This window comes from Vulpes lagopus, chromosome 18 (assembly GCF_018345385.1).
Source record: "Vulpes lagopus strain Blue_001 chromosome 18, ASM1834538v1, whole genome shotgun sequence".
NCBI lineage: Eukaryota > Metazoa > Chordata > Mammalia > Carnivora > Canidae > Vulpes > Vulpes lagopus.
In genome coordinates this window covers 24,166,746-24,375,943 of record NC_054841.1, presented here as the reverse complement: position 1 = coordinate 24,375,943, position 209,198 = coordinate 24,166,746, and the positions used below count along the sequence as shown (strand labels likewise).

General features: G+C 39.5%; 2 protein-coding genes and 4 pseudogenes across 9 annotated transcripts; 2 read left to right on the top strand and 4 right to left on the bottom strand.

Annotated features, from left to right (window-relative positions):
* Positions 1-7,738: 7,738 nt before the first annotated feature.
* LOC121478488 lies at positions 7,739-7,857 on the bottom strand (annotated as a pseudogene).
* An 18,317-nt stretch (positions 7,858-26,174) lies between these two features.
* ITCH (itchy E3 ubiquitin protein ligase) lies at positions 26,175-182,926 on the top strand. Of its 6 annotated transcripts, none has more exons than XM_041732261.1 (26): positions 26,234-26,284; positions 29,684-29,778; positions 30,120-30,183; positions 79,476-79,566; positions 92,679-92,820; positions 97,752-97,876; positions 98,899-99,036; positions 110,928-110,973; positions 124,349-124,506; positions 125,719-125,908; positions 127,686-127,781; positions 129,271-129,445; positions 135,108-135,177; positions 141,153-141,237; positions 146,405-146,533; positions 154,107-154,179; positions 155,074-155,145; positions 157,390-157,478; positions 159,483-159,642; positions 159,880-160,013; positions 160,332-160,472; positions 166,659-166,779; positions 167,233-167,337; positions 169,911-170,007; positions 176,174-176,246; positions 179,001-182,926. In XM_041732261.1, exons 4-26 carry the CDS (start codon positions 79,497-79,499, stop codon positions 179,098-179,100), a joined length of 2,589 nt encoding a protein of 862 aa, XP_041588195.1. In that variant the 5' UTR covers positions 26,234-26,284; positions 29,684-29,778; positions 30,120-30,183; positions 79,476-79,496; the 3' UTR covers positions 179,101-182,926. The 6 variants fall into 6 exon arrangements, with proteins under 6 accessions (XP_041588196.1, XP_041588193.1, XP_041588198.1 ...); XM_041732260.1 differs by having other exon boundaries at positions 26,235-26,284; positions 30,120-30,196; XM_041732262.1 differs by lacking the exon at positions 29,684-29,778 and having other exon boundaries at positions 26,175-26,284.
* LOC121477744 lies at positions 53,170-54,644 on the bottom strand (annotated as a pseudogene).
* Positions 154,624-154,739, bottom strand: LOC121478499 (annotated as a pseudogene).
* LOC121478458 lies at positions 158,878-159,002 on the bottom strand (annotated as a pseudogene).
* A 2,511-nt stretch (positions 182,927-185,437) lies between the features above and the next one.
* On the top strand, positions 185,438-205,782 carry DYNLRB1 (dynein light chain roadblock-type 1). 3 transcript variants are annotated; one of them, XM_041733213.1, is made up of 4 exons: positions 185,438-185,538; positions 193,828-193,903; positions 200,497-200,664; positions 205,143-205,365. In XM_041733213.1, exons 1-4 carry the CDS (start codon positions 185,536-185,538, stop codon positions 205,280-205,282), a joined length of 387 nt encoding a protein of 128 aa, XP_041589147.1. In that variant the 5' UTR covers positions 185,438-185,535; the 3' UTR covers positions 205,283-205,365. The 3 variants fall into 3 exon arrangements, with proteins under 3 accessions (XP_041589147.1, XP_041589148.1, XP_041589149.1); XM_041733214.1 differs by lacking the exon at positions 205,143-205,365 and adding an exon at positions 205,414-205,782 and having other exon boundaries at positions 185,453-185,538; XM_041733215.1 differs by lacking the exon at positions 185,438-185,538 and adding an exon at positions 186,263-186,345 and having other exon boundaries at positions 205,143-205,382.
* The last annotated feature ends 3,416 nt before the right edge of the window (positions 205,783-209,198 follow it).

Below are 209,198 nucleotides of genomic sequence, written 5' to 3'. Positions count from 1 at the left end.
CACTTGGGGTTATTTCCATAGCATACACAGTATAGACACTGGGTAGTAGTTAAAAAGAACTGAGGGGGTAGGGAGGCACACCTGGGTGGCTCAATCAACTAGGCCCTTGATCTCAGCTCAGGTCTTGATCTCAGAGTCATGAGTTCAAGCCTCATTGGCTGGAGCCTACTTAAAAATCAAAAACAAAAGCAAAAAAACGGGGTTAGGAAGTATGCCCCCCCAAAAAAAGGAGGTATGCCCTACTGGTTCAGTTGAAGAGCATTTGACTCTTGATCTCGGGGGTGAGTTTAAGCCCCATGATGGGTGAAGAGATTACTTAAATAAATATTTTTTTTATAATTTAAAAAAGTAAAAAGAACTAGGATATCTCTATGTACTTGTATAGAAAATACATGTCTCAGAACAATATGATCAAAAGCAAAATAATATTTTTCTATATGTTTAAGCCACAAATCCATAAAAAAACAAGATCTGGCAGGATGTGTACACCTGATGACAGTGTTACCTCCGGGGCAGAGGAGGAATTTTGCTGTTTTACCTCTGGGCTCTGCCACTTACTAGCTATGTGATGTTGGGCAAGTTATAGTGACTCTCTGTGCCTCGTTTCTCACATCTTTAAAATGGGGATACACTAGCAGCCACCTGATAAATGCTTGTAGGGATTAAATGAATTAACATCCATGAATCACCTAGAATAGTGCCTGCAGCACAGTGTTGGATAACTGTTAGCTATTACTCATGAAATTAAATTTCTTTTCATTCTTTTGTGCTCTTCAACTGTGCTGAAACCTACTCTGTCTTCAGCAGAAGTGGGGGACAGCTACCCCCCGCCTCACAATTCCTTCAGGTTTGTTTTTTTTTAAGATTTTGTTTATTTATTCATAGAGACACAGACAAAGGCACAGGGAGAAGCACGCCCCCTACAGGGAGCCTGACGTGGGACTCAATCCCGGGTCTCCAGGATCACACCCCAGGCTGCAAGCGGCGCTAAACCGCCACGCCACCGGGGCTGCCCCCTTCAGGGTTTTAATGCAGAGGAAAAGCTTGAGAAAGTTTGAAGGATTGTCCTGGAGACACAGAGTAAAGACAGGCCCCGGGGTAGTGGAAGAGAGAGGGGCTGAGAGTGGGACAGTGGAGGAGAGGATGGACACAGCTGGACCCAGGCTCCAAGGACAGGGCCTCAGGACCATATTTCATCCAATTTAAGATCCACCATTGTAATATGCATTATCATTTTGTGTAACACTATGTACTTTTTACATGTTCCTCAGCTGTAACATGCGTCCCAATTAAAAGGCAAACAGATGTGCATTGTAGACTCATTTAAATATAGGTCCTTAAAGCCCTGAATGATTATAATGCCCTCACCCTCACCCCCCCCCTTTTTTTTAATATCCTACTAGACTGTAAAATAAGTATAGCAGGATTTTCCCTGTGATGATTACTTTGAAGTTTTTTCCAGGGGTGGGAGGTCGGGGCGGGGTGGGTGGGGGGATAGTAAATGTCAAATTCTTTCCTTAAACCACGTCTCATGTTCTTTGTTCCCATCCATGGGCTGAGTCAGCCTGTTGGGTGACCCAGGCCTGCCCTGGGGGAGGGGGGAAGCCACACAACTGAGTTCTTTGAGCCTCTCCCCTGCCCTGAGGGCAGCAGCAGCTGGAACCGGGCCCAGCTTTATGGGGGAACAATGGTGCCAGCCAGCTGCGGGGGAAGCAGGGCTGAGCAGCCTGGCCCAGCCTGGCCTGGTTCCAAAAAAGTGACCCTTGTACCTAAGGGGTCCACACCACTCAGGCAAAGGTCTGAGAGATCCCGGGAAAGTGGAGAGGAAACCGCCTCAACATTCCTGGTAAACAACTTTGTGCATGAAATCCAGGAATCTCTTAGCCAGAGGCCTGCGGGGCCCTTAGGATTGAACTGTCCCATTGTACAGAAAGAAAATCAAAGACCTCAGAGGGGCTAAAACTCACTCCAGGTTACACAGTAAGTCAGAGGCAGAGCTGGAGCCAGAATCCAGGTTCCCTCTGACTCACCAAGTCCACTGTCAAATGGATGATTTGTGCAATCTATTATACACATGCCCAGGTCATGCTGTTTTGGCAAAGTGTCTGTCTGACACATCGGATAAAGTATTTGACCCACGTAATCACTGGAATGAGATCCACAATTTGAAATGTGAATATCTCCAGGACAGAGGAGATCTCTGGGTACCTGCCTACCCCCATTCTCTCAAGTCAGTCTTTACTGTGACATGGTAACTGCCTGGGTTCAAAGCCTACCTTTGATATTTCCCATGTGCGTGAATTTGGGTAAATTCCTTTGTCACTGTGTTAGCTGGCCTCCATGAAGGACACCCATGTTTGAAGACCCTTCCTACAATGATTAGAGCTGACCTGTGATTTTACCACTAGGGTGTTACAGAAATGACAGTGTGACTTCTGAGGCTAAGCCAGGAACTACATTTCAGCTTCCTCTTTGGTCTCTTAGATCAGTTGCTCTGGGAGAAGTCAGCTGCCATGTTGTAAGCACACGCAAGCAGCCCAATGGCGAGATCCACATGACAAGTAACTGATACAGCTGCCAACTGATTTGCCAGCTGTGGAGGCTGAGAAAAATCAAGGCCATTCCACCTCAAGTTTAGCATTAGCACAAGTACAGCCATCTTAGGCCCCTGTGAATAAGAGCTGAACTTTACAGGAACTGCAGGGAATCCCATATCAGAAAGACAACAGAGCCCACATCCCTGGTAGAAAGTCCCATATTAGAATGAGAACAGAGCTCAATGCCCTTAAACCCCATATTAGAATATAAACAGAACTTGAGAAATTCCTCCACCCCTTCTGAAAATCCCTTAGACCAGCCTATAAAAAACCCAGCTGTAACCCACTTCGGGGTCCAAGTCCCTGCTCTGCTGTGTCGGGTACACTTGGACCCAAGCTCGAGCTTGTAAATAACCCCTCGTGTGTTTGCATCGGTGTCGGGTCCTTGGTGGTTTCTCGGATTCACAATTTTGGGCACAACACCAGCCCTGCTCATGAGCCATTGGAACTGGATCTTACAGCCACAGTGAAGCTTTAAGATGACTGCAGTGCTGGTTGACAGCTTGGCAGGAATGTCTTGGGGTGCCCCAGGCTATAATCACCCAGTTAATCTGCTCTTCAATTCCCTACTTGCAGAAAATGTGTGAGATAATAAATGAATATTGTGGTTTTCAGATCTTAAGCTTTGTTATGTAGCAATAGAAAATGAGTAAAGTCATCCCCTGCTCCCATTTCCTTATGTTTGAAATGGAGATGACAGTAGCATCTGCTTCAGAAAGTCACAGTGAGAATCCAATAGAATGATGCTTGGGAAATAAAAAATAAAAAAAGAATGATGCTTGGGAAGGGTCTGGCTCCTGGCAAACACTCATGGAGCCAACATTGTTATTTTACAGTCTATTCTTTGAGAGCAAAGGTGAATACTGTGTGAGGAAGGTCCAGAAGGGAGGATGAGTAGCAACACTCAGGTTCTTCTTCTTTATCTTCCTGGCATCTCGGTTCTGACTCTCTACTTGCATACCCTCTCTGGGGACAGAAGTCCTAAGGGAACCTCAGTCTCCTTTAGGAGGCAGGGTGGGAGCTAGCCACTGCTCCTCCAAGTATTCATCTGACAATCTCAGTCTCTGGCATCCCCACCTCTGCAGTTTATCTAGTAATTTCTTGCTCATCTGCTAGGAGGCCCTATCAGGAGAATTCAGGAGAATTCACTTCTATTTAGCACTTCCCAGGGATATTCCCTGATCATTGACAGCCACATGGCTAAGGATTGCTTTGCTCCTTAATCCATCTCTAAGAAGCAAGTTTAAATTTTAACTCTGCTACTGATTTGTCTTTTGTCAAGTCGCTCAACCTCTTCAGCCCCATTTCCTCATCCGCCAAACAGAGGTCAGGAATTTTGCCTCAGGGTTGTTGGAGGAAGAAAATGAAGCAAGACAGTGAGATATGAATGCTTTGTTAAGTGGAAATAATAAATTGTAAATGCCCCAAGCCTGTCAGTGGCTGCCCAGCTCCCTGCTCTGCCCTGTCCTCCCCACAGTCACACTGAATTCTCACATGCCTTCTTGCCTGGGGCTTGAGACCAATCTTGTTTTTTAATCAGGGAACTTTAAAGAGACTTGATTTCTTTAATTAGGGGTTTAGCTATAAATTGAAAATGTCCTCTAGTGCCGTGTTTCCCATGCCAAAGACCAGTTCAAAATAAACAGTTTTTAATAAAAAGTAAAAAAATCACAATATACAACACTGATCTTAAATCTGAATGTAGGCGGCCCTGGTGGCTCAGCGGATTAGCACCGCCTTCAGCCAGGGCGTGATCCTGGGATTGAGTCCCACATCGTGCTCCCTGCATGGAGCCTGCTTCTCCCTCTGCCTGTGTCTCTGCCTCTATCTCTCTGTGTCTCTCATGAATAAATAAATAAAATCTTAAAAAATAAAATAAAATAACATTTTGTTTAAAAAAAAAAGGGGGGGAAGGCATCCCGGGTGGCGCAGCGGTTTGGCGCCGCTTGCAGCCTGGGGCGTGATCCTGGAGACCCTGGATGGAGTCCCACGTCAGGCTCCCTGCATGGAGCCTGCTTCTCCCTCTACCTGTGTCTCTGCCTCTCATTCTCTCTCTGTCTCTACAAATAAATAAACAAAATCTTTAAAAAAAAAAAAAAAAAAAAAAAGGAGGGCAGCCCGGGTGGCTCAGCAGTTTAGCGCTGCCTTCAGCCCGGGGCCTAATTCTGGGGACCCGGGCTGGAGTTCCCCTTCGGGCTCCCTGCGTGGACCCTGCTTCTCCCTCTGCCTGTGTCTCTGCCTCTCTCTCTCTTTCTCTGTATCTCTCATGAATAAATAAATAAAATCTTAAAATAAATAAATAAATAAATAAATAAATAAATAAATAAATAAATAAATAAAATTTTCAAAAAATGTTTTAAAAAAGGAAGGATGTTTCAGGCTATATAGTATAAGGAGAGGGGACCCAGATGGAGCCCAGCAGCCTCTCTGAGTTGGGGAAACAGAGCTGAGAGTCTGGAAAGACCAAGAGTACCAAGGAGGAGAGAGAGAAAGAGAATTCTAAAGATCTACTCAAATATTCAGCTGAGTACTTACTAGCACATGCATGTGAAGAAGCTGTCCAAGGACAAGGAAAGAACCAGACAAAAGGATTAGAGGAAACAGTGTTCAGTGCTCATGAGGGCCAAGAATAGTTAGTGCCTGTTTCCACCAGAAAGGCTGGCAAGCTTCATGATTCATAGGGCATTGGGAAGAATACACAGATGGGTATTGCCTCAACAGCGGAGAAATCCTGGGCCTACACTAAGCACTGCTTTGGTCCCACCTAATCTTAAAAGCAAGACTCTCAAAGGATCAAACTGTTTCCAAGTAAATGCATCCTAGAACAAAGTTCAAGAATACTCATAGAATTACAAAAATATTCAGCTGCCAACAAGTAACATTCATGATATCCAACATCCAATAGAAAATTTTACCAGTCATGCAAAACAAGAAATAAGAAAAAGAAATTGAAACTGACCCAGAACTGACATAGATGTTAGAATAAGCAGAGAAGATACTAAGAGAGCTATTATGACTGTATTGTACGTGTCCAAAAAGCTACGCAAACACACAGAAGATATAAAAAATAAATATCTAAAGATGAGTGAGATTTTGTTTGTTTGTTTCTGGGCCACCTATTTTTTATTTGTTTCTTTTGAGACCACCTCCTTGCAATTTCCAAAAAGAAAATATAAAACAAGAAACAGACTTTGTTTCAGATACATAAACAGTGTGCTGGAGTTTAAAGCATTACTGATAACATTGTTACAGAAGAATGTCAGTTTGCTCCAGGGCACTTAAGTGTTCCTGAGGAATAAACATGATTTCTATTTTCCTCCTACTGGGATGTTCTCAGGTATAAGTCACTGCTCCTGCATATTGACATATTTTCCATGTAGAAAATATGGAGCCCAGAAATCATGCTGACAGTTGTAGGCCATTCCCAATCCCATGCCAGAACTAAAGGCTAATGGCGAACATTCTTCTTTTAAAGAAGGTGAGAAAACAAGTCCTAATCAGAAACTAATCCCATTCTTAGACCACATCCATCTGCACCGGTCCCACTTCCTACCAGAATTCTGAATTCCAGGTGTTCTCTACCTGTGGCTCCTGATTTCCTTAAGATCATTCCTGAGAAGGGTAAGATTTTAAAATACACTGAGTGAGGGGTGCCTGGCTGGCTGGGTCAGTGGAGCATGCAACTCTTGATCTTGGGGTTGTAAGTTCAAACCCCACACTAGGTGTAGAGATTATTTAAAAATAAAAAATGTTTTTAAAAATAAAATACACTGGATGGGATTAACAGCATATTAGACATTATAGTATGGAAGAAAAGATTTGTAAACTTGAAGATACAGCAACAGAAAAAATCTAAAATGAAACAGAAGAAAAAAATTTAGAAATAATGAACAGAGCATCAGTGAGCTGAGATAATGTTAAGCAGACTAATACACACATAATTGGAGTCTCTGAAGGGGAGGAGGGAGGGGGAGACAGAAAATTTATTTGAAGCAATAATGGCTGGGACACTGGACGGCTCAGTTGGTTGAGCCTCAGACTGTTGGTTTTGGCTCCGGTTGTGATCCAGGGTCATGGCACCCCACATGCAGCTCTACACTCAGGAGGGAGTCGGCTTGGGATTCTCTCCCTCTCCCTTTTCCTCTATCCCTCTCCATACACACTTTCTCTGTCTCTGTCTCTCTCTCTCAAATAAATAAATAAATCTTTTTAAAAAATGGAACAATAATGGTGAAAACATTCCAAATATGACGTTTATTTTAAAAAATTTTTTAAAGATTTTATTTGTTTATTCATGAGAGACACACAGAGAGAGGCAGAGACACAAGCAGATGGAGAAGCAAGCTCCATACAGGGAGCCCGATGTGGGACTCCATCCTGGAAATCCGGGACCACTCTGAGGCCGAAGGCACTCAACCGTTGAGCCACCCAGGCATCCCATATATTTTTATTTTTAAAATATAAATAAATATAAAATAGGGATACCTGGGTGGCTCAGTGGTTGAGTGGTTGAGCATCTGCTTTCAGCCCAGGTCCTGATTCCAGAGTCCTGGGATAGAGTCCTGCATCAGGCTCCCTACAGGGAGCCTGCTTCTCCCTCTACCTATGTCTCTGCCTCTTTCATGAATAATTAAATAAATAATCTTTAAAAAATAATAAATATAAAATAAATATATTTTAAAGTATTTTTAATATTTATTTTATTAAAGAAAATCTATTTATTTTAAAAGATTTTATTTATCTGACAGAGAGAGAGAGAACACAAGCAGAGGGAGTGGCAGGCAGAGGGAGAGGGAGAAGCTGGCTCTGGCCCAGCAAGGAGTCCAGCAGATGCTAACCATAATTAATTATTAGGGAAATACAATAAAACTGCAATTAGAAATTACCCTACTATGGGGTGCCTGGCTGAGTCAGTTGGAGGAGCTTGCACCTCTTGATCTGAGGGTTGTGACTTCGAGCCCCATGTTGTATGTAGAGATTGATTACTTAAATAAATAAAAATTAGAAAAAAATGTAAAAAAAAAAAAGAAATCTCCACACACCTATTAAAATGGCTAAAATTAATGAAGCTGACCATAGCAAGTATTGGTGGAGCTGGAACTCTTATACACTGCTGGTTGGGAATATAAAATTGTACAATCATTTTGGAAAATAATCCAGCAGTTTCTTAAAATGTTAAAAGTACACTTATGTTTTCAATTAGCAATAATTGCACCTCAGATAAACCTCATTGGCTACAATATTGCCACTGAGCAAAGCTACACTTACCTTATGATATAGAAATTTCACTCCTAGGCGTGTACTCAAGAGAAATGAAAGCATATATCCATACAAAGATTCATATATGGGGCAGTCCAGGTGGCCGTGGTTTAGCGCCTGCCTTCAGCCCAGGGTGTGATTCTGGAGACTCGGGATCAAGTCCCACGTCGGGCTCACTGCATGGAGCTTGTTTCTCTCTCTGCCTCTCTCTCTCTCTCTCTCTCTCTCTTTGTGTCTCATGAATAAATAAATAAAATCTTTAAAAAAAAGATTCGAATATGAATGTTCACAGCAGTTTTATTCTAATAAGTACATATTCCAAAAACTAGAAACAATCCAATGGTCATGCATAAACAAATGGTGGTATATTTGTACAATGATATACTGCTTGTCAACAAAAAGAAATGAACTATTAATACATGCTACAGTTTTTGTTGTTGTCTGGGTTTTGGTTTTGGTTTTGGTTTCTTTAAAAAAAAAAACACAAAAAACCCACACAGGCTGGGCAGCCCAGGTGGCTCAGTGGTTTAGTACCACCTTCAGCTCAGGGCATGATCCTGGAGATTTGGGATCAAGTCCCATGTCAGGCTCCCTGCATGGAGCCTGCTTCTCTCTCTGTGTCTTCATGAATAAATAAATAAGATCTTAAAAAAAAAAAAAAAAAGATTCACGAGAGACACACAGAGAGAAAGGCAGAAAGAGAAGCAGGCTCCATGCAAGGAGCCAGATGTGGGACTCAAACCCAGGAATCCAGGATCACACCCTAAGCCAAAGGCAGGCACTCAACCACTGAGCCACTCAGGTGTCCTGAATAAAGTCTTTAAAAACATCACTGTCACTACCACCACCACCACCTATCTTTCCCAGTGTTTCATGGAAGCTGGCGCTTATTTTCTTTCTTTCTTTCTTTCAAAATTTTATTTATTTATTCATGAGAGACACAGAGAGAGAGAGAGGGAGAGGGATAGGGAGAGAGAGAGAGAAAGAGAGAGAGAGAGAGAGAGAGAGAGAGACTCCATACAGGGAGCCCAATGCGGGACTCCATCCTGGGACTCCAGGATCACGCCCTGGGCCCAAGGCAGGCTCTAAACTGCTGAGCCACCCAGGGATCCCCACATGCTACAGTTTGGATGAATCTCAGAATACTTGTGCTGAGTTAAGAAACGAAACACATTGAGTACATACTGTATGATTTCATTTGTATAAAATTCTAAAACAATTTAAACTGATCAGTGGTTTGCCTTGGGACAGGTTAAAAGCAAGGAATTCTAAAAGGACATAAGGGAACTTTGAGAAGTGATGGATATTTTGGTTTCATGGGTTTTTACATATGTCAAAGTTTATCAGATTGCACACTTTAAATATGAGCAGTTCATTGTATTTCAATTACATTTTAATAAAGCTGTTTGTAAAAGTTTTCCGAGTGATTCTAAGACCCAGTATAGGTTTGGAATATTGTTATAGAGCATCTGAAGCTTAAAAGAAACCCCACAATTCCATACAATCCCAACAAATTTACTATTGGCATTCTGGTGGATCATCTAATCTTTTTTCTTTTTAAGATTTTATTTATTTATTCATGAGACACACACACACACACAGAGAGAGAGAGAGAGAGAGAGGCAGAGACACAGGCAGAGGGAGAAGGAGGCTCCATGCAGGGAGCCCAATGTGGGACACGATCCCGGGTTTCCAGGATCATGCCTTGGGCAGAAGGTTTCCAGGATCATGCCCTGGGCAGAAGGCGGCACTAAGCTGCTGAGCCACTTGGGCCGCCCTGGATCATTTAATCTTGTCTTCAAATTTGTATACATTTACTTATGACAAATTTTTTTTTTTTTTTTTTTTTTTAACCAGAAGAGTAATATATGCCCAATGAAATCTGGAAACATATAGAAAAGTAGAAAGAAGAGAAAAGATCACCCATAATCATGCTACTCAAATAAAACCACTGTTGACATTTTTAGTGTATTTCTTTCCAGGCTCAAAGGAAAGGTCTTAACTACAGAAAGAAAATTTGGAGGGGAGCCTAGCTGGCTTAGTTGGTGGAGCAAGCAACTCTTAATCTTGAGGCTGTAAGTTTGAGTCCCACACTGGGTGTAGAGGTTACTTAAAAATAAAATCTTTAAAAATAAAAAAAATTTACAGTCATTGGCACAGGGATGATCATTTTTATTTTTTTAAATAAATTTTAGGGGCGCCTGGGTAGCTCAGTCAGTTAAGCTTCTGACTTTTGGTTTCAGGTCAGGTCATGATCTTGGGCCCAAGTTGGGCTCTGCTCTCAGTGGGGGAATTTGCTTAAGATTCTGTCTCTCTCTCTCTGTGCCCCTTACCCTGGCTCCCACTCTCTCTAAAAAATAAAAAAAAAAAAAAAATAGGTACCTACATACATACATAAATTGTATTTGGAAAACATTCAAATATATGTAAGAATTGAAAGAATAATATAGGGCAGTCCCTGGTGGTGCAGTGGTTTAGTCCTGCCTGCAGCCTGGGGTGTGATCCTGGAAACCTGGGATCGAGTCCCACATCGGGCTCCCTGCATGGAGCCTACTTCTCCCTCTGCCTGTGTCTCTACCTCTTTCTCTGCATCTCTCATGAATAAATAAATAAAATCTTTGAAAGAAAGAAAGAATAATATAATGATCAACCAAATACTCAGATTTAATAACTAACATTTACCATATTTGCTTTACCTACTAATAGGCATGTGATTGTGTACTTTTTTTTGCTAAACCTTTTTTTTTTTTTAAAGATTTTATTTATTTATTCATGAGAGACACAGAGAGAGGCAGAGACATAGGCAGAGGGAGAAGCAGGCTCCATGAAGAGATGCCCGACGTGGAACTTGATCCTAGGACTCCAGAATCACACCCTGGGCCAAAGGCAGGCACTAGACAGCTGAGCCACCCAAGGATCCCCTTGCTAAACCTTTTGAAAATAAGTGTTAGACATCATGACAGTTCAGCTCTACATACCTCAGCATGTGTGCCCTAAAAAGGATGTTTCCTTTATAACCAAATCATTATCACACACAGGAAAATGAATAGTTCCCTAATATCAAATTTCTACTCTATAACCAGATATTATTTTTTTACAAGATTTTATGTATTTATGTATTTATTTGATAGAGAGAGGGAGAGATATGGTGAGGGGAGGAGCAGAAAGAGAGAATCTCAAGCAGACTCCAGGCTGAGCTCATAGCCATACGGGGGCGGGGGGGAGGGGGCCTCCATCTCATGACCCGGAGATCATAACCTGAGCTGAAACCAAGAGTTGGTTGCTTAACCAACTGAGCCACCCAGGCACCCTCATAATCATAATCAGATGCTCTTAATTACCCATTTTATAGCTTTTTTTAAACCAGAATCCAGGGGGCTGGGATGTGAGGTCACATCCTGGAACTGCCTAACCCTGGAACCTGGGTCAAACCTCTACTCTGCTGAATCAGTGAGTTCAGCCTCCGAGGCTCAGGCCTGGAGTGCTTTTGCCTCCTCTCCGCAGGACTAGCCTCTTCCAGGCCACATCATGCCAACTGTCAACATGGGTAACCTAGCCACCTGCCCCCATCATCTCCGAATCCTGTATTCTGTTCACTATCCTGGAGTTTTTCTGCTTCTCTCTCTCTCTCTCTCTCTCTCTCTCTTTTTTTTTTTTCCTGCTTCTCTTAAGCTGACTCTGTCTCCAGAACCTGTTCTACCCTTGAGACTGTCAATAGCTCCAGATTTTGCTGTTCATGACACATCCTGTCCCATGGCCAGGCCTTCTCTTGACATAGACTGTGAAGGAAATGATAGTCATAAAGCAAATAACAGCACCTGCTTCTATGAGCCCTACCACTCTGCACCAAACTTAGTATGTATCCCCTTTCATTTGATCCTCAAGACATCTAATTATTGTACCCATTTCATAGATGAGAACACCAAGGCTCAGAGAGATAAAGTCACTTGCCTTTGCCCACACAGCCAGGAAGTTTCAGAGCTGGACTCAATTCTGAAAATGTTGAGCTCTCACAGTCCTTGTCCTTTACAAATTCTGAAAAAATTAAATAAAATAATGGACTTAATAGTGTTTGTACCAGTATAACACATTTTTATTAAAATAACTTTTAGGGGTGCCTGGATGGCTTAGTTGGTTAAGCATCTGCCTTCAGCTCAGGTCATGATCCTGGGGTCCTGGTCTCAGTGGGGAGCCACTTCTCCCTCCTCCTCTTCCTCTCCTGCTCTCCCTGCTTGTGCTTTCCCTCTGTCACTCTTTCTCTCTCTGTGTCAAAGGAAGGAAGAAGGTAAAAGGAAGGAAGGAAAGAAGGAAGGAAGGAAAAGAAATCTTAAAACAAAAACAAAAACAAAAACAAACTTCTTTTAAAAGTTTTTTTAAAATTGCATGTTTCCTGACCTCCATCTGCCAGAGCAGGCTGCCATTCCCTATCAAGTCTCCTTCAAAAATTCCTTAGAATCGGGGATCCCTGGGTGGCGCAGCGGTTTAGCGCCTGCCTTTGGCCCAGGGCGTGATCCTGGAGATCCGGGATCGAATCCCACGTCGGGCTCCCGGGGCATGGAGCCTGCTTCTCCCTCTGCCTGTGTCTCTGCGTCTCTCTCTCTCTGTGTGTGACTATCATAAATAAATAAAAATTAAAAAAAAAAATTCCTTAGAATCTCTGAAGGTGTCTTTCCTGTGTTCCAAAACAGGTCCTGTTGGCTGCCATGTGACCTTACCATTGCTAACCCTAATTGAGTACTTACTGACAGTGTGCCTGGCATCTGGCCTAGCATTCTATGCACATGATTTCATATACATGTCCACACACCCCTAATGTATGTACATAAAATACAAACATATATATGTATATATATGTAAAATATTATTTCTATTTCACAAATGAGGCATAGAGAAGTAAGGGTGGTAGCTATTGGTAGCATCAAGACCTCAGGGTTAGCAAAGCAAGCTGTAGTATCCATCCCTGCAGTAGTGATCCTAGCATCTCTCCCAGCTTGAATTCTCAGGGTGATGTGGGGAGTTGTTCCTAATTATATACAGTTCCCAAGCCTGGTGCTCTGGCTCTCATGGACATTCTATGAGCCACCCAACATCCTTTATTGAATTTCTTTCCTACTCAAACTGAAGAGACTTGGTTTGTTTTATTTGTAACTAAGCTTTCTTTAAAAAAAAAAAAAAGATTTTTTTATTTGAGAGCGAGACAGAGGGAGCACAAGGAGGGGGAGGGACAGACAGAGAGAGAGAAGCAGACTCCCTGTTGAGCAGGGAGCCGAACATGGGGCTCCATCCCTCAACCCTGGGATCATAACCTGAGCTGAAGGGCGACCCTTAACTGACTGAGCCACACATGTGCGCCACAACTAAGCTTTCGGATTGATATGTTCCATAGCAACTCTATGCCTGTTATTTGTATTTAAAGTATTTTTGAGTTATTTAATTAATGTTTTAATTTATTTATTTAATTAATCAAATTCATTAATGTGCTTCTGAATCCATCATCCCAAAATAAAATGCAGAACCTCACACTGACCTGTATCTAATCATTTGCCCTCTTCCCCACTCAACCCTTTCCTTGACCACAGTGACCATCCTCTTGAACACTGTGTTCATCATTTCCTCTCCTTTTTATTTATTTTTTAAAAGATTTTATTTATTTATTTATTCATGAGAGACACAGAGAGAGAGAGAGAGAGAGAGGCAGAGACACAGGCAGAGGGAGAAGCAGGCTCCATGCAGGGAGCCCGACATGGGACTCGATCCCCGGTCTCCAGGATCATGCCCTGGGCCGAAGGCAGGAGTTAAACCACTGAGCCCCCCGGGCTGCCCTCCTTTTTACTAAAAAAAAAAAATTTCTGTCCAAAAGACCCAGTCAGGTGGCCTGACTATCCCTGATGGCAGCAGGATTGTGATGCAGCTTGGTATTATATTTGTGACATGAGCTCCTTCTTACTCTCTTAGGCAGCAGCCATGAGTTCCTGACAGCTCCTTCCACATCCATTGTGTCAGGCAATGTTTGGAAGGCTCAAGGTTCAGAGGCCCAGCCTCTGTCTGTCTCCAACCCTAGGCCAGGCAGAGTGGAGTGTGGAGTCACCAAGTGGGCTGGCCACCCTGATGGATGGCCTTGTGTTGGTTCCCAGCTGAACTCATCATCACCCTACCTTAGTGGTTTGTTCTTTGCATATACTCTGTGATGTGACTTACTCATATTTTCTTTAAATCAACTCCCCTTTTGAAAAAAAATTTTAGGGGCACCTGGGTGTCTCAGTTGGCTGGGGTCATGACCTCGGTGTCCTGGGGTGGAACCCACCTCAGGCTCAGTGGTCAGCAGGGAGTCTGCTTCAGGTTCTATCCCTCTCCCCTCTCCTATAATCTTTCTTTTTCTTAAATAAATGGATAAATCTTAAAAAAAAAAAAAAAGATAAGCTATTCTTAAAAAACACCAATTTCAGTTTTTTTTTTCAAAGAGCTAATATAAGCATCTAAGACATTATTCAAAGGGTGTGAAAAGATGTAGAAGGAAAATGTTTTTGTCCTACTATTATCTCTCAGCCACCCAATTCCTCTGAGATACATCCACTTTATAAATTTCCTTTGTGTCTTCCAGAAACATTCTATGCATATATAAATAAATGGATAGTCTATTTATTTTTATTTTTTACCAACTACTTAGATTTTTTTTTTAAAGATTTTATTTATTTATCTATGAGAGACACAGAGAGAGAGAGAGAGAGAGAGGCAGGGACACAGGCAGAGGGAGAAGCAGGCTCCATGCAGGGAGCTCGACATTGGACTCGATTCCAGGACTCTGGGATCAGGCCCTGGGATGCAGGGGGCACTAAACTGCTGCACCATTGGGGCTGCCCTACTTAGACTTTTATATGGATCTTTTTTGCTATTTTTTAAGGTTGCATAGTTTTCCAGTTCCATGCTTTATCTCATCCCCTGCTGATGAACATTGACCTTATTTCCAGTTTTTTCCTATTACAACCTATTACAACAATGTTATGATAAATAACCAGATTCATCTGCTATTTTGTTCTTTTTTTTTTTTTTTTTTTTTTTAGAAAGATAACAAACCACTCAACTAACTGATCTTCCCTCCCGAGCCATCTTCTTATTTATAATCGGTGATGCACCTGTTACTCTCCTGCTTCAACAGTCTCCTACCCTTCCCACAGCCTTTTTTTTTTTTTTTTTTTTTTTTTGATGATTTTATTCATGAGAGACACAGAGAGAGGCGGAGACACAGGGAGAGGCAGGCTCCATGCAGGGAGCCCGACGTGGGACTCGAACCCGGGTCTCCAGGATCACCGCTGTGAGCTGAAGGCAGCGCTAAACCGCTGAGCCACCCGGGCTGCCCCTGCTATTTTGTTCTTTGCATAGTTATCTGTTAAATTCCTAGAGATGGAACTGCTGGAACAACTGGCATATGTGGTTTTGTTTTGTTTTGTTTTGTTTTGTTTTGTTTTGTTTTGTTTTGTTTTGTTTTGTTTTGTCTTAGGGAGAGATTGAGAGAGCTAGTGCACGTGTGTGCACATTAAAAAGATAGGAGGGGCAGAGAGAGAATCTTAAGCAGGCTCCACACCCAGGGTGGAGCCCTATGTGATCAGAGCTTTGAGATCTCACCCTGAGATCATGATCTGAGCCGAAATCAAGAGTTGGAAACTTAATGGACTGAGGCATATGTGTGGTGTTTTTTGTTTGTTTGTTTTGTTTTGTTTTGTGTGTTTTTTAGAGAGTGTGAGTGGCAGGGGAAGAGGTAGAGGAAGAAAGAGAATCCCAAGAAGGCCCTACACCTGCTCAGAGCCTGATGCAGAGCTCGATCTTACAACTGGAGATTATGACCCAAGCCAAATCAAGAGTTGGTTGGTTGCCTGACCAATTGAGCCAGCCAGGCACCCTCACATATGTGTTTTTTAGAACTTTATAGAAGTATAATTAACATAGTATATAATTCAACCATTTTATTTTTATTATTTTTTAAGATTTTTATTTATTTATTCATGGGAGATACAGAGAAAGACAGAGAGGCAGAGACACAGGCAGAGGGACAAGTAGGTTCCATGCAGGAATCCTGATGCGGGACTTGATCCCAGGACCCTGGGATCACGACCTGAGTCAAAGGCAGACGCTCAACCGCTGAGCCACCCAGGCATTCCAATTCACCCATTTTAAAGGTACAATTCAATTATTTGTAGCAAATTTTTTGAGCTGTGCAACCATCAGTAAGATACCTCCTGGTCATTTACAATTACTTTCCATTCCCATTCCCCACTGCAACCCCTCATCTCTACTTTCTGTCTCTACAGATTTGTCTTTTTTGGACATTTCATATACTGAACATGGAATTATACGATATGTGATCTCTTGTGTCTGGCTTTTTTTTTTTAATTTTTTAAAAAATTTTTTATTTATTCATGATAGTCACAGAGAGAGAGAGAGAGAGAGAGACAGAGAGAGGCAGAGAGAGAAGCAGGCTCCATGCACTGGGAGCCCGACCCGGGTCTCCAGGATCGCGCCCTGGGCCAAAGGCAGGCGCCAAACCACTGTGCCACCCAGGGATCCCCGTGTCTGGCTTTTTAAATTTAGCTTACTGTTTCATGACATAATGTGTATCAAGAACTTATTCTTTTTTATTACTGAATAGTGTTCCATATGAATATAATACTTTTTAAATTCATTCACCAATTAATGGATATGAGTTCTTTTTATTTTCACTTTTTAGCTATTATGAATAATGTTGGTGTGAACATTTACATGCAAGTCATTGGTAGACATATATTTTTCATTTTTCTTGGGTAGATAACTGGAAGTGGAATCGTGTGATAAATTTACATTCAACTTTTTAAGAAACCAAGAAACGATTTTCCAAGATGTCTGTATCATTTTATATTCCTACCAGCAATGTATGATACTTCCTGTTTCTCCACATTCTTGCCAAAGTTTGTTATTGTCTATTTTTTTTATTATTCTTATAACCATTCTAGTGGGTGTAAAATGGCATGTCATTGTGGTTTTAATTTGCATTTCACTAATGACTAATGATGTTGGGAATCTGTTTATGTGCTTCCTCATCATTCCTGTATGGTGAAATGGTAAAACGGTAAAAATACCACTTTGGTGAAGTGGTAAAAATACTAATTTTAAAAACAGGGTTGGGCAGCCCAGGTGGCTCAGCGGTTTAGCACCTGCCTTCGGCCCAGGGTGTGATCCTGGAGACCTGGGATGGAGTCCCACATCGGGCTTTCTGCATGGAGCCTGCTTCTCCCTTTGCCTGTGTCTCTGCCTCTCTCTCTGTGTCTCTCGTGAGTAAATAAATAAAATCTTAAAAAAAAAAATAAATAAGAACAGGGTTGTCTTCATATTATTGAGTTTTGAAAGTTCTTTGTATATTCTGGATACAAATTCTTTATCACATATATGTTCTGTGCAAATATTTTCTCCCAGCCTGTGGCTTATCTTTTATTTTATTTCTTTTCTTTCTTTTTTTTTTTATTTTTATTTATGATAGTCACAGAGAGAGAGGGAGAGAGAGAGAGAGGCAGAGGAGAAGCAGGCTCCATGCCCCCGGAGCCCAATGTGGGATTCGATCCCAAGTCTCCAGGATCACGCCCTGGGCCAAAGGCAGGTGCTAAACCGCTGCGCCACCCAGGGATCCCCCTTTTCTTTCTTTTTTTAAGACAGTATTCACCCATTTTCATTTTATTTTTATTTTTTTAAGTAGGCTCCACACCCAACATGGGGCTTGAACTCATGACCATGAAAACAAGAGTCACATACTCTACCAACTGAGACAACCAGGCACCGCTATCATTCATTTTCTTAATGGTGTCTTAAAAAAAAAGTGGAAGCAAAAGTTACAAAACATGAAATCAACCATTTAATATTGAACAATTCTGGTGCTTGGCTGGTTCAGTCAGAAGAACATGCAACTCTTGATCTTGGGGTCATGAGTCCAAGCCCAATGTTGGGTATAGAGAATACATACATATGTACATAAATATTAAAAAATAAAATTGGACAGTTATTAATATTGCCTTTGAAACAAAAGTTTTTAATTTTGATGGTCTGATTTATCAAAAAAATTCTTAAAAGATTTTATTTATTCATGAGAGACATAGAAAGAGAGGCAGAGACACAGGCAGAGGGAGAAGCAGGCTCCATGCAGGGAGCCCAATGTGGGACAAGATCCCAGGTCTCCAGGATCATGCCCTGGGGCAAAGGCAAGCACTAAACCACTGAGCCACCCCGGGATCCCTAATTTATCAAATTTTTTTTATAGATAATGCTTGTTGTGTTATATTTAAGAAGGTAACCTTTTCTTAACTCAAGGCCTCGAAGATTTTTCTTCAGCATCTTCAAAAAGTTTTATAGTTTGACTCTTCTCTTAGGTTTCTGATCCATTTTGAGTTATTTTTTGTGTATGGTATAAAATAGGGTATAAGTCCATCTTTTTACATATGAATATCCTGACATAAGTGTTTTTAATTTTAGTAGATATGGTCCAGTTGTTTTCCCACCACACAACTGGCATCACACCAATCAGCAGGGAGCATGGCTGTTTTCTCACACCCTTCCTAACACAACTGAGATATCAAACTTTTCGTTCTTGGCCAATCTAATAATGAAAATGTAGCATCTCAGAGCTTTACTTTGCTGAATTACTACTTTATTTATTTTTTTTAAATTCCTACTTTAGCCATAACCTAACTACTACCATGAAATATATTAGCTCTGTGTATTAGCTTCCTATTGTTTCAGCATACATTACCAAGAAACTCAGGTGATGGGACATTTAACCTTGCAGGACCTGCCCCTCCTTCCCTCCAACATAGAAGGTCCTCAAGGACTGAAAATGCAGTCACACTCCCTGCATATCTAATTGCACCCTTTGCCACCCCAGAAGTTTAGACAAATGGAGGCTGAGTTCTGAGATTCCCAGGATTGTTTCTGGTCTGACATCTTCCCAGCTTGCATAAGGTGACCTGGATGCTTGTTGTCTGACTCTATCTTTGCAGGCATGACTTTAATTTTTTTTTAAGAGATAGAAACTCTTATCTAGGACAGACATTTCCAGTACTATAGGCAAGAAATGATTCTGATCTGCAATCTATAGAGATAGGGCAATGGGGCTTTACAAGGAAAAGGACAACTAGGTTTCAGAGAAAAAAAAAAAAAAAAAGAGGGAACTGGAAACAATGAGCAGGAGTAGAAGCTCTGACTTTTATCCAAGGGAGTTCTTCAGTCCTAGGATTGCTCACTCAAATTTCAGTCCTCCCAAAATCTGCAGGAGGAGGCTCTCAGAACTCCTTATGGCTATTTATTTTTTATGACTTTTTTTTTCTACTTCTATATTCAGTACAGAAAATCTGAAGGGTACAGAGAAGCACAAAGTCTCTTCTTTTGCATTGAATTAAGAAGAGATAGTTGTGAAGTAGGTGGTAGAGACAGTCCTAGGCTTAAATATCAGGTCTGTTTCTTGTATTCTCTGTGAATTTTGACAAGTCACCCAACCTTCTTCCTTGAGAAAGTTGGTAATCACAATGTCTCCTCCCTCATTGGGGATACATATAGGCACATCTAGTTCAGGGCATAGAGTGGGCATTCAAGTGTCTCTGTCTCCTCCTTTCACAATTTACAAGAAAATTTCATTCGAGCATTTTCTGAGCATCGTATAAGGTGTTATTACATGCCAGAGGAAATATAAGGACAGGTAAGACTATGTCTTTGCTCCTGAAGAACTTATGATTTGGGGAAGGGGAGAGTAAATAGTCTAGTCTGCTGCCTTTTGATAAAATAGACATGTAACTCCAATTTTCAGATGTCAGCAGAGGCCCACAAAGGCCAAGAAATACAGCAAGTAAGTAGTGTGGGGGGGCGGGGATTGGAACACAATTAAGAATATTGGGACAGAAGCAATGAGAGAGGAATTTTAGAAATAAAATCATGCAAGTTTGTAATTTAAAAGAGAGGAACAGGGTGCCTGCCTGGCTGGCTCAGTCAGTAGAGCATGTGACTCTTATCTTAGGGTTGTGAGTTCAAGCCCCACATTGGGTGTAGAGCCTATTTAAAAAGAGAGAGAGAGAGAGAAACAAGTGGGAGATGGAGATGTCTGTGAATGAATCTAGGGTTACAAATCTAGCCCTGAAGGTGGACTACATTTGTTTGTGCAAGATTTCTCCCTCTCCTCCCAACATTTTATTGTGAACAATTTTTAAACATACAGAAGAGTTGAAAGAGTTGTACAGTGAACATCCATCTATCCACCACCTCGATTCTACAGTTGCTACCCATTTGCTGTATTTGCTTTGTCGTGTAATTTATTCATTTATCTAGCTCTCCATCTGTCCATCTTATTCTTTGATGCAATTCAAAGAAGCTGCAGAGTTCACTCTTCCTCTAGTCCCCTCAGCACTCTTATCATTAGAGCTCAAAATTTTTTTTTTGTTTTGTTTTTAGGTTAAATTTACATACAGTGATATGCGTAGATCTCAAGTATACCATCTGCTCAGTTTTGACAAATGCATGCAACTGTGTAATCAACACCCCTCACGAGGTACTGAGAGAACATTTTCAATAGCAGAAAATTCCTTCCTGCCAGAGGCAACCACTATTGTGATTTTTCCCCCATTGATTAGGTTTTACCTGTTCCAGAACATTATACAAATAGAATTATAGAGTGTATACTCTTTTGTATAAGGCTTCTTTCTTTTAGCATGATTTTTGTGTGTGTGTGTTAGTAATTTTGTTTTTGCCTAGTAGCATTCCACTGTATGAGTGAGTTAATCCATTCTCCTGTGGATGGAACACAGAAGTTTTAAACACTTTGAATTGGTTGCCAGTGTTGCAGGCCTGACTGCAAATCTTGGCTCTGCTACTTGCTAGATACATGACCATGTGTTGGTTACTTTGTTTCTTTGAGAGTCAGTTTTCCTGCTCCCTCCCCCATATGCATAATAGGAAAAATTATAGTTATTGCCTATTGAATGCTTGCCGTGTGCCTGCTTGGCACTGTTCCAAGTGTTTTACATACTCATTTAATCCTCATTACGACTCACAAGATTAGGGTATATTACAATTTCTACTTTATAGATTTGGAAACTGAGCACCTCAACTAGGTGACTGAAAGAATTCAATGAGATAGTGCATGTAAAACACTTGGGACTCTATTTTGTAACTATAATGTATAAAGTAAATATTAACTGGTATTTTTCGTTTTACCTTAGAGGAATTTACTGTTAATGGAGAAAGTGTATAAAACCCAGGAATAGGATTGCCAGGTAAGGTGCAGATGTCCAGTTAAATTTGAATTTTAGATACACAATGAAAATAATTTTAGCATAACTATGTTACATTAATATTTGTCACATATTAATGCTAAAAATGTTATTCATTGTGTATCTGAAATTCAAATTTAATCGAGCATCCTATATTTTTCTTTTCCTTTTTAATTATTTTAATAAATAATTTATTTATTTATTCATGAGATACACAGAGAGAGAGGCAGAGGCATAGGCAGAGGGAGAAGCAGGCTCCCTGCGGGGAGCCCAATTTGGGACTCAATCCCAGGACCCTGGGATCATGCCCTGAGCCAAAGGCAGATGGTCAGGTGCCCCAGGAAACAATCTTTAAAGAGGGAAAATGAGAGAGCCATGAGGTCTTAAGTGGGTCCAGATCTTTGGATACAGATCTCAGGCTCCTAGAAGCTCCATCCGGGGTCTGCTCTTCATCAACGCATAGCTCTGCCACTTTTCAAGTCTTCCTCTGTCTCTGGCAGCTGAATGCAGAGTGGCTTCGGGGAAGAGAAGGACATCAGGATGACTAAGTGTTCTATAGGGAAAGCCAGTAAGCGACAGGCGGCATGTGGGCTGCTGGGGTTTCTCTTCCCACTCCTTTCAGCTCTGCATCCCTGCTTCCTTCCCTCCTTCTCTCCTCAGAGGCCTGGAAAGCTCCTTCCCTTGCTGGTAGAGGCCTCCTCCAGCCCTGCGCTAGCAGGGCTGGGTCCTGTCCCAGGCTGACCTGAGTGTCCAAGGCAGAAGGAGGGTATATGTGTTTCAAGACTTTATTAATCACAGGGTCTGCATTCTGACCAGGTCTAGACTGACTTCTGGATTAGGAAACTGGGAGCCAGATTTAGCTTCTCCTTGGAGAACCACCAACTATACCTACCATAGATTTCCCAGAATCTTCACAACATCCTATGAGATAAAGTCTATTATTTCCATTTTGAGATTTGGACACTGAGGTTAAGGGACTTGCCCAAGACCCCTAAAGTAAATTGTTGATAGAACTAGATCCTTGATCCATATGCCTCTGAAGAAACCTAAATTATTAACTCCTGCTAGGCACTGTCTTCCAGATCAGAGCTAAACTGTCCTACTGGCATCAGCAAGTTAGGAGAGCATAGTCCAGTGGTTCTCATAATGTGATCCCTGGGCATGTACATCACCTGGGAACTTGTTAGAAATGCAAATTCTTGGGCCTGATAACATAACTTTCTGACTCAGAAATTCTGGGGCTAATACCTGGCAATCTGGTGTTAATAAGCCATCCAGGGCAGCCCTGGTGGCCCAGTGGTTTAGTGCCGCCTTCAGCCTGGGGTGTGATCATGGAGACTGGGACCGAGTCCCACATCGGGCTCCCTGCATGGAGCCTGCTTCTCCCTCTGCCTGTGTCCCTGCCTCTCTCTCTCTCTCTCTCTCTCTCTGTCTGTCATAAATCAATAAATAAAATCTTAAAAAAAAAAAAAAAGCCATCCAGGTGATTCTGATGTACTCTGAAGTTTGAGAATTCTTGGCATATAGTAGAAAGAAGTGCATTTTAGGGAAAAATGAGTATATATTTAAAGCATAAAAATAAAAAAATAAAATAGATAAAGCATATTTGTTTTTCTAAAAAAATTTTTATTTATTTATTCATGAGAGACACAGAGAGAGAGGCAGAAACAAGCTCCCCTCGGGGAGCCTGATGTGGAACTTGATCCCTGAACTCCAGGATCATGTCCTGTCTTGAAAGCAGGGCTTAACCGCTGAGCCATCCAGGCATCCTCCATATTTGTTTTTTGTTTGTATTTTTTATTTTTTTAAATATTTATTTATTTAAGATTTACTTATTCATTCATTCAGAGAGAGCGAAGAGAGAGGCAGAGACACAGGCGGAGGGAGGAGCAGGCTCGATGCAGGGATGCAGGGAGCCCGATGTGGGACTCGATCCTGGGTCTCCAGGATCACACCCCTGGCTGAAGGCGGTGCTAAACCGCTGCGCCACCGGGGCTGCCCTTGTTTGTATTTTTTAAAGGTTCTTTTTATTTTTTTATTTTTTTAGTTATTTATTCATGAGGGACACAGAGAAAGAAAGGCAGAGACACAAGCAGGCTCCATGCAGGGAGCCCGACATGGGACTCATCCGGGGTCTCCAGGATCACGCCCTGGGCTGAAAGCGGCGCTAAACTGCTGAGCCATCCGGGCTGCCCCCCCTTTTTAAAAATTTTATTAATTTATGATAGTCACAAGGAGAGACGGAGAGAGAGGGGCAGAGACACAGGCAGAGGGAGAAGCAGGCTCCATGCACCGGAAGCCCGACGTGGGATTCGATCCCGGGTCTCCAGGATCGCGCCCTGGGCCAAAGGCAAGCGCTAAACCGCTGCGCCACCCAGGGATCCCAAGCATATTTATTTTAAGTAAACTTTTATTGACATATAAATGTGAAAAATATACAAATCATAAGTATACAGCTCAATGAATTTTCACAAAGTGAGGATACTTGTGTAGCAGTACCCAGATCAAGACACAGAGCACTATTACCAGTCTGGTGAAGCAAGCCCCTTTGTGCTCCTTCCTGGTACCACTGCTCCTCAAAGGATAATCACTATCTTAACTTCAAACACCATAGACTAGTTTTTTTTTTTTTTTTTTTTTTTTTTTAACCATAGACTAGTTTTGCCTAACATTATATAGTTTTAAAAAATTATGGATGAAAACATGGAGCACTGGGTGGCTCAGTCAGTTAAGTGACCAACTCTTGTTTTAGCTCAGGTCATCATCCCAGTGAGTGATCTTGAACCAGGCATCTAATTTCCTTGAGACTCATTTCCTCTTTTTTTTTTTTTTTTTTTAAGATTTTATTTATTTATTCATGAGAGACACACACACAGAGGCAGAGACACAGGCAGAGGGAGAAGTAGGCTCCATGCAGGGAGCTCGACATGGGACTCGATCCCAGGTCTCCAAGATCACGCCTTTAGCCAAAGGCAGGTGCTAAACCGTTGAGCCACCGAGGTGTCCGGAGACTCATTTCCTTCTCCATATAATGATCATAGAAATACCTCATGCATTAAAGGGACACTACAGTTCTCAAACCTGTCTGGTGTCAAGAATCACCTGGGGCACTAGTTAAAAATCCCCATTCCCCAGAGCATACATTCTTAATAGGACAAAAATTGGTTGTGGATAGGAAAATTTTTTTCTGGGATGCCTAGGTGGTTCAGTAGTTGAGCGTCTGCCTTTGGCCCAGGGCATGGTCCTGGAGACCTGGGATCAAGTCTTGCTTGCATCAGGCTTCCTGCATGGAGCCTGCTTCTCCCTCTGCCTGTGTCTCTGCCTCTCCCTGTGTGTCTCTCATTAATAAATAAATAAAATCTTAAAAAAAAAAAAGAAACAAATTTTTCCTTGGTTATGTAAAAGTGCTCATGCGCAAACCCATATATATGATACATTAATAGATGTACAGTATATTTGTGATATTATTTCATGGGGGAATAACTAGGGAAAATGTCTAAAAATGTTCCTTAGATGATAATTTTAAAAAAGGTTGAAAAACACTGCCCTACAGCAGTGATTCTCCAAGTGTGGTCTGTGGTTAATGCAAATTCTCAGGCCCCACCCCAGACCTACTGAATCAGAAATTCTAGGGGTGGGGCCCAGCAATCTATGGTTTAATGAATCCTTTTTTTTTTTTTTTTTTTAAGATTTTATTTATTTATTCATGAGAGACAGAGAGACAGAGGCAGAGACACAGGCAGAGGGAGAAGCGGCCCCACGCGGGGAGCCCAACATGGGACTGGATCCCAGGTCTCCAGGATCAGGCCCTGGGTTGAAGGCGGCGCTAAACTGCTGAGCCGCTGAGCCACCCAGACTGTCCAGTTTAATGAATCCTTCAGGAGATTTTTTTCTCTCTCTCTGTTTTAAAGATTATATTTATTTATTCATGAGAGACACACAGAGAGATGCAGAGACATAGCAGAGAGAGAAACAGGATCCCTGTGGGGAGCCTAATGTGGAATTCCATCCCAAGACCCGGGGGTCACAGCCTGAGCGAAATGCAGATGCTCAACCACTAAGCCACTCAGGTGCTCTTCTTTAGGAGATTCTGATGGGCACTAAAGTTTGAGAACCACTGCCTTGGAGATTCTGAATGGGTTAGGATCCAGAAGTCTGCGTCCTTAATAAGCTCTCTTAAGTCATGTTGCAGGAATGCAATATGAGAATTGAGAATTGAGATTTGAACATACTTTGAAAAATGCAAGTGACTTTCCAGATGGTAAAATATGTTCATAAGGAGGAAACAGGCTAAACGATAATAGCGAAGGTCATTAATTAGGAAGCACTTATCTGGGCCTCTGAATTTACTTGCACACCCTATTAATTCTCACAAACAACCCATAAAGAAGAGGATGGACTCTGAAGTCAAACTGCCTGGGTTCCTATCCAGCTTGTGACTTGGTTTACCCATCTGTAAAGTGAGGATAATGGAGGTAGTTTCCTTATAGATTTGTTGTGAGGATTAAAGAAGTTTATTGATCAGCTCTTCCAATACCTGCCAGGTTGGCACCACTTACATGTAGGCTATTCTCATCATCCTTAAGCGTATTTTGTTAAAAGGTGGATTTGAGCCCCATCAATTTAACTCCCCAGTGTTACTTTCTTAAGGACTAAACTATAATCTAGTGTTTCTGAAAGTGTGATTCCCCCACCAGAAGCACAGCCGAGTTAGAAATGCAAATTATTAGATCTCATCCCAGATCTGCTGAAACGGAAACTCTGGGGGTGGGGCTCTCCTAAATTTCAACAAGCCCTTCAGGTGTTTCTGATGCACAATAGCTTTTGGGAACCACAGCTACAGTCTTTAGAGGTTCTGGGGGAAGGGGGCATGCTTTAAAAAAAAAAGAAAAAAAAAGCCTAGAGTGGCTGCGAGCAATCCCAGAGTCCCTCCTACCTAAGGGCGAGTAAACTCCGGTGTAGCTGCGCTGCCCAGCTCCGGCCAATTCTCCCGGTCAGCGCGCAAGGCTTTCTGGGGCTTGTAGTCCACATCCCTGCCGAGCAGGAGGCGCCTGCGCGTTGGCCGCCAACTCGCTCTAGTCGCTGTGGTCTGGGCTCGGGACCGGCTGCCATCTTAGTCGAGGGACTGAAGAGTCGCCGCCGCCCCGAGTCCCGGTAAACATTCGTGGGCGGACTGGGGGCACTTCTGGGTAGGAGGGGGAGCCCGCAAGAGAGTGTCGGAGGAGAACCAGGGGTGAAGGAGTGCGGCGCGCGGGCAGAGGACCCTGGAGCCGCGACTGCTCCCTCCTCCCTCACAGCCGGTGCCCGTGGGGGGCGCGGGGAGCTCGGGCTAGTGGCCGAGGGGTGGGCTGGCCGGAGACGCCGAGGAGCCACTTTTTGACCGAGGCGTGGGGAGCCCCTCGCCTCGCGGGCGCCAAGTTGTGAGAGGGCTGGGCCGCGTTGGGCGCCAGCTGGGGCCGACCCTGCGCCCCTCAGCCCCGCCCGGGGGCCACTCTCCCGCGGCCCGGCCTACGCGCGGGGCCCGGCGGCAGCGGCCGGAGCGGCCGACGTGGCCCTGTGAGGGGCGGCGGCCGGGCCCACCTGCCACTCGGCTGGCCTTCCCGAGACTTTTTGGAGACCCCAGTCGCGAGGCAGGCCCAGCGTAGCGGCTGCCTTCTCTTTCTTCCACTCCCCTCCTCCCTCCATTGTCCCCCATCGTGGTGGTCCCGGCCCAGGCGCTCTTTTCCGCGCCTGCTGCCGCGGCCCCGCGGGCACCTCCCGGCGCCGAGTTTTGCAGACGTGGAGCTGTCACTGCCCTCCCTCTTCAGTGCCCTTTTCTTTGGCAGAGAAAAAAAAAAAAGTAGTCGTGAACGTATTCTAAGGGTGAGAACGTGATGAGGACATGACTTAGTGGGGGAACTCAAGTTTTCAGACACAGTCTCGGGCCACGGCTTACAGAGAAACATAGGGTCTGTGCGCTCAAGGTGGACGTTGGGCCTAAAGTTAAAGATGTAACAAGGTGAACGTGCAAACTACCCGAAATTCACGATTCCCCAATAACAACTCAGCTTTTCTCGGTTATATGCGCATGTTATTCTTGTTACATTTTCTGCCATAATTCTACAGCTTCAGTATACTTTTTTGGAAGTGAGGGTTGGGGAAGGAAAAGTGGGATTTTTCTGCCCTTTGGAAATTATTGAGGCACTGGAGCCAGTCACTTATCATTGCACTTAGTTGGGGGTCTCCCGCATCTTTTCTTAATCGATTTTAGGGAAGTATGTAAAGGCAGCGGATACTAACCCTCAAAATCAGCTAAGGATTTCTCAGTTGAAATAAAGTTCTCATGGCAGCTATGCTGGAAGCCTGCACTATGTATTTATTCATAGATTTACTCGGGGTACATTTATCAACAGAATGTAAGGTTTTTGGGTGTGAGTCCAGAAGGAATTCCTTCATGTTCAGTATATGAATCAAGTCAAAAAGGACATGAAATAAAGAATGAGTGCAGAATACGTTTTCACAGTATTCCAGAGGGAATCATTTCTAAATTCTAAAAAAATAAAAAAAATAAAAATAAAATAAAATAAAATTACATCTGTTCGCCTATTGCAAGAGATAGACAAACCAGTAGTTCCTCAAATTGCACATTAGAATAGTTAGGGGAGCTTTTTAAAAGTAGAAATTCCAGGGTCTCCTTTTCTGAGATGGATTTAGTAGGTCTGCTTTTGCGGTGAAGAATTTATTTTTAAAACATGCCTCAGGCAGCTCTCTTGGTTTTGGGAACCCCTGAGGCAAACAATACTATGAACCTACTGAGAAGCTTGAGACAGAATTGGCCAGTTCTGTCTGGGGTTTGGCTGTATAAGGTGGCAGGACCTGCCCCTGTCCTAAGTTCGGCCTTAGATGATGAGTGGGAATGTGATAAGGATGGCGTAAGGGAAGGACAGTGCTGTATGTAAATGCAGAAGATAGTGGGAGAAAAAAGGGTTCAGGGAACAGGGGGTGGGATGGGGAAGGAGAGCATTGTAAGGATGTGAGGTCAGAAAGGTAAAAGGAGGTAACTGAAAAGTTATAATGCTAAAAAACTGGAGTTTTATGTTAGCAGTAGATTAAGAATTTAGACAGGGAAGTGATATGAGTGACGTGTGTTGTAGAAAAATGGCTCTGGTGATGAGAGTGAAAGGGTGGAAGAGTGGCTATTGCAGAGGTCTAGGTGAGAGGTGAAAGGACTTAATGTTGGAGAGAGGCTGTGGGGATGCTCAAGGGATTAGATTTAGTTCTTTACTAGTGCAATATTGTTGCCATATTTTTGGATGAGACTTTTTGGGGCCAGACTGGGTAAAAAGGCTCTTGTTCTGTTAAAAGAACCCATTAGCAAATCTGAACAATATTACCAGGTTATATATGTTAATGGTATCAAAATATATTGTTCATTAGTACTTTTGGAAAATTAGAACTAAATTGGTTGCATTTGGAGGAGAACTTGGAGATTACACTGAAATTTATGACTTTCAACACTACTGATCTAAGTCTGTTGGAAGTGTTTTTCTCTTGTACTCAGGAACTTGGTATTAGAATTTTGGAAGAGATAATCTAGTCCACAGTGGCAAATATATTTTGATTAATCAATTCTGCTTTGAAGTAGCTGCCAAAAGCACTGTATTGAGAAGGATTTTGGTCATATGTGCTCTCTGGGAAAGTAAGTTATGATTGATAAGTGCCTGATACTTCCTGTGGACACAGTCATCTTGTAGGTGATATATATGCCAGGTATATGCCATAATTAGATTAGTCCAACGTATTAGTTTTCTGTTTGCTTATAAAAAAAAAAGTCCTAAGCAGTAAATAATTTACCTAGAACAGGTTAAGATTTAGAGCTAGAATTAGAACCAAGTTTTGTGACTCTTAGTTTATTTTATTCCAGTGTGTCAAGATGAATGTGTGCTGCTAAAAAACTTTTGGTATTAGATGAAAAGAAAAAAGGTATTTCTATCTAGCCAGTGCCTCTTGACTGCTTAAGCAAGAGTTTAACAAGGAACTTTGGCCTAGCAGTGAATTTTGTTGTATTTATTCTGGCTTAAGAAATTTGTTGTTAGTACTGATAGGAAATAGTCACCTGCTTGTGGTTTTTGTTTTTTCTCACTTCCTTGTTCCTCACCTCTCTCTCAATTTTGGGTTTTGGGGATTGGTTTCCTTTATATGAATTAAGACAAAAATGTATAAATTTTTTTTTTTCTCTATTTACAGCACCTCACCAAATTCTAGGCTCACAATAAGCTCTTAGTAAAGGCATGTTGATTTTTGTAGCTGTACATGATACTGGTTTTGAGTTAACAAATTAGCAAGGGGAGTTGCAGAATTGAATTGCAGCATTATCTGGTTGGTAGGTTGGCCCTCAGCTAAAAATATTGTGTTGGAAAGTAGCCTCACATTAGTAATTAACCAGAAGCTGTTCCTCCTTCAGTCTAGCAGTGCTCTGTCCTTGGAAAGCTGCTGCCACCTCAGTTTTTTTTCTTCTTTTCAGAACTGACTGTACTCTGATCCTTGAAGCACTTTTTCTTTTCCTATCCTTAGGAGCCTCCCAAGTTGCAGGGACCATCCTTACAGTGACCCCAGTAGAGTGTGTTTATATTGCCATCCTAATTTTGCCACGTAGCCGTCATACCCAGGTGGGCATCACCCCATACTATATATGAGTCATTTTCCCCCAACTCACCTTCTTAACCTCCTTGCCCCACCAAAAGTGATCTGTCCCTGCCCTCCCTCAATTATCCCATGAAACGTTTATTTTTATTTTATTATTTTTTTAGACTAGTCTATATGTCCAATGTGGGGCTAGAACTCATGACCCCAAGATCAAGAGTTCTATGCCCTATTGACTGAGCCAGCCAGGCACCCTTTTCCCAAAAATATAAAAAGATGCTGTGCTGTCAGATTCCCAAGGTCATTGCTAATCTGATGTGTTTAACCATAGGGATAATGTGTTAATGGACCCTCCTTCCCCTCTCAGGTAACATGCATTTAACAGTGGCCTTCTGGAGACAACGCCTTAATCCAAAGAAGTGACTCGAACGGTGAGACCTTCAGGTATGGTGGCAGGCCTGTGAAAGAGATTAGGGGGTGGAAATGGTTCAGAGTGTGAGCTCTGGTCATATAACTGCTGTGGGGAGGTATGGGAAAAGAGGATGTTGATGCTGCGTTGATTGAAAAAGAGTTTCCACATGGATTTGAAACTGGGTCTTCTCCATAAGGATTAGCTTGTGAGCCACATTTTGCTCTTACTTTGGATCTTCTGACTTTTCTCTTGTTTTTTGTTTTTTTTTTTTCCCTTGGACATATACACATTTTTTTCCACTTGTGCTGTTTTAAATTTTTTTTTTTAAATTTTTATTTATTTATGATAGTCACAGAGAGAGAGAGAGAGGCAGAGACACGGGCAGAGGGAGAAACAGGCTCCATGCACCGGGAGCCCCATGTGGGATTCGATCCTGGGTCTCCAGGATCGCGCCCTGGGCCAAAGGCAGGCGCCAGACCGCTGCGCCACCCAGGGATCCCCACGTGTGCTGTTTTATAAACATTTATCTTTGTATACTTGTCCAGATACATGTATTATAGTTAAAAAGTGTAAGAAGTAAAAAGAAGGCAACATGCAGTGGAGAAAGAATGTAGAAAGAAAACTTGACTTGATTTTTTTAAGGTTTTATTTGAGAGAGAGAAAGAAAGAGAAAGAAAAAGAAGGAAAGAGAAAGAAAAAGAAGGAAAACAGACTCCTTCCTTAGCAGGAGGCCCAATGCAAGGCTTGATCCCAGGACCCGGAGATCATGACCTGAGCTGAAGGCAGTTGCTTAGCCGATTGGGCCACCCAGGTGTCCCTGGTCTGATTTGATTTTGCTGCTGACAAACTGACTTTTGGCAAGTTATTTAATCTTGCCTGGTCTCAGTTTATATATCTGTAAAATAGATGTATTGATTCCTACCTGCCTTCCTGACGTTGTTGTAAGGATCAAATAAAATAATACATACTAAAGCTTTAGAAAAAAATGAGGGCAGCCTGGGTCACTCAGTGGTTTAGCGCCGCCTTCAGCCCAGGGCCTGATCCTGGGGACCTGGGATCGAGTCCCATGTCAGACTCCTTGCATGAAGCCTGCTTCTTCCTCTGCCTGTGTCTCTGCCGTGCTCTCTCTCTCTGTGTCTCTCATTTCTCTCATTAATAAATAAATAACATCTTAAAAAATGAATTCACAACCTAAGACATTATTTAGGTTTATAAGGTGGGAGAAGTTGGCAGTAATAATGGGAAGGAAGACATGAGGACAGGACAGATTGACTTTAAAGGATCAGGAGAGATAAAGAAGACTACTAGTTAAGAAAAAGTTAAAAAAAAAAAAAAAGAAAAGAAAAAGAAAAAGTAGAGCATGAAAAAAGTCAAGCAGTGGGATACCTGGGTGGCTCAGCGGCTGAGCGTCTGCTTTTGTCCCAAGACAGTATCCTGGAGTCCTGGGATCGATCCCACATTGGGCTTCCTACATGGAGCCCGCTTCTCTCTGCCTATGTCTCTTCCTCTCTCTCTGTATCTCTCATGAGTAAATAAAATCTTTAAAAAGAAAAGTCAAGCAGTAAGAGAATAAGGAATGAATGAAGTAGAACTAATGAATTGGTAGGTGAGATAGCTGAATAGGATAGTGGTCCCTTTCACTAATTCTAACCTTGCAACTCTGTTGTCATTATCATTACCACCTTCTTCACATAAATCTCCTATCCATACTTAGAGTCTTGTCTTCACTGTAAACATCTTTGTGTTTGTGTGCCTCTTTGTGTTTGGTTTATATTTCTGTTAACTACCCTATAAATGCTTAGAGATTGAATATGATTTGCTTATTATGGTGTCCCAGGTCATTGCTATAACCAAATGTGTACGTACTCCGTTCTTTTTTATAATTATGGAGAGAAGGAGAAGACGGGGAGAGCTTTGTGAGAGATAGTAGGAAAGGAAGTGACTAAGGGAAAGTAGATAAATAAGACATGGTAAGGGGGCAGCCCGAGTGGCTCAGCGGTTTAGCACTGCCTTCAGCCCAGGGCCTGATCCTGGGGACCTGGGATCAAGTCCCACGTCAGGTTTCTTGCGTGGAGCCTGCTTCTCCTTCTGCCTGTGTCTCTGCCTCTCTCTCTGAGTCTCTCATCATAAATAAATAAATAAATAAATAAATAAATAAATAAATAAAATCTTTAAAAAAAAAAGGACATGGTAAGAAGAAGAATTGTCAAAAAATAATGAAAGGAAATGCATGAAAATGAAAAATACATAGAGCAAAAAAAGAAGGGGAAAGGAGATGATGTTACCTGCACCAAAGGAAAAAGGTAGCTTTCGTTTCTTTAACGGTAATGTAATACTTCACAAAAAGCTGTATGCTGGGAAAAATCGTTCCTCATACCAACTAGCTGTAAAATGTTTCTAAAAGTGTCCACTACATCCTGAACTCACAGAGTAGTTCTTTGTGGAAAGAAAACTAGGACAACATTTAGAAGACCTGGGTTCTAGCCTTGGTATTGACTCTTCTCTGTGTTTCTCATGAATAAATAAATGAAAAAAATCTTAAAAAAAAAGGTTTCAAATGTGATGATCTCTCCGTTTTCTTTCATCTCATTTTTTGATTATATTTTGTACTTCATGTGCTGGCTCACTAATTTTTCAGGGTCTTGTTGATACCACGATATAAGATTGGTCTTAAAAATATCTTAAAATTAAAAAAAAATATCTTAAAATTAAAAAAAAATTATTCATGAGGAATGCAGAAAGAGAGGCAGATCTTTCTCGATCTCAGGAACCCCAGAACCACGACCTGAGCCAAAGGCAGGCGCTTAATCACTGAGCCACCCAGTTTCCTTGGTCTTAGAAATATCTTATAGTAGAACTTCATAATATCAATTGCCTTATAAAAATTTTTTTTTAAAATTTTATTTATTTTTGATAGTCACACACACACTCAGAGAGAGAGGCAGAGACACAGGCAGAGGGAGAAGCAGGCTCCATGCACCGGGAGCCCGACGTGGGATTCGATCTCAGGTCTCCAGGATCACTCCCTGGGCCAAAGGCAGGCACCAAACTGCTGCGCCACCCACGGATCCCCTATCAATTGCCTTATAAATGAGAAGCCATTATATTTTAAGTTCTACTTCAAACATTGGCAGAAAGAGAGACTTATAGAAAACATAGTATAGAAATGTTGTTTGTATTTTTCAACAATCATTTATTGAGCTTCTGTTGTGCTAGGTCCCAATGGGTACTTAATATAAAACCCCTGCCTCAAGGATTTTGTGTTTTTGTCATGAAAACAAAGTTACTGACCAGTAATTGTTGTAAAAAGCAGGGTGATAGATGCTACAATAAGGATTGCATTGCATTGCAATTTAAGGTACCAACTTTAGATTTCTTGGTTCCTTTAACATACCTGAATATGTGCTAAATGCTGGGATCCCTGGGTGGCGCAGCGGTTTGGCGCCTGCCTTTGGCCCGGGGCGCGATCCTGGAGACCCGGGATCGAATCCCATGTCGGGCTCCCGGTGCATGGAGCCTGCTTCTCCCTCTGGATCTGTCTCTGCCTGTGTCTCTGGCTCTGTCTCTCCTTCTATCTCTCAAGAATAAATAAATAAAATCTTTAAAAAAAAAAGAATATGTGCTAAATGCTGCTGTTGTAGGTAATACAGGGACTCATGATGAAAAAAAACCCAATTCCTGCCCTCAAGCAACTTGCAGGTTTTTTTTTTTTTTTTTTTTTCCCAGGTCTGGAAACTGCTTACCCTAATAGATTTACTCTTCTGTCACAGGAAATTAGTTTTGTACTATCACTTCATAGTTTTATTTTTTAAATTTTTATTTATTTTTTAAAGATTTTATTTATTTATTCATGAGAGACACACGCAGAGGGAGAAGCAGGCTCCATGCCCAGGTCCCCAGGATCACGCCCTGGGCTGAAGGTGGCGCTAAACCTTTGAGCCACCTGGGCTGCCCAACTTCAAAGTTTTAAACAAAGAATTCATCTGTATATTGAGCTTGCCTTACTCCAGAAATGTTTTTTTTTTTTTACTCCAGAAATGTTTAATAGCATACTTGCTGTCTGATAAAATACATTATTTTATTGGATCTCTAATGTTTTCTCTGTCAATGACAGAAATTCTTATTTTAGGGTAAAGAAAAATCCAAATGCCATCTGAATAGCATGTTTAGGTGAACTTTGGTTTGTTTCTTAGTCATCTTTCGGAGAAGGAGTGGAATCTAAAATTTAGCCTTGATTCTTTGTTCCAAGGAATCTATTTAGTTGGTCACAGAAGAGAGGATGCTAGTCTAAAGGAATCATATTGTAGAAGTTAACAATGTGTACTAGAGTTAGATTGTCTGGTTTCGGATTTTGACTCTACCATGTACTAGGAGTATGATGTTGGCCAGGTTCCTCATCTATAAATTGGGAATAGTAATGACATATATCTATACGGTTGTTGTGTGGGTTAAATAAGATAATGTGTTTTTGCTTGAACAGAAGTTGGCTCGCAATAAGTGTGTTGTGTTTATTGTTGTTGTTGTTGTTATTTTATTATTATCATTACCACCAACCTTGTCTTAAAATTGTTTCAGTACTTTAATTCATTATCTAAGGTGACCATTGTAAATTTAAGTGGAATATTTTAAATAGTAATGATCTGATTGAGACTTAAGTGGACTAGGAAATTCATGTTCCTCTAATGGTGTAGCTGTTAAGCAGCTTTGGCTTACTTTTTAAAAAAATTGAAAGGTAAAATTGACTGGTTTAACCATTAAAAATACATAATTCAGTGTGTTGGCTCACTATTGATCTCATGGGGAGTATAGGATCAAGTATAGCTTGAACACCTTAACTTTTTTTCTTTTTTTTTTTTTAATTTTTATTTATTTATGATAGTCACAGAGAGATAGAGAGAGAAGCAGAGACACAGGCAGAGGGAGAAGCAGGCTCCATGCACCGGGAGCCCGACGTGGGATTCGATCCCGGGTCTCCAGGATCGCGCCCTGAGCCAAAGGCAGGCGCCAAACCGCTGCGCCACCCAGGGATCCCCCTTAACTTTTTTTCTAAACAGAAACTGGGAATCCAGATTTTGTAAGAAATCTTTATTTTTAAATGTTGGCAACTTTTGAAATCGTAATATAAACACTGTGGGCCAAGCAACTCACCACTGTGGGCAGGATTTGTCTTGTGGATTGCCACTTTGCAACCTCTGTTCTGGAGCTTGACTTTTTGCATCATAGCCCATGCTCCCTGCCTTCTGGGCAGAAAGTCCTTACCCACATAAAGATTTAAAATAGTTCAGGCTATATCTTAGAGCAGTCTAAGGCTGAATAAGAAATATGCATAATAATACTTAAGGCAGAGAGGAGGAGGGAAGTTATTTAAGACTGAGATTTGGAATGGGCAAAGTGGAATGGACTAGAGATGGTGATAGTATAACAAGTAGATTAATTGGAGTTTAGATTAATCTGAAGAGGGTTTTTTTAAATATTTTATTTATTTATTCATGAGAGATTTTATCTATTTATTCACAGAGAACGAGAGAGAGAGAGAGAGAGAGAGAGAGAGAGAGGCAGAGATACAGAGATACAGGCAGAGGGAGAAGCAGGCTCCATGCAGGGAGCCCAGCGTGGGACTCGTGGGACTCGATCCCGGCTCTCCAGGATTACGCCCAGAGCTGAAGGCGGTGCTAAACCACTGAGCCACCCGGGCTGCCCTGAAGAGGGTTTTTATAAGCCTAGTAATAGGAGAAAGTTTTGAAAAGTTAAGAGGAAACTTCTTGTTTTGGGAGAACCTTGAGTCCTATTGGCTGGCAGGATAAAATGGTATTTTGTGGCAATTTATCAGGTAATATCGAGATCTGCAGTTTTTTTTTTTTTTTTAAGATCTGCAGTATTTATACTAGAGTTGGCGGTCTGGAGGCAGGGAGACTAGGCTAGGGAGGTCAGTGGTCCTGGAAGTGGAAAGGAAGAGACAAAAGCTTGTATAAGAGACAAAAGCATATGTATGGATCACGCTGTGACATTGAGACCCTGCAGTAGATGAAGAGAGCCAATTTTGAAGGCTTTCCCCCTATTCATTCCTTTGTAAAAACTGGGGTATGTGAGGATAATACTATTATCCCTCCTTTTTCATGTTGTGGATCTTGCTGTATCACTCTCAGCCCTAGCACCTCTTTAATGATGGATCACAATACATAGTCTTATGATTTCTCAGCTTGTACAAATAGAATAGAAAAAAAGAAGAAACCAAATAGTTCAGCTGCTTATCACATTTCTAGTGTGGGATTTTTGGTGATCTCAGCCTCTGATAAGTTTCACTAGACTTTATACATGGAATTTTTATATTTACTGACAGTTTGCTCATGGAAAAGATGTAGAATTTTGCTGCAGAAACTTGACAATAATTAATTTATGATTTAGAATGTTTAAAAAAACTGATAAACATTGTAGAAAGGTGGAATGTGTTTATTCTGTATAACTTGAGAAAGTGATTTTTAGGATTTTATTTTCACCAGGCCTTTTGTCCTGTTTGTACTGTCTCATGAAAATTTTCTCAACATACACAGGGAAATTATTTCTTATTCTTGGGTAAAATGCCAAATATAGTTACTGTAAGTGTTCTCTTTGGTAAGTAAGCTGAATAGTATGTTAGATGTAGCCTGAGTATTAAGAATAGTTGAGATGCGGGGCGCCTGGCTGGCTCAGTGGTTGGGTGACTGCCTTGGGCTCAGGGTGTGATCCCAGGATCCAGGATCGAGTCCCACATCTGGTACCCTACAGGGAGACTGTTTCTCCCTCTGCCTGTGTCTGCCTCTCTCTCTGTGTCTCTCATGAATAAGTAAATAAATATTAAAAAAAAAAAAAGAATAGTTGAGATGCAGTATTTCCCTCATTGATAATAAAAGTACTGAACTGAGCCTCTGAAAAGTACAAAAAGTTGATGCTGTCAGAGAGATGCAGCAGTAGGGTCAAGTAGATTTGAGCTAAATCTAAATCTTGTTTAATGGAGAAGAGATTTTTTTTTTAAAGCATGGTCTAACCTAGTTTTTGGAATTCATTTGCTCTGAATATTGAAAGGGATTTTCAGGTGGTTCATTTAATTATAGATCTGAAAAAAAAATAATTATAGATCTGCTTTGGAAGTGGGAAGGCAAGGAACATGAGAGAGGCATTAGCTGCATTTGTTTCTGTGGAAAGTCAGTAGTCAAAAGGAAATCCCAGATTATCCTTTTCTTTGCTGCAGTTTTTGGAGGAAAGATATTTACAACATGTCTTAATTTATTATTTATTTATTTAGTCTTATTTTTTTAAAGGATTTTATTTATTTATTCATGAGAGATACAGAGAGAGAGAGAGGCAGAGACCCAGGCAGAGGGAGAAGCAGGCTCCATGCAGGGAGCCCAACGTGGGACTCGATCCCAGGTCTCCAGGATCACACCCTGGGCTGTAGGCTGTGCTAAACCGTGGAGCCACCAGGGCTGCCCAACATGTCTTAATTTAAAGCTGTATTTTATATATACTGAAATGTGCAGAACCTAGTTAATACTGCTTTTCATTGTCTAGAATGTTGCTGACATTTACCTGCTATCATCTCCTTGCCTGTTGTCTTTATCTTTGAGGGTTTTGACTTCATTTATTTCATTTTTTTTCCATTTATTTCATTTTGCTGGTGTTTCGGGAGGGAGTGGAGATGGAGTGCTTATGTTCAGTCAGCCCTGTTAGTTGATTTTACTATATCAATGGGTATTTTCATCTCTAAAGGACAAAGAAAATGATGAACTTATCTGTCCTGTTTGTTTGTTTCTTTTTGTGGTAAGATACACATGACATAAAACTGACTATTGTAACCATTGTTAAGTGTTCAGTTTAGTGGTATTAAGTATATTCACTATTGTGCAGCCATTACCGTTGTGTGTCTTTAGAATTTTTTATCATCCCAAACTGAAACTTAGTACCAATTAAAAAATAACTCACCATTCCCCTTCCTTTAGCCCCTGGTAACCACTCTATTGCTACTTTTTTCTCTGTATAGAATTTGAGTATTTTAGGTGTACCTCATATAATTGGAATCATACAATAGTTGTCATTTATGTCTGGTTTATTTCACTTTGCATATCTTCAAGGTTCATGTAGCATGCATCAGGATTTCATTCCTTGTTAAGGCCGATTAATACTCCACTTTATGTGTCTACCACATTGTGTTTATCCATTCCTCTGTTTTTGGACATTTAGCTTACTTCACCTTTTGACTTTTGTGAATAATGATGCTATGAATGTGGGCGCACAAATAATTGTGAGTCCCTTCTTTCATTATTTTGAGGTATATTCCCAGAAATAGAATCTTTGGATCCAGTGGTAATTCTGTGTTTGATTTTTTGAGGAACCACCATACTGTTCAAATAACAGCTATACCATCTTACATTCCCATCAGCAGTGCACAAGAATTCTAGTTTTCACACTCATACCATTTGTTATTTGCTGTTGACTTTTTTTTTTTAAATATCCTAATGAGTGAATCTGTATCATTATAGTTTTGATTTGCATTTCTCTAATGATTAGTGATACTGAGTGTCTTTTCATGTACTTATTGGCTGGTAGTATATTTTTTTGAGAAGTGTCTGCAGAGGTCCTTTTTTAATTAGGTGGTTTGGTATTTGATGTCCTAATTATTTTGTAGACTTCTGCCTGTATCTTTTCTGCTTCTGAGTCTACTGTGATTCTCCTCCTTTCCTATTGTTGACAAAGCAGCTAGACCCATTCTCTCCAACAGATAGCCCCTTAATAAATGTTTGGTGATAAAAGGTTAAAAGTAGGGCTTTTTGGAAAGGTAAAGGTTGGTTGGGGCAAGACTTTCATTACATTTTTCTCTTGTTTTTGGAGTTCCCTATTCTCTTTTAATCACTTATTTGGTGGGATTAAACTTTTTTTAAAAAAGATTTTATTTATTTATTCATGAGAGAGACAGAGAGAGGGGTAGAGACACAGGCAGAGGGAGAAGTAGGCTCTCTGAGGGAGCCTGTTGTGTGGGACTCAATCCCATGACCCTGGGATCACGACCTGAGCCTAAGGCAGACAGTCAACCATTGAGCCACCCAGGCATCTCTAAACATTTTTTTATTTTTTTTTAAGATTTATTGGTTTATTTGAGACAGTGTGCAAGCAAGCAGCAGGGAAGGGCAGAGAGAGAGCGAGGGGAGAGAGAATCTCCAAGAAGGCTTCCTGCTGAACAGGGAGCCCAACTCTGGGTTCTATCTCGGGACCCCAAGATCATGACCTGAGCCAAAAATCAAGAGCTGGGCATTTAACCAGCTGAGCCATTCAGTGCTCCTAATGGGGTAGACATTTATAAAAGATCATGCTTTTAGGAAAAGAAGTCCATGTGTCATTTAAATTTCATTTTAGAGAAGGAAAATATAGGATCTTATTAAAAGAAACTTGATTCTTCTCTGAGAAGCTTGCTGTTATTACTGTTTAAGAAAATACAACTCAACCTGAGATATCCAAAGAAGGATTTTACTTTTTGTGATTCCAAACGAAGAAAATCTGTTTTAATCATTTCAGTGATTCACTTAAAAAAACAAAAAACAAAAAACAAAAAACAGAGCGTTCTCTGTACCCAGTGTAGGGCTCAAACTCACAACTCTGAGATCTAGTCGCATGTTCTACTGACTGAGCCAGCTAGGTACCTCTCAGTGATTCACTTCTTATTTAACTTTTTATTGTGTAATGATTTGGGATTTCTTATTTTGAGACTGCTGTTTCCTAGAGTTTTTTGTTTTAGACAAGAGGGGATTGGGAGTGATCCTATACTCAATACATATGTTAATAATTTTTTAAAGATTTTTTTAAAATTTATTTATTCATGAGAGACACACAGAGAGAGAGGCAGAGACACAGGCAGAGGGAGAAGCGGGCTCCACGCAGGGAGCATGATGTGGGACTTGATCCTGGGACTCCAGGATCACGCCCTGGGCCAAAAGCAGGCGCTAAACCGCTGAGCCACCCAGGGATCCCTTTTTGGCTCCTTTTAATAAAAATGTAAATTTGCTTATAAAGTGTACATACATGTTACTCAATAGCTCATTAGTATTGACATCTAGTTTACTTGATAGTTCTTAAATTATGTTCAGAAATGGCTTGATAAAGGTTTGTTGGATGGGGCTGGTGACTATCAGGATTCTGTATTTTGAAGACCATCTGTGGGCATTAAGAGATGGTCAGTAATGAGTTTCTTGGGAGCCAAGAAATTCAAGTATATGTAATTAGGTTGTATAATTTCACACAAGCATTGTTTGCAAAAGAGAGCAATATTAATTATAGCGCAGTGGTAGTTATATTTATTGTGGTATATCAAATCATTTAACTCTAGCAGTAAATAGTCAAAAACCAGGAAACAATTAATATTAAAATGTTAGCTGTTTGGGAGAACAGGGAGAAAATTGCCTTCTGAACTAGTGCGTACAGAGTTCAAACCATTTTGAATCATTCAAACCATTCATTTAGCAAATGAATGCTAAAATGTGATTCTAGGGCCAGTTTCCTCAAATTCTAATGTCATATTCTTGAACCTTGAAAGTTACACCTTTCTGTTTTTCTTATTTTTTTTTTTTAAGATTTTTTGTTTATTTATTCATGAAAGACACAGAGGCAGAGACACAGGCAGAGGGAGAAGCAGGCTCCATGCAGGGAGCCTGATGTGGGACTTGATCCTGGGACTCCAGGATCACGCCCTGGGCCAAAGGCAGGCGCTAAACCGCTGAGCCACCCAGGGATTTCCCTGTTTTTCTTTTTGAATAAGGTAATTGTCTTTTTATGCATATGCTTTAGATCCACACGCATACATTTGGTCGGAAAACGGGAAAGGAGCTTTTCAATGATCTGAGATCCATTTATGCGTTATTCAGAGCCAGGGTTTCACTTTTGAGAGGGAGAGAATGAATGGTTTATGCCCTACCTCTCTGTTAAGGTAACTTTTTCCAGGAAATAAGAAAGCAGCTCTTCCCATCATCAATGGATTTGAATTCATTTCCTCTTGTTTCATTGAGAATGGGGGATCCCTGGGTGGCGCAGCGGTTTGGCGCCTGCCTTTGGCTCAGGGCGCGATCCTGGAGACCCGGGATCGAATCCCACGTCGGGCTCCCGGTGCATGGAGCCTGCTTCTCCCTCTGCCTGTGTCTCTGCCTCTCTCTCTCTCTCTCTCTGACTATCATAAATAAATAAAAATTAAAAAAAAAAAAAGAGAATGGAATGAATATTTTACCTTCTACCCCAATCCAAAGAACTCTTATTCCCTCTGATAATATTTTCAGCAACTCATTCATCAAGTTCAGTTCCCTTGCTATCATTAGTAGAGAATGTGATGTAAACATTGTTCCTTCTTTTTTTTTTTTTAATATTTTATTTATTTATTCATGAGAGAGAGAAAGAGGCAGAGACACAGGCAGAGGGAGAAGCAGGCTCCATGCAGGGAGCCCATTGTGGGACTCGATTCCCTGGGCCAAAGGCGGCGCTAAACCCCTGAGCCACCTGGGCTGCCCAACATTGTTCCTTCTTGTTAGTCTCCGCTACTGTGGCTGGAGAGAGCAGGATCTAGTTTTCTTTCTTTCTTTTTTAAAGATTTTATTTATCCATTCATGAGAGACACAGAAACAGAAAAGGAGAGAGGGAGAGACAGAGACACAGGCACAGGGAGAAGCAGGCTCTATGCAGGGAGCCCGATGTGGGACTCAATCCCAGGACTCCAGGACCACGCCCCGGGCCGAAGGTAGGCGCTAAACTGCTGAGCCACCCAGTTATCCCTCTAGTTTTCAACCCAGCTGGGTAGTGTGGCTGCTGGTTGCGTACACAAGAACCATTATCACTTACATAGTTCTACTTCTATCTGGATTGAGGCTCCATTCTTCACAGTAGTGGCTGGCGAATGAATACAGACCTTTAAAAACTGATCCTTTTAGACATAGCTCTTTCGCTTGAGTGGTGGTTTGAGAACATGGCTAAGTGGCCCTCCAAAGGAAAGTACTTAGTATTGCCAGTTACTATGTATGCTTCTGTATTATATTTATTTTTTTAAAGATGGATTTATTTATTTTAGGGGGGGAGGGGCAAGGAGAGAGGAAGAGAATCTCAAGCAGACTCTCCACTCAGTGTGGAACCCACTTTGTCTTTTTAAAAATTTATTTATTTATTCATTCATTCATTCATTTATTTAAAATTTATTTATTCAGAGAGAGAGAGAGAGACTGAGAGGCAGAGACACAGGCAGAGGGAGAAGTGGGCTCCATGCAGGGAGCCTGACGCTGGACTTGATCCTGGGTGCGGGACTCGATCCTGGGTCTCCAAGATCAGACCCTGGGCTGCAGGCGGTGCTAAACCGCTGTGCCACGGCGGGTGCCCTATTTATTTATTTATGATAGTCACAGAGAGAGAGAGAGGCAGAGACAAAGGCAGAGGGAGAAGCAGGCTCCATGCACCGGGAGCCCGATGTGGGATTCGATCCCGGGTCTCCAGGATTGCGCCCTGGGCCAAAGGCAGGCGCTAAACCGCTGTGCCACCCAGGGATTCCCCCCCTCCTTTTTTTTTCCCACTTTGTCTTTATCTCATAACCCTCAGATCATGACCTGAGCTGAAATCAGGAGTCAGGCACTCCACGACTGAGCCACCCAGGTGCCCCATAATATGGTTGTTTGAGAGTTTGACTTCATTAGGTGTTAGTTCTCTGAATATCACTGTGTTCTTTAGCTCTTTGAGCTATGTAGTTATGCTTTGACAAGCAGTTTTTCTCCTTACCAGTTTGTGTGTGTGTGTGTGTGGTTTTTGGTTTGGTTGTTTTTGTTTTTATTGAGAGAGAAGTGGGGGAGGAGGGCAGAAGGAGAGGGAGAGAGAGAATCTTATTTATTTGTTTGTTTTTTGTTTATTTTTGAGAGAGAATCTTAAACAGGCTCCATGCCCATTACAGAGCCCGACTGAGAGGCTCAATGCAGGGCTCAGTCTCATAACCCTGAGCCAAAATCAGTAGTCAGTCACTGAACTGACTGAGCCACCTTGGCGCCCCTAGTGTGTGTTTTTGTTTTTTGTTTTTAAGGCTTATAATTTATTTATTAATGAGAGACACAGAGAGAGAGGCAGAGACACAGGCAGAGGAAGAAGCAGGCTCCCCATGGGGATCCTGGGATCATGACCTGAGCCAAAGGCAGATGCTCAGCCACTGAGCCACACAGGTGCCCACCTTAGTGTGTTTTCTGAAATGTCTTTTTGGGGATCCCTGGGTGGCGCAGCGGTTTGGCGCCTGCCTTTGGCCCAGGGCGCGATCCTGGAGACCCGGGATCGAATCCCACGTCAGGCTCCCGGTGCATGGAGCCTGCTTCTCCCTCTGCCTGTGTCTCTGCCTCTCTCTCTCTCTCTCTCTCTCTCTCTCTCTGTGACTATCATAAATAATAAATAAAAATTAAAAAAAAAATGAAATGTCTTTTTGGTGGCTTTTTTTTTTTGCTTTTTTTTTTTTTTTTTTAAGAATTATAGGCTCATTAAATTATTGAAAGGTTTCTAGGTCAAAATAGATGTGGCCTATACAAATAACGGATTATGTTGGATATGTTATTTCTGAAAATAAACCGAACTTCATAATATTCTGACTAATAATTTTTCTATAAATAAGACACATGATTTAAATAAGGGTAGAAATATAGTTTGCTGTTTGTTGCTTATGGGACAAAATATTATTGAAATAATCTTGTGAGAGGTATGGGGGGGAGGGAGCCTGCTTCTCCCTCTGCCTGTCTTTTCCTTTCCCTGTGTCTCTTGTGAATAAATAAATAAAATCTTTAAAAGAACCCTTGTGAAATATGTCTCTTTCTACATTTTTATTTCTGTTGCCTTTCAGGAAGACGTTAAGATTAATTTTTACCTCTGGCAGTGTTTTAGTACCTCCTTTCTGCATTAGATATTCTGCCACATTTTTCTAGTGTGACAGTAAACATTTCTCAAACGATGTAAAAGTATTAAGAATTGACGCTGTTTTAAGTTTCTTTGTAACTGACAGACTAATAGGTAATAGCTTATTTTATTTTATTTTATTTTATTTTTTTAGTAATAGCTTATTTTAATATTGTATATCTTAGACTCAAACCAATATCTTCAGTGGTTCAAATCACAGTGGTTTACTAGGTGAAGATAGAGACTCCACTGTACTTGATGGTGAAAGCTTTTTTTAAAAAAATCTTGTAAAAAAAAAGTCCATTATTTTTGATAGGAAATTCAAACAAAGGCTTTTACCTAATCTCTATATCTCTTTAAAATTTTTAAATTTATTTTTAGAGAGAGTGAGAGCATGTGAGTGGGAGTAGGGGCAGAGGGAGAGGGAAAGAAAATCCTCAAGCAGATTCCCTCCTGAGCACAGAGCCAGGGCTTGATCCCAGGGCCCTGAGATCATGACCTGAACCAAACTCAAGAGTTGGATGCTTAACCAGCTGAGCCACCCAGGCACCCCTCGTCTCTATATCATGACTTTTTTTTTTAAATTTTTTATTTTTTATTTTTTTTTATTTTTTTTTTTATTTATGATAGGAACACAGTGAGAGAGAGAGGCAGAGACACTGGCAGAGGAAGAAGCAGGCTCCATGCACCGGGAGCCTGACGTGGGATTCGATACCGGATCTCCAGAATCGCGCCCTGGGCCAAAGGCAGGCGCCAAACCGCTGCGCCACCCAGGGATCCCACTTTTTTTTTTTAAATGTTTTATTTATCTATTCATGAGAGACACACAGAGAAAGGCAGAGGGAGAATCAGACCCCCCACAGGGAGCCTGAGGTGGGACTGATCCCAGGACCCTGGGATCACTACCTGAGCCCGGGCAGACTCTCAGTCACTGAGCCACCTTTGTCCTTATGAATTTTAAAGCTGTAAATGGAAGCAAAGTTGAAATTGCTCTAAGATTGAGTCTTAGGAAGAGGAAGAGGAGGCAAAAGGATAGATTATAAAATGAAAGGGACATTAGAAAAGATAGGTTAACTTAGTAGTGAGATATGGAGGTAGAAGGAAGGTACTAGAAAGGATCAGTGAGTCCTGCAAAGAGCTCCCAAGACACACAGGAGAGCTAGAGTCAAATATTTCCCCCTTTTTATTGTAGAAACTAGATTAACAGCTTTTTTTTTTTTGTCATTCACATAGGGAATATTAATTTTTGAGGGAGTTAAGTTTATTGAGATGTAACTTGCACATAGTAAAATTCCTCCTTTTGTAATGTATAGGTATTTGAATTTTGACAAACACTTGCAGTCTTGTGTTCCTTTGTAGTCATTCATTTTTCCCCAGCCCTGTCCTGTAGGAAGCACTGATGTGTTTTCTATCCCAAAAGTTTTGTCTTTTCCAGAATGTCATATAAATAGAAGCAGAGGATGTATCAGTTTCCTAGAACTGCTGTAACAAGTTACCACACATTGGTTAGTTTAAAATAGCTGAACCTTATTCTGTCACAGTACTAGAGTCTAAAAGATCAAAGTGTCAGGAGGTTTGGAATTTCTCAGAAGGAGAACCTATGCCATGCCTCTCTTGTAGCTTCTGATGGTTGCTGGTGATCCTTACGTTCCTTGGCTTTGTATATGCTTCTTTCCAGTCTTTGCTTCCGTCTTTGCGTGGCATTCTCCCTATGTTAGGTCATGTCATCTTTACTCTGTACACATGTCTATATGTCCAAATTTTCTTCTTTTTTTTTTTTTTCCAAATTTTCTTCTTATAAGGACATAAATCATTGAATTAGGGCCCACCTTAATCCCATATGACCTCGGGGATCCCTGGGTGGCGCAGTGGTTCGGCGCTTGCCTTTGGCCCAGGGCGCGATCCTGGAGACCCAGGATCGAATCCCACATCGGGCTCCCGGTGCATGGAGCCTGCTTCTCCCTCTGCCTGTGTCTCTGCCTCTCTCTCTCTCTGTGACTATCATAAATAAATTAAAAAAAAAAAATTAAAAAAAAATCCCATATGACCTCATCTTAACTTGATTACATTTACAGAGTTCTTAAAAGACCAAATAAGGTCACATTCTGAGATTTCAGATGGACATACATTTTGGGGGAGACACTATTCAGCATAGCGCATAGGGTATGTAGCCTTTCTAAAAGAATGTGTTTTTTGGAGGGTGCTTGGGTGGCTTAGTAGGTTAAATGTCTGTTTCGATTTTGGCTCAGGCCATGATCTCAGATTAGAGGGATTGATCAAGCTCCTGCTTGGTCTCCGTGTTCAGCTGGGTGTCTGCTGGAGATTCTTGTTCTCTCTGCCCCTTCCCTGGCGTGCATGGATGCACATGCTCTCTGTCTCTCTCTCAGATAGATCGATCGATCAATCAATCAATCTTTTAGAAAATGTTTTTTTTTCCAATGTTTTAAATGTTAACTTTAAAAAATCATACAGTAAAATTGACTTTTTTTTTGGTGTATAGTTGTAGGAATTTTAACGCATGTACAGATATTTGTAACATCACAATCAGGATACAGAATAGTTTCCTTGTGCCAGAACTTTGTACTGCACTTTGTATTTCTGCCCACTTTCTACTCTTACCAGTCACAGATTTATTACCTATTTCTATTGTTTTGTCTGTTGGAGATTGTCACATAAGTGGAATAATACATACCTAACTTTTTTTTTTTTTTTTTTTTTTTTTTTTTTTTTTATACATTTTGAAACTGGGTTTCAGTCAGCATGATACCTTCCAGATTCATCCAGGTTGTTTCATGTATTAGTAGTTTCTTTTTTTTTTTTTTTGCTGAGTAGTATTCTGATGTATGAATACACCACAGTTTATCAGTTTATCTGTTGAGGGATATTGGGTTGTTTGACATTTTTGGCAGTTATGAACAGAATTACTATAAACATTCCTGTACAGATTTTAAGTGAATGTTGCTTTTATTTTTTTAGGCAGGGTTTCTTAATCTTGGTACTGTGACATTTTGGGCTGGATACTTCTTTGTTGTGGAGGGCTAGATTACAAGATGTTTAGCAGCATTCCTTGCTTCTGTCCACTTAACAGTAGCCACCTGCACCCCCAAGCTGGTTGTTAAAGAAAAAAAAAATCCCATAGTACAAAATAACCTCTGATTAAGAACTCTAAATACCTAGGAAAGAGATTGTTGGGTTGTATGGTAAATGTGTTGAAATTTATAAGATGCAGGCAAAATATTTTCCATATAGACTACCATTTTGCATTCCAATAAGGATGTTAAACATTGTCAGCACTTGTTATTGTCAGTATTTTCTTGTTTTAGCCATTCTGATAGGAGTGTCATGGTATCTCATTGTGATGGGGTACTCTTTATATTCTTTTTTAAAAAAACAGTTATTTTGAATAAACTAAGCTACAGAAAAGTCATAGTGATAATAAAAACAAAAAACAGAATAGTCTAGTGAATACTTTTTTTCTCTAGTGAATACTTGTAAGTACTTTGCCTAGATTGACCAGTTAATAATATCTTGTCACATTTACTTTCTCTACGTAGATACTTTTGATTTTGTTGGACCATAAGAAAATTAGTTACAGCCATCATATTTCACACCTAAACACTTTTGCATTCTCCCAAGAAAAAGGATATTTTCCTATCTAACCACAGTAATGTGTTATCACTTCTAAGAAACTTATCCTTAATTCCATAATATCAACTAATATTCATATTCATATTTCCCCAATTGCCCCTAAAAATCTTTTATGGTTTTGTCCTCAGATCTAGGATTTAATCAAGATTCACATTTTGTTATCTCTCTCTCTCTCTCTCTCTCTCTTTAAAGATTTTATTTATTTGAGAGCGATAGAGATAGCAACAGAGATAGTGAGACCATGAGTGGGGAGCAGACAGAGAAGGGACCCTGATTCAGGGCTTGATCATGGGATCATGCAGCAAGGGGCCTGATGCCAGGATCGATCTAGTATCCCAGAATCATGAATTGAGCCAAAGGCAGACTCTTAACTGACTGGAGCCACCCAAGCACCCCTGTAGTGTCTTGATCTAGGATAGTCTGCTTGCCTTTTTTTTTTCTTTTAAAGGTTTTATTTATTTATTCATGAGAGACAGAGAGAGGTAGAGACATAGGCAGAGGAAGAAACAGGCTTCTCGTGGGGACCCCCATGTGGGACTCAATCAATCCTGAAACTCCAGGATCATGACCTGAGCCAAAGGCAGACGTGCAACCACTGAGCCACCCAGGTGTCCGATCTGCTTGCCTTTTAGTTTTTTAGTATGTTAAGTTTTATAATGAGTGCAGGCCAGTTGACCTGTAGAGTGTAACACATTTTGGGTATAATGATTTACTCATTATTAGATTTGGACAAGAATACTAGTTTAGGGGACATTATATACCTTTTTTTTTTTTCATTGTATTGGGAGACACAATAATGGCATATTGTCACATCAGTGGTGTCAGCAAATTTATTTACTTGATTAATATGATACTATCAGATCTCTCCATTATAATAGTGTACTTTTCCCTTTTTATTTTTTTATTTTTTAATTTTTTAAAAAGATTTTATTTATTTATTCATGAGAGACACAGATTGAGAGAGAGGCAGAGACACAGGCAGAGGAAGAAGCAGGCTCCACGCAGGGAGCCCGACATGGGACTCGATCCCGGGTCTCCAGGATCAGGCCCTGGACTGAAGGCAGCGCTAAACCGCTGAGCCAACAGGGCTGCCCCACTTTTCCCTTTTTTTTTTTTTTAATAATTTTTTAAAATTTTTATTTATTTATGATAGTCACACACAGAGAGAGAGAGAGGCAGAGACACAGGCAGAGGGAGAAGCAGGCTCCATGCACCAGGAGCCTGACGTGGGATTTGATCCTGGGTCTCCAGGATCGCGCCCTGGGCCAAAGGCAGGCGCCAAACCGCTGCGCCACCCAGGGATCCCCACTTTTCCCTTTTTAATTAGTAAGTAAAATGTAGCCATATAAACATCCTATTTTCTGATAACCTTTTATCCATGGATTTTAATATAGTATTAGTTATCTATTAGTGCATAACATCCTTTGAGGCCATATAAACATCCTATTTTCTGATAACCTTTCATCCATGGATTTTAATATAGTATTAGTTATCTATTAGTGCATAACAAATTATCCCAAAATTTAGCTGCTTAAAACAAATATTTTTTATCTTATATAGCTTCTGTGCGTCAGAAATTTGGAAGTGGCTTAGCTGGCTGGTTCTACCCCAAGTGACATTAAGTTGCAGTCAAGATGTTGTCTGAGATTGCAGTCATCTGAAGGCTTGATTAGGGTTGGAGGATCAGCGTCCAAGTTGTCTCACTGGTGTGGCTGGTGGACTGGTGCTAGCTGTTGTCAGGAAGCCTCAGCTCTTTGCCACATACACATTTTTATAGTGCTGCTAGAGGCTCCTCACAAATTGGCAGCTGGCTTTCCTGAGAGCAAGTAACCTAAGAGAGCTAGTGACAATCACCCCCTGCCCCCCTTTTCTAAAAAGATTTTATTTATTTATTTATTTATTTATTTATTTATTTATTTATTTATTTATTTATTTATAAAAGATTTTATTTATTCATTCATGAAAGACACACACACACAGAGGCAGAGACACAGGCAGAGAGAGAAGCAGGCTCCATGCAAGGAGCCTCATGTGGGACTCCATCCCGGAACTCCAGGATCATGCCCTGGGCTGAAGGCAGCACTAAACTGCTAAGCCACCTGGGCTGCCCACCTTCTGCCCTTTTGAAATTGTGGTACAATGCATATAACCATTGTAAAATTTACCATCGTAACTATTTCTTAAAAGATTTATTTATTATTTTAGAGATTACGCAAGTGGAGGGAAGGGCAAAAGGAGATGGAGAGGGGAAGCCAACTCCCTGCTGAGCATGGAGCCTGATGCAGCAGGGCTTGATTTCAGGACCCCAAGATCAAGACCTGAGCTGAAACCAAGAGTCAGACTCGTAACCAACTGAGCCACCTGGGTGCTCCCATCATAACCATTTTTAAGTGTACAGTTCAGTGGTACTCATTCATATCATTATGCAGTCATCACCACCATCCATCTCTAGAACTCTTTTTGTCTTAAAAAATTGAAACTCTATACCCCAGTAAACAATACCTCTCCATAACCCTCCTCCTCTGAGCCCTTAGTAACTGTACTTTCGGTCTCCTTTTGACTACTCTAAGTACCTCATGTAAATGGAATCATCTTTTTGTGGTTGGCTTATTTCACTTAGCATAATGTCCTAAAGGTCCATCCATGTTATAGCATGTGTCAGAATTCCCCCCCCCCCTTTTTTTAAGATTTTATTTATTTATTAGAGCACATGTGAGAGAGACAGACAGACAGAGGGCAAGGGCAGAAGGAGAAGTGGACTCTGCTGAGCAGGAGCCCAGGACCCTGAGATCATGACCTGAGTAGAAGGCAGATACGTAACTGACTGAGCCATCTGTGTGCTCCAGTTTCCTTCCTAATATTATTCCATTGTATGTATATACTGTATTTTGCTTATCCATTCATCCATTGATGGACAGTTGGATTACTTCCACATTTTAGCTATTGTGAACAATGCTGCTATGAACTCGTGTGTACAAATAATCTTTTCTAGACCCTACTTTCAATTCTTCTGGGTATATAGCAAGAAGTGGAATTATATGGTAATTCTATTTTTACATTTTTTAGGAACCACCATACAGTTTCCCATAGCAGCTATATCCTTTCATGTTCCAACCATCAGTGCACAAGGATTATAATTTCTCTACATCTTTGACAATATTATCTTAGTTTTTTTGATAGTAGTCATCCTAATGGGTGTGAGTTGGTATTTCATTGTGGTTTTGATTTGCATTTCCCTAATTAGTGGTGTTGAGTGTCTTTTCATGTACTTACTGGCCATTCTCTGGAGAAATGTCAGTTCAGGCACTTTGTCCATTTTTGAATTAAGGTTTTGTTGTTGAGTTTTAGGAGTGCTCTGTATATTCTGAATATTAATCCTTTAGATGAATGATTTGCAGCTATTTTCTCCTGTTTTGTAGGTTGTCTTTTCATTCTGTTGATAGCATCTTTTGCACAAAAGTTTTCAATTTTTGTGAAGTCCAATTTATCTTTTTTTTTCTTTTGTTGCCTATACCTTTGGTGTCATATGCAAGGAATCATTGCCAAATCCACTGTTGTAAAGCATTTGTCCTATTTTCTTCTAACAGTTATATTTTTAGGTCTTAGCATTTAGGTCTTTGATCCATTTTTAATTTTTGTAAATGGTGTTAGGTAAGGGTCCAACTTTATTCTTTTGCAAGTGGACATCTGGTTTTCCCAGCACCATTTGTTGAAAAGACTGTCCTTTCCCCTTTGGTTTTGGCACCCTTGTCAAAAATCATTTTACTTTATATGTAAGAGTTTATTTTTGGGCTGTCTATTCTAGTCCAGTGGAATAAGTTTGTATGTCTGTTTCTATACCAGTACCACAATGTTTTGATTATTGCAACTTTGTACTAAATTTTGAAATCAGGAAATATAAGTCCTTTAACTTTGTTCTTTTTCAAGATTGTTTTGGCTATTCAAGATCCCTGGAGATTCTATATAAATTTCAGGATGGATTTTCTGTTTCTGCAAGAAACGTCATTGGGATTTTGATAGAGGTTGCATTGAATCTGTAGACTTCTTTGGGTAGTTTTAACATCTTAACAATATTAAGACTTTTAATCCATAAACAGAATATCTTTGCATTTATTTGTGTCTTCATTAATTTTTTTCAGCAGTGTTTTATAGTTTTCAGTGTTATGTCTTTTACCTCACTGGTTAATTCCTAAGTGTCTTACTGTTATGCTTTTTAAATTTTATTTATTTGACAGTAAGAGAAAGCAGGGGAGGGGCAGGGAGAGGGAGAAGCAAGCTTGCTGCTGACTAGGGAGGCCTATGTGGGGCTGAATCCCAGGACCCCAGGATCATGCCTGGAGCTGAAGGCAGATGTTTAACTGACCGAGTTTGTAAATGTAATTGTTTTTTTTAATTTCCTGTTCAGATTCTTGATTGTTAGTGAATGTAAATGCAGCAGGTTTTTGTGTGTTGATTTCTGTATCTTACTAGTTTGCTGAATTTATTCTAACAGTTTCTTTCTTTCTTTTTTTTTGTGTGGAATATTTAGGATTTTCTGTATTTAAGATCGTATCTTCGGGATCCCTGGGTGGCGCAGCGGTTTGGCACCTGCCTTTGGCCCAGGGCGCGATCCTGGAGACCCGGGATCAAATCCCACGTGGGGCTCCCGGTGCATGGAGCCTGCTTCTCCCTCTGCCTGTGTCTCTGCCTCTCTCTCTCTCTCTCTCTCTCTGTGACTATCATAAATAAATAAAAAATTAAAAAAAAAAAATCGTATCTTCAAACAGGATTTTACTTCTTCCTTTCCAACTTGAACGCTTTTTATTCCTTTTTCTTTTTTTTTAATTTTAAATATTTTATTTATTCATGAGAGAGAGAGATAGGCAGAGGGAGAAGCAGGCTCCCCGTGGAGACCCCAATGTGGGATCCCCAGACACCAGATCACACCCTAAGCTGAAGGCAGATGCTCAACCTCCGAGTCACTCAGGTTTCCCTTTATTCCTTTTTCTTGCCTAATTGCTTTGTTGAATGGAAGTGGTGAGAGTGCGCATCCTTGCCTTATTCCTGGTCTTCAAGAAGCTTTCATTCTTTCACCATTGAGTATTATGCCAGTTGTGGGATTTTCATTTGTGGCCTTTATTAACATACTGAAGTGGTTCCCTTCTCTTCCTACTTTGTTGAATGTTTTTTATCATGGAAGGGTCTTAAATTTTGTCAGATGCTTTTCCTCTATCAATTGAGATGATCATGTTTTTTCCTTTCATTCTTTTTCTTTTTTTAAAGATATTATTTATTAATTCATGAGAGACACACAGAGAGAGGCAGAGAGAGAAGCAGGCTTCATGCAGGGAGCCCGATGTGGGACTCAATCCCGGGATTCTAGAATCATGTCCTGGGGAGACAGAAGGCGCTCAATCGCTGAGCCACCCAGGCGTCCCTGTTCTTTTTTTTTTTTTTTTAAATTATTTAAGACCTTTATTAATGGGTGCTTGCCGTTTGTTGACTTTTTTGAAAAAATCAAGTTGTAAACTTTTATTACAAATTAAAAATGAGATTCTTAAAAATCTCAACTTGACCAGATATGAAACAATTTAAAAACCTTTAAAGGTGTATTGAGAAAAACCACGCTTTTTTTTTTTTTTTTAAAAAACACGTTTATCATTACCAAAAAGAGACGTCTTTAGGTAAAAATAATAAAAACCCCATGCTGCATAGATAATGCAGATAGTTCTATTTATCTGGTCAATGGGCAAAAAGCAAGCACTTAAGGTCTTCAGCTCCAATCTTTTGTTCATTTCTTATTGCTGGAATTTCATCTTCATTTCTTCATGTTGGATGACTAAACCGGATGATGGTAGAGATGGTAAGCCGGCATTTACTCAGCCCCGCCCTGCTCAGCCTCGGGAGCTGACGAATTCTCAGCTGGTGGATCGGCTGCTTTTGTCTCTTTGCCATCTTGTGGTTTAGGGTTGCGGCGGTACCGACGTTGAGGTGGCTGCTGACCTTGGGTCTCATCTCCTTGATTTTCCTTATCTTCCTCATTTCCATCCTTTCTAGGCTGTCTTTGGGGAGGAGGACCCCTACGGAATCGTGGTCTATAACCTCGATACATATTCTCTCTCACTGGTCTACCTTGTTCTCCTGCACCCTGGTTGTCAGCACCTTCCATCACTGCTCCCTGCACAGGAGGGTTGGAATATTGTGGTCGACGCCCGTAGGGTCTCCGCATGTAGTAAGGTGGGAACCGTCGCCTGCGGTAGGGCCGGCGCTGTTGGGCCTGGCCTTCGGGAGCACTTTCCGATCCCTCGTTCTTTTCCCCACTCTCACTATTCTGGTAATTCTGCTGGTAATTGCGTGGAGGACCCCTGCGACGTGGATAGCGTCTATAATGGTTACGGTCTGCTGCATATTTACTGCCTTGCACTGGAACTCCACCAGGGCCTGTAACATTTGCTGCCTCCTCACCCTTTTCTCCTTCAACAACATCAAACTCCACAGTCTCTCCATCTCCTACACTGCGAAGGTACTTCCTGGGGTTATTCTTTATGGCAGTCTGGTGTACAAATACATCTTCCTTGGTGTCATTCCTGTTGATGAAACCATATCCGTTTCTTACATTGAACCATTTTACTGTTCCCAAAACCTTCGTTGCGATGACCTTCTTTCCCCGCCAGCAGGCGCCGCCGATGTGAGGCCGCCCGGGCCGCCGCTCCCTGTGCCGCTGCCCGTCGTGCCGGGCTTGGTGTTGGCGGCGCTGAGGGCGGGGGCGGCGGTGGGGGGGCGGCGGGCGGCTGCTGGGTCTCGGCCTCGCTGCTCATGGTTGCGGTGATGGTGACTGGGGCCGGCTGCGGCAGCTGCGGCTCCTCCCGGGGTGTGATGGTAACTAGGCCAGCGGCGGCGGTGGGGCTGCTCAGGGCTCTCTGGGGTCCGCTCTCCGCTCCCGCTACCGATCGAACTCCCCTGTTCTTTTAATATGATTATTATGTTGATTAATTTTTATTCTTATTTTTGAATTTTAATTTATTTTATTTTTGTATTTTTGTATTTTTTTAAAGATTTTATTTACTTATTCATGAGAGATAGAGAGAGAGAGCGAGAGAGAGCGAGCTAGAGACACCAGGCAGAGAGAAGCAGGCTCCATGCAGGGAGCCCGATGTGAGACTCAATCCTGGGTCTCCAGGATCATGCCCTGGGCTGAAGGCGGCACTAAACCGCTGAGCCACCCAGGCTGCCCTGATTAATTTTTATATTGAACCATTCTTGAATGGCAGGAATAAACCCACTTGGTATATAATCCTTTCAATATGCTCAGAAATATCTACTACCTTCAAACATGTCAGTTTTTGCTTCATGTATTTTGATGATCTGTTATTAGCTGTGTACATGTTTATAATCATTGTGTCTTCCTGCTGTTTTGGGCCTTTTATTAATATTGTAACATCTTTGTCTCATAACCTTTTCTTTCTTTTTTTTTTTTTTTTAAGATTTTATTTATTTATTCATGAGAGAGAGAGAGAAGCAGAGTGACACAGGCAGAGGGAGAAGCAGGCTCCCTGCAGGGAGCTCGGTGCTGGCTCCATCCCGGGACTCCAGGATCATGCCCTGGGCCAAAGGGAAGTGCTAAACCGCTGAGCCACCCAGACGTCCCTCATAACCTTTTTTGATTTAAAGTATTTTGTGTAACAGGGCATCCTGGGTGGCTCAGCGGTTAGGCGCTGCCTTCGGTCCAGGACGTGATCCTGGAGACCCAGGATCGAGTCCCACATCAGGCTCCTGGCATGGAGCCTGCTTCTCCCTCTGCCTGTGTCTCTGCCTCTCTCTCTCTCTCTCTCTCTCTCTCTCTCAATAATCTTAAAAAAAAAAAAAGTAAAAGCTCTAAGGAGAATTCTTCCTTCCGTTTTCCAACTCTTGGTGCCTCTAGGTGTCCCTTGGCTTGTGGCTGCATAATTTTAATCTCTACCTGTCTTTACATGGACTTTTTCTCTTCTACTTTCTGTGGGTCTTTTTTTTTTTCCTTAAAGATTTTATTATTCATGAGAGACACAGAGAGGCAGAGACAGGCAGAGGGAGAAGCAGGCTCCCCAAGGGGAGCCTGATGCAGGACTTGATCCCAGGACCCTGGGATTATGACCTGAGCCAAAGGCAGATGCTCAACCACTGAGCTACCCAGGTGCCCCTTCTGTGGGTCTCTTAACAGGACAATTGTCACTGGATTTAAGTTTCACCTAGATAATTTGGGTGATATTATCTTGAAATTCCTAATTGTATCTGTAAAGACTCTTTCCAAGTGAAGTCACATTTGTAGGTTTCAGGGAATAGGATGTGGACACAATCATTTTGGGAGCCACTATTCAACTTGTTAAGAGTTACTACATGTAAAATTCTTTTTTTTTTTTTTTTTAAGATTTTATTTATTTATTCATGAGAGACATACAGAGAGAGAGGTAGAGACACAGCCAGAGGAAAAGCAGTCTCCCTGCAAGGAGCATGATGTGGGACTTGATCCCAGGCCCTAGGATCACACCCTGAGGCGAAGACAGATGCTTAAGCACTGAGCCACCCGGGCATCCCAAGATTTTAGCTTTAAGTAGTCTCTATACCCAACGTGGATCTCAAACTCAAAATCCTGAGATCAAGAGTCACATGCTCCACTGAGCCAGCCAGGTGCCCCCAAAGTAGTTTTTTTTTTCTTAGGGTGGGAGGGGCAGAGGGAAAAGGGGAAAGAGAATATTTTTTTAAAAATTAAAAAAAATATATTTTATTTATTTATTCATGAGAGACAGAGAGAGAGAGAGAGAGAGAGAGAGAGAGGCAGAGACACAGGCAGACGGAGAAGCAGGCTCCATGCAGGGAGCCTGACCCGGGACTCTATCCCAGGACTCCAGGATCACGCCCTGGGCCAAAGGCAGGCGCTAAACCGCTGAGCCACCCTGGGATCCCCTGAAAATTTTTTAAAAATATTTTATTTATTTATTCATGAAAGACACGGCGGGGGTTGGGGGGAGAGAATCTTAGGCAGGCTCCATGCCCAGCACAGAACTGATACAGGGATCACAACTCTGAGAGCATGACCTGAACCAAAATCAAGTCGGATGCTTAACTGATTGAGCCACTTAGCTGTCCAGACTAGTAACTTTTTATTATGATGATGGTTGTGGTTTTTGCAGCCTCCTGAATTTAATACTTTTTTTTAATACCACCTTATTTTAGTAGTTTACATTTCCATGCATATCATCCATAATTAGGGTGGCTTTATGTCATGGCTTGTCTAGTATAGGTCTGGTTTATTCCTGTTGACATAACATTTCATCTAGTCCCTGTTCACAATCAAAACCACCCTAATTTGGTTGAAAAATGATCACTCTCCCATAATTTATCTTACCGTTTGTTTTATCTTTTACGAAATCAATCATTACCAAATGTAAAATAAGTATACATCCTCTATTTGTAAGAACTTCAGTATAGGTTCTAAGCATGTTAGGTTGGTACTTCAGTGTAAGTTTTCTTATTCATGTAATTTAGAGCAGAGATCTTACTTTACCCTAGTACTTAGCCAGAATTATACCTTAGCTTCTCTGTTAGTGTTTTATTGCTATACAGTACATTATCCCAAAATTCAGTGGCTTAAAATAATAACTTACTATCTTCTGCGTTTTCTTCGGGTGAGAAATTTGGGAGCAGCTTGGCTGAGCAGTTGTGGCTTAAGGTCTCTCTTGATGTTGTAATTAGATAACAGGCTGCAATCATTTTAGCCTTAACTGGGACTGGAATATCTGCTTCCAAGGTGGCTCCCTCATCTTTAGCAAATTGATGCTGGTTTTTGGTGGGAGGCTTCATTTCCTTTTTACCTGGCCATCTCCGTAGGACCACTTGGATGTCTACATAGTATGGTAGCTGACTTCTCCCAGAACAAGCAATCCCAGGGATCAAGGCAAACATTTGTAATGCCTTTTATGACCTAGCTTTGGATATAGTACACTGTTATTTCCACCATATGCTGTTGGTTATATAGGCCTACCTTGTGTTACTGTCAGGGGAATTATATAAGAGTTTTGAATAGCAGGAGGTTAGGATTTGGGGTGGGGGGAAAACACATTTTTGAGACTAGCTACTGTAGCTTCTAGACTTATAATTAGCCAAGCATTAAAATCTTTTATATATTCTTTCTTTTTTAATTCCATCTGAATTCTAGGGATGCCACCCTAAGTGGTGGTGTGTTTTTCTCTTTGTGTTGCTGTGTTATGAATGTGTTTTATGTTCTCAAATTTGTATAGTCACCCAAAAGTAGTTGGCTTTTGAGATAAATTTTTTTTTTTTACTATTTTCACTTAAAGGTTTTTTGCTTTTCACTTTGTCCATGATACTGGTCAGTTTTCTAGGTTATTCTTAGTTGTCTTATGTGGAGGCTTTGGGTTTTCTAGGAAGACATTCACATTGCTTGTGAATTACAAGTTTTGTTTCTTTCTAATATTTATAACAACAGAGCTGGGCCTTGGTGCCCAGTGTATTGATTTTTGAAGTCCATTATTTTTGTATTGTCTCATTTCCCCCTTTGTGCCTTGTTTGTTGACTAAATTTAGGCAGATCTCCTGTTCTCTTCCTATTATTATCCTTTTCACCCACAAGTGTTTCTCTTCTGTGGCATCTTGTTTGAATTCTTCCTCCCTACAAAGTCAGAAGTAATTACTACAGCCTGTATTTCCTTACTCATGTTACTTGCACATATTGAGAACACAGTGTCAGTTTCCTATAATTCTAATTATTTATATTTGGCTTTTCCTCATATTTTGAATTCTAGAAGAGCAGGCCTTCTTATCTTTGTAAATCTATGGGTTTTTTTGTTTTTCATTTTTAAATTTAATTTAATCTTTTTTTTATATGCTTGAGAGGGAGCATACCACCAGGGGCACTGAGAGAGGGAATAGAGGGGGAGAGAAGCAGGCTTCCCGCAGAACAGGGAGCTCAATGTGGGGCTCAATCCCAGGATCTAGAAATCATGACCCGAGTCAAAGGCAGATACCCAACCAACTGAGCCACCCAGGTGCCAGTCACTTTGTTTTTTTAAGTAAGCTCCATGGGTGACTTGAACTCACAACCCTGAGATCAAAACCTGAGCTGAAATCAAGGAATCAGATGCTTTACTTAACTGAGCCACTGAGGCGCCCCTGTAAATCTATGAAATCTGTGGTTTTTACTGTTATGATGGGAAACTTTCTGTAGCATGTATTCATTGATTGCCTTTCTATTGTTTTTTTTTTTTTTTAATTTTTATTTATTTATGATAGAGAGAGAGACAGAGACACAGGCAGAGGGAGAAGCAGGCTCCATGCACCGGGAGCCTGACGTGGGACTCGATCCCAGGTCTCCAGGATCGCGCCCTGGGCCAAAGGCAGGCGCTAAACCGCTGCGCCACCCAGGGATCCCCCCTTTCTATTGTTATATATAAGGATATACATATATAGAAGTATATATATGTATATATACATAAACAAAAACAAATACCCTTTGTAACCATTTATTTATAAGTAGAGGCTCTTTTTTACAGGTTACTAGTACTCCCATTTATTTGGAGAAGTGTTGGACAGTACTGAGTCCTTTGAATTGTAATAGATGTTTTTACACTTTTTAGTGTTTAGTAAGAAAGATATCCTAAATTTAAGTTCTTCTGAGATGTTAGAGAAAAGTTCACCTTGAGTATCATAAATATTACATATTGATTGATTGATTCAACAGATTTTTGAAGGCCTTACTCTTAAGGTGCTTCAGGCATTGTGTCCAGCTGTAGCATTGTAAAGATGAATGGCCCCTGATCTCAAGAAAACAGTTTGAAAGAGGAGATAGATTTGCAAACAGATAAGGGACAGAGCTATTGAACACTTGTTAAGTTTAAAACTGTCTATAGCACTTTACAGGTATTATCTCAATCTTTTTTTATTTTTTAGGATTTTATTTATTTATTCATGATAGAAAGAGAGAGAGGCAGAGACAGAGGGAGAAGCAGGCTCCATGTAGGGAGCCCGATACGGGACTCGATCCCGGGTCTCCAGGATCAGGCCCCAGGCTGAAGGCAGGCACTAAAACACTGAGCCACTGGGGCTGCCCCTATTATCTCAGTCTTTAAGACAAAACTACTATAAAATGATCCCTATTTTATGGATGAAGAAGGCATGGCTCAGAGATTATTATTATTATTATTATTATTATTATTTTAAGATTTTATTTATTTATTCATGAGACAGAGAGAGAGAGAGACAGAGAGAGAGAGTGGCAGAGACACAGGCAGAGGGAGAAGCAGGCTCCATGCAGGGAGCCCGACATGGGACTCGATCCCGGGTCTCCAGGATCAGACCCTGGGCTGAAGGCGGCACTAAACCGCTGAGCCACCGGGGCTGCCCATATTATTATTTTTTAAAGATTTGTTTGTTTGTTTGTTTGTTTGTTTATTTATTTATTTATTTATTTATTTATTTATTTATTTATTTATTTATTTATCATAGACAGAGAGAGAGAGGCAGAGACACAGGAGGAGGGAAAAGCAGGCTCCATGCCGGGAGCCCGATGTGGGACTTGATCCCGGGACTCCAGGATCATGCCCTGGGCCAAAGGCAGGCGCTAAACCGCTGAGCCACCCAGGGATCCCCATGGCTCAGAGATTAATAATTTGTTCATGTTTGCACGGTAAATACCAGTGATGATTTGTGGATGTAGATCAGCCTGACTCCAAAGCCTGCACATTTAATTGCCATGTTATAATCTCCTGGAATACATGCAGTACAGTTAAAGAGAAGAAATTCATTGTATCTGCTTCAGAATTGAGGGAAGGCTACCAGATGAAATGCTTGGGAAGAATGTTGACGGATAAGAAGAGTTAAGGAAGGAGCAGAGTACATTTTGTTTTTTTTTTTATTTTTTTTTTTATTTTTTATTTTTTTATTTATGATAGTCACAGAGAGAGAGAGAGAGAGGCAGAGACACAGGCTGAGGAAGAAGCAGGCTCCATGCACCGGGAGCCTGATGTGGGATTCGATCCCGGGTCTCCAGGATCGCGCCCTGGGCCAAAGGCAGGCGCCAAACCGTTGCGCCACCCAGGGATCCCTACATTTTGAACAGAAGAAACAGGAGAAGTAAATCACAGAAGTATTAAACAGATTGTTGGAATAGGATAAATAATTCTGTATGGCTGAAACATGGGGTAAATATGAGAGTGGAAGGTGAGTTAAAAGAATAGGCAAGTTTAAAAAAAAGAATAGGCAATGTGAGGATCTTTAGAGGTGTAGAGAATTCATCTTAAAAATCCTTTTGACAACACTGTATGGACAGAGTGGGGTTAGACAAGGAGAAATGTTGAAATTAGTAGGATACTATAAGGAGAACAAAATGAAGGGAGTAGTGATGTGGATAAAGAGAAGAATGTAAAATGATTATGAGATTATCCACTCATATCCAACTGTTTTATTATAATGTCTCAAGGAATATTGCCCCTTCCATATTTCCCAGTTTTCAGGTGTAACGTGATGTGTGTAGAGTGTTTTTTTTTAAGACTTTTTAGAGAGCACTCATACATGCAAATGAGGAGAGGAAGGAGCAGAGGGCAAGAATCTCAAGCAGACTCCCTGCTAAGCTCTGAGTCAGACACAGAGCTCAGTCTCATGATCCATGAGATCATGACCTGAACCAAAACCTCAACTAACTGAGCTACCCAAGTGCCCCTTATAGGGTGTTTCTTAAATGGTATCTAGTTTTTTCACTTTGATGCTTGAGGGCAGGGGGTTAACAAATTGGCCCATGCTTGAAGGAATCTGGACTTCAGGAAGTTTATGTGAATAGTTTTTCTGGAATAAAGTCTCATTCATTCATTTTATGTGTTGTCTAATAGCAATTGTCACACTACAAGTACTTGTGTAGTTGTAACAGATCACATGGATCACAAAATTTAAAATGGTTACTCCCTGGCCCTTTACAGAAAAATTCCTATTTCAGAGCATCAGATTGAAGACATTTTGTTATCTAATAACCAAAATGAATGTGATACTGCTTACTTAAATATTGTATGATTATTAATTAGGTGACATTGATCACATTTGTCATTCAGAATCTATATTTCTTCTTTAATGTATTTGGAAATTATATTAGTTAATCTTTCTCAAATTGCAAGGTTTCTTAGGTAACAGGATTTTAAGTGTAAAGATATTTAAGAAAATGAGGAGTAGAAAACTATGTAGTCAGGTCTCCTAGGAAAACTAGGACATGTTAGCTAGTCCAACAGGGACTAAAAAATAGTTTAAAGTTGCAAGATTATCTAAAATTATAAGCTCTGGCAACCAAATTATTTTGTTAGTCTGGCAGCAGCAGGTATCAGTTGATTCCTATTCTAGTGTTTTGACAGTCTATGTGCAGAGCTTGCAATTTCAGACTACCAAGCTGACCAAATTGATGTATCCCGTCTCCATAAGTAGGCTGTTCCTCTTGGGGACAGCTTTCATGCTAATTCCTCCCTCCTTCTCTGAAATTTCTTTTTTTTTTTTTTTTATGGCATCCTATTTTTGTTTCATGAATGTAGTATCTTTTCATCTCTCTGAGGATGTTAATATATTTTTTAAAGTTTTCTTTGTTTTTCCTTGGCATCACTTCATGATAGAAGCTTTTCACATTGCTTGGTGTGTAGTATTTGTTGTTTAAGGATGGGAGACTAAAAATCAGGCTGGGAGTTCTGAGTGTGCATGTAGGAAGGAGAAGCTTGTTAATAGAGAACCTCACTATAGGGTTATCTGGTAGATAACCTTTTATGAAGTTGGCGAACTTCATAAAAAGACTCCTCCTATCTGCTGCCTGGTTGATTAAACTTTTTTTTTTCTCTTATTCATGAGAGATACAGAGAACAGACATAGGCAGGCTCCATGCTGGGAGCCTGATGTGGGACTCGATCCTGGACTCCAGGATCACACCCTGGGCCGAAGGCAGATGCTTAACGGCTCAGCCACCCAGGCATCCCTGGTTAAGTCTTAATAACTACAGTGGGCTATAGCCAAGTGGGAAAGGAGAATGAGAGTTTTGTCATTGTTTGCATATGTTCTTTTAATTCTGTTTTTTTAAAGATTTTATTTATTTGAGGGAGAGTGTGAGTGAGAATGAGAGGGAGCACAAGCAGGGGGAGGATCAGAGGGAGAAGGAGAAGCAGGCTCCCCACTGAGCAGGGATCCTGAACCCTGAGCCCCTGGACTCCGGGATAATGACCCCAGCCTAAGGCAGATGCTTAACTGATTGAGCCACCCCTAATTCTCCTGTTTTTGATATGGTTGTCCATCTTTCCACTGTGCCTGGCATCTCCCATTCCAGAGATGCTCTACTTTACCCTCTCCAGAGGGAAAAAAAACACCAGATCCTTCTGGTGTGAAATAGGGAATTTAGGAATCAATATTCTCGGTAGGTAGCTTTTAAACAATCCTGCTTAACATTATGCTCTACTTCCAGAATTACCTGGTGCCTATGTTGAAGATGCTACAATTTAAACCATCTTTGTTCTCTGCTTTTCCCTATTACCAACATAGGAGTCAACTTTCTTCGGTGTGTGGTCAATTAGCATTGGTCTGTCAGATTTGTAGCTTACTAAAGTTATTTGCTTGTTGTCTCTACTTCTGATTTTCCTTATTTACTCTAGTTGCTTCTTGGGTTTAAAACTTTTTTTTGCTGGGCAGCCCGGTGGCTCAGCAGTTTAGCGCCACCTTCAGCCCAGGGCCTGATCCTGGAGACCCAGGATCGAGTTCCATGTCGGGCTCCCTGCATGGAACCTGCTTCTCCCTTTGTGTCTTTGCCTCTCTCTCTCTCTCTCTCTCTCTCTCTCTGTGTGTGTGTGTGTGTGTGTGTGACTCTCATGAATGAATAAAATCTTAAATTTTTTTTTATTTTTGCTAGAGTTTAGAGGGAATTTGAAAAGGAATTCAGATGTGCATGTGTAATCTATCATTTTGTAAAAGACCTTTCTCTACATATTTCATTTTTTTCTCTTTTTATTTACTTCCTGCATTCTCTTAGATTCATATATTTTTTTCTCTCAGATCTTTTTTCTCTATACTGGTTTGGAAATCCATGTGCTCTGTTTTTATTTTTATTTTTTTTGTGCTGTTTTTAAATTTTTGTTGCATCTCTTTGAAATTAACTTGCATATTAACTTCACAAAAGTTAATTGGTATCTTTGCCTTGCTGAACAATCGAAAGATCTTAAAACTAAACTCCAGTTGTCTCCATTCCAGATTTTAATGCTATTATTTAGTATTTTAGTTTTATATTTTTATTTTATTTTATTTTATTTATTTATTTATTTTTTTAAAAAAATTTTATTTATTTATGATAGAGAGAGAGAGGCAGAGACATGGAGAGGGAGAAGCAGGCTCCATGCACCGGGAGCCCGATGTGGGATTCGATCCTGGGTCTCCAGGCTCGCGCCCTGGGCCAAAGGCAGGCGCTAAACCGCTGCACCACCCAGGGATCCCCAGTTTTATATTTTTAATTTTATTTTTTTAGTTTTATATTTTTAAATTCCCAAATTAAACATTCTTTTACGTATTTTATGTTTACCTAATGTTTACCACTTTCTTAGTCATTTTTATATCTTAAATTGCAGAACTTCCTTTAAGAATCCTTGTCTTGGGATCCCTGGGTGGTGCAGCGGTTTAGCGCCTGCCTTTGGCCCAGGGCGCGATCCTGGAGACCCAGGATCGAATCCCACGTCGGGCTCCTGGTGCATGGAGCCTGCTTCTCCCTCTGCCTATGTCTCTGCCTCTCTCTCACTCTCTCTTTCTCTCTCTCTGTGTGTGACTATCATAAATAAATAAGTAATTAAAAAAAAAATCCTTGTCTTGAAAAAAAAAAGAATCCTTGTCTTTGGGCAGCCTGGGTGGTTCAGTGGTTTAGTGCCACCTTCAGCCCAGGGCCTGATCCTGGAGACCCTGGATTGAGTCCCACGTCAGGCTCCCTGCATGGAGCCTGCTTCTCCCCTCTGCCTGTGTCTCCGCCTCTCTCTGTGTCTCCCATGAATAAATAAATAAAATCTTTAAAAATAAAAAAGATTGTATTCATTTATTTGAGAGAAAGTGAGAGCATGAGTGGGGTAAGGGGAAGAGGGAGAAGCAGAGAGAGAGGGTGAGGGGCAGAGAAAGAAGCCGATTCTCTGCTGAGCAGGGAGCCCAATGTGGGATTCCATCAGAGGACCCTGAGATCGTGACCTGACCCGAAGGCAAATGCTTTAACTGAACCACCCAGGTGCTCCTCAACAATCAATTTTGAAACCTAATAATTACCCCAAAAAGGAATCTCTGTGTCTCTTAGCTCTCATCCCAAATCCCACATCTGCTCAGCCCTAGGCAATCAATAATCTACTTACTATGTCTGTGGCTTAGTTTACTCGACATTTCATGTAAATAGAATCATATAATATCTAGTCCTTTGAGACTGGCTTCTTACACTTAGCATAGTATTTTCAGGGTTTGTCTATGGTACAGATTTTATCAGTGCTTTATTTCTTTTTATTGCTGAATAATATTCCATTGTATGAATATACCACATTGAAAAAATCTGTTCATTGTTTGATGGACATGGACATTTGGGTTGTTTGTGTTTTCTGACTCTTATGAATAATATTGCTGCGAACATTCATGTTCAGGTTTTTGTGTGTTTTCATTTCTCTTCTCTTGGTATATACCTAGAGAAGAATTGCTGTAATGGGGTAATTCAGTGTTTTACTTTTTTGAGGAACCACAAAACTGTTCCATCGCAGCTGCAGCATTTTACATTCCCATTAGCATTGTACGAAGATTCTAATTTTGTATATCCTCATCAATACTGTTTTTTTTTGTTTGTTTGTTTTTAAAGATTTTATTTATTCATGAGAGACACAGAGAGAGACAGAGTAAAGGCGGAGGGAGAAGCAGGCTTCCTGTGAGGAGCCTGATGCGGGACTCTATCCCAGGACTCTGGGATCACGACTTGAGCCTAAGGCTAACGCTCAACCACTGAACCACCCAGGTACCCCTTATCAGTACTAGTTATTGGTCATATTAATTATAGCCATCCTAGTAAGTATGAAGTGTTATTTTGATTTTGGTTTGTATGTCTGTGATGATTAATGATGTTGAGTATGTTTTCATGTGTTTTTTGGCCATTTGTGTATCTTTGGAGAAATGTGTACTTAGGTATTTTGCCAGTTTTTCAGTCGTTGAACTGAACGTCTTTTTTGAGAGTTCTTCATATGTTTATTATTTAAAAAAAATTTTTTTTTTTATTATTTATTTACGATAGTCATACAGAGAGAGAGAGAGGCAGAGACACAGGCAGAGGGAGAAGCAGGCTCCATACACCGGGAGCCTGACGTGGGACTCGATCCCGGGTCTCCAGGATCGCGCCCTGGGCCAAAGGCAGGCGCCAAACCGCTGCGCCACCCAGGGATCCCTTTTTTTTTTTTTTAATTTTTTTTTCCTTCATATGTTTAAAAACTTTTGTCAGATATGTATGATTTACAAAAATTATCCTGCATTTTGTGGGTTGGCTTCTTGCTTTTTTTTTTTTTTTTTTTTTTTTAAGATTTGTTTGTTTATTTGTGAGAGAGGTGTGCAAGCAACTGGAGGGAGAGGCAGAGGGAGAGGGAGAGAGCGAATCCCAAGCAGATTCTTTGTCGAGCTGGGATTCTCTACCCGGTCCCAATGAGAAGGGCTTGATCTCACCACCTATGAGATCATGACCTGAGCTGAAATCACCAGAGTCTTAACTGACTGAGCCTGGCTTCTCACTTCGTTTTTTTTTTTTTTTTTTTAAAGATTTTATTTATTTATTCATGAGAGACAAACAGAGAGAGAGGCAGAGACACAGGCAGGGAGAAATAGGCTCCATGCAGGGAGCCTGATGTGGGATTTGATCCCGGTACTCTAGGATCACACTCAGGGCAGAAGGCAGGCCCGAAATCTCTGAGCCACAGGATCCCCTTGGCTTCTCGCTTCTTAATGATGGTTTTGAAGTACAAAATTGTTGCTTTTAATTTATATCCAGTTTCGTTTTGTTTTTGGTGTTATATCTAGTTCTATTTGAACTTTAGGGTTGTTTTTTCTTTAAAAAAATGCCATTGAGGGACGCCTGGGTGGCTCAGCAGTCTAGCGCCTGCCTTTGGTCCAGGGCATGATCCTGGAGTCTCAAGATTGAGTCCTACATCGGGGTCCCTTCATGGAGCCTGCTTCTCCCTCTGCCTGTGTCTCTGCCTCTCTCTCTCTTTCTCTGTGTGTCTCATGAATAAATAAACAAAATCTTATTTAAAAAAAGCCATTGGGAATTTTAAATTTAATTTAATTTATTTTTTGGATTTTTTTAAAGAGTTTATTTATTTATTCATGAGACACACACACAGAGGCGCAGAGATAGAGGCAGAGGGAGAAGCAGGCTCCATGCAGGGAGCCCGATGTGGGACTCTATCCCGGGACTCCAGGATCATGCCCTGAGCCAAAGGCAGATGCTCAACCAATGAGCCAACCAGGCATCCTGCCATTGGGATTTTGAATGGGATTGCACTGAATCTGTAAATCTTACAAACCATGAATATGGATCGCTTTCCATGTATTTGTGTGTGTGTGTGTGTGTGTGTGTGTGTGTGTTTAAGATTTCATTTATTTATTTATGAGAGACACAGAGAGAGAGTCCGAGACATAGGCAGAGGGAGAAACAGGCTCCCCGCGGGGAGGCTGATGCAAGACTTGATCGTAGGACTCTGGGATCACTAACTGAGCCAAAGGCAGATGCTCAACCACTGTGCCACTCATGTGCCCCTGTGGCTTCTTTAATTAATTAATTTAAACAAAAGATTTCATTTGTTTATTTGAATGAAAGAACTTGTGCAAGAGAGCAGGGAGCTTGATTCGAGACTCCATACCAGAATCCTGGGAGTCCCCCATCATGACCTGAGCCAAAGGCAGATGCTTAACCAACTAAGTGACCCCGGTACCTTGCTTCTTTATTTTCTTTCAGCAGAGTTTTGTAGTTTTCATCTCTTTTGTTAAGTTGATTCCTAAGTATTTTATTCCTTTTGGTGCTATTGTAAATGGGATTGTCGTATTTATTTTTTTTCCTGGCCGGTTGCCTTGGCTAGGACTTAAAGTACTATGTTAAATAAAAGTGGTGGGAGTTGGTATTTTGTCTTCTTCCTAGTATTGGAGGACAAGTTTTCAGTTTTTCATCGAGTATGATATTAGTTGTGGGCTTTTCATATGTACTCTTCATTTTGTTAATTTTCTTTATTCCTAGTTTGACAGTTTTTATCATGAAAGACTCATTGAATTTTTTCAAATGCTTTTGTTTTACATCAATTGTGATGATCATGTGATTTTTAGCCTTAGTTCTTTTAATGTATAACACACCAATTTTTGTATGTTGATCCATCCTTGCAACCCAGTAATGAATTTCACTTGGTCATTGTGTATTAAGTGCTATTGAATTTGGTTTGCTAGTATGAAAAACCGAACATTTTGAATTCATAGTGCAGCAACTCTGGATATCAAATTCTTTTCCCATTTCATGGTTTCTTTCTTTTTTTAAGATTTATTTATTTATTTGAGAGAGCTAGAGCACACACACATAGGGAGGGGCAGAGGGAGAGTAGAGAGAATCTCAAGCGGACTCTGCTGAGCAGGCAGCCAGGATGCAGGGCTGAATCTCAGGAGTAAGTTTGATGCTTAACCGGGGACGCCCAGGTGGCCCAGCCGTTGAGCGGTTGAGTGTCTGCCTTTGGTCCAGGGCGTGATCCCGGGGGTCCTGGGGTCCTCCCTGCAGGGAGCCTGCTTCTCCATCTGTCTGTGTCTCTGCCCTTCTCTGTGTGTGTCTTTCACAAATAAATAAAATCTTAAAAAAAAAAAAAAAGTTTGATGCTTTTGACTGAGCCACCCAGGCCCCTCACCCCCCCCTTCATGGTTTCTTATTGCTGCTTATTGTGGTTCTTTGCTTATTTGATGAATTCCAAACTAATTTTGTGTAGTCTGTATTCTTTATCATGTATGGCCACTGAAGTCTGTATTCTGTTAGTTTAGTGGTCAGGTAGTGATTTGACTGATATCCTTAAAAACTTGAAACCAGGGGATCCCTGGGTGGCTCAGCGGTTTGGCTCCTGCCTTTGGCCCACTGCGCGGTCCTCGAGTGCTGGGATTGAGTCCCACATCGGGCTCCCAGCAAGGGGCCTGATTCTCTCTCTGCCTGTGTCTCTGCCTCTCTCTCTCTCTCTCTTTCTCTCTTGAATAAATAAATAAAATATTAAAACAACAACAACAACAAAACTTGAAACCAGCCTTCCCCTCCTTTCCCCCCTACACTACCATGTTTTCAGATTGGCTGTGTTGGGCAGTTTAAAACGGTATTAGCCTTTACTTCCTGATTGGATGGAGCCTGAAGGTCAGTCAGAGTTAAGAGCCAGGATCTTCTCCTGTACTTGGACTTCTAGATTTAACAGAATACCCAGAGTTTTTCAAAGCCCTCATTCCTTCAAATGTCTTGTTCTCTAGTCTCTTCCTTTCCAGTCTTTTCAATATATCTATTGTGTACTCCACCTATTATCCTTTGCCGCAGGTGGCGGGGTTTAATACATTTACTTTTAAATTTTTTGACAAACTGCCTGGGTAGCGAACTCAGCCCCAAGGAAGCTCCCAGGTAAGGAAGTCAAAAGCAAGAGAAGTTCTTGAGCCAGTCCTTCATGTAACTTCCAGACAGTTCAAAACATACAATCACAGTTCTTTGTAGGGGTCCAACTTAATTTTTTTACATATGGTTGTGCAGTTGTCCTAGCACCATTTGTTGAAGAGATGGCAACGAGTTTTTGGATATAACACCAAAGATACAATCCATGAAAGACAAAATTTAGAAATTAGACTTTATTAAAATAAAATGTCCTTCCTTACAAAAGGCACAATGTGATATTGTGATTTTATAATAAAAATATGTATGTTTTTAAAAGATTTTATTTATTTATTCATATGAGAGAGAGAGAAAGAGAGAAACAGGCTCTCTGCAAGAGCCCGATGTGGGACAGACCCCAGGATCACGCCCTGGGTCAAACCTCCACCGCTGAGCCACCCAGGTGTCCCTGGTTTTCTTTTCTTTTCTTTTTTTTTTTTTTTTTTTTAAAGATTTTATTTATTCATAGAGACAGAGAGAGGCAGAGGGAGAAGCAGGCTCCATGCAGGGAGCCTGATGTGGGACTCGATCCCGGATCTCCAGGATCACACCCCAGGCTGCAGGCAGCGCCAAACCGCTGCACCACCGGGGCTGCCTGTCCGTGGTTTTCAACCCTGTTCCTGACACAGAGCTCCTAAAACTTTGAATTTCCTGTTGAGAGTGATTAAGATGTCCTTTGTTATGTTAATGATACGACTTCATTGATGTCTTAAGGATGGAAGCTAGGTGCCTGAGGAGCCAACCACTTAGAAATGGGACCTTTCAGTCCTACCTTCCAATGAAGAGAGGGGCGGGGGATCTGAGTTCAGTTGCTAGTAGCTTAATTGGCCACACCTGTGTAACAGCCTCCATAAAAGTCTAAAAGGATGGGGTTCCGAGAGCTTGCCGGTTGCTGAATTACAAGAAGATTTGGGGAGAGTGGTATGCTCCCTGAGGACTTGGAAGCTTCACACCTTTTCCCCATACCTTGCCCTATGCATTTCTTTCATCTGGCTGTTACTGAGTGATATCCTTTTATAATAAACTGGTAATCTATGAAGTAGTAATATGTATGAGTTTTGTGAGCCACTACAGCAAATTAATCAAACCTAAGGCGGTGGACATTAGTTCCTCCAATCTATAGCTGGTTAGTCAGAACAAGACAACTTGGACTTGGGACTAGCATCTGTAGTGGGGTGGAGGAGCTTGTAGGACTCCTCACTTAACCTGTGGGATCTGACACTATCTCTGGGTGGGTACTGTCAAATTTAAGTTGTAGGACACCCAGCTGATATCAGAACTGCTTGGTGTGAGGAAACCACCCCCATTCTCCATATACACCCACATTTTAGAACATTTACACTGTTAAGAGAATGAAAAGAGAAGCCATAGGCTGTGAGAAAATATTTGCAAAACACACATATAGTAAAGGACTTGTTTTTAAAATATATAAAGAACTCTTAAAATGTGATAATGTGAAAACAAGTAAAAAGTGAGCAAAAGATCTGGATAGCCTACCAAACGATATGCATAGATGCCAAATGAAGCATATGAAAAATTATGTTAAAAAATACATTCAAGATCATGTCATGGGAATTGCAAATTAAACCATCAGTGAAATATCACCGCACGTCTATTAGATTCATAAAACTTTGAAAAGCTGGTAATACCAAATGCTGGTGAAGATATGGAACAATAGGAATGCTCTTTTTTGTTGTTGTTTAAAGATTTTATTTATTTGAGAGAGAGTGAGTATGGGGGAATGGGGGAGTAGGAGGGATAGGCAGAGGGGGAGGCAGAAGGAGATTCCCTACTGAGCAAGGAGCCCAACTCAGGGCTCGATTCCAGGACCCCAAGATCATGATCTGAGCCAAAGGCACACATTTAGCTGACTGTGCTACCCAGGTGCCCCATGAATTCTCCAATCCTAGTAGGAATGCAAAATGATACAACTACTTTGGAAGACCATTTGGCAGTTTCTTACAACCCTGAAATATAGGGCTTACCATTATCCAACAGTTTAACATATTTACTCAATTGAATTGAAAACTTAAGTCCACAAATAACCTGTACATGAATATTTATAGCCGCGTTTTTTATAATTACCCCAAAATGGAAGCAAACAAAATGTTCTTTAATAGGAGAATGGATAAACTGTGGTTACAAACACACAATGGAATATTATTCAGCAATTAAAAAAAAAAAAAAGAATTGTCAAGCCATGAAAAGGTACGGAGGAATATTTAGTAAATGCTGAGTGGAAGAAGCCAATCTGAAAAGTTCCCAAGTTGTATGATTCCACCTACCTGACATTCTGGAAGAGGCAAAACTTTTTAAAATGTTAAAGTAATCTCTGCACCCAGTGTGGGGCTCGAATTTACAACCTTGAGATCAAGAGTCTCTACCAACTGCCCAAGCAGGTCTACAGACTGAGCCATCCACCCCTGGACTGACTGACTTACTAACTCTATTTATTGATATATTTTAAAATTCGATTAATTTTTAAAAAGGCTTTATTTTAAGTAATCTCTATACCCAGTGTGGAGCTTGAAGTCACACCCCCAAGATCAAGAGTCATCATGCTCCACTGACTGAGCAGCCAGGTGCCTTTGGACTTTTTTTTTTTTTTTTTTTTTTTTAATGATAGTCACAGAGAGAGAGAGAGAGGCAGAGACACAGGCAGAGGGAGAAGCAGGCTCCATGCACCGGGAGCCCGATGTGGGATTCGATCCTGGGTCTCCAGGATCGCGCCGTGGGCCAAAGGCAGGCGCCAAACCGCTGGCCACCCAGGGATCCCTGTTTCTGCTTTTTTTGTTCGTTTGTTTTGTGTTTTAGATTCTACATATAAGTGAAATCAGATGATATTTGTCTTTCTCTGACTTATTTTTCTTAGTATAATATCCTCTAGGATCATCCGTGCTGTTAAAAACGGCAAAATCTATCTATCTATCTATCTATCTATCTATTTATAATGGCTCATAGTCCATTATGTGTGTGGATACCACATCTTTATCCATATTTTATCTGTTTCCATATTTTATTTGTTGTAAATAATGCTGCAGTAAACATAAGGGTGCATATATATTTTCGAATTAATGTTTTCAGTTTTCTTGGGTAAATACCCAGTGGTGGAATTACTGGATTATATGGTATTTTTAATTTTTTGAGAACCTTCATCCTGTTTTCCATAGTGGTTGTACTAATTTACATTCTTACTGTCAGAGCACAAAGGTTTCCTCTTTTTACACATTCTTGCCAGTACTTGTTATTTCTTGTCTTTTTGATACTAGGTATTGTGACAGGTGAAATTGTGGATTTAAAAAACTTCCAGGGATGCCTGGGTGGCTCAGCGGTTTAGTGACTGCTTTTACCCAGGGCGTGATCCTGGCTGGAGTCCTGGGATTGAGACCCACATTGGACTTGCTGCATGGAGCCTGCTTCTCCCTCTGCCTGTGTCTCTGCCTCCCCCCCCTTCTCTCATGAATAAATAAATCTTAAAAAAAAAAAAAAAAAACTTCCAGAATATTCCAGGTACTAATTAACAGAGGAGACAAGTTGCCTACTTTTGTGGACTTTAGAGTCAACAAACCAGAACATTTTCAGTAGTGTCATAGAAAGTGATAGGATGACTACTTTATTTATTTATACTTTTAAAAGATTCTATCCATTTATTCATGAGAGACACAGAGAGAGTAGAGACATAGGCAGAGGGAGAAGCAGGCTTCCTGCTGAGCAGGGAGCCTCATATGGGACTTGATCCCAGGACGTTGGGATTAGGACCTGAGCCAAAGGCAGCCGCTCAACCACTGAGCCACCCAGGCATCCTAGGGTGGCTACTTTAGATTGGATAAGTCCAGACTCTTCTCTTTGAGGTGATATTTACCTTGAGGCCTGAATAAAAGAAGATGTTAGCTATTTTTAAAATAGATTTATTTTTTTATTTGAGAGAGATTGAGAGTGTGTATGTGTGCATAAGCTGGAGGAGGGACAGATGGACAGAGAGAGAAAGAATCCTCAAGCGACTCCCCCACTAGCCATGTGGGGCTTGATCCCAGGATATGACCTGAGTGGAAATCAAGAGCCGGATGCTTAACTGACTGAGCCACTAAGGCTATTTTAAGATAGAAGGAAAAGCATTCCCAGCAGAGGAAACAGTTAGATACAAAGACTATAAAGGCTGGAATGACCAAATTTGTTTCAGAAATAAAAAGAAAGCTAGATTTGTAATGGGTGTAGGGGAGAATGATGTGAGGTAAAATCAGAATCAGTCTTGTGTGGAATGGATTTGGGCATCTGTAAGCCAGGTGAAGGAGTTTGGATCCTATTTTAAGTGGAGTAGAACATGACCTAGCCTTTTTTTTTTTTTTTTTTTTTTTAAGATTTTATTTATTTATTCACAAGAGAGACACACAGAGAGGCAGAGACATAGGCAGAGGGAGAAGCAGGCTCCATGCCGGGAGCCTGATGCGGGACTTGATCCTGGGACTCCAGGATCGTGTCTTGGACTGAAGGCAGGAGCTCAACTGTGGAGCCACCCAGTTGTCCTGACCTAATTTATTTTTAAAAGAGTACTCTAGTTGCTGTATGGAGAATGATGGGACAGGGAGGGAGCAGGAACTAGGAGCAAGTGCAGAAGCAGGGAGACCGGTTTAATGACTTCTATTAATTTGTTTACAAGGAAGGGATGGATGTTTGTGGGTTGGACTAGGATGCTTAAGAAGAGAAGGAGTAAAGTAACTATATAGTTGTGTGTGTTTTGTAGGTGGAATCTTTAGAACTTATTTTTTTTTTTCTTTAGAACTTATTGAGGGAAAGGTAATGTCCATATGTTTGGCATGAGTAACTGGATGGATGGTGGTGCGGTTGAGGCCAGGATGAGTGTAAAATCTAGTCCTTTTACTTTGTTTTAAAAGATTTTATTTATTTGAGAGAAAGCAAGAGAGAGAGAAAGCACGAGTGGAGTGAGGGGCGGCAGAGGGAGAAGTAGACTCCCCACTGAGCAGGGAGCCTGATTCAGGGCATTATCCTGGGACTCTGAGATCATGACCTGAGCCCAAGGCAGACGCTGAACTGACTGAAACACCCAGGTGCCCCAAAACTTAGTCATTTTAGCTATGTAGGTAGCAGTTATAAGTAATAGTGAAACCTCAGTCTGGAACTCAGAGGAAAAGGTGGAACTTGAAGTGTAGATTCTCATTATATCTACTCTCTCTTGCCTGTTTTTAAAATTGTACAAATCATCTGTGATACATATTTTCTTTTAAAAACTTCAAACAAGGGATCCCTGGGTGGCGCAGCGGTTTGGCGCCTGCCTTTGGCCCAGGGCGCGATCCTGGAGACCCGGGATCGAATCCCACATCAGGCTCCCGGTGCATGGAGCCTGCTTCTCCCTCCGCCTGTGTCTCTGCCTCTCTCTCTCTCTGTGACTATCATAAATAAATAAAAAATTAAAAAAAAATAAATAAAAACTTCAAACAATACATATAAAACCAAAGTTCCCCATGACTACCTTCTTTATATACTCCTCCGCAAAGGTAACCACTGTGACCAGTTTCGAATGTACACCTTTTCTGCATTTATTTATATGTACTTATAGGAATATATAGTGTGTTTCTGTTTGCAAAAATAACACCATATTGTATATTGGAATACTTTATTTCAGTCTTTTTTTTTTTTTTTAAGATTTTATTTATTCATTCATGAGAGAGAGAGAGAGAGAGAGAGAGAGAAGCAGAGACATAGGCAGAGGGAGAAGTAGGGTCCATGCAGGGAATCTGATGTGGGACTCCATCCTGGATTTTGGGATCACGCCCTGAGCCAAAGGCAGATGCTCAACCGCTGAGCCGCCCAGGCAACCCAGTATTTCAGTCATTAATAAGTTATTTGTTTTAATGGTTGCATAGTATTTTGTTCTATGGTATGAATATGTGGTTTAACTGGTTGCCAATTTATATTTAGGTGGTTTCTTTAGGTTTTCTTTTTTACTATTATATGTATGGTAATTTTTATTTTTCTTAATTTAAAATAATATAAAAGTAATATGTATAAGTTCCTAAATTATTAAAATTATCAGCATGTTTTTGCAGAGTGTCTCATTCTACCAAAGTGGGGATTCCCTATAATTATGTGGAATCACTGTTCCTCAAAATGTTGGCAGTTTGTACTTTCTTAAATCTTTTCTATATGAAGTTAATTTGAGTCTTAAAAATACATTTTATTTATTTATTAAAGATTTTTTTTTTTAAATTTTTTATTTATTTATGATAGTCACAGAGAGAGAAAGGGAGAGAGGCAGAGACATAGGCAGAGGGAGAAGCAGGCTCCATGCACCGGGAGCCTGATGTGGGATTCGATCCCGGGTCTCCAGGATCGCGCCCTGGGCCAAAGGCAGGCGCCAAACCGCTGCGCCACCCAGGGATCCCCTATTAAAGATTTTATTTGTTTATTCATGACACACACACACACACACACACACAGAGCGGCAGAGACATAGGCAGAGGGAGAAGCAAGTTCCCTGAGGGGAAGAGCCTGATGTGGGACTGGATCCCAGGACCCCAGGATCATGACCTGAGCCAAAGGCAGACAGACAGACGCTCAACCGCTGAGCCACCCAAGCACCCCTAAAATATGCTTTATTTCTGTAGAGATCTTAAATTTATTTTCTTTGCAACTTTGTAATTAATGTTAATTTAGAATAATCTACACCATATTGTTTTTTTTTTTAAATATTTTTTATTTATTTATTTATTCTTGAGAGATAGAAGGAGAGACAGATCCAGAGACACAGGCAGAGACAGAGCCAGAGACACAGGCAGAGGGAGAAGCAGGCTCCATGCACCGGGAGCCCGACGTGGGAATTCGATCCCGGGTCTCCAGGATCGCGCCCTGGGCCAAAGGCAGGCGCCAAACCGCTGCGCCACCCAGGGATCCCATCTACACCATATTGTTAAAAAGGATATTTTTCCAGTAATAAATTGTTGATCCAGATCAGCAACTAGAATAGTAGTTTATCATGCATAATAAAGTCAGTGCCCAGATATTGCACTTTACTTACAGTCTTTTGATTTACTTGTGTTGATGTCAAAGTACTGTTGCATACAGTCTTTTGAGTAGTGAGAAGGAAATAACTATACAGAATGTGGTAATGATGTCTTTGCGGGCCCTTTGTATTACAAGCACTTTGTTTTTTTTTTTTTTTTTTTTGATAGTCATACAGAGAGAGAGAGAGAGAGAGAGAGGCAGAGACACAGGCAGAGGGAGAAGCAGGCTCCATGCACCGGGAGCCTGATGTGGAATTCGATCCCGGGTCTCCAGGATCGCGCCCTGAGCCAAAGGCAGGCGCCAAACCGCTGCGCCACCCAGGGATCCCTTACAAGCACTTTGAATCAGAAGAATATCCTGTACAAAACTGTGTTAAGGCTTTTGTGTTATAGTTCATTTCTTTTATGTTTTGAGTGACAACTAATACCATTATTTATGGTGCATGCCTTCCCTATTTAAAATAAAAGGTCCCATTTAGTAAATTGTAGGTTATAAAACACCTGAAATGGTGCAATGTAAATAAAACACACACATACAAACACACACACACACACACACACACACACACACACACACCTTGGCCAAAGAGAATGACCTAGTTGCTGTAGTGAAGGTCAAAATTTTAGCATTGAGCATTTCATAAATTAAGCAATAAAACATTGGATTTTATAGAGTTGGTCTCAGTAGGCCCTATTGTTCCATTTCATTTTGGCAGATTGGAGAAGGTACCAGAATTGTTTTTTGTTTTTAAAAGATTTTATTTATTCATGAGAGAGAGAGAGAGAGAGAGAGAGAGACAGGCAGAGGGAGAAGCAGACTCCATGCAGGGAGCCTGACGTGGGACTCGATCCTGGGTCTCCAGGATCATGCCCTGGGCTGACAGCAGTGCTAAACTGCTGAGCCACCCGGGCTGCTCCTATAGAGCATTTTTAAATATACATAATCATTCATCTTTGTAACAACACTGTGAGGTAGCAGTGGTGTTATCCTCATTTTTCTGATAGAAAACTGGGACCTAGAAAGGTTACATAGCTCAAACATTATTGTATAGTAAATGTTGTAGACAGGAATTAAGCCCAGATGATCTGACTTTGTTATAAAATCTTGTTATATTAATGATGCTATTTCCACTTGGGGATTACTTTTTCTGTAATTGATGACTGAAGAAGATACTTTAGAAAATTGTTCATTTAGTGTAATTCAAAAGCCACTTTAAAAATTTATTTCATCAAACAGATATTTAAGTGTTTGCTATGTGTCAGGCATTGTTTTGGGCTTCTGTGGATAAAACAAAGATCTTAACTTAGATGGAGTTTATATTTTAGCCCAGAGAGTTGAAATCAATAAATATAACTATCAAGTAAATTACTCAGTATGTCAGAAGGTGATATATTCTGTAGAAGGAAAAAAATGACAAGGGAAGTGGAACAGATTGAATTATTGTCAAGAGAACAAGGAAAACAAAAGTTCTAAGACTAGGACGTACTAGCTTATTTGAAGAATAACAAGGAGGTAGGTGTCTGAGTAGGTTAGGAGAGTAGAATAGACTGAAGTAAGATCAGGAAGTTGGGATCAGGGATAGTATGCATCTTCTGTTGTCTTTTAAGGTCGTTGGATGGAACTATGTTTTTACTCTGAGTAAAATGGGAAGCCTTTGCAGGGTTTTGAGCACTTTGTTTTTTTTTATTTTTAAAAGATTTTATTTCTATATTAGAATGAGAGCAGGAGCAAGTGGAGGACAGGAGGGTGGGGGAGAAGCAGACTCCCTCCTCTGAGCAGGGAGCCCAGTGTGGAGCTTGATCCCAGGACCCCAGAGGCAGATGCTTAACTGACTGAGCCACCAGGCACCCCAGGTTTTGAACACTTTAAAAGTCATCCTGATTGTGTTCAGAATAGGCACTGAAGCTAGACACCAGGTAGAAACAGGGAGACCTGTTGATAACTGCAGTAATTTAAGAGGGAGGCATAATCCAGGGGGAAAAAAGTGGCAGAGGCCACTCTGAACAGATTGATGATTAGAGTTCGTGAGAAATGTTTGGCTTCTAAATATATTTTGCAAATAGAGACTACAGAATTGCTGGTAGATAGGAAGGGAAATAAAAAAGGCAGGATGACTTCAAGGTTTTTAGCCTGAGCATCTGAAAGGATGGAGTTATCAGGAGTTCAGTTTGATGTGTTAAGTTTGGGGGGTCTTTTAGATATCCAAGTGAACTTGTTTGGAGTTTAGGAATGAAGTCTGGAGGTGCCTGGGTGGCTCAGTTGGTTAAGCATCTGCCATTGGCTCAAGTCATGATCCCAAGGTCCTGGGATGGAGTCCTCCATTGAGCTCTGCTCAGCAGGGAGCCTGCTTCTCCCTCTCCCTCTGTCTGCTGCTCTCCCTGCTTATGCTCCTCTCTCTGTCAAATAAATAAAATCTTTAAAAAGAAAATGAAATCCGGGATAGAAATACAAAGTTGGGACTCACTGGTATATAGATGACATTTAAAACCAGGTGAGAGGAACTGAGAGCTAAGTAAGCCCTAAGGCACTACAGCAGTAAGATAGGGGAGAAAATGGAAGAGATTGTCAAAGAAACCTAAGAACAATCAGTGAGGTAATGTGTAAACTTAGAGAATGTGTCTTGGGAGCTCAAGGGAAGAAAGTAAACCATGGAGAAAGGAATGATAAGCTATGTCATTTTACTGATAGGTTAAACAGGATGAGTACTAGAATTGAAAATATTATTTAGCAATGTTAAGGCCACTGTTATTGTGTAGTTTCAGTGAGACTTGGAAATTGCCTGGTTAGCACTATACATATATTAATTTTAATGTTTAATTTTTAAAAGACTTTAGTTATTTATTCATTAGAGACACACAGAGAGGCAGAGACATAGGCAGAGGGAAAAGCAGGCTCTATGCAGGGAGCCCAATGTGGGAGTCAATTCTGGGACTCCAAGATCATGCCCTGAGCCAAAGGCAGATGCTTGATCGCTGAGCCACCAGGCATCCCTATACATATTTTTAAAATGGGATCTTTTGATGTTTACACTGTCTCCTTTTCCATGTTCAGGTTTGCCGTCCTGTTGGTGGTATGTCTGGTAGTGGATTGCAGCTTGGTTCAATGGGTAGCCTGACCATGAAATCACAACTTCAGATCACTGGTAAGTCTTAAAAAGATCTACCGCTACACTTTTCCCCCAAGATAAAAACAAGAAGATCTTCAGTGGCTGTTTTATATTAGGTGTTGAGTTAATATTTGCTTAATAAGTGAATGAATAGAATGTTTAAAGTATAAAAATTACATTTTTCTTTCAGGATGCTCTTGAGTATTTTGTAAGTTTTTTTTTTCCTCCTCCATTAAACATCGGTGTCTGAGCAGTTGCTGTTGTTTTTTGTTTTGTATTAACAGCCTTGAGAGATAATTCACATACCACATGGTTTATTCATTTAGAAGGTCACTGATCATTAGTATGTTCATAGTGTTGTACAGCTGCCACCACAGTCAATTTCAGAAACCTCTCCCCTCTCCCCACATCTAGACTACTTCGCATGTCCCCCAGCCACCCTCAGCTCTAGGCAACCACTAATCTATTTCCTGTCTGTATATTTGCCTATTCTAGATCTCTTATATAAATGGAATCATAAAATGTATGGCATTTTGTTTCTGACTTTTTACACTTAGCGTATTTTCAAGGTTCATTTATATTGTAACATGCATTAGTATTTTCTTTTTGTTGCAAAATAATATTGAAGGTATGAACATACTACATTTATTTATCCATTTATGATAAATGTTTGGGTTGTTTCTTTTTAGCTATTATGAATAATGCTATGAGTATAAGTTTTTGTGAAAGTTTGTGTTCTCAGGTCTCTTGAGTATATACCTAGGAGTAGAGTCACTGGGTCATGTAATAAATACGTTTTACTTTGTGAGAAATAATTCCAAATAGTTTTTCAAAGCATTTACACCGTTTATGTTTCCATTAGCCATGTATGAGGGTTCCAGTTTCTCCACATCCTTGCCAATACTTATTATCTGTCTTTTTGATTATAGACATCCTAGTGGGTATATGAAGTGATATGTCATTGTAGGTTTGATTTCATTTTTTTTTTTTTTTTTAAATTTTTTTTTTTTATTTTTTATTTATGATAGTCATACAGAGAGAAAGAGAGAGGCAGAGACACAGGCAGAGGGAGAAGCAGGCTCCATGCGCCGGGAGCCTGATGTGGGATTCGATCCCGGGTCTCCAGGATCGCGCCCTGGGCCAAAGACAGGCGCCAAACCGCTGCGCCACCCAGGGATCCCTGATTTCATTTCTCTGGTGGTAATGATGTTGAACATTTTTTCATGTGTTACCGGCCATTTGTATATCTTTTTTGGAGGAATATCTATTTAAATCCTTTGGTTGCAAAAAAAAATCCTTTGGTTGCTATTATTACTTAACTAATTTCTTGGTCTTTGTTTCTTTCTCTAACCATATTAATCAGGTATATCACTTTCACATTAGTATTCCTAATGTTCTAATATGCCATTTGTTAAGTTACATTCTTTTTTATTTTTTATTTATTTATTCATGAGACAGACAGAGAGAGAGAGAGAGAGAGAGAGAGAAAGAGAAAGAAAGAGACACAGGCAGAGGGAGAAGCAGGCTCTATGCAGGGAGCCTGAAGTGGGACTTGATCCCGGGACTTCCAGGACTCCGCCCTGGGCCGAAGGCGGCCCTAAACTGCTGAGCCACCGGGGCTGCCCATTATGTTACATTCTTGCTCAAAAACCTTTAGTGCTTCTGTTTGGCTCTAGTTTAGAGTCTCTGTAGCCTGGGCTAAGATTTTCAACAGTCTGGCTCCATATGGTATCTTTGTAGGTATTTTTTAATTAATTAATTAATTAATTAATTAATTAATTTTTTGGTAGGTTTTTTTTTTTAATGAACTGTTTGGTGAATCATGGGAGTTTCTTCAGACATTGCATGTCTATCACACAGTAAAACCCCAGTCTCTATCCTTTTAATGGCATTTCTTTCTTTTTTTTTTAAAATTTTTTTTTTAATCTTTATTTATGATAGTCACAGAGAGAGAGAGAGAGAGAGAGAGAGAGAGAGAGGCAGAGACATAGGCAGAGGGAGAAGCAGGCTCCATGCACCGGGAGCCCGACGTGGGATTCGATCCCGGGTCTTCAGGATCGCGCCCTGGGCCAAAGGCAGGTGCCAAACCGCTGCGCCACCCAGGGATCCCAAATGGCATTTATTTCTTATAGAACCATTCTCTATATAGTATTTTAACTTTAAAGATTTTTAAATTTATTTTAGAGAGAGAGTACATGATCGGGTGGTTAGGGGCAAAGGGGAAAGAATCTCAGATGGACTCTGTGCAAGCCCTGAGCCCAATGCATGGCTTTATCCCAGGATGCTGAGATCAAGACCCAAGCCTAAACCAAGAACCACCCAGCTGCCCCAGTATTTTAGCTTTTATTACACCTATCTTTTTTTTTTTGAATTTTTTAAAAGACTTTATTTATTTATTCATAGAGACAGAGAGACAGAGAGAGAGAGAGTGAGAGAGAGAGAGAGAGGCACAGACACAGGCAGAGAGAAAAGCAGGCAATATGCAGAGAGCCTAACATGGGGCTTGATCCAGGGTCTCCAGGATCATGCCCTGGGCTGCAGGCGGCGCTAAACCGCTGTGCTTCCCAGGGATCCCTGTGTAGCTGATTTAAATTGAGCCAGCGTCTTATGACTTTTCTTTGGGTCAAGTTAATGTTAAAACCTTTGATTGGAGCGATCTTTAAAAAAACAAAACAAAACTTTACCTTTTCAGGTTACGTGAGTAAATGAACGTGTTTTTTATTTTTAAAAACTCAGTAAAATAATAAAGTAAGGGGTCCTATTTATCATTTTAGTCCTCAGAGATATTGTTACTCCTTTAGGTTTTGGTTTATATTCCTTTAGACTTTTTTCTTTGCATGCTGTTACCGTATTTGCTACCATTATTATCATAGTAAGAAAGTCATTTAATAAATGCCTGAACGCACCTTAAGAAGACGTAATTCTTGCCATTTATAAGTTTTTAATCTTGGTTCTAAATTTTCTGAGAATGCACAAATATAAGGCAAAAACAATTTAATAAAAACAAACATGAAGAATGGATAAAAATGATATATTTGCAAATATATCATTAGATATGAAACAAATGGAGAACATAAGATTATAAAGAGTGATGTGCCAATTTAAATAGAATCAACTGCCCTTCATAATTCATTGTTTACTTCTTTGATTTTGGTGCTAAAAAGCTCAGAATTAAATGTTTTGCAAAAATCCCTTTAATGACATTGTATTTTTTATTCTATGTTAATGGATCAGTTATAGTATTGTTTTTTAAGTTTTTTGTTTTGTTTTGTTATTTTGGTAAGCTGCCTCAACATCTTTCTCGAATCAGAGGGCATAAATATTCCAGTGTAAAAAAATAAATGCCATGGTATATGATAATGGCAACAAGAGAGAATAACTTTGGTCAGGAAAGAGAGATCGGTATTTGACCAGAATTGCTGTGAAAGGGGATAGTGCTTGAAGCATTGCTACTATTTAAATGTAGGAAGTTATTTTAAAAAACATGTAGGGGAGTAGAAAGGATCTTTTTAGGAGAGAATATAAGCAGGAGGCACGAAGCAGGGAAACGCGCAAGTGTTTGCCAGTGCCCCTAAAAGATACTGCTGCAGAGTGGGGAGCCATGAGAATTTAATGGGAGTGGGTGATCTCCTTCAGGTGTGTCAAGGCTACAAAACAAAAAAAAAATCATGGCTGGCAGAGATGGAAAGTAATCAGGGCTTTTAACAAAGAGAATCAATTGTATTGTATTTTAGGAAGTTGGTGTGAAAGATTGATAGAATTGAGTGTCAAAGTTAAAGATCCTACTCTGTGGTTTTGCTCTAATTTCATGTCTTTTTTTTTTTTTTAAGATTTTATTCATTCACCAATAAAAATTAATTTAAAAAAAAAAGATTTTATTCATTCATGAGAGACACAGAGAGAGAGAGAGAGAGAGAGGCAGAGAGGCAGTGACACAGGCAGAGGGAGAAGCAGGCTCCATGCAGAGAGCTCGATGTGGGACTTGATCCCGGGACTCCAGGATTACGTCCTGGGCCAAAGGCAGGCGCTAAACCACTGAGCCTGGTTTTGTTTTTTAAGTAGGCTCCACTCCGACTGTGGAGCCCAGTGCAGAGCATGAACTCATGACCCTGAGATCAAGACCTGAGTTGAGATCAAAAGTCTGATGCTTAACCAACTGAGCCACCTAGGCACCATGTCTTTTTCTTATCTTTTTTAAAAATCCAGTTATTTCAGCACCATTTATTGAATAGACTGCTTTTTTTCTCACTGAGTATTCTTGGTTCTCTTGTCAAATATTAGTTGACTTCATATGTTTGTGTTTATTTCTGGGCTCTCAGTTCTGTTCCATTGGTCTATTTGTCAGTTTTTATGTCAGTACTATACTGTTTTGATTACTATAGTTTTATTTATTTATTTTTTAAAGATTTATTATTTACTGGAAAGAGAGAGTGTGCATGTGGGGGCAGGGAGGGACAGAAGGAGAGAGAAACTTAAGCAGACTCCGTGCTAAGTGCAGAGCCCAGTGTAGGACTCGATCTCCTGACCCTGAGATCATGACTGGAGCCAAAACCAAGAATAGGTTGCTTAACTGATTATGCCATCCAGGTGCCCCAATTACTGTAGTTTCATAGGATAACTTGAAATCAGGAAGTATAATGCCTCCTGCTTTGTTTTTTCTCAGGATTTCTTTGGATATTCAGGTTTTATTTTGTAGTTCCATATAAATTTTAGGTGTTTTGTCTACTTCAGTCGAAAATACCATTGGAGGGGCACCTGGGTGGTTCAGTGGTTGAATGTCTGCCTTCTCAGGCCATAATCCTGGGGTCCTGGGATTGAGTCCTGCATTAAGCTTCCCTGCAGGGAGTCTGCTTCTGCTCCGCCTATGTTTCTGCCTCTCTCTCTGTCTCTCATGAATAAATAAATAAAATCTTTAAAAAGAAAAAACACTATGGGAATCTTGATAGTAGTGCACTGAATCAGCAGATGGCTTCTTACCCTCTTATCTATTTTCTTACTCCTTTCAGATTTCTTTCTTTTTTCAAATTATTTTTTAGGTAGGCTCCATGCCCAGTGTGGGGCTTGAACTCATGACCCTGACATCAAGAGTCACATGCTTTACCAACTGAGCCAACCAGGCGCTCTCATTTTCTTACTTCTTTTCTGACATACATGCGAACATACATACATTTGTTTATTATATATATATTGGCTAATTGGTCATCCTCACCTGCTTAAGTGAGGGCAAATAAGAAATTTATTTCAGAGAAACCGCACTTTTTTGTAAGCTATGATAAAACGGATTTCAAAAATTCATAGTGCTGTTTGTTGATAAATGGATAAATTAATTTAGAACTTGGACATAGTTTTTTTTTTAAATATTTTTATTTATTTATTCATAGAGAGACAGAAAGAGAGAGAGAGAGAGAGAGAGAGAGAGGCAGAGACACAGGCAGAGGGAGAAGCAGGCTCCATGCAGGGAACCCGACATGGGACTCGATCCCAGGTCTCCAGGATCACATCCCAGGCTGCAGGCAGCGCTAAACCGGGGCTGCCCTTGGACATATGTTTTAATTTCACTGAATTCTTTATATGAGTATCAAAGGAAAGCCTGCACCACCTTTCCTTTTTAAAATGAAAAAATTTTTTTTTATTTATTTGACAGAGAGAACAAACAAGGGGAGCAGCAGCAAGGGAGAAGCAGGCTCCCTGCTGAGCAGGGGGTGGGGCTTGGAGTTTGGTGCCAGGACTCCCCTGGGGTCATGACATGAGCCACCCATGTGCCCCTGGTGTCACTTTTCCTTTTCAGCATTTACATGAATAAAGTGTAGTACTGGTGCATTAGTAACACATTTTTTGTTTTAAAGATTTATATATATGAGAGAGTGACAGGGAGCCTGGCAAAGGGAGATGGAGAGAGAGAATCTCAAGCAGATGCTCTGCCGAGCTTAGAGCCTGATCCCAGGACCCTGAGATCATGACCTGAGCCAAAATCAAGAGTTGGAAGTTTAGCTGACTGAGACACCCAGGCACCTTGCATTAGTAACTCCTCCTATAACTTTAATCTAATTTATGGAAATAACCCGAGTAACCATCTGACTGAATCTTTTTTTAAAGATGTTGTTTGTTTATTCATGAGAGGCAGAGAGAGAGAGGCATAGACATATAGGCAGAGGGAGAAGCAGGCTCCTCACAGGGAGCCCGATGCAGGACTCAATCCCTGATCCCTGGGATCACACCCTGAACCAAAGACAGATGCTCAATTGTTGAGCCACCCAGGCATCCCTAGCTGTTTGAATTTGAGTTGACTAAGAAAGATTGTCTTTTGTGCTACTCTCACATGGATTTAGGTAATTCATTGAGGTAGTTGCTTTGGGAACTTCTGTTATCTTAAATGATCAGTTCACATTTTAATTGAACATTATTATTGAATGTCTCTGTATTGGGCAATAGCTTTCCTGTGTAGTTTATAAAATAGATGTAAAAACTATAGCAGAAAATAATAAATACTCAAATGCTTTGACTAGTGTGCCATTAAAGCTTCTACAGTTAAACTTTTAGGGAGGACATCTAATCCCCGAGCCCCAGTTTTAGTCAAGAAATCTATATGACTCCCATCTTCAGGAGAGTTAATGACCCTGGATTTTAGTCTTGGTTCTGATAATTTAATAGTTCTATAACTTTGTGCTTGTCACTAATATCTTTGAGCCTGTTTCCTTAGCTGTCAACTAAGGATGTTAACATCTTTGTTATGTGGTTTTTGGGAGACAGTGTATATGAGTTGGAAAACTCCAAAATACTGTAGAAATATAGATTATTTGCTTTCCCCTAATTCCTTATTTCTTTCTCCTTCTAGGATTATTCATGTCTAATTTAATATCTTAACAGCAGTCTAAGCTTTAAGCCTTTCATAAAGTTGTTTGGTTATTTTACATTATTTTTATTCATTCTAATATTTAAAAATTATTTTTTATTCATTTGAGAGAGAGTGCAGGCGAGAGCATGAGCTGGTGGAAGGATCAGAGGGGAAGGGAAAAGCAGACTCCCTACTGATCAAGGAGTCTGACTCAGGGCTCCACCCAAGACTCTGGGATCATGACCTTAACTGAGACATCCTGGTACCCCTCATACTAACTTTCTTAATATTAAAAAAAATGGTCAGAATTAATTTTCTGAATAATTAGGTAAAGAATAATTTTCTTTACCTCTTTGTCCTTCATCCTTCACATCCCTGTCCATCACAGATTCTACTGATTTTTACAGTTGGATTTTTTTTGGTTATCTACTCTTTTCTCTAATCCTATGACTTGGTCCCTTACCTTAGACACAAATGTCTGTCTTTAGCCATTTCCTGTTTAGTTATGCTTTACACATAACCTCAGCTATTATTCTGAATTCATCTGTGTTTTTTATTTGATGCTTGTATTATACTATGTGGGCAAAATAAGTAACTTTGGTATTTCCTAGAACTTTCTTAGCCTCAAACTTTACTTAGAACTGATCATTTGAATTGGAAAAACCATCTTGATTTTATTATTAATTGGAATCAAATAATACTACACTTTCCAAAATTTACTAGAAGTTTGTAATCTCTGATTGCTTGGGTACTAGGAAGGCCCTTTTTACTTAAAATTTAAAGTTCAGAGTTTATATAAAATTCTGTCTAGCTAACACATAGTTTTGCCATAGAGGCCTCTTGTGGCCTGTTATGACTGACCACAAAGTTAGCCCTTGCCTAACTGGTTTTATTTCCTATTAGCTCATACTGCACCCTACTTGTTTTTCCTTGTTCACTGTTGCCTCTCAGTTCCCAGAATAGGTTGGGATAAACTAAGGACTCATTTTAATTTCTTTAGATTTAAATTGTTGGGGCTCTTGGGTGGCACAGTTGGTTAAGGTCCAGCTCTTGGTTTCAGCTCAGGTCATGATCTCGAGCCCTGTGTCAGACTCCATGCTCAGTGGAGAGTCTGCTGGGGATTCTCTCTCCCTCTCCCTCTGCCTCCCACCCCAAATAAATAAGTAAATCTTTTTTTTTAATTAATTAATTAATTTATTTATTTATGATAGAGAGAGAGAGGCAGAGACACAGGCAGAGGGAGAAGCAGGCTTCATGCACCAGGAACCCGATGTGGGACTCGATCCCGGATCTCCAGGATCGCGCCCTGGGCCAAAGGGAGGCGCTAAACCGCTGCGCCACCCAGGGATCCCTAAATAAGTAAATCTTAAAAAAAATAATAAATTGTCCAAGTTTTTTGTACTGGAGAGTTAGGATGAAGAACCAAAGTCAGGTCAAAGCATTGATCTTCAGAAAGGATCAGAAGAAGATTAATAAATTTTAAATTTTTTAAAGAAGTTTTTTATTTATTTATCTCTATACCTCATGTGCAGCTCAAACTCACAACCCCAACATCAAGAGTTGCATATTCTTCTGACTGAAGCCCCAGGAGAACATTAATATATACCACAAAACTATATGCAATAGATACTGTATGTGTATGTAACGATAAAGCAGAGAAACTTCTTTTGTACCATGACAAATCATTTGGTTCTACAGATAGGTTAAATATCTCTCACGTTTAAATTACTAAGTGCTATAGGAATTATAAAGACTGTCTCTATCCTTGTCATACAGGGATTATAGGGTAAGTTAAAGTAAAAAACAGTAAATTTACTGAAAACTAAGGATGAAAAAACTGTAGAAACCATACGTAAATATGAAAATGCAGTTGAAACATAGAGGCAGGAGGGCAGCCCCGGTGGTGCAGCGGTTTAGCGCCGCCTGCAGCCCAGGGTGTGATCCTAGAGACCTGGGATCGAGTCCCACGTCAGGCTCCCTGCATGAAGCCTGCTTCTCCCTCTGCCTGTGTCTCTGCCTCTCTCTCTCTCTCTCTCTCTCTCTCTCTCTGTCTCTCATGAATAAATAAATAAAATCTTAAAAAAAAAAAAACCAAACAAAACATAGAGGCAGGAGCAATTTAACTTCTTCGGTTTAAGAAGCATTGGATCAAAGAAAAGGGATCATTTATTTCTCAAGAAGTAGGATTTTATTGGGTAAAAAGGAAGAAGGATCATTGTGAGTAGATCATCCAGAGTAGCACATGAAGGTGCACAGCCCTTGTGAGGGATAGCAAATAGCTAAGGGTGGTTAGAATACCAGGGGACTGGATGGGATTTGGTATAGGAGGGGGCTGAAAAGGTATGTAACAATGTAAAATGCCCCAGAGTTTAAATTTCATTTTGCAGGCATTAGAAAAGTGCTTGAAAAATGTTGACATCACATCTGTTTTAGGAAGATAATTCTAGAAGTTGTGAGGGGTTGCAGATGTGAGGTTAAAAACAAAGAATTATCAGAGACCTTTGCAATAGCCCAGATAACAGATAATACTGACATTTTTTGATTCCCTGTCTTACAGTTTACTGTTTATATTCTTCTAATTTACTACAGGAATTTAAATTTCAGGAAGTAGTAAACAATCTATTTTCTAATATTAGGGCTATAACCAAAATTTTATGCAATCTAAACTGAGATTTGGTAGGGCACCTGGGTGGCTCAATGGTTGAGCATCTGCCTTTGGCTCTGGATGTTATCCCCGGGTCTTGGGATCGAGTCCTGCATTGGGCTCCCTGCGAGGAGCCTGCTTCTCCCTCCATGTCTCTGCCTTTCTCTGTCTCTCATGAATAAATAAATAAATAAAAATCTTAAATAAACAGATTTGAGCACTTAATTTCTCTTGTTCAGTCTTTACAAGTGACCCTTCGGCAGACTTTTAAGTTCTGTTGAGTTTGTCTTTTTATGTGTAAAAATTAAGATGATAATACCTATTTCACAGAATTGTCTTGAGTATTGAGATGACAATGTGTAAATGCCAGATACAGAGCAAACACAAACAGTTGGTGTTAGTTTCTTTTATCCCTTTTATTTTCCCATTTGAAGTTTCCTAAATTGGTTTCTAACAGGGTTGGGTAGGATTATTTGGCAAAATAACTTTCAAAATTTTGAATCCTAAAATACCACCGAGGGCAGATCATTTTCTTCCTGTGAGGGCTACACTGCTTTGTTCTAGATTTAGTGAGTATTCAGAGGGTCATTAGAGCCCCTGAAATACACTGGTGGGCTTTGCTTAATTGTTCAGGTTGTTTCACCTTTTCTCATACCAGAAATGTATTAAAAATAAGGGTTTTATATTTTTTCTATGGCAATCCTGTGATTGAATTTTGCTCTGTATTAAGATATTAGAACTTTATGGTATGTATTAATCAGATATGTCTGGTCCCCATTTGAATATTTTCTGTTCTGAAAAAGACTTATTAGTGTTTATGCTTAGATGTCTCAAATTTTATGCATTCAGTATAATACTCTTGATTTCTTCTTGCCCATGCCATCCCCTCAAATTTGTTTCCCATATCTTTTTCATCTTTTTAAATGACACCATCTTCTATCCAGTTATTCATGCTGGGAACTTGAGAATTATCCTTGCTGCTTCTTTTCTCCAACTTCTTCATGTAATCTAATCCTATTGGTTCTCCTTAGAAAATAATCCTCTCCATATCCATGTTCACTACCCTGTCCAAACCACTGTCATCTCTTGAGTAGATGACTATAGTAGTCTTTTTAACTCCTACTTTTGTTTCCCTTTCAATTTATTTTTCCCAAAGCAGTTTCAGAATGATCTTTGAGTATTAATCTGATCATTACTGTATTCTCAGTGCCCTAAATAATACCTGATATATGTATGTAGTAGGCACTCAGTAAATTTGTTGAAGAACACTCTTTTACTTAAAATTCCTTGGTGGCTCCTTACTGCCTATTTCAATAATATCTCTTGCAGCTCTTCTTTTTCTTTCTTTGACAGATACTCTTTTTTTTTTTTTAATTTTTATTTATTTATAATAGTCACAGAGAGAGAGAGAGAGGCAGAGATACAGGCAGAGGGAGAAGCAGGCTCCATGCACCGGGAGCCTGACGTGGGATTCGATCCCGGGTCTCCAGGATCGCGCCCTGGGCCAAAGGCAGGCGCCAAACCGCTGCGCCACCCAGGGATCCCCTGACAGATACTCTTTGACACTGCATATTGATTTCAAATCTGACTGAACTTTATTATACCAAGTGCTTCAAAATAATGATGAAGTTCCAATTTGTAGAATATGCATGTATTGATGGAGTAGTAACCCTGTAATTGGCTTCATACTACAAAAAAAAAAAAAAATGCATATAAGTACCAAAGGACAGAAATATGTGATATTTTGAAGTCAAGAGATTCATGGCTGCTACCTGGGACTGGACCTGCTAGGATGCCTAGACTGTCTGTGCTTTGGACTATATTTGAGCTCCTTGGGTAGCTGTTATACAGACTTCTCTAGCAATTCCAAGGGCCCCTTAACCTTGATGGGCACTGGCATTCTCTGTGGTTTGCTACTGGAATAGATAGATACCCAGGTGGTAGAATATTTCCATGACTGTGGTCACCTCATTTATAGGGGAGCAATGAGTTCTCACTTGTGGGAAGTATGAGGTGCTCTGCTAAATTCTAATCTACTTGTTACACCTTTCAAAGGGCTTGGATAAGGTTATTTTTTGGCAAAGGTAACTTACAGGTGAAGATGTCAGTTATCTTAAGATGCACTTTGTAAAAAGTTCTTGTTAATATGAGATATATGAGGTGCTAAAAATAATCCTACTTCATAACTCTCTTCCTCTGATGGCTTTCCAGCATGCTTAGAATAAAATCAAAATTGCTTATTTGGGCTTACAAAGCTAAATGAGATCTCACCTCATTTACAGTACTTCCCTGTTGCAGCTATATTTTCCTCAGATATGCCAAGCTTTTTTGCTTCTCTCTGCATTGCTGTCTTCTCACTTCAGTCTTCTCCTGGCTAGCTCTTTGTTATTTAGATGTTTGCTTAAAAGTGCTTCCTCAGGGATCCCTGGGTGGCGCAGCGGTTTGGCGCCTGCCTTTGGCCCAGGGCGCGCGATCCTGGAGACCGGGATCGAATCCCACATCAGGCTCCCGGTGCATGGAGCCTGCTTCTCCCTCTGCCTGTGTCTCTGCCTCTCTCTCCGTATCTCTCATGAATGAATAAATCAAATCTTGAATAAAAGGTTTTAAAAGTACTTCCTCAGAGGCCTTTTTTACTACCAAATCATATTCTGCCTTATTAGCCTGTTTTTCAGCACAAGGACTTTATCTAACTAGGATATTATCTCCCTGAGAACCAGTCTTTTCTATACTGTAAACTATTTTATTTACAGTTTATTTTTTAATTTTTATTCTTTTAAAAAGATTTTATTTATGAGAGAGAGAGAGAGAGAGAGAGAGAGAGGCAGACACACAGGCAGAGGGAGAAGCAGGCTCCATGCAGGGAGCCCGATGTGGGACTTGATCCCGAACTCCAGGATCATGCCCTGGGCCAAAGGCAGGTGCTTAACTGCTGAGCCACCAGGGATTCCCAACAGTTTATTTTTTTAAAGGTTTTATTTATTCATGAGAGACAGAGAGAGAGGCAGAGACACAGGCAGAGGGAGAACATGCAGGAAGCCCATTGCGGGGCTTGATACCGGGACTCCAGGATCACGCCCTGAACCGAAGGCAAAAGCTTAACCGCTGAGCCACCCAGGCATCCCTCTGTTTACAGTTTATTTTTTTATTTTTATTTATTTTTTAAAGATTTTATTTATTTATTCATGAGAGACAGAGAGAGAGGCAGAGACACAGGCAGAGGGAGAAGCAGGCTCCATGCACGGAGCCCGACGTGGGACTCGATCCCGGGTCTCCAGGATCAGGCCCTGGGCTGAAGGCAGGCGCTAAACCGCTGAGCCATCCGGGCTGCCCTGTTTACAGTTTAGAGCAATATCTGATACATCGTAGGCATTCAGATACTTGTTGATGTGCTTTATGATTGACATTAGAGTTCTGAGACTATTTGATACTGATGTTGGGGGTCTATTAATAGTAATTTGGGTGGATGATACGGAGGAATTACTGTGTTTATTTACTAGGATGGGAGGAAATAGAAAGGTCATGAGTGAATAAAATTAGTAAATATTTTTAAAGGAAAACTGCCCCTCTAAGTGAAAGTAATACTGTTCTGTGTAACCTTTATGAAATTAAGTTGATTTGAAGGATGAACATCTTGAATATTTAATTATTTTTACCTTTTCTTTTGCCTAGTCATTTCAGCAAAACTTAAAGAAAATAAAAAGAATTGGTTTGGACCAAGCCCTTATGTGGAAGTCACAGTAGATGGACAGTCAAAGAAGACAGAAAAATGCAACAATACGAACAGTCCCAAATGGAAGCAACCCCTTACAGTGTAGGTTTGAAAATATTTTCTATAGTATATTTAGTTTAGTAGGTGAATAGAAATGAAGCTTTGAAAATTTCTCACTTGTTTTCTTTGCTCCTCCTCCTCTTTCATGTGTTTTTTTTTCTACCCCTATTCTAGGACTCCTTTCTTCAGTCCCCTTTTTGTTTCTCTTTAGATACTTGTTTTTCTTTTTCTTTTTGAAGATTTATTTATTTATTTATGATAGAGACACACACGCAGAGAGAGAGAGAGAGAGAGAGAGAGAGGCAGAGACACAGGCAGAGGGAGAAGCAGGCTCCATGCCGGGAGCCCGATGTGGGACTCGATCCCGGGACTCCAGGATTGCGCCCTGGGCCAAAGCAGGCGCCAAACCGCTGAGCCACCCAGGGATCCTGATACTTGTTTTTCCAGTCTCTCCTTTATCTTCTCTAGTTTAGTTGATGATGGTATCATTATTGCTACTGAACAGTATCTGGAGAGCCCATGGTCATGGGCCTAGAAAGATTCTTAGCTATTTCCTTAAATTAGCATTTAAGTACAGAGCTATGAGTAGCTCACTTTATTTTTTAAAAAGATTTTATTCATTCATTCATTCATGAGAGACACAGAGAGAGAGAGGCAGAGACACAGGCAGAGGGAGAAGCAGGCTCCATCCAGGGAGCCCGACGCAGGAATTGATCCCAGTCTCCAGGATCACGCCCCAGGCTGAAGGCGGCGCCAAACCGCTGAGCACCCCCTGTGCTGCCCTCACTTAATTTTTTTAGTGTAATTTTAAAAATAGTTTTGTTTTTGTGTTTTTAATTACAATGCCCACATAGAACCTACACAAAGGCTTTTATTCCTTTTAAAAAACAGACACTTTATTCTATAACTCTGTTTTTATACTTTACATAGCATGGTTATCTCTGCATATATATAGATCTAACATACCTCATGTAGTTGCATAATATTCCTTAATAAGAATGAATTATCATTTATTTTACTAGTTCCCTGATCACTTGGTTTCTAACGTTGTGTTATTATACATCATTGCAGTATACATCCACATGCCTGTGTCAATCTGTTGGTGTTTTTATCTGTAGAATGAATTCATAGAAGTAGCAGATAGCTCAGTTTTTAACACTTACTGACAAAGCCCCACATATTCATACTGAACACTCACTGAAGAGAATTATAGATTAATTTTAATGTTTTTACTAAAATGGAAGAAAACATGATTTATCAACAAGTGGATTTCATTTTCTTTTTAAGATTTTTTTTTTTTTATTGGGATCCCTGGGTGGCGCAGCGGTTTGGCGCCTGCCTTTGGCCCAGGGCGCGATCCTGGAGACCCGGGATCGAATCCCACGTCGGGCTCCCGGTGCATGGAGCCTGCTTCTCCCTCCGCCTGTGTCTCTGCCTCTCTCTCTCTCTCTCTGTGACTATCATAAATAAATAAATAAATAAAAATTAAAAAAAAAAAGATTTTTTTTTTATTTATTCATGAGAGACACGGAGAGATGGAGAAGCAGAGACAAAGAGGGAGAAGCAGGCTTCATGCAGAGAGCCCCGTGTGGGACTCGATCCTAGGATCCCAGGATCACGCCCTGAGCTGAAGGCAGACGCTCAACCGCTGAGCCACCCAGGCGTCCCAACAAGTGGATTTCAAAACAATATAGCATATTTAATGAGGGGACCAACTATATTAAAATATAGTTCAAAATATAACTGGTTGTTACCATATCAAATACACAGGGATTATTTTTATTACCTAACATTTGGAATTCTTGCATTTTTTATTCCTTAGAGAATAAATAAGAAAAAGTGACTAAAGAAAAGTTTTATTTATAAATGGTGAGGTGAGATATTTGAAACTATATTCTTTTCACACAGTACATGCATATGTGTATAGTTATTTATTCCTAATGAATGACGAAATAATCTGGATATACCTAAATTGTTCTTTAACATGAATTTTGGATTTCTAGGGTATATTGATATACTTGATGATGATTTTGAGCAAATGAGTAAAAATAAGTCTCATTCTAATGTTTTTCATCTGCATTTTATTTCAACAAAGTTTCTTACAGTATTTTGTGTGATCTGTTAGAGATTGTATCTAAATTTCAAATTATATGAGTAAAATTTTTTTTGAAAAGCAAATGAAATCTATAAAAGTTCATGACCTCCATAATGACTAGAGATGTTCAGCAGAATTGACTGAGTATTAATACTGAGTATTGACTGAATACTCATCTAGTTTCTCCCAGCTGCTAGCTGTGCTCACTAGATGTATACTTTGAGGTTCTTAAGCTGATAATGATATGAACTCCTTAGCTATTTATAAAGAAACAAAGAGAAAGAAAGAAAGATAGATTGAAAGATTTTTATTCATCCATTCATGAGAGATACAGAGAGAGATGCAGAGACATAGGCACAGGGAGAAGCAGGCTCCCTCTGGGGAGCCCAACGTGGTACTCCGATCCGGGACTCTGGGGTCACACCCTGAGTCAAAGGCAGATGCTCAACCCTGAGCCAGCCCGGTGTCCCTAACTCCTTAGTGGTTTAAAAGTCAAGAAAAAAGAAACTCTCTTTGTCGTCTCTTATGATAGTGCTATTGTTGAGCCCAGATGTTTGGGGGAATACATAGCTCAAGTTTTGAATTTTTTAAAAAGATTTTATTTATTTATTCACGAGAGACCTGAGAGAGAGAGACAGACAGATTGACAGATGGAGAAGCAGGCTCCTCATGGGAGCCTGATGCAGGACTCGATCCCTGGATCTGGGATCACGCCCTGAACTGAAGGCAGATGCTCAACTGCTGAGCCACCCAGCCGTCCCAAGTCCTGAATTTTTAAGTTGCAACAGATAGGTCTGCAATTTTAACATGACTTGCATTGCAGACATTTTCTCTAGAATTGAAATAATTCAGAAAAGATTATCTTTGACAGTATGCTTTATCCTCTCTCAAAGTAAAAGTAATAATTTCTTTTATTCTGTCCCCATTATGATTTCTCAAATGAGTAATAGAAAAAGAAATGTTTTCTTGATATGTACAGTATGTTCTCCTGAACATAACATCTCAGAATTTTAAAGAGAAAGAATACCTTGTCCTTCCCCACCCCTCGGAAGAAGAGGCAGTGTTAAGATAAAAATTTTTTAGTTTGTTTAAACTGTTAGAATGATGGTAGAAATGTGATGATGAGGGATTCCTGGGTGGTGCAGCGGTTTGGTGCCTGCCTTTGGCCCGGGGCGCGATCCTGGAGACCCGGGATCGAGTCCCACGTCGAGCTCCCTGCATGGAGCCTGCTTCTCCCTCTGCCTGTGTCTCTGCCTCTCTGTCTCTCTCTGTGTGACTATCATGAATAAATAAATAAAATCTTTAAAAAAAAAAAAAAAAGAAATGTGATGATGAGAGGAATAGGCATAGGTAGACTTCTGAGAAAAAGTTTGTTCCCCAAATTTGATCACCTTTTAGAACGAGATATAGAGAAATTCAAGTTTTTCTAGAATTTTTCTTTATAGCATTGAGTGGTACTATGGCAGAAAATATAGTATTCCTATTTTTCTTTTTTTTTTTTATTCCTATTTTTCTAATTGATGTCTCTGAAATACTTTGTATACAGTTTATTGCAAATTCAAATTTCCCAAAATTTGCTTTGGAAATTATCATTACAGAGTTTTTTGTTGTTTGGTTTTTGTTTTTTTGTTTTAGAGAGGGAGAGAAAATTGGGGGAGAGAGGGGCAAGAGAGAGAGAGGGAGAAAGAGAATCTTGACACGAGTGTGGAGCCTAACATGTGGCTCAATGTCATAACCCTGAGATCATGACCTGAGCTGATGAAATCAAGAATGGGAACACTTAAACAACTGAGTCACCCAGGTGCTTTTATTTTTTTATTTGTTTTTAGATTTTATTTATACATGACAGACACAGAGAGGCAGAGACAGAAGTAGAGAGAAGCAGGCTCCGTGCAGGGAGCCCCATGTGGGACTCAATCCTGGGTCTCCAGGATCAGGCCCTGGTCTGAAGGTGGCGCCAAACCGCTGAGCCACCCAGGCGCTTTTAGGTAGTATTCTTTATTGGCATTTGGCAAGGTCTGAGTGAGTCTGTATTTGACAATTATTGCGGATGCTTTACTTCTAGCAATGTGAAACTTAGGGTATCTAATATAATCCTCAAATCATATAGCTGATTGCAGAACTTTTTTGTTTCTTTTTTTCCCCCCAAGATGGAGGAGCTTTTCAGCAAAAATTTTAATGCCAGACCTTTGTTGAAATTACAGACTGCCACTGACTAGCTAGCTGTGCGATGCTGGGCCATTTGCTTAACTTCTTTGAATAGCAGTTTCTGTATCTGAGGATGGGAGTGGTAATTCCCATTTCTTAGGGTTGCTTTGAAAATGAAATCATATAACCTTAGGCTCACCATACTACCTGACCTAAAGTAAGGATTTAATTTATAAATTAACTTTTTTATATTACTAAAGTAAAACTAGATTTCTAACAGTTTGTAGCATGATTAGCAGTTCTACTCTTATTGATGATACATGCATGAAGTTGCCCTTGTAGTTCAACTACAAATGAAAATGACCATGCGAGTGTGTAGCATTTAGATTTTTTTTTTTAAGATTTTATTTATTTATTTACAAGAGACACACACAGAGGCAGAGACATAGGCAGAGGGAGCAGGCTCCATGCAGGGAGCCCGATATTAGGACTTGATCCTGGGATTCCAGGATCACCCCTGAGCCAAAGGCAGAACTCAACCACTGAGCCACTCAGGCATCCTGCATTTAGGTATTTTCCATAAGATTATAGAAAATGGGCAATATTGGTTGTAGAGTAAACTGTAAGTTAAAAGATTTTAGTCATTAAAATTTAATTGTAATTTACTTAAGATTCCATTGTGGTATTTTAATGAAAATAATACATGTTTTTTACCTTTCTTCACTTTTAGTATCGTCACCCCTGTGAGTAAATTACATTTTCGTGTGTGGAGTCACCAGACACTGAAATCTGATGTTTTGTTGGGAACTGCTGCATTAGATATCTTTGAAACCTTAAAGTCAAACAACATGAAACGTATGTATGTAAAAGTAAAGAAATTGCGCTAGGCTGTTTGTTTTTCTGTATGAAATTCATGTGTAAAAGATGCAGAATGACTGTTGACTATTTGTTTTTGAGTTTATTTGGTTATAATATTAACGAGAAAAATCTTGAACTATTTATTTCAAGCATTCTGAGTAACCTTGGTTTAGCAAATTCATTTTTGACCCAATATTTTAAATAAATTTAGTAAATAGATACTTATTAGAATACTATATACTTAATTTTGGAAAACTAAAAAATATAGAGCAGAGGTGAAGGGAAAATGTAATCTCATTTCAGAGGCAAATGTGGTTAATATTTTGGCAGATTTTCTTCTCAAATGCTTATTTTTAAAATTTCCTAATTTTAAATGGCTGTGGTTTTATTTATGTGTGTGTATACATAAAATATAGAAAAACTTGATACATGCTTGTTTTGATTAGTATAATCATGATTTTAAAACAGGTATTTTTCCACCTGTTGACTATCTAAAACATATTTCTTAATTTTTTAAAACATATTTCTTAAATCTCATTTAAGAGATATAATCCTTTCTTTCTTTCTTATTTTTTTTTTTTTTTAAAGTAGGTTCCACACCACTGTGGAAACCATCATGACCCTGAGGTTAAGACCTGAGCTGAGATCAAGAGTTGGACACTTAACCGACTGAACAACTCAGGCGCCCCAAGATATGATTCATTCTTAAGTTATATGTTTTTATGCATTAAAATTCAGGCATATATTGCTAAATAATCCTGCTGGCTTATTTTATGCTAGGATGGGATGAATATAACAAATGAGATGGTTGAGCTGTTTAGTATTTTACATTACAGATATTAAGCATTAGCAAATTTTGATCTATTTTTAAATGTTTTGTGTCAAAAGGCCTGAAACCTCAGTGAAGTATACTAAAAACAATTTATAAACACAAAAATGTTAAGTTTTCCGACATTATTTTTAACAGTTAAGATGACTTAACAGTGACCATTTTGTTCTGGAATTATATTCTCTTACAGTTGAGGAAGTAGTTGTGACTTTACAGCTTATAGGTGACAAAGAGCCAACAGAGACAATAGGAGACTTGTCTGTCTGTCTTGATGGGCTGCAGTTAGAGTCTGAAGTTGTTACCAATGGTGAAACTACATGTTCAGAAAGTAAGTAATTACTTTTTCTATAGGCTCTTTAATGATTCTTACAGTAGCCACCATAGAGTGCTGTATGTAACTATTGCTATTCTTTTCCACCTTAAAGAAATTATTTCCATTTTTAAAAGAGACATTAATTTTTTAAAAACTTTTAGTGCATTGTTTCTGTGAATAAAACATTTTTCTATAGGTTGAAAAGCTAGCCCATGAAAATTGAATCACCGTTAACTGTGTAATGAATTGATTTATAAAGTATTTATTTTGTAGGCTAATGATGACAGTTAATATTACTTCTGATGCCACACCCTTCCAGTGCCAGTGGCAGACATAGTTTGCCTGTAGCAGTATCTGCTTTAGTTTAAATTTGGCTTGAAATCCTTCTTAGTACTTTTTTTTTTTTTAATTTATTTTAATTTTTAAATTTTTTCCTTCTTAGTACTTTGTAATCCTGCTTAATACTGTACCAGACTGCCAATACAGGCTGAAGTCCATTTGCCATTCCTTTGCCATTTCTGTAGGCTACATTTACGAAGGTGTCTCGGTGTTACAATAATGACAAAATCAATCATTATATGTATGCCAATATATCTTACAATTTATGATTGGTTTTTGCTAAAGGGAATAACAAATATGAACTGTAATCGAAAGAAGTTTGGCACCTGAATTAGTGCCTAGGTAGCTAGTATGCTTAATAAAACTTCTTAGTGGATCCCTTTTAGATAATTCCATTACTTACTAATGTGCTAAGTGTATTTTCACTTTGAAATGTAGATTTTAGAGGCCTCAAGACAGCAGATTAATGGTTTCCTTGATTAGTCTGACAAAGTTCTTTTTGTGTACTTAGAAATTGTATTATGAAACATTTTGCAGTTGTCAAGTGCTGTTATTTTTCTGTTTCTGCTTTGGAAGGCTTTCTACTTTTAACTTAATACCTTTTTAATTTCTTTTTAAGATTTTATTTTTATTTATTTATTCATGAGAGAGACACAGAGAGAAGCAGGCAGAGACATACGCAGAGGGAGAAGCAGGCTCCACGCAGGGAGCCTGATGTGGGACTCGATCCTGGGACCATGGGATCACATCCTGAGCTGAAGGCAGATGCTCAGCTGCTGAGCCACCCAGGCATCCCAACTTAATACCTTTTTTTTTTTTTTAATTTTTATTTATTTATGATAGTCAAAGAGAGAGAGAGAGAGAGGCAGAGACACAGGCAGAGGGAGAAGCAGGCTCCATGCACCGGGAGCCCGATGTGGGATTCGATCCCAGGTCTCCAGGATCGCGCCCTGGGCCAAAGGCAGGCGCCAAACCGCTGCGCCACCCAGGGATCCCGGAACTTAATACCTTTTTTAAATAGCAGACCTTCAAGATGGTCCCGGTAGTATTTTCTAGATTGGTTCTTTTTTTTTTTTTTTTTTTAGATTGGTTCTTTGAGGTTAATGGAGGTGGAGAGAAGTTTCTGAAATGGTTATACTATACTGCTTCAGAGTTGACAAGTTCATTTTCATTGACTACCATTCACAGGAACTCTAAATAGTCAAAGTTTTTATATATTATAATTCTGAAAGATAATATACAAGTTAAGTTTTATTGTTAAATTGCTTTAAACTCACTATTTATAGCTTCCCAGGTTTTTTTTTTACCCCCTACAAGTTGAAATTATTACTAATACAGAATGTTTAATAATTAAAGCATATCAGTCTTCTGTTTCAGAGTAAAATCTTAGCTGCATATTTATGTTTATGACTTTATTGCCCACAAAAGTGAACATTTGTATGTCACCAGTTTTTTTACTCAGATAGGAAAATAATTGATAGAATTTAACCTGATAATTTGAAGTAAAGAGAGATTTTCAGTTGGAAAGTCACAATGGATTTTAAGATTGAAGTTGCCAAGTAAAATAGCTGCCATTTTTTGGATGCTTGCCATGTGCCAACCACTATGTTGATGTGTTTACATATACACTCATTTAACCATCATAGCTTTTTTTTTTTCCCTAAGATTTTATTTATTTATTCATGAGCGACACACAGAGAGAGGCAGAGACATAGTTAGAGGGAGAAGCAGGCTCCCTAACAGAGAGCCTGATGTGGAACGCAGTCCCAGGACCCCAGAATCACAACCTGAGCCAAAGGCCGATGCTCAACCACTGAGCCACCCAGGCACCCCAATCATCATAGCTTTGTAAGGCCTAACCTGTGTTTTGCATATAAGGAAAGTGAGGTTCTGATGATTTAAATAGTAAGCCCAATATCACACCAACTAGTATGATGCGGAGTCAAGACTCCGCATAAAACACTGATATCCATTGATGTTTCCTATTGTTCCTAATGCATTATTGGTTTCACATGAGAAAATCTAAGAAACTTTGAATCAAATGATGAGTCGTAAGCAATCAAAATCAAATTTAGTTCATAAGCATGTTTGTTGAGAACTATACTTTTATTGTTCTTTGGTTCCACCTCTGTAACTTTAACTACAAGCTAGAAATAAAAATTAGAGTTTAGTGCTAAAATAGAATTTCTAGCACCTGCAATTGTTTGGTAAGAACTGGGGGGATGAGGGAGATTGCTTTTGTATTCTAATAATTTTCTACTGTTAAAAGATTTTTAGATTATCTTTTTTTTTTTTAATTTTTATTTATTTATGAGAGAGAGAGAGAGAGAGAGAGAGAGAGAGAGGCAGAGACACAGGCAGAGGGAGAAGCAGGCTCCATGCACCGGGAGCCCGATGTGGGATTTGATCCTGGGTCTCCAGGATCACGCCCTGGGCCAAAGGCAGGTCCCAGACCGCTGCGCCACCCAGGGATCCCCTTAGATTATCTTTTTTCCCCTGAGAATGTTATAAGTTTTTTTTTTAATGTTTTTTTAATGTTTTTTTAAATTTATTTTTATTTTTTTTTAATTTTTTATTTTTTTTAAATTTTTATTTATTTATGATAGTCACACACACACAGAGAGAGAGAGAGAGAGGCAGAGACACAGGCAGAGGGGGAAGCAGGCTCCATGCACCGGGAGCCCGATGTGGGATTCGATCCCAGGTCTCCAGGATCGCGCCCTGGGCCAAAGGCAGGCGCCAAACCGCTGCGCCACCCAGGGATCCCTATTTTTTATTATTTTTTTTAAGATTTCTAACTTTTTTTTTTTTTTAAGACCCTATTTTATTTATTCATGAGAGACACAGAGAGAGGGAGGTGGGGCAGAGACACAGGCAGAGGGAGAAGCAGGCTCCATGCAGGGAGCCCGACGTGGGCCTCGATCCCGGGTCTCCAGGATCAGGCCCTGGGCTGAAGGCAGCGCTAAACCGCTGGGCCACCAGGCTGCCCCTTTAATGTTTTTTTAAAGAAAGATTTTATTTTAAATAATATCTGCACCCAGAATGGGGCTTGAACTTACAACCCTGAGAACAAGAGTCTTATGCTTTACTGACTGAGCCAGCCAGGAGCCCTAGTTAGAAGCTTTTTTTTGTGGAAGATCACATAAAATGGTTCTTAGAAGAATTTGTTCTTATAGATGTAAATACTTTCGGTTAAGTTTTTTTTTTTTTAATTTTTTTTTTTTTTTTTTAAATTTATGATAGTCACAGAGAGAGAGAGAGAGGCAGAGACACAGGCAGAGGGAGAAGCAGGCTCCATGCACCGGGAGCCCGATGTGGGATTCGATCCCGGGTCTCCAGGATCGCGCCCTGGGCCAAAGACAGGCGCCAAACCGCTGCGCCACCCAGGGATCCCTTTCGGTTAAGTTTTAAATAATATTATAAAAAGAAATCACTGTCTGAATTTTAGTATCAAAAGTCACCAAATAGGGACATGTAGGTGGCTCAGTGGTTGAGCATCTGTCTTTGGCTCAGATCGTGATCCTGGGTCCTGGGATCGAGTTCTGCATCAGGCTCCCTGCATGGAGCCTTCTCCCTCTGCCTATGTCTCGGCCTCATTCTGTGTGTTTCTCATGAATAAATAAATAAAATCTTTAAAAAAAAAAAGTCACCAAATAATAACTTGCTATGTATTTAGATTATTTAGATATACTGTGAAGGCTGGTTTTCCTGGTAAGACAGTATTATCTCTTTGGGTACTTAGAAATTTTTGGTTCATTTCTTTTCTGGATAAATATTTTTTTTCTTTTTTAAATTTCAGATTTTTAGAAAGATTTTTTTTTTTTTAATTTGGCAGGGAAGGGGCAGAGGGAAAGAAAGTCTCAAGCAGACTCTGCACCAATCTCGGAGCCCCATCTCATGACCCTGAGATCACAACCTAAGCCAAAACCAAGAGTTGGATGCTTAACCAGCTATGCTACCTAGGCACCCTTGGTGGATAAATTTTCTAAAAATGGCAGTTATATAAGTAAACATTTTTCAAGTGAAATAAAATTTACCCAGCATGTTTGTTTTTTCTTCCCACTTATCTTCAAACTTCATTTGAAAATTATAGAGCTTTATATCCCCACCCTACCTTTCCCAACCCCAGCTCTGGCTTGGAGAACAAGTTTAATATGTAAATAAGTTTTAGTTGTAGTTGTCATATTTTATTTGATATTTTTTCTTATTTCTCTGGTTTAGAAAATAACTTCATAGTTTGCTCTGGTGTTTTCCTCTACCCAAGTGCGGTTAATAGGCTTTTATGAACCTCTGGAAGAATCCTTTATTTAGTTAGACTTAATTGTTTTAGCACTCAGATCTAAATTAACTTAACAAATTGAGTGTAGGCAGTTGTTCATATCTGCAGGAACTGCCCATTCATCTATTTTTACCTCTAAGGCTGCTGGTGGTGGTGGATTATTAGTTTAACACCTGTCTTCCCACATACACCACTGAAAAGTTTTACTGTCAAAGACATTATTTTTCCTAAAGACAAATAAAAATCTGTTTTAATTAAATTCATGATTATAAAATAGAAACATACTCTTGTAAGATTTTTATCTTTTTTTTTTTTTTTAAGATTTTTATCTTTACTGTGTATACTCTTGGTGTATTTAAAGTTATTTTAGGGATGGCTTTTTGGCACATTTCATTTGGTTTCATTCCATTTTGACTTTATCTCACTTTCTTGCATTAGATTCTCAGTTTTGTGGGTTTTTTTTTTTAATTTTTTTTTAAATTTTTTTTTTTTATTATTATTTATTCATGATAGTCAGAGAGAGAGAGAGAGAGGCAGAGACACAGGCAGTGGGAGAAGCAGGCTCCATGCACCAGGAGCCCGATGTGGGATTCGATCCCGGGTCTCCAGGATTGCGCCGTGGGCCAAAGGCAGGCGCCAAACCGCTGCGCCATCCAGGGATCCCGGTTTTGTGGGTTTCTAAAATTTTAATGTAAATAGCTATTTTTATATCAATATATCTTCTATGTTTTTTACCAGTATAATAAATGCTAACAAACTAGCTTAAATTGTTTTGCTTTACTAACTATTTGAAATTACTAGATCTCAGTGGGGTTTGGGTACCTGCTAAGTATTTCATGGAGAGAAACTTATTTGACTTATCTTTGAGTGCCTTTCGATGTATGCTCAGAATATTAACAAGTTTACTTTCCTCAAAAAGCCAAGAAGACTTTCCACTAGTTTAACTTTAAAATCCAAGTATTGAGGAAGCCTGGGTGGCTCAGCGGTTTAGCGTCACCTTCAGCCCAGGGCGTGATCCCGGAGACCTGGGATCGAGTTCCGCATCAGGCTCCCTGCATGGAGCCTGCTTCTCCCTCTGCCTGTGTCTCTGCCTCTCTCTCTCTCTCTCTCTCTGTGACTATCATAAATAAATAAAAATTAAAAAAAATTAAAAAAAAAAAAAGAGATAAATCTTACTCTCCTCCCAGTCTCCCCCGTGAGTGTCTCATTAGATAAACCCAGTGCAAGCCAGAGCCAAAGAAGCCAGTTAGTGGTTAATATATTCCTTGCAGGTTACACTCTGTGGGGCACAAAGCAGGAAGAGAAGGCTAGAGAGTGATGTCCACTGCTCTCCTCTCTTCCTTTTTTTTTTTTTTTTCTTCCATAAAAGCATACAGCCAGAGTAGTTTTGTGAAAACACGAGACAGGCCTTGTCAGATGCCTGCTCCAAGCTCCTAGTGATTTTCTGTAGCACCTTAAGAGCCTACAAGGCCTGTGTGGCCCCATCTCCAAAACTCTTCTACTTTGATGGCTTCGTCTCTTCTAATTCTTTCATGCAGTTTTTTTGAGTGACATTACTCTCCTTGTGGTTCTTGAACACTCCAGGAACATGGCTGCTTTAAGACCATTACAGTTTCCTTCTGTCAGCTTGAGCTCCCTCCCTTCTTTCAGTATTCCCTGTGATAAACTTTAGGATTTACTTAGACATTACCCTCTCTGCGAAGTCTTTTCTGGCCATCTGTCTAATGTTTCGGCAGCCCTTTCATCAAGTCCTGATTCAGTTTTCTCCATAGAAAATTTCTATTTTACATCCTATTTCTGTCTTCTATTGTATTTTACATTATATATAATGTTAATATATTTAGTTTAATGTGAGCTCCATGTGGATAGGGATTGTTTTGATTTCCCTGTGTTTAGATCAGGACTGACACAAATAGATGCTTTATAAATATTTAAAATAAATAAAGCTAAAAAAGATGTCATTCTTCTTTTCCTATAATAAAATATTTGGAACCCTGAAAAACAAAAAAGTCCAAGTATTAAGGCTATAATATGATCATTGTTGGATTAGAGTAAGATTTTGCTGTATTTTTTGTCCATTTTTATAATTTACAAAGCACTTTTATTTATAATCTCATATATTACATTATTATATAAAACATCTCATATATAACATATTCTTATTTTTAATATATGTAATATATAAACCAGAATAATAGAATTACTCATGCATGAACTACCACACAGCTTAGAAATTAGCACATTAACAATATCATTGCACCTTCCTGTATTTTCCTCCGTATAGCATTCATTATCTTTCCCTTACAGATAATAACTACTCGAATTTTGAATTTATCATTTCCTTGCTTAAGTTTTCTTAAAGATTTATTATTATTATTATTATTATTATTATTATTAAATATTTTATTTATTCCAGAGAGAGAGAGAGAGAGAGAGAGAGAGGCAGAGACACAGGCAGAGGGAGAAGCAGGCTCCATGCAGGGAGCCCGATGTGGGACTTGATCCCAGGTTTCCAGGATCAGGCCCTGGGCTGAAGGCGGCACTAAACTGCTGAGCCACCAGGGCTGCCCTTAAAAGATTTTATTTATTTATTTATTCTTGAGAGACAGAGAGAAAGGCAGAGACACAGGCAGAGAGAGAGAGGAGGCTCCACGTAGGGGAGCCCGATGCGGGACTCAGTCCTGGGACCCCAGGATCACACCCTGAGCCAATGGCAGGCACTAAACCGCTGAGCCACAGAGGAATCCCCAAGATTTATTATTTTTAAGTAATCTCTACACCCATGTGAGGCTCAGAGTTACAACCCTGAGATCAGGAGTCAAATGTTCTACCACCTGAGCCAGCCAGGTATCCCTAAAAAAATTTTTTTTAATAAATACGCATGTCCCTGGACAGTGTATTACTTGTCCTTTTTCTTGAGCTCTATGGATATAGATTTTGCCTTTTAAGATTTATCCATATTACTATATTTGTAACTTATTTCCATTGCTGTATGATAATCTGTTAAGGGAATATACCATAGTTTATCCATTTTTGCATCAAAAGACACTTGGTTTCTTTCCAGTTTTTGCCATTATGAAAGAAAGTCATTGAATATTTCTACATTTATACATTTATGTGTCCCCTGAGGAGTTGTTGGTACATATTGCTATGTGCAATTTCAGCTTTACAGCATTTATTGTTTCATCAAGTATGAGCCTTTTTTAAATTGTGATTCTTTTAATTGAGGTGAAATTTACACAACATACAATTAACCTTAATATACAATTCAGTAGCATTTAGTATATTCATAATGATAGTATCCACCACCTCTAATTTTAACACTTTGTCATCAATCCAGAAAAACAAACTGTCCGTTCTATAATCACTCCTCATCCCTCCAATTCCCAATCACCTGGTCACCACTAATCTGCTTTCTGTCTCTGGATTTGCCTATTCTGAGTATATCATAAAGAAGGAATCATATAGTACATGACCTTTTGTGTCTGGATTCTTAGCATTTTGTTTTTGAGGTTTATCTAAGTTGAAGCATATATCAGTACTTCCTTTTTTGTGGCTTTATAATATCCCGTTGTATGTATATGCCACAATTTGTTTTTCTTTCATTTACTGATGGACATGTGACTTATTTTTCCACTTTTTGCCTATTAATGAGTCATAAGTAATGATGCTATAAATATTTGTGTACAGTTTTCTTTGTGCACATGCTTTCATTTTTTTTCACATGTTTTCATTTCTTTAGGATATATTCCTAGGAATGGAATTGCTGGTGCTTGTTTGATAGTTTCTTGTTCTTTGCTTGTTAATTTTCTTTTGATACAGTTTTTTAATCTCCATTTGAAAATTCCAAAATAAAAAAAATTCCAATTATCAGAAATCTTTGGGGATATGTCTTATGTCTCTCCTTCATTGAGGCTTGTTTTCTTACACATTTGCTACTCTCTTGATTGCCAGTTTATTTTTTATCACAATCTGTGGGGATCCTAGGGGCCTAAATTGGGGATTAATTGCCCCAGAAAAAGTTTCTTTTGCTTCTGCTAGTGCAGGGTATGCTGCATACCTGGCAGCACTTCAGCTGCCTTACAGAATTCCAAGCCTTAGTTTCTCTCTCTCTCTCCTTTTTAAAAAGAGTTTATTTATTTATTCATGAGATAGGCAGAGGAAGAGTCCTGGACTCAATCCCAGGACCCGGGATCAGGACTTGAGCCAAAGGCAGATGCTCAGCCACTGAGCAACCCAGGTGCCCCTTGAGCATTTGTTGCTGATCCACCTAGAGTTGATAATAGCCATCAGGATAACCCCCCCTTTTTTTTTTTTTTAATTTTTATTTATTTATGATAGTCATACAGAGAGAGAGAGAGGCAGAGACACAGGCAGAGGGAGAAGCAGGCTCCATGCACTGGGAGCCCGATGTGGGATTCGATCCCGGGTCTCCAGGATCGCGCCCTGGGCCAAAGGCAGGCGCCAAACCGCTGCGCCACCCAGGGATCCCTTTTTTATTTTTCATATTTGCTTACTGCATCCTGTTCCTGCTCTAGTATCAGTTCATTTGTTTGTTTTGCTTTTGAGATTGCTAGGCACCCAGGAAATAGAACAATGAGTGAAATTGCTTCATCTATCAGCTATTTATTTTGTGGCAGGAAAACTCTTTTGAGTAGCTCACTGAATAGAAGAGATCTTTTTAGGGATCCCTGGGTGGCGCAGCGGTTTGGCGCCTGCCTTTGGCCCAGGGCGCGATCCTGAAGACCCGGGATCGAATCCCATGTCGGGCTCCCGGTGCATGGAGCCTGCTTTTCCCTCTGCCTGTGTCTCTGCCTCTCTCTCTCTCTCTGTGACTATCATAAATAAAAAAATAAAATAAATAAAAACAATTTAAAAAAAGAAGAGATCTTTGTAATCTTCCAAAGTGTCCTGTGGGTAAAATATGTGCATTTAGAAATATGATCATTGTTTTATTGAGGAAATTTGGAGTAGGAATACTTTAAAAGGACAATACATATGTAAAATGCAGACTTTAAGTATGGTCGTTGTTTCCTTTCTGGACATTCATTATTAAGTGTCAGATAATTTTGTGTCTTTTTAAAAAACTATTCTCTGGAAGCACAGGATTAGATCTATTTAATTTATGCTATACATTTCATAGTTAAGGCTTTACCTCTGTATTGAAGTGAAATAAAAGATTGAACAAAAATGGCCGTTGTCTGTACTTACTGATGAAATGTAATTTTTGAGAAACAATAATAGCTAATATTTATGGAATGCTTATGTGCAAGGTACTGTTCTAAATATTTATGCTTAATCTTCAGAACTAGTCTATGAAGTAGGTGTCCTTTTTGTCTCTATTTTATATGTGAGATAAAAGACACAGGAAAATCAGGTGTACTTTTCTAAGGTCATGAAATTAGCACATGATGAAGCTACAATAACAGACCCAGGCATCCTGACCTCAGAGTCCGTGTGATTAAATACTATGCTTCTCTGTAATAAATGAAAAAGTTTAGAAGTGGTACTTATTGGTAGATTTAAGCCATCCCAAATGGCTTTCTTAATTTTTGAGAAAAGTGGGATACTAATTGACTGATTTTAGTAACTTATGCTGTATATTTTTATTTTGTTTTCTGATTTATGTCTTATCAGCTGTTTTAGGTGAATATATTCTATATAAAAATAATTCTTGTAAAACTGAAATGTACCTTGTTCAGCCAAGTGCATTTCATAGTATCATGTTTTTAAAAGGTTTTATTTATTTATTTGAGAAACAGAGAGGCAGAGGCACAGATAGAGGGAGTAGCAGGCAGAGGGAGAAACAAGCTCCATGCAGGAAGCCCGATGCGGGACTCGGCCCTGGGTCTCCAGGATCATGCTTAGGGCCGAAGGCGGCGCTAAACCGCTGAGCCACCCAGGGCTGCCCCATAGTATCATGTTTTTAAAACCATTTTTAACAGCTTCATTGAATAGATGTATTTTATAGTTCATAAAATTCACTCGTTGCAAGTCTACAATTTAATGATTTTTAATAATTTTGAGTGATCCAGCCATTACTGTAAGTTAGGATTAGAACATTTTCATCTTCCTGATATGATCCCTCTTATTTACACAAAATTTTGTTCTCACCTCTAACCCCAGAAATCAAATCTAGTTGTCTCCAAAAATTTGTTTTGATATCTTATCACCATTCAACACTATTAAAATGCTGTTGACTAGATTTCTTTATACTGTACCTTTTATGCCCCCTACTTTTTTTTAATGTAACATGTTTAGATAAGATGATACAGTGCCAACCTTGCTGAGGTGGTATAGTTGTAGTGGTGATTAGCATTTTTTTTTTTTTAAAGATTTTATTTATTCATGAGAGAGAGAGAGGTAGAAACACAGGCAGAGGGAGAAGCAGGCTCCGTCCAGGGAGCCCGATGCGGGACTTGATCCTGGGTCTTCAGGATGGCGCCCTGGGCTGAAGGCAGGTGCCAAACCGCTGAGACACCCGCGCTGCCCTGATTAGCATTTTTTAAATGAATTAATCCATTAATTATACTTAGGAGTAATAATAGCAATGATTTCACTGTTGAAAACTGTGACTGTATTTAGGGACTATTCTTTAAATTGATGTAGACTGTTAAACTTGAGCTCTTGTTTTTCTGCATTTTACAGTTTTTCCTTCTCTGCTACTATTTTTGCTGTGATCACTGTGCCTACCCTCTAATGCTTTTATTTTTTTTATTTTTTTTTTTCCTCTAATGCTTTTAAAGTGCACAAGCCCTTACTGAATCCTCAGAATATTTCCCATGAATAAAATTTGAAGAAAGTGTGAAATTTGTGGCATTAATTTGCCACTTTGAGATTAATTGGTGCCTTTGCTATTCTTGAAGTTGTTTGACAGGCCCTTGCATAAGAGAGATGTTACTGCTTTTTTTGTTTACAGAATCGGTTTTATGTATCATCCTGTTGGTGATCAGTATTTTTCCTGAGGTATTTGGAATACAAAAGTTGGCTGAAGTATTAGATTTGAATTAGAATCAAGCAAGCATATTTTTCACAAGGCAGAAGTAGGATTTAAGAAATAGTACTTCGACTAATTAACATCTCTTAAACATAATAAGCATTTGCACAGCATTTTCATAAAACTTTTCTAATTTCAATCACATGAATATTTATCACATTTCCTTTTAAATATGTTGAAATTTAAGTTATAGTATATTCTGCAAGATTTACTAAAAGGCTTTGCATGTTAAGAAGAAGGTGAAAACCAGTTTGAAACTCATTTTCTGTGTAAATTTTATTCATGTTGAAGGTGTTCCACAGAATGATGATGGCTCTAGACCGAAGGATGAAACAAGGTAAGAGTTCACTTGTTTTACCACAGAATATAAGAAGGGACAAAGGAGAATGAATATTCATTGTAGTCAGAACTGTAGTTTGACTAAATAGTTCAGTCTGCTATAAGAATAAATGAATGTCAAAAATTCAGGGCTCAGCGGCACCTGGCTGGCTCAGTGGGTGGAGCATAGGACTCATGATCTCAGGGTTGAGATTTAGCCCCACCTTGGGTGTAGAGATTAGTTAAAAATATATATATTGGGGATCCCTGTGTGGCTCAGTGGTTCAGCGCCTGCCTTTGACCCAGACCATGATCCTGGAGACCCTGGATCGAGTCCCGCGTCGGTCTCTTGGCATGGAGCCTGCTTCTCCCTCTGCCTGTGTCTCTGCCTCTCTCTCTCTCTATCGTGAATAAATTTTAAAAAAATCTTAAAAAAAAAAAAATATATATATATATATATATTGAAAAAAAATTCAGGGCTCAGGGTAAGAAAGGAAATCTTTATGAATGTTTCAGGACTCTTAGCTCACCTGACTGCAATTCTATGGATTAGGCCAGGGATACCTACGTTGCTAGTACTTTCTTCAGTGGTTTAAGTGTTTCAGGTTGTATAAAGTGATTATATTGGCACTTTTCCAACAGCAGGAAGTTCAGAATCCTAGGGCCATCACTGGACTGTTAAATTTTTTTTCTAGGAAAGCTGGGACATAAGCTTTGGGTATATGGGAAGGTCATTATGAGCTGTGGTGTCTTCTGGGCCTTTGTTAGAAGGAGCAGAGATTTGTAGTAGCTGTTTGCTCTTAACCTAGATTCAGCACTTTTTTTTTTTTCTAAGATTTTATTTATTTATTAGAGTGTATGAGCAGCGGGGAGGGGCAGAGGAAGAGGAAGAAGCCGACTCTTCACTCAGCAGGGAGCCTGATGCAAGACTTGATACCAGGACCCTGGGATCATGATCTGAGCTGAAGGCAGATGCTTAACTGACTGAGCCACCCAGGCGCCCTTTTAAAAAAGATTCTATTTATTCATTTGAGAGAGAGAGGGCACAAGCATGGGACGGGGGGAGGAAAGGGACAAGCAGACTCCCTACTGAACACAGAGCCTGATGCAGGGCTTCATTTTAGGACCCTGAGATCATGTCCTGAGCCAGAATCAAGAGTCAGCACCTTAACCAGCTGAGCAACCCAGGCACTCCCTGACTTAAAAGTTTAAGTGTTTAGTGGTTATCCTAGACACTGATCATGGGAGATAAACTTAGAAAAGGAGATGTTTCTAGTCTCAAGGTAGCAAGTAAAGTATCTTAAAGAGTTACAGAATTCCACTGGATTCTCTGTTTTTCCCAAACTGAGTGTTACAAACAGTGAGTAGGAAGATGATGAACCACAGAAGTCATGGTCAGAGAAGAATATAAAAGCAGTATCATAGAACATAAGGGAAAATATCCTGAAATAATGGGATATTACAGTGTCAGGTGCTGCAGGAGAGGAGAGGAGCGAGTAGAACAAAATGTTGATGGTTGTTGAAGCTGAGTTGATAGGGAGTTTGTTGTACTAGTCTGTCTACTTCTGTGGTGTATGGAAAATTTCATAATAAAAAGTGAAAAAACTCAGCAAGATCTTTGGGGAAATTAAAGTATATGAAACTGTTGTCTTTTATCTAATAGAGTATCTACCTTCAAAGTCACTCCTGTGATAAAGACTCGTCTCTCCTACTACTCTCACAAGAGGTGAAATATTAAGGACTAGTAACATCTTGCCCAGGGATTAATAACTACCCCCCCCCCCTTTTAAGAAGGAGGGTTGGGAGGGGCTAAGAGAATTTTAAGCAGGCTAGTGTAGAGCCCAACAATGTGGAGCTCAGTCTCACAACCCTGAGATCATGACCTGAGCTGAAATCCAAGAGTCAGATGCTTAACCAACTGAGCCACCCAGGCACCCTGAATAATAACTGCTTTTGATTAAAAAGGAATAGAAAAAATTTTTAAAATTATATCTATCTCTGTAGACTGAAAACAATATAAGCCTCTTATGTCTCTTTTTAGTTGTATGCATAATAGAAGTTTTTTGAATTCCTGAAATTCTCTGCAAATTAATGTTTTAAAATTTCAGTTTGCATTCATTAATTAGGAAATCTTTTGCATAATAAATCCATATTTTTCCATTAGTAAGTGAGAATATCATAGGATTTTGTATGTTCCTTGAGAAGTTAAGTCATTTTCTTTTTTTTGCAAATCTTTTTTGTTTTTAATATTTTTTAAGTAATCTCTACATCCAGTGTGGGGCTCAAACTTAAAACCCTGAGATCAAGAGTCCCATGCTCTATTAATTGAGCCAGCCACACGCCCCTATAAATCTCATTTTTAAAATACTTTATGAAACTACTCTGGACATGTATAAATTTCTTCCAAAGGCATTCCTAGAGTCCTAGCCTTATGCCATTTATTTAACCAATTCTTTACATCTTCTCAAGTGAATCATTGTCATAGATAATCTAAGGAGTAGTGTCTTCTAGGTTACTGAGATTACTAGACTAATATTGAGCCTGTCTTTTGTGTTAAGCATGAATTCTTTGAAATAGCTTTTATTCCAGAGAGCATACCTCTGAGATGATGGGTTTGAAAAGCATTTTGTAAACTGTCCAATGCTTTTTTTTAAAAAAATATTTTATTTATTTATTCATGAGAGACACAGAGAGGCAAAGACATAGGCAGAGGGAGAAGCTCCCCCTGCGGGGAGCCTGATGCAGAACTCGATCTAAGGACCCCAGGATCATGACCTGAGCCAAAGGCAGACACTCAACCAGTGAGCCACCCAGGTGCCCACCTGTCAAATGCTTTTAAATGTTACTCCGCAACAGTCATGCCATGGCTGGCTTTCCCTCTTTGCTTTTATTTTCAGACATCTAATTGTAAGACTAAAAAAATGGCAATATATACCCAGTGAACAAGGGCTTTGTGTCCCTCCCCTCCAGTCCATTGCCTGGTTACCAATTAGGAAGATGACTAAACAACTTTAGGTTATCTTATTTTCGTCTAATTCAGGCACTGTGTACTGTGAATATAATCTTCTTAGTCTGCTTTCCCCTGTAGCATGTTTGGATGTTTTATATTTCTCAGTGTTTTCTTATGAAGTTCAAGATGATTGGTGCCTAGTATTCAAGATTTTGTTACTAGAGGTACCTTCTTGACTGTTAAGACCTTATTGTAGTAGCATCTTGGTTCTCCAGGGTTCTTTATCCTGTCCATAAACATCTGAGCTTATATAGAAGTTATATATGTATGATGAGGTAGGCAGAGGTTTTAAGATTGTGGAGCAGAGGAACAAAGCCATAGAAGCACATACTTTGTACCTAATTTCTTTTAAAAGATAATTGGTGGTGGTAAGTTCCACCACCATGATGATTCTGTATAGTATATAGGTTTCCATGTTGGTTTTGTTTTATTCCCCCGTGTTGGTTTTCAAAATCCATTTCAGGTTTTATTTTCACACCTATTTGTTTTTTTTAAAGATTTTATTTATTTATTTATTCATGAGAGAGAGAGAGAGAGAGAGAGAGGGAGAGAAAGGCAAAGACACTAGCAGAGGGAGAAGCAGGCTCCATGCAGGGAGCCTGATGTGGGACTCAATCCCAGGACTCTAGGACCATGCCCTGGGCTGAAGGCAGGCACTAAACTGCTGAGCCATCCAGGGATCCCCTTCACACCTGTTTATTAAAGGAACTGAAACACCACCAGTGCTATTTTAGTGTGGCTGTGTTTTTCAGACTTCTGAGTGCATCAGAATCACCTGAGAGGCTTGTTCAACCACAGATTGCTGTCTTATCTCCAGTTCCCAGTTTGTTATGTATAGGTTTGGGCTCAAGATTGAGGCTTCTCACAGGTTTCTAGGTGTGCTGATGATATTAGACCAGGCCATATACTTTGAGAACCAGTATAGTTTAGACATACAGTTATTTTTTAGAGTACAACAAGAACTATTATGAGAAATTGTTTCAGTTATGTAATGAAGATTTTCTTGAATATCTAGCCTTAAAGAATTGTCATTCTACCTTAATCTCCTACTCTTTTACTTGAGAACTAGTTTGAATCTTGTTTCTTTTGTTGAACTTTTAAAATTTGTGTTTATTATTAGAAAATGCATGACAGTTTTTAAAAATGTATATGAGTATATAAAATGTATAAAAGCTTCATGGAAGAAATGGCATTTGTCCTAAGACCATAAAACATTATATTTTGGCTTTCCATGCCTTGCGGAATTGGAGAGAGGAAGGAGTTCTAGGTGGAAGGAAGAAAAACAGTTATGGAGATGGGGAACAACATAGGGTGTTTTGTTGGAAATCCTTGGTCACAGCATAAATAGCTAAAAATAGAGTAATTGAAAGGGGAAAATGGCAAGTGGTGAATTAGCTGAACCAGTTAATATTTATTGCCTCTTATATGTCAGGCAGTGTAATCAATCAGTGTGTTTCCTCTCATTTCACTGAGTCTTGAACTTTTTTATGAAGTAGGTAGGTATGTATCATTTTGATGGGTGATGAGAAAACTGAAGCTCAGAAAGGGAAGGGAACTTGCCCGAGTTAATACTGTGGTAACACAGTTGAACCTGGGATTGCCTGACTTCACAGCCTGATTGTCATGCTTTACTGCAACCTAAACTGGGACTTTTTTTTTTTTTTTAAATAAATGATGTATTTAGCCCTCAGTAAATGTTAGTTATTTTTCATGTTACATTAGATTGGGGCCAGGTGGAGATTTTGGTTTGTAAATACAGAAATACCTCATTTTATTATGCTTTGCAAATATTTTGTTATTCACAAATTGAAAATTTATGGCAACCCTGCATTGAGCAAATCTGTCAGCACCATTATTTTTAATAGCATTCACTCACTTGTGTCTCTGTCACATTTTGGTAATTCTTGAACTATTTCAGACTTTTTCATTATTATATTTTTAACGGTGATCTGTGATTAGTGATCTTTGATGTTACTGTTATAATTGTTTTGGGGTACCACAAACTGTGCCCATATAAGGTTTGATCTTAATTGATAAATGTTGTGTGTGTTTTGACTGCTCCACTGACGGTCTCTCTCCTCCTTGGGTCTCCTTATTCCATGAATTATAACAATTAGGCCAATTAATAACCATACAGTGGCCTCTTAAGTACTCGAGTGAAAGGAAGAATTGCATGTCTCTCACTTTAAATCAAAAGCTAGAAATGATTAAGCTTAGTGAGGAAGGTGTTTTGAAAGCCAAAATAGTTTAAAAGCTAGGCCTCTTGTGCCACATAGCCAAGTTGTGAATGCAAAGGAAAAATTCTTGAAGGAAATTAAATTGCTATTTCAGTGAACACACAAATGATGATAAAGCAAAACAGCCTTATTGTTGATATGGAAACTTGTAGTAGTCTAGATAGATCAAACCAGCTACAACATTCTTTTTAATCCAGAGCAAGACCCTGACTCTCTTCAATTCTATGAAGGCTGAGAGAGATGAGGAGGCTGCAGAAAAGTTCAAAGCTAGTAGTGGTTTGTTCAAAAGGTTTAAAGAAAGGAGCTGTCTCCATTAACATAAAAGTACAAAGTGAAGCAGCAAGTTATCCAGATAATCTGGCTAATTAACGAAGGTGGCTACACTAAACAACAGATTTTCAATATAGATGAAACAACCTTATATTGGAAGATGATGCCACCTAAGACTTTCATAGCTGGAAAGAAGTTAAAGCCTGGCTTCAAAGGATAGGCTGTTTTGCTAGGGCTTAATGCAGCTGGTGACTTTAAGTTGAAACCAGTGCTCATTGTTCTTTCCAAAAATCCTAAGGGCCCTTAAGAATTATGCTAGATTTACTTTGCCTGTGCTCTATAACGAGAACACCAAAACCTGGATGATAGCACATCTGTTTACAAAGTTTATTGACTATTTAAAGCCCATTGTTGAGACCTGCTCAGAAAAAAGATTCCTTGCAAATGTTACTTACTGCTCATTGACAATGTACCTGGTCACCCAAGAGCTCTAATGGAGATGTACAAGATTGATGTTTTCAAGCCTGCTAACACAGCGTCCATTCTGCCAGTCCTTGGATCAAGGAGTAATTTTGACCCTCAGGTTTATTTTTTTTTTTTTATTTTTTTGACCCTCAGGTTTAATTATCTAAGAGATACATTCCTTTTTTTTTTTTTAAGTTTTTATTTATTCATGAGAAATAGAGAGGCAGAGATGTAGGCAGAGGGAGAAGCAGGCTTCCTGAGAGGAGCCTGATGGGGGACTTGATTCCAGGATCCTGGGATCATGACGTGAGCCAAAGGCAGATGTTCAACCACTGAGCTACCCAGATGTCCTCATTTCTTTCTTTTTTCTTTTTAAGATTTATTTCAGAGAGTGAGCATGCAAGAGGGGGGGGCAGAGGGAGAGGAACAGAGAATCTCAGGCAGATTTCCAGCTGAGCCTGGAGCTCAAGGGCGGGGCGGGCGTGTCTCTGTCCATAACCATGAGATCACCATCTAAGCTGAAACCAAGAGTCAGATAGATGCTTAACCCACTGCACAAGCCAGGCACCCCCAAGAAATACATTTCTTAAGGCTATAACTGCTATAAATAGTATTTCTCTGATGGATCTGGGCAACAAGTTGATAACCTTTTGGAAAGGATTTAAACATTCTGAATGCCATTAAGAACATTTGATTCATAGGAGGTTACAGTATCAGCATTAACAGGAATTTGAAAAAAAATTGATTCCATTCTAAGCAGGAAGTTGTTAACAGTAATCCAGTGAGAGATATGGAGGGTTAGAACTGGGCACTGGTGGTGGGAGAGTAGAGAATTTGGAGTAAAATCAGTGAGACTTAGGTACTGAGTATCAAGAGGCAAGAGAGAAGAAAAGTCATGTTCACTGGGAAGATACCAGTAGCACCTGTAGAACCAGAACATGGAAGGAACAGTAGCTTTAGAATTGGCGACTTATTCTATATCTCCTGCATTTAGTTGATCATTTGGTACTAGAAGATGAGAATGAAACAAAGATGAGCAATTCTGATTTGGGAATCATTTCAGAGATGATCTTTGAAATCATGGAATCTGAGACTCTAGGGGAAAATTCATGGAAAAGGGAAAGGAAGACAAGAACAGAACCATATTTAGTGAGTGGGAGGAAGAAGACAAACTGAAGAAGAGATGGCTAGAAGAAAATGAATAGTGAACTTATTTCTGAGTAAATTTAATTAGAAGTTAAGTTTATAGAAGTATAAAACTTCTATATATTTTAAAATATAGAATTAAAGGCAAGTGACATTTAATAAGTTTGAGAAATGATAAATTAGTATCCTCAGATTATAAAAGTATCATACAGATAATAAGGAAAATTATTCTCTTATAACAAAAATTTATAAAAGATACATACAGTTTGTGGAAGAGGAATCTCAGATGGCTTGTAAAAATGAAATATTGTTGAGCATTAACATTTTATTTTATTGTATTTTTTAAGATTTATTTATTCATGAGAGACACAGAGAGAGAGGCAGAGACCTAGGCAGAGGGAGAAGCAGGCTCCCTGCGAGGAGCCTGTTGTGGGACTCTATCACAGGACCTAAGGATCACTACCTGAGCCAAAGGCAGTCAGCCAGCCATTGAGCCACCCAGGTACCCTGAACGTTAACATTTTAATTTATCAAATTAGCAAAGTCTTAAAAATATTTAAATACTTGATGGTGAAATGCCTTTTTCCTAACTAGCTGATAGGAGAACAGATCAGTTATTACCTTTAAAAAAAATTTTTTTTTAAAGATTTTATTTAGTTTTTCATGAGAGACACAGAGAGAAAGAGGCACAGACACAGACAGAGGGATAGGCAGGCTCCATGCAGGAAGCCCGGTATGGGAATCGATCCTGGGTCTCCAGGATCAGGCTCTGGGCTGACGGCGGCACTAAACCGCTGAACCACACAGGCTGCCCTTGAAAATATTATAAAAAAAATTTAGCAGTCTATATTTCAGTCTTTAAAATATTTGCATATGGGCAGCCCGGGTGGCTCAGCAGTTTAGCACCTGCCTTCGGCCCAGGGCGTGGTCCTGGAGTCCTGGGATCGAGTCCCACATTGGGCTCCATGTATGGAGCCTGCTTCTCCCTCTGCCTGTGTCTCTCTGCCTCTCTCTCTCTCTCTCTCTCTCTCTGTCTCATGAATAAATAAATAAACCTTTAAAAATATTTGCATACTTTAAACTAGGTATTCTATTCTGATAGTCTATCTATAGGAAATAGAACATCCCCACCCCCAACTACCACCCCAAAAAGAAAAGAAAAAAAAGTGTTTAAATGACGACATGTCCATACATTATTCTGTAGTCATTAGATATTATAAATGTTATTGAATAATATGGGAGAAAGTACCCAGTGTATAATGAATAACAAAACCAACTCAAATTTGGGATGTCTGGGTGGCTCAGCGGTTGAGCGTCTGCCTTTGGCTCAGGGCATGATCCTGGAGTGCCAGGATCGAGTCCCACATCGGGCTCCCTGTATGGGGACTGCTTCTCCCTCTGCCTTTCTCTGTATCTCTCTTGAATAAATAAATAAATAGTTAAATCTTAAAAAAAAAAAACAACAACTCAAATTTGCTTAAGATATGAAACATTTTATGATCACATACACAGCCAATGAAATAGGACTGGCAAGAAATGAAAGTCCATATCTTAATGGCAACGATCTCTAAATATGTAGGATGGAAAGTGATTTTTATGATTAGAGGTAATTTTTCACTTTGAAAAAATGAAAGTTCTGGGATGCCTGAGTGGCTCAGTCAGTTAAGCATCTGCCTTCAGCACAGGTCATGATCCTGGGATCCTGGGATCAAGCCCTTCATCGAGCTCCCTGCTTGAGGAGTCTGCTTCTCCTTCTCCCTCTCCCTCTGCCCCTGCTTGTGTGTCCTCTCTTTTTCTCTCTCAAGTAAATAAAATCTTTTGAAAAACGTAGAAGTCTTTGAAAAATTAAAATTACTAAATACATATTGCGTAAATGCAATACATTATTTCATAAATACAAAAAATTGTAATGAAGGAAAAGAGAATGACAGAACAGCTTTGGGGGTGACACCTGGCTGACTCAGTTGGTATAGTATGTGACACTTGGTCTCATGAGTTTGAGCCCCACATTAGGTATAAAGATTAAAGAAACACTTTTTTTTTTTTTTTTTTAAGGAAAAAAGAACAGCTCTGAAGAGCACTTAGGATTGAGGAAGTGTTTTAGGTTGAGGGGTTTTATTATATTTGTGAAGTTAGAGGAAAGATCTTGGAGAAGGAAGATGATGGAAGATATAAGAAAGATGTTAAACGATGATGGAAAGTTCTAGAGGATATAAGCTGAAATTAAGGATAAACAGACAAATTAGTTTTGAAGAAGTGGAGAGATTTCTTTGTTCCCCCAAGAAGGGAACAAAGAAATGAAGATGATTAGTCTCACAGAATTTTCTTTTTTGATTTATTTATTATTATTAACAAAAATTCATTCTTAAATGTACAGCAGGATCTAAATTTTTTTTTTTTAATTTTTATTTATTTATGATAGTCGCAGAGAGATAGAGAGAGAGGCAGAGACACAGGCAGAGGGAGAAGCAGGCTCCATGCACCGGGAGCCCGATGTGGGATTCGATCCTGGGTCTCCAGGATCGCGCCCTGGGCCAAAGGCAGGCGCCAAACCGCTGCGCCACCCAGGGATCCCTGTACCGCAGGATCTAAGACAACACTTTGACAACAGATGCTACAACAGACAGGGAATACAGATGTTTTAAACAGGAATAGAATTAAACAACACCATTGTCTCAGGCACAAGAAACAGCTTACTTTTTGCCAGTTTTCTTAATTCCACCTGTGGCCTGGGGGCTGTTCTCTGTGGCCTTTGCTTTTAGCTCTTTGAGTTTAGCTCCTCTTTCTTTTTCTGCTTGAGTGCCTTATCTTCCTTGTCCATCTTCTTGGGCTGCTTCAGGGGCTTCTGCCATCTTTGTGGCCAGACATAGATGAGACATGAATGATAGTTGATAATCATCATGTTAGGGAAGAGGCAACATCAGCATCATCTACAGGTTGGGAAAGTGGTCAAAAGTAGATTAGATATGTAGAAAATGATTGATTTTCAAGCTATGGTAGTCCAGTTGAAGTTGTTAAGTAAAGCCAGCTATAGCTTTTGTTGCCTCAGTCTCTGAAATGAGCAAGCTTTAGGAAACTGATGTCTGCCAAAATAAGAAGAAACTCAAACACAATTTTCATTTTGTCTTTTGTGTAGGTCTGTTTAATTGTACCGCACCTAGTAACAGTTTTTTGCCTTACCAGACTACTATCAATCTTTTTGTTACTATTAATTGTAATAACATTAGTACACCAATCCCAATGAACCTGTGGTATTAGGTTGTCATAGCCCTCCTTCTTTTCTTTTCTTTCTTTCTTTCTTTCTTTCTTTCTTTCTTTCTTTCTTTCTTTCTTTCAGATTTTATTCATTCATTCATGAGACACACACACACACACACACACACACACACACAAAGAGAGGCAGAGACACAGGCAGAAGGAGAAGCAGGCTCCATGCAGGGAACCTGATGTGGGACTGGAACCCAATGTGGGACTTGATTCTAGGTCTCCAGGATCACGCCTTGGGCTGAAGGCAGCCGCTAAACCACTGAGCCACCCAGGGATCCCCTCCTCTTTTATTTCTAATAAATTGTTTAGCTTCCAGGAGATTTGAGCTATGATGTTTTTCTTTTTAACAGGAAAAAAAGTGCTCATTTTGGCAGCACATACATTAACAGAGGGAAAGAAAAGACTTTATCTTGTTAGATATTAGAAATGAAAACCTCCAGACTTTTCCTTATTGGGTACAGTGGAAAATTTATAAGGAGAGAGACCCCCCCCCCCTTTAATTTGTTACTTTACCTAGTTTATATGCTCTGCTAAATTATACTTACTTTTTCCACTGGAACATTATCTATCATTACTTGTTGGGCCCAGAGAATAGTAGTAGAAAAAGTAAATGGAGGATTAGTTGTGGTAGAAAGATTGCTTGAGACGGGGGGATGTTGGGTAATAGTGAGGAATTAAAGGTGCTAGAAGAAGTAGTAGTCTATGATGGAACCCAAGTGGGACTTGAAGGGAGCTAATGGACTGTGAAGATGGGGATGCTTAAAGGTCCTGATGAGAATGAATCAAAAATGGAGTAGGAGGCAGGTAGAGGGAATACAAGGCTGTATATATAAGTAGAGAAATTTGAAATTTTAAAGATCTAAGAAGCAGGAGCAATCCTAAGTATTAAGGAAATTTAAGGAATCATCAAACTAACCAGATTGTCAGATAACTATTTTGAGAAACTGAGGCCAAGTAGTTAGAAGGGTACACAGCATGGATGTTAAAATCTCCCAAGATTTTAATCCTCAGTGAGAGAACATAGCATTTTTGGAATCCAGTTTCTGCTGTACCTTTGTCATAGCAGATTTACCTCATGCCCTGAATGTTTTTTCTTTCTCATATATTCCTAGAACTTCAAAGAGATTAAATAACAGGGGGGCCTGGGTGGCTCAGTTGGTTAAATGTCTGACTCTTGACTTCGCCTCAGGTTGTGATCTCAAGGTTATGAGATAGAGCCCAGTGTTGGGCTTCTTGCTGGGCATGGAGCCTGCTTAAGATTCTCTCTCCCTCCCTCTCTGCCTCACCCCTACTTTCCCTCTCTTAAAAAACAAGAGATTAAGTATCTTTTCTTTGGTCATATAACTTGTTAATAACAGAGTCAGAGTTAGAAACCTCAATTTCCTACTATTGTCCATTCTTATCATTTGATGTCTATCTTTTTAAAAACGTTAGTTCTTAGGAACATAAAGAGCTATATGGAATCCCTTGAAATAGTATGGAGAGGCAATACAGAGTCTTAAAAGGGTATACTACTCAAAATGGGTTTGGACCTCAGGACCTAGGAGAGGGGGAACAGTGTCAAAGCTGACTCTTTTTACATTCAGTTCATATTTTGGAGTAGTTTGGCCTTCCTGTAGGCAGTAGACAGTCAACACTAACCAAGTGCTGGCTGTCACTTACTGAGCTGTTCCTTCTATTCAAAGTAAGCATTTGAGGTACCTCCAAAGCAGCCTTGTCATATCTGATTATTCCCGTAGATCACCTGTGGATTGTGGATCTTATTAAAATGCTAATTCTAAAAAAAAAAAAAAATGCTAATTCTAATACATTAGATCCGGGGAGTGTAGTGCAAGATTGTGCGCTTTTTTTTTTTTTTTAAAGATTTTATTAGCGAGAGAGAGTGCACACGTGTAAGTGAAGGGAGGGGCAGAAGGAGAGGGAGCACAGGCAGGCAGACTCTGCACTAAGCTTGGAGCCTGATGCAGGGCTCAATTCCACAACCCCAAGATCATGACCTTGCTAAAACCAGGCAACTGAGATAACTAGGTGCCCCAAGATTGTGCATATCTAAAAAGCTTCTATGTGTTGTCCTTGCTTCTGTTCCAAAGACTATACTTTGAGTAGAAAAGCCCTAAAGAAGCTTAAGGAACGTAGTTTGAAAATGATTTAATATGTGGTGCTACCTCTCAATTTTAATTTCTTGAATCAATTAGATTTTATTTTGTTTAGGCTTATTCTGAAGGTCCAGTAATATGAATTAATACTGTATAGAGTTTGCTGCTTACCAGGTAGTAGGTAGCAGAGTCTTAGCTGAGGCATCCTAAAACTGGTTAAACTCACTCTCTACTTTCTGATTCATGATAAGATCCCCTGGAAAAATGAATCAACTATATTTAGCTGACAGTAGTAATGATTTCAATCTGATGTTTACTGTTAGTATTTTCCCCTCTCTTTCCTTTCCTCAATTAATGTCATTGTTTTGAAGAAATAACGCCTTTTAAAAAAAGGTCTGTGGGCACCTCTGCTCTAGATCACTAATTTTCAACATTCTAAATACCATTGCTGGTATGGAGAGAAAGCATCTTGTCTCTGGGATTAAGTGTGCTTTCTTCTGCCATAGAACAGTCAGCTCTATCCCAAAATTAAATAATATTGAGTAGAAACCAAGAAAATGATAGTGATGTTATCTGTGTTATCTGTGCTCATAATAAAATAGTGCCCTTTCAAAGACATTGGGATTTTGAGAATTTGACTCTGTTCCTACTTGTACAGGGCCTCCAAAGAACTTACTTGAAGTCCAAATCCCCCCATAGCTAATAGTTTTGAAGGATCACAAGTGTTTCTGTGCCTTTGCGCAACCCCTCACTCTATCTAGGTGGGCTCTGAGGTTATACATCAGACTTTACCTAAAGACTATGTATTTGATGAGACTGGCCAGCAATTTTAAGTTCTGGTCTTGTTTTTGTTAAATTCAAAAAGCATTTGTTTTCCCTTCCCTTTCCCTCCTCCGTATCCAGAACAAACACAAATGGATCAGATGAGCCTGAGGATACTGGGACTGGTGAAAATAGGAAGGTCAATGGAAATAATTCTCCATCACTCTCAAATGGTGGTTTTAAACCTTCTAGGCCTCCAAGACCTTCACGACCACCTCCACCTACCCCACGTAGACCAGGTGTGTATTCCAGCCATGTAATAGGGATGTGGCTGTCAGTACTATGATTGTAAATAATGTTCTATTTGGGAATTGATCCTCTGGTAAGTGTTAAGAGATCCTTTTAGGTAGGTTTTCTAGTCATATTTTTACATTTAAGATTTTAGCCAGGAATGATCTTTCTATAAGTAGACTAATGTGTGCCTTTTCCCTAAGTACCTCCAGGGGTGAAGTTATTGAGGTAAGTGTTTTACTGAAAAAGAGGGAAAAATGAGATCCATATGTGCATTATAAAAGTATAGGCAGTATAGATAAGATTGCATCTTTTCAGCAGGGTTTGTAACAGTGTGGACATAGCATTTCATATTGTAAAGGATCTGGTTGCTTATTCTCGTTATATCCTTTAAAAGACATTTAGTAAATGGCGAGTAACCCAACAATGCTAAATGATAGTCACATTTTGAAGCAAAAATTATACAAGTGAACATATTTCATGTAGTAAAAATGTGAACATCTGTAAGTGAATATCCATTTTTCCTGATGAGTCAGGATAGAATCTTTCATCTTTTATTATTTCCCTCTGGCAGTATGTAGACAGGCAGTATAAAAGAATTAAACCAAATATTATTAGAAAAGCAAATTCGTCATCCTACAAGTAATTTTATTAAAAGAATTTGTTTTTAATTATACAACTCCCCCTCTCCCCCTTCTTGGTAGAAAATGTATTAATATATTCCTAGTCTTTAAGATCATATACTATTTTGTCAAAATATTAGTGACCTCCCCCAGGAATTGTGTCAAATGTTCTTGAATATGTAATATATACTTTATAACTATTTGTATGAATGCTATTGCTTAACAGTCAGGTCTTTTGTATTTTAACATCAGAACTTGGTCTTTGATCTGCAGGGTTTTGTAGAAAAGACAATTTTAAGGTTCTGGAAAATTACGAAATGAACTTATAATACCAAAGGATACCAGTGCTTTCCTATTCTTAAAAGTTTTTATTTCTTGTGGCATCGGGAAATCAATTCGTATGTGCTTTAGGATTAATAAAGAGACATGGAGTAGATGAAACCTAAAAAGTTATTTTAAAAGTTTAATTTTCATCTGAATGTCCACATCTTAAACTTTCTATTTGTCATCTACTTTTTTATTTTTTAAAGCTAAATTCTATCTTGAATTTAGATTTCTGAGAATAAAAGATGGTTGTTTTCCACAAATCTTTTATAGCATCTGTCAATGGTTCACCATCTGCCACTTCTGAAAGTGATGGATCCAGTACAGGCTCTCTGCCACCAACAAATATAAATTCAAATACATCTGAAGGAGCAACATCTGGATTAATAATTCCTCTTACTATATCTGGAGGCTCAGGCCCTAGGCCATTAAATCCTGTACCTCAGGCTCCCCTACCACCTGGGTAAGTAACTGTTTTTAATTAATATTTGTTTGCTTTAGGCTTCTGCATATATTTAACTAGTAAGGAAAATAGTAATTCCATTCTTTAGAAAACCCATCTTTAGGGATACCTGGGTGGCTCAGTGGTTGAACATCTGCCTTTGGTTCAGGGTGTGATCCTGGATCTGGGGATTGAGTCCCACATTGGGCTCCCTGGGAGGAGCCTGCTTCTCCCTCTATGTCTCTGCTTCTCTCTGTGTGTCTCATGAATAAATAAATAAAATCTTTAAAAAAAAAACCCCAAAAAACAAACTACCATCTTCAAACAATGGTAACTGATCTTGAGGGTGTTGTGTCTAGAGTCAGACTAAGCAAAAAAACCTCACCACATTAAAATCAATGCCCTCCTCATTTTCAGGGCAAAGGTGGCTATTTTTTGTTTTATTTTGTTTTTAAATGGAAGGACTCTGAACCATAGAAAGTTAACCAGTGCCAAGTAATAAAAGTCACCTAATTCAGATTGTTTACTCTTTGAAGGGGGGAAAAACACTTTTTAAAATAAAATTTTTCTGTCATAGAGTCATTATAGCAAAGTAGCAATAACTTAAGGAACTAAGGAAATTAGTACTCCTCCCGTTTTAATCTCTACTAATTATTTTAAAAGTTAGTAATACTGTAATAGTTTATATACATATATACATTGTGGTATTCAGTTAATCCAGAATTTGGAATCTAATTAAACTTAATTGGCTGATAAGTTAATAAACCCTTAGGATGAAAAGAATTTTTTTTTTAAATTTTTATTTATTTATGATAGTCACACAGAGAGAGAGAGACAGACAGAGACACAGGCAGAGGGAGAAGCAGGCTCCATGCACCGGGAGCCCGATGTGGGATTCGATCCCGGGTCTCCAGGATCGCGCCCTGGGCCAAAGACAGGCGCTAAACCGCTGCGCCACCCAGGGATCCCTGAAAAGAATTTTTTAAAAAGATTTTATTTATTCATGAGAGACGCACAGAGAGAGAGAGACACAGGCAGAGGGAGAAGCAGGCTCCCTGCAGGGACCCCAGTGTGGGACTCGATCCCGGATCCCAGGATCATGACCTGAGCCAAAGGCAGATGCCCAACTGCTGAGTCACCCAGACGTCCCTATGGTGAAAATTTTAATTGCTAAACAGATATTATTTGTCTGGGTAGTTGAGCCATTTTCCTTTTGCAAAACCTACATAGGAAGCTGAATTAGAAAATTACTTATGTAAGGGATTAGCAAACAGAAACCTGTGCTCTCTGAAGTGATGGTAGTTCTAAGCTGTGATGGTTTATGCCTGTCTTCTTCACTTTGGGAACCTACAAAGGAGACTAGAATACCCAGTTGATTTTGTCTGTTAGACTGTGCAGAGACATATCTGATCAAATCTTAATACTTGATTTCAATTCTGGGACACAAATAGTGCTTTGCCTTTCAGTTAGCTCAATCTTTCTTCAGATTTCGTAGCAATTACAGCTTTTTTTTTTTCCCCCACCAAGTTATGCCATGATCAGATTGAGGTAGACATAGTCTCCTACATGCATCTGCCTCAGACCTCTTTAGGAATACAGGGCATCTCTTGAGGAGATACTGCTGCAGGAGAAATCTTATTCACTCAGGATAACATTTCTTGACTTTATTCTTAAATTCTTTTGGTATCTTTTTTTTTATATATTGACATGCTTATTTGCCTCAATTCTGTAATATGGTCATTTTAGAGAAAATAGCAAAGATAAGTGCCATACCAGTCTTTTAAATTTTGTATTTAAGTTGGGAACAGAGAGTGGACCAGCATGGGCGAGTTTACTATGTGGATCATATTGAAAAAAGAACAACGTGGGATAGACCGGAACCTCTACCTCCTGGGTAAGTATCTGAATAAGAAGAAAAAAATATTCAGAACTATAGATTATATCTGTACAAAATCTTCCCTATGTTCCTACTTTTCCTCTTCCTTTCAGTCTCTTCTGAACTTTCCACAAAGTTTTCACTTTGTGTTGTAGTAGATGCAAACTAGAAAGAAGGAGAGAATTGATTAAGCATAATGAATGACTTATTTTTATTCGTTTCTCCCCTAAAGATTCCATAGGTCTTATTTTTTCCATGTTTCCCTTTCTGTATTTTTTACCTGGCTCAAACCACAGGGTTTTACAATTAGTTTCTTCAAGAGTAATTATTGAATAAAAATTATTAAAGCCCCATCATGTATATGAAGGTAAAATCCCTATTATATTAAAAACTTTAATGTATAATAGTGAAGTCATTGCAGAATAGTTGGAGAATTAAAAGATATATAAATTAAATATGTGATGTTAAGCATTTAACATATACGTTATAGAAAATGGAAGAAAATATTTTTATTCAAGGGAAGTCAGTAGCAAACATGGGGAAATATTTAATCTTTCTGGTAATCTCAAATACACACCTAAAAGGTTACTGTTTTACTTATTAAATTAGCAGATAGTATCCAGTGTTGGTGAGATTGTAGAGAAACTTTACCACATAACTTTGCTAGTGGTAGTATAAATCAGTTACAACTCTTACAGAAAGTATATATAACTATAGTAAGGCACATGCCCTTAGTAATCCTCTCCAGGAAATTTATCCTAAAGAAATAATTCAAAGGAAGAAAAAAAATTGATGTATTAAAGCTATTTATTATTTTACTATTTATAATGCAAGAATATTGGAAACAACCATAAACAACAAAATAGAAGCCAACAAGTTATTGTATTAATGTTCACTTAATATTGTGCACCCATCGAGGGGCACTTGGGTTGCTCAATTAAGTGGCCAACTCTTGATTTTAGCTCAGGTCATCATCTCATAGTTGTGCTTAGTAGGGAGTCTGCTTGAGAGTCTCTTTCCCACCACCCCCTCCCTGTGCACGTGTGCATGTACACTCTCTCTCAAATACATGAATCTTTAAAAAAAAAAATGTTATGCACTCATTTGAAATGATAAGTGGTTGTAATTTTGTGGGAAAAGTGTTTTTTTCATGTTTGTGAAAAGCTGTATATACAATTATATCCCTTCCTATTAGGATTGCAGTAGTCAAAAGAACGTTGGAAAGAAAATGAGAACTTTTTCCTTAATTACTTTTTGATACTTATTCACTGACTATACATTACATTTTTAAAACCTGACTGAACTTGTCAGAACCTTTAAGAAATTTTTAGAAATATTCCTTTTATGTTCGCTTAGAGACCATTTAAAAATACATAAAAGAATTCAAGTAAATCAAAAGTAGTTTAAGGTAAAATCTTAAGTCAACCAGGGCCAAGATAAAGTCCTATTAAGCCCATATCTGTATCACATGTAATTGTTGAATTATGTTGTTTTTGTACTGATTTAGCTGGGAACGGCGGGTTGACAACATGGGACGTATTTACTATGTTGACCATTTCACAAGAACAACAACGTGGCAGAGGCCGACACTGGAATCTGTCCGGAATTATGAACAGTGGCAGCTCCAACGTAGTCAGCTTCAAGGAGCAATGCAGCAGTTTAACCAGAGATTTATTTATGGGGTAAGCAGCCTGTTACACTATAAATTTAGTAAGTATTTGTTTTTAACCCTTTTTTGCATATGAAATGTTAAGTACTAAAAGGACAAGAGGGCACCCAGTTGTTGCTGTTGATAGATACTATGTTTAGACTTTGTCTTGAGTATTCTATGCATGTGATCTATTCTTACCTCTTTGAAAACTTCTAAAGTTCAACCTCCTTTGCTTTGTTAAGGTCAAAAATAAAAAAGAAGTTAGGACAACCTAAAATTCGTGGACAAAAGGATAGTAAACACAAACCCAAGGGATTTGAAAAGAAAACCGTTCTAAATTTAATACTGCCTAGCTTAGAATATTTGAAGGTGGGATCCCTGGGTGGCGCAGCGGTTTGGCGCCTGCCTTTGGCCCGGGGCGCGATCCTGGAGACCCGGGATCGAATCCCACGTCGGGCTCCCGGTGCATGGAGCCTGCTTCTCCCTCTGCCTATGTCTCTGCTTCTCTCTCTCTCACTGTGTGCCTATCATAAATAAATAAAATTTAAAAAAAAAATTAAAAAAAAAAAAGAATATTTGAAGGTTTGGCTCTGAGAGCACCTGTGAAGTGGTTATATAGAACTAATGACAGGGACGCCTGGGTGGCTCAGTGGTTGAGCCTCTGCCTTTGGCTCAGGGCGTGATCCCAGGGTCCAGGGATTGAGCCCTGCATCTGGCTCCCTGTGAGCAGCCTGCTTCTCCCTCTGACTACATCTTTGCCTTCTCTCTATCTCTCATGAATAAATCAATAAATAAAATCTTAAAAAAAGAAAGAAAAAGATCATCTAATGAATTATTTGGTGCTCTAGGAGACTAAAGAAATTTGATTCCTTATATGTTTATGCTAAATATACTGTTCTGGCTTCAAAACTATATTATCTTTGGTATGCAAACATTTCCTTTCTGGAAATAGTTTAAGTTTTTACATATTTTCCTTTAGAATAATATTGCAATAATAGCTAGTCACAAAAATATATTAATGTTTTCTTAACACAGTCTTTTTGCTAGGAATTTTATAGCCTAAATCCTAAAATATTACAGGTCTTTTCTCTGAGGAAAGGAAAATAATCCTTGGAGAGATGTGATTCTATGGGCCAAACAAGAGGGATTTGTTTGAATAATACAAAGAACTTACACAGAAGAAAACCACTCTCCAAGAGTTCAAGAAAAGCTGATCCTGTCCATTAACATCTCTTCCTCTCCTCCAACACCATTGGTATCATCCCTGTTAGAATACATTGGAGTAAATTCCTGTCCTGTCTGAACATACTCTTACCCCCTTTTCTCCATATTCCTGTTTATTTCTTGGATCTCATCACCATGATAGTTTTCATTCACTGATACAAACAAATTTATCAGCAGCCTTCCCTTCAATATCTAGTTATGACTAAGATTCTTTCATATCACAATTTTTCCTGCCACCTTCTATAGGCAGCTGTCATTATATTTCTTTCCAGTGGTTTTATTTATTTATTTTTAAAGATTTTATTTATTTATTCATGAGAGACACAGAGAGGGGCAGAGACATAGGCAGAGAGAGAAGCAGGCTCCTCTCAGGGACCCTGATGCAGTACTCAATACCCAGATCCAGGATCATGCCCTGAACCAAGGCAGATGCTCAGCCGCTGAGCCACCCAGGCGTCCTCGTCCCAGTGATTTTAGAAGAGAAATTAATTTATGTCTTGTCTTCCTTACCATATTCACTTTTTTTCCTATGCTGTTTCACATCTTCTTTCTTTCTAAATTATAATCACCTTTGGTATACCTGGCCAAATTCTTCTAGGTTTTGTTTGTTTGTTTGTTTGTTTTTAAATTTCTTCTAGGTTTGAATGGCTAGCTTGCCTGTCTTCTTTAAAATTATTTTCCATATGGGTCTCCACTGGAAAGAACATGGGCTTTGGAATCAGACACATCTGGGTTTTTTTTTTTTTTTTTTTTAAGATTTATTTTTATTTATTTATGATAGTCACAGAGAGAGAGAGGCAGAGACACAGGCAGAGGAAGAAGCAGGCTCCATGCACCGGGAGCCGGACGTGGGATTCGATCCCGGGTCTCCAGGATCGTGCCCTGGGCCAAAGGCAGGTGCTAAACCGCTGCGCCACCCAGGGATCCCCACATCTGGGTTTGAATCCTGGGGATGCAGTTACTTTCTCTATATGACTTTGAATAAGTTACTTAACCTTATCAAGACTCAATAACTTTATCTGTAAAAAATATATATGAAATTTCCTCAGAGGAACTCTTGAGGATTCTGTAAAATATAGTTCCTAATATGTTTGGCACATATTAGATGGATAGAAATGTTAGTTTTCTTTTTTCTTTCCTTTATATCCATATTATAAATGTGCTCTTTGTCTTACTTTTATAATACATCATCTTTTAAAACATTCTTTTTAAAGACCTATTTAGCATATTTCCAGGACACCAGCAATATATATTACTTCACTGTAAACTTTACCAATTTGATACTCAGAGTCTTTGTTTGTTTTAAGATTTTATTTATTTATTTATTCATGAGAGACACACACAGAGAGAGAGGCAGAGACACAGGCAGAGGGAGAAGCAGGCTCCACACAAGGAACCCAATGCGGGACTCGATCCTAGGACCCCAGGATCATGCCCTGGGCTGAAGGCAGGCACTAAATCACTGAGCCACCCAGAGATCCCGATACTCAAAGTCTTTGGAACTTTTCTTGAATTGTGGCTTTTACCTCATTGTCTGTGTTGTCCATGTTTGTTTGTTTGTTTTTTTCCTTATCCAAAATAATCTGACCTTTTTATTTATTTATTTATTTTAATTTTTATTTATTTATGATAGTCACAGAGGGAGAGAGAGGCAGAGACACAGGCAGAGGGAGAAGGAGGCTCCATGCACCGGGAGCCTGACGTGGGGTTTGATCCCGGGTCTCCAGGATCGCGCCCTGGGCCAAAGGCAGGCGCCAAACCGCTGCACCACCCAGGGATCCCTGACCTTTTTAAAAACAAATTCTTTCACTTTGCTCTTGTTATAAAACAATTTTAAATCATAACTTAGGGACACCTGGGTGGCTCAGTGGTTTGGTGCCTGCCTTTGGCCCGGGGCGTGATCCTGGAGACCCGGGATTGGGTCCTGTGTCGGGCTCCCTGCATGGAGCCTGCTTCTCCCTCTGTCTGTGTCTCTTCCTCTCTCTTTGTCTCTCATGAATAAATAAAATCTTAAAAAAAAAAAAAAGCATAGCTTAAATAGCCTATTTTAGTTACCCCCCCCCCCTTTTTTTTTTAAGATTTTATTTGTTTATTCATGAGAGACACAGAGAGCGAGAGAGGCAGAGACACAGGCAGAGGGAGAAGCAGGCTCCATTCAGGGAGCCTGATGTGGGACTCGATCCCAGGTCTCCAGGATTAGGCCCTAGGCTGAAGGCGGCACCAAACCGCTGAGCCATCTGGGCTGCCCTATTTTAGTTATCTTTAACATAGCCAGCAATATTAACTGAATTGAATGAGTTTTACTGCATAAAAAGTGGTGGGGTGGTGGCATATTGCTGGGAAGATCTGTTTCATAAAGTGGCCTTTGTTCTGGTTACAGGTCAGTAGACTCTCATACACTTAGCTTTTTTTTTTTTTTTCTTAAGCAGGCTTCACACCCAACATTGGGCTTAAACTCATGATCTCAAGATCTGGAGTCACATGCTCTACGGACTGAGCCAGCCAAGTTCCCCTACACCCAGCATTTTTAAGCTCAGAATGTAAATGGTTGTTGTTGGAACACTGTGTAATGTTCTATAGTTTCAATGTGCATATCCCCAACTTATTTAACTAGGGGAGAGCCAGTGGGATATTCTTGGGTCTTAGAAAATTATCACAATAGTTTGTCATATGCCAAACTTTTCAGATCTGTTTCATCACCAGTATTCAAACCTTTTATACTATTTCCTCTCCTGGCCTCTCTGCTCTCACTGCTTTTCATAATTGTGTCTGTCAGGAGGAGCAAGGCCAATTGTTGAAAGATCTATCTTCCAGAAGCTGTTTAGTCAGAAATAGAGTATCTGTCATAGGGTTACCTGGGTGGCTCAGTCAGTTAAGCATCTGCCTTCAGTTCAGGTCATGATCCCCTAATCCTGGGATTCAACTCCACATCAGACTCCCTGCTCAGTAGTAAGTCTGCTTCTCCTTTTCCTTCTGTGATTTCTCACTCTCAGTCTCAGTCAAATAAATAAAAATCTTAAAAAGAAAAAAAAAGAGAATATCTGTCATATGCTTTAAAACTTTGAATCAGTTACCCAGTTTCGGTAGTAAATGAATGACATGGAAGAAAAACCCCAGAGACAAAAGGGGGAAGTGCTATAGATTAAGAAGAGACTCAACCAAATGTAATGTGAGGACTGTTTGAATTTTGACTTGAACAAATAATCAGAGGCATTTAATTAGTGATCAGGTATTAGATGATAAAATTAACAGATTCTTTGCTAGATGTGATTAATAATCTTGTAGTTATATAAGAAGATTTCCCCACATTTTAGAAAGACATGGTAAAGTATATAGGGGTGAAATGATTCTCGATTCAGCAAAGAAGAGGTAGAAAAGAAAAGAAATTTGGCAAAGTTTTGATAATTGTTAAATTCTGGTGCTGAGTATATAAGGTTCACTTTCCCATTTTATTTGTATATTTTTTCTGTTAATAAGTTTTTGTTAAAAAGGAGTTAGAATCTATTATTTACTCATTTTATCTTACTAAAGGAGAAAAGGTTTAACCAAATCTTGAGAGACCATGTATTATCTCCACTTTATTATACATTTAAACCAAAACATAGTGGTTTGGTTTATAACCATACCAAAACATAGTGACTATGACTTTTGCTTCTCTTTTTTTAATGGTTGACTCATTTTTTTCCAAATGATTTCATTTTATCTAGCCAAATTTCTCTCTCCATCAATGTGGTCATTAGAAGCAAATTTAAGAAATCTTCTTTACAAATGCAGACTTATCAACTCTTTCCAACTGGAATTGTTTCCTTTCACTCATCTGATGGCCTTTTCTTCCTGCTCGCCCAATTCTATACCCACAGTATTTGTATATACCAGTTTTGTATGTGATTGTTTCTTTTTGAGTTAGAAACACAAGGTTGGGGACTCCTGGATGGTTCAGTGGTTGAGCATCTGCCTTCAGCTTAGGACTTGATTCCAGAGTCCTGGATCGAGTCCCACATCTGGCTCCCTGCAGGGTGCCTGCTTCTCCCTCTGCCTATGTCTCTGCCTCTCTCTGTGTCTCTCGTGAGTAAATAAATAAAATTAAAAAAAAAAAAAAAGGAAAAGAAATACAAGGTAGTTCTCAGCCATCTAGTGACTCTTGAATACTATTGTTTATAAATGACTCTTTGGAAATTTATGTATTTCTCTTAATTTACTGATTTATAGCTCAAGAAGAAAATGATCATTTGAGGGTGAGGATTATATATATATAATATTTGAATTTCAAATAATTTCAAGCATTAGTGTTTACAAAGATTGTTTTTTTCTCCAGAGTGTACTGGCATTTATCCATTGACTGTATGACACTTCTGTAAGATGTGAATTTGTAAGAATATGTTACATTGCACATGACCAGGGAAGACCTACCAGAACTCATAACTTTGGTTATGTTGTTCATGACTTCACTTTGTTGTTACTCTTTTTAGAATCAAGATTTGTTTACTACATCACAAAATAAAGAATTTGATCCCCTTGGTCCCCTGCCACCTGGATGGGGTAAGTCACATGATTTTGTTCATTTTAAAATCAGATACTTCTGGTCATTTTAAAAATCAAATATTATGGATGATAGCCTGCTCTTGCTTGAGGGAATACTGGGAAGTTTTTGAGGTGTGTTAGTTTAATTCAGAGTGCCAAATAAGTATTAAATTTCCCAGAAGCTCTAAGTTGACTGTCTTATTATAGTTAACTTTATTGAAATTCAAAATTATTTTACTCTTTTATTTTATTTTTTTTTAAGATTTTATTTATTTATTCATGAGAGACACAGAGAGGGAGAGAGAGGCAGAGACACAGGCAGAGGGAGAAGGAGGCTCCATGCAGGGAGCCTGACGTGGGACTTGATCCCAGGTCTCCAGGATCACGCTCTAGGCTGAAGGCGGTGCTAAATCGCTAAGCCACCTGGGCTGCCCTATTTTACTGTTTTAAAGTTTAAAAATACTTTGGTCACTTAGCAGTTAAAAAAAAAAAAAGGATTGTTAATACACACAATAATCTGGAAAGACCTCAAGGACATTATGCTTACTGAAAAACAGTCAGTCTTAAAAGATGTATATCCTGTGTGATTCAGTTTCTATAATATATTCAAAATGACAAAATTGGGCAGCCCAGGTGGCTCAGCGGTTTAGCGCCTGCCTTCAGCCCAGGGCCTGATCCTGGAGACCCAGGATCGAGTCCCACGTCGGGCTCCGTGCATGGAGCCTGCTTCTCCCTCTGCCTGTGTCTCTGCCTCTCTCTCTGTCTCTTTGTCTCTCATGAACAAATAAATAAAAATCTTTTTTAAAAAATGACAAAATTACTGAAATGGAAAACAAATCAGTAGTTGCCAGGAAACAGCCAGTGGTAGGTGGGTGCAAATATAGGAGGTAATGTAAGTACTTATGTAGCAGTGAAATAGTTCTGTATTTTCACCATCGTGGTGATTACACAAATCTATACATAAGGGATAAAAGTTCATAGATTATACATTCACATTAATGAATTTAGCTTAAAAATTGGCGAAAATTGAATAAAGTCTGTAGTTAACTATAATGTGCCAGTGTCACATTCCTGATTTCAGTATTGTACTATGGCTATGTAAGGTTGTCACCATTAGTGGAAACTGGTGACGGGTACATGAGATTCTTTGAATGATTTTTGCAGCATCATTTAATAATTATTTCAAAATAAAAAGCTTAAATATTTCACCACATTTGTGCTTCTAAAACACTGTCCGCAGTTTGGTTGAGTTGATGTAATCTTGAAAGAACAGTAGAAGGGGAACATGCTAAAGAGTGAGAACTTTGTGCTCTACATTTGTTGCAATTGGGCAATTGTTGGGTACATTTGGTACTTTATTATTAAAATTTTATTAATAGATTTTAAGATAGCCCTACCCTACCTGTTTGTTTTTTTAATAACATTGTATAAGTCGTAGCATAATAGCAAGTTTTCAGACTTGCTATTGGCAAACATGGCAATATAAAGGTTGTTTTGCATGGAAGCCAAAGAGTATATATAGAAAGTAGAAAATAGGGGTGCCTGGGTGGCTTAGTCAGTTGACCACCTGCCTTTGGCTGAGGTCATGATCTCAGGGTCCTGGGATCAGCAGGAGCCTGCTTCTCCCCTGCCACCCCCCCCCCCCCAATTCTGTATCTGTCTCTGTCAAATAAATAAATAAAATCTTAAAAAAAAAATAGTAAAGCCAGTTAGTTCCATAACTGGCTTTGGAACTAGTTATGGAACTAGTTGAATTTTTATCTTCAAAAGTGCAGATATTTCACAACTAGGGGGTAAATTCAGAAAGTGATATTTCTAGATAGTATTGTTGGGAGGCATTGATCCCTAAGATGGATTGCTCTAGTGTTACTTTATTGAGGAATGGAGAAAAAATTGATGTGTCAAGATCACATGAATCATATAAATGATACTAGATATAAAAGTTTGCCTTTGAGAAGCCTCATTGCCTTTCAGGTTATTTATCCTTAACACTCCTGTGAGACAAAGAGGTAAAAAAGGTAATAGGTCATACTTGTAACAGTTACTATTATTAGCATGTAACGAAGGGAGGGCATTTGAAAGTGAATTGTGAATTTCTGTCTTCACCAAAGCCTGGCAGTGTGATAAGGAGTCTTTTGTTTTGGAGGTTCAGAGAGGAGAATGCATGGTTGGTATGAAGTACTTTAGAAAAGGGCATTTTTCCTTTATGAAGCATATTGCACCAGACCTGTCAGATTGCATTCCTACGCATGGATGGTTTTCCCAGCTTTATTTCTAGAATTGTTATATGTTTGTGTTACAGAGGGGAAATTGATGCACTGAAAGGATGTATCTGAAGGTCACATATTATTCTCTTAATTTTACTGTAGAAGAATCATTACCCAGTTAGCTTTTGTCAGTAACATAGACCTTCTCCAGAGCAGTTATAAGAAAAAATTGCCTCTTGCTCAGAGAAGCATGAATTATAGGCTATGTTGCCTTTATTCAAAAAGTTTTTCCTGCAAGCTCTGGTGCTTTCTGCATTTATTATTATCCTCATTATTAGGATCTTTCTCTTTTTCACAACGTTAGCCAACAACACTTCCCTAAAATATTCCCTCTAAAGACCCAATCCCAGCTCACCCAGGTTATCAGAATTTTGCCTTGCTTATTTTACATTCTAATGCTTAGTTTTAGGTTTCACACACCCCCTCTATTTTTTAGATTATTTATTTATTTGAGAGAGAACACAGGCAGGGGCAGAGGGAGAAGCAGACTCCCCTGCTGAGCAGGGAGCCTGATGCAGGATTTATTAATCCCAGGACCCTGGGATCACGACCTGAGCCAAAGGCAGACATTTAACCAATTGAGCCACCCAGTGCCCTGAGGTTTCACATTTCTGAAGTTGAGATATACCCCCTTTCCTAAATGAGTTCATGATCACTCTGTTACTTAGACTAAGCACTGCTTAAGACTCTGCCTGTGAGGCACATGCCTTATTTGTGGAACCAGTGACAACACTGGCACTGTAATAGATGAAACCCTACCTGACATATCTTCATGATTGACCTAGGAAATGAAACCCCAATTTACAGCCTGTGTTTACATTCTGAAATCAACAGCATATTTTTGTGACATAATGTACATTTTATTTTTTAAATTTATTTTTAAATAGGCTCCATGACTAGTATGGAACCCAGGGTGGAGCTTGAACTCACAACCCTGAGATCCAGACGTGAGCCGAAATCAAGAGGCAGACACTTAACTGACTGAGCCAACCCAGGCACCTCCATGATATATATATTTTAAAGATTTTTTAAACATTTATTTATTTGAGAGAGAGAGAGAGCATGAACAGGGACAGAAGCAGACTCCCTGCTGAGTGGGGAGCCTGATACATGGCTTAATCCCGGGACTCTGGGATCATGACCTGAGCCGAAGGCAGACACTTAACCTACTAAGCCACCCAGGCACCCTACCATATGTATTTTAAATCTAGCTTCCTTACTCTTTCAGACTTTATATGCTTGGACTAGACATTACCACCTCACAAGCTTACAGTGAATAATTTTTAATACATGCAAAAAAAATTTTTAATACATGCAAACTAAACTTTGTTTGCTATAGAACAAAGGGATGCTTTTGGTTCAACAGTGTAGTCTAATAGGGCTTTCTTAGGATAGCTGGTTTTCTCCATCAAGTATAAAGATATTTTCTCCTTTTGAGAGTTGCTATGAAAGAATGCATAGAACAGCAAGAAGCTTCTGTTTTTTACTGTTTTATTCATCTAGTCAGGAAGTGCTTTGATCTGCATTCAGGTTTGCTATTCAGTAATTTCAGCATTGTTTATCATGTGACTTTTTTCAACAAAGTAAAATCAGCTCTATAGCCACAGTATTTCCTCTCATTAAAAGCAGATGAGCTTTCAGTTTGCAAGTGCATCCACCTTTTGAAATTTTATTTTTCACAGCCTCTTCCAAGAAATCCTGATGTCAGCTGTATACTTAGAACATATATAGAAAGGAAGTTTTCTATTAAATTTATCCTGCTTCAGAAAGAGAAAATCTCTGGCCCTGAAGTCTGAACTTATAATGTGGCAGATAATCATTTAGGGTATTATTTTTAGATTCTGAAAATTACTTTAAAAATTATTTGGATACAAAAAATTATAGATTTTCTGCAAATATATTTAAAAATTTTGAATTTAACGTGCCTGTCAAGAATATTAACTAACATTATTGTGTAACCAGATGTAGCACTGTGGATGCTTCTTTTGGCCTCAGAGACAAACTTAAAAGTTGATTATATTTCCTACTCAAGATGCCATGCCCAGTGAAGCCAGTGTTAATATTTATAATACGTCACAAGATGCAGAATCCCATTTATCTATTAAATGTATATTATATACACTTGGGGTTCTATTTCCATTTTAAGCCCAAGTGGTACAGAAAAAAAGTAGTTGAGATGTCAGGATGGAGTTCATGATACTCACCAGTATATCCCTTTAACATCCCATAGTGATTTACTCGAAATCCTGGAATTAGCGCTGGAGATATAGTTACAAGTTACCAAATGCTAACTTGACATAGCTATATAATTTGACTGAAGACTTGGCTGCAATAGCTTGCTTAGAGAAAGATCCAGAGGATCTAAAGAAATGTTATTTTAAAAACTTTTCAAACCATAGGAGATAAAAAATGGCTTTATCAGCCTGGAATTAACCTTAGAATTTTGTTTGAAATTGCTAATTTTTAGAAACTATGCTTTTAAAAATGTTGGAATCCACTCTCTATTCTTCATTACTTAACTCATTTTGAGACATCTAAAAATATTCAGGTGCAGGAATTATCTTTTGATGAAGAATTGATTGGTAATGAAATAAAGAATTGAAGAGTTTAAAAACAATAGAACTTAATGTTAAAATGTAAAGGGCTCTCTGGTTATTAAAAGAGAAAATGATAATCCACATTATCTTCTCAACCTTATTGAGAAAGCTCAGGAATACAGGGGAAATTTTGTAGAATGGGAATAAGAAACCAAGGAGAATCCTCAAGCAAGAGGCAGATGGGGAAAGAAGCAGTAATTTCTTTTCTTTCTTTCTTTTTTTTTTCTTTTTAGAAGCAGTAATTTCAAAGGCAGTAAATTAAAGAGCTGAGCCTTCTGCACTGCCTTCCTGTAGAAAGTTACTCTAGATATTTAGGGTTTAGGAACGGAGTATAGGGATCCCTGGGTGGCGCAGCGGTTTGGCGCCTGCCTTTGGCCCAGGGCGCGATCCTGGAGACCCGGGATCGAATCCCACGTCAGGCTCCCGGTGCATGGAGCCTGCTTTTCCCTCTGCCTGTGTCTCTGCCTCTCTCTCTCTCTCTCTCTCTCTCTCTGTGACTATCATAAATAATAATAATAAAAAAAAAAAGGGAACGGAGTATATTAAGGAAGAGGATATGTTTTGAAACAGTGTCTTCTCTAGTTGTATAATGTCTAACATATAACAAAGAAACAAGTTGTATCCCTCTCCCCCATTATATTTTAAGAAATGAGGTGATAGGCTATGCAAGAAATCCCTGAATAGGGAACTAACTTTTCATCCTGTCACTCCTACTCAATTCTGAGATTTGGGGCAGATAACTTAACCTGTCCACGTTTCCCCATCTTCAAGATGAACTGAAACCATCTACTCCTGGGACTGTCAAGGATAAAATGAGGTCATGTATGAAAAGTTAAAATGTTAATTATTCTTGCTGCCTTTGGTGAGATTGAACAGAAAAAGACCTGTAGGCAGGACATTGTGAATTAAGTCTGTTTAGCTTGTAGAATGTAATGATATTTTTATAACTCTAGTAGGTATCTGAATTTAAAGGTGAAAGAATAAATCAAACTATTTAAAGTTGTGATTTAAAAGCTATAAAATCAATGCAGTGAGAAATGGCAGATTCATCACCTTTTATTTCTGTTTGTGGAAGAAGACCATGCCAACTCTAATGCTTTGCCTTTTTTTCCCTTTTTTTTTTTTTAAGAGAAGAGAACAGACAGCAATGGTAGAGTATATTTTGTCAACCACAACACTCGTATTACACAATGGGAAGACCCCAGAAGTCAAGGGTAAGAAACTTCGGGTTACTAGTATATAGATAATCTCTTAAAGATTGTACTCTATTTCTGGGTCAGTTATGGAAAAAATCAAGTTACAAGTTCTTTCCCGAAAGTCCTTAAACATTAGTTACTCATATACTTTAGAAAGAAAAAAATTACACTATTACTATCTTATAATGGATGTGAATTTCTTGAGTGTAGGGAAGAAAACTCATTGGTTTATACAAATATACTATATATTAAGAAATTCCTATTTAGGGCAGCCCCGGTAGCTCCGCGGTTTAGCGCCGCCTTCAGCCCAGGGTATGATCCTGGAGGCCTGGGATCGAGTCCACATCAGGTTCCCTGTATGGAGCCTACTTCTCCCTCTGCCTGTGCCTCTGCTCCTCTCTCCCTCTCCTTCTCCCTCTCCCTCTCCCTCTCCCAATCCCTCTCCCTCTCCCTCTCCCTCTCCCTCTCCCTCTCCCTCTCCCTCTCTCTCTCAAAAAAAAAAAAATAAATAAAAAAAAAAAAAGAAATTCCTATTTATATGAAAGTCCAGATTAGTAATTCTAAAGCAGGATTTTGTAACCTAGGATCACTGGAGAGAATTCAGGGAATATGTGACTTAGGGGGAATAAATACAGATTCAGATTTACTAACCTTTACCTGAAATTGAGTGTTTCCTTCCTTCTGTTGTGATTGTAAGCTACAACCGTAGTAGATTTAGCAATGCCTAGGACTTTCCCACCAGTAGAAATTACAGGTTTTTAATATAACTTTGCACTTGTAGTTATCTCAAAATACTATTTACACATATTGCAAGAACCTGCTCGTTAATACATTAATAAAGAGACACATACTATTATTCTAAGTTTGTCCCTTTTTATTGAGGTATAGTTAACATACAATAATATATTAGTTTCAGGTGTACAACATAGTGATTTGGCATTTATATACATTATGAAATTATTACCACAATTAAATCTAATTACTCTTGTCACCATACAGAATTATTACATTATTACTGACTATAGTCCCTTTGCTGTACTTTATATCCCTGTGTCTTGTTTATTTCATAACTAGAAGTTTGTATCTCAAGAAAAGTTTGTCTTTTTAATGTTTGGTAAGTGTGTATATACTTGCTTTTCTTTTCTTAAATTATTTATTTATTTGAGAGAGAGCATGCGTGAGAGCACAAGCAGCGGGAGCAGCAGAGGGAGAGAAAAGTGGGCTCCCTGCTAAGCAGGGAGCCTGATGCAGGGCCCAGTCCTAGCCTCATGACTCCAAGATCATGATCTGAGCTGAAGGCAGTTGCTTAACTGACTGAGCCGCCCAGGCACCCCTACTTGCTTTTCTTTGTAACATTATGTAAATTGCATTTGTATTAGTTTGCTAGAGCTACCTTAACAAAGTACCACAAATTGAGTGATTTAAACAGTAGAAATTTGTCTCATAGTTAAGGAGGCTAGAAGTCCAGAATTAAGGTGTAGGTAGGGCTTTGCTCCCTTAGAAGGCACTAGAAAGATTTGTTCCCGGCCCCTCTCCTAGCTTCTGGTAGTTTGGTTTGTGACAGTGTAACTGCAGTCTTCACATAGCATTCTTCATGTCTGCATGTCTCACTGTCCAAATTTCCCCTTTTTATAAGGACACCAGCCATATTGGATTAATGGCTCACTGTACTCCACTATGATCTCATATTAACTAATATGTCTGCAATGACCCTATTTCCAAATAAGGTCACATTCTGAGGTATTGAGGATTAATTCGTATTTCAATATAGGAACTTGCAGGTGGACACAATTTAGCCTCTGATAAAATCTAATACTGTGCGTTTATCAGACCACCAGAGGGTTCCATTCTGCAGGGAATTTTGGCAAGTTCTAAAGTCAGAGAGCATTTTCCACAAAATGCCCTCACTCCAGACTTCAACTACAAGCTGGGAGATCCCCAAAACTGCTCTCCCTTGAGGTCAACTGACTATGAATTCAGGAGTTCCCACAACCACTTTCAGGTTTGGTAACTCACTTGAGAGACTAGATCTCACTGAAGCTTTATTATATTCACAGCTGTATTTATTATAGGGAAAGGATACGAATTACAAGCAACAGAAGGAAGAGACACAGGACAGAATGTGAGGTTCCAAATACCCAGAATTTATATGGAATAGTATGCGTGGAGTATTGCAAACGAGGAAATCTTGTTTGAATTTCTGCTCTTCAGAGTTTTTATTGGGGCTTCATCATGTACTGCCTTACATAGCTATCGTTTAGTCGCTAGTCCTTTCCCAGAGGTTGAGTTAGTATTTTCCAAGTTTCTGGTTACTCCAGGTATTGGAACTGCTGTGGGGTGTCCCAAAGCCTCCATCATAAATCACATCCTTGACTGGTGTTCAGAGTTCCCAAGCAACAAAGATACTCCTGACATGTAGGACATTCCAGAGGTCTAGAGATTACCTTCTGTTAGTGGAGGGCAGAGGCCAGACCTCTATTTTGATATGATTAACTTTTCACACATACCTTGGTTGAAAGTTCTAAGAACCTTTGTTCTAATGATATGCTTTATTTTTTTATTTATTTATTTATTTTTTTATAATTTTTTTTTAAATTTATTTATGATAGTCACAGAGAGAGAGAGAGAGAGGCAGAGACACAGGCGGAGGGAGAAGCAGGCTCCATGCACCGGGAGCCCGATGTGGGATTCGATCCCGGGTCTCCAGGATCGCGCCCTGGGCCAAAGGCAGGCGCCAAACCGCTGCGCCACCCAGGGATCCCTAATGATATGCTTTAAATTTAAATTCTCTTTCTGCATACTAACAACTTTTTAAATGTTGTTACGGTATTTAACTTAAACATATTCAATTTCCGGTATGCCTGGGTGGCTCAGTAGTTGAGCATCTGCCTTTGGTTCAGAGTGTGATCTTAGGGTCCTGGTGTTGAGTTCTGCATCAGGCTCCCTTCGGGGAACCTGCTTCTCCTTCTGCCTATGTCTCTGCCTTTCTCTGTGTGTCTCTCATGAATAAATAAATAAAATCTTTATATATATATACACATATACATATTTAATTTCCAAAAGAAGAATGAAAAATTTCAAAGGTAACATTTTAAATTGTTCTGTTAAATTCTATCTTGAAGAACAGAATAGACCATGTCACCTTTGCTACCATTTTTTTTGTTCCACCTTGGACTTTGAAAGTTTTAGAGTTAAAGTGAGAATCATCTTAATAAATAATACAAATGACCTAGTATTATCCAGTTTGTTTTGTTTCCAAGACAACAATTTGTTACTGAGTATATCTTAGAAATATAATAAATGTCACCTTTAAAAAATTTTTGTTAGTGTGTTTTATCTGACATATCTCTTCAGCTTTGTGAATAGAGCTAAATGTTCTTAACCTTTCAACATAGTTTACAAAATACTGTTCTAGACAGTGGTTCTCTCTGCCTTTTATTTTTCTGAAGTACACTTGAGGAAAATGACAATACTGTCAGCAATAGTGGCTCTCTTAAACCAGTCTGTTTGTTTTTAGAAACTAGTTTAAATGCCCCACCCTTCCCTTTCTTCCTTTCTGATGTGAACTTGGACATTTCCATCTCTCTCTCTCTCTCTTTTTCTCTCACTAAATGCACCAGGTGAGAAAATTTGAAGCTGTAGAATAGAGGAAAACAAACTAGCAATAGGTAAAAACTTGGAACACTTATTATACCTAACTATAACTTAAAAAGACTGACAGAATACACAAATACAAACTACAAGAGAGGTATTCAATAATTCCCTGCCCATTCTAGTGGAATTTTTTTTTGTAAGATTTTATTTATTTATTCATGAGAGACTCAGAGATTGAGAGAGAGAGAGGGAGAGAGAGAGGCAGAGATAAAGGTGCGGGAGAAGCAGGCTCCATGCAGGAAGCCCAACATGGGACTCAATCCCAGGTCTCCAGGATCAGGTCCTGGGCTGAAGGCCGCGCTAAACCGCTGAGCCACCCCGGCTGCCCTCTAGTGGAATATTTTAAAATGTAAACATTTCTTAGGTTCACAAGTAAGCATTTTTGAATATTTATTCTTATGGCCCAATTAATTTAATATATATCAAATAAAAATGCACTACTGCCTTATAATTTAGTTCCTGTTTTAAAATTCAGTAGTATTGCAGGGTGGGAAGTTGTTGCCAGACCACAGGCTGAAAAACTTAACAGATGCTGTGCTAGCAGTATGAAGGAAGTACTTTGAGAGACTGAAAGAAAATGGTCAATATATAGTAGGAGGAATACTATTAGTTATAACTTGAAGGCTTACTATGTGTAAAAGGTTTTTACTTATACTGTCTCATTTATTCTTCTCACAGTCTTACTATATAAACATTCTTGTATATATATATAAACATTCTTAACAACTGAAGTTGAGAGAGATTGACCAAAGACTAAAGATAGGTATTAAGGAAGTGGTTAGAAATACTTGAGAAAGAACAGTTGAGTTGTCTTAACAGAGGAATAATTAAGGTATTCTGGACAAAAAGAAAGACTTCACTTGGAGGTATGACAGATTATGTCTTGATTAGGGAAATGGTGAGTAGTGCTACACTGTGAAATCACAGGGTTTCATGGAAGGGAATCGGAGTGCAGGGTTAAACCTGAAAGGGAACGCTGAGGGCAGAGTGTGTGCCAGGTGTTGAGAGTTCAAGGCTTACCATTGGTAATGTGAACAGTGGTTATTACTTTAAGTAGAGGACTGATTTGATCAGATCTCTGGTTTAGTACTCTGTCAGCAACATGAAACAAGTATAGGACCAGAGTCAGACAAGAAGCAGGAAAACCAGTTCAGTGGCCACTGTGAAAGTTTAGAAGAGAGATGAATGATGCCAGGGTAAGGATGTTCTTGGGGACTGAAAACTGATGAGTATGAAGGTTTCTAAGACAGAACGGGCAGAACTTGGTTACCAAAAGATGTTAGGTGGGTTATTAGATGGGTATTATAGGCTAAGTAGATAGGTGGAAACTGAGTGGTGATTCCATGAACCTACTGACATGTTTAATATGCTTGTAGGATATTTATAGATGGGTCTAGTAAACAACTGGAAATACTGAACTAAATGATCTAAATGATGCTGCATTTATGGGTAATTTTTGTTTTGTGTACTTGGGAAACAGCTCTTCAACATTTTTAAATTTTTTAATTGTTTTTTTTCCTATGTTTTGTAGTCAGTTAAATGAAAAGCCCTTACCTGAAGGCTGGGAAATGAGATTCACAGTTGATGGAATTCCATATTTTGTGGACCACAATAGAAGAACAACCACCTATATTGATCCCCGCACTGGAAAATCTGCACTGTGAGTTTTTTAAACATTGTAGATTAGAAATAGGGATCCCTGGGTGGCGCAGGGGTTTAGCGCCTGCCTTTGGCCCAGGGCGTGATCCTGGAGACCCAGGATCGAATCCCACGTCGGGCTCCCGGTGCGTGGAGCCTGCTTCTCCCTCTGCCTGTGTCTCTGCCTCTCTCTCTCTCTCTCTGTGACTATCATAAATAAATAAAAATTAAAAAAAAAAAACAACATTGTAGATTAGAAATAAAACAGATTCCTAAGATTGTGTTACAAAGATCTTAATTAGCAAGGAATACCATTCTGTTTGAGTTGAGTTGCCCATAGGTCATTGTTCATTAAATATTTTGTGTTTTTATTACTGTATTTTTTTATCACCATAATTTCTTTTAGAGGCCTTTTTTATGTGTATCTATTCACACAGCACTAAAGAGGTTATTTAGACATTACCAGTACATTACTGCTTACCAATTAATCCCCGATTTCTGATGCCTGCTTTCTTTCAGTTCCATTACCTTTTAACGTAAAAGCTCTTATTACTTTGTTTTTCTTTTCCATTTTCGAAAAGTGACATTGTGTTTTGTTTTGCTTTATGCGGTTTGTTTAAGGGGTTTTTTTTTTTTTTTGTTACGAAATACACATAACACTGTTTTACCATTTTAACCATTTTAAAGTGTATAGTTTAGTGGCATTAAGTACATTCACTTTATTGTGCATCCATCAACACCATCCATTTCCAGAACATTTTTATCATCCCATACTGAAACTCTATGCCTATTAAATAATAGCTCTCCTGTCTCTTCCTTTCCTTAGCCCTTGATAACTATTATACTATCTTGTCTCTAAACTTGACTGTGCATATATATGGAATCATATGGTATTTGTGCTTGTGACTGGTTTATTTCACTTAGCATTATATCTTCAAGGTTCATCTATATTACAGTTTGTATCAGAATTTCATTCCTTTTTATTGCAGAATAATATTTTAGTGTATGTTAATCATATTTATACATCTGTTCATGGACTTTTCAGTTGTTTATATCTTTTGACTATTGTGAATAATGTAGTTGTGAATATGAGTGTACAAATATCTGTTTGAGTTTTTGTTTTCAGTTCTTTTGTGTATATACTCCAAAGTGGAATTGCTGGGTCAATGGTAATTTGGTGTTTTTTTGAAGCGCTTCAAGACTTTTCCACATTTTACATTGCCATCAAAGTGTACACAGGTTCCACTTTTCCACATCCATATCAATGGTTATTTTGTTTATTTTTTTTTAAAGATTTTATTTATTTATTCATTAGAGACACACAGAGGCAGAGACCTAGGCAGAGGGAAAAGCAGGCTCCTTGTCGGGAGCCTGATACGGGATTTGATCCCTGGACCCTGGGATCATGACCTGAGCCCCTTAGGCACCCCTGTTTGTTTGTTTTTTAATGTCAACCTAATGGGTATAAAGTGGTATCTCATGTTTTTATTTTTTTATTATTTTAATTTTATTATTTTTTAAATATTTTATTTATTTATTCATGAGAGACAGAGAAAGAGGCAGAGACACACACAGGCAGAGGGAGAAGCAGGCCCCATGCAGGGAGCCCATCCTGAGACTATCTGGGGTCTTCAGGATCACACCCTGGGCTGAAGGCGGCGCTAAACTGCTGAGCCCCCGGGGCTGCCCTCATGTGGTTTTTTATTTGTATTGACTGATGATTTTGAGCATCGTTTCATGTGCTAGTTGACCAAATATTTGTATATCTTCTTTGAAAAAACGTCTATTCAACTTCTTTGCCCTTCTTCGAAGCTGGTTTGTTTTTTTATTGTTGGAGTTTAGAAGTTTTTTGTATTCTAGGTATTAATCCCTTACCAGATACATCATTTTCAAATATTTTCTCCTATTCTGTGCATTGACCTAAGTTTTATAGCTTTAACTCTTAGGTATAGGTTTTGGGTTCATTTTTAGTTAGTTTTTGTAAATGGTGTTAGGAAAGGATCTTACTTCATTTTTTTGCAACTAGAGATCCAGTTTTCCTAGCACCACTTGTTGAAAAGACTGTTAAATGGTCTTGTCACCCTTGTAAAAAATCCTTTGACCATATACATGCAAAGATTTATTTTTGGACTTTGTATTTCATTGGTCATTGTGTCTTTTTATTCTAGTCCCACGCTGTTTTCATTACTGTAGATTTTCCTAAATTTTGAACTCCAGAAATGTGAGTTCTCCAAGTTCTTTTTTGAGACTGCCTTGGCCTTTTAGGGTCCCTCAGATTTCATAAGACTTTTTGGATAGATTTTTCTATTGTTGCAAAAAATGTCGTTGGGATTTTGATGGGGATTGCATTGAATTTGTAGTTCTCTTTGTTTTGTTTTGATATCTTAACAATATTACATCTTTTAAGCGATGAACATAGATAGGGTGTCTTTACACTTACTTGTCTTTAATTTCTTCTAACAATGTTTTGTAGTTTTCCAGTATGCCAGTCTTTTACCCTCTTGGTTGAGTTCATTCCTAAGTTTTTTAAAATGCTATTTGTAAATGGAATTTAAGAAAAAAAATTTCAGATTATTGTTAGTGTATAGAAATGCAACTGATTTTTGTGTTGTTTTATATTATAGTTTGCTGAATGTACTTATTAGTTCCAATAGTGTTTTTCCTGGAATCTTTAAGATTTTCTAAATATAAGATTATATAATCTTCAAAGATAATTTTTACTTCTTCCTTCCCAATTTGGATGCCTTTTATTTCTTTTTATTACCTAATTGCCCTGGCTAGAACTTGTAATACTATATCAAATAGAAGGGAAAGCAGGCATTCCTGCCTTGTTTGAAGGAAAGCTTTCATTTTCCCTATTGAGTATGTCAGCTGTGGGATTTTCATATATGGCTCTTATATTGAGGGAGTTTCCTTCTAGTCCTTGTTTGTTGAGTGGTTTTGGGTTTGTTTGTTTTACTATAAAAGGATGTTAAACTTTGTCAGTGGGTTGGTTTTTTGTTTTGTTTTTTATGGGTTTTTTGGCCTCAATTGAGATGATGTGGGTTTTTCTGTTTTGTTTTTTTGGGTTTTTTGCCTTTGTTATTGATGTTTGGTGTATAGGATTGACATTTCCGGGACGCCCGGATGGCTCAGTGGTTTAGTGCTTGCCTTTGGCCCAGGGGGTGATCCTGGGGACCCAGGATCGAGTCCCATGTCGGGCTCCTGCATGGAGACTGCTTCTCCCTCTGCTTATGTCTGTGCCTCTCTGTGTCTCTATCATGAATAAATAAAATATTAAAAAAAAAAAAAAGAGGATTGACATTTCCTATGTTGAACAATCCTTGCATTCCAAGAATAAATCCCAGTTGGTGAAAAGGATTAAGATATTAATCCTTTTAATATACTACTGAATTCAATTTGCTAATATTTTCTTGCAGACTCTAGTGTTCATAAGAAATATTAGTTTTCCTTTTCTTATTATTTTCTTATTTTTTTATTATTATTAGTAGTTTTCTTGTAGTGTCTCTGGCTTTTACCTTTCATTACTGTTTAATTTTATAATTTCTGTTTATTAAAAACTTTCAGGGCTCCTGGCTGGCTTAGTCAGTAGAACATGTAGCTCTTCATTTTGGGATTGTGAGTTCAAGCCCCACATTGGGTGTAGAGATTACTTAAAAATAAAATCTTAGGGCAGCCCCGGTGGCGCAGCGGTTTAGTGCCGCCTGCAGCCCAGGGTGTGATCCGGAGACCCTGGATCGAATCCCATATCAGGCTCTCTGCATGGAACCTGCTTCTCCCTCTGCCTGTGTGTCTGCCTCTCATTCTCTGTCTGTGTCTCTATGAATAAATAAATAAAATCTTAAAAAAAAATCTTAAAAACTTTCATGTGTAAAGCACAAACTAGAAATTCAGACCAATTAGTTTTTAATGAAATTAGAAATGATTTAAATATGGAAATACAAAAAAAAATATGGAAATACATAATAGATAATTTTGTATCATTCATTTTTAGTTTCAGTTAAGTTTGGGTACATATAACAGAAAACCGTAAAACATAGTGGTTTATTACAAATATATTTCTTTCCATCATTAAGTGCACTACTAATAACCCATGGCTCAATGAAGTCATGCGAAATTAGGAAACATTGTATTTAATGATAATAAAAACACAACACATCACAATTTGTGGGGTTGAACAAAAATAGCTCTTAGAGGAAATCTTACTGCTCTGTATAAGATTAGTTTAGAAAATAAAGGTATAAAATCAGTGATTGCTGCTTTCACCTTAATCTAGAAAAGGAAGTTTATTAGACCCCAGATGAACATAAGAAAGGAAATAAGCATAAAAGCAGATATTAATAAAATGAAAATGAGACAATTGAGAACTCAGCTAGAAGTTGGATCTTAGAAAAGATTAATAATATCAATAACCTCTAGTAAACCTGAGGAGAAAAAAGAGAAAACACAAATTACTAATGTGAAAGTGAAAGAATGACATCACTACATATCCTACACACATCGAAAGATAACAAAGTGTATACTTGAATAACTTTATACCAAGAAGTTTTTTTAGTTTTTATTATTTATTTATTATTATTTTTTTTTAAAGAGAAGAAACAAAATAAAATAGAGGAAACGAGGAAGGGGAAGGGCGGAGGGAGAGGGAAAGAGAGAATCCTAAGCGGGCTCCATGCTTGGTGTGGGGCTTGATCTCACAACCCTAAGATCATGACCTGAGCCAACATCAAGACAGACACTTAACCAACTGAGCTGCTTTGGCGCCCCAAGAAATTTCATATTTTAGATCAAGTTGACAAATTCCTTGAAAGATACAAGTTACCAAAATGAACACAAAAAGAAATAGTAAATTTAAATAACAGAATATGTAGTAAAGAAATGGAGTTCATAATTAAACAATTTGCCACAAAGAAAATTCTGGCATAGATGGCTTCCACTAATAAATTTTATCAAAATTATAAGTAATAATATCAATCCTATTTGAATTCTTTCATAAAATACAAGCAATAGGAATACTTCCTAACTCATTTTATGAGGCTCCTGTAAGTCCTGATGCCAACATCAGACAAAATTAGTGTAAGAAAATTATTGACTAATATTTCTATGAATATAGGTATAAAAATCTTTAACAAAATAGTGGCAAATTAAATCCAGAAAATACAAGAGTATATTACACTATTACCATGTCTGTTTTTATCCCAGGATAGCAAGATTGGTTTATTATTTTTTATTTATTTATTTATTTTTTATTTATGATAGTCACAGAGAGAGAGAGAGAGAGAGAGAGAGAGGCAGAGACATAGGCCGAGGGAGAAGCAGGCTCCATGCACCAGGACCCCGATGTGGGATTCGATCCCGGGTCTCCAGGATCGCGCCCTGGGCCAAAGGCAGGTGCCAAACTGCTGCGCCACCCAGGGATCCCGCAAGATTGTTTTAATACACAAAAATCAATATGTAATTTACTACATTTAAAGGACAAAAAATCATCAGGAAAGCACTTGACAAAATAAAATACCAGTTTATGATAAACTCTCAGCTGCCTTGCAAACTTTTCTTACATCATCTTAGTGATGAAATCCTCTTAAGAGGGGCACCGGGGTGGCTTAGATGGTTAAGCATCTGCCTTAGGCTCGGGTCATGATTTCCAGGTCCTAAGATGGAGCTCCATATCTGCTTCTCTCTTTCCCTCTGCCTCTCCCCCTGCTTGTGCTCTCTCTCTCTCTCTCTCTCTCTCTCTCAAATGAATAAAAATCCTAAAAAAAAAAAAAAAAAACTTTTAAGACCAAGACAAAGACGATAATAGCTGCTCTCACTACTTCCCTCACCATTATGTAATGGTAGTCCTGTGAAATAAGAGAAAGAAAAAAGATATATAGATGGAAAAGAAAAGGGATGTCTGGGTGGCTCAGGGGTTTAGCATCTGCCTTCCGCTTAGGGCATGATCCCAGAGTTTGGGGATCGAGTCCCACACTGGACTCTGTGCATGGAGCCTGCTTCTCCCTCTGCCTGTGTCTCTCATGAATAAATAAATAAAATTTAAAAAAAAGAGAGATGGGAAAGAAAATTAAAACTTTCATACAATTAACATAGTTGTATACATAGAAAATCATAAGGAATCTAGAAAAAACTACTAGAACTAGTAAGTGAATTTAATAGTGCTGCCGGGTACAAAGTCAAAAGACAAAATCAGGGGATCCCTGGGTGGCGCAGTGGTTTGGTGCCTGCCTTTGGCCCAGGGCGCAATCCTGGAGACCCGGGATCAAATCCCACGTCGGGCTCCCTGCATGGAGCCTGCTTCTCCCTCTGCCTGTGTCTCTGCCTCTCTCTCTCTCTCTCTCTCTCTCTGTCTCTCTCTCTCTGTGTGTGTGACTATCATGAATAAATAAATAAAATCTTTAAAAAAAAACAAAACAAAAGACAAAATCATTTGTATTTCTTTTCTTTTTTAAGATTCTATGTTTAAGTAATTTCTAATGGGGGGCCCAAACCCACAATCCCGACATCAATAATCACATGTTCTACCGACTGAGCCAGCCAGGCACACCTAAGATCAGTTACATTTCTACAGTGAACCTTTAGAAAATGAATTTAAAGGCAGTCCAGGCCTTGCTTGAAAGCTCCATCGTGGAACGTATGGGTGGCTCAGCGGTTTGGCGCCTGCCTTCAGCCCAGGGCATGATCCTGGAGTCCTGGGATCGAGTCCCGAGTCGGGCTCCCTGTATGGAGCCTGCTTCTCCTTCTGCCTTTGTCTCTGCCTCTCTTTATCTCTGTGTCTCTCATGAATAAATAAATAAAATCTTAGGAGGAAGGGAGGAAGGGAGGAAGGGGAAGGAGAGAAGAGAAGAGGAAAGGAAAGGAAAGGATAAGAAAAGAAAAAAAAAGAAGAGAAAAAGGAAAAAGAAAAGGAGAAGGAAAAAGAAAAGAAAAGAAAAGAAAAGAAAAGAAAAGAAAAGAAAAGAAAAGAAAAGAAAAGAAAGCTCGCTCCATGGTGTCATCAGTGATCTAGGCTCCTTTCTTTCTGTTCTACCATCCCAGGCCATGGGCTCTTTTCTCGAGGTTACCTGATAGTGTGTGATAGTTGCTGAGTCAATAACACTCTGGGTTGGAATATAGAGGAAGAACAAATTGGAAAGAGAAAAAAACAATTCCTTTTCCAGCTTCTTTGCTCTTTTTGAGCCTTCATGGAAGTCCTATACAACCACAGCTCATCAGCCGTGGTTAAGTCGCACAACCACGCTGAGAAATGTAATCTTTATTCTAGCTAGCAATCTGCCCAAGTACATATCAGGAGTCTGATTTAAGGATAAAGGAAAGAATGGATTTGGGGATAGGCAACATTCCCAGATCAAATTTCCTTTACCTAGTCCTGTTAGATTTCACTATATATAAAAGAAAATCCCACAGTGTTGCCTTTTAGAAGATCTAAATTTGTCTCTTAAAACTAGTCCTGGGAAATTTTTTTTAAAAGGTGGTGTTAGGAGTATGCAATGCTACAGTATTTTTATATTTGAGTACTGAAGGATGTGGTAGTTAGCTCGTCTTCTATATATAATCTTATAAGCTGCTATATATGTCATATTAACATTCCTCCTCAGAGACAATGGACCACAGATAGCCTATGTACGGGACTTCAAGGCAAAAGTTCAGTATTTCCGGTTCTGGTGTCAGGTCAGTATCAGGACTTTTTCTATACTCCCTTTCCTTTGTTATATGTTGCTTATGTTACACAGTGATTGTGAAAATAATTAAACCATAGAAAAACCGGTAAAATGGGAAACATTGGAATCTATCTTTTCTATTTTTAGGGCAAAGAAATAGATTTATCAGTTAGATCATTGGCTTCTGTGATCCAGAAAAATAAATTTGAAACAATTTGAATTAAAAACAGTTACTCTCCTTTCAGTACTCATAACTGACTGCAAAACTCTTCAAACAAATGAGTTAAAACATTTTCTGATGTAGAGTGTAACCAGCCCTTTTCATATCTAACATTTGATACGACTTTCAGATATGTATATATACACACACATATACATAGTTACATTCTGAGTATTCTTCCCAGATGTGATCCGTTATTTCTGATATATAAATATTTTCTGATTTCTTTATGGGTTTTAAATAAAATTAATGTACTAGTAAAAGTGTTACTATGATGAATATTTTTCAATTAGCAATAATCATGCCTCGGATAAACCTCTTTGGCTACGATATTGCCACTGCACAAAGCTATGATGAATATTTTTCAACTTCAAACTCATGTAGTTAACTGGACCTAGACAAGCAAGAATAATCTAAATTAACTTTTTGAAAATAAAGTTAAAGATTTAATAACTCATTAAGTAACCACTGCATATGAGATCTTGTTTTCTTTTGTTAATATATCAAATGATCTGTAATTAGCATGAATGCTCACAAATGCATGATTAAACATTATTGAAATAAATTCATATTCATAGTCTACTTGTTTCTCTAAGCAAAGATAAAAATAAATAGAACTTCACTTTCTTGGTTTTTTGATATGCCATTTTAATAGAGTTAACTTAAATCATTCTTATGTTTCAGCAACTGGCCATGCCACAGCACATAAAGATTACAGTGACAAGAAAAACGTTGTTTGAAGATTCCTTTCAGCAGGTATTGTTTTTTTTTTTCCTAAAGATTTTATTTATTTATTCATGAGAGACACAGGGGGGTGGGCAGAAACAAAGGCAGAGGGAGACGCAGGCTCCATGCAGGGAGCCCGCTATGGGACTTGATCTCAGGACTCCAGGATCATGCCCTGGGCCAAAGGCAGGCACCAAACCACTGAGCCACCCAGGGAGCCCAGGTATTGTCTTATCCACTTGATGGTTTGCCATGTGGTGGCCTGCCCAGAGCCACTTTTGGTTCTAAGTCTAAATAGTTTGGGCTTTTGAGTTGGAGTCCTTAAAATAAGTATTGCCAGCTGCATTAGTACTTAAAATTTAGGAACATGTAGATAATTTTGTTTGTGTGCTTTTGAAATGTCAGAGTAATTTAAAGTAATTGATGAGTTTCAGGTTTTCATTTCTATGCTTAGTGTTCAGTTTGAAATAGGTATTTGAGTAAGAAAATAGGTTTTTGGGTAGACGAAAGTCTGGAAATACCTTTATAAACATTATTGGATGGGTAGAAAGGAAGAGGGGAAGACTTTGCTTTTATACTTGTGTGTTACTTGCATTTTTACAATAAGCATTTGTTACTCATAATTTAACAAAAAAAAATTTTATGTAGGAAAGAAATTGGTCATTGCTTACAATACCAAAATTTAAAAAAGTATTTTTTTCAGAAGTAGTCAACAATGCTTTTATTCTCAGAACCCAAGTTAATTAACACTTTTATTTTGCAACTTAACAACTGCTAATAAATGTTAAGTGATTTTGTTGTAGAGAAGATTAAAATGGCCAGTGAAAAACTGTCTTAAAATGTAAACATCTTGGGGCGCGTGGGTGGTGGCTCAGTGGTTGAGCGTCTGCCTGTAGCTCAGGGCATGATCCCAGTCCCGGGATTGAGTCCCACATCGGGCTCCCTGCAAGGAGCCTGCTTCTCCCTCTGCATATGTCTCTTCCTCTCTCTCTCTCTCTATCTCCCATGAATAAATACGTTTTTTAAAAATCTTTAAAAAAAAACGAAAACATCTACTTAGTCCTTATTTTGTGGCCGGATATAGACGTAATTTTTTATTATCAAACCCCTATGATAATTACGGGGTTTGATAAAAATGGACCACAGCTACAGCTTCAAAATAAATGGAAAAGAAAAGAAATCATCTAAGATGGTTGACAGGCCCACTGACTTAGCTGGCTACTTGTTTTCAGAAACAGTTATGTACATGTTTAATGGAACCTCAGTAATATTAAAGGGAAAAGCCAGTTGGCATCCTGCTAAGTAGGAGCAGATAGCTTTTTAGCAGCAGAGCTTGACTAAGGCTAGAGAATTATGAGTGATTGCCTTGATCTGATGTAAGTCTCCAAGGCCATTCCCAACCCCAGTCATTACCTACCTCTAATTTTTATATTCTTTTTTTTTTTTTAAATTTTTATTCATTTATGATAGTCACAGAGAGATAGAGAGAGAGGCAGAGACACAGGTAGAGGGAGAAGCAGGCTCCATGCACCGGGAGCCCGATGGGATCCCTAATTTTTATATTCTTAACTATGGTGTAGTAGTCCCTGGTGGGCCAGTTTCTTGGAACATAACTTGCTATTGCAGTGCTGAAAGATACAAAACATTAAATATCCCTTTATTTTTTGACTTTTGAAACTTAAAGGCTTTTGCAGAATGACAGACCAGATGGTGCTGAAATAGTTGTTTAAAATTGTCACTCTAGATTTGATATCCATCAAATAGATGTGAAACAACAAAAAAAAATTGCTTTGAAGAGTGACAAATCTGATAGCAAAATTAGCGTCAAATTTTCTTCCTAAGTGGTGAATAAAGTTGTTTGGGGTAGTATGTGGTTTTTGGTCATTGCAAAGAGAAATTGCAAGGGGAAATTGCAAGAGAAAAAGATATTTTAATATTAGACATTTATTGGGACACCTGGATGGCTCAGCGGTTGAGCATCTGCTTTTGGCTAAGGGCATGATCCTGGAGTCCAGGGATCGAGTGCCACATTGGGCTCCCTGCATGGAGCCTGCTTCTCTCTCTGCCTATATATATCTCTGCCTCTCTCTCTGTGTCTGTCATGAATAAATAAATTAAATATTTAAAAATATATATATATTAGACATTTATTAAAGGATGTTATTTTAAAATATTTTTTCCAATCGGTATTTATCAATATCTCAGATCCAAAACTGGTAGAATGGTGTTTCAACAACTGTTTTTATCAATTGTTTTACTTTTATTATTTTGTAGATAATGAGCTTCAATCCCCAAGATCTGCGAAGACGTTTGTGGGTGATTTTTCCAGGAGAAGAAGGTTTAGATTATGGAGGTGTAGCAAGGTAGTGATAATATGAATACTCAGAACTTAGTTCCTTTCTTCCAAAGGTATCATTCACTTTGCTTGCAAGTATTTTCTCAATATTATATTTCAGGAAAATGAATGTAGCAAATTATTATTGTACCTTTATTATGCTGCAGCTACAGAATTTCAGCAAACACTAATTCAACTCTGTCTCTCTAAGGGACTAATAATGGATTTCCCCCATTCCTTAGGATAATCCTGTGAGGTAGCATTTTATAGATAATAATGAGGTTTCGAGACTCACCTCGGGTACATAACTAAGATGTAGAGCCTGGATGCAAAGTTTGCATCATACAACCAGAAGTCAGTGTTTAGTCTACTGCCTCATATTTGTTCCATAGAACATAATACAAGGCCCTATAGTGATCAGGTTATTTTCCCCATCACAGATTACTGATACAGATAATAGCCACTCAATTCCCAACTGAGATAATATATCTGTTTTAAGAATACAGACGGATGGGCATCCCGGGTGGCTCAGCAGTTTGGCGCGGCCTTCGGCCCAGGGTGTGATCCTGGAGACCTGGGATCGAGTCCCACGTTTGTGCTTCCTGTTTGGAGCCTGTTTCTCCCTCTGCCTGTGTCTCTGCTTCTCTTTCTCTCTCTCTGTCTCTCATGAATAAATAAGTAATCTAAAAAAAAAAAAAAGAATAGAGGGATGTATCAAAAAGGGGTTGAAATTTTAAATTCTGCTTTCTTAATATTTGGAGTTTCTAATCATACCCTGGAAGATAAACTCAAGTAAGAAATTCCTTTGCTTATTCCATAACAGTATAGCACATCAGGCTAAATATTTGCCTAGCAGTGGTAGTATGGAAAGCAAGGACTTTGGAGTCAAGACTGGATTTGAATCCTTTTTCTGCACTCAGTAGTACAACCTGGGGCAAATATCTTCCATTCCATCTGTAAAATAAGAATAGTCACATCTGCTTTTCTAGGATTATTGTGAAGAGTAGAAATAGTGTTTATTAATGACCTAGTTCAGACCCTGCATTTTTGTTTGCTCACTAATTGATAGCTACATTTTAGTAGTTCTTATTTATGCTATGTGTTAAAGTTCACATTTGAAAATATGTGAAGTAACCACTGGTAAATAATGAGTAAAAACATTTAATTTTGTATAAGTTAAAGGTAATTCAGGAGGAGGGCATTTATTCTTAATTAGAAAATCAAATAATAAGTATAAGCAGCATTACCACCAGGGGCCATGATTTATAGGAAAAGAAATCTCAGACACAAGCTAATATCATTTGTATTGCCCAGATCCATTCTGCTTTCTGTTTAATCAGGCCTACTCATAGTGTATAGTAACTATAATCTTATTTCAATATTGGTTGATATTTTCACAGTTGACTTAGAGGTCCTCAGAGCATTTATCTAATGAATGAGTGGCTTCAATTAAGTGTTTTATTGTGTTTGTGAAATTGGAAGTTTTTTCAATTAGCAATAATCGTGCCTCAGATAAACCTCATTGGCTGTGATGCTGCCACTGCGCAAAGCTGGAAGTTTTTTAGAGAGCAGTGACATCTGATGAGAATTGCTGTGAGGCTTAGTAACAGATGGAATAATATTAGACCTCCTTCAGCTGCTTTAACTACATGGGTTAATAGTGAATATTAAACTTGGCTCTATAATAGTATTTCATTGATTCTAAGACTAATGCTCACTAATTGATAAATTGATTTAAATGTCTCTGACATTGGGATGTGTATCACAATTATAATTAGAAAAATTTTTAGTAGCTCATTGAATAATGGTGTCTTTTAAGTCGATGATGTCTTAGATTCTCTGAAATATAATATGGAGTGTGTAAGTATCATCTCTATAAATTAGATGTCTATCTGAATAGAAGCAGTTAAAAATCAACATGAGATTAGAAAACTGTCACCAGCCAAGGAGTATAGATTCCTAAGAACTTTGTAGCACTGCACTTTGATTTATTGGCATGGTTTTTTCACCCTAAATTTTCTTTTGATTTCAGAGAGTGGTTCTTTCTTTTGTCACACGAGGTGTTGAACCCAATGTATTGCCTGTTTGAATATGCAGGGAAGGATAACTACTGCTTGCAGATCAATCCCGCTTCTTACATCAATCCAGATCACCTGAAATATTTTCGTTTTATTGGCAGGTTTATTGCTATGGTAAGTACTGGTGAACTCTGTTTACTTTGCTAATTCACCAATATTAAGGTATTGTTTCTTTGACATTTAACTTTCTCATTTGAAATTTTCTCATCACTAAGATTTTTTTTTTAAGATTGGTTTGTTATATTTGCTATTTTCCCAAAAATGTGCCATAATAGATGACAGGGGAGCTTTATATGAAGAATTAATTAATCTAACATTCTATCATAAAAGGTTTATTTTCTTCTCATATAGGCTCTGTTCCATGGAAAATTCATAGACACAGGTTTTTCTTTGCCATTCTATAAGCGTATATTGAACAAACCAGTTGGACTGAAGGATTTAGAATCTATTGATCCAGAATTTTACAATTCTCTCATCTGGGTTAAGTAAGTTTGTTTCCGTTTAATTTATCAAAATATAGTCTATATGATTTCATTATGGTGTTGGTAACCTGCCCAAACTATAAGCAAGTAATTGGTTTATTGAATTTAAATATTAAACTTGTCTCATCCAGTATAATAGATTTTACAGAATACACCTGATATGTTAGGTAAAAATATGACTTTAGAGCGTAATCTTTCCAGTTTTCATATTATTTTGATCCTATGGTTTTAGAGTAATTATTGAAAAACACAGTCCTTTAGTTAAATACTTTTTATATGATTGAATTAGTGTAACAAATAGTATTAATTTCATTTGTGCAGAGAAAACAATATTGAGGAATGTGGTTTGGAAATGTACTTCTCTGTCGATAAAGAAATTTTAGGTGAAATCAAGAGTCATGATTTGAAACCTAATGGTGGCAATATTCTTGTGACAGAAGAAAATAAAGAGGAATATATCAGGTGAGAGAATGCTCCTTTTAACGTACTTTAGCCTTTCTGTTGGGCTACAGCACATTGATAATTGCCTAGTGATACTAGTGGACAGTATTTTAAAATAATGTTTGCCTTTTTACTAATCATTATGAGAACTGATCATGTATAACAAGGACGTGATTGATTGCTTTCTAACTTACAAGTATGTTGAGAGAGGAACAAGGAAAGTGCTATGGAAAGTCAAATGAGGGAGACATCATTTAGTTGTTATGCAGCAAGTAGCTGGTGATATTTAATATGAGCTTTGAAGGTTGGGGAGGATTCACTTGTGTAGAAATGAGAACTGAAGTTATGGGCAGAGATACAAAGGCTGGAAAGCACAAGTCGCAAATAGTAACTAGGGAAGTATAGTGTGTGGTGGTGCTTTTAGGCAGCTCAGAGCTGATATCCCATTCTACCATGTCCTGCATTTCAGAGGCCAAGGAAAATGAGGAATCTTTAGAAGATATGGAGGCTAATAAGTTATTATAACCCTTAAGAGAACAGTTAGAACTATACCCAAGTGGTAGATAGAGAAGCCACATTATAAGAAATTAAGGACCGGGATCCCTGGGTGGCTCAGCGGTTTAGAGCCTGCCTTTGGCCCAGGGCGTGATCCTGGAATCCCGGAATCAAGTCCCACGTCGGGCTCCCAGGATGGAGCCTGCTTCTTCCTCCTCCTGTGTCTTTGCCCCCCCCCCCCCCAATCTTAAAAAAAAAATTAAGGACCAAATTAGGTAGACAATCTAAATTTCAATTTTAACATCTGGCAGCAGAACAAGAAGTAGAACAGATTCTTGTGGAGGCAGCAGGGTAGAGAGACTGTCGTGCCAGTTAACTTAAACTAAATTTTACAAAGAATTAATCTAATGGGTACTGATAGGTTTATACCCCTTTTCTTGGCATATTTTCAGTTTAACCACAATTTGAAGATTATGAAGGGATAGGAAAGAATGTTGATTATATAGAACTTTCACTTTTTTTCTCCCAAATTGGGAGTTTTAAGAGTAGAAATAGTGCTAGGTCACTCTTTTAATACCAGTCTGTAACCACTATGCCATGTAACATTGAGTCATTGAAAAGAATCTGAAATTTATATGCAGATATTTTTGTGGGGAGTACTCTAAGATCAGATAAAATTTATAAGTAAAATAATTTATAATGTATCCTCTCATGCTTGCTGAATTGATTGATACTTTAGTGTCAAGAGTTATGGTTCATTCACATAATCTCAACACCAGCTCTGTTAGAGCAGCGTTAGTTTCCATATATCTGCTTTTTCTTGAGTTACAGTTTCTGGGTCTCTTGCTTGCTTTTTCACTTTTTCAATATTAATATATTCACTCCAGCCTTCCTGTGACTAGTATTTGTGTAATAGATCTTCCCCTATCCTTTAGTTTTCAGTCCTGTCTCTGTGTATTTATTAAAAAAATTTTTTTTTTAAGATTTTATTTACTCATGAGAGACACAGAGAGAGAGAGGCAGAGACACAGGCAAAGGGAAAAGCAGGCCCCATGCAGGGTGCCCGACATGGGACTCAATCCTGGGTCTCCAGGATCACACTGGAGGCAGCACTAAACCGCTGAGCCACCCAGGCTGCCCTGTATATCTGTGTATTTAAAGTATGTTTCTGACAAGTAGCATATTCTTGGATCTTAATATTTTCATCCAGTCTGATAATCTTAACTTTTTAAATGCACTGTTTAGTACCATTTACATTTAATATGATTACTGATATGGTTGGAGTGAAGTCTGCCACCTTGCTATTTGTTTAATTATCCTAACTTCCTTTGTTCTTCCTTTCCTGCCTTCTTTTGAATTAATAGTTTTTTTAACCTGTCAGATTTTTTTTTTTTTTGTCAGATTTTTTTAAAACTATCCCTCTTTAATTATTTTAGTGACTGCTCTAATGATTATAATACATATCCATAATGTCTCACTTATAATTAATGTCTCACTTATAATTAAGATTATATACATATTTATATAACATATAATATTACACTACTACTTGTACAATAGTAAGAAGCTCATAATATAATTTCAGTTATCTCTAACCATTTGTGCAACTGTTGTCAGATTTCTTACCTTATAAACCACATTATTATTAGTTCTTGCTTCAAGCAATTATTAGATGTTTTTAAGTTTTTATTTAAATTCCATTTAGTAGGGTAGCCCTGGTGGCTCAGCGGTTTAGCACCGCCTTCGGCCCAGGGTGTGATCCTGGAGACCCGGGATTGAATGCCATGTCAGACTCCCTGCATGGAGCCTGCTTCTCCTGCCTGTGTCTCTGATGCATGCACGGGCATTCTCTCTCTCTCTCTCTCTCTCTCTCTCTCTCTCTCATGAATAAATAAAATCTAAATAAATAAATAACAAATAAACATAATCTAAATAAATAAATTCATTCATTCATTCCAGTTAATATACAGTATAAGATTAGTTTTGGGTGTATGTTATAGTGAATCAGCCCTTCTGTACATCATCCTCATCCTCATCTGGTGCTCTTCACAACAAATGTGCACTCCTTATTCCCCACCACCTGCGTCACCCATCCCCGTACCCTGTCCCTTCTACCAGAATTCCAAATTCTGAATTCAGAATTCAATTCTGAATTATAAAGAGTGTTTCTTGATTTGTTTTTATTTTTTTCCTTTTGTTTCTTAAATTCCACATACAATGAAGTCATATGGTATTTGTTGTTGTCTGACTTACTTCATTAAATATAATAATCTCTAGTTCTATCCACGTCATTTCTTCCTGCAGAATTTTCTTCTGCTTTTCCATCTGTGACCATGTCCTTTCAGTTTAAAAAACTTCATAATTTTTCTTAGTGTGCAACTTCTGGCAATAAATTCTGATTTAGAATTCTAAGCTTAAGAGGGTTTTTCCCCTGTTTTTTTTAGCATTTTCAATAATGTCATTCTCTTGTTTTTGATGATGTGAGCCATTGGCTTTTTTGTTCTGAGTGAGTGTGTTTTCTGTGGTTTTTCAAAGAGTTTCTCTTTAATTTTGCTGTTTAACATTTTGACTCTAATATACTCAGTTAGGATTGCTTTTATAGTTATCCAAGTTGGCATTTGCTGAGCTTTTTGTATCTGTGATTGATGCCATTTCAGCAGTTGTGGAAAATTTGGAGACATTATGATATTCCCTTTGCTTCGTTCCATCTCTGCATACTTCAGACTTCATTTAGATGCATATTTAACCTTTGATACTATCCCATCTCAGATACTGTATATATTTTTTATCTTTTTTTTTTTTTATCATTTTGATTGACCTGCTTTTGAATTCACTGTTATTAAGCCCATCCAATAAAATTTTCATTTCTAGATACTCAGATATTCTGTAATTTCCATTTGGTTCTAAAACATTTTTAATAGCTTTTAAAAATTCTGTCTGCTAACTTCAACATTAGACTATCTGTGAGTCTAATTCTATAGACTTATTTTCCCTTGTGTATGAGTCACATTTTCCTGCTTCTTGGCATGTATAGTCATTTCTTATTGTGGATGAGACACAGTAGACTCTGGATTCTTTGTTCTTCCTCTGAAGAATATTGAGTTTTGTTTTGACAGGCAGTTAAATTAAGGGTAGATCACATTGATCCTGTGGAAGCTTGCTAGAGCTGGTCTATTTCCATTTTCCCTTTAATCCTAAAACAACCTTTATTCCTAAAACATGGCCCTTTCTGGGGCAGCCCGGGTGGCTCAGCGGTTTGGCGCCACCTTCGGCCCACGGCCTGATCCTGGAAACCCCGGGATCGAGTCCCATGTTGGGCTTTCTGCATGGAGCCTGCTTCTTCCTCTGCCTGTGTCTCTGCATCTCTCTCTCTCTCTCTCTCTGTCTCTCATGAATAAATAAATAAAAATCTTAAAAAAACAAAACAAAACAAAACAAAAAAAACATGGCCCTTTCTCCTTAACGATGGAAAGCCTAAGGTGTTTACCATGTAACTTTGTGGGATGTAAACTTAAATTTTGTCCACTGGCACAAGGTAGCTGCTGAAATTTCTGCTTGAGTCTTTGACTTTTCAGTTGTTGCTTTGCACAGGGTTCTTTGGAGGCTTATCATTCTTTACATGTGTATTGTATTTAGCAATCCGCTAAGGATTTGAAGTAAATTCCTGTGCAGATTTGGAATTTGTCTTCTTTCTTTCTGGGATTTTTCCATACCAGTTTTGGTAGCTTCAAACTGGTAATAACCTCATGTCTCCTCAGCCCAATGAGACTGTTGCTCTCTGTTTGAGCTTCATTCTCTCGTGCTCTCTAAACTGGGAAATGCCCTCAGGAGAAAAGCCTATTAGTAATATGAATCTGTTTCAATGTGTCAACCTACTTCTAGAATGTTACGCCCAGTAATTTTTCCCTGCCTTTGATTTTTCTCTAATGCCTTCAAATAGTAGTTTTTGGGGGTGCCTGGGTGGCTCAGCAGTTCAGCGCCTGCTTTCAGTCCAGGGCGTGATCCTGGGGTCCCAGGATCAAGTCTTGATTTGGGCTCTCTGCATGGAGGAGCCTTCTTCTCCCTCTGCCTGTGTCCCTGCCTCTCTCTCTTTCTCTTTCTTGTGTGTGTCTCTCATGAATAAATAAATAAAATCTTTTTAAAAAATAGTAGTTCTTTTTAAGAACATGCCCAGAGTTTATCATTATAATCACCAGGCAGATTAGTCCATTACAGCCTACACTGCCATTTCCCAAAATTTCGGAGGCTTCAGCAAACTTTAGGACTTTTTTGGTCAAGTGATCAAATACCAAAAATATATATTTTTGTTTGCTCATTAAAATTATTAAAAAGTTAGGATCCCTGGGTGGCTCAGTGGTTTGGCGCCTGCCTTTGGCCCAGGGTGCGATCCTGGAGTCCCGGGATTGAGTCCCGCGTCGGGGCTCCCTGCATGGGGCCTGCTTCTCCCTCTGCCTGTGTCTCTGCCTCTCTCTGTCTATCATGAATAAATAAATAAATCTTTTTTTTTAATTGTTAAAAAGTAAACTTACACTAAAATGGAAAAAAAAACCCAGCTTGTATTTGTTGTGATTTTTAACTCTGTTAATATGTCCCCAGTAGATGAAGATTAAAGTCAAAGTTGGGGTTCCTGGGTAGCTTATTCATGGTTAAGCATCTTCCTTTGGCTCAGGTCATGATCCCAGTGTCCTAGGATTGAGCTTCTTGCTCATTGGGGAGTCTACTTCTCCTTCTCCTTCTGCCCCCCATCTCTCTTGTGCTCTCTCAAATCTTTAAAAAAAAGTCAAAGTTGAAATCTAAAATCTTCAGTAGAGATTTTTGAGAATTTTTATTACAAGTATTTTTTTTTAGGATTTTATTTATTTATTCATGAAAGACACAGAAAGAGAGAAGCAGAGACATAGGCAGAGGGAGAAGCAGACTCCATGCGGGGAGCCCAATGTGGGACTTGATCCCGGCACTTTAAGAGGATCACGATCATACCCTGAGCCGAAAGCAGATGCTCAACCTCTGAGCCACCCAGGTGTCCCCCTTAAAAGTATTTTAATTCAAGGGGCACCTGGCTGGCTCAGTCAGTTAAGCTTTCGACTTTTGGTTTTTGCTCGGGTTCTGATCTCAGGGTGGTGGGATCCAGCTTCACTTCGGGCTCCCCGCTCAACAGGAAACCTGCCAGAAAGTCTGTCTCTCCCTCTTAGCTGTCCCTACTCCTTGACTTACACACACTCTCTCACTTGTGTGCACACTCTCTCTAAAATAAATCATCAAAAGAAGTATTTTTATTCAAAAACATTGGCAAAGGAGAAATCGATTAAGTTAAAAGCTTAAGAAACTTTTGCAGCATATGAACCCTTTTAAGTTGCTGATTGAAGCAGTTGTTAAATTGAGTCAATCAGAATTTGAGCACTGAATATTTGGCTATAAAGAAATTATTACTTTTTTGGGTGATAATAGAATTGCGGTTGTTTTCAAAAAGAGACTATCTTGCAGAGATACATGCTGAATTATTTATGTTTAAAATGATAGTATATGATACTTAGGGTATGGGTAGATACATAATAAAATTGGTGTACTGAAGCTGGGATATATATGTGGTTCATTCTATCCTACTTTATAAATATTTGAAGTTTTTCATAATAAAGTTAAAAAAATTTTATACTCAGAATTTAAAGGTAAAATTTAAACTTCCTGATAGCTTTTTCAATATTTATTTACCAGAATGGTAGCTGAATGGAGGTTGTCTCGAGGTGTTGAAGAACAAACACAAGCTTTCTTTGAGGGCTTTAATGAAATCCTTCCCCAGCAGTATTTGCAATACTTTGACGCAAAGGAATTAGAGGTAATGTGTTTTTCTTATTTCCTCTGCAGCATGCTGGTAAATAATGCCTTCAAGGGTCTGCTTTCAGCTCACTTTCTTACCTTTCCAGTAGCAATAGCATTTTTTATGCTAGCAGGATGTTTTGAAGCATCCCTAGTGGTTTAAAAAGTCCATAATTTATCCAAAAATATAAAAGTGTTACCCTCCCAAAAAAGTATTACTATTAGAACGTCTCTACAGTGAGTGACTTATTTACCTGACTATATGTATATATGACACCATCAATGGAAACTCAACTTTCATAAATAATGTAGATGCAATTCTTAATGCACAGCTTATAAGCCTAAGCCTTCCGATTAATTTTTTTTTTTTTTTGAAATGTTGAATATTAGTCTTTCCTTCTCTAGGTCTAGCATTTTTATATAGGTTGTAAAGAAACCATCTTTTTTTTCTTTTTTTTTCAAATCTCCAAAGGTCCTTTTATGCGGAATGCAAGAGATTGATTTGAACGACTGGCAAAGACATGCCATCTACCGTCATTACACTAGGACAAGCAAACAAATCATGTGGTTTTGGCAGGTTTGTCTCAGTTTATTTCTATTGGCAGATACATCATAATTTTTTAGAAATTGCTTACCATATATGGAAGAAAGTCATAGAACAAACTGTACTAGTATATTGAAGTACTTCATTCCATCCTATGCTTGATAATAAATGAATAGACTGTATAATTGCTAAGTTATGGAAGCAACCCAGGTGTCCATTGATAAATGAATGAATCAAGATGTGGTGTATGTGTATACACACATGATGGAATATTATTTAGCCATAAAAAAAGAATGAAATCTTAAAAAAGGAATGAAATCTTGCCATTTGCAATATTATGAATGGATCTAGATGGTGTAATACTAAGTGAAATAAGTCAGCCAGAGAAAGACAAATACCATATGATTTCACTCGAGTGGAACTTAAGAAACAAACAAAGAAAAAGAATAAGCCAAAAAACAGACCCTTAACTAGAGAGAACAAACTGATAGTTACCAGAGAGGAGATAGGTGGGATGGGTGAAACAAGTGAAGAGGTTTAAGAGTACACTTACCCTGATGAGTACTGAGTAATGTATAGAATTGTTGAATCACTATATTGTACACTGAAACTAATATAATTATGTTAGTTATATGGAATCAAAACTTCTAAAAAGAAAGATTTTAATAGCATTTTTAAAAGACTATTGCTGAGTAGGCAACATACACCTTGCACCTTTGCCCAAGAGTATAAGAACTCCAGATGATGATTCCGCTGCATTTGATCTAAATGCTTTTGGAATTTTTTTTTTTTAAGATTTTATTTATTTATTCATGAGAGACACAGAGAGGCAGAGACACAGGCAGAGGGAGAAGCAGGCTCCATGCAGGGAGCCCGATGTGGGACTTGATCCCGGGACTCCAGGATCATGCCCTGAGCTGAAGGCAGGCACTAAACCTCTGAGCCACCCAGGGGTCCCTGGGTTTTGGAATTTTATAGAACTGTCTAAAGTATGGTTTTCACCATTCATACTTCATTAAGACTATATAATATTTCAGAAGGCAAGACTTAAGGGAGTGACCTGGTTTGGAATCATAGTGTGTCTTCAAAAAATATCTGCTATAAGCACATGAGAAGATATTCAAAGGACTAATCATTAGGGAAGTGCAAATCAAAACCACAATGAGATACTATTTCATATCCATTACTAACATGGCTGTTATCAAGAAATAGAAAACAATCATCCTTGTTGAGGATGTGGAGAAATTGCAACTCTCCTGCATTGCTGGTGGGAATGTAAAATGGCACAACTGTGAAAAAACAGTTTGAAGCTCCTCAAAAAGCTAAATATAAAATTAATATATCTAGTAGTTTTCCTACGTATACCCTAAAGAAATGAAAGCTAGGACTCAAACATATACTTGTATACCTATGTTCATGATAGTGTTATTCACAAAAGCCAAAAGGTAGAAGCAGCTTAAGTGTCCATCAACAGATGAATGGAAAGATGAATGTACACTTACAATGGAATATTATCAAGCCTTAAAGAGAAAGTTAATTCTGGCAGGCTATACCAGGGGTGAACCTTAAGGAGGTAATGCTGAGTTAAATAAGCCAGTCACAAAAGGACAAAGATTGTATGATTCCATGATTCCACTTATATGAAGTGTCTAGAATAGGCAATTCATAGAGACAGAAAGTAGAATAGTGATTAACAAGGGCTATTGGGTGCTAGGGGGTGAAGAGATAAGTTTCATGAATTTAAAGTTTTGGTTTAGGATGATAAAGTTCTGGAAATAGTGCTAATGGTTACACAGCAATGTGCACCATACTTAATGCCATAGAATTGTATGCTTAAAATGGTAAATTTTGTTATATTTTACCACAATAAAAAAATAAAAAATTTTAAAATGTCTATTACTTATGTAAAGATGAACTGAACTTTTATAACTAGGATTAGCATTGTAAAATACTTGACAATAGTACAATAGGATAAAAATTATTTACCAAAACTATTTGGCTGAATCAAAACACTTGTGCTACAGGCTAGAAAGTGTCTTCCATAAACCTAATGTTTTGAGTCAGAGTTGTAGGAGTTGAAAGCCACCTGATTCTGGTAGAGAATAACTACACTAAAACCTAGAGAACATTGAGAAGAGGTTTTTGAGATATATCTGGGTCAGAATTCTATGAGCTAGATTTCATTTGTTCATAAAACCAAAAAGTCTATACTGATTTAAGCTCTGCCCTATGTAACCACATAAATATCCTATAGGACAAGCATATCTGGGAGGTAGAATAAGGGGCTGCTCTAGAAGAGTTAATCTTGAAATTTAGTGAGTAGGAAGCTTTTAGACCCAGGGCACTTTTCTTTTTCTATCTCCCTGAAAGGATGTGGTCCTAAGATATATATAGGGAAAGGTTGGCAGGGCTTTGACAAAAATGGAGAAGCTCCTCCATCCACAGTGGTAGGGAATAGTCATTATCTAGTGCATCTAACACTGCAAGATCATTTGAAATGATGGTTTTCCATTCTTGTTTATGCTAAATGTAACATAAGACCTATAGATCTCTTTATATTTATGTGTTGTTTTTTTTTTGTGTGTGTGTTGTTTTTTTTTTAACAGTTTGTTAAAGAAATTGATAATGAGAAGAGAATGAGACTTCTGCAGTTTGTTACTGGAACCTGCCGATTGCCAGTTGGAGGATTTGCTGACCTCATGGGTATGTATAAAAAATCACTTTTCCTATACAGAAAATTTTTTATCACACAGTTATATCAAATCAATGTGTATACAACTTATCAGAAATAACAAAGACAAGAATAAACATTCCTAACCAGTCACAGTTAACCTGGATTTGTGTAAACTTTTAATTCACTTTGTTGTCTTCACCTCTAGAAAAGTTTTTTTTTTTTTTTTTTTTTTAAGATTTTATTTAGTTATTCATGAGAGACACAGAGACACAGGCAGAGGGAGAAGCAGGCTTCCTGCAAAAAGCCCGATGTGGGACTTGATCCCGCATCCCAGGATCACGCCCTGAGCCAAAGGCAGATGCTCAATCGCTAAGCCATCTGGGTGTCCCTTTTTTTTTTTTTTTAAGATCACCTCTAGAAATTTTTAACCCTAAGTCTAAGATCCCACCTTTTATTTTTTAAATATTTTATTTATTTATTCATGAGAGATGCAGATTGAGAGAGAAAGAGGCAGAGACACAGGCAGAGGGAGAAGCAGGCTCCATGCACGAAGCCTGATGTGGGACCTGATCCCGGGACTCTGGGATCACACCCTGAGCCAAAGGCAGACACTCAACCACTGAGCCACCCAGGTGTCCCTAGATACCACCTTTTAACTTCATAAGATAGCAATATTCTATATGTAAATCTATTTGGTCATTCAGTCACTTGACAAACATTTTAGTGTGTCCTATGACTGTTGGTTGTATTATATATATATGTGTGTGTGTGTGTGTGTGTGTGTGTATATACATATTTTAATATTTTATTTACTTATTCATGAGAAACACACAGAGAGGTAGAGGCATCGGCAGAGGGAGAAGCAGGCTCCCTGTGGGGAACCTGATGCGAAACTCAATTTCAGGACCTGGGATCACAATCTGAGCCAAAGGCTCAGCCAAGGGCTGACAAACCCAGGATCACAATGTGAGCCAAAGGCTCAGCCACAATCTGAGCCTTCAGCCAAGGGCTCAACCACTGAGCCCATAATACAGATGCCCCTGTATTATACTATATTTTAATGATGCATTTAACACTCTGTTGTACTTGGAGCTCCTTGAGATACAGATCCGTATCTTCATCCTTTTATTTCTGGAGCCTAGCATAGTTCTTGTCACATAGTAGTCACTGATCAAAATGTGTGTTGTTTGGAAATGACTGATCATAAATTTTGCGACTGATAATAAATTAAGTAAATTCCAATCTTAAACACCAGCATTGTGCCAGGTACCATAGGAGAATAGAAATTATGATCAATAAGCCTATTTCAGCTGAAGCAGAGAGTTATAATTGAAGAACTAAGTAGGCAGTTTTGGATACAGTGACTAAAAGCCAGACCAGAAGAGTTTGGACATTACTCTGAAGGTATTGGAAGCTGTGGAAGCTTTTGAAGAGAGGAAAACTTGCTGAAGCTGCATATTAGGAAGATTTGATAGCAAGGTATAGCGTGCATTAAAGGAGAAACCTGAAGGGAGGAGAGAAGAAAATATTGGAGCAATTGATCTTAAGAGATGGAAGTACAGATGGAAAAGAAGGGATAAATGCTAGAGAAGTTCCAAAGGTAGAAACAGGATTTGATTAGAAGATGAGCTATAAAGGAAGAACGTCAAGGATAAAACCATGTTTTGAAAAATGGAAAAATAGAGAAGTTGTAAAGTGTAAAGAACATGGTTTACAGTTTTTGAGGAAGGATAATGAGTGGCTTAGAACCTCCTGACTGCCAGACAACCCCATACAAAACTAGAGAGCTAGAGGGGCAGTTTATTTTATTTTATTTAAATTTTTTATTTATTTATGATAGTCACACAGAGAGAGAGAGAAAGAGAGAGGCAGAGACATAGGCAGAGGGAGAAGCAGGCTCCATGCATAGGGAGCCCGACATGGGATTCGATCCCGGGTCTCCAGGATCGTGCCCTGGGCCAAAGGCAGGTGCTAAACCACTGCGCCACCCAGGGATCCCTAGAGGAGCAGTTAAGTAGATGTTACCAAAGTATGAGTTTAGAGGGAAGAGTAGAAAGGGAAAATAGAGTCATTAGAGCAGTGACACTTGAAGCTATTAGAATAGATTGGCTCATGCAGAAATAGAATACAAAGAATAGAGGGCTGATGCTCTCATCAGAGGGATGAGACAGAAATATATACTAGAGGCAGACTTAAAGGATTTAGAGCCCAGAGAGTAAAGAGGAGAAATAAATATTCCAGTGTCTCAGAAGCAATATAGAAAGGAGATTTTTAACCCAGAACTAGAGAGGTTTCAGAGAAGGTTTATTACTAAGTTTTTGGAGGAGGGGCACCTTTTGAGAATGCTCTCTAGTTTGATAAAGAAGAACCATGTTGCTGCTTCAGGAAGTAAGGTAATGACCAAAATGAGGAAAAAATTGGTACAAGCTTCAGTATAAACTAGAAATCCTATTATTAAAGAGATGAGAACTAGGTCTGCTCTTGGAAATAATATTTGGGGTTAGGTAGAGCTGTCTAAAATAACACGGAGGATACCTCTAGAAGGCAGAGAGGAGATTGTGGTTCATAGAATTTTAGAGGCCATCTAGTTTAACCTTCCACTTAGTGTAGGAGAAAGTTAGAAGAATGGTATATGCATCACATCATTACTTTGACAGATCTAACATCCCATCTCTATAACAAATATTTTTAATATCCTCTATTAATATTCTGGAATTGGTATAGATGTGGGGTGCCTGGGTGGCTCAGTCGGTTAAGCATTTGCCTTTGGCTCAGGTCATGATCCCAGGGTGCTTGGGTTGAGCCCCATGTCAAGTTCCCTGCTCAGTGGGGAGTCTGCTTCTCCCTCTTCATCGGCCCCTTCCCACCATTCATGTGTTCCCTCTCTCAAATAAATATATCTATAAAATCTTAGAAAGAAATTGGTAGATATGAAAGTACCTACAATCTCAAAAAACACATAAATTTATCACCAACATTTTTAAGAAGTGACTTATAATGAAATAACATTTAGTTCAATAAATGTATATTTGGGTACAACTGTTAGAAGACACCAGTTAGTAGATACTTGTTCCTCGGGTTTAAGATTAGACCAGAAACCTTTCTGCATAATAAACACTGGAATATGAAAGAACAGATAGAAAGAGCAAGAAATAATAGACTTAAATATGATAAGAAAAAGGGGGAGGGATGCCAAGTGGCTCTGTTGGTTAAGTGTCCAACTCTTGATCTCAGTTCAGGTCTTGATCTCAGGATTGTGAGTTCAAACCCTGCATTGGGCTCCATGTTGGGCATGGAGCCTACTTTAAAAAAAAAGAAGAAAGAAAAATAATCTAAATGAAGTGGGGGTAATAGACCTGTCCAAATAAATTACAGATCATCAAAGTGGAGAAAAATGGAAATCCCACTATAGGCCAAGGCTCTGATACATACAAAGTCCTCAGAGACCGTATTATTTAAAAGTTGAAATGGGTTGAAAATAGGAGCATAGGTGCAAAAGTCCACATAGAATTTGTGTGGTTTAGGGGCAGTGTCAGAATAAGATTAAAAACAGCAGGCAACCTCAAAATAATTTCATTGTATATAATGTATACAACTTGATGTCTTAAAAAAAAACAACAACAAATTGATGTCTTACCATTCTATAAAGTTTTAAAAAGCATTTAAGATGATGTGACATATTTGCAGGATAGCTTTTATTAGTGAAATTCACTAAGATCCCTTCATTTACTATTTCTCTTTTAATATTTGATTCTATGTCTTTTGACTGCAATGCAGACTCTTCTGTTATGTGCTAATTAACATTATTAAAATATTCCATCTGGAGTACCTGGGTGGCTCAGTGGTTGAGCCTTTGGGTTGGGTCGTGGTCCTGGGGTCCTGGGATCAAGTCCCACATCAGGCTCCCTAAAGGGAGCCTGCTTCTCCCTCTTCCTGTGTCTCTACCTCTCTCTGTGTGTCTCTCATGAATAAATAAGTAAAATCTGGGATGCCTGGGTGGCTCAGCAGTTGAGCGTCTGCCTTTGGCTCAGGGTGTGATCCCAGAATCCTGGGATCAAGTCCCACATCGGGCTTCCTGCATGGAGCCTGCTTCTCCCTCTGCCTGTGTCTCTGCCTCTCTCTCTGTGTGTCTCTCATGAACAAATAAAATAACTAACTAAATAAAATCTTTTGTTTATTTTTTTCTAAAGATTTTAAATAAAATCTTTTTAAAAATAATAAAACATTCCATCTTTGTGGTTAGAAATGCTGTAATGAGGGAATGTTCAGAGTGAGTTAACATAATTTTGTGCTTAATTAATCATTTTAACTATCCTTTTTTTTTTATTTTTTAAAGATTTTATTTATTCATGAGAGACACAGCGAGATCAGAGACATAGGCAGAAGGAGAAGTAGGCTCCGTGTAGGGAGCCTGATGCAAGACTCAATCCCAGGACTCCCAAGATCATGCCCTGAGCAGAAGGCAGGCACTAAACCACTGAGCCATCCAGGAGTCCCTAACTCTCCCTTTTTATAATGACTATTTCCTACTGGGCCTTTCACAGAATTACTTGTGTAAACACTATGATGTTATTATTAAAAAAAAAAAAAAGATTTTATTTATTTATTCATGAGAGGCAGAGACATAGGCAGAGGGAGAAACAGTCTCCATGCAGGAATCCTGACGCAGGACTCGATCCTGGGTCTCCGGGATCACGCCCTGGGCCGAAGGCGGCACTAAACAGCTGAGCCACCTGGCCCATTATTCCCACTTTGATGTTATTAAATCAGAAGTACTAATTCATATTTGTACTGGGTTTAGTCAAGAGGGACATGAGAAAATTCTTGAGTATGACTGTCTCACACAATGCAGAACATTTCATTTGCCTGGCCCCTACTAATTAAAAAGTCCAGTAGCATCACCAATCATTGTGATAACCAAAAAATGCTTTCTAGGGATTGGTAGTGACCTTTTAGAAAACCAGTGCTTTAAGATCACCATTCACTCTGTCTACAACAGAAGATAATGAGAGAAGAGGCAAGAAGTGGGTATAAGTGTATAAAGATTCTACAGGACCTATAAGCACAAGCATTGTTAATATTGAATTCACTAGGTTGTTTACATTTTATAAAGTTTTAACAATCTTATATTTAAATCAAGTTTTATTGTATAAGAGAGTGGATTGTAGTTTCCCTATTGTGTTTAAAGCTAAAATTAGGGGATCCCTGCCTGGGTGGCTCAGCAGTTTAGTGCCTGCCTTCGGCCCAGGGTGTGATCCTGGAGTCCTGGGATCGAGTTCCGTATCAGGCTCCCTGCATAGAGCTGCTTCTCCCTTTGCCTGTGTCTCTGCCTCTCTCTCTCTCTCTCTCTCTCTCTCTCTCTCTCTCTGTGTGTGTGTGTGTGTGTCTCTCATGAGTAAATAAATAAAATCTTTAAAAAAAAAAGCTAAAATTAAGCTTCTTAAGTATTCTATTATTAGGTGAAGCATTTTAGTTATAGCATTCTGTTATTCTGGCAAAGGATGCCAGATAAAACTGCATTTTCTTCTTGGCATACATTAACAAAATGGTTCTCAAACTTTAGCACTCATCAGAATCACCTGGAAGCTTGTTCAAACACCTATCGCTGGGCCTTATCCCAAAGTTTCTGATTCACTTCCGTAGGCTTTGGGTACGGCCCATGGATTTGTGGTTCCTTTTTTTTTTTCTTTGAAAGATTTCATTCATTCATTCATTCATTTATTTATTAAAGATTTTATTTATTTATTCATAGACACAGAGAGAGAGAGGCAGAGACACAGGCAGAGGGAGAAGCAGGCTCCATGCAGGGAGCCCGACGTAGGACTCGATCCAGGGTCCCTAGGATCACACCCCAGGCTGCAGGCGGCGCCAAACCGCTGCGCCACTCGGGCTGCCCAAAAGATTTCATTTATTTTAGAGAGATTGTGCACAAGCAGGGAGAAGGGCAGAGGGAGAGAGAGAACCCCAAGCAGACTCCACACTGAGCATGGAACCCAACTTGGGGCTCAGTTTCACAACCCTGACATCATGAACTGAGCTGAAATCAAGAGTAGGATGCTCAACTGACTGAGCCACCCAGGAGCCCTGGATTTGTGGTCTTAAGAAGTTCCCCAGTTACGCTAATGCTGCTGGATTGAGGGGGTCAGAATTTGTGAACCATTGAGTATCAAACTGTGGATGATTTTACTGTTTTAGGGAGCAATGGACCACAAAAATTCTGCATTGAAAAAGTTGGGAAAGAAAATTGGTTGCCCAGAAGTCATACCTGGTAAGTAAAATCAGAGTAGAGAAGAGTAGAGAAAATAGCCTTTTCCAGTTACCCTGTTGATAGTAAAGCCTGTTGGAAATGAGAAATGAAATACTTTCCCCATGGTATTGAATTTTTAATAGCTTTATTGAGGCATAATTTATATACAGTAAAACTACTAAAGATCATAAAGTTACTCATTTAAATTCAGTGATATTTAGTAGATTTTCAGAGTAGTAACTATCAACTAATTATAGATTATTTCTATCACTCCAGAATGGTCCCTTATGCCCATTTGCAGTCAGTCCCTTTTCTTACCCCTGGATTTTTTTTTTTTTTTTTTAATGTGATTTAGGAAAACATTGAATTCTTTGCTGAAAGCAGAGAGAAATCAAGCCTGGATAGCTTTTGAGAGAATAGAAATATTTTTTCATTATAAATGTAGTTTAACCATGTTTCCAATAATGTACAGAACTAAAAACAACCCTATTTTTAATTCACATACAATGTGTTGGAATTCTAATATGAACAATATTTGAACTTCTTTTGTGAGACATTTCATTAACCTTGCCAGATATTCCTTCATTTTCCCCATCTGCCCTTTTTACTTGTTCTAGTGTCTGTTTCTTTATATTTTCGTACATATTACATACATGTGGTTTTTTAAAAATAACATTGGTACATTTGTTGAAAATCAGTTGACATAAATATATGGGTTTATTTCTGGATTCCCAGTTCTGTTTCATTGATTTATATGTCTTTACTTAATGGCAGTACCATACTGTCTTGATTATAATAGCTTTGTAATAAGTTTTGCAATTAAGAGGTATGAATTCTCCAACTTTTTCAAGATGGTTATGGCTCTTCTGAGTCCTTTGGATTTCCATATGAATTTTAGGTTAAGTTTGTCAGTTTCTGCAAAGAGGTCAGCTGGGATTTTGATACAAATTGCTTTGAATGTGTAGATCAGTTTGGATGGGGGGGAGTAAAGTGTTTTATCTTTTTGAAGCTATTATAAATGAAATTATTTTCTTAATTGTAGATTGTTAAGATTAATTGCTAGTGTATAGAAATATAGTTAATTTTTGTACATTAATCTTGTACACATGTACATTTTTTATTTGACCTCTTGTCTCTTTTTCTCAAACTTGGAATAGATTGTGTACCATTACACTCCTGTGAACATTTTATCTCAGTCACCTATGAAAACCAGCCTCGTAATTTTGTTAGGTTCTGTGTTTTCATTTGCAAGAAGTAAGAAAAGTCAAAATTGTAGATTTATTTTCCCTTTGTGGATAGCACTTCTGATCTCAAATATTTGCTTAGGCTTTATCCTTAAAATATAGCAGAGGGGCCAAAGCCTTATAGCAAATTCACTACCTTATAAAGGTAATAACAGTATCACCTCAAATTAGAAGATGCCCCTTAAAACCTCACAGCTAAGAACATGACAGAGAAATTCAGTAGGAATAGATTATTAGATATTAAAGCAGAAAATTGTTTCTTAAGGTAGTAAACAGTCCCCAATTTAAGATGGTTAGACTTAAGATTTCTTGACTTTACGGTGGTGTGAAAGTGATATGCGTTCAGTAGAAACTGTACTTTGAATTTTTAAATTTTATTTATTCATGAGAGACATGGGGTGGGGAGGGGGCAGAGACACAGGCAGAGGGAGAAGCAGGCTCCATGCTGGGAGCCTAATGTGGGACTCGATCCCGGGACTCCAGGATCACACCCTGGGCCGAAGGCAGGCACTAAACTGCTGAGCCACCTAGGGATCCCCTGTACTTCGAATTTTGAGTTTGATCTTTTCCTGAGTTAGCAGTATGTATATGATACTCTCTCGTGATGCTGGGCAGTGGCAGTGAGCTGAAGTTCCCAATCAGCCAGCAATCATGAGGATAAACAACTACTACATTTAAACCATTCTATATCCATACAACCTTCTGTTTTTCCACTTTGAGTACAGTATTCAATAAATTACATGAGATATTCAATAATTTATTATAAAAGGTATTGTGTTCAATGATTTTTGCCCAACTGGAAGCTAATGAGGGTGTTCTTAACACATTTAAGGAAGACTAAGCTAAGCTATATTTGGCAGGGTAGATGTATTAAAATGCTTAATGGGGGATCCCTGGGTGGCGCAGCAGTTTGGCACCTGCCTTTGGCCCAGGGCGCGATCCTGGAGACCCGGGATCGAATCCCATGTCAGGCTCCCGGTGCATGGAGCCTGCTTCTCCCTCTGCCTGTATCTCTGCCTCTCTCTCTCTCTCTGTGACTATCATAAATAAATAAATATAAAAATAAATAAATAAAATGCTTAATGGTATTTTCAACTTATCTTAGGTTTATCCACATGTTACCCTATCATAAGTCAAGGAAGATCTGTACTTAAAAAACTTTTGATAAGAGACCTGTGGCCCACAAAGTGTAGGATACTTACTATGTAGCCCTTCACCGAAAAAATTTGCTGACCACTAATCTAGATTAGGGTGAATAGTAGAGTATGAGAGGACTAACTCTTGGCCCTGTGTTGTATATACACCTGTTGGTTCTTCACCCTACCCTGGAAGGTAAATACTGTTATTCCCATGTTACCAAAGAAGAAAGCAAAATTGAGAAAGGTAAAAGCACTTGTTCAAAGGCCCAGTGACAGAGCTGGGATTTGAATTCAATTTTGCCTGACTTTAAAACCAGTGTTGTTATATACTACACTGCTCATATGATTCTTTATATATTTCCTTTTCTCAAGCTAACAATTCTTACTTTTAGTTTTAATCGCCTGGACCTGCCACCATACAAGAGCTATGAGCAGCTGAAGGAAAAGCTTTTATTTGCCATTGAAGAAACAGAAGGATTTGGACAAGAGTAACTTCCAAGAACTTGTGTCACCAAAGGACAAGAATTTATTTGCAATGTTTGTCCTTTTCCTTCTCTGCTTGTTGCACATCTTGTTGTAAAATTGGGCTGTGACTGTTTAGAGAGTTATTTGAGTGTAAGTAAATTAATGTTATCATTGAGATTTATCTCCCCAGTGATTCTGGATTTCTACTCAATGTTTCCAGAAATCAGATCTGCAAATGATTAGTCAAACCTTACTTAACATGAGATTTAACACAGCAATGAAATCTGCCTTGTCTTATTCTACTAGATTGTTACCTTAACAACAATTTTGTATGTGTGTCAAAAATCTCACTTGGGAATAGATTTTTTTCTTTTAGAGATTTCTGCAGATATGCAGGGAAGTCCCTTGGAAAACGAAATCTGTAAGATCTTAAGCCTTTTGATAAGAGGTATTTGTTAACAGTGCAAACTTAGTCCAGCTTTTGGAGATGTGAACAGACTTCTGGTTTGTGCTCTCCCTCTCATATCAGCCTGACCTGACTGTTGATTTTCCTTTCTGGAGCATGAATCCATGCATCATTTTCCTTGGAAAGTGATGCGAGACTCTTAAATCTCTCTACAAAGTAGTTTTGTTAACTTTGAATTCAGGGAGAAGTTGGTCCCAGCCTGCAAATGACTGTTAACTCTCTTCATTTGGAAGTTTGATTGTTTTAATTACTTTGCAAATACTAAACTTAAACAATATTAACACTGTGCTTCCTTCTCAGTGGTTTTATAAAAGTTAATCTAGAATTGGAATTAATTTAGCTAAATTCATCAAAGGCCATCATTGACCATTTTTGTATGTTCCTATATATAAATCGCATCTATAATTTTATCATAATCCAGAAACTTCAGTTATATTTTATTATTGCTAAGAGTTCAAGTTCTAACTAGAGTACTTCCCAGTCCAAAGAGAGAGGTCAGTGAAACATCCTCTAAGTTACATTTTCATTAGGGAGGGAGAGCTGTGGTACTGGCTAAAAAGAAGGGAGTAATACATTTACTAGCAATACATGCCTAGTAACCACAAAAATGTATTCTCTGTATGAATTTAAAGTCTTCAAACTTATTTCTCTGACACCTTAGAGTAGTCTTTTCCATTCTTTACATTGTCCTGAGTTGGATATTCTCTTCACTCTAAAAATTTTAACAAGTTTTTCCCATGACTATTTAATTTCATACTGCTCCATTAGTATCTGATTAGTGCACTTTTGAACATCTCTATAGTTCATTCTTTTAACTTGGCCTAGCTTAGATTCTGTCTGGGTGGCTGCTGTCAAAGGTTTGACTTTATGGACAGTGGGATGAAGCCTCAGCCAGCTGAGTGCCTATCACAGCTGAAGCCTGAGGAAAGCCTCATAACTCATGAAACAGGACTTTGGCAGGTTTCTGTAGCATAACCTTAACAAGTAGCGCTGAGCCAAAAATAAGAGAGTAGCAAACCCCTGTTCCATAGAGAAAGAAAATGGTTTTCCTTTGTCCCTAAGTATTCTTACATACTGGAACAACAACAAAAACATTTTAAAACTTGTGTATCTGTGCTCTAAAACACTGCCATCATAAAGCAGATTTAAAGTGATTGAAAGGGTTGCCTCATTTAGAAATTGTAAAGGGAGGAGATAGGTTCTCCCCAACCCTATCTTTAGTTTTTTATTCCATATACTCCAGGAAATGTGTGGTCTCCAAAAGCCCTAGTTGTTTCCAAAGTAGGGACTCTGCCTTTTTGTTGGTAGGGGGAAAATGCTATTGCTTTGTCTTACAGAGCGAATGTCTGCCAACTATCCATTCATTATATAAATCTGAACTTTGGTAATATATGGCTGTGGAGATTAAGCCTTCTCTAAAGACTTACTATTGAGGTGAATTCTCATTATAAAATGTAGTTATCTACAATATTTACTAGAGATCTATGAGATGAAATTAAATAATGTAAGAAAGTAGACTTTTTTTTGTTCTACATAATGCTTGATGATTCATTTTAGGGACCTAGAAATATTGTGTGAAAATGTATAAATATCACCCAAAAGGCTTTCTGCCCTATATTTTTAAAATACAGAATAGTTATATTTGAAGTAGCCCTGGCCCTAGTTCTATAGGGTTTGGCTATTTAATATTTTTATGGAAGAAACGTTTAGTTCTGGAAAAGGTAAATGCTTGTATATATTTTTGCAGCCTGGGATCTCCCTATTCCATTTCTTCCTTTAATTTAAGTGGCCACATGTATATGTCTTCCCTGCTGTGTTAGGAAAATGGGGGCTGGATATCCCAAAAATCAGAGGTTATATAAAAATACTACAAATAGACAGCAGACATAAATATCTACCAAATGCTATTTTAAAATTTGGTCCAAACTGAACATTTGGAAATAGATTTATTGTAAGTGTTCAATTAGAGCGATTTCTTAAATCTGAACTAAATTGCTTTTAGAGTCCTTTTTCTTTGTAAGCATTGTAAATGCTAATAAATCCTGTTAATTTTTTTTTTTTTTTTTTTTTTTTACTGCATGTTATGTTGAAATAAAAACAAAGTAAAATGAGCAATTGCCTTATTCTTCTGCTCTTTTGGGAGACTGGGGAAGGCAGCATTCACAGCCTGGGTCAGGAGGGAAGGACCTCACTCGTTTCATCAGATAGAGTGGTTTAAAACTGATCAAAAATAAATAAATAAAAATAAAACTGATCCAGCAGCTCATAATAATAAATTTCTGCTCTGTCTTTTATGATCTTATATCAGAGTGCAGAAGAATGTTATTTCATAAGACTTACAATAACTCTATTTAAAATTCAGGTGTTAATGTTTCATCAAGAGATTGACATACTAATGTCAATGCATCAGAAATTTAAGTGAAAAATGGCTCACTTGCCCACAAAGATCTCATCCTAAATGAACTATTTTAGTCAAGCCCACTCTGCCACTTTTTATATATCTTGTTAATAATCTAAAACGGTATCAGGGATGACTCATGGACTTTAGACTTCTCTATTTCTATATCCTTCCTTGTTTTGGATGTAACTCCATCTGAACTCCCTTAGGGTAATTACTTCTACTTAATATTGTTGGTATCTCCAGCCCCCCCTTATTTTTTGTTTTTCTTTTAAAGTTATTTACGAAACTATTTGTATATATGCTATGCTTTCATTTACTAAAAACGGAATGGCAGCACTGGATTGTATATTACTGTATTGGAGTTCCTTTGTTTTCTTGAACTGTAATTTCAAATACTCAGGTAACTCTACAATTATCACAGGGAGTCAAGTGCTCTTATAAAGGTCCTTCACAGGGCTGCCTCACTTGCATTTCCTTAAAAGATGTAAGATGTGTTTATAATTAAACTTTTTTGGTCCTTTATTTGCACACTGTTCTGTTAGTCTTGAGTAAGGAGGTTTTCCCTACCTGCAGTGAAGCCTTCTTTCTGTATGATTAAGTCTCATAGATTTCTGCCTCTCTGCTTTTCTAAGTGGGCAGGTTATAACCTGTCTATACTGTGGAGTAGGTAAAAAAACAAAAACAAACAAGAAAGACCCACTGAGATGAGACTGGACTTATCACCTATATTGAAGAGAACCAAAATGAAGACATCTGCTTTTCTAAGACAACTAAAGGTGCTCTAAAACAGGACTCCAGCACAGGTGCTGAATAGAGAACCACCAGCTTACTACCAAGACTGACCTCAAAAAACCGTCCTGCTCACTAGCTTCAGTAGACTGCTTCAGTAGCTTCACTAGCTTCAGTAGACTAGCTTCTTACTAGGAAACCAGGTGATCATGCTCTCATATTTAAAATAGAACGAACCAGTGGTAAAAGGCTAAGGGGATTGAGATTTTTTTTTTTTAATGCTGAGTTAACAGTGACTAGAGGACATAAACTGCAGATCCCTCCCAGATCCTGAGAAGTAGACCCTGTCCTATTTAATGCTTTATATGAGCAGCTAGAAAGATCTAGTTTCAGTGTGGCTAAAAAATGGGGTGGCGGGGGGGAGACCAGTCAAGACCAGTCCCTCCCATCATGAGAGAATCGTCCATGGGAAATAGTTCTTATCATCTGGCTTTCTGGCCCCAAACTGTAATACAAACATCAAACAAGACTCAGCTGTGGCTGACTGCTGTTCGCTGGACTTTTTTTTTTTTTTTAAGATTTTATTTATTTATTCATAGAGACAGAGATACAGGCAGAGGGAGAAGCAGGCTCCATGCAGAGAGTCTGATATGGGATTCGATCCAGGGTCTCCAGGATCACGCCCGGGGCTGCCCCTGTTCGCTGGACTTTTTTTTTTTTTTTTAATTTTTTATTTATGATAGTCACAGAGAGAGAGAGAGAGAGGCAGAGACACAGGCAGAGGGAGGAGCAGGCTCCATGCACCGGGACCCCGATGTGGGATTCGATCCAGGGTCTCCAGGATCGCGCCCTGGGCCAAAGGCAGGTGCCAAACCGCTGTGCCACCCAGGGATCCCATGTTCGCTGGACTTTAAATGTCTCCTATTATGTAACTGTAGAACAGAAATTGCTGTCAGCTCCAGCCCATTTCAGTTACCAATTCCTATGTGTGTGTAGGGCTCCTTTATGGTTAGGACATTTTTGGAGAGGATTCCAGGGAATCTTGATGGTTGGCAAGGAGAGGAGGGTCTTCAGTGGAGACCTCAGAAAGACAATGTTCGTCCATTGTTTAGATTTCCATTAAGCAAAGCTGCTGTGGGCAAGAGGGTTTTGTCAAAGCACGCCACAGGGCAGGACCTTGAGAATTTGCAGTTACACATACCAATCACTGAAAACATTCATACTTTTTCCTCATTTCTAATTCAGACCTGCTCGTCTGTCTTCCCTATCCTAGGAACCAGCACTACACCCATATTCACTTAGTCCCCAGGCCAACTGTCATCATTTATTACCATCTCCCAAACATTGTTAGATATGCCACATGTAACTGTTTAGTCTTCCTGGCCACTCTCTAGGATGATTATTTCTATTTTTATTTTATTTTAAAGATTTATTTATTCATGAGAGACACAGAGAGAGAGGTAGAGACACAGGCAGAGGGAAAAGCAGGCTCCCCGCAGAAGCCCAATGTGGGATTCGATCCCGGGATCATGACCTGAGCTGAAGGCAGCCGCCCAACCACTAAGCCACCCAGGCATCCCTTATTTCTATTTTGTAGATAATAAAATGAAGACTCAGAGTGATTAATTTGAGGCTATTCAGTAGCAAGACTGCAAACTGGGATTCTGGACTGTGACTCCAAAGCCTGCCTGTAGAAATGTTCATATTCCATTACTAGTAATATTAACCTTGATCCTTTGATTAAGATGATGTCGGCCCAGTTTTCTCACTGTAAAGTGATTGTCTTATCCTCTTAAAATCCAGACACTCCTGAAAGGAGCGCCAAATCCTTTCCCAATTGAGAAAATTTTTCTTTACAGTGGAAAGAAAAATTGGAGTTAGAATATCTGTGTTGAATCGAGCACCCTCCCCAGGAATGTAGCCTTGAACCAGTCAACATGGAATTTCCTGTCAATACTAGTAAATTTACTGACAGACCTGTTTCTTTACCCTTATAAGGGTTTAAATAATCCGTTCCTTGTTGATAAATTGCTTTCTTTTTCTTATGCCCTCTCTGATTAAGTCTTTGTATAGCTCAGCAGAGCTTCCCTCTCTTAGAAAGGATGCTGCCCGATTCATGACTTGTGTAATAAAGCCAATTAAATCTTCAAATTTATTCCATCGAATTTTGTTTTCTAACAAAGGCTAAAGAACAGAAAATAGGACAACGTAGGACTTTGAGAAGAAAGCTCCACTCTTTTAAAGGTGAGAAAATGAGGGAGCACAGAGATGTAAAGTGGTTTCTCCAGGGTAACCCAGGGGTGGAGCTGAATTCGGAGTCCTAAACCTGAGTACTCCCAGGCTAGCCCTAACCACTCCGAGAGGCTGCCTGGAATATTCCCAAGGGAGATCGCTCTGGAGATCCCAGAGACGCACTCCAGTCCCCGTCCCCAACTTTACCGCGCCTCTGGCGCATTTTGACACGGCGCCTTACTTTGCCTTCATCAGGGCGCAAAGGGGGTCTCGGCAAAACCTCCCTCCTTGCCTTCATACTCGCTCACCGCCGTCCACCCAGGGCTCCCAGAGCCACCTCAGACCTCGGCTGAGCGTCGAAATCCTCTTCTGACACCGCTAACCAGCATCTTTCCGCCAGGAGTTGGGAATTTTCCATAGCTGAAGCGCTCTTCCGCTTTTCACTTTCGTACAGCGCCAGGCAAATTCCCTACGAGCCCTAGGGAAGCTAAGCCCCGCCCGCCTGCCCGTTCTCATTACTGGCTCCTGATAGGCTACCAGAGCTGTCCGTTTAGACAGGTGCTGTGCGCAGGCGCGGAAAGGTCCCAGGCCTGGACTGAGCGCCGGCGTCGCGGAGCTACGGGATCGGTTGGAGATGGTGAGTGTCTGCCTGGAGCTTTATGCTGGCGGCCGGAAGGTGGCCGAGTACCACCTGCGCCTGGTCTTCCATCCTCCGGGGGCGTCTCAAGAGGGACAGGCCAGGAATCTGGGGGGCTGGGCGGGGCAGGGCCCAAGCTAACTGGAGGGTGGAACTCGGGCAGCGCGGGCCTGCAGACCCGGACTGAGGGACCGAGGGGACCGAGGCGGGGCCACTGTATCCCACTGACCCTAGACCGGAAACCAGAGCTCAGGCCTCGGCGAGAGTCTGACCAGGATGGGGAAGCTGGCCCATAGGCCCCTGCATCCCAGCGTCCCGAGCCTTGTTGCGTGATAACAATAATGATAATGTTTCTGGAAGCTTAATTTGTATCAGGCACTGCTTTTTGTATCTTGGCCCTCCCCATAGGAGCGCTGTGAGGTAGATACGACCATTATCCCCATTTGATATACTTGGAATCGAAAACCGAGTGGAACTAAATCCTTTGCCTCAGGAAATGGCGGAGGGTGATTTGCACCCTAGAAGCTTTACTGACGCCTTTCTGTCCCTGTGGTTCTTTCGAGCGTCTGGAACTTGGTGCATGAATCAGAAACCGGCGGGGTCCGCCCTTGACCATGCCAAAGCCCTGCTGGCAGGAACTGTTGGCTCTTTATGCCCTTCTCAGTTTGTTTCCTCGTGGTTTTCATCCTTCCGACTTGCAGAAAGCTTGAAGAGACTCCTGAAATGTGAAATCAAAGCTCTTACTTAAAAACGTAACGCCCACAAGAAAAATGGAAAAGGAAAAAGGAACAGTGCCATGACCTAGAGGCAAGCACATCTAATTAGACAAATTCTAGCCATTCTGTCTCCGTTTTTGCTTAAAATAGTTTAGCTCCTACTGAATGTACAGTTGTGGACTCTGCTTTTTTTCATTTGTTATTACACTACAAAGAATGTGTTCACATCACTAAAAACATGTAATAATGCTTCAAACATATGTGACTTCATCTTTCACATCACTTTTTAAACTGTAAAAAAAATCAATTTTTAGCAGATAATACCTGCACACAGCCAAAAAAAAAAAAAAAATAGTACCAATAATCTGAAAGGATCTAACTGATAAATAAGTCTCCCACCCAGCCCTGATCCCCAGCCTCAGTCTCCAGAGTTGAAAGTTAGTTTCTTACACATCTACATGCAAATACAGGCATGTATATGCTCCCTCTTTTTCTGACATAAATGGTAGCTTACTGCAACCTGTACCGGGGTACTGCGTGTTTATACTCATAAAAGCAAAGCATATTTAGATGTCCATTTTAACTTCTTCAAGCAGTATCAAAGTATATAATGTAGAAAGTGCATGTAGTCCCCAAGTCACTCCTCTCTGGTAACCGACTGTTGGCACTTGGGTATGTTTCCTCCTAGATTTGATTAGTACATAAGCAGATTTACATCTAAGCTGTTTATTACATGAAACTGGAACATATATGTTTTTACATACTAAGTGTATTTTAGGCTATATATAGAGAGATTGATCTCTTGAAGCTTACTCTGTTCACTTAAATTACCAAACATTTTACCATGGTAGTATATACAAATCTTCACTCTTTTTAAGGGCTATTTAATATTCCATTGTGGCAAAAACAGTTAGGTGATTTGCTGTTTTTCACTCTAGGCAATGCTGCAGTAACTGTTGCCTTTTTTTTAAAGATTTATTTATTTATTTGAGAGAAAGAGAATATAAGTGGGCGGGAGGGGCAGAGAGAATTCTCAAGCTGACTCCCAACAGCCCAGAGCTGGACCGTGGGTTGGATCCCAGAACCCGGAGATCATGACCTTAGCCGAAATCAAGAGTTGGTTGCTTGACTGAGTGAGCCACCCAGGCACCCCTGCAGTAACTGTTGTCTTTCTGTGTATGTGTGTGCTCATGCTAGCGTTTATATAGGATATAGGACAGATTCCTAGAAGTCTTACTTCTGTCTGGCATGCATTATTTTTTAATTTGGTAGAAACTGCCAAATTGTCCTTCAGAATAGTGATATAAAAATCATCCATAATTTTATCTGCTTTTACTTCACCACATAACTATTTTCGTTTTTGTGTGTTCTCCTTCCTCTTGGTTCATATGTACCTATTTTTCAAGATGTACATTGTAGTTCCTTTTTGTTGGTCTTAATGTCCAAAGACATTTAACCTTGTTGCTATGTCATCTTTGTGATCAATTACTTTAGTGACTACATAATAATGAAAGAGTTATACCATAATTTGAGAAACCGTTCCCCCTGGTGTACATTTGGGTTGCACCCAAATCTCTGGCTTTTAGTTCTTCATTAGTAGAGATAATGTTAGGGGCGCCTGGGTGGCTCAGCAGTTGAGCATCTGCCTTCGGTTCAGGGCATGATCCCCAAGTTCCAGGATTGAGTCCCACACCGGGCTCTGCGGGGAGCCTGCTTCTCCCTCTGCCTATGTCTCTGTCTCTGTGTGGGTGTATCTCATGAATAAATAAATTTTTTAATGTAAAAAAAAAAAGTAGAGATAATGCTGTGATGAGTGCTTCCGTATGTGTACAGTTTATTTTTCTTTTTAAAAAAATGTACTAGATTATCTCATTAGGAGAAATTCTCAGGAAAAGAACTTCTGAGGGCAAGGGACCAACACATAGGGTCTTGCAGTAATATTGTCCTATAGCTTTCCCAAAAGGTTGAATTGCCATTGTATCAGTTTTGCCATAACTGCCAGATTTAAAAAGATACCTCATTATTACTATAATTTTTCATTTTTTAGGAATGAAATGAAATGTCTCCTGTTTTTTCAGGAAATGGTGAACATGTTTCTATTTGTAATTTCTCTTAAGTGTATTTTCTATTTTACCAACTTAACTTTTAGACTTTATTTTTTTTTAATTTTTTTAAATTATTTATTTATGATAGTCATACAGAGAGAGAGAGAGAGGCAGAGACATAGGCAGAGAGAGAAGCAGGGTCCATGCACCAGGAGCCTGACGTGGGATTCGATCCCGGGTCTCCAGGATCGTGCCCTGGGCCAAAGGCAGGCGCCAAACCGCTGCGCCACCCAGGGATCCCCTAGACTTTATTTTTCTTGATCATTTTGTGTGATGTTTTGGAATTACTCTCTTCTTATACTAGATGCAGATGTTTTTCTATCCTTTTGATTCATTTTTGTTTTATACAAATTAAAATGTTTATGCTTAGGAGTCAGGTGGGTCGCAGTTTCTTTGTGAATCATTTGCTTCTGATGGTTATTCCTTTTATGCTGAACCAGTCAATAATCCCGGAGTTTTACTGCTACTTGTTTTTATGTCTGTCAACAACACACATCTGGGAACTAAAGAACTCAGAAGGCTTGTTTCTTGCCTGATGCAGACACTCATGTTAGTAATACTTATGACCCAAAATGCAGAGGATACTAGCTGGGTTCTCTAGGAGCAGGACAGGAAGTTAGAGGTGTGAGCCAACCCTGGGGGATTGCATATCCACTCAGATATTTCTGGTACCAGTTGGCTAGCTCTGCAGGAACAACCAACTTTGATCTAGAGCTGACATGACTTGGATGCCTGCCTAGGACTGTCCTTTCCTATCTGTAAATGTCCCTGTTGCTGCCTGTGACTTTTTGACAATATTAGTTTTTCTTCTTAGCTCTTTTAGGGCTGAACTTGAGGTTTGTTTTAAGCAGTTAGTCCTGAACCCAACAGGTAGCTGTTGCCTTGCTGTCTCTGGAGATCCCTCTAGACCTCATCATCCCAATTCAGCCAGGCCTAGCCCCATCCTACTGATAGAGGTCAGATTGGAAAAGACTATTCTCTTGTCTTACAGAAAAATATTTTTTAAACCATGTATTTGTTAGACAAAAGTCTTATATTTTCTAACATAGAAAAGTTTTTGAAAATCAATAGATATGTAGAAAAGCAAAAGACTCAATAATGAGAGAGATAAACATGTTCACTGATAATTCTTAAAAATTACAGAAAAGTTGACTTTCTGTTATATGATTTTTGCCGATCAAATTAGCAAAGAATCAAAAAACATTGGCAATACTAGCCCTCTCTCTTCCTTGAACATGCCAAACTTGTTCCCACTTCACTGCCTTTGCTTTCAGTGCTTTGCCTGGAGTGCTTTTCTTTCTTATCTTAGTTTTCTTTCTTTTTTTTTTTTTTTTTAATATATATTTTAGTTTTCTTAAAGATTGCATCCTTAGGTGTTCCAGACCACACTAGCCAAAGTATATTCCCCCTGCCCCCCCCAACCCTGTCCCTGTATCCTACAGGAATTTTGGTTTCTTGTCTTTTGAATGTCTCTTCACCAGAATGTAAGTTCCCTGCAGGCAGGGACCTCATCATTTGTGGTCATTGGTATATTCAGCTTTTTTCTTGACCTGCTGTATGTCTTTGGGCTTCCAAATCTTCTTTCTGGATCTCCGTTTCCTCATTGTAAAATGGAGATCCTTCTAACTATGGAAGGTTCAGATGAGAGAGGTGTCTGAAAACATTCATCCCAACATCTGACCTTTAGCAGGTACGGAACAGGTTAATATATAGTTAATTGTATGTCCTCAGTTTTCTTGGTGTGTGTTTACTTTTTTTTTTTTTTTTAAGATTTTATTTATTAATTTGAGAGTGAGAGAGAAAGCATGAGCACGGGGAGGGGCAGAGGGATAGGGAGAAACAGGCTCCCCCTGAGCAGGGAGTCCCATGCAGAACTCAATCCCAGAACTCTAGAATCATGACCTGAGCCAAAGGCAGAGGCTTAACCCACTGAGCCACCTAGGCACCTGGTGTGTGTTTACTTTTTAAGCAGCCAAATCTTGGTGGTGGATTCTCATTAAACTTAGGATCACCTAGACCCTACCCTAGCTCTTGTTTACCCTGGGTACTATAAGGCCATGTCCCCCCTCCTATACTTGAAAAGGTTGGTTTTTGTGAAACATTGTTGTAGAAATGCTTCTTATTTGTTCCTTAAGTGTTTGTTGAGTCTATATTGTGCCAAGTAGTGGGACAATAAGAGGTCCCTATTCCTGGGGTGCTTTGGGTCTAGAGGAATAAAGAGTTACGTCCCATTGTGGTAAGTGCTCTGAAGGCAGAAATGCCAGGGGTACCCAGAAGAGGGGAGAAGGTCTCCCACAGAAGGCCCATGAGCTGAATCCAAAGAGTTGAGAGTTAGTTACATCATGTAGTAAGTGAAGGCAAGAAGATTGTTTCCTTCAGGGGAAGCAGCGTGTCAGGGCCCAGGCTCAGGCAGGCTATGTTTGCACCCCTTGCAGTCTTTTCACACAGCAATCAGAGCTATTGTTTTAAAACATCAGACCTTGTCACTCCTCACCTCAAAACCTGCTAGTGGGTCCCTATATGATCCCCATTAAAAATCAAAGTCATTGCTGTGGTCTAGCAAACCCGCTAAATCTAATCTGACCCTGGCTTTCTGGCTCACTGCACTTCAACCACACTGGCTCCTTTGAGCCCTGAAACATGCTACTTCAGGGAGCTTATACTTGTCTCTTCATACTGTCTGGAACACTTTTCTTAGCTATTAATGAGTTAACCACATTAGCTCCCTCATTTTCTTCAGATTTCTACTTACCTATCACCTTAGTGAGAACTTCTCTGACCACCTTATTTATTTAAAATTGCCATCAGCCCCTGCATTCCAGATCCCCCTTCCCTACTATATCTGACATTTATATTTTACTTGTGTTGTTATTGTTTCTAATGTCTTCCCCTCCCCCTGTGTCAGCTTCATGAAGGTAGAGGTTTTTGTTAGATTTTCTTTGCTATAGCATCCCCAGGCCTAAAACAATGTCTAGCGCATAGAAGGTACCCTGCAGTGGTGTTGAAATAATAGCAGTTGTGAAGTATTCATCTTTTTTATTTCAGCCCCACTTTCCAACCTCTAGGGAATATTTCAGACTCTATTCTGACTCCTTTGATTTTTAGCTTTCTTCCTTTCCCTAGGTTGATTGCACATTGAGCTGTCAGTGTTGATCATTTTCAGAACCCTGTGGTCCCCATATTAGAGATCTCTTTCTTACATACATAGAGAAGGGTTAAAAAAATGTTTTGGGATTGTTGTTTTGTTTTAAGATTATTTATTTTAGAGAGAGGGCACAAGTGGGAGGAGAGGGAGAGGATCTCAAGCAGACTCTGCACTGAGTGCAGAGCCTGATGCGGGACTCAATCCCATGACCTTGAGACCTGACCCAAAACCAAGAGTCAGACACTTAACCAACTGACACCATCAAAAATGTTTTTAGGGGCACCCGGATGGCTCAGTCAGTTAGGCATCTGCCTTTGGCTTGGGTCCTGGGATTGAGCCCCACAGTGAGCTCCCTGCTCAGCGGGGAGCCTGCTTCTCCCTATACCCCTCCCCCTGCTAGCTCTCTCTTTCACTTGCTCTCTCTCAAATAAATAAATAAAATCTTTAAAAAAATTTTAAATGGAAACAATATAATAGAAAAGATATTGCTTTGGGGAAAAAAAGAAAATAAAACCTTATCTATAATTCCCTGCTCTTGATCTGGCTTTTATTTTTTTTCAGAGTCCTGCCTTGCCTGTTTTCATGTGATTACCGTCATCAAGCATTTTATTTTTGCATTTAGCTGATTTCACTTAATGTTATGTCATAAACCTTTTGTGGTGATATAAATATTCTGATCACCATGCTCATCACCATTGTATGAATGGACATTCTATAATTTGTTTATTTTTTCCTAATAGGCATTTTTAGCTCTTTCAGGTTTTTGTTACTGCAAATGTCACAGTGGCTAACATCTTGCTGTATTCTTTTAAGTTATTTCCTTGTGATGAGTTTCAGGAAAGTTACCGGGTCAGATTGAATACTGTGTAATATTGACCACTATTTCACTTTACCCCTCCTCTCCAGAATAGCACTAAATAGGAGCTCAGTGAAAGTCTTGAGTAAATTATGACCTCATACATGCATGACCCACTATATTGTGTTCATGTCCACAGAGCTAGCCCGGTCCTTTTACTCAGGCTCCAGATTTATGAGGCATCAGGCTATTTGCCATTTTGTAGAAGGAACTTGTTTGCTCTTCTCTGTAGCATTTGAGTATTCTTATATCATTGGGAAGTGGGTGGTAGTGACTGGATTGTCAGCTTTGTGCCTACTAGAAAAACAATAATTCATTGTGCTCTTTCCAACACTGTTTAGAAGCTCCTCCCCTCCAGGCCAACTCATTAGCGCTTGGGGGTAGGGAACCACTTTTTTTAGGCAAATGGTGTCTGTTTTCAACATAATCTGACTCAGCCTTTGAGTAGCTTCTCCTAGTTGGATTCTGGACTGGTTTGGAAGGGGCCTTCTAAGAACTAGCACACTTTAAGGCCAGTTTCTATCCACAGGGTTAGGCCTAGTTCAGCAGCTATTTATTGAATTCCTATTCTGCAGAGCATTGTAGAAACTCTAAGTAAACCAGTACCTAACGCATTCCTAAAGAAGTACAGTGAAGAGTTTGGGGACTCAGAAGTGGGCAGAGTTCTTCAGAGTTGCAAATCAGTAAGAGCTTTATGGAAGAGGTAATGTCTTTGATGACCTAAAACAATTTGTTGGATTTCCTTGTTAGGGTAAAAAAGATGTGGAGGTAGGGAGGTATGAGCAAGGAGATGGAGAATTGAAGGAAGGGTAAAAGAGATGGGAATGATAATAATATAGAAGGCCTGGCATGATAGATTGAGGACCCAAATGCCATATGCTAGTATCTGGAGAATCTGGATTAATGAGCCCCTTCCCCAGGCACATTTCCTGTGGCTTATGCCATATGTTACACTGACTTGGATGCTAACTTACTGAGTCACTGAGTTTATTATCCTCATGGAGTCAGTTTTCTTCCTTTGGAGTATTTTCAGTTGTGCTGTTTGGGTCACAAATGACAACTTAGTCTCCTTCCTATTAGACATCACTTTGTTTTTTTCCATATCATCAGTGTCCGGTCTCCCAAGTGTACCAAATATGTGAGTTGAGTCATGGATGTATATATACTCATAAGAATGGTATTTATATTCTGCTCCCAAATAGCTAAGCAGGGAAAGGTAATCGTGCCTAGTGCGCAAAGGGCCAGGAGTAGCCCCACCCCACGCTGGGGTTTGTGAGCAAATGGTTTAAGTGCTGGGGATGGCCCAGGGACCACTCCAAACAGGCCTGGGGAGCCTTAAGGAGGTGCCAGGTGCCTGGGTGTTGTTTGGTTTTGAAAGACAGATGTGTGATTAATCTGTCAGGAGTATGAGGGAGTTAGTCCAGTCCTCCTGGCCCCTCCTAACCTGGATCTTGTTCTCTCTGGCAGGCAGAGGTGGAGGAGACACTGAAGCGACTTCAGAGCCAGAAGGGAGTACAGGGCATCATCGTGGTGAACACAGAAGGTACACCCTCCCTTTGACCATGACCTATACACAGGCAGACCCTGAGAAAACAGCCCAAACATACCATGACACTTACTGTTTACTAAGCCTCTTCATGTACAGGATGTAATTTTTACCCTTTTTAAAACACTTCCAGTGTCCTAGCACTATTATTATTGGAATTACAAAGTTTAAAAAGGAAAAATTCATTCAGTCCCACTGCCTGACATCATACTTTTTTACTATGCTGTGCTTTTTTTTAGCGCTTGCCCAGGTACATCTTCTTTTGGTCATAATTACTATAATTGTTATTCTTTTGCATATGTTTACTCATGAGGTTGTTTTGGGCTTTTTTAAAGATTTTATTGGTTTATTCATGAGAGAGAGAGACAGAGACATAGACAGAAGGAGAAGCAGGCTCCCTGTGGGGAGCCTGATGCGGGACTTGATCCCCGGATCCCAGGATCACACCCTGAGCTGAAGGCAGACACTCAACTACTGAGCCACCCAAGCATCCCCATAAGCAAATTTTTTAACTGCCAGTACAATGTTTATCAGCCATCCACCATTTATATGGTTTCTACCTTTTTTTTTTTTTTTTTTTTAAGTAAACTCTACCCATGGTGTGGGGCTCTTAACTCATGACTCTGAGATCAGGAGTTGCACGATCTACCCACTAAGCCAGCCAGGTGCCCCTATTTCTACTTTTTTTTTGCTAGATAATACTCCGGTCAACTTCTTTATGTCTGTAGCTTTTCCCTCCTTTGAGGGGATGGTGGGGTTAGGGTAGAGGGAAAGAGAATCCCAAGCAGGCTCCACAATCAGTATGGAGCCCAACTCAGGGCTTGATCTCACAACCATGAGATCATGACCACAGCTAAAATCAAGAGTTGGACACTTAATCAACTGAGCCACCCAGGTGCCTCTGCTTACTCTTCAATAGCATTATTTCAACAGCTAGAAGAATACAGATACTAATTTTCCCAAACTGCGATAGACATGGTGAAGAAAAGGACTAACATTTATCACGTACCTGTTCTGTGTCAGACCACAGGCCATCCTTTACAAACATTGTTTCATTTATTCCCATTCCATGAAGCAGCCTTGTTGTCTCCATTTTGCAGTAGGAAAAAACAGAGCCTAGAATTTTAATTGATTGCCTGGCATTACAGCCAAAATTTCATCCCAAGTCTGTCTGAATGCACTTGTGCTCTCCCTCCACACTATACTGTGAAGGAACAGAGTAGCTGCTTGGTCTGTGGCCCCGGCCATGCGCAGAGTCACCCAGCTGGGCTCCCTCATTTTCTAGTGCAGTGCATTTAGTCAGCTCTGATTTGCTCAAGACTCTCCAAGAGCTCTGTATGTGTTGTTGTTCTAGACCTTGTCTCTAGAATGGCAGAATTCTCAATAATGCCTGCTTAAATAGAGCAAAATGAAAGTCACTGGGGGTGAAAAAGTAGAATTGGCACCCTTAGTTAAAATGTGGTTTTCCGGGCAGCCCAAGTGGCTCAGCAGTTTAGCGCTGCCTTCTGCCCAGGACCTGATCCTGGAGACCCAGGATCGAGTCCCACATTGAGCTCCTCTCTCTCTCTCTATCTCTCGTGAATAAATAAATAAAAATCTTTTTTAAAAAAATGTGGTTTTCCAAGTTGTCTACAGAAACATATGCTGGCTAGTCGAGAACTAGACAGTGAATGCTCCCCAGCTTTGTCAAACTCTCATTACACTATGTGGTCAAAACAGACAGGAGGGATCCCTGGGTGGCGCAGCGGTTTGGCGCCTGCCTTTGGCCCAGGGCGCGATCCTGGAGACCCGGGATCGAATCCCACGTCGGGCTCCCGGTGCATGGAGCCTGCTTCTCCCTCTGCCTGTGTCTCTGCCTCTCTCTATCTCTCTGTGACTATCATAAATAAATAAAAATTAAAAAAAATATATTTAAAAAAAAATATTTAAAAAAAGAAAAAAAAAAAACAGACAGGAGGTTGGGGGCCCTCAGGACACTGTGGAGGCAGGAACAGGTCCCAGCTCAGGTTGCTATGGCTCAGCTGACCTCAGCTGCCATGAGTGGAATGGTTGATCCAGGTAGTCTCTGTTAGGTGCTTCTTACTCTAAGATCTGAAAGACTATTTGTCTATCACCCAGAAAGACTGTTTTCTAGGACTGGACATTTTGACCCCCAACTGGGGAGGGAATAGGCCTCCATTAGCATTTGCAAACCACAGCCTTCATTTTTGCCTTGAAACTGCCCCCAAACTTGAGCTTTTTCATTGGGAAAATATAGCACCAATTGCTTACCTTTTGGATACTAGTGAACACTTCTTTTTCATATACTTAATGTGGCAGTATTACCCAGTGGCTAGGAATAGAATGCAGAACCAGACTGCCTAGGTTTGAATCCTGGCTCTACTTAATTTGTCAGCTGTGTGGTCTTAGGCTAGTCACTTAACCTCTCTGTTCCAGTTTCCTCATCTGCAAAATTTGGATAATTATACTACTTTCCTTTAAGGGAAGGTTTTATTTATTTTTTTAGTTTTTCTTTTTTAAAGATTCTATTTATTTATTTGAGAGAGACAGAGACAGTGACAGCACAAGTTGGGAGGAGAGGGAGAAGTAGGCTCCCTGCTGAGCAGAGAGCCCTACATGGGGCTCAATCCCAGGACCCTGGGATCCTGACCTGACCCAAAGGCAGATGCTTAACTGACTGAGCCAGGTGCCCCTAAGGAAAGCTTTTAGAAAGTACCTAACATATAGTAAACTGCCATATATAAATGCTAAAATTATTGCATGTATTTATTTATTTTTAATTTTTGTCCCATTTACAGAGTTTCCACTTCATTGCCTCATTTACATTTCACACCATGACCCTGGAAGGCCAGGGGTATTGCCCATTTTTCAGATGAGAAACCCAGAGCTGAGAAAAATGAGGTAACCTCCCAAGGTCACTGACCCAGCTATGGATGGGTCAGAACTCACTGTTTTATAGGGACTTTAAGCTCTCTGGAAGCTTCCGTGAAGGATGATAAATTAGGGATTCCTATTATCCCCTCCAGGGCTTTCCTACCTCCCTGATTCAACTCAGTTGCCTTTTCCTGCAGGATGCATTTCCTGACCACTTCAGCTACCCACACGGGGCAACATAAGACTCCCAATGCGTAAACTTTGTGAAGGCAGAGATTTGTCTCTGGTGTTCACTACTATATCCCCAGCACCTAGAACAGTGCTGACACATAGTAGGTGCTTAATAAATACAGTAGTCCCCCTTTATCCATGGGGGAATACATTCCAAAACTCCAGTGAATGCCTAAAACAAGGACAGTACCCAACCCTATGTATACTATGGTTTTTCCTATATGTACTTACGATAAAGTTAAATTTATAAATAAGGCACAACAAGAGATTAACAATAACTAATAATAAAACAATTATGACAGTGTACTATAGTAAAAGTTAGGGCAGCCCTGGTGGCCCAGCGGTTTAGCGCTGCCTTCAGCCCAGGGTCTGATCCTGGAGACCCGGGATCGAGTCCCACGTCGGGCTCCCTGCATGGAGCCTGCTTCTCCCTCTGCCTGTGTCTCTGCCTCTCTCTCTCTCTCTCTCTCTCTGTGTCATGAATAAATAAATAAATCTTAAAAAATAATAATAATAGGGGATCCCTGGGTGGCTCAGCGGTTTAGTGCCTGCCTTCGGCTCAGGGCGTGATCCTGGAGTCCTGGGATTGAGTCCCACATCGGGCTCCCTGCATGGAGCCTGCTTCTCCCTCTGCCTGTGTCTCTCATGAATACATAAATAAAATCTTAAGATTAAAAATAATAAGAATAATAAAAGTTATGTGAATGCGGTCTCTCTCAAAATACCTTATTATATGGTGTTCACCCTTCTTCATGTAATGACGTGAGATGATAAAATTGCCTACGTGATGAAGTGAAGTCAGGTGAATGGCACAGGCATTGTGAGACAGTGTTAGTCTACTATTGACCTGACCAGAAGGATCATCTGCTTCCAGACCTGAGCTGATGTGGTGACTGAAACCACGGAAAGTGAAACCACAGATAAGGCGAGGACTACTTTGTTAAATATTGTTAATGTTTTTTATTGTTGATTGACAAAACTGGGTTTGCTGGGAGGACCTCACTATACAGCCTTGGTCTTGACAAATCTGAGCCCCAAGTTAGAAATTTTGCTCCCTCGTGACCAGCTACTTTTGCAGGCCACACGGTCCCATTTGTGAAGGCAGAAGTTTGGAGTAGGTGATCATTTGGCTATCTTTATGGTGTCCCTGGCTCTGACATCCTGTGAATCTGGACTTGATCTCTTGTCTTTATTTGAAATTCTCCCCAGTTTTAGTCCCTGTCCCAGCTCTTCACCACCTCTGTGGGGGTTTTTTTGTTTATAAAGTAAGGTAACAACTGGTTAGTTTCATGTTTCCTTTATACACCTCTCACTTAGTAGAAATGTGATGAAACTCATGACAGTATTTGACCTGCTTAGGGAGGCCTTGAGAGCACTCATTTACCATCTGCAATAAATGCTTAGTGGAGTCTCTTTAAGGACAATGGTTAGTAGGGGATCCCTGGGTGGCTCAGCGGTTTAGTGCCTGCCTTTGGCCCAGGACACAATCCTGGAGTCCCGGGATCGAGTCCTGAGTCGGGCTCCCTGCATGGAGCCTGCTTGTGTGTCTGCCTCTCTCTCTCTCTCTGTGTCTAAAATAAATACATACATACATACATACATACATACATACCAAACGTGAGCAAATCAGACCTGGTCCTGGCCCTGGGAGTTTATAGTTCTAATGATCACTTCCATAATGGTGTGATATCAAACTCCAGAAGACACTTCTCTGAAGGAAAATTGTGTGGAACAGTAGTATGGGGGCATTGACCACATCTAGGGGTGGGTAGATCCTCCAGAAAATGGACATATGAAGGATCAGTGGGAATCATGAGAAGATGGGGAAGGAAGGCAAGTTCCAGGCAGAGGGACCTGAGAGAAGGTGGCCTTGTGGTTTATAAGAAAAGCCTAAGAGTTCTGATCATCCAGACTTCACAAGGCCTTGAGACTGGCCCCTCAAGTTATCTGGGGGATGGGATTTATTTTGTAATGACATTGATAACAAGCCAACATTACATTTGTACTCTCCTTACTAAACATTCTTAAATGATTTAGCCATATTTAATCCTCATAGCACAAGCATTATTTTACAGATGAAGAAACTGACTTAGAGAAATTAAATCACTTGTCTAAGACCACATACAGCCATGAAGGGGCAGAGCCAGGGTCTAAGTCCAGATCATCAGATTTCAGAGTTCCTATTCAGTCATTACCCCAGCTGCTCATACTGCCATCCTTAGGAATGTTCTGCTATGGAGTGAGGCTTCCTGGGATCCTGGTGGGCACATTGTCCTAGTGACCTAGTCATCACTACAATCTGTCCTTATGACTTGACTTGGCTCAAAACAGCCTCTCTGACTCAGCTTCTTCTCTTGCCATTGTGTCTTCTTCTGCACACTCTCATGTTTCTATGCCCTAAGAAGACAAGGTTGGGCCAGTTTCTTGACACCTGTGAGTAGGCCTCAGGGTAAATTGCCTTTGGCCAGTCGTTAAGCTGGTCACTTGTGAGCCAGACCAGCAGGGGCATGGGCCCCTAAATCTAGCCACTTATATGTGAGGAGCCACTTGTGCCACATTTGTCACAAGTGCCTACCAGCTTCCTCAGTGGAACCTTCTGCTGATATGTCATGGTGATTCATAGACACCTGATGAATCAGTTGTGTCCTGAGGTGGCTCAAGCTTAGCCCTATTTTTCACCTCCATGATGATAGCCATTGATGGCTATAGTAAGGGAGGTCTATTTAATACATCATTGCAAGGAAACAGTCCTCAAAACAGAAAAGGCTTGGCACACAGTGGTGTTCACTGCATAGTAATTAAGTAAAAAATCCAGCATAGGTACCAACAATAGAGGAATGATTAACTCTATGGATTGACCACTTCTGGGCTCTTCGAAAGCAATAGTGGTACTGTTTACGATTTTATATGCAGACAGAGAAACGGGCTTTAATTTGAGGGGCACAATCATGTATATAGACAGTATGTTTAGAGCTGGGCCCTAAGCCTCCCTTGGTGGAAACTGTAACCATATACTAGTAATGGTAATGTCTTGTCAGAGACTGACTTTTTTTTCTTCTTCCTACTTTTCAGTATTTACAAATTTACAAGAGTTGTCCTCTTTGTTCAGGTTCTAAGTATCCTAAATGATAGTCTCTCCTTTATTGCTAGCAGCCACTCATAGCAGCAGTATGCCACTATGGAAGGAGCCAGCAGTAGAGCCAACAGGCCTGCATTTGAATCCTGGCCCCATGCTTATCTGCTGTGTGATGGCTCAAAGCTTCTGTGCCTCATTGGCGAGTGAAGATGGTGGCACCACTCCAGAGTAATTCTAGGGACTGGTGCTACCATACTTAAAGTGCTCAGTACTGTGTGTATCAAGCCCTCAGTAAATAGTGGCATTGATTGTTAACTGCTAGTCCTGTACTCTTGAATTAAGGGTGTGGGGTGGAAAGCTGGGCAGAAAGGAGTTCCAACTTCCTACTCAGTCTCTGCTCTCCCCTCAGGCATTCCCATCAAGAGCACCATGGACAATCCCACTACCACACAGTATGCCAACCTCATGCACAACTTCATCTTGAAGGCCCGGAGCACCGTACGTGAAATTGACCCCCAGAATGACCTCACCTTCCTTCGAATTCGCTCCAAGAAAAATGAAATTATGGTTGCACCAGGTAAGAGGTGTTCCACATTCCCACCTGGGAGCTGAGTGGCACAGCATATTCTGGGTAGCTTATTGGGGAGGCTTGACACATTGATGTCCCCACAGGTGCCATTAAAAATCCTAAGGCATTGAAAGCACACAGTTGACTGCCTCACTGCCTGGCCAATCTCTGGCTGGCATCCCCAACAAACACTTTTTCAGTGTGACTCTAGGCCAGACCGTGTACTAAAGTCCAGGCCACAGAGGGGAATCATGGTCTCATGGAACATAGAGGAAGATGTGAGTAGATCTTACCAGAAGAGGGGACATTTGAGCTGAATCTAAAAGGCACAAGAAAGAGTTTAAGCAAGTTGGAGGGGTGGGAAAGCTATGTTTGAAGGAAAAAGCATTCAGTGATTTGAAACCAAAGCACAAGACAAAAATACAGTGTGGTCATTTTATCTTGGAAAAAATGTTACACTGCCCACTTCTAAAGTAAAGTCCTGTCTTTCTAGGCCCAGTATGGCTATCCTTTCCTTCAGCTTTGGAACAGATTGCTGCTTTTGTTTCTCATGCAGTGCTTGGCCTGCATGTGAGAGCTGTGTAGTACAAACTATACCTGTCTTTAGGATCATTTGAAGGATGATGAAATGCTCCTGGGTGGAGCCCATAACTACTGGGGCCATAGGAGGGAACATCAGGGCCACTTGTCCTGGCCTGCATCACCTTACTCACATTTACAGACTGGAGTGGTGGACAGATTGTCAGGACTATTTTTATATTATTACTTCTCTCCCTCCCTCTCTCTTTTTTTTGGCTGTGCCACATAGTTAAATGTGCCTGTGATGATGGAGGTAGGCTGCAGTGCAGCTTGTCTAGGCCATCAGAATATGTGTAGGAAGGAATGAGAGGTGAGACATTTGGTCTAATTTCGAAGAGGCAGCAAATACCAAGCTTAACTATGTGATAGTTTTTAAGGCAAGAGGTAGTATGATTGTGATTGGGGCCTGGGTAATAAGGAGGTTGGGGATGCTAAATGTCCCTGGACTTGGGAACACAGATGATGAGGAAGCTGACTACAGAATTCTAGGGTAATTTGATGAGTCAACCACCCCAGTAGCAGAACAGTATTGGTTCTTTTTTTAGGCCTCCTCCAGCCTATTCTGGCTGTTTGGAAGGATACAAAGGAGAGAACCATTGACCTAGTCACAGGGATACTTCCTAGAGGGGTGGGGACACAGCAGGTTGATCACAGAGAAAAACAAGATAAGCTCAGAAGCATTTATTCCAAAAACATGCAGTACGCTATTTATCAGTTTAATCACTGTTTGATGCATTACTTACCAACCCATTATAATGCCTCTGGTTCTGTGAGGAAAATCAGATTGCAGCAGACAAAATCTGTTTTCACAGCTTTACCTCTTTTGAGTGTGACCTTAGGTCACAGAATACCTCTGAACCACTATTTCCACATCTGTAAATTGTCAGGTATGGTACTATACTGCTCTGATCTCCTGAGACACCCCATCTGATTGAGTGAGTTGGCTCTGGGTGGGGTAGAAAGATTTGGAAATATTTGAACTCACATCCCTCCTAAGACTTCATGCTGAATAGCTGCACAAACCTCCACTTCCCTAAAAGTTAGGCCAGGAATGGTCTCTCTGTTGACCCTGCATATCAGAGCAGACTTTGTGCCCATAGGAGGGCACACATTGTGAAGCAAGGACAAATGATGTGATTTTCAAATTAGATTCTCCAAAGACAGTTTCTCTTGACTTAAAGCTTCCAAGAATGTCTCCTCTGGAATGGCAGAGTCATCTGGAAGTTCCTAACCGTCCATTCTCAGCTCAACAGCAAAGGCATCTCCAGCCTGCCCTTGAGGACCCATAGGCATTCACAGTTAATGGGTGTGGTTGGTACTTGAGTTTAGGATTGGCAACTCCCAAGTTAGAGGTTCTCCTTAGGGTTCATAGGCCCAGAAGGGCCTCAGCTCTGTTGGTGAAAGTGAGGATGGAGTGGCTGGACTCTTCCTGAGTGACACACAAGGCCTGGAGGGAAGGCATGCACACTCTGTCACTTTAACTCACTCACTCACTCTGTCTCACACCTGCACTCTCACAGCGCCACACACATACATTCTGTTATACTGAGAGCTGTGTGACTTTTTGAGGTTGCCTTAAACACAGCGAGTGTTTCTTCAGAATACCCTTACTACTTCTCTGGCCACCCTGCTACCTTTCAGAGCTTCAAGAGACTTCAACTTTTCTCCCTGGGCCCTCACACATGCCATCCTGTTGCTGGCAACGCTCCATCTTGCCTTTTCATTTAGCCAGCCAGCCTGCTCATCTGCATTTTAAAGTCTGTCCCCCCACTTAAATAGTCCCAAGAGAACAGATATTTGTAGGAACATAGTAAGCATTTAACAGATATTCAATGAGTAAATATATGAATGATTCCCTAAATCTCCCTCCATTGCTGACACCCCACTGTGGGAGTAAGAAGTGGGGTGAGCAGTGGGGATGGGAGTCAGGAATGTCTGTGGAACAAGGTATTTAGGATGAAAATCAATGATTTGACACCTTGATGCACCCACTTTGATACGGGGGAAAAGAAATATATATGTATGTATATATGTAGGATTTTGATGCCAGAACTCTTGTGGGCAGGAGCTACTTATCAGAGCTTCTGAAGCATTAGGACGAGATTACCTTAGGACTTTCACAGAGCTTAAGCCCCACAGGGACAGCCCCCAGCATAGAATAGGCCTAGTTGCTGCATGTTTGAGGTTGGTCCTTCTAGAACCATAATTAGCACTCCACACCATGGGAACAACCTCGAAAAGCCCTGACCAGGAAGGAAGTCCACTGTCTCTTTATTCCCATCTGATCTTTCTAGTTGATCAAACTGAGAAGCTGCTTCTTGGACCACAAATAGAAACAAGTAGTTTCAGACAGTTTGGCCCTCCATATGTGAACCAAATTTCACCCTCTCCTGGCCCAGAATAGCCCATGTGAAAAGACATTTTTTTTTTTTAATTTTTATTTATTTATGATAGTCACAGAGAGAGAGAGAGAGAGAGAGAGAGAGAGAGAGAGAGGCAGAGACATAGGCAGAGGGAGAAGCAGGCTCCATGCACCGGGAGCCCGACGTGGGATTCGATCCCGGGTCTCCAGGATCGCGCCCTGGGCCAAAGGCAGGCGCTAAACCGCTGCGCCACCCAGGGATCCCGTGAAAAGACATTTTAAGACAGACTTGCTTTTCAGTTATTAACCTCACTAATATAAAGCCCGGGTAGTGCAGCATAAGCAAGCTTTAACACTGTGCTTCCTACAAAGTACTTGGAATGATATTATTGAATTTAGAGCTTGGTATTTGGAAGAAAAGACACTAGTATTGCTATTTGTGTCTGTTTCTTTTGGTGGCTTGTCAGTTATCTCTATTTTTATTTGTAAGTGATTTTAACTTAGATTGCTTTAGCCATGGAACTGTTAGTCTTATAAAATCTGTTTCTTCCTATCTGCAACAGCCTGTTGTCTTGGGAAGAAGCAAACTTAGGTTTGAATCAGCACACACAAAGCAGATAAGGCCAAGGTCCTGCCATTTCTCCCCTCTTCAGCAGAGGGCAGACCAGAGGCATTCAGAGCATCTGGGTCAAACCCTGGTAGCTAGTGTTTTTGCCTTGGTTTGGGCAAGTCATTTAACTCTGAGACTCAAAGTAGAAAACTAGTATCTGTCTCAAAAACAGATTTCCTGAGGTACCATGTGAGAAGTGGTTGTCCCAGGGCTAGGCATATGGAAGCTTTGATAAATGTTTGTGGTTTAAGTGGACAAAGTTGAAATGCCTTGCTTCTCTAATTTCTTTTTTTTTTTTTTTTTATAAATCTTTTTTTTTAAATTTTTATTTATTTATGATAGTCACAGAGAGAGAGAGAGAGAGAGAGAGGCAGAGACACAGGCAGAGGGAGAAGCAGGCTCCACGCGCCAGGAGCCCCACGTGGGATTCGATCCCGGGTCTCCAGGATCGCGCCCTGGGCCAAAGGCAGGCGCCAAACCGCTGCGCCACCCAGGGATCCCGCTTCTCTAATTTCTAAAATAAAATGAAGAGCAATCTTAATTTCATGGTTGTCCCAGAACCTGCAGCATCAGCATTACCTGGGAACTTGTTAAAAATGTAAATGATTTTAACTATACTAGAATTAAAATAAAAAACTTAATTAGGGGTGCCTGGGGATGCCTGGGTGGCTCAGTGGTTGAATGTCTGCCTTTGGTTCAGGTTGGGATCCCGGGGTCCTGGGATCAAGTCCCACATTGGGCTTTCTGCATGGAGCCTGCTTCTCCCTCTGCCTGTGTCTGCCTCTCTCTCCATGTCTCTCATGAATAAATAAATAAAATCCTTTAAAAAAAAAAAAAAGAATCAGACTCAGATATGCACACGTGTTCTGGGGTTTTAAAAAACAATTAAAATGTAATTAATTAATTAATTCTCTGAACCTCAGTTTTCCTACCCAGAAAATAGGGATGATACGCCTACCTTCCTGTTGGCACCATGTGGTACCATGAAGATTAGAAAAGAGGATCCCCTGCAGGGCATTGCTGCAGGTGGGAGGAGCTCGGCTTTCCCAGCAGCCACACTGCAGAAGCCCCCATAGGAAACTCGCAGGTTCATCTTCTGTTTTCCCAACAGTTGGAAGCATTGATGCTTTTTATTGTTTCCCTCTCCTTTTATGGTTCGGTGATTTGATGATTTAGTGATTGATTTTTTCATTTTTCTCTTTTGCAGATAAAGACTATTTCCTGATTGTGATTCAGAATCCAACTGAATAAGCCATTCTCTTGGCTTCCTGCGTCATTCCTTAATGTAATAGCCCCTAAGAGTGATAATATTAATCATGTCAACCAACTAGCAGGTGGAAATCACCTACCTTAGAGCCTACTTAGACTGATCCAGTGCCCAAAGTCATCAAAGTCATCCCTCTGCTGGCCAGTCCCCCTTGAATTCTTGGGAGGACCTTCTTTCCTCGCCTCCAGATTTTGGAGCAAGAGCTTTGAACAGCCCACACACCCTGCTTCCTTCCATCTGACCTTCAGTTCACTTTGTCAACCTTGGAAAAGTCTGTTTTTCTTTAACTAAAAATAACTAAAATGCTTACTCTGCTGTGTGTCTTTAAACACTAGGTTGAAAAGGCCTCTCTGCCTCCCTCTCTTCTTGTGTAATCACATGGTCTAAAGGCTGAGCCCCAGTGCTGCCTCCAGCCACCATGGCATATGGTATTTATGGTTCAGGGAGGCCTGCTGCCTATTGCACCTGTGGCCACACTTGCTGAGTTGAGTCCAGTTTATAATTGGTATCCTGGTTTCTGGGCCCTCATCCCTCGCCACCTCTCTTATCATTTTCCACTCCCATCAATGTTTTGAAAGATTTTTTTCTGCTACGCTGCTGGGGATTCGAAAGGAGTGATAGTTGTTGAGTACCTAGAATACACTAGGTGTGTTACATACCTTGGCTTATAGCATCCTCACAGTACCCTGCAGGCAGGGTTAAAGCCATATTAAAGATGAGATTGAGGTCTAGAGAATGACTTGCCCAAGGCTTCACAACTGTGACACAGCTTCTGACTCCAAAAGCTCTGCTGTTTTTCTGCACTTTCTTCCCAGAATTCCCCACTGGTCCACTTTACCTGAGTGAGCTCATCCTGGGTGAACGTCTGCCTTCCTTCCCTCAGACTCTGGTAGGGGTGTGTGGGAGCCAGGTCCCAGAATGTGCCTGCTACTAGTGGCTGTAGGCCACTACATCATCCATCCAGTAGCACTTTGGGATTTTGTCCCCCAGAAACCACATGTATTTATGTTTTATTGGGTTTTTCTTTTTGTCTTTTGTTTCTTGTTCCAGAGGAGAGATTTAAAACTACACAGTATAAACCTTGAAATCCCCCTTAGTTGTCCTTCATTCACCAAAAGTAACCTTTGTCTACAGTGAATTCTTCCACCTGGCAAAAATACTTTTCTAAATTTTCCAGCAAAAGTTTCCTTAATAGTATCAGGGAAGTAAAAGATATACCCTTGAGAGCCTGGGGGTGTAGGTTATCAGGGCAAAATTTTTTAAAAATCTCCCTTTTTAGTGAAAGATAATAGGGATTTTCTACTCCATAATATACCCATATTTGTCTTAATAGCAGTAATCCTTTCAAATAATTTTCCCCAAATCTCCAAAGAAAACGGATTCTCGGGATCCCTGGGTGGCCCAGCGGTTTGGCGCCTGCCTTTGGACGGGTGCGGGATCCTGGAGACCGGGATCCAATCCCGCATCGGGCTCCCTGCATGGAGCCTGCTTCTCCCTCTGCCTCTGTCTCTGCCTCTCTGTCTCTCTCTGTGTGACTATCATGAATAAATATTAAATCTTTAAAAAAAAAAAAAAGAAAAAAGAAAACGGATTCTCTGGGAAAATACTGCAGGTTTGCTCTGTCCCAGTAGACTCAGGAAGCACACCTGAGGCAAGGGTAATTATAGGACCAGAGCAAAATGACCCTGGATCAGTAATGATCTCAGATTCAGTTTTATTTATTTATTTATTTATTTTTTTAAATTTTATTTATTTATGATAGTCATACAGAGAGAAAGAGAGAGGCAGAGACACAGGCAGAGGGAGAAGCAGGCTCCATGCGCCGGGAGCCCGATGTGGGATTCGATCCAGGGTCTCCAGGATCGCGCCCTGGGCCAAAGGCAGGCGCCAAACCGCTGCGCCACCCAGGGATCCCTCAGATTCAGTTTTAAAAGTGAGATATGGAAAAAATATATAAATAGATAGATAGATAAATAAATAAATAAATAAATAAATAAATAAATAAATAAATAAAAGTGAGATATGGCCACTGGTATCCTCTTTGTTCTCAGAGGCTTCTTGAGGCTGGGATCTAAGTCTGAGCTTCCTATGTCCTTCTGGCTTGAATTCTCCAAGAAGGATAGTCTGGTCAATTACCTGATGGCAAAGTGAGGTTTTAAAAGAAGGGAGGGGTTCTGTGTGGGAAACAAAGTGGTCTGGTTACAGAGCAAGGGCTTGGAGACCTCACCCTCCTTTCTTTTTTTTAATCCTCCTCCTACACCCTTCTGTTTGCCTTAAAACTCCTAAACTGTTCCTTCAAGGTCCTAAGGAAGGTTTAGGCTCAGTCTGGCTTTGGGGAAAACAAGATGACTGCTGAACAGATACTCTATGTGAGTCCCCGGGCAATGGGATTTCTTCACATATGGGAAGCCCACTTTAGATGCATTCCAGTTTGCGATACAATGCGTGAAACTCCCTGGACTCATCTTCAGATGTAAGAACTTAGGTTTTTAAAAGTGTAATGAGGGATCCCTGGGTGGCTCAGCGGTTTGGTGCCTGCCTTTGGCCCAGGGCGCGATCCTGGAGTCCCGGGATCGAGTCCCGCATCGGGCACCTGGCATGGAGCCTGCTTCTCCCTCCTGTGTCTCTGCCTCTCTCTCTTTCTCTCTCTCTCTCTCTCTCTCTCTGTCTATCATAAATAAATAAATTAATTAATTAATTAATTAAAAGTGTAATGATAGTAGAACACATGCAAATACACTAGGGTTTCTGTACTTTACAAGTTTGTGGGAATATAATACCTACTAAGGTTAGAAGCTGACAACTACCCTGGGCATAGAGAAGGGCATGGCTTCTGGGTTTCAGAAATCCATTTGCCAATATAATATGAGGCTGCCAGCATTGTGAAAATTGTTAAACATACAGAGAAGTTGAAATAATTATATGCCCTCCATTTAATTCTATAACATTCTGTTACATCTCTTTATCATGTAACTATTCCTTCATCCATTCTGCTTTTGGATATATTTCAAGGTACAGCTGCAGACAGTACATACTCCTAAACACTTAAACATGCATGTTATTAACTAGTTTACCTTTTTAGGAGGGTGGGTGAAATTAATGTACAGTGAAATGCACAAATCTTAGATGCGCCACCTATGTGGCAAATACATACAAGCCAACTGAGCCCCCTTTTCAAGATCACATCACCCCAGAAAACTCTTCCTGCTGCTTCCCCAGCCAGTCTCTATCCCTAATCCCCAGAGGCAACCTCTGTTTCAGTTCCCTCCAGGGTGCAGCTCCATCCATCATTTAGCCATCCACCTCAGCACCTGGCCACTGTGTCTGGGAATTCTCATGTTCCTCTGTGAGCTGGTATTGCCTTTTCTCCAAGAAATTGTTTTTAAAATACTGCAAGAATTAGAGGGGCACTGCACGGCTCAGTTAAGCATCCTACGCTTGATTTCGGTTCAGGTCATGCTCATTCGGGTCCTAGGACTGAGCCCTGCATCAGGTTTCATTCTACACTCAGCATGGAGTCTGCCTGAGAGTCTCCCCTTCCTCCTGCTCTTGCTCATGGGTGTGTGCTCCCCCTCTCTCTCCAAAAAAAATAAATAAACCTTTAAAATACTGCAGAGGTGGCTCAATCGGCTAAGTGTCTACCTTCAGCTTGGGTCTGGTCCCAGGGTCCTGGGATCAAGCCCCAAGTTGGGCTCCCTGCTCAGCAGGGAGTCTGCTTCTTACTC

Excerpts from the sequence above, each read along its gene's own strand:
- ITCH (XM_041732262.1), top strand. The coding sequence starts at position 79,497 with ATGTCTGGTAGTGGATTGCAGCTTGGTTCAATGGGTAGCCTGACCATG. Across the intron at positions 125,909-127,685 it reads CAGGCTCCCCTACCACCTGG|TTGGGAACAGAGAGTGGACC; the intron begins GTAAGTAACTGT and ends TTTGTATTTAAG. Across the intron at positions 170,008-176,173 it reads AGGATTTGCTGACCTCATGG|GGAGCAATGGACCACAAAAA; the intron begins GTATGTATAAAA and ends TTACTGTTTTAG.
- DYNLRB1 (XM_041733213.1), top strand. Across the intron at positions 193,904-200,496 it reads CATCGTGGTGAACACAGAAG|GCATTCCCATCAAGAGCACC; the intron begins GTACACCCTCCC and ends CTCTCCCCTCAG. Across the intron at positions 200,665-205,142 it reads TGAAATTATGGTTGCACCAG|AAAATAGGGATGATACGCCT; the intron begins GTAAGAGGTGTT and ends TTTCCTACCCAG.